The sequence below is a fragment of the Neodiprion pinetum genome, chromosome 1 (assembly GCF_021155775.2).
Source record: "Neodiprion pinetum isolate iyNeoPine1 chromosome 1, iyNeoPine1.2, whole genome shotgun sequence".
Lineage (NCBI taxonomy): Eukaryota > Metazoa > Arthropoda > Insecta > Hymenoptera > Diprionidae > Neodiprion > Neodiprion pinetum.
Genome location: NC_060232.1, coordinates 32,398,736 through 32,685,760, shown reverse-complemented (window position 1 = coordinate 32,685,760; position 287,025 = coordinate 32,398,736). Strand labels below are relative to the sequence as shown.

At 41.8% G+C, this 287,025-nt stretch overlaps 21 protein-coding genes, 3 long non-coding RNA genes and 1 other non-coding gene across 61 annotated transcripts in view; 10 read left to right on the top strand and 15 right to left on the bottom strand.

Moving 5' to 3' along the window:
* Positions 1-48,459, bottom strand: part of LOC124223782 (zinc finger protein 608) — a 93,969-nt gene extending 45,510 nt beyond the window's left edge. For 3 of the 7 annotated variants that reach the window (XM_046636083.2, XM_069133026.1, XM_069133021.1), the window contains exons 1-2: positions 47,559-48,459; positions 1,790-4,243 (exon numbers count right to left, since the gene is read on the bottom strand). In XM_046636083.2, coding sequence (XP_046492039.1) covers positions 1,790-3,574 — 1,785 coding nt within the window. In that variant the 5' untranslated portion in view covers positions 3,575-4,243; positions 47,559-48,459. Of the gene's footprint in view, positions 1-1,789; positions 4,244-5,079; positions 5,243-8,903; positions 9,228-22,769; positions 23,004-43,614; positions 43,785-47,558 lie in introns of those variants that run through there. The other 4 variants (XM_069133025.1, XM_069133022.1, XM_069133023.1 and 1 more) reach the window with 4 other exon arrangements.
* A 28,771-nt stretch (positions 48,460-77,230) lies between these two features.
* Su(var)2-10 (E3 SUMO-protein ligase Su(var)2-10) lies at positions 77,231-82,246 on the bottom strand. Of its 3 annotated transcripts, none has more exons than XM_046608966.2 (9): positions 81,772-82,246; positions 80,876-81,042; positions 80,541-80,639; positions 80,266-80,431; positions 79,899-80,192; positions 79,610-79,711; positions 79,260-79,500; positions 78,640-79,053; positions 77,231-78,274 (listed from the first exon to the last, which is right to left on the bottom strand). In XM_046608966.2, the coding sequence occupies exons 1-9, from the start codon at positions 81,793-81,795 to the stop codon at positions 78,054-78,056; spliced, it is 1,728 nt and encodes a 575-aa protein (XP_046464922.1). In that variant the 5' UTR covers positions 81,796-82,246; the 3' UTR covers positions 77,231-78,053. The 3 variants fall into 3 exon arrangements, with proteins under 3 accessions (XP_046464922.1, XP_046464921.1, XP_046464924.1); XM_046608965.2 differs by lacking the exon at positions 81,772-82,246 and adding an exon at positions 81,444-81,739; XM_046608968.1 differs by lacking the exon at positions 81,772-82,246 and adding an exon at positions 81,414-81,543.
* A 457-nt stretch (positions 82,247-82,703) lies between these two features.
* Positions 82,704-87,005, top strand: Grip75 (gamma-tubulin complex component 4). Its single transcript, XM_046608969.2, has 9 exons — positions 82,704-83,416; positions 83,492-83,633; positions 83,847-84,040; positions 84,202-84,296; positions 84,378-84,694; positions 84,875-85,348; positions 85,435-85,612; positions 85,777-85,999; positions 86,156-87,005. The coding sequence occupies exons 1-9, from the start codon at positions 83,348-83,350 to the stop codon at positions 86,402-86,404; spliced, it is 1,941 nt and encodes a 646-aa protein (XP_046464925.1). The 5' UTR covers positions 82,704-83,347; the 3' UTR covers positions 86,405-87,005.
* LOC124210716 (osteoclast-stimulating factor 1-like) lies at positions 86,468-88,663 on the bottom strand. Its single transcript, XM_046608982.2, has 5 exons — positions 88,478-88,663; positions 88,117-88,163; positions 87,924-88,041; positions 87,628-87,839; positions 86,468-87,555 (listed from the first exon to the last, which is right to left on the bottom strand). Exons 1-5 carry the CDS (start codon positions 88,539-88,541, stop codon positions 87,325-87,327), a joined length of 672 nt encoding a protein of 223 aa, XP_046464938.1. The 5' UTR covers positions 88,542-88,663; the 3' UTR covers positions 86,468-87,324.
* Positions 88,664-88,690: 27 nt separating this feature from the next.
* On the bottom strand, positions 88,691-90,491 carry Use1 (Vesicle transport protein Use1). Of its 2 annotated transcripts, XM_046608980.2 has the most exons (5): positions 89,915-90,484; positions 89,787-89,836; positions 89,398-89,636; positions 88,954-89,280; positions 88,691-88,875 (listed from the first exon to the last, which is right to left on the bottom strand). In XM_046608980.2, the coding sequence occupies exons 1-5, from the start codon at positions 90,014-90,016 to the stop codon at positions 88,838-88,840; spliced, it is 756 nt and encodes a 251-aa protein (XP_046464936.1). In that variant the 5' UTR covers positions 90,017-90,484; the 3' UTR covers positions 88,691-88,837. The 2 variants fall into 2 exon arrangements, with proteins under 2 accessions (XP_046464936.1, XP_046464935.1); XM_046608979.2 differs by having other exon boundaries at positions 88,691-89,280; positions 89,915-90,491.
* Positions 90,492-90,706: 215 nt separating this feature from the next.
* On the top strand, positions 90,707-99,062 carry lark (RNA-binding protein lark). Of its 3 annotated transcripts, XM_046608970.2 has the most exons (7): positions 90,707-90,867; positions 91,071-91,232; positions 92,119-92,664; positions 92,924-93,198; positions 94,634-94,681; positions 97,868-97,905; positions 98,923-99,062. In XM_046608970.2, exons 2-7 carry the CDS (start codon positions 91,089-91,091, stop codon positions 98,967-98,969), a joined length of 1,098 nt encoding a protein of 365 aa, XP_046464926.1. In that variant the 5' UTR covers positions 90,707-90,867; positions 91,071-91,088; the 3' UTR covers positions 98,970-99,062. The 3 variants fall into 3 exon arrangements, with proteins under 3 accessions (XP_046464926.1, XP_046464928.1, XP_046464927.1); XM_046608972.2 differs by lacking the exon at positions 97,868-97,905 and having other exon boundaries at positions 90,714-90,867; positions 98,923-99,061; XM_046608971.2 differs by lacking the exons at positions 97,868-97,905; positions 98,923-99,062 and adding an exon at positions 96,023-97,118 and having other exon boundaries at positions 90,714-90,867.
* Positions 99,063-99,072: 10 nt separating this feature from the next.
* On the bottom strand, positions 99,073-101,640 carry LOC124210715 (uncharacterized). Its single transcript, XR_011176268.1, has 4 exons — positions 101,373-101,640; positions 100,944-101,260; positions 100,267-100,598; positions 99,073-99,208 (listed from the first exon to the last, which is right to left on the bottom strand). It is a non-coding gene; the product is annotated as an uncharacterized protein (transcript).
* Adk2 (Adenosine kinase 2) lies at positions 101,334-104,623 on the top strand. Of its 3 annotated transcripts, none has more exons than XM_046608973.2 (5): positions 101,334-101,433; positions 101,942-102,149; positions 102,538-102,813; positions 103,518-103,926; positions 104,412-104,623. In XM_046608973.2, exons 1-5 carry the CDS (start codon positions 101,363-101,365, stop codon positions 104,537-104,539), a joined length of 1,092 nt encoding a protein of 363 aa, XP_046464929.1. In that variant the 5' UTR covers positions 101,334-101,362; the 3' UTR covers positions 104,540-104,623. The 3 variants fall into 3 exon arrangements, with proteins under 3 accessions (XP_046464929.1, XP_046464931.1, XP_046464932.1); XM_046608975.1 differs by lacking the exon at positions 101,334-101,433 and adding an exon at positions 101,603-101,744; XM_046608976.1 differs by lacking the exon at positions 101,334-101,433 and adding an exon at positions 101,723-101,857.
* Positions 104,624-105,960: 1,337 nt separating this feature from the next.
* Positions 105,961-110,827, top strand: LOC124215518 (lysozyme). Its single transcript, XM_046619004.2, has 4 exons — positions 105,961-106,119; positions 110,085-110,267; positions 110,407-110,480; positions 110,588-110,827. The coding sequence occupies exons 1-4, from the start codon at positions 106,053-106,055 to the stop codon at positions 110,720-110,722; spliced, it is 459 nt and encodes a 152-aa protein (XP_046474960.1). The 5' UTR covers positions 105,961-106,052; the 3' UTR covers positions 110,723-110,827.
* Positions 110,828-111,055: 228 nt separating this feature from the next.
* Positions 111,056-116,354, bottom strand: LOC124215509 (nucleolar MIF4G domain-containing protein 1). Of its 2 annotated transcripts, XM_046618976.2 has the most exons (10): positions 116,158-116,354; positions 115,597-116,066; positions 114,744-115,193; positions 114,253-114,482; positions 113,763-114,047; positions 113,441-113,628; positions 112,454-112,629; positions 112,037-112,389; positions 111,786-111,917; positions 111,056-111,677 (listed from the first exon to the last, which is right to left on the bottom strand). In XM_046618976.2, the coding sequence occupies exons 2-10, from the start codon at positions 116,036-116,038 to the stop codon at positions 111,387-111,389; spliced, it is 2,547 nt and encodes an 848-aa protein (XP_046474932.1). In that variant the 5' UTR covers positions 116,039-116,066; positions 116,158-116,354; the 3' UTR covers positions 111,056-111,386. The 2 variants fall into 2 exon arrangements, with proteins under 2 accessions (XP_046474932.1, XP_046474946.1); XM_046618990.2 differs by lacking the exon at positions 116,158-116,354 and having other exon boundaries at positions 114,744-115,184; positions 115,597-115,716.
* Positions 116,355-118,269: 1,915 nt separating this feature from the next.
* LOC138191072 (uncharacterized) lies at positions 118,270-119,696 on the bottom strand. The gene is made up of 3 exons (XR_011177354.1): positions 119,557-119,696; positions 118,675-118,762; positions 118,270-118,459 (listed from the first exon to the last, which is right to left on the bottom strand). It is a non-coding gene; the product is annotated as an uncharacterized lncRNA (long non-coding RNA).
* Positions 119,697-120,394: 698 nt separating this feature from the next.
* Positions 120,395-127,940, top strand: Fic (FIC domain protein adenylyltransferase). 3 transcript variants are annotated; one of them, XM_069137824.1, is made up of 5 exons: positions 120,395-120,751; positions 120,945-121,617; positions 121,707-121,816; positions 122,920-123,155; positions 123,242-123,381. In XM_069137824.1, the coding sequence occupies exons 1-4, from the start codon at positions 120,556-120,558 to the stop codon at positions 123,126-123,128; spliced, it is 1,188 nt and encodes a 395-aa protein (XP_068993925.1). In that variant the 5' UTR covers positions 120,395-120,555; the 3' UTR covers positions 123,129-123,155; positions 123,242-123,381. The 3 variants fall into 3 exon arrangements, with proteins under 3 accessions (XP_068993925.1, XP_046490783.1, XP_046490792.1); XM_046634827.2 differs by lacking the exon at positions 121,707-121,816 and adding an exon at positions 122,180-122,251 and having other exon boundaries at positions 120,401-120,751; positions 122,949-123,155; positions 123,242-127,940; XM_046634836.2 differs by lacking the exon at positions 121,707-121,816 and having other exon boundaries at positions 120,404-120,751; positions 122,949-123,155; positions 123,242-127,940.
* On the bottom strand, positions 124,516-156,333 carry Klp10A (kinesin-like protein 10A). Of its 12 annotated transcripts, none has more exons than XM_046634664.1 (13): positions 142,144-144,083; positions 141,374-141,468; positions 139,544-139,645; positions 137,378-137,521; positions 135,851-135,887; positions 134,202-134,637; positions 133,468-134,041; positions 133,094-133,343; positions 132,851-133,005; positions 132,553-132,762; positions 132,251-132,425; positions 129,685-129,789; positions 124,516-128,368 (listed from the first exon to the last, which is right to left on the bottom strand). In XM_046634664.1, exons 1-13 carry the CDS (start codon positions 143,411-143,413, stop codon positions 128,217-128,219), a joined length of 3,705 nt encoding a protein of 1,234 aa, XP_046490620.1. In that variant the 5' UTR covers positions 143,414-144,083; the 3' UTR covers positions 124,516-128,216. The 12 variants fall into 12 exon arrangements, with proteins under 12 accessions (XP_046490620.1, XP_046490626.1, XP_046490635.1 ...); XM_046634670.1 differs by having other exon boundaries at positions 129,685-129,777; XM_046634679.2 differs by lacking the exon at positions 129,685-129,789 and having other exon boundaries at positions 142,144-144,081.
* On the bottom strand, positions 145,994-147,227 carry LOC124223190 (uncharacterized). The gene is made up of 3 exons (XR_006884227.2): positions 146,686-147,227; positions 146,209-146,272; positions 145,994-146,129 (listed from the first exon to the last, which is right to left on the bottom strand). It is a non-coding gene; the product is annotated as an uncharacterized lncRNA (long non-coding RNA).
* A 248-nt stretch (positions 156,334-156,581) lies between the features above and the next one.
* On the bottom strand, positions 156,582-160,328 carry LOC124224822 (mutS protein homolog 5-like). The gene is made up of 11 exons (XM_069137817.1): positions 159,785-160,328; positions 159,534-159,701; positions 159,227-159,428; positions 158,913-159,114; positions 158,582-158,815; positions 158,326-158,464; positions 157,843-158,209; positions 157,478-157,690; positions 157,218-157,358; positions 157,059-157,132; positions 156,582-156,985 (listed from the first exon to the last, which is right to left on the bottom strand). The coding sequence occupies exons 1-11, from the start codon at positions 160,255-160,257 to the stop codon at positions 156,856-156,858; spliced, it is 2,343 nt and encodes a 780-aa protein (XP_068993918.1). The 5' UTR covers positions 160,258-160,328; the 3' UTR covers positions 156,582-156,855.
* LOC124223197 (uncharacterized) lies at positions 157,334-162,249 on the top strand. 2 transcript variants are annotated; one of them, XR_006884228.2, is made up of 6 exons: positions 157,334-157,452; positions 158,690-158,817; positions 159,536-159,861; positions 160,442-160,630; positions 160,817-160,948; positions 161,556-162,249. It is a non-coding gene; the product is annotated as an uncharacterized lncRNA (long non-coding RNA). The 2 variants fall into 2 exon arrangements; XR_011177651.1 differs by lacking the exon at positions 157,334-157,452 and having other exon boundaries at positions 158,730-158,817; positions 160,817-160,943.
* LOC124223160 (uncharacterized) lies at positions 160,428-161,467 on the bottom strand. Its single transcript, XM_046634903.2, has 3 exons — positions 161,389-161,467; positions 160,810-160,935; positions 160,428-160,611 (listed from the first exon to the last, which is right to left on the bottom strand). The coding sequence occupies exons 1-3, from the start codon at positions 161,433-161,435 to the stop codon at positions 160,428-160,430; spliced, it is 357 nt and encodes a 118-aa protein (XP_046490859.1). The 5' UTR covers positions 161,436-161,467.
* Positions 162,250-162,598: 349 nt separating the features above from the next.
* LOC124223083 (uncharacterized) lies at positions 162,599-212,958 on the bottom strand. 3 transcript variants are annotated; one of them, XR_006884200.2, is made up of 10 exons: positions 212,819-212,958; positions 168,684-168,978; positions 166,607-168,030; positions 166,341-166,518; positions 166,042-166,215; positions 164,670-165,913; positions 164,104-164,508; positions 163,895-164,023; positions 163,282-163,414; positions 162,723-162,909 (listed from the first exon to the last, which is right to left on the bottom strand). XR_006884200.2 is itself a non-coding variant. In XM_046634754.2 (9 exons), exons 2-9 carry the CDS (start codon positions 168,933-168,935, stop codon positions 162,723-162,725), a joined length of 3,993 nt encoding a protein of 1,330 aa, XP_046490710.1. In that variant the 5' UTR covers positions 168,936-168,978; positions 212,819-212,958; the 3' UTR covers positions 162,599-162,722. The 3 variants fall into 3 exon arrangements, 2 of the variants coding, with proteins under 2 accessions (XP_046490710.1, XP_046490720.1); XM_046634754.2 differs by lacking the exon at positions 163,282-163,414 and having other exon boundaries at positions 162,599-162,909; XM_046634764.2 differs by lacking the exon at positions 163,282-163,414 and having other exon boundaries at positions 162,599-162,909; positions 166,042-166,206.
* A 204-nt stretch (positions 212,959-213,162) lies between these two features.
* LOC124223121 (uncharacterized) lies at positions 213,163-216,271 on the top strand. Of its 2 annotated transcripts, XM_046634848.2 has the most exons (5): positions 213,935-214,168; positions 214,368-214,516; positions 214,863-215,186; positions 215,277-215,451; positions 215,621-216,271. In XM_046634848.2, the coding sequence occupies exons 2-5, from the start codon at positions 214,499-214,501 to the stop codon at positions 215,713-215,715; spliced, it is 612 nt and encodes a 203-aa protein (XP_046490804.1). In that variant the 5' UTR covers positions 213,935-214,168; positions 214,368-214,498; the 3' UTR covers positions 215,716-216,271. The 2 variants fall into 2 exon arrangements, with proteins under 2 accessions (XP_068993930.1, XP_046490804.1); XM_069137829.1 differs by lacking the exons at positions 213,935-214,168; positions 214,368-214,516 and adding an exon at positions 213,163-213,426.
* Positions 216,272-216,369: 98 nt separating this feature from the next.
* ND-13B (NADH dehydrogenase (ubiquinone) subunit ND-13B) lies at positions 216,370-217,800 on the bottom strand. Its single transcript, XM_046634890.2, has 3 exons — positions 217,664-217,800; positions 216,912-217,073; positions 216,370-216,723 (listed from the first exon to the last, which is right to left on the bottom strand). Exons 1-3 carry the CDS (start codon positions 217,682-217,684, stop codon positions 216,550-216,552), a joined length of 357 nt encoding a protein of 118 aa, XP_046490846.1. The 5' UTR covers positions 217,685-217,800; the 3' UTR covers positions 216,370-216,549.
* A 17-nt stretch (positions 217,801-217,817) lies between these two features.
* Positions 217,818-220,832, top strand: LOC124223098 (KIF-binding protein). The gene has a single exon (XM_046634782.2). The coding sequence runs from the start codon at positions 217,939-217,941 to the stop codon at positions 219,748-219,750; it is 1,812 nt and encodes a 603-aa protein (XP_046490738.1). The 5' UTR covers positions 217,818-217,938; the 3' UTR covers positions 219,751-220,832.
* On the bottom strand, positions 220,350-223,507 carry LOC124223143 (tax1-binding protein 3 homolog). Its single transcript, XM_046634878.2, has 3 exons — positions 223,269-223,507; positions 222,619-222,747; positions 220,350-222,305 (listed from the first exon to the last, which is right to left on the bottom strand). The coding sequence occupies exons 1-3, from the start codon at positions 223,323-223,325 to the stop codon at positions 222,117-222,119; spliced, it is 375 nt and encodes a 124-aa protein (XP_046490834.1). The 5' UTR covers positions 223,326-223,507; the 3' UTR covers positions 220,350-222,116.
* On the top strand, positions 223,454-224,480 carry RpII18 (RNA polymerase II subunit RpII18). The gene is made up of 3 exons (XM_046634867.2): positions 223,454-223,693; positions 223,927-224,079; positions 224,170-224,480. The coding sequence occupies exons 1-3, from the start codon at positions 223,665-223,667 to the stop codon at positions 224,378-224,380; spliced, it is 393 nt and encodes a 130-aa protein (XP_046490823.1). The 5' UTR covers positions 223,454-223,664; the 3' UTR covers positions 224,381-224,480.
* A 102-nt stretch (positions 224,481-224,582) lies between these two features.
* Positions 224,583-227,937, bottom strand: TyrRS (Tyrosyl-tRNA synthetase). 3 transcript variants are annotated; one of them, XM_046634803.2, is made up of 8 exons: positions 227,857-227,937; positions 226,720-227,121; positions 226,245-226,507; positions 225,945-226,160; positions 225,652-225,846; positions 225,297-225,561; positions 225,065-225,206; positions 224,583-224,986 (listed from the first exon to the last, which is right to left on the bottom strand). In XM_046634803.2, exons 2-8 carry the CDS (start codon positions 227,094-227,096, stop codon positions 224,873-224,875), a joined length of 1,572 nt encoding a protein of 523 aa, XP_046490759.1. In that variant the 5' UTR covers positions 227,097-227,121; positions 227,857-227,937; the 3' UTR covers positions 224,583-224,872. The 3 variants fall into 3 exon arrangements, with proteins under 3 accessions (XP_046490759.1, XP_046490768.1, XP_046490752.1); XM_046634812.2 differs by lacking the exon at positions 227,857-227,937 and adding an exon at positions 227,647-227,838; XM_046634796.2 differs by lacking the exon at positions 227,857-227,937 and adding an exon at positions 227,227-227,498.
* Positions 227,938-228,326: 389 nt separating this feature from the next.
* Positions 228,327-253,203, top strand: drm (odd-skipped family member drumstick). 4 transcript variants are annotated; one of them, XM_046634932.2, is made up of 5 exons: positions 228,327-228,657; positions 230,276-230,355; positions 230,453-230,500; positions 248,131-248,703; positions 251,470-253,203. In XM_046634932.2, the coding sequence occupies exons 4-5, from the start codon at positions 248,474-248,476 to the stop codon at positions 251,543-251,545; spliced, it is 306 nt and encodes a 101-aa protein (XP_046490888.1). In that variant the 5' UTR covers positions 228,327-228,657; positions 230,276-230,355; positions 230,453-230,500; positions 248,131-248,473; the 3' UTR covers positions 251,546-253,203. The 4 variants fall into 4 exon arrangements, with proteins under 4 accessions (XP_046490888.1, XP_046490878.1, XP_046490872.1 ...); XM_046634922.1 differs by lacking the exons at positions 228,327-228,657; positions 230,276-230,355; positions 230,453-230,500 and adding an exon at positions 245,188-245,933; XM_046634916.1 differs by lacking the exons at positions 228,327-228,657; positions 230,276-230,355; positions 230,453-230,500 and adding an exon at positions 245,188-245,933 and having other exon boundaries at positions 248,113-248,703.
* The last annotated feature ends 33,822 nt before the right edge of the window (positions 253,204-287,025 follow it).

Below are 287,025 nucleotides of genomic sequence, written 5' to 3'. Positions count from 1 at the left end.
ATAGGGAATGTCGCGGCACGCCGACTCAATCCATTTCTCGTCCCTGCACGAATAACTCTCTCTCTCTCAGGTCGAAGATCTTTTGTCCGGCTGTTCAAATTACAATACATGTGTGTAAAGTGTACACATCCGCCTATGTAAAGAGAACGCGAGTAAAGGACTCGAATCTCGTCCGGCAATGCAATTATCGATCGAAGCTGTAGCTGAATAAATCCAGACAAGATTGACTTCGAGTCGTTGACATAATCGCGTGAAAAAATTTCCCGTCAAGTGGTATAACCATGCCTTACCTACATGCCATGTACACAGGTGTACGATAAAATTTGCCAGAGACCTGTTGTACCGGGCGCGCATTCACCGTTTTTTCCCGATCTATTACACGCGGAATCGTGTATACAAAGCAACTGGACATAGATATACTGTAGGTTATATTATTATATACGTACGCTGGTACTTGAGCGGAGTAAATTTTATATGTAAATATAGAATAGATATGTGAAGACGATTTTTTTCCTTCGTCTGTAACCAAAGCCTCGCACGTCTCAAGGATCTGATACCCGAATAACAACCAGAGCGGTTATCGAAGTTTATCTAAATATTATCATAAGTTGGGAATACTTGAAAATTCAATTTACCTATAAATAAAGATAATTTTATCCTTTTCGTTTCTCGTACGTAAGCATATTTGTGGAGAATCTGAAACTTATATCCCCCTTGAGTGATCTTGAAATTTCGTTGAATCACCGTTTCAACGATTGCCAAGAATTCTGTTATAACGGCTCGTTACGTAGATATACATATACATATATAAGTGAAGAAAAAAACTGTTCGCTCAATAAAGTTCTCAAGAAATGGCATCACGCCGTGAAATCTGGTCATTCGAGTAGATGAAAAACAAAACTAAACGATAAGTTCTTTGATGCTCAGTTCGCATCCTTCCGAAATTTTCTGTTCAACCCAGAGGATAGGTGTATATATATATATATAATTATATATATTTAAGGATGAAGTGGTCAGAGTCCGTCTGAAACGAAGGTTGAGAAAAAAGAAAGAAGAAACCGTTTAAAAATTCTCCAGGAATGTCATCGGGGCGCCATTGGTAGTGAACAGGAATGAAACAACATACCTCTAATGTATTTGATCAAAAATTGAATAACACAAGCTAAAATATCAACAATTCGACAAGATATAGTTTTTCACATATCTAATTTAATTTAAATTTTAGTCATTTTCATCAGATTCTAATGTTCCTGTGCTCATTTCTCTCGTCGACGAGTTTAATTAATACTTTCCAGCGTTCCAATGATAAAACCTTTTCTCAAATTGTCGATACGGTAGCGTTCGTTATTCGAATTTGCACGGATTCATTTCCGTTACATACATACATACCCGCAGGGACGATGTAGTATCATTTCTGTTCGCTATTATTGGTTGCAAATAACATTGTTTGCTTTTTATTTACTTTCTTTTCTTCCGAACGTTTTCTCCTATTTTCCCAACTTTTGATCAGGACAATCGGACCGATTGACGATTTAAGCTAATACGGGCAAAAGATATCGAAATAACCTTATATACAGGATACAAGAGCAATGTTGTAAATTGACAAGAAAAGTAAGAGTAGTCAAAGATACTACAAGCAGAAGAAGAAGAAGAAGAAGAAGAAGAAAAAACGAAAGTTCAAAGAAAAACAACAACAACAACAACCCGAAAGCTTGAACGAAGGGATAAAAAGGTAAATGTGAATCCCGGATCATGATATAGCGGGGATTTATTGTTTGTATAATGTTACCTTTGGTTCCGGAGTGGAATTGGAGGTCTTGAATTTCTTCGCCGGGGGTGGACTCGTCGCCGTGTCGGAAGAGTCCTCGGGGGGCACGGCGACCGCGGTTCCCGGGACCGCGGCGACTTTGGTCTGTTCGGGTTTAGCCGCGGATCCGGCGGCCGTGGCGCTGGCCGGACTCGGGGGAGGGCAGGGGGCGGCGGCGCTGATGGCCGGGGGGCTGGGACCCTGGGAATTAACGGGGAATCCGGTCCTCGAGTTGCCAGTTTGCGAGGACTGCGGGGGCTGCTGGGGCGCCGCGGCGGCGGGCGTCGGGCCCTGAGAACTCGCCGACGCCTGACTCTGGTTACCGGATCGCGCGTTTCCGTTCATCTCGGGCTTCGACTGCTGATTCGCGCCCCCGTGGGACGACGAAGAAGAAGAAGAAGACGAAGAAGAAGACGAGGAAGAGGATCCCTGGGGTTTCTCGTGTTTGTCGCGAGCCTTGTCGCGTCTGTGTCCGCTCGATCCCCGCTTCGACGCCGTCGACGTGTTCGAAGGCGTAGCGACGGATGCGGAAAGGTGGGACGACTTGGACTTGTTCGAACCCGTGGATCCCGACGATGAGTTCGACGCCGAGGACGAAGATGAGGAATCGTTCGCCGAACTCGCCCCGCTTCCGCTCCCCCCGTTTCCGTTATTGTTACCCGCGTTACCGCCCTGGGAATTCTGACCGGTCAGTTGCGCGACGCCGTCCTGAGCGGACGCGTTGCCGTTCAATTCGTTGGACTTGACGATCTCGTGCTTAGCTTCGCTCGTCTTCGTCCCTGGTTTCGTGCGTTTTATTTTCATCTTGAGGCCCTTGTCCACCGTGGCCGAGTGTTCAACAGCCATTTTGGTCGTATTGCCGACGGCGGTATGACCCGCAGCATTCGGCCCGCAGGGCTTACCGGGACTCGCCACTACCGACGATATACCGGTGCTCACCGTGTTCAATGCAGACGACGAACCGTTCACGCCGTTCCCGTTGCTGCACGATATCTGCTGGAGTACGCCACCCGCGGCGGATCCTCCACCTCCTCCTCCTCCTCCTCCGTTTACGCCGCTGCCGCTGCCGCAAGAGTTTCCGGCCGCTCCCGAGTTGCAGGAGCTCGAATTGCTGCCGCAGGAATTGGAAGACGACGATGCGGAAGATGACGAGTTCACCGAGTTCACCGAGTTCACCGAGTTTACGTTCAAAACGTTGTTGCAAGAGTTCGCGCCGCCCGGACCGTTGGCGATGTTCTGATTGCTAGCAGGATTGTTCGTCGTGGCCGAGGCAGGCGTCGAGGCCATGCCTGTCCCCAGGCTCAGTTTCTCGTCCCTCGTTTTCTCGATGTCAGCATCCAGGTCGATTATCAGATCCCCGATACCGATGTCCCACTCGTTGTCGTCGTACTCGAAGTTGTTGCTGTTTGCGGCGGCCGCGTCTCCCGCCGCTGCTGCCGTGTTCGCCGGCCGAGCCTCGACTCCGACTCCGACCTCCCGATGATCCTCCTCCTCCTCCTCCTCCTCCTCGCCGGCGTCGTCGTCGTCCTCGTCGTCTTCGTCCTCGTGCTCGTCCCCTTGCTCGAGAATCGCGGCCACTGTGCCCCGCGCCGGTTGATGCCTGCGTTCGACGCCTCCGCCACCGCCTCTTTCACGGCCGGCCTGCAGGTCCCTGCTGCTCCTACGGAGGGTCGCCGATCTATCGTCCGTGGAAGATCCGGCCGTCGGTCCTGTCGAGCCTTTGCGAATCGGGTTAGGGAGGCGACCGCCTATTGGCGTGGTCGCCATGCCCTTGAAACCGCTGCCCCTGTACCCGCCAGCCTGGTGGTCACCGAACACGCAACCTCGCTCCTGCGGAACTTTGTCTCGTTCAGAGTCGCGGTGTAGACCCTGCAGCAACCTCCGCCCGCCCTACACGCGGCGTCCATCGGACACATCACTCCTCTGATTTAATCCTCGACTCTCTATCGCTTCGCCGGCTTCCGCTTCCGTTGGAGTTTACGATTCGGTTTCGGCGCCCGCGACTCGAGCCTCGTCGCCGCGCAACGCTGCCGCCTCCTCCTCTCTCCTCCCTTCTTCCCCTGTCTTCTCAGCCTTTCTCTCACTCTCTCTCTCTCCCTTCTTCTTCCTTTCCCCGTTTCCTACTTCTCTCTTTTCTCCCTTCCCGGCGCTACCTTCGTACCGGTGTGTTGTTGTATTATTATGTCATTGTATTCCTTTTTGTTTTTTCCGCCATTCGTTCGTTTCTTCGTTTATTTTCACGTTCGTTATACGATCTTTTATCTTCTGGGAAACAAATGCTACCTGATACTTCGTTTCACTCTCTAATTTCTCTTTCGGATTTTTTATTTTTACTTTTTTGCGAGTGCTTGTTTTCTTATATACATTCTCTCAAAAAAGAGACCAGCTCCCGGCCTCGTGTCTTGTATCTGCTCCATGCGACACCAGCTGCCGTATCTGAAACAACGAAACGGCCCAAATTAGCACCCGACACCACTCACGTTCCTGCGAAGAATTAATCCTCCTCATCCTCCCCAATCCTCATCATCATCATCATCATTATCATCATCATCATCATCATCATCATATCATCATATCATCATATCCTCATCCTCATCCTCATCCTCATCCTCATCCTTATCCTCCAGAATACTTCAATATGTGTTCAAAGGTAATTGTATTTTCTTTTGGTTTTTTTTTTTAAATATGTGATTTATTGATTATTTCTTTTCATCCGTAGTCCACAATCATTTACAGACGTATGTAAAAATCTTCGTTGTTGGATATATTTTCGCTGATGTTTAATATCTTAATTTTGTCATTCATCAATTTGTTTTTGTTTTTTTCACTCCTCTTCCTCCATAGTTTTCTATTTCATTATACGTGTACAATCAAATAAGTACATAAATATTACACACATCATAGATATATACATATATATGGTTACACATGAGTCAATTATAATTCGCAGATTCCAATCATAAGACAGGCAGATACTAATCAATGCACGTATATGTAAATATGTGATATATCGTGCGCCGATGTTGGGTAAATTTGCATGACTCGTTACATGCTACGTACGTAGATATATTATACGTCCACAATGTATGTCGTTTACGCAATAAGCTTCCATTATATGCAACAAATACATAAGCCGTGCGATAAACACAAGGTGTATAAATTGTACAAAATCACGATGTATGCCATATGCAGTTATGTACGCGTCGTTAATTTTGCGAATGTAGCACATATACGTATACATATCCTATGTAACATGTATCAACTGTACCTACATGTGTTCACGGGTGAAAACGAACGCCTCGCGTATGTCCCTCTCCCGTGTCCCCCCTTACACCAGCAACACCAGCAAGGCACGTTGTTCGCTTTGACGTTTCACGTCGCACGTTTAATTAAACGATTTAATTGGGGAGGATCGGTTAATTAATTCTCTCGAGTTTCGACATAGGAACGCGGCGTCCAGCCGCATGCAGCGAACGATATAAACGCCTATACGTATACATAAACACGCATTCGTGCACGAAAAGCGAACGAGCGGGAAGGTTTGGGGGGGGGGAGGGGGGAGGGAGGGATGATCGGAATCGAATCTTGTTAAATTGATCAAAATTACGGGGATGTTGGCTAATGAAGCGGAGTTTTTAATTCTCTGAGATGTCGTCCCCCAATCCCGTGGCCTCTTTTCCATCCCGCCGACTCTCGTGCAAAAATTGTGATTACCACTTATTGTTACCGAAGCGGGAATTCGTGTCAAAGAACGATTAATTTTACCCACGGCGCTTTTGGCAGAGCGCCAGAAACTTTCGTTCTTTTTTTCACCCCCCAGCGATGACCAAGAAACGACACAGCTTACAGGTAGAACGGAACAAGACGAGGAAACGACACCGGGACAAATCAGTCCAACGGCGAAGAGTCGGGTAAAGAGACGATGAGTAAAACGCGGTGAACGAAATTCGGTAAGGGAATCAAAATCTTGATTTTCCGGCGTTAATTTTTGAGAAGATAATTGTCTATGTCAATTCTAATTGAAAAAAAAAATATTTTAAGAAAGACGACAAGCTATTCGCGGATAGAAGATTAAAATCTGGCTACTTCTTCTCGTTTTCAATCACCTTGTGGAGCATGAAGGAGGAGAATAAGAAGTTAGGGGAATTCAACCGAACGATCGGTGGCGAGTTATCGAAAAGAAGAGCCGAAAAAACGATGGAAGCATATCTTCGTGCGGTAGAGTCCGATGGAGAATTTATTACCTAGAATCGTTTTCGGTTCGGCATCGCTCGCCCCCTCCTCCTCCTCCTTTTTCGACCGCCGTAAGTGATTAGCAAAGGCAATTAAATCGGTGGTCCGTAACCCGGAGGGCCCAACCCCCAAAATATAACACGTTAATACCATCCTCGTTCGCTGTTACACGAATGGTCGGTGTGCCATGGTGTGGACGTCGAGGTTCGATCCTTTCCTACCCTCTCCCTGTCCCATAAGAGGAGCCGAGCGACAAGGAGGGGATCCCATAAAGAGCCGAGAACGGGCAGGCGACAGTTTGAAAGTGATTTAAATCAATCCTCGCAGAAGGCGAAATAAAAATGGTGTATTTATTTGGTGCTGGCTGGCACGTGATGAAAACTGTTAAGCTTCGAAGCCTGCAGGCGGCTGTTTCTATAAAAAAAACTTTGCCCGTGTAGCAGCGATGAACCATATGCCGACTGACATGACTGACTGACTGACTGACTGACTGAAGTCGGTGGGCGAATTGAGGATAATGCCGCTCTGAACATGTACCGGGTGAGTCAGAAATACGTAGTAACGAACAGTTAGACATTTGTAATAAGAATTTATATGCTACTCTTCTCTCCCGATGTCGTCGGTTTTTCCAGAAAAACGTGAAGTACCTCTTAAAAAAAACCCTACCGACCCACTCAGGATCTGACGAAGGAAAAAATATTTGACTTTATCTGGGATTTCCGAGAGACATGGAAGCCGCCTCAACTTCCCGTCCGCCTTTGTAGCTCAAGTCTGTCTGAGAGGGTGGATATGCCAGCAGTCAACCCCTCGTCGGGGCAAAAAATAATACACCTTTTTCAACGAAAACGGGAGACGAATGAAAAGAAGATGAAAAACTGTTAAGAGGAGAATAAGACGTAGAAGGACGAAATGCAGACGATTTGCATTTTTCGAATGAACTTGTCCTACACCCGAGAATTGTTTGAAACGGAACGGTAACGGAAAAAAAGAAGAGACCGGAGAGAATCAAACAAAGGTTGTTGACTCGAGGCTGTTGTGGCTTTTTCCGTATTTTATGAGTGACAAGGAGAAGCTTTGTGTGTAGGTATTCTTCGTTTTATGACAGAGCGGCAAAGGGGCTTGCGGAAAAACTGGAATGCCGAAAAATAAACACAAGGTTTCCGGTGTGAAGAACGGAAAGTTGACTAGATATACCTGCGATAAGTATTTTATGTCAATCTCTTATCCACCGCTATTAAAACTTTCAAATTTTACAAGTATTCTTTTTATCACTCGTTTTATTGTTTATCACATTCGATATCACTGCGACTGATCTAAAATAAGTAAAATTTTCCCGACGGCCACACAAAAATCACTTTCCAATTCTCAGATCATAAAATTTACCGTCAGTCGATTAACGCGACGCTTGAATACAAGAGCAAAATGGAATTTTTGTTATTTTTCGAAACAGCCGTACCTATTGCTCGTCGTTATAGGTGTAAGTAAAGTTCTATAAAAACAAGCGACAGAACCGATCGACACGTTGTTAAAATGTACGTGTATAAATTACACACACACACGCGCGCGCACAAAATATCAGCTTGCTTAAATTTAATGCACCTACGAGCTGTCTGAACAGATGTCGTCAGAATGTCGGACAAGTCCATTGAATTCACATAATTATACGTACACACTGTGTCGTCGCGTACCTTGTACACGTGACAAATAGGTTTTACAAATAGGAGGGTGATTTCCACGTCACTGTTGCTCCACCTTTTCCCCTGTATGCCTTTCGTTTCACCGTTACGATCGCAAACGTTACGGTATTATACGAGTAAACCTGGATGTGTCAGTGTGTATCCCTCCCCCATCCCTTTTCCACGATTTATTACAAAGTATTTCACACAGATAACGTGATTTCAAGTTAAACTTAAAATCATATCTAACGATTCTCATAGCACAGACTAATTTCGATTATCTGATTAGTTTCATACGACATACTAATTGTAAACCTACAAATAACTTATCAACTTATCTTGATAATTTATTGCACACGATTTCTAGCGAGTTTCCTAGTTCCATTTCCGACCGATTTCTTGTAAGATTGCTAATTTGATTTCAGAACGATTGTACAGCGTTTTATACAAGAAAAATAAAAAAAATTATAAATACACGATTTCCACAACTGTATTATAAATACGTATCTGCAAAACGATTGTCGATATCGCGCCGAGAATCGAAAATTCATCGATGTAACACGTCGATTGAATTAATCAAATCTTTTACTATATCTAATAACCGTTTACCTGGAAAAAAAAATCTATATGTATATATATATATAAGTATACTAAATCAAGTAAAGCGATCGTTCAGATTACGCAGTTTCTTTACACCTGAACGGATAAGACTCGTTGCTTATTTTTTCTCATCAAAAAGATCCAAAAATACAACACAAATATAAATACATGTATGTATGTATAAGCGAGGAGGGCGAGACGAGCAAGAATCAAGAATCCCCAGTCGCAGTTTGCGGCGGTACACGTTTGTTGAATAATTGAGCGATCTCACGGCTATGAGGTGGAATTGTGAAAGCCGGCGATTCCCTTTCTAGCCATCTAGAGGTAGCGAGCTGCTATAGGCTATAGGTGGTACAATAAGCTACCTCCGTAGGTTGCCTCCTAAACAATGCTCGGCATCGTCGATGAGTGAGTGAGTGAGTGAGTGAGCGAGTGTACCAAAGGTAAGCGATAGTCGCTAATAGCCCCAGCAGCAAGGCAGAGACTGTGCCGTTGCAACGCTCCGGTAAATTATACCGACACGTGTATGCCTGCCCATGGCTGTTTCATTGTCGGGTATATCAACCCTATTACGTATAAATATGTACCTCCTCTTCCTCGCATCCATCCTACACCCTCGTGCACGGGCACACAGGCGAATATGCAGAGCGGATGATGGGTGGAGCGTAAACCGCCTGATCCATAGACAAGCCGAGGGTTGGGAGATGATCCCCGTAAACCGCCCCACCCACTCGGGGGTGAAGCAACATCTGTCTCTCCTAAATGCAGGCCTAGGTTACACGAGTACTGCTCAATGGATGAACGGATGGACGGATGGATGAGCAACGTTTCGTACTCACACACGGTGAAGGTAAGTGCGCGGTTATAAATGTGCACGAGCTGTTTCCCCGACTCGTCGAACCAAGAAGGCGGAGTAAATGCGTGAGCCTTCCGTACACATGGTATAATAAGGAGAGAGAGCCCTCTCTGTAATCTTTCTACTTTCCGTATGTATTTATTAGAAAAACAAGCGCAACTGCTCTGCAAGTTTCATACGAGGAAAGGCTTGACTGTGTGTTGTGATAGATGCACAGCGATGCATGCTGGGTTGGATATTAACGCGAAAATATTCGACGAATGGAGGAAAAATTGTTAGCGATGAGAAATTTTATTTTATTTTGTAAACTGCGTTTACACACTCATCGTGTAACGCGTTCAATTTTAGACAACTGAAATTGAATGTGACACTGACTCAAGCTTGTGAGTCAAAATTTTCAACTGAAATTACATTTAAATCGCTTCAAATCACGCGTCGCAATATATTGAGTGTGAATGCAATTGGAAAGGATTCAACTTTTTTACTTCAATACTAAATCTGTGTGATCCTCCATTCATCGAAAAGTTCACGAATTACCTCCTACTAAATTACCCTGGAAGTGATCCAACTTGGTGAGAATACTGAAATCACATAAAGAGGGAGCGCGTGACAAAGATAAAAATTGAAACTAACAATAAGAAGGAAAAGGAAAAGAACAAAGGAGCAAGAATGAAGAAGAAGGAAAAAAACAAAAACAAAATGAAGGTGTAAAGTTAATCAAGTTGTTTGGTAAATTAACCTCCGGTTTTACATGATGAACGTAATGAACGTTGAAAGAACTGCGTAGCCCTCTCTCTCAAAGTGTAGAATATAATGACTAACTCCGCTAACTTTTTCTCGCTACATCTATATGTATATATACGTCTATATATAGGTATATTAGCCAACTCTTGTGTACATTTTATTTTTAGCCGCCACTTCGTTTAAGAAAAACTTTCTTCTTCCACTCTCTATATATAAAATACACACACCAACACACACAGGTACGCACAAACGCATCTACATACTCAGCTATTTCTCCGCCGAATTATCTACGATGCTTGAGCCAAAGTCAAGTTAGCTTAGGTTACACTTATAAACTCTCGACCATAGTCTAAAGGCGAAACTTTTTTTTTTTTTTTATATATTTGTCATTACCAAGAACATATCAGTGGACGAAGACGGCGTTCTATTGGCACGTATCATGATTCTACAAGCAAGCAATACCCTTGCTACTATTATACATATTTATACATCAGGTATGATAAATTCCGCAATTTTCAAAGAGGCAATAAATCGATTTCAATTATTTGAACTATTACGTCTCCAACCGCGGCGATATCGCTGTAATTTCATACTCGATACTTTTCTTTCCGTCTCTCTGCCTCTCTCTCTCTCTCTCTCCCTTTTCTATCATCTCTTCTCTTCTCTCTCTTAACTTCTATCTATCTATCTCTCGCACCGTTTGAAATAGTTACACGGTTATAAACCGGTAGCTCTTACAAGCTGCAGCATTGATCAATGATACGCCGAGAGTCGTTATAAAAAGACCAGCTACTATCATTCCCTGATCGAAACGAACCGCACTCTGCAGTCCCAGTCGAAGAAAGGTTCTCAAATACATTGGATGAACAAACAGGAGCTCAAGAAAGAACAACTACTCCACGTAAGAAACTGGTGGAAATTTTTTCTACAGATTGCAAAGAAAAAGCGACGAATAAGGAAAAAAGCATTATTATGCCTACAAAGTTCACGCGTGTGGGAATATGGATAATCCGGCTTTCAACTTCAGAGGCGGTATAGCGATATCTAACATTCAAATGCCGACTCGATAGTTGAACTTTGTATATCCGCGGTCGTATGCGTAACACAATACGATACGTACAACGCACGTCGAGCCCAGTTTGCGTGCAAATTGTAATTATTTCGCGCCAGTAAGTCGCGGCAGCGGCAGCAGTCTCCCTACGGAGATAATATACTTTGTACCCTGTTATATCCTACAGTTAGGAGCGACGTGTGTAAGTAAATACATGCACAGGTACGTGGAAAGAAACGACTCTAGATGCGAGCGCGTGTATCCGGACGTAACAAACCCATCGTTCGACACGCGAACTGTTGACGTGAGAGTTGGAGTGATAAAACGGAAGTTTTTCATTAGATAACGAGAAGAAAGAAAAGGGTGAGAGAAAAATCACACACGCGAACGAGAAACGAATTAGGGAAGGATAAGAAGAGAAAAAACGAAAATATAAATAAAAACAGAGACTCTTTCGACGGATTAGATTAACCAGTGTGAAATGAGCGTGGAATTTGAAATTGATCACTTTACTGACTCGGTAGGAGGTACTTCATATTTTAATTATCATCACCGGTTGATAGAAACTTACAAACAGCCAACGACGCAATCCCGCGAGAACCATACCTACGTGCCTGTTGACACAGGCGTGTACAAATACACGCGTACGTTTATATATATATATATACACAAACGAACAAATATAATTGTCGCTCGTCAATTTTTCGCGAGAAAATTCATGAAAGTAATCAAACATTTTGTTTAATTATTATTATTATCATCATTATTATCATGCTTATATTATACATTGAACAACATATTGCGTACGGTGAAAACATGAGTGAAAAAAAAAAGAAGAAAAGAAAATCAATTTAATATCCACTTCGTACAATAATTAGAACGCGTAACCATCGATGAATCTATATTTCCCCAATTTGTCGTTGATACATTACAACTGTTAACTGATATACGTATGTGTGTCGATCCTCTTTCAAAGGTTGAACGAACTTCGCCTACGTGACGTATGCGAGATCGAACCAATCGAACGGCGTTCGACGATTGATTGTGCATAGAAACGTGACGGTAATAGATATAATTGAAAACGAATCTTTTTTTGTCATACAAACGTGTCTCACTTCTACATACTCGACATTCGTAATACTATTATCTTATGAGTATAGTTTTCAAAGAAATCTCCCAAGAAAATCTCGAATATCGAACGAACAAAGCACGATCCCGTCTTTGATGCGAGGCGAGTGTCTGCCGAGTCTCGAATCGCCGTATATATAAGCATGACGTCACAAACATCAAGCGAATCGCATGCCGACTGTTCCGAGAAGCGTGCGGAGAAAAGGAATGAGTTACAATAGACGATGACACCGTGTATAAAGCGTTGAGAAATAATAAAAAAGAAAGATAAGAATGAAAAATAATAAAAGAAAAACATTGAAAAAAAAAACGTATTCTCATAAGGATGTATCTCTCAGACTATTTCTCTTCAACAAAGCGGTTGAAGCGGGTTTTCCGTCCGAACGTGAAGTGTATTATTTGCATGAGAAGAAAAGAAGAAAAAAAGAAAACTTCTGCCAACTCGGATTTGTTCGTCGATGCGATTTCTCTCCCAAAGTTTTGACAAAAGAAAAGGAAGGAAAAAGAAAAGAAAGAGAGGCGTAAATCACGAAATGAAATAAGACGACAAGAGAGAGAAGAAAATTGGCACAGCCTTGACACGCCTCTGTAGACCTCCCGATCGTCAGACTTGCCCCGGTGTTGTCGACCAGTAAAACACAACACGCGGTAATAATTAATGGGATTTCTTCTTCGCAGAGACTGAACAATTGACAGTCTCAAACAGAGTATAAATTATTTAACGTGTATATTATATAGGTATGTACACACGCATCAAGGCGTGGATGGTTTGTGTCGAAATCTGTCACGTCTGTCATCATCGCGATTCTTATCGTCGAGTAGATCTCGGGATGTAGGAATATATGTATGTATGTATGTATGTATGTATGTATGTATGTATTGCGGGATTGCGGGCAGCGACTGTAAGCCGTAGACGAGTTGTTTTTAGCTGTCGAGTGAGTCAAATCACCGACGCGATTAGATTAATGTCAATTTCTTATTTCTTTTTTGTCGATCCTTTTTTCCCTTTACGGTAAAAGATAATTAGCTGGAGCACCGAACATGCACGACGATTAGACGCGATGTAAAGCAACACGAGGTGTAAGTTACACGTATGCACGCGCACACAGGCACACAAAAGGTATCGGTCTTCCGTATGATTTCGGAAAGCCATCAATTTACGGTTAGAGTGGTATAATAAGTTTATAATACATTTGCGAAACGCTTATACAATTTTACTTCACCGTATACAAGGATTAGATAATGCATGTAAACTATTGTTTGCTTTCACCGGAAGCTGCAGCGGCAAACCGCGGGTTAACTGGAAACGATTTAACGAGTTACGATTTCGCCGCGAGTTTAAACTTTGTTCACAATATGTTCACGTAGAAACGTTCCGTGCATGCGGACAGTTTACGACATATTGTTGCACCTTATATACCGGCGGTCGTCGAAAGCCGAGGGAAAATACAAAAATAGGTTTTCATTCCTTGCCAATTCCCCCTCGCTGCTCGCCCGTTATACGATATTCTGGCAATGATTCGAAACTCACTCGGCGAACAAAGAATTCAAGTATTCGCGTGCTCTCCTTCTTCGTCGAGTATAATATTCTTACTGCGCAACATCTGGTCTTTCGTCGTGACAGATTCCCGACTCTTTGGTATAAATTTTTCACTTCTTTTCGCGTAAATTTACCACGAATAAAGGGGCCGAAGTTATTTTTGAGAAATGAATGATTTTCCGAATCTTTATTCGTACTCATCGCTTCGAATACGGTGAAAATATTTTTATTCAAACAAGAATTCACGGATATTTTACACACGTGCAAATTTATGGTACACGTAATTAAAAATTAGAAACCAAATTTTCATTCTCGTTCGTAACAGCACGTGAACATTAATTTTCCGGCAAATTTAAAATTATTTTTCAATACTTCTGTACGGCATAGCTGCGATTGAAAAAAAAAATGTAATATTCGGTATACGTATTGAATATTAATGGCGTATAACGCGACGGTCTGCAGCCGACAGCGTTATTACAGCCGTCGCAGTCATCATCGTCGGTGCTTGTTTCGTTGGGAAATGAGGAAATACTTCGATAATCTATGGTAATTATAACCACCCCGGGCTCGTTAATCGTACATAACGATAGCCATAGATTAAATTTAATCATAAAGTCGGTAGCTCGTGACTGCAATCAACCCATAATTCCACAATGTATGGTATGGTCCTACGGACGGTAGCAAGTAGTCTATTACATGCCTCTGTATATAACGCACCTCTCTCCCCGAATAATATATCCCACCCACGAAAACGAGCAGCACGAAAAGTTGGAGGCACCCAGGGTAATGAATCGAATTTGAAACAAAATTTGCAACCCGAGTTAAAACATAAAACAAGGTTGAAAGGTTTCAGTTATCGGAAGCATTGAAACGCCAAGAGAAACGGTTTGTTTTTGAAACGAACAAAATTCAAATCACCGTTCAAATTAGAATGCGATTAACGTGTTCCGTGATACAATTTTTTTGTTTATTTTTATTATTCTTCGTTTACGTTTCTTTGCCAACTTTACAAATTGAATCGTTCAACACATATTTCTATATTACGCAAATGTATTACAGAGAAAAGTTTATTCGAAGCTAAGTTAATAATACTACCATGTTTTTCTAACAAATAATATTTTTACTTTAAACACGCGAGGGAATTAATTATTAGTTTGTTCAACGTTTCTTCTGAAACGTTCATGCAGAGCAAAGTTATCCGAAACAATTAAATGTAAAATCCCGAGCGTTATCCCTTTTCCAAAATAAAAATCCCGTAACGTATTACGATCGTAATTTTTTTTCCAAGTGTCATGCATTTTTCTTCCCTTTCAATTGCATATTACACACGATGCTATAGCTGCATAAACTATGCGCGTGATAAATTATCCAACAAGATATAGACACGAGTATTTTTTTAAAAGGAGAGCGAATCAATTTATCAACATGTCTATAATACAAACAAGGTTCACGAACAATGATCCGGAATTTCTCAACGCCCGAAGACAAAATTTTCTCAATTTTCCAAAAGCAACTCAAGCGTGATTATACGATTTCAATATTTGAAATAGTGATTCTCTATAAATGCTGTACCGGAAGCAGCCATCAATTAATTCCTTGCCTCTGAATAAATTTTCTCTAATCAACATCGAGAGAGAAATAATTTTCAAGACAGTGTAGAAAAGGTACTCCGTTTATAACCCCGAGATTACCGAATTTACGATATTTTTCTTGCCTATATACATTTACACATATATAATTGGCATACCCATTATTGCCATTGTCATCGTCATATCCACTATGGTCGACGTTACAATGGCCTAGAGCCAACGGAGTTACAAATATGGGTAAATGCGAGGGTGAAATTGATCGATTCAACAAGCAAAAAGGCCGGCTAACTCACCCCACCTACGCACAATTGTACGACGTAAAAGGTGTACCGGACATGTACTATACTAGTCATGGTCTTTGACCGGTTAGACCACTGACACAGAGTGGATACGAGCAAACCACCTCCCTCCCTCCTCCACCTCCTCCTCTCTCCCCGACGCCACGTTATCCTTCCTTTCACAAGGTATCGAGGATCATCAAAACCCTAAGCAAGTTGGGCTACTTCCAAGAAGGTTGCAGCAGGTTATTAGACACAAGCAGCCCAATCTTGACGATAGCAAAAATTCCTTCTCGCCTCACCTTTTTCTCCGATAAAATATTTTCCCGTGATTCTCGATTCATTTTTTACCTGCATTCTTACTAGTTCTGCGTCTTAACGGTGTTAATTCAGACGAGAATGAGCAAATCCTTTCGCTCGGCTTCCTCCGTTAAATAAATATACGTAATACAGTTTAGCCAGTTTCAGCAACAGCGATTGTTTGGATGAGTGAGCATTGGTATAGGTGCAAGACTGGCATCAGGCGGAAAGCGGAAACGAAACCGTACCGTACAAGCCTTGATTCTTGTCACCGGAAGTGGTAGTCAGCCACTTGGGGACTCGGGCTTAAACAAGGCGGGGAGGGGGGTCAAATAGCAGGGGAACAGTGCGCTTTCTTCGTCGCTTGCTGGCGCATAATACCAACTAAACAATCAGTTTGCACAAGGCGGCATAGGTCTGCAGAAACGAACCGAAGAAAGAAAGAACCCAAATAACAGTGTGCGAGTGTGTACCACAAGAGGTTCGAGGAGGCAAACCCAAGGCGCATGCAGGCATCCAGGCAGGATGCACGCGGAGCTTAAAAGCTCGAGGCAAGCTCCTCGTGATAATAATTTGTATCGCGTGTCGAGGAGCATTGTTCCTCTTTCTCTTTCCTTGTTTGTTTTTTTTTACTATAATTGCCTGTAAGCTAAGAATTGTGTACTTTATAGTACCACCCCAACCGACGCGTTTCGTTTTTCCTTTAATACTTATTTTATTTTTCGTTTTCCTAGGACTAGACAGTATTATTCGATTTCTGTTCCTCATGTTTTCTTTCAAACTGTACCTTTTCACTATAAGCTACACAAGAAAATACGTTTTATGTACACATATATATACAGGTACGTAGCATATAGATTATAAAGAGGATAAATTCCAGTCCTTCTATCGGAGCTCCGATTTCCTACGATAGACTAAAATAAAATAAATAAACGTAAGATGAATAATAATAATAATAATAATAATAATAATAATAATAATACCAACAACAACAACAACAACAAAAGATCAAACGAATAGCAACGTGGCCAGGCGCAGGCACGTAACAGAGATTAGATTAAACTAAGTAGAATATCCTCACGAGAATATCGGCTCCCTACCTCCTCATCCTCTTCGCGGAGGGACGAGAAGAGATGTAATAAAAAGAGAGTTCAGCTCTGAGCTGAGCTGCGCAAAAAGGCTTTTGTTAAACCTTAACGGTACGTGTACGCAACAATATTTTTCCAAGAGTATTACGACGATACTCGTCGAGGGATTTAGTGGTTTGAAATTTTTATAACTACACTGCTGTGCGCAGCGTTCCTCTTCACTCTGGAAAATTGCACGATGTATGTATTTTGAATACAGAAAGACGAAACACCGGAGTATGAAACCTGAGCAAGTTTTTCCGGCGTTTAACATGTACTAACGTCAAATGTTCCGGGATGCTTATTGTTAATAATTAACGATTTGTAATCCCCTTTTCTCGCCAATTCCGTCTCTCTCTCTTTCCCCCTCGCTTCTCTCGCTCTCTCACTCTCTCTCTCTCTCTCTCTCTCTCATCCGCTTCTCCGTCCAATATCCTCCACCTCCCTCTTTCTCCTCTATCGAATATTATTTCCTTGTAATTTCCCTACACACAAAACACAACGAAGGGCATAAATTTACCTCTTTCAATTAGCCGAGAATCGATGGAAGTTGCAGCACAAGAGATAGAGAAAGAGAGCTATCACGTCGTCACGTCGCGGGAGAATAAGCGGCAATAAGAGAAACAAACAAAAAAGTAAGTAAATAAATGTGAAAAAGACTGTGGTCGTTTAACCGAGGCAACCGATGTCGGCGCCCGTCTCTCTCTTTCTCTCCTTCTTCATCCACTTCTATATCCTTTACCCTCGCCAGCTCGAATCACCCACCAGGGTTTCTCGTACCTCCTCCGTCTTTTAGTCTTTCGGTCGATCTGACGAGTCGAGTTGAGTCGAGTGGAGAGGCCCGATATAATTAGCGCGTTTAACTCTGATTTATAATGACGGTGGAAACGCCTACTCTCTCTTTCTCTCTCGCTCCTTCTTTTTTTCTCTCTTTCTTTTTCCACTCGTCCGTTCGCTGTCTACGTACGTATGTACTACGTGTGTACGTAGCATACGAATGAATATCACTCGATTATTATACAACACAGAAATACTCGACGCGCTTCTTATAATACGACTTCACATAAGTATGTATGTATGTGTGTGTATATATATATATATATATATATATATACACACACACACGTGTATCGTATATTAACTGCTTTATACCGCACGCATGCGTATAACTAACATAGTATACATATAGCGTTTGTAAGACGCGTTCGACTAATTTATCATCACGGTTGTATTAATATATTATCGTTCTGTTATCGTTAGTTTCAAATTATACGATAATTAGGAAGTTATGTAGTGAGACGCGTCGAACCAGCTCGGTCACGAAATCTGGACGTAGGTATTTATATTCGACTCAATGTATAATGTATTTCCTAATTAGTGTTTCGGTGGATGAATCGGGGGAAAAAAAATTTAAAAAAATCGTTGAGAATAGACTTTTTTTTCGTATAATTGTATCTAATCTCGACAGATACATGAAAATTATAAAACCGCGTTATAGCCACAGTCGGCTGTACCTAATTAGTTATAGTTCGTTCCTTCCGCGATGTGAGCCGTGAGTTTAGACACCGTACCATTTACCCCTTATACGTATTACGAGACCGGAAGTTGGAATAAGATTCACCATAAATAGAAACATGTGGGGGCAAGATAGAATGAATATGTATGGAAAGAATTGACGAAGAAAAACAATTATAGGTAGACAAGAATCTCATTATTGTGATATACGCACATACAATTAGTAACTGCTCTTCAATGTATACATACCTACACCATTGCACGAGTCACATTTTACCATCGTAATATTAACGTTGTGTAACGAGGATGAAGTTATTGACGTTACTTTAACAATGCATGTTTTAGAAAAAATCGTTACTTCGTATCTTTAACAATGTCCGAAATTTAGTAAACCGTGACAAATAAAACCTGCTCTTATCTTTAGTAAGTAAATTGATGTATACGTATACTGTCGGTATCGATACGAAGCGAGGCATAAGAAAATAAAACGTAAGAAAGGAAGAAAAAAAAAATGGGATAGGTGGAAGAACGCAAATAAAGGAATGAAAAAAAATAAATAAATAAAAAAAAGCTAATCCGAGAGCGTCTTGTCTTGTTTATTGATTTGTTAGCGCACCGAGGAGGAAAGCTCGTCGTTCTTCTTCGCGTCGTCGTCGTCGTGTCCGCGCGTCTCCGCAAACATGTTAGCTGCTCGTATACGGACACTATGCATAGGTACTATAAGGCCACAACCTATCCATTATGAAGCCTATACCAAACGATTATTGCAAGCTAGAGCCTGCCTATCGCTCGGCTCGATCAATCACTTTTCAATCTATCCCCCCCCCGCCCTCCCGCCATCCTCCCTCCCTCCCTCCCTCCCGCCCTCCCTCGTACATCGCATTACGTATGCCTATAGATATCGCTGATATACATGCTTCGCGGCCGCGCACCTCGACGGTGCCTCCCCTCCCTCTCGGCCCAACCCCCCTTTCACCCCTCAATAACCCATTAGCTTCGTAACCTGTTCTACGCATATATAACGATATATAATTACAATATTAATTGTCTGTTGATTGGGTCTTGACGCAGCGCGTGAACCCGATCTCGGCATTGATATTGTTTCAACGAGTTGACGCCGCATCGTGCGCTCATCTTATATTATTATCGTGATTATTATTGTTGCTGCTATACGTATACATATTGTATAACGTGTATGTATCATAATGAATCATTTATTTGCATAGGATGGACGTGAGAAAAGAAAAGAAAAGAAAAGAAAATAAATAAAGAGATAAAAAAAAAATGGGGAAATAAAAGCTGTGGATGCGTCACGATATGTTCGTAATTTATTATTATTTTTTCCTGGATTTTTTTCTTCGTGTTCCTTCTTTTACTATTCGTCGTTTTAACCACAAGAACAGGACGACGATGACGATGATGATGACGATGACGATGACGATGACGAGGATGATGCAGTCACTGGTCTGTGACGTAATCCACGCGTATACTGTACACAATCTCCTCATTGTGCGCCCAATTAAAATCAACTAATTATAGTATTTAGCACACCTTTGAATATATGCATGAATTATTACTTTTTATTTTTTTCTCAATTTTTATCTCCTCTCCGTTTATCGTTCTCCAGCGTGCTCTCCCTCTCTCTCAGCACGTTATAACGAACGAACGCGAATATCCCTTACAATTAGTACATTCTACCCCGCTCGATGATTTTTACTGCATCATGCTTGTGATAGAAAATAACTTTGCACAAATATCATTCGACGATTACAAGCGTGACATATACGCAATATGTATAACGATACATCAGGGGGATATTAAATATCAGCATGCGACTTAGGCGACGTAAAGAGCGAGCGAGCGAGCCCTGCAGAGACGTTTATCGTCGAACCATGAATTCCAAAATCTGTTTCGATCTACCAGGGATGAGTGGAAAAGGAAATGAAAGAAAGTCACCGAGGCGAGAAGGAGCGGCTGGTATATCTACCTTACATATGTATCCCAGGCAGGGAGCAGCGGTGTACATACGAATAACGTATAGTGTGTAAACACCTCGCTCTATTCACGAAGAATCCCGGAGTGACGTTAAATCCGATAATAGCCGGCGCGTGAACAGAATTCATTTTTGCCTTCGGGTCAGTCAGGCAGGCAGGCAGAAGCGGGGATTGCAAGCCAGCAGACAACAGCGAGCGATGCGAGATACGCCGAGATTCAAGAAGAAGCGGAAAGTTTTCTGCATAATACGAATTACACGCGCGTACATATACACATACATCGTGTACCATGGACACGTACACCTATACACAGTACGAACGGTATCTTGGTGAATTTGGTGCCAACAAATCTGACGTTTTATTAACCGGACGTTGTTCAATAGAATCGATTGATCGATCGAGACGGTTAATTTATTTTACGATACGACGCCGCGATTCACGGAGCAGGCCTTTGGCTTAAATTCGCGTTATTACATGGCTTCGTTAATTCGATACATTCGGTTGCCAATTCTGTTACACAACACGGGGGCTGAATGATTGACCATAATATTACAGGTACCTTGCGTAATTCCGTATAAGCGGTTCCCGATCGATTTCAATTGATTCAACAAAGGACGCTTCATCCCATTCATTTCGGTACCTCGGTAAGACATCCTCTCCAAATATACCGTAATACGAACACGCATCGGCACTCGACCGTTCTTTCTCGCGTTGTAACTATTAGCTCAACTTTACGTGCACGCATCCGACATACGTTAAACGAATATTGTCCGTAGACAGACACTATACCTTGAAGTCTGTCAGATTCTACAGGAGAGCTTGACAACAACAACGACGGATATGATTAATGCAAATGACAAATTATACGCGATGTGCCATTCTAGCTTAACTGAGCACCATGCTACCCGGCATCGCTCGTACAACTTCGTCTCTCCCTCTCGCTCTATCTCTCTCTCTCTCTCTGTTCTAGGCGGTTGTTACCGGCAACACGAATCGGGCTGCGTTACGAGCGGCGCAAGTGCAATCAACGCAACGCAACGCAACGCAACGCACACAGACGCCATTCGAGTATAATGCAATGAATCCCGACCGCTACACACCGAGTGCCGCGGTAGTTTACGTCAGTCTCTCCAATTAAAGAAACCCACCTCGCGTCATCTCGATAAGCGTACCCGCGATATTATCGAGCTTCGCTCTTTTGTTGTTTTCCTTCTCGCGTCTCCTCGGTTTCTTTCTTATTATTAGCTGTTGCAGCGTCGTCGCTGTCGTCTGCACGAAAATTCCCCGACGTTTGTATTGAAAAGGGAGAAAAACAACAAACTCCCGAAGAACCACTCCTATACACTAACCTTCGACGAGGTATTTTATTCGGAAGATATTTCCTTCATTTCCCTCCCGTTCTAGCGTGTAAAAATTCCCGCGTTCTTCGACTCCCTCCTCTTTATTCCACCTCTCTTTCCCTAAAAATTGTACCATAATTACCCTCCTGTCCAGTCTCAAAGGAGAAGGAAAGAGAAAGAGAAAGAGAAAAAGAAAGAGAGGGCGAAGGGGGAGAAAAATGAAAAAAAGATAAAGTCGGGGATCGAGTGAGCCGATGAAACAGGTCTGCGACGTGAGGAGGGAGGGAGGAAGGGAGGGAGACGAGAGTCGGTTTTATGTATACCTGCAAGCTTAAGCTCGGCATGGGGGCGAAGGACGACGAAGAGCCGGATAAAATGAAACAAAAAGAGGGGAGAAAACGGAGAAGGGGATGGAGGAGCAGGGAAGACCGATCGAGAAATGAATTCGACGACGATATTTAATTTTTCTCTTCTGTTCCTTTTCTTTCTTTTTCTTAATCTTCTTCTTCTTCTTCTCCCTATATCTTTTTCTTCATACTTAGCACGTACAACTCGCGTGATAGCCGCTGATTTACCGACGTTAAAATAATTAACTACCTCTGTAATTGCCTGATTAATGTCCCCGAGCGATCAGCTTCTTCGTCCAATTCAACACCCGGCCGAATATAATACCGTTTATTAAAACTGTGCCTACCGTTGGACGATCGATTGCATGCTCCAAGAATAAAGCGGATATAAAAAATATTCCACCACCGTTTGTACATTTATCATTTTTGTTTGTTTCTTTTGTTTTTATTCTTCGCCTATTATGTTTACCCAACAATTTTCTCGCAACTTGTAGTAACAATTCGTACAACGATCGAAGTGTATTGATCCAACGATGTACGTACATAAAATAGGATAAAACGAGATACGACAAGTTTGATAGAAACGTGTAAGCATAATTGTGTAATAGTGTGTATGATATATGATAAGGTGAGTGATTCGGTACCTTTTCCTCACAGCTGCAGATTAAATAATCCAATATTGTTATGGAACACGGATCGTGTAGGTTCGAATTCCGGTACGCAGCTAATGTGTAGGTATATCCTCCAAACGTGGCGTCGTTGCCTCTCCTCGAGTAAGAAGTGTGCGATAAGTAATCCAAGAATGTTAACCAGCAAAGGTGATGCACAACAACCAACAATTTCACGTCATCGGAATGGAAAAAGAGAAAACAAGAGAGAAAAAAAAAAAAAAAAAAAAACCCCAAACTACAACTCAAAACAGATGTTGAATTCACTCGATCGTGGCACATTCACAGTTTCGTATAAGGGACACCACATAATTTTACCAACAACGATAACAACAATAATAACAACAACAGCAACAACAACAATTATTATAATAATATCAATTGCAATACTAATAACAATCGTAATCACAATCCATTGGCGGCACTAACTTTTTCACACAAACACGAGGATCCGTGGCGGCGATGATTCGAATAATAATAATAATAATAATAACAACTGCAGCAACGATAATCGCACGACGAATTCGAGCACAACGTGTTTCCGTTATTATCAACGTCGCACTCGCGCGTAATATTATTCGTGACCGAAGTCTGTCCGTGAAAGCAGCTGGAGTAGCAGCAGCGGTAGGAGATATTGTTATAAAATCGTCGACAAAGAGGACTGAATATTAATAAAGCCATGCTAGGTATAACCTAGGCGAGCCGAGTGAATAGACGAGGAACGCGATCGGTGCTACATGGTAGCCAGGATCGGTAATTTTGGTGTCCGGTAAGTGGGATATAAGGTGGAGCAAAAGGTTTCCAGGCAGCGGAAAAACAAAAGAATAAACTAACGGTGGTAATGGACGTTCAAAACAAAAAAAATACACATGTGTATGTAGCGCGATACACGCTGGGTGTGAGAATCGCGCACTGGCTTACATTGTAATAATTCACACTTTGCGCGTTTTTCTTCTTTTTTTTTTTTATACTTTCGTACTGAGGCGACGATTTATCGGGGGTGGGGGGAAAGAAAAAAAAATCGTTGAAATAGGTACGATTTGTGCTACGCCGGGGTTAATAATAAGACGCGTTTATCGTCGTTTATCGTTGACCGATAAGCGAGCAATACCGTTTTCACCGAGAGTTCGTAAAAGTTTACTCCGCCAGGCCAAGCGCTTGGCATTTACTGAGGCATCGTTGCCCCCTACCGCCCATTCCCACCGACGACGCCGGCTCTTGGTGCAGTCGGTTATCTCCGTCTCTGTTCGTCCCCCACCCCTCGCCGCTCGCTATCTCTCTCTCTCTCTCTCTCTCTCTCTCTCTCTCTCTCTCTCTCTCTCTCTCTCTCTCTCTCTCTCTCTCTCTCTCTCTCTCTCTCTCTCTCTCTCTCTCCTCTCTCTCTCTCTCTCTCTCTCTCTCTCTCTCTCTCTCTCTCTCTCTCCTCTCTCTCTCTCTCTCTCTCTCTCTCTCTCTCTCTCTCTCTTCGCTCCGCTCTGCCCTCCTCGCTCCGCCGCCACGGGGGTTTCAGGCATCAAGAGAGAAAGAGAAAGAGAAAGAGAGCGAGAGTGAGAGTGAGAGTGAGAGAAAAAGGACTGAACCCTCGGCGTCGAACCCTCGTTCCTCAGCCCCTCGGTTCCAGACCCTGTGCCACCCTAAACCACCACCTCTCGGCATATAGACGCGGGGAAGACCCAAAGGAAAATTAGATCACAGGAATATCGTGCGGAGAAACGGAAACTTGCTCGAAGGGAGGGAAGAGTAAAAAAAGAAAGGAGAGAAGAGAAGAGAAAAGAAGACGAGACGAGACGAGAAGCTTGGGGGGGGGGGGGGGGGGGAAGAAAAAGGAAAAAGAACAAGACAGGGTCGAGAGTAAAAAAGAAGATATCGGCTCAAATTTATACGGGAAAATGTATCGGGCAGCTACCGCGCGTCTTATTGACCCTTGAGCTTATCTAGGTATGTTACATACGCGTAACGTACCTTCCTTTCTTTGTTTCAAGTGGTATTCGATGTAATGTTTATTTCGTCTAGATATTTATACGTGTCTAGCATGCAAACGAGACACCCCCCCATTTGTTATACAAATTGCTTTACAGTTAGAGAACGGAACAACTTTGTCCAGATAATATGATATATAGATAAGATATGACAATACTTTTATAACTGATGAGCTTCACATCGAACGAATAATTCTCTCATTTCCTTATCCTTGTGTATACTTCGTACGGATATATTATATTTACGTATTATACACGGATACACAAAGAAGATAAATCACTTACCGAAGTTGATTAGATTAAATATTTTCCCCTACGGAGTGATTAACTTTGCTTATCGACGCGAACACCGCCTGCTGCGTTATTATACTCGAGCTTATAACATATCAATACTAACGTAATAAATTAAATATATCGGAACAAGTTCTACTCTCTCTCTCTCTCTTTCCATACATACATGTTCCTCTCTTTCATCTCTGCGCTCGGTGCAAACCAAAGTACGACTGTGAAATTCATACAGTATCACAGGATTAAACGAAGATGTAAAACGAACGACAGGCTCGTTTCGTTATTAGCGTGCATTAGTCGGTCTGCCGTAAAACGGGTATCCGAGGATACGTGGGATTGTGTTACACGCGTGCACATAACTACGGTTGCACCGAGGTCTGGGTATGTATCGTACCTGCTGCGTACATATATTCATTTCTCGCAGGGTCCCGGAGGCGTTGGTGAATTAGCAATACCGCGGTGAATATATACGTTATATATTACGCATACGTACGACGGCCGTCTCGCGTGGAAACTAGGAAGCGCCAGCAATTGCCTGCGTGTATCATACGCGTGTGCTTATACATACATAAAAACATAAATACATACACACGTGTAAGATAAATACGTATAAATAGGTACATAATACGCGGGACGTTTTATTAACGACCGAGTTCAGATATGTGTAATAAGTAAGACGATTTGATTAACGCGCAAATAAGACGAGTTAAATACGTTGGAACGGAAATCAACAAGTATCCGCCGCGTCGTTATAACAACCTGCTCGTGACTACTTGTAGGTATTTGCGTGCGTGTCTCTCCACTCATTCCAGGTTATCTCTATCTTCAATGATTAGAGCCCGTATGTACGTACGACACATAACGTACACATAGGTATATAATTATTTATGTGTGTATACATATATATATATTTGAGCCAAGTTGTAATCTAGCTCCTCAATTGCCCTGCATTTTATCAATATTGTAACGAAGTTGTGTTCAAACCCTTTATACACCCTGGCCCGGCTAATGCCGATATAATATTCAGTCATCAAATGTTTAATCATTTGTCTACAGATGAATAAGGTCGGTGCGTCAACCAATATTATTGTAAGAACAATCGGTATCCGGACTTGAACAGGAGCACTTCGTTTCAAAATATATCCGATTTTTCACACATTATTTTTTGCTCTGAGATTCCTTTGGCTCGACGTCCGAGCCCGGCTGTTCGTTCCTTCAAAACGCAATTCTTAGATGTTGCCCTTTGTTACAATATCGTACACGAGAAATAAGATGATGATTTACAGGATAGATTTTTCCATCATGGTTTGTCCAGATTTGTGGGAAAAATTGTTGATTCATCGAGCTTCGCGCCTCGATAATCATCGTTAGAAAACAATAAAAGTCAAAGAAATCGAATCGAATCGAAGAAACAACCAACAACAGGTAATCTCAAGTACAACTATGAACAAACTAAAATAAATAAATAAGAATAAAAAAAAAAAAAAACCAAGAAATAGAAGGCGCAGAAGAAAAACAAGCTGTAAATGACGTTTGGCGATCGCAAAGTTACAAAAAGAATTGTCCTCTCGCTCTTCAAACAAAACTGTTAAAGTGACGAATAAAAGTTAGAGCCTCGTCACGCCTTAGAAAATTGCATGAAGGTTAAGTAATTTAGGTTCGATTATAAAATCGCTTAGTAAAATTCATCAAATCAATGTATGTATCTTGTATTATATAATTAAACCCTCGTATCATACTAGTTTCTCAATTTCCCCCTACAACAACAACAACAACAACAACAACAACAACAACAACAACAACAACAATAATAATAATAATGAATCCCGATCGAACTAGAGACGAAAACTAAACCGAGGTCGAAGCTGCGAAGCCTCGAGAGTTTAACACACGTATAAATAGAGAGAGAGGTAGAAAGAGAGGCTGATGCTAGCGGCGCTTGCTATACGGTGGCTGCAAGTAAAGCGTCGGCGTCGACTGGCGAATTTATCAATCACTCGATGGACTTACAGTATTGTCAAGCAAAGCGGGTATCAATTACTGCCTTTGATATTATTATACTAGAAAGACGGCAAAAGCTCGGCGGGCACGAAGTGTCAGGGAATGACAAATGCGCTTGCCGACCGACCAGCCAACGCGCCACGAATACCAAGCCAACTAACTCCACTAACTAACCGCGATGAAACCCGTCTTACACAAACGTACCTCTACGTCTTGTACGTACCTACGTACGCAATGAATACCAGCGCTGCTTTCGTTCCCACATTACGACAGATAGCGGCGTGCAGCAACGCGGACCGAGCCAACTAACGATAAGAGTGACCAAAAATAATCCGTTTTCGATGAAATTGGTAATTTTTTCACGATTAATCGAGTATAATCGATTACTTTTCAAGCTCGATTATTTTTCCTCGCAATCAATTTTTGTTTTTTTACTCCCATGAGCGACGCAACGCAATATCAATTTATGTGATTAAAGTATAAATTGTCATCATTGTCTTAAAGTTCACCAAGTACCTGTTTGACATACCAAGCGAGAGATCAATTAATACACACATAATACACACTGACATTTGCGAAATTTTCTTTTCAAATGCGCCGTTTCATGAAGAAAAAAATAAATAAATTGAAAAAAAAAAAAAAAATTAATCGATCAATCGATAAATTTTTACCGATTTAATCGAGTCATGTTCAATTATTTTTTGGACTCGATTAATCCAAGTGAACAAGTCGATCCATTCGGTGGCAGCAGACTATAATTTTAACGCATACTACGATACTCATCATTATTATATCTAAATAAAGCGTGTATTATGGATAATCTATGAGATACGGAACCGGATAACGATCTAAATTTTTGTACATACAGTATACGCATAATGTGTACGTACAACAAGAACATGCCTCATTATTGCAAGTTTTCCGGTTACTTCCACTCGCTGTGTGGTCGCGGGTTCGCGTAACTTTCGGTGATTATAATTTTATTCCATATCCCATACACAGAGATCCGTTCGAGAGGAAGCAATTAGGCTTTTTGTATTTTTAATTAGCGCTCGAGTAAGGGAATCAATATCGGTTCGTTGGCTTCTACCGGCTGTGATCGGCGATAAGTAGAGGCTACGACACACGTGCATACAGACATGTTATAAATCTGCTCGCAATAAGTGTTATCGTTATACCATAGGTGTTAAACACGGTGAATAAGTAGATTAGCTATATGAGAGGCGCGCTGCCTGCATGTTGACGCTGCTTGTTATATTATTCACGTGTGGATTTATTGAATATACATAGGTATAGGATATTATACGTATAGTAGCGACTTGTAAAAACTTATTTATATGTTACCGAAATTGATTCGTATACGTTGTATATATGGCGGAATAAAATTATTATTGCAGTAACGGTTGCAGAGAGAGCGCGCGTGTACAAGTTAAGCGTGCGAGACATACTTAAACGATCTCGTAAAAAGGAAAACGATAAAAAAAAAAAATAAGGAAAACAAAAACATCGCGACGTAACGAGGAAATAATAAACATTTGATAAACGATATGGGGCGAGGAGACTGTTATAACGACATGTGCGTAACGCGTAGAATAAAATACGTTGTGTATGCCTACGTATAACAGTTTAAAGCTTATATATATATATATATATATATATATATATATATATATATATATATATATATATATATATAGACACACACACACACACACACGCAATATAATACGAGCGAGCAAGATATTATAAATAACTCTGTGTCGCAAACTTGTTTCGGTTTCGTTTCGTTTCAACGCGTTTTATATCGTACACGATTTGATCACGCTTTCCCGTGGCGCGGTTAAACGTTTCATCCGGTTATTTCATTACCGAGGCACCGAAATACGTACATACGGCGAACCGAACTCTCTTATACGACGAGACGTTGCGATTAATGATAATTAACTTGAGTGGCAGGTTGAGCACAGCGCGGGAATCAATTGAAACAAACACTAGTCTAGTTTTTTTTTTTTTCTTTACCTGATTTCATCCAATTTTCTTTAATACAAGGTACATACGAGCGAACGCTACACGTGGATTCGGTTTTCGATACGTTATATTGTGATAATTTAAAAACGTATTGATTACAGCGATCGATCGTAATTCATGCAGGCGATTAAATATCTGAAAATTGTGGCAGGAAATTTGAAGAATTTTAAAAATAAATCTATATTACTCTCGGCTTAGCGTGGTAATAAATAAAATTTTACGATTTTTCAACGACCTACACCGACTGCAAATTTTCTTCTACAAGCCTCTCTTTTTCTCTCCACCGTATAATTACTCAATTACCTCGTTACGTTTTCGACCCTGGAATTTGGGAATAAAAACTGAATTTATGAAATTCCCGCGCGTGGATGAAGGCGAATTTGTGCAAAAGGTTATTTTGCCAATAATTTCACCCGCAGTGGCGGGTAATCAGAGACGTTTAATCAAAGCCTATCAGCGTCTTGAAATATCGAAATGGGTAGAAAATGGAGTGCTGTGCCAGACTGTATAAAAAAAATACCTTTTGGCATACCGAACGACGGCGCAGCTTTGCCACACATATATATCACGTAGATATATTGTATACCTATTGATTGTTAAGGCAAAAGCTCGTATATATATATACATATATATATATATATATATATTTATTTTTAGGAGTGTTGTAGCATCTAAAGAGCAAAAGGTCCAAGGAGTTAGTACGTGGCACAGTTGCTCTATCATGTTGGAGGCCACGGACTGAAATCACAGCATGAATAATGTATCGAAGTTAACCACGGCACAGCTGTCAACCGCCAATTAGAGCTACGCTGCGAAGTAAACATTCGAACTATGTACTCGAACGTATCACCGATCGTTGCAGGACGTACGTAAGTATACATTCCGTACCGTTCATCAACGATTTACTGCCGCCTTCCTTTCCTGATAATATTCTGTCTCACACTCTCGACGTTTTGTCGCGACATTTGATTACCGCGATAAAAATTACCACGTGTTCAACAATTTTCCCCATTAGTTACTCTCATTCGCGATGTATACTAACATGTGATGTGTAAACAAATTATCTGTTCAATTAGAACCTGAATGATAACTCGAGTCCGATGAGCTTGATTAATGGATTGAAAAGTAGTGCAGATCGAATTCCGTAAGGTTAAATAAAGTATAATGAAATTCTCTAACTTTCCCTCCGACGCTTCCGATATTGGTTGACGAGTATCGCATCAGCGACACAGTTTTCCGTATAATTTGTGAATATACAGTATAGGTAGACTATACTCGGGTTCGTCGTACACAATAAAGCTTTCGAGGGGTCAAAATGTACGCGTACGCATACACAGTCGCATGCATTATGAGTGATTTGACAAAGAAGGTATAAAAGTGCGATCTGAACCATTAGAACGAGGTATTCCCGTATAAACACACCGAATAAGAACCGTTCAACTGTCCAAGGTGCCTGAGTTTAATTGCCATCCCCAGTAATAATGTTCGGCCCGATGTGCAGGCTAAACGAGGATAATTGTCAACAATTTTGTAGTAATGAGCGGAATTCGATGGGTATAATAAATGTAGGTATATACGTACTGCAGATACCGGCTTTGTTGAGAACTTGCAGTTATACGACAAACGACACGGTCGTTCCTAATTACAGTGAAAATTTGACCCTGACTCTAAGACGAACCGTGCCGACAGGTAGACGGAATAACTGAACACCGTATTATAATGAGCTCAAGGAGGAAACGCAATCGATGGTTGTCTCCAGACAATACGAGTCTTGAAACGGTAATTGAGGTGGAAATTTTCCAAACATTAAATTCTACGTGCAATTACTAAATATCCACTCACTGAGAACGACATTATATATAATATATAATATATAAATATAACATATGGGCAGAAATAATCAAACGGTTTCTTCTTCGTATCTTTCCGAGAAACGAGAGTTATTAATTAATTAGGTATACGAAAATTGTGTTTCAGGTATATTACTTCTGACACAAAGAATGTTACTGAGGATGTATTTAAACTAGAATAAATAATCACATACGTCGCAGAGTACATATTATAAAGCTGAGATTATTCATGTACAAACGTGGATTTAGCAAGAATTACCAATTTATTCATTGTCATTTGTATGCAGTATTATATCAAAGGGCTTAAAAGCTGTTCCTGTTAAATTACGTACTCGCGATTAAAAATGCTGATTGCCACGAAACGGAGGGTTAAAAACACGAAAAAAAAAAATTTCATTTTAAATTACGTGTGCGTCACTCCCCCCCCCCCCCCCCCCCCCCCCCCTCAGTACCTTTATACCGAGGTATACCACAATAAAAAGTTACCGCACTGTAAAGTGTCGTTTTCAATTGAATAGCTGTGATTGAATAATGTTTAAAAAAAATTATATCCACTTTATATTATCGTACATGATGTGACACGGTCATTTTTTTCTGCAACCTTGACTGGAGATTCGAAAAAATGACGGAGAAAAAAGGCCTGAAACGATCCCCGAATCGAGTAATACGTACGAATTGAACGGTGCGGAACATAAAGGAAGGGATTCTTTTTACGATAGAGCAACGAAAAAAGAGGATACACAGCCTCCTTCCATCCCTCGCCTGAAATTGGTGAAAGACTCACGCTTCGACTATGCTGCATTTATTACAGAGCGAGCGAGGCAAGGATCCTCCCGTCTGACAAAATAGAAAACCGTGCACGTCGGTCCAGGTATCGCCTTATACGTATACGCCTGCATACGCATGCATAACGATTATCGAGGAGGAAGAAGGTAGGTAAGAAGGTACCTACGCATATGAGCGTGTGGTCGAGGCAGCAGACGGACCGATCAGGTAGCCACTTACACACCTGTGATAACTCTGGAGCCGCCTCTGCGCACTTTGTGTGACGATTAAGCAAACACGACGGATATACATATATATATATATATTCACACACTCACACACATATAGTATGCATGTGCGCACACATACATATTTGCATGCAAGTGATATACGCGTCGCCGGTGCAGGCTGGCGTGAATGAATTGACCCAATAATGAATGCAATATCTGTGTACCATTGATGACGACGGAGTAAATTAGGTGTACATACATACATAATATACATATATGTCTATATATATATATATATATATAATAGATATACACGTACATGAATGCATGATACATACCGACAGAGAGTACGTGCGCGTGTGCATAGGTTTAAACTTGTACCCATATCTAGATCTCCGTATGTTGTTATCAAGTGTCGAGGCCCCTCCTTAATACATATTCCCGGTTCCTTACCCCCTGTGCATTCTTGTAACATTTCTTTTTTCGGCCTCCTCTGTTTCTCATACCGACTTCGTATCTCCGAGTGTAGCATAAAAGTATATCATCGAGCTGTATGGAAGATTTGAATTTTAAAATAAGGCAGCAAAAGCCTGCAGAGCGTTTCTATATACCCTGTATATATGTGTATGTATGTGTATATATATATATATGCGAATATGTATAACCCCGATATACAAGGTGTTCGAAATATTTTATCTTGTTTTTACAGACTTTCTGTACGTTGTGTACAGAGATGTTCATCAGTCTTGTTCTCTTTTATTTGCCGGTTTAGACTTACTTAATCAGATTATAAAATTTATGAACAAGATTAATCTTCAACCCGAATAACGTATTCGGACGTATCTAACATTCGATCGACTAATTTGTTACACGCAAGTTTTTTTTCAACTTTTTCGTTTATCGAAAGTGGATTTCCAAATGTTATAGATAGGTATATAATAATACCGATGAGTAAAGGATGTATGCTTTTTCGAATACTTAGCAAACATTGTATATATATGTATGTACACGAATGATTCATACGTACATCACGATGAGTGTATTGGGAAACGTCGCACGACTCGTAAAATATTTGTCGTGTACACGTTGAGATGCCATTTTTTCATTTCTTAAAGTAGACGAGCAGCGCGTCTTTCTTCTCAACTCGCGAAAAAAAGATAAAGAGAGAGTGGAGAACGAATAAAACCACGTACCCAATATACGTGTAGATATGCAGCCGCGTGACGTAATCGCAAGACATAAGGAAGAAGAGAGGAAAAAGAAAAAAAGAAAGAAAGACAGAGAGATAGAGAGACGAAGAAAACCGGAAAACAAATAACCGTAAGAATTATAACACAAGCTTTGGCAATGTAACTAGGATGAGGCAAGTGTTAAAGGCAGGTAGACTCATAAAAATCTCTACGATTTTATTTGAAACAAAGAGGAAGAGAAACCGAAGAAACGAAAGAGTGAGAAAGAGATGGAAAGCGAAAGAACAAAAAATCGGGCAAGAACTTCGGTCTTAAACCAGTTTATCATTCCCCATTGCGGATTTCTTTCCTCGCACGGCGGGTAATATAGTTAAATTGAAAGAAGAAAAATTGGCAAACAAAAGTGAAAAATAAAAAGGAACAAAATGCTGAAGAAAAAAAGAAAAAATAATACAAAGAAACCGTCGTTCCGATGCGTATAATAAAATCTGGGCAAAAAAAGATACGCCTCTTAGCATTGCTGAGTCGATACATCATCCGCGATGGTTCCGATTCATAGCAACGGGAATGGACGGATAGGAAAGACGCATACATTTGCACGTATATCGTACGTATAGAACACAAGCACACAGGCTGATGCGGTACTCTGTTAAAAGCACCTTACAGCGATCGCACACCGCTAAACAATCGAAAATGTGCAAATGTAATTGAAATTAAGAGAGAGTAGTTTCGGTCAGACGGATTGCAATCCACCGCTAATTGCTCTCACGTAGCTGTAATACGGTGCGATATGTGCGCAACGAAATTCATCACGCATACGCCTGTCACGTAACGAGGATTCCACTTGTAAGCATGGATGCAAAACGGGGGAAACGGAATTGAGGACTCTTTCATCGTTGCCAGCACAGCGGTTTATCGTAAATACAGCGACATATTCGCATGTAAACTGCACCGTACGTTCAGCCTAACCCAACTGATTCCACATTGGCATGGCTTATTTGAGGAAACTTTCGAGTCAAAATTCTATAAGATCGTCGGAACAACAGCCCGAGACTAACAACGGAATCGAGAAATTTCTTCATACGTATATACCTGAGATAGAATTTTCCCAACGGATTAAGAAGTATTCGTCTATAAACATTGAGTCATCTTAAATGTATCTTTTGATCGGTTAAAGCTAGGAAAATTCTGTCGCGCTACTTTTTTACAGAGCATGAAATTACCCATAAGAATGATTACCCATGTATTTAACTAGTTTATACAAGTCAAACCGTTTACGAAAAAGAAAAATTCAAAAATTTCCTGATTATTTATTATATTTTACAAGTAAAACGTCGTCGCGTGCAATCTCTGTATATTCGAATATGTATAATGAAGTGGGTGCTATAGCCGATGGGTCTTCGTCTGACGTCACTGCAAGAAGAATATGGAAGGAGAAAAGGAAAAGAGAGGGAGGTCGAGAGAGATAAAGATAGATAGATAGAGAGAGAGAGAGAGAGAGAGAGAGAGAGAGAGAGAGAGAGAGAGATAGAGAGCCATCCTTTGGAACTCGACGCCAGCTAGTAACAAATAAATAATACCTCCGTCCGCGCCGTGAAGGAAAAGGAGGCAAGAAACAAAATCGGTAAAAGGATAAGGAATTCGTCGAAGGAGGCAGCAGAGTCTGATTCTGAGCTCCCTTCTCTCGCTCTCCTCTCGACCGAATACCTACACAGTTCACGATCAGTCTAGTAATCCTGCAGGCAGTTTGATGCGTCGCTTTTTCCCCCCCTCGGCGCACTTACTTTGCTTCTTGTGATTGTCGTTTAGCGTTCCGCTCCGACTGCTCGGAGACGAAATCTATCAACTCGTTCCCAGGGCGCGTTTGGCAACACTTTATTTCAATCCATCCGCATTATCTACCCACTGCACATGTTACGAGCAGAGAGCCTCGAGTACGGCAGCGGAGTTTTACTTTTCTCGTACGTTTTTCTTTGCTCCTTCGTATTTTTCATTCTTTTCTTCGTGTCTCGTATACTCGTCGTTTATTACAGGGTGCAGTAATCGATTAAACAAAATCCATTAATCTTATTCGTGCTTTATCGTTAGACTCGAGTCTTTGGTTCTTTGTATATCATATTTTGAGCCTAACGCTGTCATTTTGCAACAACAAAAAAGAAATAGATATATATATATATAATAATGATAATAATAATTACCACATAAGTAAATTATCTATTCTTTTACGCTCTTGCTTTCAAAATATTGATCTTTTTTTTCAACTCCGCTGATGTTATACGCACGAAAGGAAAAATATTTTCAAGCCGCAGACGAAAGATTGGAATTAATCGAATTATGCCATCTATTACACTGCGATCCGGCACATGTTCGTCAAACTTGTTAAATACTTAATATACTTATCGCACGAGTTCACACAGATTAACCGCAATCATTGTACGTTACTCGTCGTCGTTGTCGCCCCCCCCCCCCCCCCCTCTCTTAGTTTACCGCTAATTAGAAATTCCACGCTGCGCGATGACGACAGTGACGATGATAGATTATTATTCCTGCACGATTTCGCATGGAGGGTTTCTCCGTTCCTTGCCACCGTATGTAACGTACAACGTATTACCGGAATATGTATAATTTTTATTTTTCGTAATTCCTGCGCGATAAATTTCGGATATGCAGATTATAATTATACCGCTGCGTAGTGTAACGGAGGAAGATCGTTAGAGCTAATTGCTCTGAGTAGCAGCGGACAAAATTAGATCATAACGAAGATACAATTAATAATAAACGGTTGACAAAATTATAGATATTACACTTGGGTGCAAATGCGTACTATTCAATACGTACGTACTAGTCGAGTGCCAAAGCCACAACGATGCCAGACGATGTCCGACCATATAGATTACGCGTTAAATTTGCACAGACAATTCGCGACTCTGTACGCGGCGGCGGTAGGTAGGATAGAGTATACACAATGGCTACACAGCTATAGAACGGTCTCATTATTTACGTATCACTGAATTTTCCAGCTGACAAGTGTGAAACTGTAACAGGTCCGATAATCCCAGAGGTGTGTCTATAATACACGAGCTACGACGATATAATACAAGGGTCAAGGCAAAACGTGAGAGAAGAGTCTTTGATCTTTAATGCAATTAAAATACGCATAAAAAAAAGTAAACTGGAATGAATTCTAATTGAAAATGATACGCTGATTTTCTACAAACATTAAGATATACGTTAACGACAGATTCCCTTTACGTTTGTTCATACTTGTTTTTTAAGTTCATTGCCGGCCAGAGTATAAGGCATTTCGCGCATTGTGTCAAATTCGTCGTCGGTGTCGAAGCACCGCGGGCTGCTACGACAGTCGACCGGACAATCGGGGACAAACGGACAGCTTGTTGGTCGGGAATTATACAAAGCTTCCTGCACGCCAGGCAGCGTTGTGGAACGCCAGAGATCTCTTTATTCGGCGCTAATGGGCTCCTCGTCGTCCTCCTTCTCCTTCGCCTTCTCCTTCTCCTTCTCCATCTCTTTCCCTCTCTCTTTTTCGGGTCTGCATAGCTCCGTGGCTCGTCACCGATTTCGTGGTAGGATAGGTGTAATATAAGGTAGGTGGATTGATACCTGATTTACGTGGTGTACGCGAGAACGGCCAAGTGTGTGCGCGTCTGTGTATAAATAAATTGGTTTTTAAAATGTTTTTTATTATTCTTCTAAACAGCGCCTTTTCATGCAGACCGGGGAAGAAAAGGAGGAAAAAGAAAGAGAAGTGGAAAAAAAGAAACCTCAGCGACCTTACTCGTCGTGAAAAAATAAATTAAATCCAATACACTCGAGTCCCAGTTACTACAATATTATTATCATGTGTAATACAATGTGCGCGATCTTAGATTATACGCGACGGTGATTGTAAAAATTCGATAACTGTTGATACGTATACGGTACACGTTATACATATACATATACGTGTGTGCGTATGTATACATGTATGTATATAGTATATGACAAACCGAATAGGATAGGTGTTTGGTACACTGATATATGTAGATAGGCCGATGATTTATTGACCAAGTCTCGTTAATGCTGCTGCTGCTGATGATGATAATAATAATTGTTGGTTATTCATCGTTCTCGTTGTTGTTCAGTATACACAGAGAGAGAGAAATAGAGAAACAGCACCGCGAGTTGTGTCGTAATACCGTGCTCAGGTTAATCAGGTGCCTCCAGTTATTGTAATAGGTACCGTAGGCCGTAGGTAGGTAGACAGGATAGACACAGTCAAAGCTGTTACGCGACGTCGACGACAGGAAACAAGGAAGAAATTACGAGCTTTCGTATTTACTCTATCATACGATCTATATTCACTACCCGTCAATATCTCTCTCTCTCTCTCTAACTCTCTCTCTCTTTATTTTCCGTTCCCCGAGACGCAGCAGGAAAATTTATTTCCAAGCTACCATTTGCTTGGTTGCCCATTGCATGTATCCATACATACACGCGTACATGCATACATGGCCGTGCATTGGTCAAGGTGTTATAATAATAATCCATGTCGCTGAACGGCTCCGACAAAGTGACGATATACAGCAATGTTCATTAATTGGTTCTCAGTGGCTCGTCATTTTTTTCTAAATCTTTTTTTTTCCTAATCATAACTGTAACGTGTTTCATTTCTAAGAAAATTTTACGTGCCAAAGATTAGCGACGCAAGTGATAAGAGAAACAAACGATACGTTCATCATAAACACGTGAAATTCCCATTGAAAGAAAGCTTGTTCCATTTTTTAAGCAAGACAAAAAAATAAATAAAAAAATATAGCGAACCACCGGGAATCCATTAACGAACATTAATGTACTAAATATTACACGCACCGCAAGCTAGAAGTCCGTTCAACGACGTAGTCGGAGAACAAAGTGGTCGAAAATTTTTGGGAAAAAAATTCCCCATTTCCAGGTTTTCCAGATTTTCCAGGTGTATGACCAGACTGAAGCAGTTTCGACTTTCGTCGGAATTCGCAAAGTCTATTAAAAAGTTCAGAAAATCGAAAAATTCGAGAAAAGGTATAAACTGTATAGCGGACAGGAAAACCTCGGGTTTTATGTACGATTGCGTAACTTTGGACAAGCATAAAATGACACGTGTACAACAACGTTTAACAAGTCCGCCACGCATATAATTAGCGTACAAACATCGCGGTGCCTTGTCTTTACGAATGTATCGTCCACTCGACCCCCGCAAGCCAGTCCCGTTGCATATATCATTCTGCGTACATTGGACTTACATTGTATACTTCGCAATGTACTTTGTACGAACGGATAATTGGGTGTGGGAAAATTTCACGTCGCCTTGACCGGTAGCCAAAAAGTGATGTTTTTCTTTCTATCGACGGAATTCAACGTAAAGCAAAACAATAACGGAACAAAAAATTTCTATACAAACTTATTAAAAAAAACACGTCGAACAAATCCGTGATATATATACGAGGATCAACGAATCATGCGGCAGATTTACTCCCGTCTCTTCGTAATTCACTAAATAATCAGTAAATACATAGAGAGTAAGAACATTTATTTTCGTCCAATCATCTACGACCAGAGACGAGTAAAACTTGGACGAAATATTAAAAGGCGTGAAATACCGAGCGTTACACTGTGCCAACATAATTATACACGTATGTACTATATGTATATAATCTAAACATCACGTAGGCTAGAGGGTGTGTGTATCGGTATACAGACACACGCATGTATACCTACACGCATATGAATGTGTCTCTGAACGCACGTTCCTATGAACTATGGGCATACATGTAAAGATGGTCTTGAAGCTTGGGGGACCACCGCCGACGCCTATATTTGAACCGCGTTGATGCAACGCGTTGGCTCTGCTATGCATGCGGGTTTTCTTCTTCTTCTTCTTCTTCTTCTTCTTCTTCTTCTTCTTCTTTATCTCGCCAACAAACTTCTCTTCGTATTTGTGCACGTTAAAGGGATCCGGAGGATAAGATGAAGTGAGAAGACACCAGAGGAAGAAGGAGCAAAGAGAAGAGAGAGAGAGAGAGAGAGAGAGAGAGAGAGAAGGCAGCAGTGGCAGCAGGAGCCTCTTTTCCGCCTCTCTTCTTTCTCTCCGTCTCTCTCTCTCCGAGTTGCGCGTACGGTCGATTGCCCGTTAAGCCGTCGGCAGCCATTTTGTGTAGCCTGTAGCCTCCGTCTGGATGAGGCTTTATAACGCGGGGCTATATTTTGCCCGTTTCGCATCGCGTCCCTGCAGCTTGGAATAAGAAAGAAAGAAAGAAAGAAAGAAAAGAGAAGATGACGTCGTGAGGGTAAAAAAAAATAAAAATAAAGATAAGGCAAAAAGAAAAATAGATAAATAAGTGAATAAGCAAGAGCGTGTCTATCCACCGCCGCGGTTTGCGGCCGAATCGTCGAGTCGAATTTTACCGCGAATAAATCACCGCTGGGCCGCGACGCGCTCTCGTCACGTAGATATCTCTTTACACGCGCATACACACGTGTATGTATAACGTATATCTTTATACACTGTAAACGCACACATAAACGCGCGACACGTACGTACGCATACCGTGCACCGCACATGCCGCGTGAATCGTCGTTCGATTCGAGTATTCTCACGAGAGGTGAAATTTTACGCGCAAGTTCGAATCTCATCCTTGTACGACAGACACGATCGTGCAGGTATGCATTATAATACACGGATGATTCTACAGGACAGAAACGTCGTCGCATCGGCGTCGCCTTCCATCTTTACTTTTCTTTCCAAGTATATAGATATACGCCTTACGGCGAGAGATGGGAAATTGATTTGACGCTTCGGCGATCCCCGACGCTCCTCTTCTCTACCGGTAGTAAAATAGACGAGTAGGTACATCGCGGGTACAGTTCGCGAAAGAATTATAACGCGTACACCCTCGGCCTGCCGTTGCTGCGGCACGGGCGAACACATTTCGTGAGACTTGTACTATACCCACCACTAATTATAGGCCGAGATACTCGAGGCTTTTGAACACTCGCCAAGTATCTTTCGAATGAAATTAAAGGGGGACGAAGAGAGAAAGATAGGTGGAAACGGAGAACGAGTCGCTTCTCACAATCAGCTCGTGTTGTAACCCGCGATCACCTGCACGACTTAACCTTTCTTCCTTATTTTCCTCTTCGCTCAGTAACGGTGGCAAAGCCAAGACCGCACACCTCACACATATGTGTGTGTACATACAATTTCTATGTTATTATATCCAACACCATTTGCGCTATCTTTCCATCTATCTACCTATCTATCTATTTATCCATCCATCTATACGTCGACATGAGTTCACCTACACGCGGTTCTAAAGAATTTGAATGCGGTGCAGAGCGAGACATAATAAAGACGGAGCGTACCGATGTCGATTAATAATTCGAAAAGCAGGTTACGCACCGAAAGAAACAAAAATTCACCAAAACTCGTACAAATCTCAGCAAAGCAAAATTGAACGTGAGAAATAAAAGGAAGAAAAAATAAAAGGTTGCGCATCTTAATCCTTCACTTTATTACACAGTGCAAATGAACGAGCCCTTGGTCAGCCATCTTGAATTTCGTGTTCGAAAGAAGCGACGGCGATAAGCTGCAATAATTATTGTTTGAAGGGAGTAGTAGTGGTATCGTGAGCGATACCCAAACTGTATATCCGCGGGATACTTTGCCCCCACTTCTCGCTGCTGTTGCACGAAATTTACTACGGAAGATTCGTCATCCCCCCCTCCCAATGCTCCGATCACCCATCACCCATTTCAAAACTCCGTGCCAAGGGTCGAAGGAAGAAAAAGGGCCGAAAAAACTAAATGGAAAACGCTTATGAAGTCGTCCATTGAAAACGGCTTAGACGCGTCGATTTCAAACCCCTCCCTCTCTACCTCTCTCACTCTTTCTCTCTTTTGGGTGTGTTCGTATTTGCGGACACGAGTATCTATAACACGTACTTGCGTACGTATGTATAGCGGGTGGTGGCATACGCGAGAATGCGATAATAGACACAGCGGCGACAGACTCGCCGCGCGATAATAACAATTTCATTGTCATACTTGTTATCATTTTTTTTATTTTTTATTTTTATTTTTAGACAATTTTTTTCACGATTGCAGACCACGTTCAACAAATTCTGAATAAAGTGTTGCAGTCACTGCGTTCATTCGGCGAAAAATTTAATGCGAAAATTGGAAAACGGAATTAATGAGCACAACTAATGGCGCGAGCGTGTTTGTTGTTAAACAAGAAAAGAAAAGCAAAGAAAAGAAAAGAATAAACATAAATAAATAGAATGCAGAGGAAGAACGATTCGTTTGTTTAGAAATGTTAATGGACTAGTGACGTAATCGGTTCGAAAATAATTCTATACGGCTATTAAATCGAAGCCTCCATGTTGGATCATGGATCATGAGCCGGGCTCGTGTGAGCTGCTGCTGCGGAGATAGCTTTTGTATGTAGGTATAACAACGATATGCTTATTGGATGTTTTGAAGAATGTCGAAATAAAAATCCCCGTCTCATCCCCGCTTACTTCAAACTCGTTCGCCTCGCGGTTGTAATAATTCGTATAAATGTTGTTGTGTAAATCATCTCCTCTCTCGCGGTCGTTTGGCTCTTAAAGTCCAAGTAAAACAATTGCACCATTGTTCGATTTTCATCAGATTCGCGTTCCGTAAATATGCAAATACGTAACGAGAATTATTATTATATATGTACAATGTACAATACATACCTATATACACGTACGGTAACGTTGCGTTAAATACGTAGCTTAAATTTCAAACAATTGCGCAATTAATAATCGATGAATGTCTCTGAAACTTTACGCCGTATAATTATTCAACCTTCGTGACAATGTAGAATTCGTGATAAACAAATTTTCAAATTTTTACTACGACTTCGAGTCGATTATATCTGTGATGACGTAAGGGTGACTACTCAGGCGCAAATCTCAGTGATGTACGCAAGCTACGCGCCAGACATTCCACTTTTATTAATAAATAAATAAATAACCGTGAGAATCACCGGGTAAGCATTATCGTGATAATTTTCTTCGGGTACGCACTGTAATATATAGGTATATACGTATAATACGTATTTCCTCTGCCGTTTTGACCGCAGTTTCCTTTAATCTTGTATCTTTTCATCGTATGCTTCAATCTCTTATTTTCTGCGAAGATCAAGTTGGTAACGTTATTCTAACGATTCATGTTGAGGAAGAAATCGTTATTTCGCAATTTCAGGAATGTCTGACGGCGCGGTAAATTGTAATAAGGAAAAATACATTCACATTTTGAATACTCAACTGCCTCAGCTACTATAAAATTACAAAACAGTATCCTCCCCCCCTCCCCCGCGTTTCATTACGTTAACGTTCCTAACTTTAGCCTCTTCATTTTCTACGCAACAGAACTACCGAGATTTTCAAGATATTTTATTGCCAAAAAACTCGCAGACCCGCGATTGCTTTACCTTATGTAATTAGGTCACGTCATCGAGCTGTAAATTTGAATAAACAACGGGAACGCGTCGTTACGTTTTCGCATTGGAATTTACGAGGATTAAAAAAATAACAATAAATCATACAATTATAATTGAAGTCACGTATTATTTGCCGACATGTGCCTATAATAATCAAGGTACGCAGAATTAATTTCGCTGCGGCATTCTTCCCCCACTGTTTGTCAGAGCGAGCGTCCAAATCATCGCATGGACAACGTTCATAAAAGAATGAGTCAACTAATCCGCGCGCGGATAATTCGACGGTCAACATTTTATGCATCAAAGACGCCAAAGCTGAAATTCTTAAAGTCAATAGGTATAGAATCCGAATACAAAGGCACAAAAATTTGTTGATTCAACGTCTCAATTCATTGATCAAATAACGATTGCGTTACATGAATAAGATCCAAAGTATACGAGGACAATTTTTCATCGCCCTGGCAAAATTCGTGTGATTTTATTAATTAACATAGGTTATGAACAGGTTCGCGATTAGTGTTGCCATTACGGCTAACTACATCGTTTCAAAGGGGACCGCCAACTGGTAACGTCACGGCGGGAGATTGCTGCCAGAGGATCTTACGCTTAATTACCGGTTTAATCACGTTACGAAGCGTTGATCCTGTCTTTCATTTTAATTACTATCATTTCAATTTTTATTTACTCGGTCTTCTTCTCATTTATTTTCTTCCCTTCCTTCTCATCCCATTCAACGAATCGATTATTATTGTTATTGTTGTTATTATTATCATTCTTACGATCCTTAAATCACGTCTGCAAGCAAGCAACCGATGACCACTGCGATTTCATTACAGTTGTACAGTATGTATACATACGTGGGTATAAACGAGCAGTGCGGTACATCACATCGCGTGTCTTTCGACGACATAACGTACAGGCGATGCTAACAACGCTTCTAATTATTCAATTCCATGACAGGCTGCTATACACGATTATTTTATACCGATTTCCGTGTATCGATCTCCGTCCACCGATAGGCGCTGCAGGCGGCAGCAGGTACGAGAAGGTAGGTAGGTGATAAAGGCTGTGGATTTAAACGTGTTTAGAATTCTCGCCGCCTCGAAGAGAATCGTTAAACCAAGCAAACGAGCGTCAAATCGTCGAAAGATTTCATCTCGGTGCATCTCGCCGCGTTTTAAGCCCCAAGGTTTCGTTAATCGCGTAGGGTGGGCCCTTTGTACACGTTATATATATACAACTGCAGCGTTCGAACCGCGGCGTGATTATGTAAGTGCCTTCGTACCACCACCAGTGCTGTTCGAAACTACCACGGTTGGAATAAATTATGAATAGAACACGACCCGAGCGGGGAGTTGAACGTATTCCAACTGTGCTCCTACACCGCGACTCTCGTCGTTCCTCCCTCTTACTCGTCTTCGTATATTCGTATTCGTATTCCTTGAAACACTTTGGAAAGATGAAAGAAGATCCCCCTCCTCGTTTATACAAGTACATTATAGAGCGTGCCGAGGGAACGGATTCACCGATGTTTGAAAAATTTTCTAATTTTTCTGCGTGTTATTTTTTTTCATCTTACACAGGAAGATTGTTATTATTACTATAGAACGTGGCGTAGGGAGAAATTGAAGATTAATAATGTTTAATATTACACAACGAAATATAATTGAAAAATCACATTCTGCCTGCAGTTTTTGATTTCGAAACATGAATACATTACAGTCATCTCGTCAGTTTCCACTCCATTCCTGTAATATAATACGCAAGGCGACGCGTTATATTTGACTAATCGTAAGTATACGTTAGGCGGATGGAGAAGCAAAAGAACTAAAAAAAACGAACGGGAGAAAAAAATCGATCTACCGTAATGATTATGCGTGAACAGCACACAACAGCGGCTGAAATTAGTAGCGAGCGATAAATTACCGGCATTAATTATTCAACGAAATGAGTAAGTTATATATGTATATATGAAAGCGAGAGTGGGAGAGCGAGAGCGAGAGAGAGAGTGTAAGATAGAAACGAAAAAATGGGAACAAATTAGTGAATAAATAAATAGTAAAGAAAATTTGTCATTTAATTCAACGACTTAATTAAATTTATATTTTGCACTTTCAACGTCGTCGCCGGACGATGAAACGAGCAATCCGCCTTACCTAACAATAAGACAAAGATAAATAATAATCCTGGTAAACACAGGGATAATTTTTCCTGCAAAGAAGCGCAAGTGTTTATTATTATATACAAGTCGCGTCGTCGTCTCTTCTTCTCCTTCCCGGGCAATTCTCAGACAATTATCTTCCGCCATCCTACACCTACACCGGGCATTTTTATTACGCACAGACTCACCCACACGCAAACACATTACACGTAAAGCAAAAACGGTGAAATTAATCTTACGAGAGAAAAGAAGACGCAAAAAGGCGTAAAAAAAACGCAAACCAACAAAAGATATGAAAAAGAGAAAAGCAGAACACCAGTCACGTAGTTTCAGTGAAAATGTCCAGCAGTTCTTACGCATGCACGTATTCAACTTAATTTATCGTATCATCATTATACCGACACGTATTATTACGTGCGTTGCAGAAACTTAAAAGAGCGGCGGAGGGGGGCGAAAAATTTGCGACACGGTATACAGTGGAATACGATTGAGAGAACAAAGCGAACTGTCGGATGTTGAGTGTAGTGTTTAATAATAATAATAATAATAAATTAATTAATTAATTATTCAACAGCATCCAATAAAATTAATACGTCGCCAGTGCAGTGGTGCACAGTTTTCCATTAGTTTCACTATCGTATAAATATATGGATAGCCGAACAAGATACTCGGAACATGCTAATTGGCAAATATAGGCAATCGACGAGATCCCTGGCTACGTGAATACATCCTGCGTGTGCGTACCGCCTGCATTACGAATGGTCCGAAATATATACGACTTCTTCTCAGACACCTCATTTGTCTGCAGTGTTAGTTTTTACTTTTCTTTTTTTCTTCATAATACAAATTCTACGAAACTCGACGCCGTATTGCAAAAAGCTCGTCACTCTATCTCGTAGGATAATGCTCCTGCCGTTTTTCCCGCTTTCATTAAACGCGCCAGCTCAATCATACGCGTAAACACGGTAACTCGGGTATATGTATAAGGTATAAAAACCCCGCTACGAGAGAGAGAGAGAGAGAGAGAGAGAGAGAGAGAGAGAGAGAGAGAGAGAGAGAGAGAGAGAGAGAGAGAAAGAGAAAGAACCCAACGCTTATATTACATATACTGACGAAAAATTTCTCGGTGATTTATGATGTTTATTTAGAACGGGGAAAAAAAAGCGAAGGAAGGAAGGGTGGAGGGTAACCCTTCTCCAAACTGTCGCAACAACAAGACACAAAATCAAGCCGTAGAGGTATATCCTCCACGCGTGCATATTTAGGTAAGATTGTTATTAGAAGAAACGCTCGCCCGCGCCTTACGAAGCTTCTGATTGCGGGTACGAGTTCCCTACAAACAGCGACGACGTCGACGTTCCGGTGAGGAGAAAGGGTGGGGTTGTCGAATGCGTGTGTTAACGTGCGTGTATAATGATAATGATAAAAATAACGATACGCACCAACGTGTACGTACAAACGCCACGCGTATGAAGTGCGAGGGAGAAAGAGAGCGAGCGAAAGAGAAGAGAAGAGGTCTGCCTGCAGTGTTTGAAACCGCAGAGTTTCACGCAATCAATACCTCCTCACTACCCCGTTACCCCGCGGGACCGACGGACCGGCAGCATAGACGAAAAATTTGACGCCGATAGGCAGGAATCGGACATTTATAACTCAATATCCGCCTTTGCATGTAATATAATTTTCCGAACACACCGATCGTATTACAAGTATTTATTACAGCCGCTGCAGATGGGACAAAAGAAATTCATCCTGTCCATGGATGAGGAGGAGAAAAAAAAATGTACAGGTGCGAATTTCGCAATACGATGACGGCGCAAAGGCTTAAATATATTGTAACTAACGCGGCGTGTATGTACGATTCAATAGCGACGATTACTTCCGGTCGAAGTTTCGGAATCGCTCAAGAGTCCTCCCTCCCCCCTCTTCCTCTCTTTCGTTGCTTCGCATGTACGTGTGTGCCTAACACACGTACCTTATTATTATTCTCATTCTTATTCTTATTATTATTATTACTATATGCATATGCGACTGTGCGTGCGTACGTATACACGCAAGGCAGGGAGGCCCATTCTCGCTCTAAAATACGAAACACGTAAACGGAGAGTCGTGTCTGTGTACTGCGTCGATGCGGGACGCGTGGAGAAAATGCCTCGCTTGTGTGGGTGAGTGAGGTGAGGGGGGGGGCTGGGAACTTACACAGACGCGGTGCGCTGCAGGCAGCAGCCGAGCTGCACGCACACCAGCTTCATTCGGCGAATAATATATTACGTGGCGCATCTATGAAAGTGTTGGTAATACGTGTTTGTGTCGGTGTCGCACCGTCCGTACATCGCTCGCGTACTAGTGAGCAGCGCGTATTTCTCTCACTCTCTCTCTCTCTCTCTCTCGTTTTCTTTCTATCTATCTGTCTCAATCTTTCTTTCGCTCGCTCTTCTCCCTCTGCGTTCAACGTCCCCTTATGTGTGCGGTGAAGGCAGAGAGAGCGAGAGAGAGAGAGAGAGAAAGAGAGAGAGAGAGAGAGAGATACTCGGCTCTTCTGCCTCTGTGTGGCGCGAGGAGAGAATTTACGCTGGGGAAGGCAGGCAGGCAGGCAGGCAGGCAGGCGCACACACTCGACGAGGTTTACGGTTGATGGTGGTGGTGGTGGTGGTGATGAGACGAGGAGGACACGTAGGTATAAACGACGACGCACACCGAAGAAGAGGAGAGACAGACACTCACTCGCTCGCTCGAATCCGACGGATGAGATATACATAAAGACCTACCATTGCCTCCGTGAGATCGTGTGCGTGCAGGCGATCCCTCGTTGTATCCAGAAAACCAAGCGGGCACACCTAGCCAGTTGTGTTGGTGGTGCGATAGCGGTGGTGGTGGTGGTAGTTCCTTTGGGCACTGGCCGGCGTTAAAATGGCCATTTCGTATAGAAGCACCGCACAGTTTACATTTTTTTTTAAATTCGTTTACTATTTCGAACTATTCGATTTACCTATTTTCAATTCAACTACTACCTTGTAAATAATAAAAACTTGAACCTAAGCACTTGACTAGTCGTTTTTCTCCCCAATGCTTTCTTTCCTTTTCTCCTCACATACTTGTTACAATTAGCACGTAATCAACACGACAACGGATGCACTGACTGGGTGTTTTTTTAACGAGATCACCGACACGTATTTCCCGCAATAATATTACTATATTCGAGGAACGAACACACAAATCCCACCAGCCGTCGTCGGAACGAGCCTCCGTGTCGAGCCGAACAACCGACGAACGTACGGTTCGGTCCGTTCGTTCCCTCCGTTCGTCGCGTGTTTCTCGCTGTCGGCTATCTCTCTCTTGCACACTTTCAGACACACGGCCAGGCAGCTACGTACGTATACTCGTACACGCACAGCGAGCGAGAACCCCGGAGCTCTCGGCCTCTCCTCGTCGGATTCCCGATACCAACGAACCGACGAACGAACACACTTTGGCAGCGGGCGTTTCGCGCCGAGACACACCCTGCGCCAACTCCCGATTCCACTTCACGGCTTCGCCGATGTTACGGGGCGTTTAATTACGCCGCGAGTACCTTTGTTTCCACGATTATTCGCCTTCGAACACCTCACCAATGCGAGACCGAAAACGCGGCACTGCACCTCTCTTGTCACAAAGCACTCACAGCAGACCACAACACATGGCTGCAGGCCTCCGCCGAGATCGTGCGGCCTCGGCTTTCCTCGGCTCGACTCGGCCCCGTTCGCTCAGGACCGAACCGACGTCCGAAGGAACGAAACCCCCGCTAAAATCATCGCCTCTAAACCGTAACCCACCGGCGACACTCGCTTCGGCGGACGTTTATCGTCATTTCGACTTTGTACCACCGCCGCTGTAACGCGTGTCGTCTAGCGACTTGTCGCATTTCACCGTTTTTCATTCCTTTTTCAGCAACACCTCGTTGAACGAACACTCGACGAGATTCGAGTGTAGGTAGAATGGTACTCTTTTCAGGCTGATTGTTAATATGTTTTGCAGGTGCTGCTTCCCTCGACGTGAGGTGGAGGTTGTCCCGACGTCGTATACACACACACACACACACACACATATATATCATCATCGTCATCAATTCGATGAATTCCGTGCGAACGATGTATCATTGAGAGCCGCGGGTCGACTTTCCTCTGATCCACTTCGCGAGATTAGTTACGGCGCTGAGATGACGCGTGGGCCGCGTTTAATCGCAACAAAGAATATCGATATTCTTCGCTGAAAGCCGGTCGAGCTCCCTCGTCCTGCCCAATTTATCCGCGATACAGTTTCGCGACTCGAGTCCTGGATAAATCTTCTGTAAACAACTCTCGAATTGCTTTCGGTAGAATCGCTGATTGGAGTCGTATTTTGGTTTCGAAAAGCTTAGCTGCGACGGGGGGAAACTTGCGCGTATCCACGTCTCAAAATAGCAAACATCCTGGCGAAACGTATAAATCAATTATTTAAATCGTGCTCTTGTCAGCGGGTAATCCGCGCGTTTAAACTAGGTTGCGTAATAACCGGCCACGAGACTATTTGTCGGCTTTATTGATATACCTACGGGATACGAAGCGAGGCCTTGTTACGCATGGTATTCGTCCTCGTGACGTATCAAAGTAAGTAATTAAGTTACACTTAGTTAAACACCTGTTCAGACGAATCGAGGTACATACCTGTTTTGCCAAGCAAAATATTGATTCTCGCCGGAGGGGTACGACAGCGGTCTAAATTAGAATGAAGACGAACTTATAACCAGAGACGGTATAAAACCGCACGCGGTTTCCATATAACGTACGCATATTACATATAGTCGTTAAGTTTACCTCTAAAAAGTTTAAACCACGATCATCGGTCGGCCGGTGAAAATAAAAATGAAAATTTCGACGGCTTGTTTGACCCCGTTCATCGTGTACCTAATTGGGGGTCCTGAACGCAACCGTGTCGGACCTGGCAAACCGTTAGAGCTTCGCAGAGGCGTCGTTCGCCGGGCGGCTAGCTAGGAGAGAAACTCAAGTTGAGCCCTTATACCCGTCAGCCTCGACGGCGGACAAAGGCGCTTCTGGGCTTGGGGGGAGGGGGAAGGGCTCGGTATTATTATATCGCCGTTTCTCTCGAAAAGCAAGAGAGGCTCCTTTGAGTGACAAATCTACCGAAGGGAAGCCAACGAGTACGGCCCACACCTATCCCTCTACCTATACTTACACCTCTATACCTGTGTATACGTATAACAAGGGAATCGGGAATCGAATTTGTTTTTAATTTCACGCTCGCGTCCGACGGTATAATCATGACGCGGTAATCGTCGATAATCACGCTTTTACGCCCGCAGGATCGATGATCCGCGCCCGTAACGCGATATAACACACTCCTAATTGCTTGCCAGGAATCCGACGGCACTTGGTATCTCTGCGTGTAACCGTTTGTAACTACCGGTAATTTTAACGTCCTAAAATTCGAGATGAAATTACAGGTATACCCCGGCCCGCCATCTTGCCGATATATACTCGTCAGGTTCTTCTTGGGAAATCTTGAACCTGTATTACGGTCCAGTTTGGGTTCCAGAGACATGGCTCGGTGACTCTGTCCCCGGGAGGGAACGGTGATAATTGAAAGTAACGGAGAACAATGCACAATGAGACAAATTTTATCGTCAGACACGACTGCGGAAAATGCGCGGTGCGCCGTTTTCATTAAAATCAATTGTCCGTCGTAGGTATGCGACGAATCTAACCGGGAAAATAATTTCCTGCTCAGGTAGAGGGATTTCTATCGGGGAATTTCAGGGACGCTGTTCGGGGCTGGTTTCCTGTCGTGTCGCGTCGTCTCTCTCTCTCGCACGACTCTTGTCAGAAACCCCGTGATGAACTGCGCTAAGAGGCTCATGTACGAGCAGCATGCGTGCCGGCTCTTCCTTCCCCCCGTCCCCTTCCTCGTCCTCCGCCGTGCGTTGCGTCACCTTTCGCTTCTGCTTCTGCTTTGCCTCTTCGTATCACAAGTGCTCGGGTGCTTTGCCTATGCAGCGTTACATCCCTGCAGGCACGGAGCTTGCACACCCTTTTAATAACAGCTTCGGAGGAGGGCCTTGTTTCTTTAACAGATGAACGTCAAAACTGAAATTAGTCTGCTGGGTGCCGCTCGAATTCTGCTGCTGCGGCTAAAAGAGAAAGAGAGATAGAGAGAGAGTGAGAGAGAGAGATTTTTCGTGTGCCTGCACGGTACGAAAGGCGGGTAAGAAGACGACGGAATTTATACCCCGATGCCGCTTCGGGCCGGGTGATTCAATCTTTCATAAATCATGCAGTATTGCCCAACCCGGTGGTAAGAATTGATTGCAGGTATTGAGCGAGTTAGCGGAGCTTGATGTCATACTTATACAGCCTAATGGGCTTCACCTGTATAGTTATACGACCCTCTGTGTATATGGATATAATGTACGTACCTTGGTTTATCGCGTTTATCATTGTCGGTATCGAAAACTTTCGTAGAATTAACTCGGTTGTTCCCGACAAGCAGAGGGAGAGAGAGAGAGAGAGAGAGAGAGGGTTTTTGTAAAAGGTCCCTCGCGAGATTGATCAAGTAATTATGATTTTCGATTGTAATCCCGCCTCGTACCGACTCTCCTTTTCTCATTATAACCATCCAGCCGCACAGCGAGGGCTCTGCGCACCACGCCGTCTACAAACTCTGTACCGAACCGGTTGCCTTTTATTTCCCGTACGCACACAACAAGCCGCCGTTATTCCGAGGCAACTATACGAAGCAGCGTTTCGATCGCTCGTACCTGTTGTAACCCGATGATGCGTAGATTGATATATTCGTGATTAAAAATAAAACACTCTACCGTATTGTTCGGAGGTGGACTGCGGCACTGCGTAGCATCGGGTGCGTACCACCTACGTGTTTGAATTTGAAAAACGGATAAACACACGCGGCCAATAATCGTTTCGAGCTTAGCGTTCGGCTTTGGGGAAAAACGGACCGATAGAAAGGTGTTGTTCCATCCATATTTATTCTTCCTGCAAAGGTGGCAGTTTTCTTTCTTTTTCTCTTACCTTCTTTCCTTCTTTTTATCGCTTCTCACGACTCGCTGCCCACACACGGCTTTGTGCGATACATGCATACCTACATATGTAGAGGAACGTCGCACTGTCGTTCGTTCGAAAAATTCGTCTCATCCACCGTATCTTGTTATACCAAAGCTGGAACACGTGCCGCTACAATATATCATACACCTAGTCGTGTTTGTTCCGGGGACGCATCTGTTTAATTAACAGCCAATAACGAGCCGATAATTTCTCGCCCTGGGATTCGAGAATGCCGCGCGGGTGAGGGAGTGGAAAATTTCGTTAATAAAGTATAGATTTGATCGTCCTGTGAAAATGGAAACAAAATGGATTTATCCTTTTCTCATAGAAACAGTGGCTTATTATTTTCGGAGAAATATTTCAGCGAGCCAGAAAATGTCGCTCTTTTAATCTCTTCCCTCCTCGGGTACCAGAGGTCGAGTTACGCTCGGGCTACGTTCCCGCAAGCTGCACGTTCCTGCGGGTGGGTTGGATATCCAGGACCCGATTTCAGCGAGCAAGAGTGGACGAGATGAAAGAGAGAGAGAGAGAGAGAGAGAGAAATAGAGGGAGGAGGAGGAATAGCAGATTGGCAGCGATAGTATAACAAAGGCGGTGAGCCTGAATGTGATGGTCTGAATTTTATCGAAGCTATAACATCGTTTAAATCGGGCGAGCAGCGATAGACTTAGATTATTCTGCTAGCTGGTCCGCTGCTCACGTAGGAATAGCTGTGTTTAGAAGGCAACTCGAACGGTGACTTGCACCTCGTTCGTTACATGTATATGTATTGACGTATGTATGTACCTATCTCGGAACGTTGTATGTATTGAATTAGAGAAAACGGAAAAGACTCTTTGTTTTAAATAGATCGTTAAACTTGTCACTTGATCCGGATCACGTGTACAACTTGCCCGTGACACATGCGTTAGGTATAATAAATATAATAAAACTTCCTAGCGTGCATCGTATCGCGTCGAGTGCAAGGTTGAGTTTATACGCACACGGTATCGTTTCGATGTGAAATTCCGTAAACGGTATAAGGTATCGCAAATGAATCAGGCTATTTCGTAACGATTAAAATACTCTTTTCACGCCTCGACATATTACATGTTATTATCACAGGCTTGGTGCCTTGTACCCAGCGACGGAAAAGCAAGATAATTGCCTGCGGTGTTTGTTAAGGATTCCCCGAGAGCGTTGAAATCACGAGATATAAGCTATACATATTCATTGCACCTCTGTATAACAATAATTGTCGGAGTTGGAGTTTCCGAAGCCTAGCCTCGAATACAAAGACCGGATTCAAAACACGGCCCGGTATAAATTACAACGAGGTACAAATTTAAAATATTACAAAACCATGTAGCCTCAACGCGGGTATCGGAATAATTCCAACGGACGACACCGTAAACGCATTGAACCGCAGCTGTAATATTTTCAGACTAATCGAGTGAGCTGCCGTGACTTATATATTTTATCGCAGTTAACAATAATCCGACGTGCGCGTGATTACCCTCGTTCTGAAAAATAGATACTTTAATACGAAGGTAAACATTGTTCCATAAAAAGCTATCGACGCCGGAAAAACCAAGTGTAAAGAAAACGTGGTAATAATAATAATAATAATAATAATAATGATAGTAACAAGCAAAAAAAAGTTTTGAAAAAACACTGATTCAAAGATGTACGATATTTTTTATCCCGCAACCCGACCCGGCAGGCTTTACTTCAAAGCGTTGCCATGTTTTCGTTCGTGGAACACAGTTGGGTACAAAGCCGTGCTTTTCATGGATTATTGCGTATGTCATCAGAGTCCCGGCTGGCAGACCCTGGCGCTAATCGTAAGCAGCCCGGGTATGGCCAACGTTTAGAAAGAATAGAATTGACTTTGCATAGCGGCAATTACTGAGCCGACCTAACTAGCCAAGGCATTATCGCATATTTCATATTTTGTGTCAAGTCTATGTTAGAGGTATACCTCTACCGGGGGCACTTAAGCCGATCCGCTTCTCTGTCTACTGCTGGAACTAGCTGAGCTATAGACGTTTGTACCTGAGATACTATTTGTACGGTTCTACGACAGCGCATACGTACGTATGCGTGCATGCCTATAGGTATACTTGTAAGTAGATATTGTACCATACTTGATACTCGCAGCGCGCTCGGGCGTTCAGCAAAGGATATGAGCGAAATATAACGCTGCATCGCTGCATCTCTCAAACAAGACCGATACGCATACACTTACAATTAAACGGATGATAGAATTCAGTTGTGAGGATTTTACACTCCACTCGATATGTAATTGATATGCAAGAGTTGTGCGATTGAGCGCGCTGCATAATTCTGTCATGATCGTTGACACGTGGTGTCATTTTTTAAGGAGAATACTGAAACTGGAAGGTGTACGTCTAACCCTCCTAATTTCTTACGTACACTACTCTGAACTAGTTGAGTGAACTAGGTTTATTCCCCCATATCATAGCTTTATCATACGTAAGACGTAAGACAGGCCATTTACTTGGATCAGCCCGTTGTTCCAGCGATACCTTTTTGGACGTCTAGCTTGCCTGTATTAGCTCCAGGGTATGATACGCAAGAAAAGAAGACGGCAAAAAATCTCTGTGAACGAGTTACGGACAAATTGCGTGACGTCGTATTCGCGAGCGATTCGAACCCCTCGCTACTAACGCATGGCACACGCGTGCGTTATCCATGGTTTGTCGCACACAAGGTTAGCGTGAACCGCTTGTACGCGGGCGTGCGTGTTCCTTTGATGTTCGAGCCAATGCTAAGCAGCGGCAAGAGCTCAGCCTAGCTCAAATACGGTAGCGAGCAATTCATCGTAAGATTAGAAAGTTGCTAACGAATTTGAATATGTACGCGTACCTACAACACACACGCTGGAAAAGGGTGGAGCAGGGGGACGACGCCCCAATTTTCACCCTGCCTGACGGCCTACAAGGTGCTGGGTGTCGAGGGAAGCGCTGAAAATACGGTAATTGAACTTGCGCGATGAGGTGTCGAGGGTTGCAGAGATGCTCGGTGAAGACTCCGGGAGAGACTGAAATTACTGCAACCTGTGAGCAAAAAAAAAAACAATGATTGCAGGATGACACAGATCTGCCTGTGAGTGTTTTGAAATTGATCAGGTTCAACGCGGCCGGAATTCAATCGGAAATAGGCGTATGCCTAATATCTACGCATAGGTACGTGATGCAGCTTACAATGATTTTGACGGGCGACGGGTGAAAAGAATTTCTGGCATTTTTTCAACCGTTTCAATTATATAATTGACAAATCCAATCAACCGTGGTTATATACCTACGTATATCCGATCGTGTTGTACCTGCCGTGTATCCCCTCCGCTATCTCCGCCCTAGAACGCCCAACTAAGCTGTGTTCCAATATCTGTCACGTGCATATACGTGCGGGATGTGCGGATATACGATTGTACATGTACGCTCGTGCAGGCAGACGCGTCGGTGTGTATCGTGAATATCTGTAATACATATATCAGGCTGACAGAAGTCCGGCTGTGCTCGTGAGGAACGGGCGTAGACTGTACGTTGCCGACACCGAGCTGAAAACAAACAAACAAATACATTTTTAATTAAATGGGTATCTATCCTTTTGTCTGTTTACAGTTCCCGTCAGGGTACCTACGTATTATTTTTATCATCGTGTAAACATCGTCATCGTCGTCTTTCTACGTTATTATTAATGAATTATTATAATACTGTGATAAAATGTTGGTAAACCTGTACAACAGTTATGCATTATGCACGCAATGTCACAGGTATGAAATTTATGAATCTGTACACGCGGCGATTGGGTTACGTAATTATTGTTGGCATTTGATTTCGGTAATGTTTACACATTTTTATCGCGGATAACAAACACGGGTTTAAAAATTAATGGAAGAAAAAGAAAATTTGACGTTTCAACGTGCGGACCACGCTGTTACCTACGTGGCGAAAAATTCCGCGATACCGTGTCTACGAAGAAGTGGCGTAATAACGACGAATTAAGTATTCGTCACGCAATGATTATTGAATTATTCTGCTAAGCGGGTCCATTGAACGTCACGTGTACCGGTGTTGGAAAATTAGTACGTCGATCACGCTTGGTATATTTCGCACAGAATCACGGGTTGCCGAAATTAGCCTTTGATGCTCAACCGTACGTATGAAAAAGAAACCGGCGCCGCGGCGTTCCAATTGATTCAGAAAATTTGATCAAACTCATAAAATAGTAACTCGCATTGCTTGGACCGATGCTGTGGGTTGTTCGCGCGCTGCAGAGTTGATCCTCGTGCACCTGGTAATAAAAACCGTTGTTCACCTTCCGTGTGCCGGTCGCTTCTCACCGCACAATGTCGTGGGCGCAGGTTGCCTTAAACAACAAGCGCTGCGATATATTAGCTTGGATGCACATTCGATTCGAAAGGTCTCGTATAACAGTAGCTCCCCGTACACCTGATCGATCTTCACTATCGTAAAACAGTGCGAAACAGCTGGATGTACCGTACCGCGCCTCTATTTTCTCGCGACTTTCCTGACGAGGTGTATATCTGAAGTTTCGAGGCACACGGAGTGCTGAGAAGGATAGTGCGCGACCATTTTTCGTGCTTAGTAGGAGAACGGATGGTCTAGTCGTCCATATGGACGAAGGATTCCGTTCTCTTTTTCCGTCTCTTTTCCCCTCACGCTCTCTTTCTCTCCGACGCTCCAGCTCGGACAGGTGGGGACAATTAGTATTAAACGGAGTGTAAGCGTTGGATTTACCGGGTCATCCTTGCGCAGTGAAAAAGCCCCGCAAGTTCGAGCACTTACCGGATCTCGTCGACTTTTCTCCCTCGCCGAGCGTTGTGAAAACTTTCGACCAGATTTTTCCTGCAGGTGCCATCTTACCAGCTATCCGAAACTTTACTCCTTTACAACAAGTGCCAGCTTCGTCTTTCCCCCTCAATTCACACCACGGCGGAACCAGCGGTGTAGATTGTATACCATATCCACCGCTCGCCTCGCTTACCGGCGTCAGGTTTTACTGAGATAAATAGTAAATCTATATGCCGGCTACGTGCGGGCTGGAAATTGAGTATGTGTACGGTACACATACGTATATCTATATTCAAGTGGCATAGTTGAACCTTAAAGCGGAGTAAGCTAAACCTACCTGATACAACCTTTGAATAACCGGAGTGTTTCTCGTGAAAACGTGTCGCTACGACGCAGTTCCGTGTCGCAACGTTCCCCCGAGTCTTCGTTTTGCCTCTAATCGCGCGGACGAGTTGAAATTTGGTCAGAGATATGCCAACCACGTATCTCTGCGCCGGATCGCGAATTTTATTATTACCGCGAACAGAAGTTCTCGCGGCCTCGCGAAGACGGTGACAATCCAGCCTAGTCCGACATCGTTAAATGAGAAAACATCCGGCTGGGGTAACGCGATATGGCGACGAGTTCAGCTGCGCAGGTGAGCGCCGAACCCGATTATACGGGGTCCTCGTTATTGGCGGTCGGATCAAATTCCCTCTCAAAAATAAAATAATCCGCTTTGCATATTGCACACTGATACGTTCCGCTGCAGTACACTCGAAACGAAAATCTCCTCTCATGCATACTAAACAACTTCTACTCTACCATTTTTCCTACTTTAATCACCCGGCGTGCGTGCGCGCGTACATACGTACCTACCTATAACCGTTCGCTCGAAATTTCATTTCCAAGCGGATTAACGCGGAGAGATCGATGACGTTACGATCCAGTATCATTCGTTTCACCAGATGATCGGATCATCCCCACCCGTGATGCGAACGACTGTGACGTGCGCTTATATCTCGGCGAAATATCTTTCCCGGCGGCACCTTAAACGCACATACGTGTTCGGGATTCCAGGAGGCGCGACGTCAGGACGCATATTACACGACGCACTGGCGTTAACGTGGGTGTAACAGCGGAATCGTCATCGCCGGTGGGAAAAATTGTCGAAAAATTGACGACGGCACGGCGGTACTTGCCGATGTACACCTATAACGTTGTAATTGTTATCGTGCGCGTGATTTTCTACCTCAGCTCTTCCCGCATACACGTCCGCAATCATTATTTGTGTTTCGGAACGAAATGAAACTCCTGTGAAATCGCACGGGGTGAGGCGAACCGGCGGTCGTGGCCGAGTTCGCGAGGCGGGGCTAAGCGCGGGTCGATATCAAGCACCCCTCAATGGAACCACCCGGGTTCCTCTTCCATCCCCTGGCGCGCACCCCTCGCCCCTAACTCCGTCGCTCTTTCTTCCTCCGAGGACCTCGCCGTCTCTCTCCGTCGCTCCTTTCCCCCTTTTTCCTGCCGTCCCTCTCCCTCTCCCTCTCCTTCTCTCTCTCTCTCTCTCTCTTTATACCCGAGTTGAGCCGTCCTCCTCCACTCACTACGGCCTCCGTATAGTGTATTTTACAGACCGTGCACGTGCACGCGGATACGTGGGTAAAAGACACGCGCACAACTGGACATCACTTCCTGCGGTACACAAGCATTACAGGTATACGCTATACCTTAGTTTCCTGACGGTCTAAGCCTTTTTATTATCGCCCTATTGGCTTCCTTTTTATTTTCCCGCCCGCGGATCGCATCTGCAGGCTTAAGTCGGACGATCCGAGATATTTTTTTGTTGCAGTTTCTGCATGATTCCTCCTCGCTTTGTATGTTCGCACTTTCGATATGCTTTCAGCGAACAGTCACGTCGTCGAAGATTGCGCAAGCTTCACGAACTGTAACGTTATATGTGAGACGAAGCATGGACGACGACACCTGCCGGAATTAGTGCGACGCGGGGCAGTTAACGTTTCTACTATACGTCCAACGGTGCGGGATGGGTATAACGTATACAACTCGTGCCAACGCACGCTCCTAACCCTTAACCGCATTTTAACATTTACAGAGTGGACGAGAGAGCGTGTGAAGTCGCGTACCCGACGGACATAACTATCCTGACTCGAGTAACACGAGCTCATCTTTTTAAATTTAAGAGGGCGTACGACTCGAGGGGCGGTAATAACTTCAGGGGGACTGAAAACCTGACTACTGAAACGAAGCTTTTGATAACCTGCTTTTATTACGGCAGTTTACCGGTCCGTTGAAGCGTGCATGTTCAGCTCATGAAAGTCAGGATAAGTGAGACAATGCCATTTATGTAGAATATTTTATTTTTTGTTCAAACTCGAATTTCTTTGAAAAATGCTAACGAATACACCGCGTAACAACGACGTATTTTAATACCCACGTACGTGACTAATTCATGTACCCTGAATCATTTTCCCTCCCTAATTTGCGATCGACAGCGGAAGGAAGCCGCGGGTGAATGTTAACTTCGTGTGCCAGCATCACGACGCAACGAAGAATCAAAGCGGACCCGAGGAGGAGCGGCTCCTCGGAGATTGTTCGACAGAGTCAATATAATATAAGCATGCGTGATGGCCCCCTCGAACAACGAGATCTACGGCTTACCGTCTTCTTAACGGTGCCTTTTGTCCGATATATTTGACAGCAGCCACTGCTTCATTCTCAGACCTACGGCAAGCACCGCAGCAAGACTAATGGCGAACGTGTATCACAGGCGGCAATTTACCCGCTCGACAGTTGTCAGTAATTGGTGATCCGTTTTGGAAATGGTTGGTTTCGGGCCTCGAACCGATACCTTACAATCGGATAATAATCGTCTAACTGATTGCACGAACGCTCGAGTGGCGTGTGCTTCGGCAAAGGAATTTATAGACAATGGGATCAATGCGAAATGAACCTCATTGTCTATAAATTCCGTTCCTCCGTTGGTACCCATACGTACGCGCAACGCGAGTCGCTGACTAAGTGACACGAAGTAAGAGTGCCCGTGTCAACGTCAACGCGTACGTACATTTGTATTACGTCACTCGTTATACGCGTATACGAATGTGGAGGCTATATATTTTATGAAAATACTCCGCAGAGAGCGAGTGGCCAGCGTATCAATAATAAAAGATTTCAGCGCAGCCTCATGTTTATATGCAGCTTTATTTCTCTCCGGGGTCTGCCCTTTGCTCACGACTAGCATTATCTCGCTCGCTCGCGCGTATTTTGCCTCCGAAAGAGGCCTCCCTCCACCCCTCTCGCCCCGACCACCGGTAGGGCCATTAAAATTCTGAGCGCCACGCCGTTGAAAAATTACGCTTCTCCCATCCTCGTCTCGCCCTGGTCTCGGTCCGATTACCTCCTCTCTCTTTATCGCTCGCAGCTGAGCCACATGCGAGTTTCTCTTACCCTCTCTGGCGTTCCCGGGGCCGCCTAGCGGCTAACATCACCGAAAGACAGCTCTTATAGAAATATTCCGTCGGGCGTCCCCATCCGATTCACTTACCTGGAGGGCTCCTTTGCCTCCGACCTCAGCACCGTGCTGCAGATATCCCGCAGGCACGTGTGTATACGCGGAAAGGATTTATAGTCATATTTGTGTATTCGTTCACGCGTAAGGATGCACATTCGGGACTAACCTGCAGCAGCAGAAGCAGCAGCAGCAGCTCCGAAAGGAAATTGAGACCGGGGCTCCTCGCGGAATCGGAGGGCTCGTCGTGTCCGACGACCATTTTGTTTTGTTGAAATTGAATTGTACGACGCGTCGTCGACGGATAGCGAAACCTGAATTCCAAATGAAAAATACCAGGAGGGCTTTTTATTGCGTTGCCAAAATTTGTGCGACCTCCCCGGGCCTCGAGGTCCTTGCTCCGGGCTCCGACGCGCAAACAAATATCCAGCTCTCACCCCGAAAGGGGATCGCCGCAGACGCAACCGCGCAAGTTGATAAACACTGCTGCGGTCGTGCACGGCTATCGTCTTTTCATCTTCTTATAACTCACGGTTCGACTGTTTCCTTCGGTTCAACTCTCAAATAGACACATCGCTCGATTGTACGTACATATGGTAGCTTTAAGATATGCCAGAAACTTTCCTCTAACATAGTCCGCAGTTTTTCACGTCGTCGAGTTCGTATCGTTACAGGTATAAGCGGCCCGAGCGCCTAGTATTTACCCAACTAGGCGATCGCTGATCTGTCACTCTGATCGCTCCTCCGTACAGGTAAATAATATCTCAGGTAAATCTTTCGCCAACTCCATGCAGCTGCCTTATAAGAGACGGTATTATACGGACTGTGTACTGATTGCGCAACCGTCGACCACGGATTATACACGACAAGCCGTGAATGAGTACAACGTTCACGTCAATTTCCATCGTGTCAATGGTGTATAAATTCCGAGCCGCGTTCATTCATTCCCGTAAATATTGGTCGCACAGGTTTCGTTGTTTTACGGCCTTCGGCTACCACCCGATACTTTTCGGCCCCCGCCGATCCAACGATATTTTATTTTCACCCCAAGCTATTCTTATCGGGAAGATAATCACGAGCGAGTTGTCAAGCTTCTCGTATCGCGAAGCGACGCGGTGGTTAGATTTTTGTAAATAGGAGAGAAGGAAAAGGGGTAGAAAGAACCCCTCGGAGCGGCTGCTCGTCGACCCCTGTAGCTCTACGGCTTGCACGTAATTTACTGCCAAGCTGTTCTCGGCGGTAATCAAATCTCGTTCCCGTGACAAACCTTATTTTATCTTCACGCTAAATGCCGACATGGAACCCATACCTAATTCAATTGGGACAGTCGGTGACTAGACTACCAAAAAATCTTCTATTTCGCTCTCGTACGTTGTATTGTTTCCCAACGTCTGTGCGTACGCGAGTCTCTGCATCCGTCGAGCAAAAAGTAGGTACCCATGGCACCGTTCCTTTTCTTCTTTTTCTCTCCTTTCCCAATCTCGTCCACGGTGTGCGATCGCGTGAATAAAGAGTCCGAACCATCCAACACGCACGCAGAGCCACCAGCGACAATCCCCGTATATGTATAGCCGGGCACGAGCCTGCAGTTGAGGATTTAATTAGGAGATCGAAAAACGTTATCCGGAGTATCGATCAATCGGGCTATCAGCCGTTGTTGCGAACAACTTATATTACTCCCTTTACGGATCGTGCGGAACGACGTTATCGGCGTAGTTTTTGCGGACGACGCGGGATAAGCTTCTTTCGCCTTTCAGAGTGGAGAGGCGTCCAAGTTGCCGGGGCCGCAGAGTATATAGACGCGATAACTCGATACAGAGATCTCTCTCTCGGTCCATCCCGAGGGGGTCCCTGGTCTCTCATCTCCGTTGTTAGTGCGGCGTTGGCCGCGTCACCCAACTCCTGCGGGCTCTCAACTTCGTGATCCCTGACTCCGCCGCGACTAAGGCTTGTAAGACGCGTAAGCCGCAGCCTCTGCAATCGGCCGTTAATCACGTGGCCGAGGTGGTTTCGTACGTATAGATCCGGGGATAAATTAAATGGAAAAACTAAACGGCCGCGTGTCGGAGGAATTAGTACACGCGGGCATTCGTACAATGGAGATAATAAAGCCGAAAAGCCGTAACGCCGCTAACGTGAACGCCATTTGCCCGTTCCACGGTTCCACAGGCCAACTGCCAACACGAAAGCCTCGTTCTCTCCGTCCTCCTCGCACACCCGGAGTAATAATTCCTCCTCGTCTTCCCCAGCGGGGAGCGCCGCGTTTTCTCTTTGTCAGCCGCAGGAGCGCGTATGTATACCGTACGAATAATCAATATTAATGTCATATCAATTCATAGGTACAATGTAGCCAATTATACACCTATACGGCTGTACCGCGTGTATGCTTATTCGGTCCGCTGGTTCCTTCTCATCGCTGGACCCCGCAGCCAGGACATCCAAATTGTAATTTAATAACCTCGCCGCCCGTGAAATGCGACGAGAAAAGATAACGTATATTTAGGTGAACAAACGAGCTACTAAACCGGGGAACGGGTCTAACAGACGACGGAAAAAAAACGCCCCGGCATTGTTGTACCGAGCTTCCGTTTTGCTTCCAATTTTTCTCATTTCCCAGAAACACCGCCTGGGCTTGGAAGTACCCGAGATACTTTCGTTTCTCCCGGCACTAATATCACACCGATTCCTAATCGCCGCGAGTTGATATCGTGTCGGCTATCCTTTATCTTTTTGCAGTAAATGTCAGTGAGTCTGCGAACTCCGTACATACCCCTCATTTAGGACCGTGCTCCGAGGCTATAATCGAGACCCGATGATATGGATCGCCCGTTTGACGTACAGCCCAAGTAATTGGAGAGTAAGGTAAAAAGTGAGAAACTATAAACATAAAGAGTATAAAATGTCTACTCTCGTGAATTATTTTTCTTACAACGCAGTTTCACTTCTCCACCCGAGTCTTAGTACACCATTCGGTAAAATTGCTTGCGAAACGGATAATTAGAGTAGGTTGTTACGTACGACCAGCCATAGCCTTCTATTAAATCTACTTTACACAATTTTGCAAACTCGTGGGATATTTTTCCCACCTAGGAGATACGGTGACGTCCTTTAGTCAGCCAAGCTCTTGATTTCAACGACGCGTATACTGTGAGCTCTACCTACGCAGATTCCCTTGCCACGTCTCGACTACCAGCTAGGTACAAGACTTTGATTTTTCCCTTCAGAATTCTATCGTCAATTTAGCCGTAACTTTACACCTCGTATAATTTAAATACACATGTCTAGGCCTGTACCTACAGATACTAATTTTCCTCGCTTCTTTCTTGGCCTGCATGACGCCCGACACTCGACGCCAACCTCGGCCAAAAACCTACACAAGGGTACGTGCGTGAGAGCGAGCTTCGCCGGGTAGAGTGAAGGGGGATGGAGGTCATTCTCCAAGCACGTCACGTTCTGACGCCACCAAGGGTGCTCACGGCATGTGGTCGCACCCACCCCTCGGTCGACGGAGAGAAGCCACGGGGAAGTGGCGACGAAAGGGAATAGGACGAGGGGTGTGGGGGTGGGGGGCGGTCGTTGGCTCCTCGAAACCCCGAACCAACCCCCGCTTAACTTTACCCTAGTTATAAATACTAATTGCACTATACAAACGCTCTGAAATGTGTTTAACGTTTTTTTTAGCACGTGCTGTGTGCATGTTGGTCCGCATGAGTGAGATTACTCGGTTTTATTTGACACATGTATGTGCATGTGTAGATACATCGATGACCGTGTGCCGAGACTTTGAGACTTGAGCGTTTCTTTCGTTTCAGGCATGATCGAGGCTGGAAGACGGTCGGGAGGAGAGACGGTTCGCATGCGATGAGTGGTATATACGCGATGAATACACATCGGCTGATTGGCGCTGTGCAGATAATGTGGGAACAAAAAAGGCGGGCAGCGCACCCGAACCAATTTCGATTCGGATAAAATAATTGGTAATTCGCCGGCCGCGCCAATCTTCGCAATTTTCCGGATTGTACGGTATGTGCCGGAATTATCATCGGCGGAGAATTTTCGTTTCAAGGGGCGACCCTTTTTCGCTCTGTCGTTGTTGCTCTCTCTGCCTCTTTCGTGCTCTTCATTGATTCGCGGCGAACCGCGACAATGAATCATGCCGAGCCGTGCAGCTGGCAAACGTAAAATTAGCTTGTCACAACGCGCGGTACACATACATGTAGTCCTTTTGTTTCCACGCCGATGACGAGACTGTCGGTCGTTAATTCAACGTTTCTTTTTCTGCTGGGATGGTCTTTTTTTTTTTTTTTACCTTCTTTATTTTTTATTTTGTTTACTTGCGGATATAAATTTTTCCTCATCGTCGCGAGGAGAAGGGCAGTTAGCTGGTGAGAGGGTCAGACTCGTCGACTGCGCTCGGCCAGTTGCATGACGACGCGTGGAGCCCAAGGCGGATCACCGGAACCTTATTTATCCTTCGTCAAACGACGCCACCTTTGCAGTATATTCAGCGCCGCGAATAGGAGGGGTGGGGGGAAAATGGTACCCGATATGCCCCGGGGGCAACATTATCCAGGGTGAAAGTTTTCAACATGAGAAACGAGGATATCCATTTTACAACGATCTCCACCATGCAGTGTTGACCGATGTAGATGAATGATAAATAAAACAATATCTAACCAACAATGCAACAATGTGAATAAATTCTCTTCCTGTCCTTCCTGTTATCGTCATTTTCGAACAAAGACGTTCCAAATTGTTACCTCTGGGTAACCTAGAGCTGGAAAATACCGTTTAGACCTCTTGATCAATCGCTTCGACCTACACGAGGGTTGCTGTCTAAGTTTTCCACGATGGTAGAATTTTCTTTTGTCAGAAATGGAAAGGCTTACCGGTCGGACACTTTCATCCTCTGACCATCGTGTGTTTTTCATATTCGTACGTTTAAGCTGACGGTACTTTTTTTCTGGTCATTTAGCGACGGACGGTATTGTATGTAGTAAGTAAATGGTACGTCGCATCAGACGTCAGGGACGATTGTCAAGAGGGTGCAATATAGCTATATTTCTGGTTCGCCCCGGGTGTCGAACTACCTGGTTACGGCGTTGGGTATATACAATGAGCAATTGGTGCCGCCGAGCAAGAAGTGCAACTGTCCAACTTTACGGTGGTTGTATATTATTTAGCAGTAACAGGTGAACGGCGTGCGATTGAAAACGCGCGCCGTCTCTTTCGCCTGCAATCTGCAGCTTGCACAATATGGTCTACACGTGTATCGTGCATAAAACACCTCGAAAGCAAGATCTGTTTATTTTCAGCCGTCCTCGGTGTTTTTCGACGCAGCGGTGGTGAAACGGTAACTTAAACATCGTTATGCGGCAGTCGCGAACGAAGCGTCTATAAATCGCATTGCGATTTTGCGGAAATCACCCTCTCCCCCGGAAAGTGGGTATAAAGTTTATCTATTTCCGTTGGTGAAACGGAGATTCCTCGGTTGTTTTTGAAACCCTGGCAATGGAAGAGCGAGAAGCTGGGGCGTGGAGGGTTGAAAAATTACCAGATAATGGATTAGTTGGCTGACAGATGGCCACCACGCCGGGAGAAAGAGAGAGAGGGGGGATGTGGTGGTGAGTGCGAGAGAGAAAGGGTCGAACGGGATCATGCGCGGTGGTTGAAAAGGGAGGCCCTACGGTACAGAGAAAACGCTTCGAATCGCGTGAAATTTCACGAGTTTTCACGGCTTGGCTCGCCTTGATACGGGAAATCTGGGAAGTGGGTCGAAGTGGCCTCGGCACCTCGACTTCCCACCAAAGAAGACCCCTGCGGAGGGAGGCCGAAACGAGATCTCGAGATATCCAGCGGGAGCTTTCGGGACCGACGCTTACCTAGGAGGGGATCGAGGCTGAAGGGTCTTTTGAAAAAAAAAGAAAGGGAGAAAAAAATCACCGAGAGGTACTCGATGACGCTCAACGACTCCTGATGGGCAGGCGACTGGAGATCAATGAGGCAAAAACGCTGGAGTACGAGAAGAAGTTCACCCAAGATTAAACTGCGGGTTCAATTCGTACACTTTCGGCCCCTTTACATGCATGGAATTCGCTGGAATTTCGGCAGCAACGATTTCTCTGTATCATACGCATACATGTATGAAAGTATAGGTATACGTACGAATAAAGAAGAACGGTATAACCGATTTTAACCATACAATTCAAATATTTAGGTGACTAGTCGTTTTTATGCCCAACTTGTCACTATGTTCAAAGGCTTTTTACTTCGAGCCTTCACGTCACTATTCTTGTTTGCGTAAAATGGTTTCGTCGCTACTATTATACCTGTGGGTACATAATCGATAATTCATTCACTCGATCCCCTAACATGTATCATAACGGCATATTTGCATGCACCGCCACTCCAAACCTACTGAACCGAAAAGCCGACTGTCTTGAGTAAACAACGCCTTTCGGTTTATCCCGATTACGCATAATACGGTTTGCAGTGGGCCTGCGGGATGTGTGAGACGGCGATGGCGGGGTCGAGGAAATGGTTTGTAAAATAACTTCAAAGGATATATCTGTCGACTGCGGTAGTCAAAGCCCGAAGGGATTCAAACCTGACTTGGCATAGTTGACCTAACCAAACTGAAGCAGACCAAACCAAACAGTGGTAGATTTGTAAGCAAGGGAGAAGAGCGGTGATGGAATGGGTTGGAGGGGGATTGGGGTGTAACGATACGAGAAAGGATGAAGCAAAAACATGGTCAGGGTAAAAGGAACCGGGTAAAGAAGCGAAGGCGGAAGAGAGAAGGAGTAAGAGGGAGAGAGAGAGAAAGAAAGAGAGAGAAGGTGGATCCGGGACCGAGTACGGTATTGTAGGAAAACAATGTGAGAAAAAAGGATGGCTGCACCGCTGTGCGCAAATAAACGTAAAAATACAAAAGAAGGTACAAGACTCTGGCGTAACAAAAGATGCCAAAGGCTAAAGAGAGAAAGAGAGAGAGAGAGAGAAGAGGAGTGGAACGTTGCAAAGGTGGGCACTCTGTCTACATTTCCCTGGTCTCTCTTGTACCGCGGCCCCATCCTTCCAGGGCCCCTCTTCGTGAGTAACTGTGTTTTTATATTTCATTTTGTTCCCTTGAACCACCGATTAACCGCGCGGATGAAGAAGCCGCACCGGGCGCTGCGCCGGTCGGGTTGCCATTTCAGGCAAGCGTATTATAAGCCGCATTGTTCATTCGCACGTTCGTTTCCTGCCCGTCGATCTCATTGTCACACTTACCCCCCGGTTACTGCGACAATAATCTTATCGTTTGCCATATTTCTCTTATTTACCGAAACGCGTCGTTCGCGTCTTCGGACGTGACGAATCGTTATGCACTCTACCTGATATAACTCACGTGCATGTACGTATGTATAATATAATATCACGTCGTGAAATACCAAGGCGGCGTGAATAACGACGAACCGTAACCGTGGATTAACAATCAGCCAAGGGCGACCCGTCGATTTGAAATTGACATTTCACAACAGTAATCGACGAGCCTGATGGCGTGCTTGTATATCCATAACAGAGCCCATGGACTGTGATTAAGTCTTAATTAGTACGGCTCCCAACTAATTGATATTAATTACGCCGTTGCTGCAGAATTAACGCCGGACTAATGGTTATCTTCGTCTGTTATCTAACGACCCACCTCGCCGAGTCTTACCGATGTTGGTTCGCTTGGCCTTCCCTCTTGGCTCTTGACGCTACTGTGACCGCATACTCGCCGCAGGTAAGCTAACGGCCATGCTGTTGCGAGCCTTCCTATATTCCTATGTTCACGTGAACACAAGTTGTATGTACGATGCAGGTACGCGCGACGTTCCTGTTTACCTGCCCGGCCATTTAGTCCGTACGGCGCACAAAGGAACCCATCCTTCCAAGATGGGTCTCTTCACGTGCGCGACGCGACGCCCCTTTCCGAAAGCCTGAGCTAAAAAACACGTAGCCCTCTTTGCCGTCGCCGGAGCATAATCCGGACAAAAACCGTAAAGAGACAAGCCTGCAATTCGGTGAACTGTCGTCGAAAGTTCTTTGACCACAATTCCCTCGTGTCAGCGTCAACGAACCGCTTCATTGCAGGAAAATTCCGGTCAGCTGGGATTAATACGTCGCTTTTATAATCCGTGCCTCCGACGTAAAGTAAGCTATCAAAAAATCTTTACGCGGCGCGGTTTATTTCCGCAGCGCATGAGATAATTACATCTCGTGCAGATAACTCCCGTTCGTTTGACTTCCAAAGGTATGGAATCTGGATTTTACGCTCAATTTTATGCAAGGTGGGTCGAAACGATCTTTAACGTTCGAACTCTTACACGCTGCAGGGAAATTAAACCTATAAAATATTTAAAAAAAAGCGTTTCTGCAGGACGGCTGCAATCGTTGCCGAGGAACTTCCTCTCTGGGAGAATAGAACGAGCTCGGTGATCTCCCAATTAACTCTCCCGTCACTCTTATTTACCCCATGCGGAAGACCGCATTTGTCGCATGCGCGTTGTACGTACAACATTTCAGTATCAACGAATTCGTCCAGGATATTAAACAGCCATCAAGCCATCAGCCAACGTGTACGGATCAATTACTTTTCCTAACCACGTCTTGCGCGCTCGATAAGTACCTACCGGACATTCCTCTACACGTCGGCTGCGATAAAGAGAACAGCTGACATGTAATATAGCCGATGAACCCCTGCGTCAGTGATGCGCGGATGATCGAGCGTACGGTGAAGCAACGCATCCCGCAGGGCCGCGAGCCTAGACGACCTAGGGATAAACCGATTTTGGTCCAATAATGAATTCAACAGCTGCCCGCGTACGAGCCAAAGCGGCAAAGTGATTTCGATGTAAATCACTTCATCTTTGGCGTATATTTGATCGTGCCAGAGGGGACGGGGGCGTACAGCGGCAGTTTCTCTGCTTAGACTTAATTACTACGATTAGCGCTGGGAGGAAGAGCGGCGTACTAAAATATAGATATACAGGCGCGGGTACGCTCACCGAATCCGATACGTACGTACGGTACGTGTGTTGGGACGTGTAGGTGTTACGTACATATTACATACCTACCCATCCGACGTCATCTCGCTATACGCGAGCATGGCTGCAGCCCGGTGCCGGGGGGCAGGGGGCGAGTGGAGTTGCCGGGGTTGAAACTGGGGCTGAAACTACCGAGGGCGAGGAGTGCGAGCGAACGAGCGAGTGAGTGCCTCCCCCCTCGTCCCCCACCTCGAGGAGAGGATGCAGTGGCGTAGCGTTGCCGAGCTTTTTACCCGCGAGGAAATTTGACATCACCACCGGCAGGGAAATCAAAGTCTCGCGCAGACGTGGCACGTTATCGTGTTATTGCGGAAGAATTTTTAATTGTCGTATAATTACTGCGGGAGGCTGGAATACGGAGGATTAAAAAAGTTTTACAAGCAGGGCGGTACCTGAGCACGTTCCAACTTGACGATTTTTCAACGTTGAGATTACTACCGCTATCGGGTCGCCCGAGCAGGGTACATTCCGTTTTTATTAGCAATTCCGTTCCGAAACGACATTACGACGGAGCTTGTACGCCATTGGGAACCCAGCGGTTTCGAGTGTTGCTAGGATACACCCTTCGCAACCCCTGACGTCCGACAAAGACGGTCCTACGAGTGGGAGGAAGACGGGGACTAGCTTCCTCTTCAATCTTCGAACACTCGTTCGCGTCTCTGTGTGGGTTTGTTATACAGCTACACGCATACACCAAGGCCTGTAGAGTTATACTCTACAGTACGTGGGACGGTACAGTATGTGATGCGGTGGATGTTATGTGGGTATATCGTATATGGGATCACCGCGAAGAATACAGTGGAAGCCCGAAGGAGATGCTTGGACGGGGCGAGGGGTGGGAGGCAGGGGATTTGGCATCTACGAGTTGTTTAGTAGATGCCAGCGATCCTCGAAGTGGATATTTGTTCCGGTAATGTGACGGGTGACCGATATGAACGTCACTCCTCTAAAAAGATCTAACGTCGTCTGTAACCCTCCCATCCCCCCCATCCCCACCCCAATCAACGGGTCGGAGAGCCGATCTTATCCGAAACTATTGGAGAAGAAAGTCTGGTAGGCAGTGTCATGGAGATTATCGAAGGTTGAAAGCTTCGAGAAAGAGAGAGGTAACCGGTATCTGAGTTATCGGTTTTCGTTGTCATGTTGACTTGTTAGCTTTGTACAGCCGGATTCTTCCACGCCAACGTACATCGCCAGTACCTATTTCAACTGTGCTCGACTGCGGAAGCTGCGGCTTAGAGGGTAGAGATGATCTCATCTTTCTCGCCCGGAATACATACGGACCGGGTAAAGTGTTGCCGTGCTCTTGTATTCGATCGATGCGACGACGATACAGGAAAGCTCGTTGAGGACAAAAAATAGTAGTGGGAATTTATCGGATTTGTTGTATTGTTGACTCTGACCGCAGGTAGACAGAATCTTTCAGGTGTCACCGAAAAAGAACTTTGAACGCGGCACTAAGTACTTTTCTTCTGGATGTGGGTAACGTCCGGCTTGTGCACGGCAGCGTTTAAGTCGGACTTAAAATTCCTCCGGTATATTATACCTACGTGTAAGACTCGGAAGGAGAGCCTGCCAGCGCGGATGAGCTCAGCTATCTCAATGAGATTTACACGACTCTGAGGGTTTATTCAACGCGGCTAACGATAAGTACTCGACCAGGCGTTGGCGTCGAAGGTTCGAACACGTCCGAGCTACGCGGTAGGCATCGTAGATACCTACTTGATAATAAACAATCAAGCTATGAGGAAGGCAAAGCTGTGCGTGCCTTCTCGCCGCGCCCTGTACTCCACGAACGTTAGATGTGTGGCGTCGATGAAGATGATTCCGACGATACACGGACGATACACGTGCGACTTACCAATACGGAGGGAAAAGCGTGTCTGTGAATCGAACTCTCTTCTTCCTAGCAGCAGCGGCAGCTGGTAGGAGAGGACAGACGTTCGAATGAACCAGAGTGACGAAGAAGCACAGGCGTTTGGTACCGAGTCAACTTTTGATTGGATTATATCGACGCCCTCTGATGCCAGCCCACAGCAGAGTGCGCGAGTTGTCATCCGACACGAAATGCCGACTGGCAAATCCAGTAGTTCCCCCTAACAGGCGCCCGCATCTTTTGTTTGTTTTGTATCTTTATGTCCCCTTGTCTTCTCTCTCTCTCTCTCTCTCTCTCTCTCTCTCTCTCTCTCTCTCTCTCTCTCTCTCTCTCTCTCTCTCTCTCTCTCGCTCTCCCCCTGCTTCTCGTTCCTTTTATTTTATCGTCGTATTTATTTTTATTTTTATTTTTATTTTAATCGAGTGTACGAGGCGCGGCAGCTCGCCTGGGCAAACAGGATCGCCGATACGTGACACCAGTCGATCAACCCGTCCTTTTTTCTCACCGCTTTCCACGTACCTATTTTATTTATTTTCCTCCAACTGACTGAAATGCCTGTTTCGTTTCTGTTGTTCCAACTGGCTGATCCCGTTTCGTCTTTAATTTCGCCACAAAAAGAACACCGCGGCCGCCGCCGCCGCTACTGCTAACCGTATTTCCGGTTTGTCCCGTGGGTAACACGTCGTTATAACTCCGTGGAGCGGAAGATGAAGGAGCGGCAACTGCAACTTGTTAGACACGTCGTTGAGTCGACTCAGCGGGGGCCGTGGAGGAATCGAAACTTGTAATGCCGTGTATCCATGAAGCAATCAACCCCGGGCAATTGGATAAAAGGTTCAAAGGCTCGCGCGAATCACCGCGGCAGTCTAGAGTTAAGTGCTCCGTGGCCCGCACGTAGGTATGTACAACGTATAATACTTGCGCCCGCGGCTTAGTTGGGTTCGCGAAACTGGTTGTCTTCCTATTTAAGGCTTGTTCCTAGTTGAGAGCTGGTCCTTCGCGGAGCGCGGCCTTTTTTGTATCATTTGCCGTAGGCCTCATCTCGAAGTAGGTATAACACGCTGGGTGGGCCTCGGCGAGTGTCTGGAGGCCTCGGACGAGGACGAGGACGATGCCGATGCCAACCGTAGGCGCGGAAGTGCGAGAGAGCGAGGGCGATGAGGGGGGTAAACGCGGACCGTCAACGCGCCGCGAGTCGAGCCGTGGAAGAGGAGGAGAGAGCGAGAAGGAGAGAAGGAGAGGAGGGGGGAGAGCGGGAGGAAAGGCGAAGTGATAAGAAAAGACGGAGTACGAGGCGAGGGACAAAGGACTTGTCAGGTAGCAGCCGCCCTTCCCAACAAAGACCCTTCCTATTTCGTTCGTTCTCTCTCTTTCTTCGCTCTCCGCTTCTCTCGCTCTCGCCTCTTGCTTTCTCGGGTGAGAAAAACGAAGAGGCAAAAGAGCCGCACTCTCCGCTGTATACACGGTGATATCCAGCTTTGCTGGTGACTGTAGTCGAAGTACAAGGCGTCGTTTCTACATTTCTGTATTAACGGTGAAAATTGAGTAAGATTTTTTCACAATAAGATTTAAGCTACTTTTAAGCTACCTATACCGTACAGACGCAATATGCACGTATCTGATTTTCAACCTGCTAAGTAAAACGCACGCACTTCGTACTTGTTATCGGAGTACGAGTTTTCCATTTGCGGAAGGGATTGGCTAGAGTGCGAAACGGCTTCCGACATGAGGCTGAAACTTTTACTATACATCAGGTATAGTATAAGCCTCGTTCTCCTGCAGTGTCGTAAAATTTCATCGATATTACAGGCAGCGGAAATTCAAGGCGTGATTTAGACGGAGGAAATCTCGTCGTTCGATTTTAAAGCAATAATCTCGTCATAAAGTCTTGGCCTGACGTTGAAAACAAACGAGTCAAGTAGAGCGCTGGGGCAAGAGCGAGAGGAAGAGGGCGACGGAGAGAACGGCAACGGGGGGAGTCGGAGAGAGAAAGGGCAAACGAGGAATAATCGCAGATGGGCAAGGGTGAGGGTACGAACGCTTTGGAATACTCGCGCCCTGCCGGCTAATGGAAATAAGTTTGCCACCCCTCGAGCAGCTCTGCGGGCTTCTCGGTCTCCCCCGACGCAGGAGACAAATTCACCCCGGCATGCTTTCCACCGAATTAGAAGATAAATATTCCTGATTTACTGCACGCAAACCCAGTCCAGGATCCGGGCCTCGATATATCTCGCGTATAATCGAAAGATTTCGTGTTTGAGCGCACGATGGTAATATCAAATTGAGAAACGAGCCAAGTTTTTCTTTGTTATCCTCTTTTTTTCGTTAGATCAAAATCAAGCCTCATCTTCAGCCTAATGCCTCTCGCGAGAGGCGTCAAACACCAAACGGATCTCTTTTACATCGTAGTAAAATGGTATTTAACGTGTGTCTGGAAGTGTAAAAGAGCTTCTCGGATGATTCGAACCTCTAAGAGTGTGAAATCGAGACGTTCCACGCCGGTAAAAACGAGCGATGAATATGCCCGCGCGTTATTTTGTTCATGGGATCGCTTCACCGCAAAAGAAAAAAAAAAAGAACTTTGGAATGGTGGTGGTGAAAAACTTCCGTTAATCTCAGATTACCAATGTTACCGCACTCACCGTCGACGAAGAAATATTAATAATCCTAATTTAATTACTGACTCCTCGACTACGGAACAACGACTCGCGATTATGGTCTTACGAAGTACGAACGGCACCGTTGCAGCTTGCATTATACACAATTGTGAGAAATCCGTTCAACTCAATGCGGCCTCTAGTAAATACGTTCGCACGTGTAACACGAAGACAATGCAGATACGTACACGAACGAAGAGAGGGCGGGTACCAATCCCTGATGCAAGGCGTTCTCGAGATTCGAACGAAGCCGGTTCGTTGAAGTTATCGAATTTCGGACGAGACTCAAGAAGACGGTAGGTAGGTATAACGCGATGGTTGAGTGCAGTATAGATAGATCAGGAAAGAAAAGAGAAATCGAGATGAGCTGATATTGTAGGGTTTCGCGTCGGTGACGACGAACGAAGGCATGATCGTTTAGCCAATGGAATTTCGATCCTTTTTATACCTTCGTTTCGTACACACACCGGTGGTGTGTGGTGTACGACGTACGTACATAGTACGCGTATATCCGAGGGTGAGGAAATGCCGCGTAGCCGTAGAGGAAGGTATAAAACAAATGGGACACGGCCTCCCCTTCGTGTTGGTGAAACATGACAATAATACGATATGAGGCTACAAGCCACAGAATATAGCATAACCCGCCCGAGCAACCAGTCCTTGGTGTGAGAGAGAGCGAGATGCCGGAGCTGCGAAAGAGAGATGGAAGTAATACGGTCCGGGTATTATTGTGGGCTCAGGGTTGTAGATTGTAGCCACTAGCGAGGGATATAAACGAGCGCCGGCTTGAGCCAATTCGAATCTCATTCCGCATTATTGACTTTGCCTCTTCTCTCGTTTGCAAATTCTTAAACATTCATCGCTTCCGGTAATCCATTCTCCCTCCGTATGTAAAGAGTACATAATGTGCCCGTGAGGACTTGTGAACTTTTGCATACCCTGCCAACTGGAAGATTCTACAAATCAATAAAAGACACTCATATCTCATATTTCATACCGATATTTTTGCCAATCGCAGCCGATGATGAAAAACTAAGTGAATTCTACTGATCTCAATCTTTGCTAATTCCACCCATTTTTTGCACGGATCTCTCATTTGTTTTTTCATGTATTTCAAGCTAATCTAAACATTGTCAATCGACGGATTTGTATTTTACCATTCTACTTCATTAGGAATAGGGTGCTCCAATAATTGTAAGGGATTGAAAAGATAATGATTTGCCTGATACAAAAAATCGTTCCAGTTAATTGAATGAAAGTTAAATGAAACTAATTTCGAAAATTCCGTTTTCAATGTACAAGTGTTTCTGTTAAAGAGAGAAATAAATAAAAAGCAAGACTTGTCGTAAACAATACGCGTCAGTTATACGCTAAAGGAAACATTATACCGCAGGTTAGGCTTACGCGTCAATTGTTATTAGCACTGCCGCCTAATAAAGTGGACAAACTCCGGGCTGGTTGAGCAATTCCATCGGTATATAAGTCGTAAATTCCCCTGCCTTACCCGGCCCTCTCCTTGTAGCCCCATCAAGAATCCCCCGCATCGTTCCAAGACCCTTCTTAGCTACCCTTGGCAAAACCGAATAACCCGTAGATCGTACGACTTAGGACTCCAAAACTGACGACAAGAATCCCTTCGAATAATAAGGATTACAGAAGGTATTGTCCCGGATATTTGAACACCGATTTCTGCGGCCTTGTTGCGACATTTGAAATTATAGCTGTTTGTCAAGCGCAATGTTTCAGCTGTGCGAGCCAGACATTTCTGTAATGTATGTCGCAGTACGGATTCACATTCGTTGATATGCAGTTAGTATGTGCGTACTAACTGCAGCCTCAACCTTTTGTTACAGTTAGATTGCAATCATATAATTATCTTGCGTTACCGTAAGCACCGGTGTTTCCTGCTATATTGGTCGATTCGTGTATCGTTGATTTTCCCTTCAGCACATCTTCCGAGTTACTTGATCGCCGTATACGTAAATACTGATACCTATACCTACACGTTCGTAGAATAAATTGAACGTATCATCTTGGCTACAAGATGGCAGCTAAAAGAAAAACATACGACAGACGATTTTGTATTAGGTATGCGAGAAGTGATCTGACGGTAAAGCTGTTTTCCCGATATCGATCGACGTCGTCCTCAAGAGTCAAAAAGCCCTTCCACCTCTGCAATGTTTCGCTTCTTAATTAATTCTCATTAAATAACTCGTTGTTCTATAGTTATTAAGCAAAAAATCAAAACAAAATCACGCTCGGATGGAATTGAACGTAAACAACGAAACTCAACCTGCTAGGGTAAAGCGATTAATTCGTTAATTGCTTGATGTTTCGTGCCATCAGGCAATAATGCAGCAGCGAACTATAAAATGAGTGAAAAAAGCTACTCGTGTTTCGTGGAGCCGAAAGGCCACGTTATTGACGATGAGTATTCATATTTTGTGAGGTGGACTTTAGTTGAAACCTATTCAGCCAAATTCATTAGCCCCGTATACCCGCTGTCACGGACGCTCCTTGTTTGACGTCCATACGCCTCTGTACCCCGTCAGGTATTCAAATTGAATTACCCAAAGCGAGTTTGGTGTGACTCCATTCGTTTTTTCAACGCTGTATTCGACGAGCAGCAAGCCTCTCTATTGAATTAACTATTTCCGGCAAAACGGTAAAATCCACCTAACGCCGGTCTTGCTAAGGAATACCCGGATTTTACGACTATCCTGAAAGTAGAGAGTTTATCTTCCCATCTACCAGCTTTGTTTCGAATTTTACTCGACAGTTACCGACAAATACAGAGCCAAAATATTACACAGTTGTATTCTGCTGACTGCCCGTTTATCAGCAGCCTACAACCCATTATACTATACATTCTACTTACTTCCTTTTCTCGGACACGCATCGCGGTACCTGAACATCCAATTTGAACGCATCATTGCTCTAAATGAACATTGGTTTAAGCTTTGAAAGAAATTTTTTTTTATCACTCGATTATCGTACGCAGATTACGGGAAACAAAACGTTTTCTTCCATCAGTTACAAGCTGAACATAAATAATATTGCTGATACAAATCAAAGTATCGATTAATTTTCTCAATATATTATGCCAAGTAAAGGAAGACGAGCAAATAAAGCGAACATTTTCAATTCCATGCATGAAATCATTGCACAGCTTTGATTTTGTGTTAGTGACAACGACGCAATCGCGTCTTTTCATGCATTCGGCAGCTTATCACGTAATCAGCAACACGCGAAATGTTAGGGTTTAAGTATAGAGTGCAATACTCTTTCGCAATATTCAGTTTTGCTAGCAACAAGGAAAATTACGTACAGTCACATGGAAGTGAGGCAAGGTATCAAATTTGGTGTTAGATATTCGCATGCACATTTCAAAATATGCAGAAGACACGTAACCGAGTAGGAAGTTTTTTTTTATTTTATGTCATTTCTTATACAAAAATACGAAATAATCAAGTACATAATATGGTAACGTTACACGACTGTACTCAGTGCCTATTTCATTTTATCGCAAGTTACGTACAAGCTATTTCTTAGCATTAAACATATTTTTGATAGCTAGTTTAGAATAAAAGTAAACGAAAGAAAAAGAATATCAATAACTGTACGTTGTATACGTGTCCCGCATCTTCCATTATGATATTTAAACCGTAAAATTTCAATCGAAAGAATACAATTCAAAGCCAAGCACCAAACTTGGTGGGGAAACTAAAATTGTAAAAAGAATAAAATATCATGAAAATGATTCAATTATCTGCAGAATTTGGAATTGTGCTCAACAAAGCGACAATTATTTTACACATATTATGTTCTCGCTACATGTTATGGATGCTCTCTCCACAATATTTTAAAACATGAATAGATGTCCTTAAATCTGGTAAGCTGTTTCGTTTTAACGAAAAAAAAAAGGTTGATGAGTTTTTATACAGTTATATGTCTACCGTGTGTACCTTTAAATACTATCCAGCTGATTAGGAGTTGTTGACGATATTCAAATCCTAAATAATCAGTAAATAAATACATGAGAAACGAATCCGTGTTACATGTCATGACACCCAATTTCTACCGCCATACAGCGCCGTTCACACAGTGCTTAGACTGACAATGAGTGCATTATCTTTGTACTGTTTTTTATTCATTATGTTCGATACTAAACCTGGATTCTATTCCGGGTTCTCACAGCCTCAAACAGTTAGTCATCAATATACAGGAACACTTCTTACTCCAAATCAATTATCATTAATTCTGGAGACTCTCTAGTACTACTTATTGCACTATGAGCACCGGACTGGGTTTTTTGTGGCGACAACGTCCCAGTATTAGGTTTTTTATTCGAACTTTGTGATGGGTTTGAATCATCATCGCTGTCTGATATTAGATCGATGACAACAGCACGTTTCTTCTCATTTGGCGACAGTGGTGATGGGTTGGTGGACTCATCTGAAAATAAAACGTGTTGTACGAACATCAGAAGATTAAGGTACACCTTTACAAGTAAATTCGATTCCAATCGCCTCTCATTTAAACAGGTCAGCAATAAGGTTAACTCCGGTAGCTTGTAGCCAAACGTAGTAGTGTATGGAGCAGATATGATGTGTATTTTCTAATAGGCGTAGGGTAGACGCTAGTGCTGGCAACCTGATTTTTGTCCCGTTAAAATAAGGGGGCTCAGAATCGACCCTACCTGGGCGTAACTTTGCTCAAAATTAATCAGCATTACTTTCAATAATAACATTTTTTTTTCAATTTTCAAAGTGAAATTCCTAAAACTTCTACGAAAATAATGGAGGGGTTTACCAACTTACCAAGATCTAGCGTTTCCACTTTCTGTAATGATTTAACCTCAGCATTAACTTGATTTTTATCTTTGTCTTTGTCTTTATCTTTTTTTATAACCAAATTTTCCCAGGAGCCATCTTGTAATAACTGTATCTCATTACCATCAGGCAGTAACTTATTTGAATTCAATACTTCTTGGAAATAACCATCAATAACCAAGTTGTCATAAAGTGCAGGTTTGTCACAAACAGGACAATTCCATGTGGGCTTTCGTTCGTTCATTTGCAGAAATAAAGAAGCGTCAAAACATTGTAGATGCAAACAAGTCGAAGCTCTGCAAGGTGTACTCATCCTCATTTTTCCCAGTGGGCAAGCCAGTGAAACTCTCAATGAAGTTGTCGCTATTTCACTATCTGCATCTTCATTCAGCTTTTCTTTTACTGAGAGCAAAAAAAAGAACAGAATCATGATTCAGCCAAAAAAGCAGCCTGAGTCTCAGGAAATTCAGCTGATAAAATTTGAAGGCGTTATCATTGATTAAATTTCAACACTTTGAAACAAAATGCTGAATCACAGTAATGAGTGTTAAATAGATTAAAGGTATCGAAACTATCGGAGTAGAAGTACTTGATTAAATTCAACTTACTTAGTCCGCGAGTGTAGTCGGAATGTCTGACACCTCTGCTTTTCAATCTAGCCAACAATTCTGAGCTTGTCAACTTTCTAACAAGATAAACAGCAATAGCATATCGTCTACCATAATCTGCAGACCATGAGACATGTATTTGATTTCCTACTGTTGGTGATAATTTCACTAATGGACTTATATTCACTGGTCTAGGTGGTCGCTTAGGTTCGACACCAGGCTTGTTAGTTGGTATGGGATTCTGAAGTTATAATAAAAAATGTTTTGGATGGTATAATGGTGATATATCAACTATAAAGATAAATAAGAATCGGGTGACTTTAAAAAACTTGAATATATATATATAATACCGGTAATGGGCATAGTTTTCCATTGACTTTAACTATGATACTAGGTGGAAAGTAGTCCTCCTGTTCGCAAGAAGTTTCTTGCAAGCAAAATCGCATCTGAACCTGTATAATGAGTACAACAAACATTTAGATTGTAAAACCTCAGGAAGATTTTTGTTACACACAAAAAAATAATACTTCAAACATGTTTCTAAATATATACAAAAGATAAACAATAGCAATAACCGTGATGTTCGAAAAAATGCTATTGCCTTCTAGCTATTGACCGTAAAATATTAGAGCACACCACCTGTACAGTATAGTCCATTTTACTCCCAGCACGGCAGTCTCGTGAGCTAGCAATGTCTGTAGACTGTTGTGGCGTTAAGTGAAATGTGAAAGTGCCTTCTTGAACTCTCATAGATCCTTGTGGCATAAGACTCGAAGGCTTCAACAGCTCTCCAAGCAGGTCAAAGAATGGTAGCTTTTTAAGCCTGACATCAGGGTGAACTGGATACTGGTTTGGTTGTTGTAATTGCAGGGGAGGCGGTAGTACTTTTGTTGGATAGGGATAAGGATTATAAACAGCACTAGACGAGCGTTGCTGAAATTAACAGATAGTTTAGCACTTTACAAAATAAGTACTTCAATTATCTTCAAATGAAAACCAAATCTACCTGCGGTGTAACACTGGTGTATCCAGTTGGTTGGTAAACAGATGATGTTCTCGGTGCCACTTGGGATTGAGGCATCGATGCCTGATGCGCCGGGGGCAAATCCTTCCCACTTGAAATAGATGATTGGGCCTGCTGTTGTTGACTCATTGCCTGAGCATGGCCTTGCCTAAAACAATTGGATTAAGATTCAGGAACAAACAAATAAACATGTTCCTACTCCTTACAGAGTCAATGGATATCTTAGAAGTGACATAGTTAATGTAACTCTGACTTACCTTGTATAATAGTTACGGGAATGCATGTTTTGATCGATTTGAGGCTCACCGTTGTCGCCACCTTGACCATACAGCTGATGTGCGGCAAGTTGATCTTGCCTGTGACACAGATTTTTATTGTACTGACAATATGAGTGACAGAAAGAACTATGTGTATTTATTAATAAATCAGCAAAGTATCACCGTTTCAAACTGGTTCCATTCATTTTATTAGAACATGGCTGTTTAATTATGAACTGTGACAGCTGTTACACGTTTGATGTAATCCTTAAGTATTATTGTTCTGACAGATAACTAGCCAAAGGGAATGAAAATTGGTATAAATATTGGCTTACTGTATGGTTCTATAAAGGTCGCGAATTTTTAGCTGCACAGGATGGGATCGAAGGCGTAATAGTTCCAAAGCTCGTGTTTGAAGTTCGTTTTTTCGACCTGATTTGTTTCGCCCAGCAAAACCCAAAAGCATCTGAAGTTCAGATACTCGAAAACTTAATACCATACTCTGAAATAGACAATTGACATTTTTATAGCCATAATGGCCCAAGATAATTATAGACAAACTGAGACTTCACAGAATGAGAAAATGTCTTTAATGATAACAACATTAGGCAATAACGACAAATTCTTCCTGCTAGAAAATCGTACCGTTTCTGTCTAGCTATATTCTCAAATGTTATTACACTCTATAGTACTAGTCGGAAAAATATATAATCAAATATGACAATTTTTCCCAACCTGCCATATACGAAGTGCACAAAAGTAAACTCTTGTGCCCAAAGTAGATAGATGGGGAGGCAATTCCAAAAAATTTTGTAGAGTAAAATATGTTGATTATTTGAATAGCGTGATGCATAAGCTAGAGATAGAGGTTACCCATTGTAGTTATCAGTTGCTCCTACTTGCCGTCTCGTATCCGCATTCCTGTGTTATGCTTGAGATACACGAGAAGTTTCCGAATTGAATGAAGATACGTTTACGAAAATATGGAAGTTGGAAATTGGACGAATGTGAAGAAAAGCGAAAAGCCGCGTGTGAAAATAAATGTCGCTTAGTATGATCAAACGCAGCCTTGCTTGCGTTGGCAAGACATTGGAAGAGTTTGGATATGTGAATGTTCGATAATTGGTGAAAAATAAGACACGGAAAAATCAATGACTCAAGTTTCTGGAAGGCATTTAACATGTGGCTCGTTTAAGTCAAGATAATAAGATCTATTTTATTCTCGTCCTACCTTCAGTTCTTCCGTATCCGCCATCTTCCTCGACGATTTTTTTTGCGAAGCCGTCTTGTCTGCTGTGCTTCCCACCACTTGAAGAAAATTCCCGTTCGTTTCCCGCGTTGTACGCCGAAATTTTTATTTTCGCTGTAATATGCTGAGCACTTTTATGTCCAGCGTCACAGAAGACTGATCACTCTTTATCTTAATTGTTATTGTATTTTGGAAAAGCCTTTAGTGGCCTTTGACGATCACAATACGTCTGGGTTCATGGAATTATTCAAGTTTCCTTCAAGTTAAGACTTGGAAGTGAAATTTAAACAATTATTTGAAATTGTTCGGAATAGACTGCGTACTGGCTGCGTTTACTCCGAAAATTTATCTTTTTCCAAGGCTATGCTCCAAAATTAGTTGACAGTACTGTCAGCAATCTTTTATCTTTGTTGTATTTCAAGTTTGACCACCAGTTCTGTTTCTAGTTAGTGAATTATCAACGGTCGCAGCTCATTTCGGAACACACCCTTCTATATGGGTAGCCATAGACCGCTAGCCAATGTCCACGTGCGCCATCTGTGTAATTTTCATGCAACAGGGCTATGAGAACGACTGTAAAATATTATATAAAAGATTTCTCTCTGATATAAAGATGTATATTATATTATATATGCACACAAAAAAATCAATTTGATAACTGTAGAATATCTGTCAACGGTAGAGGATTATTCTTATTGTAGGGCAATAATTCACGCGCATTCTGAACGTTGCTATAACTAGTTAGAACGGAACAATCATGTAAGAGTCAAGAACATTAAGATCTTACCTACGACATGCCTACGACTAAACCGGAAGTTTTACAAACTTGAAGATTCCTGGTATTTTGGAACATTCAATTTCGTTCCTTCAATTTTTGACTAAAGATATTCGAAACTGCTAGCCTTATGGACTGCTGAAGGGCGAGGGGGAACGTTACAATATTCTGCTACGCCGACTTGATCTTGCATTAGGATCCCGCGGATTGGGATGAGACGAGTCAGTTGTTAAGTGCAGGGTGGTGGAATTACACCCAAACCTGCCCAGTAGAGCTGGCAAATTACTATCAAAAATAACGCAGGGCTAGCTGGCAGCCTCCAACAGTGTCCATCGTTTCACAAATTGTTACCGAGAAGTTGTTATAATGTTTACAAATATTGTTTTTGCATTGGCAGATTAATTGGAATTGTCTATGGCATAGCAATTTTCGAATTGCGGTTTGCATTGCAGACTGTAGCAAACAAGTGTGCTTTGATTTCCACAGATACACCAAAGGTTAATGAGAAATTTGAGAGAAGATCAAAAAATTCAATAAATATCTACCTCCCGCTGATTTTAACTAATTTCTCGAGAAGTTTCTTCCCTTAAATGCCGATACACGCATGCAAACACGGTCGTGCAATTGACGATGCACTTGAACTCGGAAGTGGATGCGTTTACACCAATGATTCAGACGTGTTCTCAAATCAAATTTAATCAGACTTCAATGCTCGAACAGCTCCAAACAACCTGGACTGGGTAGACGGATCTTATTGTTAAATGTGTTTTTGAAGCGAAAGAAATGCTGCACGAAGTTTTATTGTCTCTTTGGGGTTGCACGACTAATGTCGTACAAATTATAGACACTGATGTAAGAACTGCATCGTTTATGGAGTTGACAGTTGTCAAGATATAACCTCCAAAATCTGACAAACTATGTTTACAGTTTTTAGAAACCGAAAAGATTCTACACCCTGGAGAGCAAGCTTTGATTAAAAAAATTCTAGGCATTGCGGAGGAATGTAATGCAGTGAGAAATTTTATAAATGCCCATACGTCTGTTATTGGTGCTCCGAATGACGCAACTGGTACAATATATTACCAAATAACATTCACATTAAAAGTAAACTAGCAAGATTTGTTCATGCAAAATATCTGAATTACACACTATCAACATTTCTTCAAGAATTTTCACTAACCCACAATTGACAAATTTAAAACATCTCCGACTATATCAAGGTTAATGCTTTATAACTGTCTGATTGCAATGCGATTGACATGATGCTATTTTGCTTACACAGGAAATTTGAAATGGGGCCTTTATCTGCAGGCCTTATGTGACGGTATGGAACAAGCAATACAGCCGTTTCGCGAAGATGTTATCGAATTGGAAAAAATCGTGCTGAATGACGCGTACACGCCATTGACCTTCATACTATCACGAATACAAAAATATCTCTGTTTATTCTCAGTTCTGAATTCCATAATAAGTGAGGTACACATATCTCTGAATTGTTGACTCATATTTGCGTTTTGTTTTAGTTAAAACAAAAATTGGTCGGAATTATATACTTTAAAATCACTTGTTATCAATCAGGAATATAGATGAAAGGTCAAAGTAAAGAAACATTATGTGTGATACATGTACTGTTTTAGATTCGAACCCAAAAAGTTCATGGCTGTAAAGTGTTACAATACTTGCATCAACACATGCACACTGGGGTACCTGAAGTGCGGCAGGCTTTAGAAAAGTATGTGAGCTCAAAGATTCTTCTATTTTTATAAAATTAAAAATGACACTCATATTATCGATCAATTTGATATACTTTCAGGATGATGTATTGCTGTCATGTCGTGTTTTATAAACAACTATCCAGTTGGCTCTTATACGGAATTCTGGAAGATGTTCATAACGAATTTTTTATTCAAAGAGCATCTGAACCACAGGATAGTTTGGTTCTAGCTAAGAGTAAAGACAGTTCTGGTATAGCAGATGAAAAATCATCAAAAAATTTATGTGCAGACATGTGGGATTACGAAATAAAAATCCATGTACTGCCATCTTATATAAGGCCATCATTAGCGCTTAAAATATTGACCATTGGTCAAACTATTATCATGTTTGGAAATGATCCCAGACAAAAGAAAGGTATACTTTTAGTGTTATTGTGCTTGAATCACTAAACCTATCATCCACTGCAACAGATGTGTATTAAACTGATTTGTTTTTACATACAATTCTATTAAAAATATTTGGAGTTTTCTAAATTTTCGAAATAGATGAAATAGAGAAATTTTTTCTAAAACGAATTAACACTTTAATTTCCAGATCTGAGTATATTCACAAAGGCTGAAAACTCAATATGGGGTGCAAAAGAGTACGAGCATTTTCACGAGTTACAAAATTTGAAAAATAAAAGAACTTTTGATATAATTGAATTTGAAAGAACTGTTGATGAACTCAAACAGTGTGTCACTGAACACTTATGGAGAGTTGCGGTTGAAGAAGCACAGCTTATGCATCAAATTAAACTGATAAAAGACTTTTTTTTACTCGGTCGTGGTGAATTGTTCCTTGAATTTATTAGATTAGCAGGTCACATATTAAATAAAAAACCGACTAGTCATACTACCAGGGATATAAATTTATCATTCCAAATAGCTGCACGGAAAATGCTCCTACATGATGAGAGCACAACGGAAAGTTTTGACTTTCTTGTTCCTGTCCCAGAGATTGAAAATGAAGTTGGTGAAGATCCAGAAGATGGTGAATTTTCAAGAAGAGAACGCGAAGACCCCATTGGTAAATAAACCATTCCCATTAATATTGCTGAATCATGACTAATGTCAACATTTTGCATGAATTGACCATGAAATTTTTAATTGCAGACACAAGAGGATGGGGACTGATTCAGCTTCAGTACAAAGTAGTCTGGCCATTACATTTGTTGTTCAGTCCAATGGCGTTGTGCGATTACAATACATTATTTCGATTTTTGTTGAGAGTAAAAAAAACACAAATTAATTTACAAAATCTATGGTCCGAACATATGCGAACGAAAAATGTGTAAGTTCATTTATTTATTGTTAGTAGTGAGAATGAATTGACCGACCACACCAGTATTTACTTCATGTCGCGAAAAAATTAAACACATATTGGCATTACTTCAAAAGTAGGAATTTCGAATCTCTTGTAAATACGTAACTAACTTTTAATGTATTTCCAAACAGTGATATTGGAGTGATGCAGTTGAGAAACAACTTGATGTTTGTTATCAACAACTTACAGTATTATTTACAAGTAGATGTACTAGAAAGTCAGTACACAATTATGGAAAATACTATGAAAAATACCCGCAACTTTGAGGAGATTCAAAAAGGACATTCTGTATTTCTAGCCAACATTATGTCACAAACTTTTCTGTTCCAAGGTTCCAGTGATAAAGTCAACCCAGTAAGTTTCTTTTCAAATTATTCACTTCTTTTCGAGTTACATATTTTAAATATCACAGTACATTTCAATGTAGCACATATGTTTGCAACTAATCAGCATTAGTTAAACTAGGATCAGATATATTTATACTCTTGTACAAACATCTAAATTTTTTAGGTCAACAAGTTGATAAAAATATTGTTACGGCTGTGCGACGATTTCATACTGCAAGCACCCATGTGGGAATTGGGTAATTTACTAGTAACTGAAAAAGAAGAACTCAAAGCATTAGCCGACACTTTAAATAGTCTTATGGATTGGCTAACAAAAACTTTGAACAAAGTACGGGCGCAACCAGCAGGGACACATTTGGCACAGCTATTACTGCGACTTGATTTCAATAGATGGTTCAGTGGAAAATCTTGAATAGTTTCAGCAAACTTGTTCATATTGAACAGAAATGATGACCAAAATTTTTTTATATAATGCACAAGGCAAGTTGGTTAATTGTTTTGAGTTACCACGATTTGCTCTGCACAGGTATTTACTAATAGCAAAGCATGCATAGTAATAATTTCGAGTACGTCGAGTTACTCAAGTGTGAAATTACTGAACTCAGCTGCAAGTTGTATTGTAAATTATTTTGCATGGTACAGAAACATGAAGTGAATCTTATTTTGTTTTGTAAGCAAATGGCATGACATTAATTAGAGTAAGTACGATTACGGTATTGTTAGTGGGTAAGCAATGCTTGATTCTCTAACATATTGTTGAATATATCTTGAATAATACCCAGTCTTTTCCTAATCACTTATTTACTTCATTGTTAGTTATGAGAATGAATTTACCTATTATATCAGTATTTATTAAACTCTCCAAAATTAAATACATATCGGCAATACTTTCACAGCTTACGGATGAAATTCGAAAACAGATGTATTATATCTAAACTATAATTTAATAAAAACGTTATTTCTTGATAAAATTTTCAACGTAATGACTCATTTCTAATTTTAACATTGTAAAATTTCAAAATACACTATACTAAAGAATTCATTAATACCCTGGTAGAAGTACTCTGTTGAGATCCTCGATGTAAAATACGTACTTGAAGCTACAATAATAATAGTATTTTCGAGCTCACATTCGGAATGGTATGTGTGTTATTATGCAGGCTGAACTTTTCATAGTTAAACTTACATTGTATCACTTTTGTCTTACAATGAACACAGAATTCCTTTTTTTTTTCCTGTAATATGTTCAATGAAGAGACAGCTCATAAGAGAATTAACGTACATCAGGAAAGGTTACTTATTAGCACTCCTTTATGAGTGCTCCTTTCTTCATTAATCACTCTCATCTTCGTAGTCATTATCATCGTAACAATGATTAGCAGAATATTCCCTGTAACTCATTTGTATAGTATTTATAACTGCTGCGTTGCTAGCCAGTTCTTCTGGTATTAAATTATCACTGTTCTTAAGACTAGCATCAGCTCCAGCTTCCAGCAACATCTCTACAACTTCTAAATGTCCATGGTTTGCTGCTGCATGTAATGGTGTATCTCCCATTTTATTCTGGAATAGACCAATTCACTATTTATTTCTATAACCTTTTGATACATATTTTCATTATTCTAAGTCTTATACCTGTGCATCGACTGCAGGATTAGGCAGACTCAAGAGCTCTTTAACACAATCGATATGGCCTGCTCTAGAGGCCCAATATAATGGAACATTTCCGGCAGAGTCTAAGCCAGTACCTGAGACTCCACCTTTCAAGCATTCTCTTAAGAATGATATATTGCCACGTCTTGCAGCTTCATGGAGTGGTAACTCGACTTCTTGTGTTTGTTCTTCAACTGGGAGTAATTAAATACAAATTTAATATATCATACAATGACAAAGTCTTATATTGTTCAACATAATCAAAACACTATACAAACCATAATTGGCTGGTATTAGCCCTTCGCGATTATTACACTTGGCCTTCCACCAATTTGGATCCGTGTCTTGGTCGTAGACATAGAGTACCTCATCTTCTTCAAATGACAGCTCATCTGGCTGCAAAGTAAGGAAAAACTTACCAAGTTGTAAAGGTAAAAAAAATAGTAACAAATTTAGGTTATTACTACTTACACGTAGCGCAGTATATTTGTACAGTGCTCTGACGACTTTCACCTTGCCTTAAAAGAGGGAAGAGATTAATTGTAACAAATAAATGACCATGAATATCTACAAAGAAAATAAAAATATCAAAACTCTTATATTATTTAGTTAGTAATTATTATTCGGGTTGTGTACTCAAATTTTTGAAAATTTTTAGACTCAAAGGATTATGTATATGACACATCAACCGGATGACAGTAATGTCCCATGCGATTTTAAGGTTAGAAACAGCGAAAAGACGCAATTTTTAAACTATTCTTGCTATATTTTGGAAAAGCGACTAGTTTACTTCTATTTTCGTACGTAGTTACGTAATTGAAATGTAATTTACCCGGTTTTGGAGCAGGTTTAGGTGGAAAAGGTGGTTTAACAGGCGAACTCACTTTGGTGGCCATTGTTTTACACTCATCAATCGTAATAATTATAACAATATTTTTAATCAGGTTTCGCGGGGTTCGCGGTCAGACAACTACCACACCCAACTCAATCCACCAAACATAGTTGACTCCAGAGAAGACAAAGCACAAACCCATTTTAATAAATCCATTAATATTTTTTATTTATTTACAAATATAAATATAGGTACGCAAGAAATTCAACATCTCTGAATACAAGCAGGGCATCACTGCAAGTTCTCATGGACCATTAACGACCTGATAATATTGGGAATAAATAACGTTCAGAATGTGTATTATTTCTTCTTTGAAATTTTCATAAAAAGCACCATATCTGGAAACAACAATAAGTAGGTATCAGAAACAGAAGTACTACATATTTTGTCAGAAGCACGGACCATCGTGTACTTACTGAAAAATACGACAAGTACAAACGCAACCATTACCCATACCCAGCACCTCCAATTCGATTTTGTATGTTCTTCTAATTTAACAGATTCCTTTTTCAACTTATCTGTGTTGATGTCTGTCAATTTCTCCGATTTGTCTAAAGAGGCGATATCGTTTTTGATTACAGTCCTGGCAGTGAGAGCATGCTCTTTCATGTTACCAATCATTGAAAGCATATTCTCAGCTATTTTCTCTTGTATGTTGCGGTTGTACTTTAAAATTGCATCTAAGTTCTCATCGTGAGCATTGGTATTGGAGAACCTTTGCCTCAGACCATCATCAGACAATCCTAGAAAAATGAAGGACCAACATGAAAATGATTATGTCCTTAGAAGCAGATATACACTGAGTTATTCCTCAAATTGTTTCCATTTGACAAAATGAATGGAAAATGGTAGTTTCGTACCTTTATCATTATTAAACAACTCATCTCGTAGTTGCTTGGTATATTTAGCAGTTGTTTTTTGATGTATTTGTGTTGCAATATTGGGCCGCACTGTATCTATACTAGATACCGGAGTCTTGGACAACATTTGAACTGCGGCTACCCTTTCCACGGGGTTTGATAATTTTGCAGTACCAACAACACCTTTCAAAAATTCAACTCGCCTATTATATTCAGTAATAGTGTCTTTAGATGGCTTGCTGTAAAGGTAATAATGGTATGCTTTAAAACACCATTGCATCATATTTTCATTATATGTAATAATTGCTTTTTAGAAACATTTATGTAAGCACTTTCATTTACTGAGTTATTCAGTTTCTAATTTTGTTGATAGTAAGTTGGATAATTACTTTGGCATTGTTTGCAGTTCATTTACTAAATCATCGAGTGCCAGTATGAACTGAAACAAACAAACCTGTGTTAATTAAACAGAATGTTGAAAAATGGCGAGAAATAGGTAGACACCTGTTCCAGATACCTTTTCAAGTCTCCAGTCGGTTTGCTGATCATCTTTAGCCATAAATTCACAACGTGTTAAAAGTCTTCTAACATTTATTTCTAACCTGGACATGGGAATCATTTTACTACTTTTAACCAACTAGAGATCTTTTTCGTTTATTCGGATAGAATGTTGTCCGGGAAATTTCTGGGGTTATAGTACTTAAATATGTGTATGTGCGAGAAAAAGTTTCAAATTGGTATTTCGCACGTTGTTTTCAGTTCGCGTGTCCCAGCGTATGTAAAATAATATCGAATAGAGTTTCATTACTATTGTCATTACATTAAAAATGTGATAAACAATCGTATTGACATAACCCGCATTGGGTGACAAGTCAGTCCGTTCGAATTTGTCGCATAAGCGTTTTGCGTAAGGAATTCGTACTGTTTCTGATTACGCCTTTGTGAGTGAGGCGTGCGCCGTGTACGAGTTTCTAATTTGAATTTTGTACTATAGATTTTGATATAATAACGTATTTGAAAAGCGTATTCTGATATCGTTCATTGGTGATTCGGAAGTGATTCATTCGGCAAAAGAAACCGTGGCGCGTCGTGTGGTCACGTGGCACCGGTCGACCAATACCTAAGAGCTTTAGAAAAGCGGATCGATAAATAGTCTCATCCTGTTTTGAGTAATATATTACTTTATATCAGTTAATATCCACTGTATGGTATATTCTGAAACAACAAAAAGATAAATCCGATATTTTTCAACTGATTTGTAAATCTGACTCGGATTTGTTTCTGTTTGCACAAATGTGCGGGACAAGGCACCGGCTGTAGTGGATTCTGGGTAGGCGCAGGAAGTGCCGGGGAGGGACGCCGCTCTATTCCAACTTTCCCGGCTCGTTTCGGGCCGCCATTTTTTACTCCGGGTAGCGCGTGGATTTCGTGTCGTTTAGTATCGCGTTATTTTACGGAAATACTGACTTGGTGAGTAGAATAGTTCCACAGCAATATTCCTTAGTCACAAAGCTACAGATTGCCGCTTAACTTGTACGTAAATTTATAACGGAAACAGTGGTTTCTTGAAGAAACAGGGATACTGGTAGTATTCTCCGTTCTGACCACGCCATTGTGTAGGTACGCTCCGCATCGCGCAATCTTTCGATACCAAGATCTTCTACATTTCGTAGGTTCTCAAAGGGGCCAAAATGCCGGGTTTTAGTAGTGTGGGCACGTTCAAAATCTTCATCGGTAATTTGGCCGACAAAACAGCAAACGGCGACATCAAGCCTCTCTTCGAAAAGTACGGCAAGGTCGTGGAGTGCGATGTTGTCAAGAACTATGGATTCGTCGTGAGTATGCCGCTTGGCGTCTTCAATCAATAATTCAATTTCTGGGTACTAAGAATGATCTGAACTGATGCAATCTTATGGCGTCTCATTTTCAGTGTTCATTCTGTCTATCGAAATTTCCGTTTTACATGTAACATGGGCTCTGAAATTATTTCCCTTAATAAGCTGCTGGAAATATAGTTTTAAATTCCGTCATAGCTAGTTGCCAATTTTAGAATTGTTTAGTCAGATAGTACGGTATAAAACGTTTCGCAAATTCGTCGACCTTATAAAAACTGTCATCATCTTGTGACTGCTGCTTTTTCTTTTAAATTTCCTCACTATATTTCGAAATACATGAGGACGAAGGTGGTAACATTACTGTAATAATGCATGTTCAGAAAAATCATTACTTTGCACCTGTAAGAATGTCTAAAATTTAGTAAACCATGATAAATAAAATATACCTACATTTTGCAACGCGAACTCTTTAATTAATACGATTTTTTCAATGATTTTTCGTCATGTTAACATTACTAAATTCAGCGTCGTATAAATATCGCATTTTTTTTGTCTATATGCTGTTCCAGTTCATATACCATGTTGATTTGGTTGCTTGAGTCAAGATTAAGCTTGTACTGAGATACTCGATTACTTGTATTCAGGGAATTGTATTTTTTTTTTTTTTTTTAAATCAAGTTTTGCACCTCAACCTAATTAAACTATTTCTTGTTAATAACTAATTTGAACATATAACTAATTAAGTATAGTAGTGGAGATGAGATTATCGTATGTTGATAATTGAGTCCCAGTGTATTAAAAATACCTTGAGTGAACATGTTGCAAAGAGACAATGTAATAGTTTTAAACTGGTGAATGGGCCTCATTTGTTATGGAAATTTTTTAGCACATGGAAAATGAAGAAGCTGGTAGAAATGCAATTCAGAATTTAAACGGACATATTGTACATGGCCAGCCGATAAAATGTGAGGCTGCCAAGAGCCGAAAAGGGCCAAACACTCCAACAACAAAGATCTTTGTTGGCAACCTCACGGATAATACAAAAGCACCTCAAGTACGCGAGTTGTTTGCCAAGTTTGGAACGGTTGTTGAATGTGACATTGTGCGAAACTATGGATTCGTTCATTTGGAAGCAACTGGTGATATTAATGACGCTATTAAGGAGCTTAATGGACAAATGGTAGATGGCCAGCCCATGAAGGTTCAGATTTCTACTAGCAGAGTACGGCAAAGGCCGGGTATGGGTGACCCTGAGCAGTGCTATCGCTGTGGACGCGGAGGCCATTGGTCCAAAGAATGTCCTAAAGGTGGTATGGGAGGTGGACCAGATAGAAACGGCTTTAGAGACCGAATGTTTGGCCGTGATCCTTACCCACCACCTCCTCCACCACCCTTCCTCCGTGACAGACTTATGGGAGGCGGCCGCTTTGGTGTAAGTAGATTGGTTGTTTAGTTTTTGTGGAAATGACAAATATTTGAACAAATTATTATACAGGGTTTTCAATGAAGGTACTTTTTTAACTACTTGTACTTTCAACATACTCAAAATTGTCTCAAAAAGGCAATTTTTGTTTCTGAGGACCTGCTGATTTCAAATGTCTTGTGGCTACCTCAATTCTGATTCATGATCTAAGCAAAAATCAAAAAATGAATTTTTCTTAATATTATTTTTTGATTCTTTTACTTAATAGGACTATGAAAGTTACTACGACAGGCGTGGATTTGATGACTCAAGAGATCTCTATGAGAGGAGATTTTCAGGCATGGGAGGCCCTCGTGAAATGGGTAGCTCGATGCGTGGGCGCGATTTTCCGATGCCTCCACTTCCTCCTAGACGAGACCCTATGCCACCAATGCCTCCCATAGGTATGGCGTCTATGCGAGACAGCGGATTCTCTCGTGGCAATGACTATGGCATGTTCAGCCGACGATCACCTCCACCAAGTGGGAACAACGGCCGGTTCAGGTGAGTAGAGCCTGCCCGCCACATGTCATCCCGTCCAACTTAACATTGTGAACGTTCAAGACTGGATTTACAACTCATGTGAATTGCCAATTGGAACAATCTTTCATCTGCTTAGATTTGTCTTACATCATGAGTATTACAAGGCAGATTTCAGTTTAAGGCTGATCTGTACTTGATGTACAGTGTAATATGAGTTTTGTTATTGCTGATGCAATGACTTCATTTTTAACTCGGACTTAATGTGTCTTATGTTAGTAGGATTATCTTGTGTAGTGTTGAGTTGCAAACCATTTAAACTTCAGACTATTAACATTTTGAAATATTTCATCCTGTTAATCTTAATAGATGAAACTACTCTGAAACGAGACTATTTAACAATGTTCAATAGTACTGTTGATTTGCAAAACGCATGGGCTGTATATTACAGTGGGCAATAATACTCTGGTTCAGTTGTGAACTGCAATTTGCAATCCTATGGGCTGTAAATCCAGCCTAACGCTGCCTACTATATGTGAGTGGCTCAATTCTGTATATCTTATTACAAATAGATTTTTTTTACCTCTGCAACAGTATTCAATGCTTTTGTTAAATTGCACTCATAATAATGACTGTATTTTATATTTCAATAAACTGACGGAATTTTGCATAAGTTGCATTTGGTTTCTGTAGTCTTAGATATAGTATCATCTATTACTGTAACTATTGTATAATACTTGTAATTTAATCTTGACTCACTGAAAACTGACAATCGCGATTTACTTAGTTTGAAGTATTATATTTTGACATCTTAGGCGATGCGTAGCTTATACAGTACATTGCAAAATAATAGCCATTGTATAAAGTATGTATTTCTATCAAACATTGTTGCAGAATATTTTATGATTTTATTTATTTTTTTTTCCCTAGTAAATCAATATCATATGTGCTTACAAATAAATAGCTCAGTGCAATACACGTTTTATTGAAGCATGGAAACAAGTAAACTTTGTGTTTCTTGAATGTAACGGAATATGAGGTGATCTTCAAAATCAAAAAGATATACATTAATCTCGAGTCACAAAATATGGCACGGTAGGCTGCGTTACGGATGCAAAAAGTTTACCAGGCATCAAGATTTAAAGTACAGTTTCATTTTAGCTTAAACCTTGCAGTATTCAGCTATAGATTTTCTTTATGATCTTTCAAGAATAAATGATAATACACTAATCTGTGGTGAAATATTCATTAATTTTTCTAATATAGTAATATGTTCTTGTAACCAATATTTAGGTACAATTAATATTTTGGTGAAGTTACACAAGTTAATTAAAATTAAAGCTGTCGTGTATATATCAAAATACACGAAATTATTCACAAAGTTAAGATCTGGACAGGGTAGAAACTAGTAATATCTGAGCGACAGCAGAGTCCATGATTTGTTATATCGCTGTTGTAGTAGAGGCATATACGAGGACTTCAGCCGAGATTCATTTGACGATCGTAGGTAAGTAAACGTACCACTGGGGCCCACCAGCCTAATCCTTTGTAACAAAAATCAATTCCTTGTTATCCTTTTCTGTATATTGATTATTCTGAATCGTGATTTCAAGGAATACGTTTTCCACCGGTCAAATGAACATAACGTATTTTTAATAGGACATGTATTATAAATCGAAAAGTCTGTGCGATCAAATTTGGAAGACGAGTCACTAATTAATTTCACCTTCGTTTTAACTCTTAGACAAACGATTATTGAACATACATCAGTTTTTCGAATAGAGAATTTGAAGGTTGCATAAAATCGGTTCTTGATGAGGGAATTGATAACATGTGCCGTACTTTAGTTGAGAATTGAATTTTTTCTTTTTTTTTTTTTCACACAAGTACATAGTTATTTCTATTTGCTCTTTTCCCAACCGTATGAATGATTCGGTTAGAAGCATTTTTATTCACAGAACATGTATCTACCTAGGTTTAGGAATGACGTCCACAGGGTAGTTTTTTGGAACTTCCGGTATTGTAAAAATTAATCTAACTAGTCAATCATTCCCTTTAATTTGTTCAGCGATTGTAAACAGTTAGAATTACCATCGGTCTGACCTGTTTCAAAAATTGGAATATATTTTCCTTTAGTTCCAACTATGTTTTTCTAATACACTATTTTCAATTATATTAATTATATAAATGTCATAATTCCGGATGTGTTACGCGAATTTGGATGTGAGACATGATTACAGAACAAGCGTCAAATTATTTTCTTAAATGAATCATCATTACAACAATTTTACTTGCCAGTTGAAATTTCTATTAGCATAAACGTAAATTGTATTTGGTAATAAGCAACACTACTGATTTCTCACCAATAGAAATAATTGAAAGATACCAAAATATGAAACTGAACATATAACTATTGCTATTGTATCACTTTTCTGTTTTTGTCACAAGTATTCACAAAATTTATGAGACTTGATGTGCTAATTTTGGCGATTTGCTTTTAAACGATATTTACAATATCAGCATAATTTATTCAGCACCATGTTGACTTGTGTCAACACTATCATTTTCTATCTATTTGCATATTTCTAATATTATAGAGATTTTCTCGTGATTTTGGGTTGTATCCAGCGTAATATACTTAATCGATGAACCTACATGAATTTCGATTCAGGATTTCCAATGTTAAGATGAGTAGGTAATGCGGAATTACCACTTTTCCCTTTTGCAAGACACGTTCGCCGTCGTATAGAGATCTCTTTAATGAAAACAACCTATCAAAACTCGAACATTCTATTATCGTATCGCAACAACCGGACGTTCCAACTGACGATGAAATTTTGGTTACCAGACCGGGAATACGAGGACCATCGCCGTCGCGCCGGTTCGCACCATACTAAAGCGTCGTGTCGGGATCGGATCGGAACGGTCGGTCTGTCTGTCGGTCTGTCGCTAGCAGGAAGCCCCGGGACCGAGAAACTCTTGGCCGTCAGTCTGCACGCGCGAAGATCTACCGCCCGCTCTGTCTGTGCTTGTGCTGCTCGCAGTACGCTTAAAAGAATCCCTGAGTTTGATAATTTTCTCCTTTTCCCCGTCATACCAGTAAATTGCTGAACAAATACTGAATATCTACTTTGCCGATTCCTAGCTATTATTTGTAGTCACTGTATTGAAGAGTGATTCAAAGTCCGGACCCCAGTAAATGTTTCTGCTGATTTTTAGTTTTGTTTTGTCCTATAAAATGTGTAGATACTCTTACCGCAATTACGCAGAGTTTCGTTTTGGTGTAATCTAAGCATTTTCAGTGTACAAAATTGGTAAGATATTATCAATGCAATGCAATGCATAGTTCTATCCGATTGCGATAAGCATGTTTAATTTAGGAGCAAGTTTAAAGCAACTTTTCCACAATCATGTCAATCCGTCGGGTCCATGAAATTAAGTTCTACTCAGGGCAATTAATCACTATTTATTTATCATAATTTCTTGACTATTTCGTAAAGGTTTAACGGAACCCGGACAAATTGAATTAACCTCCATTGACTTGAAATCAACTAGTAAATCTTCCTCACTCCGTAGTCCCGGATTTTTTTAATCACCCTGTATCTTAAGGATGAGGAAGAATAATATAAAATTCAATCACCTAGTTCTATAGGTACAACATACAATATTTCTGTATAGTTAAACACTGAATCAGCTGACCGTTTAAATACTATAGCATAGTAACGTAAAACATTTTATTAAGCTAGGATATATTGACTTAAAATTACCCGAGTTAAGAATAACAGATCCACTCGTTTAGTTTGTATCTCTATCACTTGAAGCATACCCGTTGGTTGTAAGTTTCTCTTGGTAATATTCGTGTTTTGAATAATTATAATAATAATAATAATAATAATATTTGCTGAAAATAATATAATACACTGTATTTGTGGAGTTCAAAATAACGCAGCGTGTCTTATTTAATTTTTTTTATCTTCCATATCTCGAACCCTGTGAGTTTCAACTACAAGCATGTTAATAGTAAACCGGCCGCGCTCCGCTGGCTTCCTGCGTCGCTCGCGTTGTACCGCGCTCGTTCGCGATCCGCGCAGCGCGATTCCCGTCTACTTTTCTATTTCAGCCTCCAATCACACAACATTCCTAATCCAATATCCATTTTCTTATCTACAGTCACACAATAAGATCCAAGCGTCACGTTCTGTTGTCGTGCTTGGTTTTTTTTTTTTTTTTTTTTTGTGTGTGAAATTAAAGCCTATCCGAAAATGAACGTAGAACAGAAACACATATATTAGGTATACACCAATGGGTTTATACTACTTAAAATATTTTCAATGGGCCAATTATCACTGTGATTTTGCACTTTTGACTCTTGTTTCTAAGCACATTCTAAATCTCAACACCAGTCCACATGTTTGAATATTTGACAGGCACAGAGCACATGTTTGACTAATCAGGAATGTGTAAAATACATATCCTTCTCTGCAGGACGATATTTGATATAGCCAATGAAGTTCCATGTAAATAACGCCCTAATAGATGTGTTCGTGTTCTAATATTGTAATACTGTACAAATCCTCTCTTCAGTGTGAATATGTCTTGTCTTAGATGATCAAATAAAGGAGCTTTTACCTATAAAACAAAAGTGGTTTGTTTGAAACCTTTTCACATATAAATTTACGTATTATTATTTCAGAAACATGGTTGCACTTCCAGAACTAAGTTACGACCAAGGCAAGCATCATTTTAGTTTTTACCTAATCTAAAGATATACGAGCTTGATGCTCATTTCATTTTTTAATTATAACCGTGACACAATTGCAAATTATTCTTATAAAAATTCACACGGTACCTTCAGTTTGTTCAGAGATCGGAGAATCACGAATGGCATTTCTTTAATTCCCGAACGCAAGTCGTGCTATTTGTAATATCGCTCAAAGGCTCAACTTTTTTCTTATCAGCTTTACTCAATTCTTTCACTTTCCTAATAGGTAAAAATTATTTCTGCTGCTCGTTTATTTAGGATAGACTAAAAAAATGACTAGTTTTGAGAAATTCGCAGTCATCCAGAATCATTGTATGAAAAATCTATAACGTAGCTAAATTAGACGAACTGTTTATCGACTGGTTATTAATCAATGGAAACTCACAGATGAATTACATATCATGGCCTGTGACAATATAAGAGATAGTTATATGAAGTTTCAAAATGAATTCTTGAATAACAATTGACATTTAAGATGGTGGAGGTGCAATCAAATGGTTACCATCTGATTAGAGTGTTTCGTGAACAAACTTTTTTATAAAAATTTATTGAACATATTCTTTTCAACTGTCCACACAGGTCACTTGTTTAATTCTTGTATTTTCTGACTTGTGGATATTTACAATGCGCGTAAACATTCTTCGACACAGGAATGATTCATAATTTTATTAGTACATTTCTTTTTTTTTTTTTTACAAGCATAGTCAAACAAGTAATCTGCTTGACTTGTTTTCAAATAATAGTGTTCAATTATATTCACATGCAATGAATTTCTAATAGAAACTTTAAATGGTTTATAATTGACATGAATTGCCTTAGTTATTTCAGGCATTTGCATGGATAAATCAACCAAATAATATTATTCATAGTAATTGGGAAGTTTGACCCATTTACGAAAATTTCCATACGAAATACTTTGGTCAGACTAGGTCTAGAAATGGTTCCTTGAAAATATTAAAATTAACTTTACTTAATATGGATTCCAGAGTCTAAACTTGAAGGCTCAAAGGTTGCGGCTGGCAAATGGGTTTAGGTGGTAGATCTATCTCCACTTTGCCTCGCATGGGTGCCAAACCACGTTCCGTCACACGAACACAACCGATCACTTCAAGTTTCGTAAGAAATGGCAGCGATCTCAGTGATAGTAACCCTGCATCGGTGATCCTTAAGCATCTCCTCAGACAAAATTCTTGTATGGTTTTGCAGTACAGTGCTGCTGCATAAAGTGTTTGGTCCGAGATGGTCAAGTTCTCGAACGAAATATGTGACAATCTGCATTGAAATGTGAAAGTATGAGCAGTAGCCTTTCAAAAATTTCTATATTATTTTAGGCTGGCAGTTTTTCACACAATTATATCAGTCATTTTTAAACCTCGACATGGACTAAAATTGGTAATGCCTCTATGTATGAGTGCCTGTGTATGTACATATATGTGACACATTCACGCAGGCTCATACTACCTGTGAAATTTCCAAGTTATAAAAAAAATTCTGACTCGATGATGTTATTTCAAATCTTTCCAATGAATTTTTTTATTATTGAACATTATATCTACTTGCAATGATGTATATTGACTCAATCAAATGCTGAAATCAATTTTTTTTTGTTAAAGTCGTAAATTCGTGCAAGTCCTTTTCTTCGAAAAACACGTCCTTGCTTCTTGTGCATATTAGCAGCACCTAAGGGTGCTACTTACAAAATTCAAGTGAGTAGGTCGGTACTAAAAGCTTTCAATTATTTTCTGTATGTTTCAAATATATACTTATGTGATTTACTAATATGCTGAATGAATAAAATTGTAATATTTTTTAATAGCATCGTAACACGTCGTCGAGACATTGATATTTGTTTTAATTGTTACAATGTATTGAATCAGTAAAGTTTCAACGATATTAGACACATGTGTTATGGTTCTGTCAACAGTATTAAAAGTTCAAATATTTCATAAATGTTGAACTTTAAATGTAACGCAGTATGGTATTAAGAAAGGTCAGATTTCATATGCATAAGTAGGTCTAATTACGTTTGTAAGTAGCCTTATTTTTAAGAATGCTGGAAATTATTGCAATAAATTTTTACTATTTTCGTACACGAAATGTGTTTTTTTTTTTTACGACACTACATCTTGTGAAACAAGAGACTCCAATCTGCCTCAACAGTTACTTTGGATTTCTGAAATTTCGGTTTCAGATTGAAAAATCATTTAGGGGATTAAATTATTCATAGTAATTGAAGCTCTGAGAATATATTCATTTTGAAAACTATTTTTAAAGTTTGATTACAAATACTATTGCGAATATAAAAAAACCAATGTTTGTTGATTTCTCACCTTCCAGAGTTTTGGCAAAGAGAAATTACTGCTTGATCTGATACTTGATAACAGTCTGCCAATATCACCTTTTGCAATTTAGTGCATTGTGCTAAGTTCAATAAGAACCGTTCAGTAACCCATGTGCAATTCTGTAGTTTTATTGAAGTGAGATTCTCACACTTTGAAATATCAATGGAACCGTGATGCATGTAGTCATTGTTACAACTGCTCAGATCTAACACTGCCAAGTTATGATGCTTGTGTAACAATAACATGAGTTGAATACTGTCAAGCCAGTTGTTCTTTTTTAGATTAACGTATTTCAAGTTGTTACAAGATTGCACCAATACCTTGTGTGAAAAAGAAAAAAAATTATACATGAGAAACTGCCAGAATAACTCGCCAAAAATTGTTTTCAGTGGATAACAGGTCTCAAGAAACAGATCAATGGTTGAATTGTATATTTGGAAGCAATGCAAAAAATAGATCAGATGAGTCCACATATGTATTTTTTTAGTATGTTGATCAATGATCAAACTAAGTAGTCCAGCGCCTTTGTTTTATGACATGACTAGAAAGAGAACCTAGTCCATCCATAGTTGAACCAACGTGTTCTATAGATGATTAATCATTAATATTCTATGTGTTTGAATGATCAATTGTCGAAAGAAGAAATACTATTTGTAAAAGCGTACTCCAAAAGCAGCAGGTCCAATACAAACATAGTCAGAAAGGTCCAACGATTGCCACGGAATGAAATATTTGTCAACAAGAAGGCAAAGTTCTTTTGAAACGCATCGCAAGCGAAACAAATCCTGTAAGTTCAAGTGGCAAAAAATATGTGCATAGACCACATCCATCCAAGGTAAGTCCACCAAATGTACCATAATAGTATTTTTTGGATGTTGAATGCTGACACAGCAGACAGTACCGAATAATGATATATTTTACAACTGTGAGTAAACACGCTCAGCAACCAATATTAGTGTATTGCTATATAATTTTACATAATCTGTAAGGAGAAAAAAAAAATTAGTGCGAACATATTCACGCTGCACATTTACGTCAAAGTGATACTTTCACAGTGCTTATCAGCTCTTACGTAAAGTCGTACATGTACATACATGAATTGTGTACGATTAGCGAATACTTTACGTATTTTACTTGGGTTCAGAGTCAACAAAAGTATGTCTTCACATTTCGTTACGTTTACCGCAGGCTATATTTGTAGGGGAAAATGTAAAACTATGAACTTTGCGATAAAACAGGAGTTACGAGGTCGCACAAGTCGCGAAATATCAATTCTGACGAACTATCTTTGCGTTGCCAACTAATGAGTGAAACGTTGTGTCGAATTCTCGCTTCCGCAGTACGCGTGCAATCTCGTAGATTCAACGTAATTACGTTACCACGGTCCACGTTGCCTGCAGAAAGTACTCTGCCGTTTTGGAAGAATAATATCGTTAAAATTTGGTTCAAATGGCGGAAGAACTAAAGTACGGGTGGTTTCATCTTATTAGTAATTACGTATAAATTTCTGAATGTATTTCGAAACATGTAATTGCATCGAAAATACCTAATGTGTAAACTTGCATTCTCGGTTTTATAGGTTAGGTTTTACGAGTTTTAAAGTAAATGAACGCGAGTATCGTGTAAACCAATGTATTAATTTATATATATGTATTTGATTCAGTGAGGGTCTTCTACTGGGCATGGGCAACCCCCTCCTCGACATATCTGCCACCGTAGATGAAGACTTTTTAAAAAAGTACGAGCTAAAGGCAAATGATGCCATCCTGGCTGAAAAAAAACACAAAACTTTGTATGATGAGTTAATAGAGCAGTATAAAGCCGACTTTATAGCTGGAGGCTCAACACAAAACTCTATGCGAGTAGCTCAAGTAATTATTCTTATTAAATTTATATAAGGAATTGTAGTAGATATTTTGTACAATTTAAAAATTTAGATTTATACATGTATTAGATTCGCGCATCATAGTTATCAAATTTTTTCAATCGATTGATTCTCGATAGATGCGTATCCAAAAAATTTGTAAATGAATGCTTAAACAGATTAGTATCTATCAACTTCCAATGAACTGAACAAAATTCAAATCACCATTTCCCTGGGTACTGTTAATTTTTCAAATACTACAAGGCACGGTTTGAAAGTGAAACTTGATCAACTTTATCTCTTTCCAAACCGACGAATAATTTAAAAATTGATCTAGTATAGACATGTTACTTACAGATAAATCTACTAATTTTTGTAATGTATATTTGAAATAGTGGTTTCTTGAGAGACCAAATATCGCGACATTTATGGGATGCGTTGGCAATGACAAGTACGCACAAATTTTAAAAGATAAAGCACGCTCGGATGGGATTAATGTACATTATCAATATACAGACGAAGAGCCAACAGGTACATGCGCAGTACTCATCACCGGCAAGGAGCGATCTTTATGTGCAAATTTAGCTGCAGCAAATTGTTTCTCTGTATCACATATTCAAGTACCTGAAAATAGAGAATTATTAGAAAAGGCAGCTTTTATTTATATTTCGGTGAGTTAGTTTTGGAAATTTCAATAAAATTCGATTTGATTCTCAATTACACAGGTCTGCAAAAAAACTTTTCAGCTACATGGGATATCTTTCATAAATATTATGTTTTCATGTTTGCTGAATCTAAAAATGAGTTTCATTTCCCTCTATCATGTGTATTCTTGCAAACTATTAGTTGTTTGCATAAAAAAAACATCACAATAATGAAAAGACCTCCATTTCATTACAATAAACTAAACAATATCTTTTATGAAATTAAAGAAACAATTTCTTTATGAAATGTATTTAATATCCTGTATTCATTCTTTTTACTAATGAAACTTTTTCTTTGATACACCTTCAGACACGTTTTCACTTTCCATTTTCTGTTTGTATTTATTCTTGAGTTTTACTCTAATACATATTAAATGGAAGCAAGAAATGAGTTTTGCATAAGATTTTTAGAATCAAGAATAGGATACCAGACCTCGAAGTAAACGGGAGTTTTACTTTAAATGAACCTACAAACACGAGTGCAAGAAAAAATCTGAGGTGATGGAACTTTTTGAGTATTTTTCCCGGTTTCAGTGAGTGAAAATCTATAAGAAACAGCATAAAAAACTTGCGCGGTTTTTTAGTTGGAGACCTGTGTTATTGGTAGTAACACATAGTTATTGTTGTTTCTATAGAATAGCATGTGACTTCTGTATGTTTATTTATTCCAGGGGTTCTTTTTGACCGTTAGTCCAGAAACTATACAAGAGGTTGCTCGTCATGCTCTTGATAAGGGCAAAACTTTCCTTATGAATTTGAGCGCACCGTTTTTGTGCGAGTTTTTTAAAACACCCATGAGAGCTGCTTTACCGTATGTAGATATATTGTTTGGCAATGAAACTGAAGCAGAAACTTTTGCTACTGTGAACGAATTAGGAACAAAGGATATAAAAGAAATCGCATTGGAAATTTCGAAGATGGAAAAAGTTAACGACAAGAGAAAACGCATCGTTATCTTTACACAAGGCCATGGCCCTGTTATTTTAGCCAAGGACAATACAATAACCGAGTTCTCTGTTGACCAAATACCTGAAGAAAAGGTTGTGGATACTAATGGAGCTGGAGACGCCTTTGTTGGAGGTAAAAATCGCCTCTTAAAAGCCATCCATAAATTGTGTAATGTCATTTCTCAGACTCAATATTTTACATGTTTCTGACTTCTTCGTTCTCTCAGTTTAGCATGTGCTTTCTGTGAGACGTTCCGACTTGTGTTCAATTTTTTTTATTACTTGTAGTTTACATTATTTGTAAAAAAACATTTCTACATTCCATAGAAGGCGTGTCTCACGCGGAATTCCTCGTATAATATAAGAATAAATTTATGGTCACTATATTATACTGCCAAAGTTGAGTCAAAATCAAGTTTTACAACGAGATTTAAATTATTTACCCTTCGCAATGGAAATATTCACGAAATTTATGAATATCTTTTTACAGAAGATCGTTTGCAACTTTTGTAATATCTATAAATGATTGCACATGTGACTGAAATTAGAATTACTTACAAAACACTCCAATGCCTGTTATTGTAATTACAGCAATATGAATTTACACTCGTTGTTTAGGATTTTTGGCACAGTTCATCCAGGGCCGCAGTTTAGAAACTTCTATCAAATGTGGAATATGGGCAGCATCGCAAATTATACAGAGATCTGGATGTACTTATGAAGGCAAGCCTGATTTTGCGATATAATAAATTATAATTTTGTAGTTAAATATTACGTTTAATACAAATTATAATGTACTTAAATAAAAACTACTGATCACGGCAGTATAATCAATTATAGTTATTGTTAGCGAAAAAAAATGAAATAGCATGTTTTCACAGAACGGTATTTTTACGGTCTATATTTTGTGAAATCAAATTTATAGCACTGTAGCATTAGTTATTTATTTTTTCGAGTTAAAGCGCGACCGCAACACGGCGTAATAGGGTACTTAATTTTATTTGCGAATGAACGATCTCTTAATTCCGTAGAATATTTCGAAAGGCAGTTTTTAGTACACACATCTATCATTGCTTGGATGTCCCGTTCACGATCGAATATTTTTCCATGTATAGTTCCGATGCAGTATTAATTCTGTAAGCATGTTTTTGCGTTGACTCACTGAGTCACGCAACAAGAAATCGAGGATTCGTGTGACAAGATTGTACCTTTTCCTAACACATCTCAGACATTGACATATTTTTAAATTGGCTTCTTAATATTTATATTATGTGCGTATACGGCTTAGATCATATAGATAGATGGATAGGTGTATATAATATATATATATTGATTCACCTTTCATTTGTTGTGTGCTTAGGAACTTTTGTATAATATATTATTAACCAAAAATTTGCCGATATATAATGTTGCCTGTTTATCGTCCTGTCCTCGACTACACATAAGAGAGTATTTTTCTTTTGTAATACAGGTATTTTGACGCCGTCGTCAAATATAATCAGTGAACTCGTATGAATGATTCCTTTGTTAATGTAAAATTTCATTTGCTTCTAATTATAATCCTAAGCGCGTACAACATGAATAGTGCAAAGATTTGATCACATTATTAGTATTTACCTGACAACTCACGTTTCCGATCATTCTAGGTTTTTCTAAGATTTCCAATTCTTATAGTTTTAGATTAAGTACCGAGATTTGACGAGTTACCTGTAATTACCGTAGTCTCGTTTGGCATTATCACGGGCAGTAAACGGATCGTATGATAATTTACTTGCATTTGTATTAGATTAGAATACAAATCAATCTGACACGGATGTGCATTATGTACATTTACGCGGAAATTGCAGTGGTAACAAATACTCGGATAAATAATCATTATGATCATCGGAATCGAAAAATATAATTATTCAGTTTATTACGAATTTTAAATTGCTGATTGCAATCACGCAAGCTTATCTACCTGTCATACCTGTGAAATTCGTGAAATTCGTGAAATTCGTCGAACCTCGTATAAAAGTTCGTAAACGCGTAAAATTTCAATACTTATAAACTAAATTCCGAAATCAGTGTGAGCAACATATTGAGTATGCGTGTTCTTTGGTTTCCCCACCTCCAACGACGCCGTGACATTGACACATATAGGTATAAAAGCCGAAGTACCTTCAGCCTGTGCACAGTGTTCGACGAGTCCGTGAGCGGATAAATCTGTGATAATTGATCGTTATTATTACTATAATTTATTAGTAATAATATAATAAGATGATGGCCGTGAATTTCGTGTTTCTGGCTACTGCAGCATCTTGCATGCTCCTTACATTTGTATACGGTGAGTTTGTCGTTTTGTTTATCAAGTCCATTGTACGCATTATGCATAATGTTTAGCGTTATTATCCCGATCACGTGTATTATTCATTTCGTTCAATGTTCATACGTCTTTATCCAAAATTACACCTTTTATATATTCACACGATAGTATGTAACTTCCCTATAACTCCGGTGTTACGCATGCTGGCAAAAATATTTCCATGAAACCGTAAAGTCGTGGCCTACACTACACTTTCGAGAAAAAGGATAAAGGCGTGATTTTAATATTATACGACCGGATTGGTCGAATTATCAGAAAAATATTCAGTATACAATTTATCTGTTTACTGCTTATACTTATCTGATAAAGAAATAAATTTTCCGTGAGTTCTTCACCCTACGATCATCATCTTTATGCATAAACCAAACTTAGCTCCATGTACTTTGTTTTATAGTATAATTCACATGTGTTGCCGTAGGTAAAACTTAGATTTTATAATAAGTGTAACTGAAAAATCTGCCATTCAGAGATGAAAGAATTGGTCAATGAAAAGTATTCATTGGGAACCTCTTTAAATCGCTGTAGGGAAACATTGATTTCCAAAATATATCATAATAAAATTATCATTATTTTTCTACTGCAAATCTGGCTCAGAATTCCTCTGAACTATTCGCTCACACTTTCTCTGAACCTTCAAAAGTTGTTACTACTTGACACTAAAGAAATTTAGCTAATGACGGTTTCTCCAAATATCGTAGGAATTACCCTAAAGTAAATATGGGCTGGGTTTCAAAAGGCACATAAAGTATCTCCTTTCAATGACGTAGATTTGTTTTCAATACATCAGCCATACCCAATTGTTGACGAAAGCATTTTGAATTTCTTAGCATGTCTTTATGTGAATTCAGTTTTTCCGCTCAGATTATGAACAAATTCTTTTTCATGACGATTATTGGGTGAATTTATCTAATTTTAGGATATTTGGTTTTGCAATGTTCGCGCGGAAAAATTACAAGTATTTCAAATATTTTCAGTCTAATAGTGGCGAAGAAAACTCGTAAATCCTTCTTATAAATCTTGGCATTTTCTATCTCTATTTTATAATTACGTCGAAATTACGAGAAGATTCCGGAGTCCCATTCATAGTCGAGTCGTCCAGTATCTTACCGGTTCTCCATAAAGTTTTTATTCAATCTCACGACCATCAAATATCTTTACAAAGGCCGCCCACACTTCAACACACGTATGTATGTTAAGGCACGTTAACTTGTCATTGAGTATATGTGAACGATCCGCCAAATGCGGTTCTATGCGTGCGCCCACATGCGAATTGAGGCTCGTCACGAAACATCCTGGTCCCCAAGGGTATCGCGCCATCCAACGTTGCGATCTTTCCGGATCCATGAATCCGTTACGAATGATTCAGAGATGAAAACCCGACGGATGTTTCAGGAATAACCCCGCTATTATATGTAAATGAATCGGATCCTGCCAACACGTTTCGATGATCTTATCATTAATTTATGCCTACAAGTATTATTGCACTTTGATTACTTCTGTGCAACCTGTTAGACGGATATGGATTATACTTTGATCTATCTCATTTTGAATTCCAAATGTGAGAGAGCAGTTCAGGAATTCCCAGCAATTAAATTTATCAGTTCCCAAAATTCAGCCCGATGAGAATTAAGTTCGAAGACAAACATCAAGACCTATCTAATTCCTCTTTGTTACGAAAGACTCGACGACACTCTACTTGTGTACCTGATGTATATTGAAAAGCTTTCTGCGCGTTAAAGAAATGACTGTAACATAGCGATATCCGATTGAGAGGTTGATACGAGCTTGTAAATCGTTCTAACAATATCCGCACACAAAGTTGTACCGCCAATTGATATAATTGCAGAGTAGTCGAAGCTGGACCCCATTAGTCACATGACAAGAAAGGCGGACGAATGAACTTTCCGTGTAAAACCACAGGCTTGTGTACAAATGCAGTAGGTCACCATTGAGAAAAATTGCAAGAGCCTTAGTTAATGAATAATCAATTGCGATACCGAGACACAGACTATTAATCATCGAATTTGTAGTACGAGTAGCATACGTAAAACACTTTGTCGCACGGATGATGTCATGGATATATTGTATTATAAAATTGATTCATAATAATGATCGTTATAACCTTCAACACCTCATTCCATCGTCGCATATATGGTAAAGCAATTCAGGGCGATATGTGAGAGGTCCGTGTACAACAAAGCTAGGAGCATGTTTCCTGAAATAAAAAAATACACGAAAAGACCTTATTATTCAAGTCTACCGTTGTCTGATTCGGACTCGATGCTCACGTTCTCGAGATATGCGTGTTCAGAACATTAGCGTTTCATAATTATCGGCCATCAATTCATTCATAATAATATACCTATGGACGATAATTTGTAAACTGTATTTTATACTAATGCAGATGCACTACTCTAGCCTCTTGGTTGTTTGAATGCAAATTGATTCAAGATAATGGTGAAGATTAACGTACGTACCAAGTATCATTATTACAAGTATAATTGCACGTCTTGTTCCAATCCTTGCCGTTTTGCATATATGCGACTCTGACAAACGGATGCACATAAAAAAAAAAACGTTGCATTAGATCACGATAGGTCCTTTTGTATTACGGGCAGTCTAAGCGACTAAGATTTGTATTCACGGCACGGCGTTTGAGAACTCACTCATGTATAAACGTACCTTCGTTTTCAAAATCACGCATTCAAAACTAAAATTGAACTATTGCTGGTATTCTGAGGTGTCCTTTTTAGTGTATTTTTTGAATTCAGGAATGTCATCAAGCAGTTAATGAAGAAGAATCGGAAATAAGGATAACTGTAGTAATCATCAAGAGTTTTTTGGAATTGGGTATCGTATTCGTTCACGTCTGTCGCATAAGATTTTTCGACGCGACGATTTCTTATAAGGAGACACGTCGAAGCTGTTTTCGTACCGTTGCATCGTCCGTGGTCACTTCACAATAAATAAGTTACAAATGTCATTGGTGGTAAAAATATTTCGACATTGAAACTCGAAGCTTGTATCATAGTGTTCGTGACTGTTTTCATCGCGTCGAATAATTTTCTGTATTATCATCATGTACACTAAAAGTATTTGATCGATGCAATGTAGCCGCAACGTTCTCCGGAGCAGCCAAGATGTAATCTTATTTTCCTGTCCACCTTCGACAGTGTCAGATTAAGTGGCTTATTTTTTCAACCAGATTTCACAACAGATTTATGTTCTTCCACAATCGCGGAATTATTCATACGTCGCATCGTGAATGCAGTCCCGTTTAACGTTATATCAATAAATTCAAGAAAATAATTACACCCATTTGCATTAGGGTATTTATACATATACACGGTCGCAGACTAATTCCCTTACTGCAACTTATTCCTAGTTCACTAGCATTCGTAGACCCTTACTATTGCAGTACATATACGTACGTATTGCAGAAAGATACGTGAAAATCTACTCCTATATAGAAATAGGCTATAGATATCCTGCAACTTCCCAGATACGATACTATACACGTTACCTGTGCAGAACTTTTGTTATTCATTGACCGGAGTGCTTGATATGAGGTGAATCCGGTTTGTGAGAAGATACATACATATATTGATATTTATTTCCAAGAAACGGCGCGTCGCTCCGAGGTCAGCAGATGTTGAAAGAACTCAAGTTCAATGACATCAAGTTTCGCAGATCAGTGAAACACCCGTGATATCTATCTTGTATTTAGTGTCGAATCGATTCGATAAATAATAAGAGTCGCTTTACTTTCAACGCCTGATCAATAAAAATAGTTTAATTACAGGATTCAATATTATAATTTGCACACTGACAATGGATGAAACTCAGAACCACCGACAGCTCATTGTACGAGCTAAACCGTAATTAATCGTGGCTCTTCGATGACCTTGGCTTTTTTTGTAACTCAGGTCAACAGGCGCCGATCCAACTCGACAATATATGCTTAGGCTGCATCTGCGAGGCCTCCTCCGGATGTAATCAAACTTTGGCATGTGACGGCGACGTCTGCGGACCGTTCCGTATCACCTGGGCATTTTGGTCAGACGCCGGCAAACCGACTCTCAACGGAGAACCCAGCACTAATGCTGGAGGTGGGTTCATTGTACAATAATTTACCCGATGAGCAATGCCTCCTTTTTACAGAAGCAACTGATCTTACAAATCAATTTTATTGAAAAAGTGTGACAGCTTGTAACGGTTAAAGTATAAATATTTTTTTATTCATTCTAGCTTATCCCCGATGTGCCAACGACGCATTCTGCGCAGGTGCTATTATTCAAGGCTACATGCAAAAATTCGCAAAGGTATGTTATTCAAAGTAAATAATTATTGTTTTATTTTTAGTGTAGACGCTGGGATTCGTATTTCCACTATGACTCAAAGTAACTATTGATTTTTTTTTCAATCGTAGGATTGCAATGGAGATGGAGTGATTGACTGCAAGGATTTCGCCCGCATTCATCGCTTGGGCGCATACGGTTGTCACGGAGGCCTGGATACTAAATACGAAAATGCTTTCAACTCATGTCTCCGTACTTATGGATAGATATTATAACAGTATAACTATCGCACATTTGTAAACAGCGAAGACATCATAATCCACAATTTATTCATCATTAACGAACTTTTAATAAACGAACCATAAAAATAATTTCGTTAATTCAAGAAATGATTTATTTTTTCGATGAATACGTAAATTTTTATGCTATACTTATGATGGTCGTAGTTCAAGATAATTCGATTTCATTTCCGTTGAATAATTAATTTTTTTTCACCCAAGTTTAACCCCGACGATGCTTCTTATTGTGTTAACCGTCTAGCAACCTATTATATGTCCAAGAGTTCGTGTGAGGTTGGGTGAGAATTCAAAACAACGATATAACGAACATATAAATATTTTATATTATTTTCCATCTTATTTTTTATTTACACATTTCAACGCGCGTTCGGTTTTTCTGAGGTTGAGCGTTACAGCGAATTCGTTGAACAGCACTTAGTATGATTTCCCCCTAGTGCCTACTTAACAGAAATTACTGCGTTCAAGAATTTGCTGGGCAGGCACTAGTGTCTTTTTTTTTTACTCACTCTTGCTGGAAAAGAACATGCATTGAATAGATCCAGACCCAATACACTCAGGTAACTGTCCTCCGTGCGTGCTGCAGTAAACCAAATTCCTTCGTACATTAAATGATATACTTCTCAATTAGGTTCTAAAATACTGTCTTCACTCCATGTTTTGTGAGCGTATTTTCAGCAATTTCAGCTCTTTCTTTTAATTTAACCATTTCGGCCTCTGGTATTATTCCAACCTTTATATTTTTTAAAAGAAAATGGCGTATAAATAATCTGAGACCTTCTCGGAAATTCTGTAGCTGCGGTGACAGTGATATTCTTTCAAAAACTTGTGTACAGGCATCTGTATTTTCGTGGAGAAGAATTCCTAGCATGATTTGTCTGACGAGTTTTAAGGTAGGTTTGTCCAGCTCCCCAAATTGAATTACCTGTGAATATAATTTAGCTAGACAATACTGCATTATCTCACATCATATAATATAAATTCGTCAATATATCATTCTAGTAACAAATAATAGTTCAAGAACAATTGTTACCTTCAAGGCAGAGAGAGCAAGCCCTTTTTCAATGAATAAATGAGTTAAAAATCTGGCGAGATTTGTCAGTTGATGGTTTGTATAATTATCCAAAGTCTTCAATTTGTCCCATAAAGTGTATTGTATCGTCATCTAAGAATATTAATTACATTTCAGTGACACACAGATGATAATGAAAAACTGAATCATCATAATATTTCAACTGCATAAGTAAAGATTAACGTGACAAATAGTTTCTTCAAATAACTTACCTGGTATTTCCGGTCGTAGTCACAAAATTTTTGTGCCAGCACAGCATAATAGGGATTGAATTTTTTCTCTTGGAGACAACAATCTAGAATTACATAAATGACTTCTCTGTCTTGTTGGTTCTTCAATCCTAGATGATGCAGCTTTTCAAAAGCATCAAGGAAATCTTCTGCAGTCATTAGAACACAGAAAATATTTCTTCTAATGTCTGTGTTCATCCGCTGCTTGCGAGCCAAGTCCAATATTTTTTGACTAAACGTTGTTAAGTTAGTGTCAGTCTTTTGAATAGGTTTTCCAATATCTGTGTTTCCTGACCATGCTGATCCGACTATCCACCATTTACCCCTTTGGTCAGCTGTGAATGTGTAAATAATTGTAGCTGCAATTTTGTACTATAAAAGTGTAAAGAAAAGAAATACCTTTCAATAAATCATCTAGTGATATGTTTAGTTGGGTCATATAGTTTCCTTTCCTTACTAAACTCTTCATAAGCTTTTTCAAGTGTTCACCATGCGTTGGATCGTACTGCGGGATTTTTGACATATTATTGTTTTTAATCGCTAGCAAAATGTCCAACATAAACTGAACCCTGGAGCTGCAATAGTGATCATTCAACAAATAATTAATGGAATTCTTGGTTAAAATAAGAAGTGGAAAAAGTTGAAAACAAAAATCTTGGATTAAACTAATATAAATTTGGTTTTAATTTGGGGCGTGCCAATATAAGAGCAGTGTAAAATAATCATTTTATTTAATGTTCTATTGTGACTAGACTCATGGACAGAATAGAGTGATTCAACACGCATTTGAAAACTGTAGATTTTCGCTTCAAAACACAGAAAAATTTTCTAAATCGTTTCAAAAATTGACTCCAGCAGGTCCGTTCAAGTACAGCTCTGCAGAAACAGATTTGCAAAAGGGTGGCCACGTTCGTAGACGAACGCAGTGTCTGAAATATAAAAATCAAGACTTTTTATAATCGTTAATATATCCTTTAAGCTCGCAGGGAACGGATTTTTCACAAACTGAAATTTGGCTTAATTGCGATTTTTTTTATCAGATTACGTGATAAAAAAGTCGAAAGTGTCAAAGAAACACCAAAAAAATCTCAAGTAAGCCAAATTTCAGTTTATAACAGATCCATACAGTGGAAGCTTAGAGGATATACTGACGTTTAGAACTCTTGGTTTTCGAATTTCAGACGGATGTACAGGAGTCAATTTTTGAGATTATTTGAAAAACTTTGTGCTGTAACTATAATTTTCTACTGCTCGTACTTTGGCACCCCCTTAAGGTATTGTATGTGGCATTTGGTAATTATTTCCTGGGACCACATCTGGAATGTAATTTTATTAATCTTTATCTTTCAGACCGTAATAATACTTGCACGAGTTTCAGCTATCTACCTATTCTCAGTCGTGTCTGCAGCTTTTTGTTGCAACTTGAATATAAACTCCTTCAGCATAGTTGGGTTATCTTTCCTCATAACAAAACCCACAGTTTTCAGAACATGCAAAATTAATTCAACTTCCTTTTCCATGAACTTTTCCGATAGTCTTGTAAGTACTTGAAACAACAGTTGAGAGTCGTACACCTATTTGTTGAAAGATAAAATGTTAGCTATCAAATACAAATGATTTGGGATGAACATTGATATTACGCATTACGAAAGTAGTTAGATTATTACATATGTATTACATACATATTATAACATGTAAACTGTAATACCTTAAAATTATACAGGTGTGAAATCATGAGTATGATATTATCCAGCTCTTTATTTTCAACTTCAGGTGAGCTTTTTAACATTTCGTCAAACTCTTTGATTAAAGATAACAGAAAATGCGCACCAACTTCCGTTCCAATATTTGCATGAAGGATAGCTATGAGCATCATGTGTTCTGTAATAAGGCGATCTGGTGTCAGCACTGGAGCAACGATAGATTCTTTCATCAGAGTAAACAACATTTCGTTCATGTTGTTACGACTGTGGGACATGTATAGTTCATCCAACTGAAAATAAGAATGCTGTAGTATATTTCACAACAGACAATACATGTCTAAGAAGTACATGAATTAGTGTTTCCAATAGCTTTAAATGTGCATTAAATGTTTATTCAAAATTAGTTGTACGATTGTTATAATAACAGTAGTATAGGAAGAAATATTTTACTTTGAAATAGTTATGATTTTGTGTTTTATAAGTATGTTTGCATACCTGTGAGACAATACTATGCATGTTGTGTTCAGCCAATCTATTCAATAAGCCTTTTATTTGTTTTTTGAGTCTTATCAATTTTTCGTCCTTTAAGGAATCGGAATTTTTCAGTCTATCTCTTACCGCAGGTGGGACATATTTACCAGTAGTATTTGATACGATATTTCCTAGCTTATCTCTCGTTCTACCATATATATCTTCCCAAAGCTGATTGGATTCTTCATTAGCACCTGAATTCCAATAAATGACACGTCTTCTAGACAAACTAATATTATTCGGTCTAAGCATACTATTTTTAAACAAAACCCTATCAATTTTTAATATGTTAAGAGCTGACCTGATATTGCTGTGCTTTCTATTCAGGCGGCGTACTAGCCCTTAATACTGCCAGTCTCATGGACCGACGCCACCGAAACGAAAAGTTCACTTTCAGCCCCCAGAGACCGTCGTTGCTATTAACATATTAAAGAAAACAACTCTAACAAATTTACCTTCATTGGGATTTTCAGAATCCGTTTCATATTCCACATCAGCCAGCATTTCGTCCTCGTCAGGATCACTGTCACCCGTAGAGGGCTCTGTGTCACTATTGGAAGAGTTAATTTTGGCTAACATTTTTTTGCGTGGCATAAATGGAACTGCATTTTCAGAATCAGCTTTTCGTTTATTGTTGCCAGTCGTCTGCTGTTCAGTCATATTCTTTGCACAAGATGATTCCCCTTCATCACTACTATTCTCATCAACTTCGGAATTATCTGAGCTATTACTCTTGTCATTGTCAGATTCATTACTCCTAGACAATTCCTGTTGTTTTTTGTTCGCGGAATCTGTGATCATGATGAAATCGTCTTCTAATTCTGAACCTGACTCTGCAGCTAGCAATTGCTTTTCGGTTTCAACGGCAAGTTTTCTGTTCTCATCATCACACATTTCTAGAAGATCTATATTATTATTGAGGAAATTTCAGTGGTGATTTTTGGCCAAGAAATGTTATTGTTCTGATCGAATAAACTTGATTGAAAAATCAAATTTTCATTTATGAACTTCAATGTTAGATTTCTCTCCATCTCGGTTAGTGAGTGAAACCTAATTAGCTATTTGTGTGTAAGAAACGGTGAAATTATGGCTAATATTGCATTGATGAACAATTTCGTTTGCCATTGGAAGTCTTTTCAATCAAGCTTTATCGATTAAACCTTCAAGTGCATAGGCTTTTGTGTTGCAATTTCAATTACACAATATGTGTCATGAAAGTATGATTTAGTGTTTACTGTATCGTGAATCGTAATTTTAGACACCATATTTTAAGGTGCTCATATGATATCATACAGTTTCAAAGGATACAACTAAGACCATCAGCTGCAAAAGACTTTGGTACTGATTTGCTCTTCCGTTTGTTTAGTTTCAAATTTTTTTCTAACTGCTTGATAATCCTATCTTCCGCAATGTTAGCTTCTTTCAGATGAATTTTTCTGTTTCGTTTCATTTCTTTTTCTAGTCGCAGCTGTTGTTTTTTTTCTTGTTTCTGTTTTTTCTTCGCAACATCAAGAGTAGCATTTTGATTCGTGCTTTGAGGTAACGTAGACTTTACTGATGGTTTGTCGTGATTAGGATTCAAAATTGATTTTCCAGGTAACTGATTCTTCTTTGCGTAATATTCAGCCCTGTTATGCTTTTTCCGCTGCCTGTTTTCCTTACGTAATTCCTTGCGTGTTTTCACAACTAGCTTAGGTTTTCTTTGTTTTTTGCTACTTTTTTTCCCCTTGGAGTCACCAAATATACCCATTGTTACAAGTTTGTTCAGTAAACAAAATCTGTAAAAAAATACATGTTTAAATTTATGTACTGCATTTGGAGCACTACGAAAATTGATGACAATAATTTAGGTAATATGCATAAACATGCCCTTTATTGATACTGAGGAATTCCTGATCTTAACCAATATCCTCTTTGTTCGTAACAAGATCAGTCCAAAAGATAGAACAGTTTATTGCAATTTAAAGCACGTGTTCACTTTTGTTGTCAGAAAATACGTCGACCAATGAAGACATGGACTGACCGTGGACTAAAAATTACTTAAGATTGCTGAGCTGACAACTCTATGGATTATTTCGCATCACCACAGCGAACTGTGAATTGTACCGCCCTCTGTTGGATATCCTTGTTACTCGGTGCCTTATTTGCAGCTTGAAACAGAGGCATCATAATCGCACGTATAAATACTGTGAAAATATTGGTTTATTGATACAGAAAATAACACGATCCGTAAAACAAATATGTTTGTATATTTCATAAATATTTTACAAATACTTACGATAAGATTGTTCACTGACTAGACACTCCACGATTTTTGTCACTGCGTGCGTTGGCTGAGGATATTCTCACGGAGTAGTAGATACTCCTCAGTCAACGCTGCGCGTAGTAAACCGGCGGCTTTTATGCGTCGCGCTTTCTCTCAGCATCAAAAAGCATTAAACCAACGCGCAAAAGGCGCGATTAAACTTAGACTTCATTGTTGGTGATAAAATTGACTGGAAAGATAAAAGCTCAACACATGTACAGTTTGCGAAACTTACGGGCAGAGGTGCTATCAATTCATATTATCACTCATCGTGCAAGAAGGCGCGTCGACTTCGTGTGATTAATTACTCACAAAAAAGTGCAACTAATTAATTTGTTAAAAACCTTAAAGCACTAGGATTCGTCAGAAAGTTCTGATGAAATACAATCCGTATCTGCGTCTTTACGAATTCGACACATTGCGATGCAGATTGTTGTTCTTAGATGCAAATCAAATTTGGGATGGTGATTAGGAGGCATGCATTATTGTGTGGCGTGACGGTCGGCGGTCCTCTTCGACGCGAAGTCTTCGGGCGCAGTATCTCTCCCCATCTAGCGTACCACGGACGCGATAGATGATCCAGAGATGCGTTTTGCCCATTCAGACGATGACAGAGATATATTACAAATAGTTGCAGAGTGATGTAAAATGGGAGATTGAACTCGTTAAAATTAAATAAGTTTGCAAATGGTCCAGACACTTTTATATCGAGTCGTTTGTGTTTCAGGAGGAACATCTCTGTGATCGTTTGACGCTGTGGATTGCGAAAGTTAGTAACATCGCGGTACGTCAACCCCGCAACGAATTCCGAAACGAGCACCTACCTACCCGGTTACCTATATTCGATCTAAACTATTCTCCATTCTTTCCAACACACATCATTCTTCTTCATTTGCGCCGTGGTCACTGACTTACTTTTTCATTGATTTATACCTGGAGGGAGTAAAATGTCTTTGTATCATAGTGAGCCAGCCCTTATACAGTGATACTAAAGACAGACGAAAATTAGAAAATGATAAAAACCGATTTAAGTAGAAGTAACGTTAGATCTGGATTTCAGTAAAATGATTATCAAGTGTATGAACATTACGAGAGCTATTGTCAAGTTTATCCCCCGACACGCTCTCAAACTAGCCCCCATATCTACCTTAGCTTAGCGAGTTTACTGTATTTGCAGTGATATTCTGTCAACCCTGTGACTGTATGTCTTATCTTCGTGATTGCTGGCAGACTATCGATACATCGACCTTTTGTAAAATGAATTAGAAACTGTATGCCTATCAACATTTTTCTAAGCGAATCAACGATGCAGTTTATCGATACTTGCTAACTGTTGAAAAATTGACAATGAGCCAAAATATAACATGCAATTTGATTGCATTATATTATGGCAAACATTGAAGTTTCATTGATTAAATAATCCTGTGAATCTAGTTAAACATTCGTCGGAATATGTTTAAACCTCAGATGAATACCCCACTTAAACTACATCATAGTAAATTGAAATGTGGATTATCATCATCAGTACAGCTAAACAGAATTCGTTCTCGCGAATGTCGAGTAACTGATGGTTACCTGTTACGATGCTCATTCCGTTTCCAGCAACGTGCGAAATTTCTAGCTTTAATTAACGATAACCTAAAGTAAAATAAATTGCAAATGAATGATTCGATTGAAAGTCAAGCATCGCTGCAATCGCTAATGAGCTTATCCATGCAGTTAAGAAATCTAAAATTTGTGTGACAATTGTTACCGCCACGCCACGTGACAGAGGAGTTCCAGGGAAATAACCCGTAACTTAAACTCATGCGAACTCACCAACGTTGCCCAGTAATGGAGAAGTTACTCGGATGTCTCAGGTTAACTCTGTGAAAAACACAGAAAGGAAACTTGAATTAATTGAGCAAACGGTGCCAATGGTATGCTGTGGATTTATAGATTTCTAGTTCTTGAATTATTTGTTACTGTTCTCTATTTCCATTTTCATTCACCGCATATTAGGCAAGGATAAAATTCTGATCAAATTTTCAACCTCATCTTATCAAACAATTATTAAACTTACAATAAGTACTTATTCTTACCTCTTCCTGGGTTGCTCCAGAGAGTAAATGTAGATAGTAGTTCTCCCATTATGTCCACGTTGAACGGCAAAGCGAGGCACCTTTTACACTGCAATAAGAATATAACAGAATATTACATTATATTACTTGGATCAGACTACATTTCACTACAGACTGTCTGGATCTGATCAAAATTTTTTCTATAACATTATAGTGATTTGTGATGCGTCAATGAATGAATCTTAGAATCAATAATATAAGGTTGATCAAATAAGCACAAATACTGAATAAATGAATCAAATAATTGCGACAGAATTTAATATCAGTCAAATATGAATGCAAAAATCATTAAAGATTAAAAGCGGGATAGTGATTCAAAATCATATTAATTGCGTATCTTTCGTTTTTATTCACTGTATTGATTGATTTACGTTCTTAGTGATTAATTGATCGCGTTACTTTGTTCAGATCATTGCGTCAATAATGCTGCAATTTCATCTACCCCTGTAATAAGGTAGGATATATCATTGGTATTCCAATCATTAGAACCGATTAATATCATTGTTGCAATTTATTTCTAAGATCAGGTAAGATATCACAATTTTCATTTAGGAATATTACTTAAAAATCAATGCACGCAAGATTTACTACCATTTTTTAAATTCAACGAGACTAGACGATTTAAATTCGTTTGTATTTTAAAATAACGTTAGCAATTTAGGGTGTATGTATAGTTTGAAAATGAGAATTAACGGTGAGCTGTAGAAAACTGTGACTATGGTCGCCAATTTTTAATATAAATAACGCGCCATTAAATAAAACAAAGCGCCATATCCCACGGAGAGAGAGGTATTCACCAAATCAATCACACTTACGATTGTAAAGACGGCGAATAAAACTTACCTTCAGTATCTGCTGACTCTGTTAATTTCAATCACTCACTTTTTCTTTGGACCACAGTTTTGCACTTTGTGGAATAATTACTAAATGTAAGTTTGATAATAGTACACTGATCAAACTACGTGATGCAGCTTCAATACTGTGATATGGATTACAGAACAGTGAAGCATTTTTTTTTTTTAACCTTCCATGTCCCAAATCACTGAAACATGTGATTCTCCTTAGACCCGCCGAACACGACCGCACGTAAACACTGATCGGCAACAACTGATGGCGAATGACGCCGCACGATGCTCACCCGCCGCGTTTCCCAACCGACTGATCGGACCGAGATGCGCACAGCGGGGTATTGCTTATCAAACTGCCGTTGTATCATAGCATCAGCCGTTAATTTAATTTTCGCGTATCGAGATTTATCGAAGATTCTGGGAAAGACAACTCTAGCCTGACAGAGGCTTGATTTTCACTGCGGCAGCATTTTACTGCCCGTGAAAATCCAGACGATCATAACATTCGAGAGACAAAAATCTTGTTAATAAAAGTTTCTGAGGAACTAATATAACAGAAATGTTCTAGGTAAATTTATATTTTCATTTTCAATTAACGGTTGACGAACAAACATTGAGAACCGATAGGAAACTCTGAGATATAGTCAGCACACGATTCCTATATTTATTGAATTTGCGATTGATAATGACAATAAGTGTGGTATGAAGCCGTGGAAGTATCGTACTTACGCCTGACACGGTAAGCAAAGGCAATCTAGCATGCGCACGTGCTACCAACCAATCGGCGATGACCACATGTTGTTCGGTAAACTGCTCTATGTCCCGCTACTAAACCGTACCCAGGGTTAGTCATCTCTTCTAATCTGCACATTACTCAATGGTAGTATTGATGGTTACTCGAGGGTGCAGACCAGTGCAGACGAGTGATGGCTTGTAGACGGAGCAATGTTCGTTTTCGATAAATATTTATTTTATTTTATTTCTGTTTACAAAAATGTCTCCACCTTGCCTTAGCCAGTGCTGTCAAACACCATCAGCATCAATAAATGAAGAAATTAAAAAGTACCCGGTTAAAAATATGGAACTTAATCGGGTGAGCTTATTTTTAATTTTCATCTCTGGGATGAGCTTCGCTGTCATCGGTACACTACTTTCAAACTACTTTCAACAATTCTCACTGAGTTATGTAGGTAAGAATGCATGAAAATCTCTCTACCCGTATATAATAAAATTTCATGGTTACGTTGACTTCTGAAATACCAAAATAACAACGATTACATGAACCAGTTGATAAACAGGAATTTGAACGCAAGCTGTTTCTATCTCTACGTTAAAGTCCTCGACCTTACCTTTTACCTGAAACAGCAACTTTTCAATTTACAGGTGACGATAACCGGCGTATATTTGCGCCACTCCCGTCAGAAAATTTTTTGAACTTACATGATGAAGGAACATTAAGTCTCTCACTTCGAAATTCAGAAATTAGTAAAATAAAACCAGTCACTGATGCAGCGTCTGTATCAGAGGCCATAAGCTCCTTACACTTGGCGTTAGAAATGAAACTATCCGGTAAGCAAAGCAAAGCTGTAAAGTTGTTTCAACATGCTGTTGCCTTAGCTCCTAAGCACCCGGATGTTTTGAACCACTATGGAGAATTTTTGGAACATACACAGAAAGATGTGATCAAGGCTGATGAGTTTTATGTCAGAGCTTTGACATATCAACCAAATCACGAGGGAGCTTTGGCTAACAGGCAAAGAACAGCTCGGGTTGTTGATGAACTGGACCAACGGATGCTTAGGAGAATAGATGAGAAGAGAGATGCGTTATCGGCAATACCTGATAGCAATGCTGCACTCCGTCGTGCTAAAAAAGAAGCATATTTCCAACACATTTATCACACTGTTGGTATTGAGGGTAATACAATGAACTTGGCTCAAACTAGAGCCATAGTTGAAACAAGAACTGCAGTGGCTGGTAAAAGTATTGATGAACATAATGAAATCTTGGGCTTGGATGCTGCAATGAAGTATATCAATGCGACCCTTGTAAATAGGTAAGGCAAACTATTCCAAAGGTGAATTAATAAAACTTTTAAGACCGATCAGTTTGCAGCATGTAAATTGACTAATATTTTCAATATAGGACTACTTTTATCACCACTTTAGCAGAGATTCATTTCTCACAATTGATAGTGAAGCGCAAATCGCATCATGGCACCAGTCACCTGATAATTGAATCAAAAATACGTAATGGTAACAAGGACTGAGCAAGAGATTTTTCATGTTGTTTGTTACCTTATACACAAAATCGCCATTTTAGTAAATTTTTTGTAAATATCTTTCACCATTTAGATCAACTGCCTACAGAAATATTAAATTAATGTCATTTGAGTGATTTTCTGAATTTTCCTACAGATATTTTCACAATACTAGTTGCCAAGGGTATGCGTTGCAAAATTATTGAGACTTTAATACATTGCCTATATTAGTATAGTTATGGGTGTAGGGTTCATTATTCATATTAAATTTCTATTTCCTAATAAATTCTATGTATGTGTGTTTATAGTATTAATAAACATTTTAATTTCTACTTGACGCCATGATGCTTTTGCATAGATTAAATGCTCCTGACTGGAATGCTTATAGTACAGCTTGCTGCGGGTCTGACAGTGAACGGCCCTTCAAAACGTGAGCAATTTAAAAAAATGAGTTACTTACGACTGTTCCCTATAATAACGGATTCAGAATTTTTGGCAATATATTACCAGTATCTTGTCTTGATTGTCAACCATCTCAAAAATGTGAATATTGTGGGGAACAGCCATGAATAAAATGTTTGATGTTGTATTATCTTTTGCACACATTTTACACACTATAAATTGTCATCTGTGACTTTTATTTTTATTCCATTTGTACGTGAGATGTTTTGGCATAGTATTGGCATCTATTTCGTTTGTTTTGTTATAAAACAGCATTTGCATGAATGGGACCCAGTACTTCAAGTATTTTTTCAACTCATTTTTGCATGATATTGCTATGTGTATTCTAAGGCAGAAAACTACCGATAGGGTCATTGCGTCAATAAATGAAAATGACCGATGAATAAACTATTCAATATAATTTATATGGTAAGTTTTGTTCTCTCATCGGAGTTTTATTGTCTGCTTAGACGTTTCATCATTGGCTTAATCACCCTATTTGTTTTTATGTGGAAGTCCCGTGCTGAGCAGAAGTAGTTTGAATCATTCATAAACTAGTAACTATGCTATTGTGGGAAATTGGGCAATTAGGTAAATAACGAATAATTGTTCAATACACTGATGCACCCACGTGGTGCTTACTTGTTAAATCTGTAGACACCTGCAACACTGATTGCGTATTACAGGGTTGGCTCCATTTCCATCAAAGATATACTAGAAATTCACAAACGTGTGCTGGGGCACGTAGATCCTGTAGAAAGTGGGCAATTCAGGCGGACACAAGTGTACGTTGGAGGGCATGTACCACCAGGTCCAGGAGACATACATATGTTGATGGAACAATTTTCTTTGTGGTTGAACAGTGAACAAGCTGTTCGAATGCATCCTGTGAGGTAATGTGCAAGCATATTAGGAGCACTAACTGTAACGTTATATGCGTTTTTTTACAGAGTAGATATTTCTAACTAAACTATTTCAGATACGCTGCTTTGGCCCATTACAAGCTGGTTCATATTCATCCATTCTCTGATGGAAATGGTAGAACATCTAGACTTTTAATGAATATGATTCTAATGCAGGCTGGCTATCCGCCAGTTATAGTTCACAAACAGCATCGACATAAATATTATGAATATTTGCAACTGGCAAACACAGGAGATGTACGACCTTTTGTCAGATTCATTGGAGAATGTACAGAACAAACGTTAGATTTGTTTTTGTGGGCTACTAGCGAATTTTCTAGGCAAGTCCCGGCATTAGGGCAAGATTCTCTACTATCCGAAAACCAAAACACGATTTTGCTCAGCGACGATGGAAGTGGCGACTATGAAAACGATTAAAAAGATTCAAGTTTTTATGATCATATATAACTTAAATACAAAATTGATAAATGTATGCCCAATTTTAAATTCGCATGCGTGTCAAGAGTGTGATGAATATTATTGTGATTATTCCGTGAATCGTACATACATACCGGTGGTTTGTACGAATCAAATATGCCATTTCCATTACGAAATAATTGTTATGGCTATTTTGTATTTAATTTTGAGTCCATGTTCTGTTGTAAGCATACCATCAAAGCATAATCGTATGCCAGCCAAAGTAGCCTGCATAGGTGCACATTAATCTTATTGTACATAAGTCAAGTCATCTTTGCTATTAATACAATTTAAAAATTATTGAATCGAGACTCATGTCACGAATTGGGACAATCTAAATTTGTCATATTGTTGAAAATAAGTACTAGTTCAAATACTTCTGTAGATAGATCTAATAGGTAATTTTATAAAGTATTTTTTAATATTAAGTTGATTAAGACTGTGATGTAAAATTATTTACCTAATGTTAATCAATGAAGTATGAGAGAGGCACAAATTATTGTACAGATGTAATGTTTGTTTAATCATGAGTAAACGAGTTGTAATGTAATGAGATCAGTGCGGCAAACACTTGCAGGTCAAGATGTTTAAAATTATCAAAAATGTTACACTACGTGATCATTCAGACATTATTTAGAGTAAATTTTTAAGAAAAAAGAATAAACCCAATTATTATAGTGCTTTCTTGTTTATTAATTTTTTTTTATTTATCCAATTGTGAAAAATGAAGAAACCTATACGATGTAATACCATTTTCAAATGGTAAGCTGAACAAAAAAGTCGAAACTTTTTACATACATACAACAAGAAGCTCATTGTAAATAGTAAAATGAATTCGAAACATGAACCATCAGATGATCAGAAGACAATATAGTTAGGTTTTGGTTCTGTTTTTTATTCATCAAGCAACAACATGGTGTCATTATAATACATGTATGTACCCAGAACAATTTTCTGTGCATATCAATCAGAATGAAGAAAAAAAGATTTAGTGAAGGTGAGGCAGTAGTCGAGATTTGTGATATCATGAGTAATGTAATACACTATTACAGTAGTTATGGTCTTATCAGTAATAGTGTCTTCGACTGTGTTAAATTATTTTTTTCCAACTTTATAAATTATTATCATAGCATATAAAAAATTATAAGTATATTTAAAATCTTCATTCAACGAGCAATCTTCCATCACAGTTTATTACCATTTTGTAATATTCTGTGACCATAGAACGGGGATATATATATCAACATTTTAATTTGCTCGATATATATTACATTAACTTGTTCTACTTGCCTTCAAGTCTGTGATCATATGAATTTATTAAACACAACTTAGACAAATGTATCACATGCTGGATAAATTCTATAATTATTGTTAAATAGTAAACATTAGCTTCATCAATATTGCGATCTATGTGAAAAGAACATTCATGTTTATTTTCATTAAAGTCAGTTAGGGAAGTGTCAATCGACTAATGCGTGTGAATTATCATGCTTTGTTCTATTGGTTTGACTAAAAAGGTATGAAAAATTAAAATCTTAAATTGTAGTTAGCAATAAAATATTCCAATACAGCTTCACAGGGGCAAAATTTACTCATAAAAAACTTTGTGACATTTTTTCTACTATAATAACCACATGGAATATTGAGGCATCGAAATATTTTCAAGCTGATAACTATGCAAGATATTCTTAGTTTTAACAATCAATAATATTACTTAACAATACGTTTTTCGAATTTAAAATAGCTGAGATCCACTCAGCATGTTTACTTCCTAAAACTTCCAAGGGATCGAAATTTTTCTATCGTCTCTTTGAAAGTAAACCTGTGCAAATATTTTAATTTAACGGGGTCACAAAAACTTCGAATGCACAATTTTTAAACATAAATATAATGCGTTGATTTGGCACTATTATAACGAAGCAGATTGTAGAGAAAATACAACAGTTATTATTCAATTGAGGACAGCTGGCCAAGATCTCTAATTGCAACGCTCAAAATCTTCATTTCATCGAAATATTGAAAATTAAAAATACCCCCGTGATAATTAGCTCACGCTGAAGAATTGAGTATTAATATTACGATTTTTTAATTGTAAGAGCAACAGATTATTCATTGGACTTAATATTCTAATAACAATACAGATATATTTCGACGAAATTGTATTTGTTTGAATTAGTATTTAGTTATCTACCGGAATCATTCATGTCACACCAGTGTTCTTCCAACAACTGCACAACTCAGTTCTTCTGAAATGCATGACATTATCAATGAAGCGACTTAGAAAAACACATTTTTCCTTAAAGTCCTATGAGTTATTAATTAGATGATTCCGCAGTTACATAAAAGAAAGTGATCTGGATCAAATTATAATATTATTAATACACAACTCAATACTTAGGCCGTTGTTGAGCCACATTGAAACATATATAAGTGTCTTACAGCTAAGAGTTACTTCTGAAATCAGTCGTTATTTGGTTTAATACGAGTTTCGTTTACTAAATTTAAGTAACCGGCTATAGAATAAGATCTAAATAGATTATCCAACTCTGCAGTCAAAGAAACGAGACCCTTACTTTTAAGCAGCCTATAGAATACACCACCGTTTCTTAATGTAAAAAAATATTACAAAATTCATCATATCCAGGTATTACAAATTTTCCAACAATTTACGCGCACTGTAACAGATATTAATCAAAGACCATGAAGCCTACATGATGTAATAAAATGATATTTTGAAAATTTAACCTCATTAATAATATCAATTCAGTTTATAAAATTTTTTGATCTAGAGGCAAGAGTGAAAATACAATGTTCAAATAAAAATATATACAGTGTATGCAAAATCAAAAGAGCACTATGTACAACTTTTGACTTAAGATACATGGATATAAAAAGATTAATTTGATACAATCGAGATTGTAGACTGGCAAAGCTTTTGTACCTTGAATTTACACAAGTTTCCAACGAACGAATTGTTGTATTATGTTCTAGATGTCGTATAATAGCCAAATAATACGAATGGTTGAGACCTTGAGTATATGATGATATCATGTTATGAAGAAACCAGAAATTCAAATACATTAATCGAGCAACAGGGTTGGTGATCTACTTCTAATATGTTTCCATAAACCGGTATTCTAAGGCTGTTTTCACTGTCTGGCGGTACACTGGGTCCCTTTTCACGATATTTCTAATGTCTAATCAATATCTTAATTTAATATTACATGATCTTATACATCAAAAAATTAAATTCACAGCTTAAGCATAAGTCAAAAGCACTCTTGTCGCACTCAAGAAACGTTTATTGTACATTTAGTACTTCAAAAGCTTAAAAACCGCTGAAAAACTCAGAACCGGGCACACCGTAACAATGAGAAAGTGCCATACATGTATAATAATTATGATTCTTTGAATGTTGGGTCGTAAATGGGTTTTGGTTTGATTAAGGGACTGCTTGTTTGAATGTCAGCTACAAGTAAACTTTTTTTTTTGCTGTATATACTTTTTTGAATAACTTTTTTTTAATGTATCTAGAAGCTACAGGTGGAGAAATGCTTCATAATTCATCATGTAAGCAACTTTTGTCAGTAAACGACCGGCGCCTTATATCAGAGAACAAAATATATTTATGGTTTTTATTTGCTTAGTACAGTAGTTAAATACATGATAATTTCTTTATGTTAAAATTTGCAGTAATGAAGTTAACTTTTATCAGCAATGCATTTCTGAGTTAATCAACCACTATTCAATACTAAGTCTCTGAATTTGTAGCTGACGGAAATTTTAATTATAGTCCATAATTTTAACTTGAACTTTTGATCCAATTTTACAGTTCTGAAATGAAACAATAAGAAGAGTAAGCAAGGTCTATAGATGCTGATTTGTTTAGTAAGCTAAACAATTTTTAAAATTATGTAGAGAGATATTCAGAAAGATGCGCTTCCAATAAGTTAGCGATTGTAAAAAACTTAGTTGGCTTTCATGCTGGACAAAATGTATCATTTTTTAAATATATATAAAATTATTCAGCGTTGTTAAATAAAACCAAAAAAATTAAACTGTTGACATTATCTCAAGTATATTATAACAGAAGATTAAATCGAAAATGCATCACATATTTGAAGATAGAGTCAGGGTGTTTCACCTCATTTGGAACCCGCTGAATGATTTCTGGTGAGTTTACACTATATGATTTTGCTAATCACAATTTTTTCGAAGAGCATCCTCTAAAATTTTATCACTTAATTAACAAGCCAAGAATATTGTAGTAGTCAATAACTGTTTATCATGAGGCAAAAAGGTGACACTAAGGAACTCGTAACACTTTTTACACTAACATCGGTAAAAAATATAGATATATCGTACATCACTATTAGAGTATTATTTGATTAGATTCAAAAGTACATAACGACTAATAGAATTCGTTAGGAATACATAGATTTAACTAAGAATGTGATTAATATAGTGTAAACTCACCCTCAGGTGATGCAACCCATATATTATTAGTATATGGGAGTGTGACGTTTACATCCCATATATTATATTATTATGTATACGGGAGTGTGACATGTAGGTTTAATTGTATCGTGTGTTGCGTGTGCGCGTCATCTTTTGACTGATCTGCTCTTCTTGGAGAAGTTGGCCTCTGAATTGGCTGACTTGGTCCAGTGCTGCGTTCAATGTATCACGCTGCTGTGTCAACAGTTCTTCCCACTTTTGGGCGTACGCTGTAACAAACAAGATTTAATCCCGTCAACATCAAGGCGTGATTATGTAGCAAGCAGTCAGCTGGTTATATGGTATTACAATGCTTAGTCACGATGATCAGATGACTTTCTAATAAGGTGAAATTCTCTCAGATTCAGTAAATAGCGGAGACCTTAGACTAATCATACTTAATACAGAATTATACCAAAATACAAAAAAAGCAAGCTGCGAGAATTAAACAATTTTTATTCAGCTTCCGTGATCCTGACTGAGCACTAAATTCAATAAATGTTCATCCACTAAGTTGTAGCATGAAATTTCGGACAGTATCATAAGCATTTCGTTCCATTTCATAAATTGAAATTCAACAGCAGTTTCAAAAGATAGAACGTAAAATGCACAAAGCACAAATCGCCCCTGATCTTACGCCTGAAGATAATACACGTGATCTACAAATGTTCTATGTTGATGCGATAATATGGTAATAGATAAGTTAGTAATAATAAGTTAGATTATTTTCAATTCAAGACGTAACCCAGAGAAGATGCAATACATTTTTACCGCAATGATTAGTAAGTGCTTTTATCACACTGCTATACTGATAATTAATGTTTAAAAATACAAAACCATTATGATGGGAATCCACAAAAATAACATTTATTAACAAACTGGTTGATGTACATACATGAGGATGTGCAAGGTAACGTTGTCAAGATAGTACTATACTTTTATCTCTAAATTCATGTACAGTAAATCGAAGATGCTGTGCAGACGAAATGATGGTATACGGATACCCATTGAAAAGAATAAAGTTGAGCATAGCCTTCCAGAGTTTAATGAAATGGAATAATGAAAGCTCCTCTTAAATTCACAAAAGTTCAATGACCGATTAGAAATCTTGAAGTATCCGATTCAAGCATGGATTGCTCAAATATTGACGAGAAATTGTCAAATCTTACAGCTATTTTCAAGTCATGATTCCATATGATAGAATGTAAATTTGATATTATCACTTACAAAAGTAATTTATAATTTTGAAACAGAACATTTTCAATAATTAGTAAGTATCTCCACACGAAACTATGAACCTAAAAGATCGATAAAAGTAAAAAAATTTGAAAATGATAATACAAACGTTGAAGTTATTATATCCAGAATATTCAACCACTTTTTTTTTCATTTCGTTTTGAATTGTCAATGAATATTATTTTTGGGGATGCAAGTAATAATGTCTTTTAAGATTTTTTGAAGCCACAAATGACAATTAGTACTTAGTACATATTAAAATGAGCGTTTATTGCTTATATGCTTTTTATTGTTTCGAACATTGTCGTACCATCAGAAAATTGTTTTCTCTCTATGAGACGCCTATGTATTGTGAACCGCCTCAGGTAGGGTGACTCAAACTTTGTTCTTTTCCGTCTCAAATCTGTAAGGGTTCCTGCTATACATTAAGTTTTTATAACATACAACTATATAATTAAATATTGTAAATCAAACGTCAACAAACGAATCTGCAGTGCTAACAGAAAATTCAATAATTTATACTCGGAGTTAAATTATGGTATTGGCATACACTTCCAAAGTGAAAAAATAATATATCTATATTTGTTTTCTTAGCTAGAAATGGCAATTAGAAGTTACTCAAATCACGCGCTATATTTCTCTAATATGGTTCATTAATACTGGTTTTATAGAAATTTTCAGTGACTTGTTGATTATTTGTGCCAAGGAATTTCCTTGATTGTTGCGTTGAAACTTTACGTTGAGTGAAAAATATTATATTTCTAGAGAATATTATATAGAGAGCACACGCAGTTTTAAAATAGCCACGCACATGCTAGCCATGCTACAACAGCAAGAATATAAAACTTTAGCATAAAAATCACAGCATATCTAACTTATATAAATGCAATGTTACAGAAAATATACTTAAAACTTATTTACATAAACGATAAGATACACCTAAACTCCAATGTAGCTATAGATAGATTGACAAGTTCGAAGTAAATACCAAAGATAATAAAATTACTAGTTTATAAGTTAGCAATTAAAAATTTAAATGAATTTAACTATTTCGAGAGTCGCTATTAAAATTATTGAAGCTTTCTTCTTTAAGCTCCATTTAATCATTTACACTATGTAAATACGCAAAAAACGCGATATAAACTGCAGGTAACAATGTAAACAGAATCACATTAATTATTAAGTTTGACGCAAATTGAAATAATTTTCTGCACAAGCTTTTTTTCGTTAATTTCGGGTCTTCAATTTGTGATTCAACAACTGAGATTTCAGCTATATTGGAGTCTATTGATTTTTGCAAGACACACTTTTTTACTAATGTTGAAGTGCGTTCGAACCCAGAATCTATTGGACCCTTTTCTGGCACAGATGTGTTAAAATTTGGTTGTAATGTGTCTAGTTTAATATGATATCGATTTTTCATCTGTTGGTTTACTTTTAAAATCGAAGACGCTGTATTAGCCGTACTTTTTAAAATGGATGGCATTTCAAGATTTTTATCAGAGCAATCAGTAAATATATTGATCCTAGCAGGGGAAGCATCATTTTTTATGAAATAGGAATTATCAGTTACAGGTGGGAAGATCAAATCACTTTCGATCATATTATTCAATTTTGAATCCGACGTTCTGTCAATATTTGAAAACTTAGTATACTTTAGCTCGTCACTAAATTTGTCATTTACTTTCAAAGAGTCATCTTCATATGAATCACAACTGTTACACTCTGATGTAGGGTTAATTGTAAAATTCATAGTTTTCTTTTCACTTGTTCTACATTCATTCTTATCTGACATTTCATGACTTTCAACATTACCTTCAGCTGTGATTGATTTTGATAGTGAACTTTCCACGAACGAAATCTTTTTTTTAGCTTTATTATCAAAAGTACCAGCCCAATTATATTTGGAATATTTTTTTATGCCAGAAATGGTTGACCTTCTGGTTTCGCATTTTTTGTGTGGCGGAGTAGTTCTATCGGAAAACGTCTTGTTATGCATGGTGTTGATGGATACAGTGCTAAGAGTTTCGCTGTCTTTCTTTTCAGATTCAACTTCAAGCTTATCTTGATCACTGTCAGAATTTTCTGAATTTCCAAAATTTAACTCATCTTTCCAAGGAGAATTATAGGAGTTCTTACCAGAAATTTGTGTCGACGAATTCAAATTAGAATGACTATCGTAATCTGGATTGTTATTCAATTTATCATTTATACTGAGCGTCGTGTTTAATGTTGCATTGCTGCCTCTCCAGTTGTGGCTTAATGTGAAGATTGAATTAGCCTTTGTCATTGCGTGAGTATCTGTTGCAAAACCCGATGGGCAGTGATATTGTTACCAAGTTATGCACAATACTTACTAAGTTAAACCATCGAGAAAAAAAAAAAACTACCCATTTACATATCAGAATGCACGTAGTCAATTTCGTGTTTGGACTGAAAATTTGGAAAACTGTATTTCAATAGGGTAGGTCTAGTATCTTTATCATTGAGACTGTTCTACTGAATTATTACGCAAGAATGTGAAAGGAAAATCAGTAATCCCAATTTGTTGAATGGAAATAATTGTACAAATGTTTGTTATACAGAAACTGGAAGTTTGTGTGCACGTGTTACTATGACACGTATTAAAGGAGTAGTTGTTGATATTCAGTACGGAAGCATAAAATTATGCCATACAAACATGTTGCATAAAAATTTAGACAATTACGAAATTGCATCAGCAGTAAGTTTGTCACTTTAGGACACATTTACCCTGTGTCTAAAATATTAAGCTGTTGGTGGATACCTAGATTCATTAGAAATTCATTATGCATGTACAAATACGAGCGTGTATTTTATACACAGCATATAGCAAATGTGATAAAGGATCGACATACCTTCCTGATCATAGTCCACCTCGTGTGTCGCACTGAAAACGCTGTGCGCATCGTTTAAAAACCGAGTTGTATTGTCAACCACAAGCTTATGCGTGTCCAAAACTTCTTCCTCTAATAACTGTAGCGCAGATACTGCTTCATGGAAAGTATATAAGTCCTGCGATAACTCTCCCTCCTAACGAAAATAATAACAATTTTTCTCATACAAAGTAATTGAATCAACAAATTGAATTATAAAGAAACTCATGGTAATATGATATGTAGACTTTAATGGAGTAGCTTAAAACAAATTTTTTACTTACATTGAGTGATCTCAGCTGTGCTAAATCACTGTCCGATAGAACGCTGTTGTTCGAATGGTCTTCTATCTTTAAACCTCGTTCATCGTCATCTGTCGATGGTGCCTTTACTTCTGTTGGATCTGTTGCAGCTAGTTCCTTAACTCTGTCTGCGTACCGTAATGTATTAAGAGAATGTTCGCAGGAGCTCATTCCTGGGCTGATCATAGCGATCTATGATATCCAATAAATTGCAATTAAATAATGAATACTTTCAATTGGAAACAAACTTATAAATGTAATATGTCTAAAAAGTGCTTACCATACAAGTTTTTGATTTTTCTCCGATAAAACTATCTCGCAGAACCTGAGTTAGCTTACTAGCTCTGAATGGCAAATGTGTACCCTTACGTCCCAGTGCACGGATACATTCTTTGAGCGCCAGCAGTGATTTGTTGATTTCAGCACCTTCCATTCCTGATTAGTGAAAAATCGAATGAATATATTTCATTTATGAATGCTTTTATTCTCAAGATAATTAAGATTGTTCATAACCAAAACTCACTGGTTTGTCTGTTAGCTGACGATGTATCAGCTCCCCTTTCATTACCGGCAAGATCGATTAGAGAAAACTTTCCATGAACCTTGTGGGTTCCTGGTGTCCGCGCAATTATTTGAAAGACAGCATGCGACCTCGAAGAGTTAGCATTGGCGCTAGTTTGCCCGCTAGTTCTGGCACTGTTTCCATGTTGAATTAATTTCAGTACTTCATCACAAGATTCCACAACCTTTTCAGTCAGTCCAACTATCTGGACCTGTGATAAAAAAATTATTACAATTTTATTCCAACATAAATATTTTTCAAATACGAAATAAATGCTAGATAGTGTGTCATAACGACTGAAGTTTAGTATTATTTCTGAAAAAAGTATTACTAACCTGTTGTTTCCCGTCCTCCAGTACTCGGAGCTTTTCTTTTTCAGCGAGCAGGTCAAAAACTTTGCCTGAGTAAATCTCAAAAAAACTTGCAGAGATTATCAAATTCAGTGGACGATATTTAGTGGACTTTAAATACTTGAAAACGTCTTTAGCGACCATAGCATATATTCCTTTCTTGCAGTCCTGAGTTTTTCCATTGAAGTCTCCACCCATCGTGTGAGTCTTACCGCTTCCGGTTTGACCATAAGCAAAACAAGTAGCCATTCCACCCTCAAAGATAGTTTGTACTAATGGCTTGGCTGTATATTTGTAGACTATTTCATTGGTACAAGTTTCATCAAAAGCGTAATCAAATCTGAACAGTTGATTTTCCAAATACTTGGTTAAATCAACCTTTGCTTTTGGTTCGTGAACGACCATCTGATCTTTACTGGGAACACTTATAACGTCCACTTCTTTACGATTCACCTCCTTACGATTTAACGGACGTTTTCGAACACAAACGGTTATTTGATGGTCTTCTACGGCGTCTGTGTCTCGCAGTGGTCTAAAGTCTATGGTGTTTTGATACTCCCTGAAGAAAAATAACGAACCTGTTAGCAATCATTTACTTTTCGTATACATTTCATTTATTTTCTTCTCGCAGCTTCGCAGTGTGAAACTTTATCAGAATCAAAAATACGGTAATTACTATTTTAATAACGCCTTTCAAAAGAACGATGAAAAATAGTTACCTAATCATAGCAAGGAATTCCCAATTTGGATTTCCAGGATCCAAGTTCATTAATGCTTCTTTTTCCTCCTTCAGCTCTGCTTGTCGCTGCCTCCTCTCTTCTCTGTTCTTTTTTAGCCTTTCCACCTCCTTGACAACGTTCGACCGTCTACCTCTCCCATTTTCGATTTGGGCAGCTTGTTGTTGTTGTAGTTGTTGTTGTTGTTGTTGAATTTGCAATTGCTGCTGTTGAGCCTGTTGTATCTGCAATTGTTTCTGCTTGCTCATTGCCACAGTGGAAGCACTTGATGGTGCTGGTGTTACCGGAGTTGGTGGGATATTCTCCAATTCCCGTCGAGTAAGACCTGAGATGGAATCACCGTGTCCGTTCACAGATGTAATGGGTGGAATTATATTTGTCGGCCGCCCCGCTCGAGTGATTTGTCTATTTGGAACGGCTGAAAATTGTTAAGAAATATTTAGTACACTGAGCATGTCTAGAATTGTGTGTATAATTTTCTATCATCTGTATACTTGGATCGAAAACTCGACAAAAAAAAAAAGACTCTGTGTATTCATTCATAACCGATAACCGATTGTACCGATACATGTTGCAAGTTTTACTAGATGCAAAGATAAACGCAAAACTGCTAATACAATGAATGGCGCAAGTGGACAATAAATTTTTTGTAAACAATAAATTTATCCAAAGAGTAATGAATGCATATGCGTATCATTTAATTCAACAGTTGCTAATTTTAAGTAACGTGTGATTTTATTTACAATTTAAAGAACGTGGTACAAGCAACATAAATTTGTGTCGATGAAATGTATATGTAGTTATAAGAGCGAGGTGAGTAATCGTTACAGTAAATTTTCTATGTACATTCTGTTACGTTGAAAAATGATATACATATACGTGGTTTAAAATTCGAAATATCTGAACAAAAATGCGTAAGTAATATGCGATACAGAATATAAAGAATAAAGGGTTTACCATCACTGCAAGTATCGTCTTGCGTCAAAGCTTGAATAGCGTTCTGTCGTTTATCGTCAAAGATTTTATTCTGTTTCTTAAAGCAGTACGTGATTGGATCGAACCTCATTTCGGGGTAAGCTATCAGATTAAATTCGCGTGATATGCAAAAATCGAGGAGTTTCACGGACGCGTAAAAATGCCAAAACGCTCCGTGAGGTTGTTCGCGTTATACTGCTCGAGGTCCTTGCCCTTGTACGTTAGATATAGAGCCCGAATATCGATATTTCCATGTGAACACACGTGAGACACATTGGAACTTCGTAAAAGTCAACGAATCACGATAGTCTCGCCGCCTCAATCGCTACAAATCAATTTTGTCAAAGGCGAAAAAAAAAAGAATTAAATTACGTCAACGGCTAAATAACGCAACCATATGGGAAAAGTTTTTTTTCTTTTTAAAATGTTGAATTATGGAAGATCTAGCGGTGAGCAGAACAAGCCGCTTTTTTCTCCCTTACGGAAACAAAAATCTCAAAATCCTCAACGGGGGAGTGAATTCGTCCCCACATCTTTTGTTCTTATGGGAATTCAGCATTATCTGTGAGTTGGAGGCTTTTTTCCGTGACGGCTATGCGGATACAACGGAGATAACTAATCCTAAAAAAGATTTAACTATACACGGTAATACATACACTTACCTTTGACTGGAATAGACGCTCTCGTAGTATTCTGCAACCGAGTGAAAGCAATATTTTGATTAATAAACTGCGTACATAAGTTTTTGATTTACCACAGTGCGATCAAGCAAAGGTATGGGGAAAACAGTAAGTGAAACCAGTGCTGAAAATACACGAGTAAACGTTTTGAAAGCAACGTGTATGATACATGACAACAATTGATTACCTACATACATGTGAAACTGGCAAAAAATTTGGTTCGCCTGTATCTTTTGCAATGGTAGAAATTTCACCTCGCATAATTCAAACTTGCGTCATCTTTCAATATATTTCACCAACACAAACAAGTTGTTCTACTTGTGAATAGGATTGACATTTGTAATCTTCAGAAGCAAAATGCGTGGGACTTGATTTGCTTATTTATATAAGATACAAAATTACGAGAGGTGATTTTCACTTCGAGCAATTCGGATAGCTGGTGTTTTTCTACGATTCTTTTGTTAATTAATCACGTTGCATCGTAGATATTTATAGAAACTGTAACAATTTTCTTTTCCCACTACCTTAATAACGTAACATGAAACTTCAACATCACATTCCGTGCAAGATGTATATTTATTACATGTCTGTTCGTATCAAAATAAGCAACATAAAGTAAGGTAATACGATATTACGAATGACTTTAAGAAATTTATACAGCGCGAATCTATCATCGATGACTAATCTGGTTTAGTAACAACTCTGATGGTCGAGAATGTGAAAGTACGTTTTGTTATCACATGAATTTCAATTGCAATGTTGGGACTGTTCGTAAAAATAATTCACATTTTTCTTCATGATTTTTTTTCACCCGTCCTAAGACACAATACTCAATTCGTTTAATGCGAATAGTGCAGTTGCGCTAATTCCAAGACAAACTTGACACGAATTAATCATACCTTCACCATTAGAAGTTAGCCGCGAAATTTTAAACGTACAAATACAACGTTTGAAGAATGCGAATTCCATAAACCAATTCGGATTCCGAGGCAAAATTTCGGGTATATCGACAGGTGTCAGCGTAAATCTTGTACTCGATAATCCCGAGACCAAACAAAAAAGGCAAGAAGTTCGACTCGTAAAGCTAAAAAAAACTAACACACAGGTGAAATGATCTGCGGCATAACCTACATTTATTGAAGCGGTACAATTCAACGCATCAAACGATATTCCTCAATTAGCGACAATTTAAGTATTAATTTCTCAGAAGGAAAAAAAAAAACGCTGACATTGTAGAAAAAATTCTCAATATCGAGTCTGTTCAATGTCAAGTTCGAATCCGGCGCAGAATTTTACAGCTTCAGTTTTGGCACATAGGCCAATCGGCGTCCTTGCCTAACAAGCCTGCAGTACAACGGAAGGTTGAGCAAATACGGCGTTACATGTGAGAGTGAGAGAGAGATAAAGCGGAGGTAGAATGGAGGAGAACAAGGTTGGGAACAATGTCAGGGTCGTAGGTGAGGGCGAGAGAAGGAGTTGATGGTGTTTTGGGGTGCGCGTTACCGAAAGCCGAGATGTAACTCGTACAGGCAGGGTTGCCGAGCTAAGACCATTTCTCGTGGTTTGTTGAGCACCGGAACGTCCGAGCGAGCCTTCATCCTGGTTTTCGTACTCGTCAACGCCGTCGTCCTCCTCACCGGAAGAGTCCTGGTGTTATTTATTTATTTTTTTCGTTCAATTTCCGGCGCATCGATTAGGGTAAGAAAAAATCGTGATATTAAAGTCGGTCGCAAAGAAGAATAATCCAAGTTTAAACGAATAGTTAACGCAAACAAAATGAAAGAACATTGGACGATAAGATTTCACGAAATAACATTAAATGAAATATATGAATATTGAATGTGCAAACAGTTTTTCAAGCAGAGAGTTATATATATATATATGAAAAAAAGTAAATCAAATACGAATCGATCGAAAGATGGATGAAAAATTACGAAAATAAAATTACGATCACGAGGGCGTAGGATCGGAGGAGATACGGATGGAGAGTACAAAGAATAGTAAATTAATATTTCGTGGTAAAACAATGTAACGGGGTTGCCGAGGTGGGTTTTTTTTCCGATTTCCAGCAGGACATGATCCATTGCCGATGACCAAGTTGAGTCCAGCGTCCACGTATGATAGGCAAGAAAGAAAAATTATTTTGTTAGTAATTGGATTCGAAGTCAGGGGTCGAATAATATCTGATTAACAGAAAGCGACAATGCTATATCACCGAATTAAATATTCCTCGATCAACTTAAATTATTATGTAGTCACACACCTGTAGAATCAATATAACATAAATAACACGTTGTGCCATGTATAGACGCGTACATTAAGACCTGCGTAACCTTGGAAAATGATATCGCATACAGTAACCAAGGAAATATGTCAATTTCGCAAGTATACGACTAGATTCCACAATTCAAGGAGTATATTGCGGAATGTTTTAAAAAACAAAAAAACAACGTCGAAGAAATTTTAATAGAACCTCCTTCGACAAATGCGTTTCGTCGTCTAGCCGTAATTCACATGTGCGACATTGCCAATATTCTACATAACGCATATACACACATATTTGTATACATATTTCCACATACTCTCGCATGTTATATCGAACGTAGTCAACGGAACTCTACTTATTGACACCATGCAGCTCGAAGCCTGAAATAGCGTGAGCAAATCTAAGACCGGCATTCTATTGGCTGCGTAGAATATTCATGGGAATATTTTAGACGATATTTGAAAGTTGTGAGTTTCATCACGTACCCAAGAGAATAAATAGTTCATTCTGCGCAACGATTTCGCCGTGTCGTCAAGCATTTGCTCTCCCTCTGGTAACGAAATGAATGAAAAAATTGTCACCTTTGAAAGAGGCACATCATGTATTATATGATTGATCTGAATGCGAGTTTAAACGGTTGACAGTGTGTAACTGCAGCAAAGTACGCGTAATTGAGACTGCAGAGACTTGGAGTTTAATGGCCTTTGCTTTTGGACGCGTTGGTTCAAACGAAAAGCACGCGCAAGAAACACTTTGAACAAACCTAAAACGCGTGATTAAGATGGCAAGTAAATGAATGTTGGGGTCGAAGATTACACAAGAATTTTCAGAATTCGAACGATTAAAATTTACTGTGAATCTGCACTGCTGAATCGAGCTAATACGAAATATTGTACGACGCGTCGAACACAGTCACTGTCGTATCAAATTACAAAATAACAATAGACGGTGCGATTGGCATTTTGTAAAAATATACACGAGAGTTTACGTGTTAAACGACAGATAACGGTAATTAATACAAGGTTTAAAAAGGAAGTTTCTACCTGAAAGACGAATAAATACTGGAACATGAGGCGAAATATCGAAGCACGAATGTAAATTCTTTCATGTGAGCCAAGGAGGTTAGCCCTATCGCTATGGCAACACGTCAACAAAATTTATCGGCGAGTCAATAATAAACCAGCGACGCTACGAGTATAATAGTATTACAGTCTCCGGTACGGAAATCCTCATCGAAATGTCAAGTTGCTGCAAATTTTTCGGACCATTTATTTTCACGTAATAAACGATAGTTGTTGCTTTTTTTCGTTAGTCGTAACGAAGCAGCGATTCTCATTGTTGATCATTTTTCATTTATGCTATAATACTTTAGAGGCGTAAAAAGGCGAAAGATAAAACCTCACCTTATTACGAGAAGGCATCATGTGATTATTCACTGGCGGAGGTGGGCCCATCGTTTTCGGTACCAACTCTGGATTTAAAGCCAAAATCGCATCGATTTCCACCTGGAATAATAAAAATGCTTCAAGATAAAAAGGCATGCAAGGAACGCGTTGTAGAAAAATGTAATTCGCTGCAAAGAACCGTCAAATCTGATTTGCCGATACTGAGAGATCTGTGAAAAAAAACAAGATTAAACAAAAGCACGTGCTATTTTACGGACTCGAAAGGGCAACGACCCAATACCGAAAGACGTATCTCCGATTGTTTAAAATTAAACACGACCGAAGCTTATAGTTTAAATAACACAATCCCCACCTTTCTACGCGGTATCATGCTCTGGGGAGACATTTTAAACATGTTTTAAACCTCGAAGTAACGCACTCTCGACCGAAATGTATGCACTCCCGAAATGTTTGCGTTCTCAAATTACATGTCAATATATAAACGATAACATCGGTTGTTAAGCCGGATTTTTTATTTTTATTTTTCTTGATTCTCGTCCTCTCCTGTATCGCGACACCGAATAAACGATTAAAAGTTATTCGCAACCGATGGAAAAGTAATTCAAACCGATTTGAATAATGACTGCGAATTGATGGGAATCCGAGATGTTGACGGGTTACGGCCTCGGAACCAACTCAAACGCTCGACGCCTGTCGAAAATAGACCGCTGTGTTCCCAATCGCAATACAGGTCGCTCTCGCCATTTCGTCATTGCATAATGAGATTAGGGTAGAAAATAGCTCGAGAACCATGACCTGACCTAGGGAGATTTTCCAAGAAATTCGTCGAGAAGCAGAGAAATTAGTTAATCGATTTTACGCGTTAGGCTAAAAGGAAAATGCAAAAAAGAAAACGGTAACCGTTTTGACGAAGGTATTTCCGTTTTTATAAAGTTGAAAAACTAGTTCGAATACCTAATTCACAACACTGCGTTGCCGCCTGGAGAATGATCACCGACGGAATGCTTCCGAATCCACAAACGCGGTAGGTATAAGGTATACTCGGTGTTAAACTGATCGTTAATCAACGTAATTGCGTCGGGGAGTTAAGTAACTGTAGCAAATGCAGGGAACACCTCGATTCAACCGGCAGGGTCTAACAATAAGTATGTTCGACGAGGTGTTACGTCGTTGCGGTGTGTCAAAGGTCTCACAACCGCGCTAATCTGGGTCACTTCTGTTAAACTTTAAGCATTCGGGCTATTCTCAAGCGAAGATGCTAATGACCGAGCTTACCTTTCTAGCGAATTGTACGATTCGCCTACGTCGCTTTACAGAGCCGGGATAGTTATACGTTTAGTGGAAATTTCAATGAGAGTTATCGTTCGTTTTACATCGTATCGCAATTCATGAACCGTGGAAGCTACCTGCTGCAGAAATGCTCACCAGACTGAATGGAATTTTTCTTCGGATAACGGACAAAGGTTTAACACGTTGATACTCACCGTGCGACTCGAGGTATCGATTTGTACATTCTGCAAAGTGTGCTGTAACTTTACAAGTAGACGGAGGAGTTTGCCCATTGGGAAATTGGTACCGACTTCTTGCTTTAATGCTTTTTTAACTTGCTATATCATCACGACCTCAAATTGTTAACAGTATCGTATAGTGTAGATCTTACTTTGACACAACTCGAAGGTTTTTTTTTTTTTACTTATTGTTGGAGAATATTCAATCGTACAATTTTAAAATAGCGTTCTTTGCTTTGATTACCGAACGGAGATGAAAAATTCTCAACCATCATTTAAGCAAACAAAAATTATAATTAATATTTATTCAATGACGAACCTCCTTCCCTTTAGTCTCTCCTCTCTCAAACCATTCGACAGTGACACTCCGTTGCTCCCAGTTGACCCCAGACACGATAGCAGAGTGAACGCGTCCTGAAAATTTAAGAAAAAAGCATAAAGACATTAGTAGTGTAACTCGCGTATGTAACTAAAAATTGTTTCTAACAGTGCATAAGAAATGAACGAGCAACAATTTCCTGAGTCAATTTCAATTCAGTTTAATGTACGATTGAGCCAATAAGTCAGCCATCGCGTGGGTGTGAACTCTTTATTTTCTGCCCTGTCACTCACAATGGTTATAAGATCTAATTTTGTCTAGTTCGCCATTGGGATGCGAGTCCAAAATTGGCCAGTATAACCTAAGTGGTAATCCCCTAAGTTGTGCCAGTCATTGAAAATTTCCACGGTATGAAAGTGATCATATAAATAGAATATTCTTGCATTTACTGCGTGCTTGGCAAATACGGAACGGCAACTCGGTCTCTGGTATTCGGTTGAAATTATAAAAATTTGATTAAAAAACGTTTGAATTTTTGGTGGTAAAACAAATAATACTCAATTTCCGTATACGTTGCTCTGGTACAATGATGTAACGTTAGCAAATCAATGTAAAAACGAAGTTTTCAAATAATATTTACTATTATAAACTTTGGTTAATGCACGTAGCTACAAGCATCTGCCAAAGAGCACCTAATTATGTTACAACTTATGACCGGGTTTCTTACGCCTCTAAACCGCTTATCAATGTCGGTCGCAATTCTAATTTACCATTTCCGTGTTCCGTCAATCGTTCGTTAGCGAGAGCCGTTTCATTAGATTCCTTAATTTTCGTTGCGATCTTTGGTATCTCTTGAGGTTTCAAGATTTTACTTTGACGCGGTTTCTTGGTGACGGTTTTATCATCGAACCAGGGAATTTCGAAGCTGCACGAGTTCCTACTTCGGTTGATCTCCGTGACCGGCGTAGTGACTGGACTTCCAGCAGGTTGCCGAAATCCATACTTGTTCGTTTGGATTTCCGGAAAGTCCGACGATTTCTGAACGACGTTTGGTTTCGACCGGGGCAGCCTCGATATTGGCATAGTTGCGCGATGCGGGTTTTGTAGAGTACGTCGCTGCTTCTGATTCGGATCATTAGATTCCGCTGACTTGTCGCGTTCAATTTCAGGCAGAACGACGTAGGCTCGTTCAAAATTTCCCACGTCAGAGTCACCCGAGAATGGTACCATTCCCGTACTATCACCGTTCCTCGACGATTCCTCCGTCTGCTTCAGTACAACGTAAGAAAGTCCTAATTTTCTGTCAACACTTCCTAATGCAGTAGAAACGCCCTCCGTCGCCTGGCGCGAGTCCTGCAGGTCGATATCTTTGACGGTGCGAAAACCGAAGCGATGATCCCCCTTCGTACTTGTCGTGCTAAATTTGTTCTCATTGGAGGCATTGGTGGATGATTTTTTAACTGCAGACACGGTATTTTTCTCGGTGGATTGAGGCGTCTTTTTAAAATACCTCAAGCCAAGGTTTCCTACGTTTCCGTTGTTCGTGTCTGTGCCGTGAATACTCCAGCGTTTCGGTCTTACCGCTCCAGGATCATGATCGAAGTTCAATGAAATCTGTTCGAAAGAAGGATCGTCGGTGATATATTTTTCATGGTCAACGATCGACGATGAGAAATTACTGCACGAAGATTCCGCGGCAAATTCACTGTTTTCATGAACTATTTCACACTTTTTATCCGGCGTTGACAACTTTTCAGAATTTTTGATACCGGCCTCGACATCCACGTGTCGATTATTCGACACATGGCCCGCATCCTTCAGGACAGCTTCATCCCGGTTTGAAGAATTTAGCTCTGTGCTCTGGGCCACCGGTTCGATCGCGATGGCGTTTCGATTGACATTTGGCGACCCAGCGGCATTTTTCTGTTCCCCTTTCTTGTTTTTTCTCTTTTTCCCACGTTTTCCCGCGCTTTTCTGCCTCACATCCGGTTCCGAGCCGGCGCTCCGAGCACCACAAACGCATTGTGTCAACCAACCCATGGCGGGGGTGCCGGGATGTCCTTAAAGCTGATAATTTTTTTCTTGGCAACAGGATTTTCACTTCACAGTCTTCATGATGATCGGCATTATTGTCTGTGTTCGCCGCGTCAGCTACTGTGTGCGATTAATCTTACGGTAGCTGACATCGGTGGTGAAGTTCTTCCCGTGACATTTTCACATGTATCGCCTGAAAGACGACTGAAATTCGTTACAACCGGTGAACACAATTCTGGACACCGCACGCTGCCAACGTCAGGCCTTTGACGGCACAACTCGCAGTCCTTATACCGAAACGCAAAAAACGTCACAACTTGTCACCGATTGACGTAGAAAAGGGATAAAAATTAGGAGTAAAAAAATAACCGATGAACCACTTTGCGCTCCGTCAATTGCTTCGTATCAGCTCAGGAGCGAGCAATCAACTGACAGCATCCTCTATACCAACCGATTCATAAACGTATTTATTATTCAGAGCTTCCTTTACGCTTGGCGCGCAAGACCCGTCCCTGTATTTTCAAGCCTGTGTCGTCCGTGTGTGCACAGTGTTTATCCGCATTACGCAATCATCTTTCGTGCATGGCCGAAGAGTTTTACGATACTGAAAGATATATCCTTCTCGATTTCGTGGTTAAAAAATTTCGGACAATACAGTCGGGTTCGTAATTTCTCGCCGAGTTGCGGAATAATATCGAAAGTTCTGCAATGACAATTTTTCTTCTTTCAATTATTTATACGCACGAATCACTGTAATTTATAGAATCTGCAATCAAGTTTATTATTCAAGCTCTCGCCTCTCAGGAGAATACGCTCGAGAAGAAGCCTGAGAAAACATCCTATGGGTATTATAATAGCAGAGGCAAGAATTACTCAAGGATCTCAATGCGAGCTGCTGCGAAGAACTTTTCAATTCCACTGTACGAGAGCCACATCGCGGGTATGGAGAAACATAAAACCTCGGATATTGAATTTCAATATGAAGAAAACGAAGGATTGACTGGACCCAGCGTCCGTGATGTCCGTTGAATCCGTGACTAATCTTGAGACTGAGTTACTCAGTCAAGCCTCGATTTCAACCCAACGAACATGCCCTCCCATTGATTAGCGAGACGTCGATAACGACACACATTAGCGGCAACTAATTCACCGTTAATTTCTAGTTAAAGCTAAGAATAAAATACGTAAAAATGTCCAGACGTGTAAGAGCGTTGCACACGATGCTGCAGTCCGCGTATTACGTTTATCCCCTGGTACTTAACGTACGTGTATAACAGGGCGTTTATAGGTGCAGTGTGTATGGTACGTGTGTTGGGATAGCGTACGAAAGAATACACGCAGCGATCAATTGGCCGGTTTTGAAACGCGCGTGGGTGGCGCACGAAAAGAGAAGTGAGATAGATTGACAGGCATTGTTCTATCGGCTGGAACCGGGTAAGAAGAGAAGAGCTCACTCAGTATTCGAGAACATAAAATAGGTTCAACCGTATAAATAATCAATGATGGTATTTTTTCCCCCCTTCCTACTTCGGAGTGTCTATATTTTTTCCTTTTTGTCTACCTCGCAATTAATTCGTGTTTAATTATCGGACGTCTGCAGAGTTTCGAATATTGCCAATGATAAAAAAACAACAACAAAAATGCAAAATTTAGGATTCAAGGCTAAATGTTGCAAACTACGGTGCGTCGATCGCAACGGTTTATTGATTTCATCGAGGTTGTCTGCTGTATAAGGTGTAACTTATCAGTGCTCTTCACGACATCACGGAATTCAGCTTCGAGGAGAGACCTTTGACCACAAGGACATCGTCAAGATCAGAATTCAAAGCCACGATACCACTGCTGAAGTAAAATATCTTGCGTTTTTAGAAAAAAAGGTCTTGCGGCTTCTCAGACAAACGACGACTAACGGGTGACCAATCACTTCATCTTTGAAAAATTACAACTTTCGGATTCGGATTGATAGACACAATTATTGTAGTATAGGTAAAAAAAAAATTATGATCCCAGCAGAGGAAGCCGTAAAATTGACGTCAGCCTCGACCTTCACCCCCTTGGCAACGGGCGGGTCACCCTAGCCAAGCTATAAGTCACCCCTGCTACACTCAACAAGCAGCTTCGCGTGTGTATAGATATACGGCAGAAAACGTTTAGAAGAGTCTTGACAGACGCAACGATCTGTCCGCCTTGACCGCGAAGAATCAACTCACTGATCCGAGAAGTTCAAAGTACAATTGAGACCTTAAGAATGGTGTGAAGATATTTTTTTCTTCATTCTACCACTTTTCCTCTACTTCCCCTCTCGTCTTTTGCAATTACTTCTATTCCTGTATTTTAGAATTCACGTTGTTCACGTGACCGCCAGGAGCCTGTGCGATTCCGCTCCATTCGAGAACGAGAGAAAGAATTATTTTTCTCTCATTCAACGGGTTATTTTCGTACGGGAAACTAAATCCAGACGACGCCTAAATTCGGAGTAGTTAACTTTCGCCTGGAAAACATTTCCACAGCTGGGACGGTAGATATTATTCAATAATAATACAGTTACTCATCTATATAATACGGTAGGTATTGTAAGGGGAAAAAATGATAGTACCTACAAGCAAGAACACTTGTAAGAAACACTTGGTTAAGCTTCAAGAGCATCATCTCTAAGAGCTCTCGCCCTATCTCGGTATATTCGTTACACGTTCTTACATAACTATCTCTTTTATTATGCGATCTAAGAGCGAAATTATGAGTAACCAAAGGAGGAAAACCATGTCAAGTGTGTAATAATGAAAAGAGAGAAAGAGCCGAACCCTTCGTTTTGATTTTACGTTCTACAATCTAATCTATCGACACTGTACAATGACATGGATAAACCTGGACGCAGAGTACGAGTAAAAAAATAAATGAAAACGAATAACTGTGTTAATGAATAACTTGTACATGGCGATTGAACCAATATTTCGGGACATTGTGATTCCGTAGGTTTGTTACAGTAAAATTACAGTCTCATTCAGGTGCGTTACGTAATAAATGAATCATTTCTTGAGATATAAAACTATAAACAATGGATATTCGAAATCCTGTCTTTCTCGCTGGATGAATCCAATTTTTGAACCGTGAGACGAAGAATCGCGGAAGAATACTGTACTCATTGTCATTTTCAATAAATTAAGATGATGTGAAATTGACGTGAGAAATGGATTCGACACCGAGGTCTGTTATAGATGGATAAAATATTTGAAAAAAATTCAATTCCAATGGTGAATTACTGTGCATAACCTATTTACAATTGACAATTGGATTGTTTGGAGGGACCGCAGTCGCTTTATGATGCATTAAATTTAACCAGTAGCATCCTGTCCGTGATCTATCAAGCGGTGCAAAGGCACAACAAACACACAAACGTTTTCGTCGACTGCACCTAAAAGAAAGAGAAAAAAGGAACAGAAAAAAAAAAATAAAAAAATAAAATAAAACCCAGAAAGAACATATAAAAAAGGACTAGAAAATTCCCAGTCGACGATGCGCGACGAACCGTTCGCAACGCGTAGAACATACACGCACACGAACACACACACGCCTCAAAATTCGAACGTGGAAGGCTCACGGTACATAACGTATACGTAATTAAAATTCACTCTACGAAAACCACAACTGTAAATCCATGGGAATCTGCGATGCTCTGCGAACTGTGGTATAAGAGATCTAAGCCCGTTTTACGAATCAAAATATAAACGGCGGACTAAAGTCTGCGTAAACGCGTCGAGGAGAATCGTGCCTGAATTCTCCTTGAAATATTCACCGGTACTGCCTTTTACGGACGCACGAAACGACGGCCATATTTAGGACTTGCGTTCGATCCTTGACATTTATTTTCATCATTCGCTCGATTCCTCCGCACGAGAGCTGAGCTGAGCTAAGCCGAGCTCCCAGTCGACGAAATTCTACTTCGTCACCACCGTTTGGGCTGACGGTACGTTAGTTAACGTGAACATCACGCTGCTGGGTTATATTTATTAAATATTTCATGTTCGAGTAATGAATAACACATCGAAGTGTAGGAATTGTAGTTATACCATTGCAGCAACGATCGTCACACATATGCACTACTACGGTACTCTAGAGGAACTCGAAAAAAAATTCAGCAGTACGTTTGTAACGATCAAGTACACGTATGGATCGATGGCGAACGCAGAGATGAACAGATGCGCTATTTGGCATGATGCACGGATCAGAATGAATGTATAAGGATTACCTAGGCCGATATTGCTTAGGGACATGTATAGGAAAGAGTGAAAAATAGTGGCGAAATATAAGATCTGCTAATTTAACTCATGCGTGATCGATGCGGCGAGACGACGAAGACGAGGAGATATCTAATTGATTGCTATAGTTTGCCAGAGATTGCAGCGCAAATGAATGTTCCGATAAAATTAATCACGCCGTGTCAAGGTATAAGGTATGTAAGGGAGATTCGTTAATTTGGCCAATAATTGCAAGCAATTACCGTCGCAATTTGAGATCAGTCACGGTAATTAGACCGTTTTAAATGGGGTCTCTAATTGAACTTGAACTAAAAACGTGGCGTTCTCTCAATGTTACATAGTAACAAAAATTCAAATGATTTAACCCCTTGTAGCACAAAATCGTAAATTTTAAAATAAATAGCATTTAAGGATTTGTCATTAATACCTTCTGTATGGATTTTGTAGGATCTTATTTAGTTTGTTACAGAAATTTCACAAGGGGCTACAAGGGGCTAATGGCTGAAAAAAAAAAAATTGGGAATCTTGATCCGTTCTACGGAACGAATAAGTTCGCCAGTCGTACCGAGCGAGTCGCTAGTTGCTAGATGTATCGTCTTACCTCTTGACTTAATTTTTGTCTTTCTCCACCTCATTCAGTTTCGTTTATCATTTTCTTTTACTCGGTCGGTAATGAGGGGATCCACAAAGATTTACAGACCGACCGATCTGACCGATAAAGAAGCGCGTTTCTTGCTTAATATTCAACGACGAAAATCCATCAGCATGGCAGTGTTGCTGTAGATCGAAGAGGAGGAAGGAACAACACGTGTCAGCAACATGTAATTCATGTGGGCTGGTCTCTAGGTTTGCTAATGAGTTTACTCCTGCTTGCGTTCTTGCGCCGTATGATCTGTTTGCCAATGACGTAATTAAGAGAGAGGAGAGATGATGAGAAAAATCCAGGCGAAGGACCTTGCTCCAACTCTCTGTGAGATAATTCTCTGACTACATATGAGATGATCTCTCGGTAAAGTTGCAATGTATAAGCTTTAATTCACGCAATTTATAAACATCCACTGCCCTTGGTTACAAATTCAATTGGCTAATATTCGAAGACTGTTTTGTAGAGTTTAACCTTCTATCGACGGTCATCTGCAACATTATCGTGCGAACGTTGAATTCGCAAGCTTATCTTTCCCCCTCGACTATACATAAAAATCATCTCTTCGTATCTGAACAATTTTACGATCTTTCTTGGCGGAAAGAGAATAAGTAGACGTCCTACGATGAACCCGGAGAGTCTCATTGATTTGATAATCAACTTTCTTCCACGTGTTATGCAAACACAATCCACGGTCGGTATCGCAACTTACCAATGATTAATGACGTATTCTTACATCTCGAATGTGTTCAATATCTCGTACAGAGGGTTTCGTTTCCACTCCGTATCTACGGAATTTTCTTCTTCCCACTTTTTCTGTTATTCGCGGGTCAACGGCAAAAGCCTCGCGAGCTTTTTTTTTTGCGGTGGGTTGATTTTCAACTGGAATGGTATTGTTGGTGTGCGATGTGTCACTTCGCACGCTAAGCGTACGCACGTATGGTTATAAGCTCATCGGCGTATGTGTGGACATTTGTGTAAGATGTGACATAAAGTTATTGGATTAAAAGTTGGCACCGAGCCAATAAGCGACTTTGAAAGCAAGCTGTTCGCGTTATACAGAATCCTCTCGTACGACAGACCTAGTTTACGGATGAAGTAGATCGCTCGAAATTCTCAGGCAGTTTTTCTTTTATTCCAATTTCTTGTTTCAAAGCTTCGCTTTGCCGCTTTGCTTATAAAACATGAAAATACATTTTGCAGGATAAACTTGAACCAGTACCCGCTAACTGAACTGATCACTGTAATCAGACCAAATTCATCAACATCGCTGTACGATTTCTAAACGAACACAACGACGGTATTAGCGCATATAATAATAGTTTTTAATTTTCAATCATCGTTTTTCGGTGTCGTAGATTATCTTTTGTCCGGTTTGATCCTGATTTAATTACAACATTGAATTATACCTATAGTTTGGTTTATTGATGCAATTATAAGCTGCTATAAGTATACACCTGTCTCAATTAGTGACGCGATATTTATTGGGTAGTGATAAATGTTTATTACTTTTTGATAAAATTTTTCTCAACGGTATAATCGTCAAAATACATTATAGTAGTGTAAATCAGTCGTTCAAGTACGGTGACGGCTACGACGCTGTTCGGAGAATGAGGATGGTTTGCCTGATTTTCGACAATTGTTTTAAACCAGATATGCAATCATCGAGGCCTGATATATAAACTCGGACAAAGTTGTCTAGGTCGTTCGGTGCCGCCGTAAGGATACCCGACCTTATAAGGTGACATCGCCCACGTGTTGACGAGGCAATCGCTTACTCCGAGTATAGCAAGGACAGAGCCATGATGCCGAGATCATTCCTATACGTAACATTTCTTTCATCCATTATAATTTTTTCGTTAACAAGCATTATACATTTTTCAGAAATACCCACGACGATTTGCAAAATACCGTTGCATCCTTATTTGACGAGTATAACATCAATCTCACAGAATTTCTATAGGCTTATCTTCATTATAGTTTCAGCTTTCACATATTACGATACGCTTCGCGAAATCGTATGATAAATGGATTTTGTTGATATTGTCACAGTGAGATATTTATTTTTTCTTCTCTTTTCGCTATAACAGTTCTAATAAATCGCTGAATACCGTTGTACAGGCACAGTCTTTGCAATAAATACGATTTATTCTCGACGCGTTGGACCAGGAAGCGCAAACATATACGTATAGAATTAGAAATATTTGTGAGATAAGAAAAAAAGGGCAGGCCGGCAACACCTACACGTGTCTCTTCCTCTCTGGGTAACTTCAGCTATGCTTATAGCGTATGTACTATACGTATACCGGAGCTAATTAGCCGACGTTTGACGAGCTGCGTGTTACGTTTACACTCCTGGAAAATTGAATAGGGGAGAGAGAAAAAACTAGCGGTAAGTATGCACGATGAAAATTAATTGTAATTTGAGAACAACGCCGATTTATCAGCTGCAGGAACGGTCGCAGGTGTAGCTACAGATATATAAGGCAAGCCCCAAGAACATGTTTAAACGAGTAATTAAGGAGAGACCTTAATACGATCGCACGTATTCCACTTGTTGTCCACCGCGAACGCATGTGCACAGTGTTCCATCTATTTTTAGTACTTTCCTGGTACTCAACTATCCGGCCTATGTCTTTCATGCTCTATATGCTACATTTAAAATAGAACGCCGGTTAAAACAGTTTCAAATAATTCCCTGCTCTTGAGAATTAAAAGAAATTTCACCACTTCCCCGCTTGAGAAATTACTGCGGGGATACCAAAATAAGGGCTGTTAAGTAAAACCGAGATGAAATGTTACTGCGTGGATAATAAAAGGTTGGAATGAGATTACTTCGATCGATTAGACTCGAGAGCCAGATAACAGGACGACGAGTTGATATTAATAACGATTAATCAGTGCTTGGGCCTACAGTGTAGTTCACAACGAATCGCGCAACTTTGTCCCACTGACATTTTGAATGGAAATGTTTTTTTCCCACCAGTGTGAACGTTAACAATAGTGAAGTTATAATTCAAGCTGGTTTTATAATTCAAGCTTCTCGCGTTCTATCGATCTTGGCATGTTGCGGAGTGCGCGATGTTTCGAACCGAATATAGATATCTACAATTTTTTCACAAACGGGATCAATCGAAGTTTAACCGCATCCGTAACGCCAACGCCGGAAGTAAACTCAACGTTTACGGCCTCGCCTATATAAATTTAAAAGCACGCCACACGATTCACCAGGTTCCACAGTAACGATTTATCGAAACTGTTTCATCGTGGGTATTGGCAAAACGTTCTCAAGAAAGAAATAAAGCAAAAAAAAAAACTACCTGGTATTCCTAAAGCATAAGCGTGTCATTGCAAACGACTTATTCGTTAATAGATAAGTTAATTCTTTCTCTTTATAGAAATACCAAGAAAAAAAAAACCTAAATCTGATGAGCAACTCATCGAATTTATTCAACTAGAGTAATATACATTTCGGTGTTTGATATCGTCGTGAATCAGTGCAGATTATATTAACGATAAAAAATCAGAGTTTCACATAATGATTAATATTCAAGGATGTAACTACGTGCATATTAGTCAACTGGCGTAGAGTGTGATAAGATAAATTTTTCCGTATAACGAGATATGTATTTAAAAGAGGCTGAAGTCAGTAACGCTAAACGTAACGAATCGTGGGGGTAAAAACCACTGTTTCGTAATTTTATAGTAACCGAGGTAATTGAGTTTTCAAAATATGAATACATTTTTCCTTGTTATAATTTACCGCACCGTCAGACGTTCCTAAAATTGCGAAATAACGATTTCTTCCGAAACGTGAATCGTTACAATAACGTTACCAACTTCATCGTCATATATTTTATTGCGTATAAACAAGGCGCGCGCAATATTTAGGAATGAACGAATCAATAAAAATATACCCACGCATACATATAAGATATATGTTTGACAATACGTAGCCGTCATGCCGCCGACCGCATGCTCAAGAAAATAAGTTTGTAATTTCGACTCAATTGGTGGTCAGCTGAGAAGCCCGCCAGTCAACGCGTGGCTCGTGGGTGTTTTGAGTGAAAGTCGATACTTATGTCCAGGCCTAATGCGGGCATTGTCAAAAAGTGAAGACTGCCAGGATTTATCAAAGGCGAAATTTAAGAACTACCGTATACAGTTCTTCGGTGTCACGTTGAACTTTACCTGTATTCCGTAAAAAGTAAATAAAATTGAATTAAGCAAGAAATGTCCGAGTTTTCAAATAACCATCACCGACTTTTGTAAGGCTCACCAAAACATCCATTTACCTTTACGGTGTAGCAACTTAAGAAGTGAAGTTGGAACGTGCGTATTGTCAACTTGTCAATAGAAGTTATGCACGAATTTGAAAAGTGGGAGAAATAAAGGGACTACCTTGGAAACATTATTTCAAATCTCTTGTACTACGTGTGTACGACTATCAAGCGATTAAGCACGGCGCGCTCTTGACATTCATCCAATAATGAACAGCCGCCTAAATCATATTTATCTCAAGGATAATCGATGTATATACCAAAATATCCACTAGGTAACGAATCGAGTTATCGTTTGTCGAAGGAATAATACAATGTGGTAGGAATTTAATAATAACAGAGCGAAGGAAAGGTTGTAGGCATGTCGTCGATTTACCAATTAATTCCAACTACTATCCTCTACGCCAAAAATAATCCACTTATTAATTAGCACAAAGAAAGATTACGGGGAGATAAGCATGAATTGTCTAACCCGACTGTTTTCACAGCTCCTTATTTTCCCTGCAGATATGAATCGGTTCTTCGAACTCGTATGATAGTTAACCGGAATTGCGAATGCGTGATATGCCTAGAATACGGATATATATCGTAAAATTTTTGAATGGTAACAGTCGGAAATGCGTGATACAAATGGAACGCGAGCGAAGAGAAAAAAATAATAATAATACGAAAGACGAATCAACTCCGTGTCGCAAGCATTGATCAAACCGTCCCCGTTTTTCTTTATCGAATTGTGCAAACAAAGCAACACATTTTGCACGAACAATCTCTAGATCTTTGCCAGCGGTCTCTCTCGTTCGCATCACCCGGTAGCCTTTGGATAGTTGTGCACGTGCACGTATATACATCGAGGGCCACACGCAACTTCGCCCATGCACACGTATCGGGGACCAGACTCTGGCCCAGCGATGTATTCGTTCAGGTACAGAGAGCTACGTGTGAGCACACACATGTAACTCGTAACACCCATACGCAAAGGTTATTAGCAAACCCTCTCCTTTCTTGGCGACTACTCTTCGAGTGAGTCATTCGACAACGTGCGGCGAACGGAGCAGCACAAGTAAAGTAAACGGATAAACTCTCGCGCTACGAGCGCTATTTAAACGATTTTGCGAGAGCGTGTTCCGCACAACGCGGCCAACCAAAATTATGACGATCTTACGGAATGCCCGTACGCGCAGTTTTGTTGATGGCCGGCACGTTCACACCTTGCCGAAGAGTAATTTTCCACAAATGCATCAAACAACTCCTGCCCAACCCTCGTCGGTGATGGAGACCTATGACATGCTGCTTAAATGACGCACGGTTGCATTACGATCATTGATTTACGTCCATTTACGATGTAGTATTGATGTTCCGCGCCGCATTGAAACCTCGGATAATCCTAGACTGAATTAGGTATTGCACCAGAGTCGGGGCCGGGTGTATAGTTAGTTGTATTGGAAGATTAGAAGAAATTTACATGTAATTGTTTCCATTGATTCGTTTTTTTCCCCCCTCACAAACGTAAGCTACGTAATTCGTTCAATTTGCTATTCCAGACTGTGTATCTTTTGCGTTACAATCCCGACTGCGGTAGCTTGACTAGGTACGGAGAGTTTCGGGTTTCGGGTAATGATACCTACTCTGTAGAACATGAAGATCTGATAGAAAATTAGAGCCCAATAAGACAGCTTACAGTGTAATATGAATGTTGATTGGCTCTTGCTTGTAATATTTACACCTCCGGGAGACGAATAAGGAAAATGCTACTTCACCGCAGAAGCATTTTGTTACCCCTGGAACAATTATTATCCCATCGCTAGCTATACGAGAACTGCGAGCAATGTATAATTAGTTGCAAAGAATCATTGCCGGAGTGAGTGTGTACCTATGTGATGTTACAGCATGTGACGAAGGTGCATTCAAGAGGCGCCGCACTAGACAACGCGCAATCTATCATCGCATAATCCTACTGCTTTGCGCCTTATAAAGGACGTGAGTAATTCGGCAAGAATATACAGATTCATCACAATTTACAATCGACAATATAACGAGAATTGAAGAGGATTCGGAACATTCGCGTATATGACGCATGAATGATTAGTCAACGACTGTGGTCGCAACATTTTTTTACAAAGAAATGGTTGGGAAACAATATGAGTATTGAACTCGTTCAACTTTCCATGTCAAATTTATCTTCATCACGTTTTAGGATTACATCATCAGTGTTGATAAGACAGATATTCAATTGCAAAGTTGTTAACCTCCTCCGACGGAGAAACTAATTATCCGTCGGTAATCGGCGGTTTAGGCGTGACGGAAGCGAAAACTTGATTCGATTGAAAAACTACACCGTAGATAAGGAATGACGATAATTACCGAGTAGATTAAAATGACATTCTAGTGAATAAAAGATGTAATTGCGAGATTAAGTTTACCTGGCGAAAAAAAAGCGTAACAAACAATTTTGCCCAGCCTTTCATCAAAATCGCGTGGTGGTTAATAAACTCTTACTCATGGCCGAGAGCCAAATATTTCAAATACTTGTAATTATATTTCTGTTACGTTGGTCGTAAATTTTGACGCGTAATCCTCTGTAATATTGAACACCGTGAAATTAGGTTAGTAGAGAATCAATTACAACACTATGCGTGAGATGAGAAGAAAAAAGAACGGAGAAAATGATCATCGGTGGCGGGAATGCAACCGTCGTATATCAATTGTAATTATAAAAAATGTTCATAAACGATTAGTTCATGTTTTAAGGGGCCGGATTTGATTGGGATACGTTACTGAATAATCTTTCAATATGTAACCTGTGTATTAACCGCGTACTAGTGAATAATCACTGCGATGAATATAATAAGGTAATTGTTCGTCACTGTATCTATTGCCTACTTATTAATTACTTTACTCCAGAATAAAAGACTTTCGAAACTCGGCTCTCGTTATACTCTGATAAATAATATTCCGACCGAATAAAACTAATCTGAATAGATGATAGCCAGGATTTTGGCATCGAAGGCGGTTAGGCATGTATTTGCAAAATAAGCACACCTAGAAACAAGGAAAGCCAGAGGTGCACGCGGCACGTGAGATATAACAGGATTTTGATGCTTCTGGTTGAGGGAAAATTGGTAGAAAATAGGGTGGATCGATCGTAATTTGGATCGAACAAACAGATTTTCTAAATATGGAAATACGAGGTCGCAAAATTAACCGGTTAAAGCCAGCCAAGGTACCGAAAACCCACGCACGGTTGAAATAAAGACACGAGGAGAAAAAAATGGTCAAAGGATACTCACCATCTGTCCTCTTAATATTTATGCTGGTACCAGCCTCGATGTTGCACATGTCGTGATCCATTGTCATTTAATAACGCGCACGATACACCATGAAATGTTTAATAACGAGGGAAAACACCGCGAAACGTGAGACAGTGGTCAGAAATGATCACGGCTCGGCAGCTGACTCCGGCATAGGAGGCTTTTATTCGGTTGACAGTTACAAAAGCGTTTGCATTCAAAATTCTAGAGGGCCGCCCGTGCTATAGCGACGACAACACGATTCGACCCGGCAATGTAATCGGTCGAAAATAATCACACACACTTCGGATACAATTTAACGTTCTCAAGGTCACTACTTGGCTTGAGAATTACATCGAAAACAGGCGGATTTCACGGGAAAATGTTTGGTTTTGAGCCGGGATACTGCCAAGTGCCAGTGTCCGTTATTGACAACGAAAAGGCACCGAGCGCCAGGTTTCGGCGAGACTCGCCACTGGCACCATCTGTCTGTATTTCTCGAGTTCCGTCACCTACCAAACGATGGCAGCACCGGTCACTGTTGTTCGAGAAGAACGTCGTCGTTTGAAATCGGAGTAAGAGTTAAATCGGGAGTGAAATTATGCAATTTCATCGTTAAACTTATGCGCGCTGGCGTGAAGGAGTGTATCCATGCGAATTCCTCATCAAGACATTACATGAAATTATTGAAAACTTTTGCATGTTTTTATTCCATACACGTAGTACATGTTTTGTAATTGCAATTAGAAAGAAAATAAAATAAATTTGCGATTGTTGAATTTTGTTATGAGAATGTTTTTGCAATCACAGAATATCACAGTTATTGTTTTATTTTAATGATATAAATATGAAAACATGTCATTGTTCCATCGTCGTATCAATATATCCTTGTGACGAGAATCACTGTCAAGCGTACACACTCGCATGTTGAAAATAATCAGCAGAACACAATCTGTGTTATGATATTATACAATTTATTTTATTATATCGTATCGTCCTTTGATGATTGATTTCCAAAATTTTTGGACCACATTTGCGTTATGCAAGATTTCAGTCCATCCATATCGACATTCTCCTTCTCTGTCACCAGATGTTTACAGATTTTCTCAGCCCTTATAGATAATGAAAGATTATTTGTAAAAATTGAAACGACATTCACATTTTATCCATAAAACAAAATCTTACAGTTTTTCTTGTTGGTAAACGTTGAGCGTCTGAAGTTTATGAATCGGTTTCTTCTTTTTCCTGTTTTCATATATCTAGAAGAGTTGAGTTTATGTTTACTCAATGATTATTATGTGACAAGAAACGTGAATTAAGTTTAAAAAATATGATAATAGTCACTGATAGAGCACGTTCGACAATTTTTGATTCAAGACCAGCAGCAGCGGCAACTGAGTGTGCAAAACTCATCCCAGAATTGCCATTGGTAATCTTGTGGAGAAAAACCACTGTGCCATCTTGATTGATCAGGAAATTTAAAGTCTAAAAAAACACTTGAAATTGAGCTGCTTTCGATACATAATTACCCGATGCTTCAAATGTAATTTAAAAAAATTATGATAACCCAATATTGCAGGTATGTGTGAATACTTATTATTTACTTGTTTTTCAACCAACGATGTCTGTGGTATTAAGTCAACAACACTATGGAGGTGTGTTGATACAAACATGTGTGGACATTCCGCTCCTCTATTAATGAAATCCGTCAGGTAAGCTGCGAGCAATGAAAGTGCATCTATGTACGAAGTACCTTTTCCAAACTCATCAATTATCACTAAAGAATTGGAAGTTGCATCAGATACAGCTCTATTCATCTATTGAAATTTAAGTACAGCATTAAAAGTAATATATGCTTATTTCTGCAATGAAAATTATCGAACTCGATTTTCCTCTATTGCTTAAGTTCAACAAATTTCATCGAAAATAATATTTACATAATTTAAATAAATGTAAAGTTATTATATACCTGTCTGAGATCAGCCATAAACGAACTTGCGTTGAAAGCCATGGTATCGGCAAAGTGTATGCGTGTCAGAATATGCTTGATAACACCAATAGTTGCAGATTCAGCGGGTACGTAACTACCAATATGTGCCATAAAAACGATAAGTGCAACTTGCTTGAGGTAAATGCTCTTGCCACAAGCATTGGGACCAGTTATGATTTTAATCAAACTGTTGTCCTGCGAGGAAAGTGTGTCGTTTGTTATGAAACTGGAGTTAATTATTTCCAGTAATGGATGACGGCCTTGCTTGATATCTATTATTTTAGACTTTGATATTTTTGGTCTCACATAGTTCAAATCACGTGCGACTATCGACAAAGAAATCAACCTGTAATTTTCATAAAGAATAAATGGGTATCGTAGACGTATCAAGTTTGAATCGTAGTTCTTACATATTTCTCATGCTTTTAAGCGAACATGACGGAGTGCAGTGGATATACGTACGCATCTAATTTAGCAATATATTTTATTATCTCAATAACTGGTTTGATGTGTTTAGTGATGTACTGGACCAGTTGCATCATTATCTGGCTCTGTCTTTTGGTAATCTTCTCGAGAATGTCACCAACTGTATTCTGTAATTCTGGAACGATATTACACAACGGCTAAACAAGAGTTGTTTATACATTGACTTTTACTCAAATATGGAAGTGAACAGTTAGGGCATAGACCTAGATGGTCAGAGTATAATACTGCATACCTACTGCACCTGGACTCTTATAATGACAAATGTTATTGGCCACGAATTTAAATTCCAAGCCCGGTAGTTCATAGTCTTCAGGAGGCGAACTTTCCCAATGTGTTACAGCTAGCAGGTAGCCGATGTCTGGAAGGTACACCATACTACAGGCTTTTACAAACTCCGGTAACTCTTGCAGATCTCGTTCAGCCATCAGACTCAGGACTTCAGGCAACGTCTGATTTTCATGATTCACTGTGAGTAGTGTGGATTGTTTAATAAATTGATGTAGTGATTGGCATGTGAATGATTGGTTTTTCTCCTACTATGTACCATGTAATATGATACTCACACTGATCCAATTGTGGATCGACCCCTGCATGAGCGACAAATTTATTTTGCCGCTTGGATGATTCAAAATCAACAATGTATTCTATAAAATATCTTAGTCGATGCATTTCATCCGTAGCACTATCGACAATTTTCGTAAATAATGGCAAGACATTTTTGCAGGTCTCACAAATATCCACTATATGGATTATGTTGCAAAGTGTCTATTTTGCAAAAATAATTAAATTGTAATTTTTTCAATATGCAATATCAAATTATTAAACGTCACATATCTTTTAGCAGTGCGATGTAAGAAAAATTAATTTAACAGTTCACCTTATGTAATCTTTGCCATTCTGAAGATTTTGCTTGGGGAGCTGAAAGCCGGTTCATTACTTTGGTTATTTGGTGGATTTTGGATAAGCATGGCAGCATATTCTGGACAATATTTTGATTTGTCGGATCCAAGCAAAATTCGATAACATCTAATCTCTCATTTATTTCTTTTTCATCACATGTAGGATGTTGAAACATTGACCTATAGGAGAGGAGATAGTATTATAAAAGGGGCACTGAAGTACACTTATTGCAAAACGATATTACCTCAAAATTCATAATTACATATTAGAGCAATACTTTCCACAGGTATTGAAGACCCGGGCGAGACTGACAACGATTCAGAATACTGTAAAGACTGAGTCCTTCTTTACGTGAGCTTGAGGTGCCAAATTTGAATAAACTGGGATGATGGCGTGGATTGACAATTTGCAAACCCTTATACGTTTCGTTATCTACCATGACGATATCTTTCCTGAAGCAAAACAGATGTTGCGATATGAATCACTGAACAAATCATGCTCATACAATTCCTCAGCAACTATTTCTTCTACTTACAAGTTAAGCTTGTGCAGTTGCACAAATTTTGCTTGACCAATCGCATCCAAAGCCATTGCGTTCCAATGTTTGTCGAGGTATTTCAAAAGTAATCCCAGGGCATGAATCATGATAGAACAATTGAAGTTAATTATTGAACTGAGAAACAAAATTCTATCTTCGTCAGTTAAATCATCAGGTTCGAATTCTAGCTTCAAATGTTGAACTCGTGTATTGCACGAAGAAAAACCATATTCCTTTTTGGACATTATTTTAAATTTTAGTCGTGTGAAACGGTTATTGGAACTCGGTGTTTCGACTGGAAAATTTTCATTTTCTTTAAGAATGAATTTCTTCAAGAGCGTCAAAAATGGTTCAGCCATGCCTGAAGTTGTAATAATAAAACTCGGCCGTGATTGCCTGTATATTACATTTGTCATGTCAAAATTCAAATTGCTTTCAGCTATATCTTCCAGTATGTATAGCTCAGACATTATAGTGTTGTAATACGCAGCGCCCAGCTGGCCATTTTGATAAATAATTGACAAGACAATCTGAAACAAAATTATCGATTAAGTTGGTGATACGTATATCATAAATATAGAATATTTTATATATACTGAATATATATACTGAAGCCGTCTCTGGTTGAAAAGTTAAAATTCTATGGTTTACTAGCCTCTTCCGTATCAATGTCAGAACTGAGTCCATCCAATGACTGGTTTACAGGAGTAGGATTCTTCTTTTTAGTAACTGTGGCAGAGGAGCTACTCTCCGTCAAACCTATGCCAATGCACACCCCTTGGTCCAAGCTACTGCTGGACATTGCAGACCCGACTTGATAACGACTGGATAAGCATATCGATGGTTGATATTTACATAAGAGAAATTTAATATTATAAAAGATATGAGCTCAAAGATATGCCAGTAAATTATGCAACAGTATATCATTGGTTGATATTGAGCGGTGTTATATGTAAAGTAGAATAAATATAATAGTTTTTTATCAATCTACAATACGTTTTCAAGCTGATCATAATTTTTACATTTCAGTTTCCGTTGATCGACTTTTTTCATCGCTCGTTTTTGCTGATCCTTGATTATTTGTAATTGAACTTGGACCTGGCTCCTCATCTGAACTTTCGTCACAAAGTGACTCAAATGGATATCGCCTATAAATGTATAGTAAGTGGATTAAGGGGATTCCCTAGTTGATTTCAACGTGTCGTATATATCTCCAAATATCCGCGTATCTCAAATTCAAAACCACCCCATTCTATACGCAATTCCGAACAAAAACACTCCAACACATTTTGAATGAATTCTACAAATTTACTATTATATTTCGTGGAATCAATGCCGTTTCTTTATTTCTGCGTCTAAGGAAAATGGATTCGACTGTTTTTGTTCACAATTGCGTATAGAATGGGGCTGTCAAGCCCTTTTTCGCGATTGAGATACGTAGACTTTGATATTTGGAGATCTGTACGTCGATGTTTAAATCGACTAGGGCACTGCCTCAGTACACTTTCAAACCGTATCGCATAACCAAATGGACACATTTATTTCGAATTCATATGTATACGATTAGGTATTGATTTCATTAATTTAAATATAATTCTTACTTCTCAGATTCTGATGATTCTGGTTTTTCTTCTTTTCCACTTGCCATTTTGCGCTAATAATATGTACTGTTAATTGTTGTCGGTTGGCACCTAGAATTACATGTGCAAAGATTTAATTTTACTCAATACATATGCTAATATTGAATAAACTTGAAACTAACTTACAGAGATGGGTGCAGATGACTTACAAAACAATTGAAGTTGCTGGAATCTGAACCACTTATCCATCAAACCTAAAAAAACATTTGAATGCCATCTTCGAAGTTTTCGAAAGTGAAAACTGATTTCAGAACTAGTAAAAAAGTTCTCATCATTTCGAGTTGCAGCAGTGAAAAGAACACAACGAAAAATGATGGAAGAAACGTTTAAAACGTATACATCTTATTCTCGTACAATCGATCAGGAGACTAATTAATTCAATAAAAATACGATTTTTATTTGATTACATTACATGAGCAAATTTCGTTGTTTGTAAATTCCCTGTACATAATTACAATGATGTATATATATTCCCTAAGCCCGTGTATATTAAAATATATTTTTCAAAAAACTAATACTATCGATACAAATAATGTTGCCCATTAACTATACACACATATAAGTACCTATATCTTTGATTAGATTTTTTTGTTAATACTTGCGCACATTAAAAAATACATGTATGATAGATTTTTTTCATTAAAGAAGAAGCAGAGAACACATTTGGTAAAATTACTGTAAGTAATACACATTCATAATTTGTATAAGTTGAATGCGTGCTTAAAATTTCAAAGGATTTGAAATCATATTTTTTATTAGAGTAATATAACGGTACAAATTTTGTACATGCATGAATGCGATTTAATGCATTAAAAATTGAATCATTCCTCCGAAACTTAATAATATTCTGCTTAAATACTTCTCTTGATTTCCGTGTGAATTTCATTATGACACACTTTTTTTTTTTTGTCTAACATATGTTTTGAGATGATGTTGTGAATTACAGGCATGCTATTAAAATAATAAATTAGTTTCGATTGAACAATATCAACAAGTGTATTCTATCGATGTACGTACATAATAATAAAAATTAATTGCAGAACTTTCAGTTTACGGTATGGGATATTGCTAATTTCTAAATTAACTTACTTAGTTCTTTATACTTTAGGGCATTGCGTTTGCAGAAAAATTCTCTTTGGAAGGATTTTTATATGTACATATATAATTCATAGAACAGAAAACAATGATATATTACATGATCTTGTATATAAAATATTAATAAAACTATATTTAATATATTATTATCATTTACTATTTATTATTAACAGATTAAAGTCGCAATTTTTCAGAAGGAATTAACTAGCAATGGGTGGAGGAGACTGAGGGTTATAAGATATCGGTCGATAACTTTTTTCCCTGACAAATGGTTGGATTGCGTTTAGCATCAAATTATTTGACGGCACTCTTTCACGTGTGATTGGTTCGACGGGGGATTCCTCTTCCGAGCTGGCATCCTCATGGCTCCTGGCAGGGCTTGCCGACCTAATCGAAATATACTTCGTTTTTTAACATCTTGGTATGCAACCGATTCGTATTAGTATAAATTAGTATGATGCATTGCGCAGTTTTGGTAAATGGTTCCTCAGCTTACCGAATTATAATCTATCATTTCCTGAATGACGATTATATTAAACTAATAGAAAAATTTAATGTAAGATACCATATAATTAATCTATTGCACTACAGACCTGAAATTACATTTTGCATTGCAATATCAACTACAATTACCATTCTATTCATTGGACTATGAATGTTATCACGCTGAGCATAACTTCGCTCGCTATCATTTTTATATAATAAATTAATACTTTTTCAAATATTTGACTCAAACAGTTATATATCTTGAGCACCCACCTATGCGTTATACTGTTGTGAACTACACCCAACCCAAGGCGTAGTTAGAAGCGGTTGATTGCGTTTGTTTTAATGAAGCGTTGTTAGGTGACTAGAGGTGTTAAGACTACTTACTTTATGCCCACCTTAAAACCTGCATGGAATAAAAATTGAACGCCAAACATTAACAATTTTCTTGTAAATACTTATAGTATAAGTACAAAGATACAGGGCTGAAATGGCTAGTTTCGTTGTGTTCACGGATATAATTCCAGCTTTAAGCTCCCTGTGTGAAACAGTAAGAGAATCAAGTTATTTGATAGAGGAATACATACTAAAAGGAGAGACGCAGCAGATTATAATATGTGTTATAAATATTGGGAAAATTTGACATATTCCACTTGGTCAACATTGATATGCTGGAGACTTACATTTAATTTGATCGCATCATTTAGGGAAAAGCGAAATATTCTGAATATGCATCTACCGTCACAGTATAAAGTAAGTCGGTATAAATCGTCCGGTCATGCAACATGCTGTAGCGTTATTGATTTGTTATCCAATTCAAACTTAATATAAGGGATCAACCGAAGCATATTATAGGATTTTTAAACTAATATTGGATGATACTTACCTAGATCGATGAATTCTGACTTTAGTTGGCGTTTGCCGTGAATGTGGTCTGGTATTTGGCTGAGATAACTCGCTATCGCTGCTTGCCAGCGACGATCTTGCTGCTACGGCACCGTGTGCAAAATCTTTCCTATACACAGTTACAAGGAAAAGGTATGATGAAGTCAAAAAGTAGATACATTAGTCAAATCAATAATAACTGAAACTCACCTATAGTTGTCTGACCTAGGAGTAGAATTAAGATTTACTGGTTTGTTTGGATGAATTTTTGCGTCAACAAAGACAGGAGCGCTCTTGGGAATATCGTACACGACTTTCGGATGAATTGTAGTTTGCTTGAATTCAATGTGTGGTGCACTTTCAGGACCACAGTCGTAATACCTTGACCTGTAGTCTTTATACTCTCTTTGTTGTTGATGTTGTCGATATTCAGAATGCATATGGTGTAAACTAAGATTAGCTTTTCGATTGTATTCGTCACTACTAGCACTGTTTTTTCTCGCCGCTGATAGTTTACTAGGCGGCGCCGAGATAGGGGATGAAGCTGACGACGAAGGTGCACCGTCAGGGTCCGCACGAGATAACTGCGTATTGTCCCAGACAACTGGTAGGCTTCTGTATACAAAATGTATTCGTTAAAAGTCATAAATCATTGAAACTGCATTTCATCGATTCGGATGTATTTGACAAAATCTTGATGTTTGTTCTAATAACAACAGCTCTAAACGGTACATATTAAATGGAAAGAAAATCATGAATATTTGAAATATGAGTACCCGGTAGTTTCATCCATGTTGAACAGTCTAAGCTGTTGCCTAATATTGGCCTTTTCTCTTGCACGTTTTTTCTGAAACTCTTCTTCGACTTTCCTCATTGCTTCTAGCTCTCCTTTTCTTTGCTGTTCCTTAGCTTCTGCTTCTCGAGACAACTTTTCTGCTAGTCTGCGTCTCTCGATTTGTCGTACAGTTGACTGGAATGTAAACCGTTTGCTTTTAGAGTTACGTTTTGCAGAAGCCTTTAGATCAGATAAACTATCCTTGACATCTTGTAAGTTTTCCGGTCCAGGTGACGGTGAACGTTCTCTTTGTTTCATTTCCGAAATGTTCTCGCATGATTTTGATAAGTTTGAATACTTTCTCGACGTTAATCCACCATCGGTAAATCGTCTTTCTCTGAAGAGCCCAAACTCTTTGGATTCTTTGGAATATTTTTGAATGTCTGCACTGGGATATCTGAATACTTTTTTCGATTCGTTTGTACTCTTTTTATACTTTATATTAGAGTTATTTGAATTCTTTTCCTCGGTACTACTGTTACGGTAATTGAGACTTTGCGTTTGATATTCGGTAGCATTGGATTCGGGTAGATACATAACGTGTCCACCGGAGGCTAGATAAGAAAATGATGGTGGTTTCATAATAATCGGAAATTCAGGCTTTTCGTCATCTTCATTTTCCGGAAAATTGGTTTCCCATCCAGGAGATGGTGTATTAGTTCCTTCAACGTTTGGTGGAGTATGTTGCAAAGAATTTGGAGCACTCGTAGATAAAAGCCAATTCCCATCTAAAACATCGTTATCTTGTTTCCTGTCAACATCTATGGCTCCTAATCCGAGAGCTCCAGAGACAGATCTTTTCAATTTCTGCAAGGAATTAAAAGAGGACGACTCTTTGTTCTTGAATTCGGGATTGTACAACGACATTCTATTGTCATCTCTGGGTAAGGATAGAGAAAAAACATGAGGTCTTGGGGGAAACTTGACCGGCGTAGCCATAGGTGGAGGAGAATCAACACCTGCATCGCTACTAGATTCCTCGCCCAGATCTTGTTGAGGCGTCCAAGCCGGTCTAATCGAAGCCTTTGCTCGGTTTGTGATTATATCCAACGGGTCGTCGTTGAGAGCTCCAGCATCACCCGAAATTCCAGAGTCTCCAGATTTGTCATGCGAACTTCGTGGACCAAGAGCTACCAGAGGTGGCGGTGGTCTCGATAAACGTTCTATGCGTTCTTCGAACAGTACCTGAAATGCGAACAAAAGCATTAGAAAATTCTCTACTACAAAGCAGTGCATCACAATAAAGATTAGTTGTTTAGGCAATAATTTTGGTGAGACTTAAATTCGAATTATTTTCATTCTAAGGAACCTACCGGTCCTTCTTCGCTTGCTGTGCTCATAGTTGGATATGGAGCATCTAATGCAGATAGCAATCTCCAAGCAGCTGATGGTGAAAACCGAGGAATTTCCAATTGCTTCTTCGGTAGTGTAGGCCGTAACTTTAAAGCAATGTCCTCCCCAGTATGTAGGATCTTATCCTGAAAATTCTACATTTAGCCCTCATGAAATTGTGTGAGTATTTCTATCTATACAAAATTAATAGGTATATGGGATATACCGGAGTTACCAAGGCTCTGCTAAAATTTTGCGTTTGTGAACATAAAGTACTTACATCATCCATCTCACCAGGTGAGGTCTCAGGTGAGCTACTAAGTTCTCTGTTGTGATTAAGCCTTGCTTGAATCTGTTCCATCTGACGTTCCATTAGATCTCGCGATTCCTTCGAAGTTGCAGTGATATCCATGCCAAAGTAGAATGTCTTTGGAGGCGATTTCCCAGCTGGTGGTAGTCTGAGAATTGAAAATAAGAATCACTGTTCGTGTAAAAGAAAAGAAGTTTAATTCCCATTAGAATTGATATGAACTCGCAAAATCTTACATCTCCCAATTTTTCACCGGCGGACTCCTGACATCCGGTTTCCTCGACAGCTTTTCTTTTGAATTCAATTCCTGATTGTCCGTTTTCAAAATAGGCTCCGAACGTCTGTTCTCCTCATTTTTATAACCACTGCTTCGGAAATCCGTTTTAATGTTGTTACGCAGTTCAAAATTAGCAAGATCCTTACTTTTTGAAGGCTCAGGCGTACTTTCCCTGCCTGAACCCTGACTTCTGTGATCGTTACTTTTGTCCCTATACTGTCGCATAGGACTCTCAGCTCTCGTCTGTGTTTCGCCTCGTTTCTCCATCTCCACGAAATCGTCGAATGCTTTGTGCCGATGTTGATCACCTCTCCTTTCTTCGAAATTCTCCATTTTCTGCTTATCGGAAAGTCGATCATCCAAAGATTGCCCACGCTTCTCAATTCTGTCCATAAACAACTTCTTCTCGGCAATTATACGTTGTGACGCAGCAATCTCATCATCGTAAGTCGCAGACTTTTTCAACATTTTATTTCGCCATGAATTTCGTTCGTTTTGACGATCGTTTAAAGCCCCCCTCTGAAACCCTCCGTCGTGTTGCTGTTCAGTTCTTCTATGATCGTAGGAAACATCCTGGTTTCTCGAATTCTTTTTCTCAGCTCTCCGTTCGTCGATGAACCGTTCCTCCTGTTGTCTTGCGCTCTTCCCTTCGATGCGTCTCTCATCAATGAATTCTTTCTGATTTTTCGTCAAATATTCTCTGTGACTCGTAGGCCTGGCTTCTCCCACCGGACCCTCTCGCTGATAATTCATTTTACTCCTAACTTTTCTCGCTGCTAACATCAGCTCGGCCTGAAACTCTGGGCTGCTCAAACTCCGCTGGAGCGTATTTTTTCCATCGAAAACTTTGGGCCTTCTTTCCTCTTTGTCCCAACGTTCTTGCTGCTGCTTCCAGCCAAGATTCTCCTTGCCGGATTGCTCGTCGTTCCACCTCTTGCTCTCAACTTCCCGTTCCTGAAGCGACGTCCAATTCGCCTGTGCCCTCTTCGTCTCGGCGCGAGTCTTGAAGAGTCTCGATTTCCTAGGCGGTGGTCGTATTTCCTCTCCAGGCCTCATTGATTCTCTGTCATTACCAGGTGACCAGTTGTAGGAGTCCGGCGATGAGCCGTCTCCATTCGGCGGAGGCGGTGCCTTGTACTTCTTCTTACCCTTGTTGTACCTGCTGTCCCGTTCCTTAGCGTCTCTTTCCGGATATCCCTGATGACGTTCGTATCTCCCCTGTTCAGTGGGCGAGTATCTCAGGTCGGGTTCGCTTCCAAACCTTTTGAATTCCTGGAATTCCCTGTCTCTCGGATCCCCGTGCTGGTATTGAAGATCACCGTTCTGTGCTCGCGGTTGCCCAAAATTTGATGCTGACGCACTTCTGGTACGATAGGCGGCTTGCTGAAACAGAAATTACGGTGTTCGCAGAATTTCGTTAGTCTTTGCTTCGAGATCACAGAAAGAGGACTCGTTATATTGGAATAAATTACAGAAATAATCGTATGCAAGATGATCCGGATTGCCTGTGAGAAAAGAAAACGAAACTGCATGCATTTATGTGGTACAGTTGAAAGAGCCTTGAGAAGTGCCTAAGACCGGCAGTGAGTATGCAAGTATTCGAAAAATGGCACAAAGCTGAGAGAAACGCGCTGAACGGTACGAGACTTGGTTACATAGGAAGTACTTGACATTTGGCGCCTTTTCGAATACATGAATAAAGTCACGGCCGCGGCAATCGGATGCTATGTGAGTGCATTTTTCCGCCCAACCATGACAATGAAGTATAAGAACTGACGATTTTAACAGTCCGAGTATTAGAAATTCCGAAAGCAAAATAATAAATGCAAGAATCGGCCAGAACGATCTCTGGGAAAGTTGATCAGACCAGATAACAGTAGAGATTTTCATACGTGAGGTGAGGCAAGAAAATCAAGTCGGTGAATCGGATAACCCGAATAGATCTCGAGAACGCGATAATCTCTTTCTTTGAAAATACTTACGAGGCAAATTATTCTCCAGTCTTAAGAGAACTGCGCATTAATTTTGTTAGCTACCTTGTTAAGATCGTGTGGCAACGTCAGCGCGGAAGGCCTCCGTCCGCTGATGGTCCCACCGTTGTGGATGATGCTTCCATTGTTCGTAGCTCGTAGCCTTTGATTCGGGGGTTCAGGGAGAACCTTGTGACCCGAGGATTGCAAATGTTGTCGATGCATTTCCCGCGGGAAGGAGTGGGTCCATCCCGGTCCCATTTCACGAGCCACTCCACCCTGCGCATGGTGGTGATGGGAGCTGCTGTTATTCCCCATCTTCGATCGGGCGAGCTTCTAGGGGTCAAGGAACATGCCGACCCTGCAATGGCCAGGAGAGAAATGAACGGTTAGTGTAATTTCTGGATGAAGACATTCGGCAAGTAATTACCTCGTTATACAGTTTAGTGTGCGATCAGGGGAACGATATAACGATATGCACGGGTATGGGTAATGGACTTGCATACTCTAACGAATGATGGATAACGGAAACTGCGTATAGGTAATTACTCAAGGATGAACTCCAGAGTTTATGTAAATTGGAGAGCTACGCTTTAATTGGAAGTAACACAACCGTGTAACCTGGGCGCATACGGCAGATAAATATTTTCTCAAGGCACGATATCTCGAAAAGTGGTTCAATTAGGAGCTATGGGACACGCAATGTGTGCTCGACTCTATGGTAGGTGAGTACGCAGCGGACAGATGGGACGATCGAACTAGCTTTCCATTTTTTTCTCCGACGTACCCATGAATCACCTTCGTGTACTCGTTGCTTCACAGCGGGCATCATAAATTTCATAATTAAATGATTTATCGCACGCTTATTTTGCGGACGAATAAGATCGTGTCACGAAATGGAAGATAAAATATAGACATGAAACTCGAAGACCGGTACAACACGATCGACGTCTCGCGCTTGTCGTACCTGACTTCGTATCAAATGTTACCAATCATTAAAGAGTCTTAAACGCATCAAAAAGAACTTTGAATCGATAAAGAACCAGCGTAATGCCACGACGCGACGTAATAGTCTAGAAGCAACTCTCTACTCCGCCATTACGAATAGCTTGGATATCTCCGTTACGTGAATGTTTGGCCCGATACTTACAATACATGTATATATATATATACACATGTATTGTAAGTAACATATATATATATATATATGGTGGTGTGGCACAAATTGTTAAAGGTCACCGATTATTAATGCAAATTAATGCTATCCACGTATCTCGATCTTTATATCTCCTGGTTATTTCACTAGTTTTTATTTTGTTTTTTCTCCTCCTCATCGTTTATTATTCTATTAATTTTTCTCATACCTAACGGATGTTGGTTACCTAAAAAAATACAACTATTTGCATAAATTACTCGAGACCGTGACCCCGACACCAGTCGCAGTGCGGGTGTACGTCGGCAGAAGCTCGCCTCACGATATCTCCGATCGGTTTCGCGATTCGCAGACAATAAGGTAACATTCTTCAGGTATTTTCGAACCATGCAACGGTCTGCATCCCAGTTAGGGTCAGCGTAGTTTTATACGTTACAGGTATACCGTACACACGAGAAAGAGCAGGAGTACCCAACGAACCAACGAACCAGCCGCCATAAATGTTGCAGATGCTTCGACTTGGCGTTGTACGAGCAAACGTCGATACCTCAAGAAACGACAAGCTGTGGTCGGCGATGCTCGAACAAGCTAGACCAGTTCGCTTACAGTTAGACACCGTTTAACCTCACGCTGTCCTCGCATCCAGACCGTCATCGAGATGTGTGTCTTTTCTCGAGTCCCAACCCATTCACCTGTGCTGGCCTGAAGAGCAGGTGCTCTGCCTTACAACTTGCCGCAGTTTGGATCGACTTAGACTTTGAGTATCGTTAACCGTAAGCATAAGTGACATAACAGCTAACGACCACCAACTGCGATCATCGAGTATTCTTTGGGGCCAACGAAATCGGCAGGTGTACCCATAAAGTTGAATTGGGTTAAAAATTGATCCAACGTTTTTGCCGATTATTTGAGGATTATGTGCAGAAGAGTTTTTGTGCCGGGTATTGATGACTGGTTGTTTTTCTTTTTCGTTTTTTCTTTTTTTTTGTCGTTGTTGTTCTTCTACTTCTTCTTCTCTTTCCCACTCAATCGCCGAAATTCTGTTCCGAGACAGAATGCCGCGGTCATCCCGTTAGTAAAATGTCTCAATATTTGGTAGTGTCGAAGTTACTGTAGCAGTGACCGAAGAACACAAAGAAATAAATGCTAAATCGAATAACGAGCACCTGTTTTGCGCGGTTTTTTATCACTTAAGCGTAAAATACAGTTAACACAGTTACCCACGGTCACCGTGCGATCATCGAGGAAAAGGCATCATAGCCAGGGGCGTTTCTCGACGCCGTGGTATATATATATACAGATGTATACATACATATATAATATATATATATATATATATATATATACGTAATTGAACGCGGCTATGATAGATGTCAGCGATATCGCAATTGATCTCGTGTGCCAAAGGATCTAAGTATCCTCCGGCCGATCACCGAATTACAGAGATTTTATCACGGAGCGTGAAGGATATAGCCACGCCTGCCGAAACGATGATTTGTGATCGGACAGTAGAATTGCCACATACCGCACAATTCTCTATATAACATCTAACGATAAGATGTAGAAATTAATGATGCAGGAACTCGGACCTCCGGAATTCTCGGCTTCCCCGGTTTTGTACCTATCCTAAGATAGCCGGAGTGACCGGTAGGTACCACGTTACAAAGCGGCAACTCATGCGTGACGCGGGTGGTTATGATATCCCAGCCTGTGACGATCTTGAGTCATCGAACCTGGACGATCGGAGCTGCCAGCGAGTTCAACAAAACCAGAAGAAAATAAAGATCTCGTGGCGCCACAACCGAGTCCACTTTTCCAATGAATATTTGCGTTGGATATACACAACGGGCGTAATAGACCATAAACAGAAGTGCCTGTATACGCGCTCCGAAGTATTAAATTTACAATCGTCGTTGCTGTAGAGAGTTTATTTCACATTATAACACCGAAGCACAATACTAATTCCAGAATTGTTACCACCTCGATGGGCTACGTTTGTAATATGGTAATGCGTAAAAGGCAATTTACTAATCTTCCGAAGTACAGTCACGTAAAACTCGGTGTCACTGAGACGCCACCGTTCACAATTAGACACAGTTGAGGTAAAAACAGTTGTCAGATATAAGAGAATCAGATCAACCATGGCGTAGGTTTTAGATCGATCCGTTCGTTTCTAATTGTTCCGAAAAAAACCCCATACTATATCAAATGAACATGAGAAATTCCGACTCGTCTACTTGCCCGTGGCGTGAAAGAAATTTGAGGAAAAAAGGCATCGAAATTTCGGATTTTCCCGTCAGCTAATCAGTGCATTCTACAATGCACCGCAGTAAGGTATTTACCGCAAGTGGAAGTGTAAGGATAAGGCTGTGTCTCGTCTAAGGATAACGTGCAGCTGAAGATCCATTATTATACCTGCTTGGACTCGCGTGTAAGTTCTCCTTTGGTGAGGCTGAGCACTAAAAACGACGCATCCACGAGGCGCCAGTTCACGCGTCTGTATGAATACAATCCATGTGTAGAACGAATTTGCCCTGAAACGGCGTTCTACGGCCTCGTAAGTTGGCAGGAACGAAGAAAGACGTACCACTACCGTATTCATACGGGTTAATCCGACAATGGTGTATAGAACGTGGGTCAATACTCGGGGGAGCTGGGCGAGCTGTTGAAATAAATACCGTTTAGCAAGAATTACTACGTTTAAATCCCTCTCTCGCGTCCGTAGAGCGAAGACGCTCCAGCGGTGAAATCTCGTCCGTGGGCGTCGATTCGACGGATAATTGGAGGCTGTGCCGAGGCATGAATGCATCTGTCGAAACAGCTACATGCAACGGACAAGGTCCTTATCCCGGCATTGTTGCACCGCTTCGTACAAGCAGAGAATTGTACAAACAATGGTGTGTGTGTGTGTGTGTGTACCACAAGACGTGGTGTAAGCCAGGCAACGCTATCTTATCTGCATCATCGGATTCGCCCACCTCGCCAACCGCGTCTGCAGGTCAGAGCCTTTCGCGTAGCAAAAATTCACCGTCTCACGGCTTATAGAGCCGTTGTATGCGAGATAACTGCACAGTGGGTAAACTTGGCAGTGGAAAATTTAGTCGCCAGAACGAGAATCGTTTGACCCGCCTTTACGGTAAAAATGTCCAACTCGAGTCTTGAGCCGTCAACGAGGTGTGCGATCGTTTTTGCATCGTACCAGTTAAGAACCTTAGATTCTCTATTCGGTAATGGGTTTAGGCGAAGCACCGTTCGCCGGGTCACATCTCGTCAGACACGTCTTGACCCGAGTTGACGCCAGACGAAGACGAAGACGAAGACGAGGAACGAGGAGTGAGGCGAATAAGAGAGCGGAGTGAATGAAACCAGGAAGGTAACTTGACCCGGCTTAAGGAAGGACGCACTCAGCTGTGATGTCGCGAGTCGGTCTTTTCTTCCTTGCCTTTTTCGCCGGAGCGCACCGAGTACGACAATAAAATTATGATCAGCGAAAAATTGATCTGCGGCGAAAGTGCGTATCGAGAGGTCGCCTCGGCTGCCGGCGCCGTAATCATCGTAATCCTTTCTTTCGGAAGGTCGTAACACCGTGGCGGATGGCTCTGGAGTCTCGTTCAAATTTGCCGAAGCGTAAAACTTTCGGATCCTCACGAACTTTCGTTACAGCAATACAGAATAAATAGATAAATAGTACGCAAAGCGGTCAAGTTAAAAGTTGACGTAAAAAGACTCTTGAGATAGTAATACGTGCGTATAATTGAATAGACCCGGCCAGCAGATCGTTATTGTAAAGCATTGAACACCGGAAGTGATAGTAAAAGTTTCATCGTATTTTATATCGACGGTCACGACTCGGACACGGACAAGTGAATCGGTACAAGTAAAATAAAGATTGCAAGAATCCACGATCATGCTAACGTATTTTCTGATCCGGAATAAGAAGCTATAATACAGCTTTAACTTTATCACCCTCAGGACGGTACAAGCAGCTGCGGGCAGGTAAAGGACGAAATATGGAAGCCGGAAGCTGATCGTTCAGGCAGGGAGACGAGCCGAGGCTCAGGTACAAACTTTTCCCGGTCTCATGCCGCAGCTGAAGACAAAACCCGGGACCGAGCGGCTAGGAATCCAACGAATGCAGATCGCTCGCTCATAGATCTGCGGCCGGGTAGCAACTCTCGTTTAATTGACGCCATGAGAATCGAGGACTACCACCGAACGTTGTTCACGCTCTGGCTTATAAATCGGTAGAGCCGGGCATCGAACCGATGTGCTCAAGTTACACGAGCTCCCGCATCGATATCCTGGAAGTTGAGGCTGCGTTCCCCGAAGCATAAAGAAGACACGCAGAAGGAGGAAAGACATCGGCAACTTTTGCCCGCGTGCATGCATATTTTCCCTTTGCACGTCCTTTAAAAGCGGCCTCTCCTCCGCTGTACCTGCACACCGCTGATTGCTACTCTTGTTCATCCCGAGGTAAGTTATAACAGTCGACGCGGAAGAGGCAGAAGAAGAAGAAGCGAGAGCAGAGTCCGTTGGCTTTTTCAAGGTTGGATGCCATTCGGTCAGGTTCACCTGGCCCGGAGCAAACTGATGTCTTTCTGAGAAATTCATACTTTACGACGGAGCGAATAACGCTTTGCCGCTGCTCCGATCCGTATCGTTTCACCGTGTACATGCGTACATACTTGTAACTTATACCCACCTACCCGTGCACCAGTATGGAATTCAGAGAGCGAATTAAATTACCGTTAAGGTGAAGCTGCGGGTGAGTCTTAGCTCGAAATTAGTTGCAATCGGTTCGGATCTTTAGCAAAATTCTTTCGTTGAACTACATAAATCGATTCATCCGCACGATAATGGTCACTGATCCATCCCTTCTCTTGCCCCGTAAAAGTCTCCCGTAGACTTCTGGTTAATAGCGGTAATTATTGTTTTTGTTCTTAAAAGGTTTTCCCAGCCAGGTTACCGTAAAGCTTGCAAAGACTCTTTGCGAAATCATTGTCGACACAGGTAACAGGTGTACGGTTCCAAAGCCAATTTGCACGTTACGTGAAATGCTTGGCGCGAAGAAAAAAAAAGAATATTTCGGAGCACCCGGAAGGTTGGAAACCCTGTAAATCTTTCGGTTGATTCAAAGCCGGCGTGTAAATTATACACACGGAACCATTCGCATTTATACCGAACGGAACTTCTGGCTGCGTATAATACCTACGCCGAATAAATATAAATCCTTGAGAATCTCTGGACAGCATTTGGGTTCCTCTCAAGTTCTTCAGAATCTTGAAGCGTGCCAAATCGCCTGAGAAAATCTGCAGCTTATTTATACCTACCTATATGTATAATACCGTTGTACGGCAGAAGAAATCTTCACGTACGATCTGTCACGCGGAGAAGCGAGGTGAAGAAAAAGTGATATAAATTATTAAGAGAAAAAGAGAAGGAGAGATGATTAAAAATTTTTAAATAACGTAAATAAAAATCATCGCAGCCCGATTCGCGTTCACATGCCGCATTTATCCATAATGCATATTACGGCGGTATGCATTCGGTTCCAGAAGCCCGTCTAATTGGCATGCGCGAGACCTTGCGAGTGATTCCTGTAAGTCGTACGAATATAATACCTGTAATAAACGCGTCATACGTACATATAATACCTGCGGAGTTTTGATGAAAAGATGAAGAATTTCAAGAGAAAGGGAGGGGAAAAAAGGAGAAGACGAAGAAGAAGGATAATTGCGAAGGAATTTAAGGCGTGGCTTTAGGGAGGCGGGTAAGAGAAGAGTACCTGTCGAGTGGTCAAGTGGTTCCGAACGTCGTTGCAAGTTCCGGATTTGAGAATGAGGTCGCGGCGTTACTCTCGGAAGAAAGTCATCCACCAGAGATCCCTAAGATCGGAGAGAGTGGAACGAAGTGGCCCGAGGGATAACCGAAATTCATCTCGCGGCTCATGCTCGATCGGTAGATCGGTATTTAATCATGACCCTCGGGCAGCCTAGAATCTGTTTCTTCCCATCCTATCGACGAGATACTTTCCCAGTGTAGGTTGCGATCCGCGTACAACACACGGCGTGCGCTTAGTACGGACTCGGAAGGTCTTCCGGGGGCTGGTTTGGCAACTTTTTGACGAAATAGAAAGCCGCGAAGGTACACGTCTACACCCGTAAACGGTGTATAATCAATACGGGCACGGTTATCGCCTTGTGTGAGTTACGAGGCTTTTCAATTTTTCAGGTCAATTACCTTATACCGCAATTATATCGACGCGACGATCTGTATATAATACATATCTCGGTACGAAACCCGGGGCAAAAGAAAGTCCATCAAAGCGATGACCGCGCTACCATAAATCGATTCAAGCGAAACGCGTTCATACCGATTGACCGTATAAACTATGGGCGAGTATACATTCGTGTACGTAATTTGTCCAAGCCCCGGTCCCTGGATTTAAATCAGAAGAACGCTAAAAGTATGCTTCAATTTGCAGACAGTATAAATTCCTCGGATCCGAGACACGTCGCGAAATCGGCGCATGCATCGGAAGCGCAAGGTTACACGCTGAGCGATCTCTGTGCTTTATATACCTGCGTCAAAGTCATCCGCGTGACACATCTACTTTCTTCAATGCGAATGACTAAGTATCTTTTTTGCTCATCGGTGCAGAGCAGTCCGCACTGCGGCGAAGAGAGAAGAGAACAAGCGCTCCACATTCAAGGCACCGTGTCTCGTCTTCTCGGAATTTTCGTATACCATCGCATCTTTACACATACGTATTATACACACGTTTCTTCGATAAACGTAAAGGCGCCGCGGCCCCGTCCCTGTTTCCGATATGGGTCAATGCCTCTCTCCATATCTCGCCTCTCTTCTCGACCTTCTCAAATATTTCGATACATACCTACTCCTTGATTTCGATGGCACTGACCTCGCGATTCCCACCGTCGGTCCTACCACGAAGACTCCCATTCCAGCATCAAATTGCCCACCTACCTATTTATTACGACAACGCGATTTCGTGCAATCGGCGTTAAGTTCGTATTTAAACTGCGTGGTTAGAGGCCGCGAGGATTCTGACGTGCGTATTTCACAATCGCGGAATTCGTTCCAGCACACGTGGCGATGGATTCCAAGCGATAAATAAAAAAAAAGAAGAAAAAGAAAAAATCAAAGAACGCATAGATGTTTAAGGTTGAAACGATCGCTCCTCGACCACATTCCTTGCACGATTGAATACGTGAAAAGTGTTACGTCGATTGACCCGGTAGTTTGGGTGGATTTTAAAAGTAGCGGGAACGATCAAGTTATTTTGAGCAATCCTGCCCACAGCGTATTATAATCATTCTGTGAGAACCTACAGAGGCTAATAAACCGTTGCGTAATTAACTGCCGCATATTATTTCACGTGTATAGATATACGTGTATGCATATGCCGCGTGCGTAGCCTGTAAAATTATGCATTTTTGAATCATCGACGAGGAACCGAATGGGTGTAACTCTCCGACGGGGGTGTATAATGACATTAATGACTGAGAAAAATGTATGGCTATAAGCTACGTACGATACTTGTAAATGTATGCATGTATTTGTATATACAATATATACATACATCCCGCAGATCGAGAGATTAGAAATCGTCGCGTATTCCTTTCTACACCTTATCGTTACGCACTCGCGACACGAAGCGGCGTTTTCTAATAGCCGACTGTAACCGATACATATATGCATGAGCCTGCAACAACACATTTTAAAAAAGTGTCGACAAAGCGTCCTCCTCCCCTCCTCCCAGGGATTTGCATTCGTATAATACGCGGCAAGGCTGTTATTTCGCACCTGCAAACGCTTCCAGACACAATAACAGATGAAACCGTATAAGGAAAGAGGCATGAAAAAGATAAAGATAAAGAAAAAGAACAAAAATCTCGCCATTTGTCCGGAGATTGCTTATATATTTCTTATTAATTCCTCCCTCTCTCTCTCTCTCTCCAACAGATCACCTTCTTCTCAGCTGTAATAGTTATCCGTAAGTATGCGTAAGCTGCAAGATCCAGGATCGTTTTCCCCTCAGCCCCTGCACCGAAAGCTGCACGTGTCAGCCCCGAGGATAGAACCGTAATACGAAAGCTCAATTACTATCAGGATGGGTAATTTATATTCATTCCTGTATCGACCTTTCCGTACGATATACTAGTTTTCCTTCCTGGCACTCGACTAATTATGTTCCTATTACATAATTTTAATCAAGAACCTGCTGCAGCGGTGGAGAACTCGACGAGTCGACTCCGGTCGTACATAATGTATATTTATGTACCTATCGTCGATGCGTCGGGTCTATTATGCAGGCATATCGACATCCTCGGTCCACGTCAAGTCTCGCTTAACCATCCTCTCTCGTCTATACGTACGTAGGTACGTAAGGTTCTAGGTTGTAGGTCAGAGGCGTGTCGTATTGGTTAACAAACATCCGTATGTTTGCCCGAGGGATGAGAAAGTCGTCGGTAGTACAAAGTTAAACCACTTTTTTGTGTTTCCTACGTACGCAGGTACATATGTACGTACATGATGTACATTACACAGACGTAATATGCGTAAGCAAACGAACCTCATTGTAATTCCAATTATACGATACAGGCGGGTAGGAATTTCATTAAATTAAATTATTATAGAGGATATTATTATCATCTTTCTTAACCTGCAGCCGGTTTTTCAAAGATTCGTGTCGTCGTAGCGTATTGAATGATAAAATATGACAAGTTATTACACAAAAATAAACCGAGGAGAGTTCACTTCGTCTACATCGTTGCAGCTTCTTTGGCAACGACGTATGCACATGGAATAAACACATAAAACTGCCGTGGCGACTATAAGTAAATCGATAATTAGGTAAACAGTTTTAATAGCCAATTCCTCTTTACTAGAATGATGATGAGAAAAAAGAACAAGGAAAAAAGAAATAAAAAAAAAGAAACAAGAATCTTTTCGACGTCGGAGTTCTCAAAGAGCAACAAAACGTCGAATAGAACTAGAAGCGAAAGAAACATCGTGAATGTCCGTGAACCTCCTCCGTCAGAGACAAATTAATCAACATTCGAATGCGGACGATGCGTTAAAAAAAATCTTTCGAAACATCACAGCTGGTTAATTGGAATTCATAACCCGTTTATTGCATTGAAAGGTGCAATCGGTTATTCAATACAAAATCGCAAATAAATAACAGTCACGCGATCGTTTCGTTTGATCGAAGCCCGCTCTGACAACGCGGGAGGACTCGAAGATCGTCGGCGTAGGCGATCGTTGCCTATTTCCAGTACGAAGAAGGGTATTCGGGCTTCGTCGAGCTCGACGTTGCTTCATGGCCCCAGGGTGCGACGGGAGAGAGTTGTTCCACATCTTCGGAGACGCGCGTGCGTCTTTATTTCTCGACGTTACAACGTCGTCGCACGAATTTAATACATACCGACACTGAACTGCAAACACGCGTATACGACGAGTATAAAACGCGTGCGTTCCATCTCCTCCCCTTTCTCCCGCTCGATTACACACGCCGAATGTGCGATATTACTTTCATATCATACTCTGCGATGATAAGAATAATAAATAATAAATAATAATTAATTAACGGACAACGACGACGAAAAGGTAAGACGATGTTTTTTCCCCTTCTCTTACTACATTCACGCGTAGAATTATAACCGACGTATCGCGGCATCAAAAGTTTCGCTGTAAGGATGCAGATTCGCAACATTTCATTGCACGCATCTATGCGTCTCGCATCTGCAGACAAGGATAAAACCTGTCCAAGCCTTTGACGGATCTTTTCATCGCGAATTCAATCCACGCACTCCTCACCGTGTATCGCAGGGCGTGGTTGACCATTCGGTGTATCTTCAATCCCTGCGGTTAATTTTGCAACAGACGTACGTCTCACGGGCTGTCATTCGCACCGACGGTGACACACCGCAGGAAGAAATAATCTACGAAGCTGAATTTAGGTTTCTTAATGGACACCTATCGCAATGTCGCGAATAATCTGTTCGAAGGGAAGTTTTGTCCCATCCCGACCGTTTGTCACATGATACTTTTTTCTAGGGTAATCAGTGTAAAAGTTGACTCGCCTTTCATTGCCGGGGGCGGTAGAAGTAAAAGCGGTTCTTTCAAAGTAGGTATAACGGCAGGTTCGGAGCTTGAATCATCTTAGAAACTCGCGTCGGTATATAAAGAAAAAAAAAAAAACATTCTCTCAATTTTTGCACAAAGTGCAATTGTTCCGGGTATGATTTTGATGTGAAAGTTGAATGCATGGGAAGAAAAAATGGTCTCTTCAATGTCGGCTTGCAGTGTTCGGGGGATTCGGCACAGGAATGTGGGTACATAACTGATCGTGAACCAACAAGAGTCCTGGTGGAGGGTACGTACGTTATTCGCACCGTCTCCAAGGTCGTGAGAGAGTTTTGTATCATGTCGAAGAAACCGCACGGCCGAGTGTGCGATATACTCGCGTATACCAGAGTGTAGTAGGTACACAGGTTATACAAATACGCGAGCTAGGTGTTGTACATATTATACGATCGTGCAAAAAGACAATGGCGCAAGGAGAGTTGATGCAAATCTGTATACCTACAACAGCAACAGCAACAGCAACAGCAACGAACACGGTTATCTCCAGCATTACTGCAGGTATAGCTACGCGTTGCCGGAATTTCGACGAATGAAATGGTATTCAAACTCGACAAAACGCGCTCGTTGCAGCTACGTAAGTAGATTCGTTACTCGCTGCTGCTGCAAGAAGAAGCGGTTTTGTTTTCTTATTTCACCTATTCTTCTTTAATTCTGATACCGTAAATCTCGCAGCGAAAACCGGTTCAGAATTACGACCGTTAAAGAGAACTGACAGACGTATAACAGACGTACAGACTCCGTTGCATCACGATCAGCCGCATGGTTAACTGCACGGAGGATTGGCAACGCTATCAAATTCGCTGCTACGTAAGAATTCGGGAACATGTTGAATTGCAGCGTGCGGTAGCTCTCGAGCGATATTTTTTAACAACACACCGAGTACGGAATAGAATAGAAAGAATAGGATAAAAATACAGAGAATTTCACCTTGTCGTGAGGCTAGGCGTCGTACGGCTGCGTGACATCCGACTTTACCGTTTGGCTTTAAAATTATCACCTTCTTTATAACCATCGGGGAAAAAATAAAGGTCTAATTGACGCTAACACGATCCACAAACCTAGCGACAGGCGTGAACAAGAAGCATCGCGATATAAACGCGTCGCGGGAAAAGATCCAAGAAAAACGATAAGGCATTGAAAAATGCGTGAGTTTTGTTCAAGCCTAGCAGTTCGTCCATTTCGTACCAACACCTTTGTGCCGGAGCTTCAGAATTTCGTGAAAGTCATTTTTACAAGGATGATGATCAGACCCGTTATTATATCGGATGATAAGATCATAGAATAAGCGTAAAGCACCGTGAGAGAGATGAACTCGTAGTTGCATACAAAATTTTTTTTACAACAATCAGTCACATCGTATGAATTCGTAAGACGAAATATCGCCGTTTCTAACGGCTCGAACGCACGATGAATAATGACGAAAGATCATATTAAAGCTGTAAAATGCAATATTTCACTCTTCTCTCGACAGGCCAAAACTTACGAAAGTTAATTACAATATTTTGACGCGCGCATCGAGCCTCGAGTTATCGAATAGAAATTAAATAACCAGGTATAGATACAACGAGGATTGACTTGTACGCGTAATCGGTTACTCGTGTCAGAGTTAATTAACGCGTGCGAGGACAGCATTAACCGACACCGTTAAACCACGTTGTAGGTGCACGTGGAAAATCAGCTGTAGAAATTACGGTTTTGCGATCATGTCCGAGGCAGGGTAAGAGCCGTGTGTACCTCGCCGAGTCTAACGCATGGTAATCATCCTAACGGACTCCTTCCGCGAGTTCGAGTCGCCTGGCGTATCGTAGGTATACCTAGGATAGTTTCGCGTGCCCACGAAGCAAGGAGGGTCGACGACGTCCCTCTTCGGCATTAAGCCGTGCCGACTTATAACCTGCATGGATATGCGTGCGTGCACGTGGATCTGCCGATAGTTACCTACGCCAGCGATATGCCTGGATTTGCGCGTACGGATACCTAGATAAGACCGACGTAGTTATACGTATATAGGTAACACTCACTGCACGCCTACGTATGTGCAAACCTTCGTCAATACATCCCCCGATACGTATAACCTTATATATGCGCAGGTTATTTGCGGGGCTCGCATTTAACCGAGCATAATTATGTACCTACCATACGGTTGGATATGCGCAAGCTTTGTACTACCAAGCGTATGTACCTTATATTCCTGGGTATGCTGTACACATCCCCGTACATAATGCACGTATAACGCAAGAAATTAATGCCTACTCTACGGCGCTGTTTCGCCAACTTCCTTATTTCCTCGGGCTGGCGCGCTGCCTTCCTTCCTGCCTTCCTTCCTTCGAGAGAGCCGTTCTCCGGTCATAAAATGCCCGACTATTACGGTATTTCAAGCAACCGGACGATCTTCAGAAATTCGCTTCTATTTACAGTAAGTGTCGCACATTTCTTGCACAGGTACCGTGGCATCGATAAAGTGCACGCAAATGTGTCACATGCGCCTTGAATTGGTTCGCGGGTAATGCCAATCCACTGATACGTTTTGACCAATTGTAAGGGAACAAGGAGAAGTCTGCAGTCGATGCATTGCCGGTAAATCCATACGTCAAGAGAAGGCAATTGTCTCGTGAAAATCGTTCCTCCGAATAACGACGCCATAGCTTCGAACCTAATCTTATCTCATCGTCGTGTCCCGCAACCTAATTCCAACACCCAGTCCATCTCGACGGCCGCACCGTTTCCGTTTCACACTTATCGCACGTAGTAAAAGCCATGACTCTCTCTATGTGGTGTAGGACCTGGGCCTTCATCTGCGATGGTTCTTGAGTCCCAAATGCCTCGGTCCGCTGCACCGTTCATCACCGGTTCTATAAAACACCATGGTGTGAACATGGAAGTGAACCAGGTCCAATTCCTTAGCTACCTTTGACAGGTTTTATTGGAATTTGTTGGACTATCACATTTGGACACGTTAGAGATTTGATCGCGAAACGTGAACGAAGATCGGTTCGAGTATCCGGACAGTGGTATTTGTAGTACACACTTGTCGTCAGTGTCGAGCGACGATGACCTCACCAAACTTTGAGACGGACATTTGGAGCGGAAATTTTTACGATTCGATATCCATTAATTAATTCAGATCTAAGACACGCGCAGCTGCACGATCACGGCTTGACGTTCGCTAGTGATTAAAATTCACAGGACACAGTTCCTTATCCGTTCTGCAACGATAATCGGCACAAGCAAAAACGATTTCCTTATATAAAAAGTATACCAAATCCCGAAATCATGCTCATTATGCGTCTCGACAGTGAGTAATTATTATTCAAGCACGTCGTATAGCGCGCGATTAATAAACACGTTAATACATATATACGAACGAAATGAGCCGGCGATTTGCAAATGCGGATGAATATAATTTCCGACGCTTCGACGTAAATTGAAACACCTAATTATCGTGAACGGGAAAATTGTTTTTTTTTTTTTTTTTTTTTTTTTCTACAGACATTAGGAATATCCTTACGTACATTACATGCTGATGGGCCGCGGATTGAAATTACAATTTTATTTTCCTTGGATCATGAATATTCTCAAAGACCGAAGCGTCGAGGCGTTTGGCCTAGTTTTAAAATTGCCAACAACAATCGGAGCAACGGAAATCGGTATACGTATAAATGATCCTACATCCACAAAGAGTACGTAGAAGCGATATGGAACCAACCAGGTGGGGAACAATAGTAAAGAACGACACACTCGGAGGATCCTCGCGAGATGAGCTCGTAAGATAAGAGCCTAATTACAAGGAAAAAAGTAAGTACGCGTATACGGTGCCAACGAAGCCGTCTTGCGGCGAACGCCGCGCCAGTTTCATTCGCCGGGCGTCTTCTTCATCACGTGCGGTTTCAGCCGAGTCGTTGCCCTCGCCGCAGCAGCGAAAGCCATACATATATATCGCGTAAGTAGATTACAGGTATGCGTATCCTAATCCCCTAGGCAGAGTAAATAATAAATGTCAAAAAAGAAATCATCCCCCCCCCCCCCCCCCCCCGCCATTCTTACTCCGCGGAGAAAACCAACCGCCTCGGCTCTTGTATAACCGACTATTTAACACGCTATTCCGCAGCATGTGATCTATATTTTAATAACTTCCTGTTCACACTTACAACCGGGCGCGGCAGCGAGTAAGACATTCACAAGGTGAAGCTCTTAAGCTGTGGGTGTAAAAAGAAGCGGGAGACGAAGAATCCTACTCGAGCAGCATTTCCTCCTCCAGTGCTTGGGGATGGGTAGGTGTATCGTAACGGACGAACATCCGGGATTCCTAATTACGATTACCGAGTCGATCCCAATCGAGGGGTTGAGGTGGGATTGAAGTTCCGAAAGCGCCAAGTTCCGAATTTTTTCGTGGCGAAACTTAAAGTGAAGAAATCAAACTTTGACGAAACATCAAAGTTTCGAATAGTCCGATAGCCGACGCTCAAAGTTCCGACACGTCAAACTGCCGAAAGTGCGAAAATGAGAAAATTAAAAAGACTGAAGCATCGAAATTCCGAATGATAGAAAATTTTCAGTGGCTTGGTGAAATTTCACGACTTTGCTCTTCCTTTGTCTCGGATTTTCGATATTTTTCTGATTTTTTACACTCACTCGTCGAGTGAACTACGTCGTGTGAGTAAATTTTAATTATCGGGATTTTGCTCTATCGATACTTTACTTTTCGGAACTTTTACTCTATCATAACTTAAATTTTCGAAATCTTACATTTAGCAAGTTTCATTCGAAATTTTGCCGTTTCGCAAAAATTTGATATCTTCGCTTCAAGTTTCGCCACCAAATAATTCGGAATCAGGCACTTTCGGAACTTGAACCGCTCGTTACTACCAATTTGTCTCAGACCGTGTTCCTCAACCGTCACCATTCACGCTCCCGCATGCGGCACGGCATAGATTCAGAGCCGTTTCGCGGCAGCTTCTAACATTCGAAGTATGTAAGTATGTAACTCGCAGACTCTCCGCATCGCCGCGACGATATGATAAAAACCGTATTGAAGTATGCCATAATTTTTCCACGGACAAACTATGCGTCCGCGTAACCCACGCACGTAGGCACACACACACACACACTCCTGTGTCCTAGGTGCAGCGGACTTTCTACGTGACATAAACAACGCGTGGCAGGGTATAGCTTGGACCGTTCCAACATGGATAGCTGGCATGTGGAGGGTATACCTTGTTAATCGGGTACACATACCGTATCTACTATTGCAGGTATCCGCGTATGCAGCACCGAGGACACGAAGGTTTGCGGATATGCGACATTCGCAGTCGACTGCTTGTAGCTGTCCGTGCTTGACCCGTGCATTTCGCTTAACCGTGTTCTTTCGCCTTGCATGCCGCATACACGCGCGAAGAGATGCGTACATCCGGGCATGTCCGTAGAAAATTTATCAAAGTCATCGGGTCGTTTTGCCAAGACCTAGATAGGTACGTGGAACTCCGCACTCTTCGATCGTACAATTTGAAAAACATCGAGCTATCGAGGAGGTATATCGGAGTAAAGCGGGTGTCTTGTATTCTACGACTATACCTAACCATGGCATGGACAGGAGTCGTCTTAGTTCTGACTATCCGAATTCGAATTTATCAAGACTATCAACGGAACGAATCATGGATTGAAAATCGTAAGAGATTGTGCGCATCACGTTGCACACGTTTGCCTGCAGGCTGCACGTTCGGCATCGAGCTAATTTCTTGTATAAGATTATAGTAATCGGAAGATGAACGATGAGAATCGAAATTCAACATCCTGAGCTATCGAACATTCTATGCAAACGATAGTTAATTATCCGACGTTGATATATTACGATTCAACGTACAACGATGACGATCGGTATTGATACCTCGGCAACGAGGATAATCACGCGTATAATACAAGTCTCGAGCGATGCATCGAGTCCAAGGATATCGAGGACGGATGCCTTTCCCCCATTTTCTCCTTCCTTCGAGCACCGCCAACGACGAGTGTACTCAAGACCGAAGGAACATCCGATAAGTTTGAATCGTGAGATATCTGTGTCACACGAGCGCGGTTTTCAAAGGAATCTCGTCACCTGGAACCGTCTTCCTTGTACACCGCGGGCCGGAGATGAGACGGAGCGATTATTTCATAAGATCACCGATGCAACGTCCTCCCGGAGAGCCGAGGATCCTCGGGATCTGGAAAGGGGCAGGTATAGCAAGCATTGCGGGCCGTCTTGCGGACCGCTGTTAGAAATCATTGACTCCCTCTGCGTCTGAGGAATTTCAGAATGCGGAAGGAAAGGCTCGGAACGGGGCGTTATAGTTGCAGGTAATCCGGGACGGTATATACCTACTCATTTATGGAATCTGTAAACCACTTTGCTCTCGTGTCCGTGAAACGCGCGGACGATCGCGCGGATGCGCGTTCTTTATGGCTACGAAAGTGTATTACACCTGTACCTCTACGTTACACACATACCTGTATACGTCTACATACACACAGGCAGATATGCCAATTTCTGCAAGGAGCGCCGGTAAAATATACGGGTACAAGTGCAGCATAAACACATCTCACTTTTGCCGACAACGTAAATTTTCTTACGGAATTATACCTCCAACTGTACATCTAGCTCGTAAAGCGAAAAGAAAACACGCTCTTTTAACGCAATAATTACGGAACTATACGACCGAGCATCGGTATGTACAGGTACGTGATTGCTGCACAGAAATCATCATGCGATTCGATCATTGAATTACATCCATTGCTTGCGTTGTGTTATATTACCTAAGACGGTATAAGCTTCTTTCTCATTAAAATAACGATTATAGAAGTAGATCTGTACAGAAAAGTAAGTTCCGCGGGATCAATTATTATTCAATCATACCTATGATTCTCTGTTTCGAGATAACTAATATTATTGCGTATGCTAATGAATACTATTTTAAATATAATGTAATAATCGTAAACAGTCGTTAATTAGTAGAGCTATAATTTACGAACGGCATTATAAATTTCAGCTGCATTGTTGAGAAATATCTGTATAATGCAGTTACAGCTTGTTTTTATTTTCTTCTTCGACACAATAAAAAAATGCGTACGGTAAATGTAGAATTTCACACAAATCACGTCGATTCCACGGTAATTAACACACCTTGGATCCGGCTGTCCCGCTGTCGCGCAATACTCGAACGTTTATCTCGTACCGATATTGTACCTCTTCCGTAAGATTCTCCGTAAATTTTTCAACTTTTTATTCATCAACATCCGTCGGTGTATCGAAGAAACGAAGAAAGCGATTTGGCACGTCGAGAATAGTCCGAGGTATTCCAGCGAATTGCTCGCGCGTTAATTCGGGCAACTGTTCTATCTTTTACTTTTCTTCCGTCAAAAGTTCAATTAGTTTTGCCCAAGGTAGCGGCTGCACAATAATACAACATAAAAGAATACGACATGGCATCAGGCGTTACATTATACGTTCGCAACATTATTTTCTACCGTGAGAACTTGTCAGCTTTCGCTTCTGGGTATACCGGGTGGTACGCGTGTACTGCGACACACCTATGCCAATCTGGCGTGCACTAAAGAGAATAGGTATCAAAACTCGTCCGAAACCACAAAACTCTCAACGAGCTTCGGTAATTTTCTCGTTCGCGATTTCTATTTTTCTTCGCTGTAACGCATAAGGCAGGTACAACGTAAACGCGCACGATACTTTCCTCATAAATTGATTAAACCCGCGCCACGCGTCACTCTGTTGCGTTACGTGATACACGTACAATGTATATAGAACAAATATCAAATATTATAACAAACGCATAGGTACGCGTAATAATTACACGTATGTACGTTCACGTGGTTGACGCGTACAACGTAAACCAGACTATGAATATGCACCTACGCTCGGCGTGTCAAGGTCTCAAGTTCGTTTCGAAGGAACTAGACACCGTCCGTCCACCGGTACAATAACGAATATTACATACCTGTGTTATAATTCGATACTCTCTGCAACTATAATTAGACGACCCGGTGTAAATACGAGTAGGTGAAGCGTTGGCGTAGGTACGACGTGTGTTACATATGTGCATTGGGACGTAACGTCGTACGGATACGTGAAAAGACGGTCGTCGATACACCGGCTGCTGCGTTATAGATGCCCGTTTATACGAGACGCCTACACGCGAGCAGTCTCGACAAAGCCTCGTCATCGTCGCGGTGTCGGGAAGATCCTTATATGATCTGGCTGGCTGGCTGGCTGGCAGGGTCGAAGAGACTACGGTGGTCATTCGATTCGCAAGATTTCGCAGTATAAAAGTACAATGGTCTGATAATCGTTTGTGCGAAGAAGTAGGAGGAGGAGGAGGAGAGCTTGCGACACTTGACGAGAAAATAACGAGAATAGGAACGTGCATCCTATTCCCGCCTATGTGAAAGCCTTTTGTTGTAATTGTATAACACACTGGAGACGGAGGACTGGAAGGTACTCATCAGCCGTGGAAATCGCGGCGTGCAGTCTTTGCGGAGGCTTTTGCCGCAGGTTTGCCTCCGAACCCCGTTTCCTCGACTCTTTCGTCACGATTTTACAACGCGTCTGCAGATATCGGGTCGTATTTCAATGATTATTTATTACGAAAGGATTCAAAGTCCGCGCATTTTACACGCGAACGCGAATATTCGAGACTTGTAAAAAATTTTCCGTTCCTTTCCTCTCGTTTCCTTTCGCCGAGATGAAATTGACGCCTGTTACGCCGCAGCGACGCACGAACGAAATTCGAAAAGGTTAGAGATGATTGTGCCTGAGCCGGGCGTGTGTCGATTCGACGATATAGAAACCCGCGCACGAGGGACACGAATTAATCAATCGAAAGAATCGGTTTAATATTCGATCCCCGACTCACGGCGGTCAGACTGGCTGCATTTGACCGTGCGTCGTATGTAAAAAAGGAAACATCGTAAAAAGAGTTATAAATACCGCGGCGAGGGGGACGGGTGAAAAATTGATATGTCGCAAACATGCCGTGCCGCTTATGCTGACAAAAGTCTTTTGTGATTTCATCTATGCCGGATAGATATTACACATACATGCCTATATACACCGGTTACGTTGTCTTACGAAATGATAATGACCCAGCCAACCGTTCGTGGCTCGGTTTTCAAGTGTCTTATTCCCCGCCGAGGAATGCGACGAGCTCTCCTCCGTTCGTTCGTTCATTCTTACGAACCGCTTCGAACCTTGTGAGGAAAATTTTTCGATTTTTTTGGGAGAAAAAAAGAAACTCACAGCTCGCAGTTACAACTTCAAGTTTACGTTTCTTTACAAAGACCGTATCTCTCTTCGCTCTCGCTGTAAGGTGCATCAGTTTTTCTCCCCGCCTCTCTGGAGGATAAAATTTTTATCTCTTAAATCTTTTGATAAGACGAGGGTAATTATATACACCAAACAGATAACGGACGGTCCGTTATTTCTCAAGGTTCCAATGACGGGTTTCGCGATTTCCATACTGTGTTGTACCGTGATAAACTCGGTATAATAAGAAAGCAGAATTAATTGTAAGAAAGTGTAACAGATACCGGGAACAGCGGGTCGCAGTGAAATTCTCAACGTTTAATTATCTCTATAAATGCATACTATACAGAATTATTATAAAATATATTATACCTGTATGCACCCGACGCATAAAACATGTGCACATACAAGATATATTCGACCTTATGCCCGGAGTGAAGTTAAAGATTTAGTGTTAATATATTTTTCGCAATAGAGCTGTTATCAAAAATATCAAAAAAATTAAAATTAATATTCAACAACGCGATAAAAAGATGCGTCGCTTTATTACCGTCGTATATTTTGACAAAAACTTGCAAACACACCGCAACCGGGACTCTTTTACCACGCAGAATGAAACGGACTGACATTGAACGGTGCGGTGTTTAGAATCATAATATTCGTGTATGCAAGATATTACGTAGTTGTCATAAGTTGAGTAAACGTATATCTACACTCTCCGGGATGTTATATGTTAAGGACAAGCGAGACTATGTCTCAATGTTAACTTACACGTATGTACCTGCATCGTGCTCGTACTCTTCGCAGCGATGTTTACCGAGTAAAAAGAAGATGTTGTTTTAGCGTGTATATTATACAGCGAGTTCATCTCCGTATGTACCTACCTATTTTGAAATCACCCGGGCAGTCGCAGAAGCCTCGAGACTTGAGTCGCTAATGATAATAATGAATATATAATAATGTCAAGTATGTACTGTGGGTAGGTATGCTAGGTACACGCTTTCCGTGCAGAGGAGATAAAAATCATCTCTATCTATCTCTCTCTCTCTCTTCTCTGGACGGTAGAGGAGATTCGCTTTTTCTTTTCGAAGTAGGTACAGACAAACATCGGGTACAAGAAGGTATCCCACACGTCTTTGGGCGTAATCGAGAGTTGAACCTGACTAGGTTTTGAAAGCTCGTTTAACCGCTGTGAGAGCGTCCCGCCCATTTCAGCCTAAGTACGCACATAAACGCGTATGTTCGGCCGATAATATGTGTACGCAGGAACAGCAGTAAAACAGTAAAACACATGTACAAACGCACTTGCGTACGGCTGTGTGTATTTTCTGTTATACAGCATATATACGATACACACGGTCCATGCGACTCGGAATCTTCTCCCAACTTTTGAAACGCGTGAGAAACGAAGGCAGATATATACAGCTGTGCGCATTGTTGCAGGAGGAAGGTGTTTTCCGACGTAAGAAAAGGTTTCTCCAAACCCCCATTGAAATCGAGTGAAACCTAACGTAAGCAAACTGCACACTCGGTGCTCCTTCTAACGAGACACTTCTCATCATCACGGGCTGCTACTTATGTTACAGCAGTTATCCCCCCCGCGCACTTTGTTAAAACGTAAATTGGCTGCGCGCGAAGAAAGCTGCGACCGAAGAATCTTTCGACCTTATAATCATGACAGGTGAGTCAAGGGAGTGTGTCGTCTTTCTTATGGTACTTGTATAGTACAAGAGACGCGGGTGCGTGAATGGAAACCTGAAAAGACGTGGTCTTTGATGACCCGAGGGTGGATTTATAAGACGCGAGGCTAACAAGGAAGGTATCCCAAATCGATCTCTCTGATTTCATTTATTTCCTAATACGTTGTAGTAGACTAGAAACTAAGTGACCCGTATTTTTTTATCTGCCATTAAACAGTTTAAGGAAATGAAACCACCCTTCAAAGTAAGGCATGTCAAGGAGCGATTTGGCAGTTTCACCCACAAGAGCATAACATTTTTAAACCAATCAAACTGGAAAAGTTTTCTCACAACGACTAGTGAAAAATGTAATTTTCTCAATTAAACAAAAATGGGATACATTCCTTGTACGCGGACTTGGCTCGGATATCGTTCAGGTATTATAGGTGCGGATATGCAAGCGAGTGCGGTATGCGTTCAACAAGACCAATGCAGAAAGCCAGTTTTGTGCAACGAGTCAACTCCGAGCAAAACTTGTACAGCTGCTATTAACGGTAGTCTGAGAATTTTTATTTTCTTGCTAAATCATACATTGCGAATCCTATGGTTTATTGACAATGCGTATAGAAACTTCACGTCCGCGGCCAGCAGTGTCTTACGTAACTACACAGTGTAGTGAAGTGAACAACGGCCAGTTGACGTTTTTATTTTTTTTTTTTGTATTCCGTTCGATCGGAAGAAAATTTTCTGTGCGTTAGGTATATCTCGTTGTTTGAAGAGTCTGTGCAAATAATTTGCAAGAATCCCAGATTGTGGGTTTTTTCCTTTGGTTTTCATCGTTGACAACATCCAAATAAAAATTTTAGCGATAATTTGCGGTTCTACGACAGTAATATTTAATTGAATTATAATCGAGGAGCGTCGCGTCATCGTAATATCGTACATGCAGCGAAAAAACTTGGGCTAATCGATGGAATATGTATATACCTAATTGCAAAGCAAAATCACCGACTCGCACAATCAACATGGATGATGAATACGCGTCGTTGTACCTGAGCGGGTGCACAAATGGAGGATACACGTGCAGAATTTACGATCACGTAACAGGATGGAATTACTATTATAATGCATGCATGCATACATATATTGAATATAAAATGCGGAACGTTTCCAGGATTCTCTCCTCATCTCTCAGATTTATATCCCTCGACGGTGCGCAAGCTTCTCTCGCAAGTTTCTTTTTCCACGAGGTAAGTTTGTCTGTATAATGGGGCATTCGAGTTCAGTGCACGTTGCGAGGAGCGAGTAACTATTATAGGTACATAAGGTATTTCTCTTTTTCTCTAGGATTCACGGGTCTTGCTTCCAGCTTTCATTATTTGCAATTTAACACACGGTTCGTGTACCCAAGCCCTGTTCCACGGTAACAACTCGCTTCAACTCTACAGTGTTCCAAATTAACCGGTAGGGACTCAGTTCGGTTTATAGTTCAGTCTACGAGTCAAGTTAGCGCACGAGTTTCGTCAAAGTTTCAACAATCATCGAGACAAATTCGACACAGGTATCGCTCCGATGTTAACCTCGGCAACTCTGTGGATTTCCTATGATTTCCCATGATTTCCTTGCTCTCCGCGGTCGTGACCGGGATATTAAACACGCATAACTTGGACGTGTATGCGCTTTGCGAGTCGACGCGATTAGCCTTGGCATCGAGTGTTATTATACCGATTGCACGACGACGCCGGTACGCTAAAATCAATCCCGTACACCAAATTACATATTCCTCGTGCTCGGACGTCGTATGCCGCGGTCTCTCCTCGCCTCTTTCTATCTCGTGACCCACGTGTTTGCACGTGAAGCGAACGACGATCACGCGGGATGAAAAAGAATTAAAAAAATCAAGCCTCGTTATTATCAGGGTTCTGAATATAGTTCGCTTCGAATCCACCATGTTATAACGATTTATATCGATCATTTGTCACAACGGAACGAATCTTTGAAAAGTCGTTGAATATTTTCGGAAAAACCGTAATTATCTCATTGTCGAATTGTTCTCATCGTTAAAATTCCACACCGTATAATGATAGTGTAATTGTTCAAGACTCGCACTACATATGCAATAACTTGTCGCGTCACTTTTTTCCCATACCCATACCCGTATCCTCCACGACGGTAAATAAGTTAAAACCCTTGTCAAACGAACGGTGAAAAATGCGGCACGTTTCGCAGGCGTCGCGTTGCGATTGCGCAGCGAGCGTATAAAACGTAAATTCCACAGATCGGGGGAACCTTTCTCGCAGACCCGATGCGGGAATATCGAATCCACGTCATGCGGTTCGGCTAAAACGTTGTTCGAGCTGCAGCTCGTGCACAATTCTCTCCCTTCGCTTCGCCTGTCGACCTACCGGGCAGCTATTGGTTTTCGCGTTTATTGCCAATCCGGAGGTTCCCCGCAAATGCGCATGCGCCTCGCACAGGAGATATTAATCTAAGGCATAATTGCGGCTGGCCGAGGCGTTATTTATTACTCAAACCACCGCGTACGTCGTGCACAATTTTCAGCACATATCGTGCAGCGCATACCGCCGGATCTATCCACGTATACGTAGTCACTTTTCCTGGTTCTCCGCTTTGTACGTACCTCTTACCTCTTACGAGATATATTATGCCGCTAGCTTTGAGCGTGTGTGGATATCCCCACGTGTCTCCTTACACCCATCGATGCGGAGGCATAGACGTGCACTTGCACACATACTCATACCTATGTATTGACATTATAAACGCGTAAACGTGACGCATACGCGCACGTTGCAGAGCGTAACAGATTGTCCATACAAGGCGGCAGTGACAATTATCTTTGGTATAGGCCTACAGGTTATAAAGTGTGTGTGTGTGTGTGTGTGTACACGTATAAGTAAGCGAGACCCAGGTCGTTATCTTATGTAGGTACATTATACGTGAATTACTCTTCGTCGAAACGGTATTCGCGTTATACCGATTTTAATGACAGTACCAATGCGATGAAGGAGGTATTATACCTGTACACCTATCGCAATCTGCGCTCGTACGTGAGAGTATATTATATAGAGTATTATATTATTGACTTTCTTAAAGAAAGAGTCGATAAAATGTATCCCATATCTCATGTATGTGTCCGTATAACGATACATACAAAACGTCGAAATTGAACGGCAGTTGACCGAAGTGAAAATTCTTCCCCTTTCTCTCTCTCTCTCTCTCTCTCTCTCTGTCTCTCTCTTTCACTTTTTCAGGGTATATATATACATCTATATAGCCTAGCCTAGCTAACCTAGCTTAGCCTAGCCTGGCCTGGCTTAGCCTTCATTTTGGACCAAAATTTTACCGCCGAGTTGGAGTTCCACCTTACGGTATTGAATCTTACTCTTGACGTTGGGTGAGCCTAGAATAGCCTAGATAATCCTAGCCAAGCCTAGCCAAGCCTAGCCAAAGCATCGTGGGATCAGCACACGCTTCTGCTTCAGGTTAATCCGGAAAATTTCACGCCTTAATTGGTCGTCTGCAGCACTAATTACACCGTACTCCAATGCCATATAGGTATGTATCTCTAGTTGACAAGCTTGCGGAGACATATTTATGACATCGGTTCTCTCGAGCTTTGCAAATAATTAATTATATCGGCTGATTAATTAGAAATAGCTGATGAGCAGAAAATTAAATATCATCAAAACCAAGACTAATCATCTCAATACAGGTACAACAATATCGATCTTATATTTTCGATCTGAAAATCGTTAAGATTCCTTGGCGAAACGACGGTCGGATGTTTCAAAAACCGAATAAGAGACATCAGGGTGAAGCGTATAAATATCTGAAATATGTATAACATGCCCACGAAGTACGCCTGTGACGTGACGAAGCAAATCTGACATCGTGTATCGTATATCTATAGGATGGTGTTATACATATGGATGAAACGTTCGTATTACATATGGGGGGTATGGTAAAACGTCGAAAAGTGAGACGCTGATCGTGAATCGCGAGGTAGGCGTTTCACAGGTCGTTATTATACGTACATACACACGTACGTATATCGAAAGTGTTTGGTCACCCTCCTCCTCCTCCTCCTCCTCCTCCTCCTCCTCCTCCTCCTCCACCTCCTCATTCTCAATTTATTCACGACAAGACACCGGCGTTACGGTATAAAGCACACCGCTGTGGCAAACATGGCTACATGCATACCTTTAATACAAATCTGTGCGTCCTATCTATAGATGTGTAGGTACGTAGATGTAAAGATGGCAAATGAGATGTGAGAGAGAAAAGATTTGCGAAAGTGAATGTAGGTGAAACCGGAGACAGGATCTCGACGCGCACGCGTTTTACTTGCACGCACACCGCTGTGCTAGACACGTGTTATATACATACACGCATCGAGTCTGATATTATAGCTGCACGATAATAGATGCAAAACTAGAGGCATCTTTATGGATTGGAAAAAATTAAGGGAAATTTTCTCCCTTCTTTTTCGCTATACGTGTTATACCTGGTTATACATACCATATAGTATACACGATACCGGCCTCGATAAATTGATTCGAAGAAGGTGAGTCCTGCAGCAGTCCTACATTCCTCCGGAGGACCAACACCTTCACGCACGCACGCGCGAAAGGCAAAAGAAGAAAGAAAGATGGAAAGAAAGTAAAAAGTGATTTCCAGGCTTCCCGGAAGGCGTCAAAAATCGGGGGATAGCAATCAACGGGATGCCCGTAGGAATGCCGTCTGGGACCAAAGGATCGAGGGGCATTCGGAGCCGTGAAATGATCCGGGTGGGCAGTAAATCGGTATCGAACCGTCACGACCACCTCAAGAGATCGAGGAGAGTAACTCGGGTGTCCGCATCGCCCAGCGTGCGTGTAAGCGGATCGCACATCTACCAACGTACCTTCTATACCTCGATCCGAGGTGCCGATACGCGTAATGCATAACACACGTACCTATGTGTGTGTGTGTGTGAATAATTCATTATTAGCCATGGCGCACAGCGATAAGAGGTGCCGTTTGGTGTGAGAACGCGTTTTATACAAGCCGCGTTAAAGGCGCGGTTATGGCTGTGTAGCTGTGCAATTCCCGTGGGTTTCGATTATACGCACCGCGAGAAGCGTGCGTTAGGCGTTATACGTGTTACGGGTTTATCGAGTATTCCATAAAAACAAAACGGGAAGAAAAAAAAATAACAAACAGATCCGAGGTATCGGATCACGCGCGTAGCTACGAGTATCTGCATATTATATACCTTAAACTCGAGTCTAATTCGAATTTATAACGCAGTCAGAAATGTTGAAGTTCAACCTAGCGGAACTGCAAGTTGTTATCTCGCAGGACATTTGAGCTATTATATAGGTACAGGTATAGGTGTATAGCTGTTCGTGGCAAAGGTTAGACATACCTGCTTTGACGATAAAACTCGGAAAAAAAAAGTGTAACTCCAAGTGGGAAACGAGTTTCGCTGTTGGTTCCGAACTTGCGGATAGTTGAAGAGGAAGTAAGGAGAAAAATAAAAGGAAGAAAACGATGGCACCGAAGTATAAAGATCTCGGAATAAGACTGTAGTGGGATTGTGGAAGACGATGCTGTAAAGTTGAAAGAGATGAAGTAAATTAGTTTTCTTTGTCGTTCGAGGTAAGTATGCGGTATAAGGTATCAACGGTAACTAATCAGGTTGAACAGCTGAGGAGTTTCACACAGTCGAAAGTCGGACTGATTATTTCAACCGTTTTTTAACTTCACCTCCTGCAAACACGCCGCTAATTATATTATCCATGCAGGCCGATGTACCTTTTATACCGTGCCGCCGCTCTGTTTGTTTTACTTGAATGTTCAAGCATCTGGGAAAAAGTTGTAACAACGTCGGGACGACGTTCATTCTCGATTAATTTCTCGCTACGATCCCACGGAGGGGCATAAAACAAACGTAAAGACAACCTTCGCCCCTTCCCTGTAACGAAGTTCGATCCAAGTTAAACGAATCTCGTATTCCTGTATCGAGAACCCCGTAAAAGTCAATCGTCGCATTACAATTCCCGTTGCCTCGAAATTCGTCGCCTACTTTGTCGCTCGGCCACGTACGCGCGTAGCCGTTGTACACATATATTTAAATATTGAAATGCATAATGGGATAATGATTTGATCTGCGCAGTGTGCAGGGTTGGCGATGTGTGAGGGAATCTTAAAATCCGCCTTATGGACGTTCGTGACACGCCAAGTCGCGTGTTCGGACGGAATTCCGATCCGCGCCGGAGAAGAGTGCCGACTCCTCTCTAAGCGCATCTAATGTTAATCTTCTCTATAGTAGAAACCCGTAGGATAACGCCGCATCTTCTTGCCTCGGCAATATACCCTGGAATCCGATTTATCGGGAATGCGCCTTTTCCCGAGCACGGAAGAGATCGAATCGTTCGGGTATTTTCAAACGAGTTAAATAGCAGTCAGCGTTACACGTACGTAGGTACGTACCTGTAATACATGAACAAAACCTCACAACGTGCCTACGTTGTACGGATCTTTACATGCGCAGACTCTTATTTTCGCAACTGTTTGCAGGTATTTGCACAGACGTTGCGTTTTACGGGAGAATTATAGCTGTGCGCGTATACGGTACATCAAAAAAAAAAATAAAACGAAAAAGGTTTCACTCGTATCGGGTACGTGTGGTACAATAATTAAAGACGACAAACGTGCGGACAAGCGGATATGCGGGGTATAAGACTTGAGTCGGTTCTCGTAACTGCGGCAGGAAAGTCGCCGCGTATAATGAATGATGGCATAGTGTCGGGTGAGAGAATTAAACGTCGATCAAAGAAACGTACTCGGCGTGTTTGATTTCCCCTCGGTACTTAAATAGCGTGCAAATAGTGGGGGGGATAAAAAGAGAGAGATCGTTCTCCGAGGAATTGCAATAAGTAGCTATGGTATACCGGAATGGTTCGAATTGATCCGAAGGATTAATACGGCAGGCTTCGAGAGTGAGAAGCGACGACGATCGCGGCACGACTGGCGGACTTCGCTCTAATAATTCGTCAAGGAATTCGAAGCGTTGTGAACGTTGTTACAGCTCGATTCTTTACAGAGCACAGGCAATTATTATCTTGTTTCGGATAGAAAAATCAAATTATTCCAATAGGTACGTGAGGATATTGCAAGAACATTCCTCGAACAGTTTGCCTGAACAAACAGCTTTCTTCTTTAATTGTGACCCAGATCCTTGCGATGCTGCCTTCGGGCGATCGTTTGCCAGAGAGAAGAAAGATCCGCGGCAAGTCTCGGATGCTTCGATGTTGAGGGATCGGAGAGGAGGATGAAAGAGTAGAGAATGAAAAGATACACGTGTATGTATATAAAGGGAGTGAGAGAGATGTAAAAAATAATAGTACGGCAATGGAAGAAGAGAAAGAAATATCTATGCACGTAGCTGCGTACAAATGCGTCATCGTGTAAATTCACGCGCTTGTCTCATCGGATCTGATCATCTCTATCGGCGATCCTTCTACGTCTGTATACCTATATACGATTTATACATATACATATACCCACAAGTGTACGTGACGTACGAGTCAAAATACACCCGAGGTCTCGAGTCACTCGTCAAACTCGCCGCGGTTGCAATTAGAAGATAAGACATTCGAAAGTGGGATAAAACACACACACGCAGAGGCGGAGAGACCGTTTTTTCTCAACGTCGCCAGGCATTAATCGAACGTCTCTTTCTCTTCTCTACAATAATATAAAATCGTGTAACGCGAAATAGTAAAAAGACAATTTGATAATAAAAGATGATAGAAACTTTCGCTTTATATCCCAGCGAATGGAGAGTCGTTGCTGCGTGGAGTGGGTAAAGAACGGAACCAGAGTCGCACGTTTATTCCTCGGGTGAAGTTGAATGCGATTCGGCTTGCTCGCGTCTCGAAATACGGTACTTGAATTAAACTAAAATAAATTAGCACCACCGCATCGTCATGGTTGGTTTAACATTTTTACTAACTCCTTAATTATACCGAAATCCTTAGGTTATTTTTCTATCTCTTGCACTTGTAGTATATAATAATATAATACATATAATACAAGGACAAATGAGGAAATACAAAATTTGAATGAGAAAAAAATTTTAAAAAAGTATGAATAATTCATCTATTCTAAAGGCCTCGACAGAATACAATGAATTATAGTCCATTTCCCGCACTCTAACGGCGTGTATTCATATTCTAAGCTAGCAAAATCTCAGCATGCCAATTAGACACCCGTACCGATATAACTAACTATTAGTCCGTCAGAAAACCACTTACAAATGTGTAAACGCAAAAAGTTCGTGGTGAGGGAATATGTGGAAAAACAAAATAGAAAAAGAGGAAAAAGAAGAAAAGTACCAATTTTCAAAAGATCATCACTATCATTATTATTTATTTACGAGGCTGCACGAAAGTCAAAGTTTAAACGCATTCCGCATGTTCTCAAGAAAAGAAATTCGAGGATAGTTAGACGCGAAGCACTCGATAATACCCACTGTAGGTTCTTGTTATACATGGTTTCTACCCGGAGGCGGCGAGGAGCAGGTAGGCATACATAAAAACAATTTTAACGACTTCGTTGGGATGCACCTGTTGTGCGACGGGTGTTCAAACTAGTTCTTACGGAGCCGTGCAGCCTCCGACGATTGCTATTCCAGCAGAAATTAGAATCCATATTTTACGCGCGAATTGATATTCATGAGAGTCCTCGTATAACTCTTACACGTGCATGCCCCGCATTACCGGAAGTAACCTTGGCGACAGCCTTCCAGCATCTGCGATCCGTTTTTACGTTCGTCCTCGAGTGCCTCCTCCACCCATCCCGTTTCTATCGCGGCATTTCCCTCCTAGTTATACGGCTGAGATACCGATCGGAACCGCATTGCGAACTTGTACGTATTATCGCGAAGGGATCGACGAACGACCGATTTCGAAAAAACATTATTCCCGTAACGCATCTCGACACTTCGGCATGCGGAAATGTAAATTGGGAACATTGGGAAAGTAGCAGCGGAGAAAAAAATAAGGATAAAACAATTGAATTGAAAGAAAAAAATACCAAGAGCAAGGTTAGAAAGCGTAGAAAAAAAAATAATTCGTGAAAACGCTGTAGAAAAATCAACTGTATAATTAATTTCGCTGTTTAGATAGTAGGTGTATAATCTTCGACTGTTCGTAACGCTGTAACAGTTTTCGAAACAAGTTTTTGCAGCAAATTAATAATAATCGTCAAAGCTAATGGCGCGACAAACGTTCATCAGCGTGAAAATGTGTAACGGGGGCAAAAATTTACAAGGATTGGTCACAACGGCCGATACGTATTGCGATGGAAAACTTGATATCACCGTAAAACAGAGGAAGCAAACTTGACGAGGAACGAGAGAGTGTAAAAGTCAAGGCTGTTCCTGGGCGTCCTTGCCTGCACTGCACGCGGTTCCCGCTTGTGTTTGTAAAAGTAGTCGTCTAGCCGTATGGGAATTCCGTGTTTCATCTTTCTTGGAGACCCCACGCGTCAAGAATTATCGCGCAGAAACGGAGATATCGATTCGAACGAGTTGAAAAAATACCGGAATACTCTTTAACTGTATATGATACTTCGAGGCAAATTAGTCATCTTTAGAAAAACGAAATTTCGAATGTGACGAAAAAGAAAAAATATCACAAAACGACAAAGGGCATCAAAAATAGATCGTTCTACTCAAAAAATCATAACTCATTTAATTTTAATATTTCTAACTGAAAATTGACTGATTAACTCTCAAGACACAATGATGAAAGAAAGGTATTTATTTGAGTGAGTGAAATTGAGTTTGTAGATAAAGAATGAATTAACGATTTTTACGATATTTCGTTATTTAGCGTGGATAGAATCGGATTATTTTTATTTTTTATTTTTTATTTTTTATTTTTTTTTTCATGCGGAATTAGTTTCTAATAGTAGGGTTATTTTGACCCCGGCGTGCGGTGCAGGGGTTAAACAAACTACTGCCGCAACTGCAATTACCACTCTGCAAAGAAACGATACAAGCATGCGCTTCTAATTTATTTATTAGGTTTTATATATTATTATTACTATTCATACCTACATCGTGATATATTAAGGAGAAACGCTTGTTCACGGTTGCGGATTACGTACCTACATACCTACTTTAACTCGCGTCCCAGTCTTATCTCCAGGAGCTACAAATCACGATCGAAGAAGCAGATGCTGCTGCAATATGCAAGTTGACGAGGTCGATTTAAGCGGTTTTTGTCCGATAGTCACAGTTCGTGGATCTTTATAGGTATACTTGAATGCATGGGAATCGATGTAGAACGAGGTACTCCGTACAGAAGAATCCGTCACATTCACATTTTCTCTCTCAAGTTACAATTTCCGAATATACGATGAAGAAACGAGTAGATTTTGCGAAAACCAGCTCACACAATACACCGTTCGAAACGGCCGTCACTGGCAAAAAAAACCGCGCACCACGATGTTGGACTATAATTTAAAACCACTACGGATGATCCAGTTTCGAAAATTATCAAATCTTCCGCGTCTTCTTGTGTACAAATGTCGAGGACGAAACGATCTGCACGAAGCGCCGTTTCATGGATCAACGCGCCGAGCCACTTCGGGTAAAAATGAGATGCGGAATCGGCGTTATCACTCGGTTTTAAGTTCTAATTAACGAGCCAAAGTCCCACGAGAAGCAGCCCGCTAACTTCCCTGAGAACGTCGACAAGGAAATTAGTCTCCGGTGCGTCGAGAGAAGGCGCGCGAATAACTTCCCTGCGTTCGTTCGTGTGTCATAGTATAAGAGCCTAACCGAACCCGACCTGACCTGGGCTGATCAACCCCTCCAGCTAGATCGGCCAGATGACACGCGGACGACGACGAGGAGCCGGTTTACCTGCCTTGGAATTCGAACAGGCCGTATGAGAATTTTAGACATACAATCATTTCTCCCACTTTGAAGCTTTGAAAAATGGACCGCGGCCTGCTACAAGTTTCCCCGCAACTCGCTTGAAATCATAATTTTGCTCATTCTTCGTGCAGATAATCATTGGGCACAATACTGAAAGAAAAAAAACAAAAAAAAAAAAACAAGTCTATAAAGCATGCTTTGCTGAATATTTCCTTTTAAAATAAATTTAAAACAGTTATACGTGCATTCAATGGCTTTATTTCTTGTTCATCAAGCAGTTGAAATATATCCCGGCGTGATCATAACTCAGACTTATAATATACACCGCAGCTGTAATGCCTATTGTTCGAAGAGCGACTCCAGTGTGATTATTATACTATTTTAAAGCTGCGAGTTGTACAGGAAAATAAAACCAATCGCAGACTCTGACTCTATCGAATTATTGTCAAGTTGGAATTTTTCAATACAAATTATCTCGATTCTCGCAACGATTTACCAATTACTTGATACTCGGTTCGGTTAAAAAATTTCCAAAACCTTCGCAACACTTGAAATTATAATCAACGCCAATTGTGACACATATATAAATATACAATTTACCGTGAGAGGAGACTTTCTCTGGACGAACCTTTGTAAAAAGCATACAGTATCGAGTCGATAATCGAACGAAGAAAGATGCACGAAGTGGAAAATGTTTGTTTGTCCGGAAGCAAAGAATGCATAAGGGTTTCCGTCCCTGCGAATACATCAGCCGCAATACCATCCACCCATATCATCCGATTGTATAATACAGGCTTTGAAAACCGTTTATTGCTTCGTTCCCACGACGTTCCGTACTTTTTACGACTACGCCTCGGCGCCGACAAAGGGACGCGATCTAATGGCAAAAACTCAGGCCACTTGGCGATCGTTCTATCTTAAATCATCTCTATTCCGTTGCACTATTCCAATTTTTTTTCACCCTTTATTTCTTTTTCTTTTTCAACTTCGTCTTCTTTCAACTTGTTTTTTGTTTTTTAATTTCTTTCTATCTATTCGTATTCCCCCCCCTCTCTCTCTCTCTCTCTCTCTCTCTCTCTATGTCTCCTATTATGCGCAAAAGCTCATCTCGCTTTCGACATCAAATCGTGAAGCCTCAGCAGCGTAAGGCATGCTCGTAATTTGCTTCAGCTTTGATTAATCCTTGCGGTACAGTTGGAAAGACGAATATAACAGCTCGAAATTTGCAAGGAATAAAATTCTCTTTTAGCTGTACTTGCGCAGGTGTCGATCAGGCGTATACGTATAAAAGCAGTTATTACAAAGAAATGTGTCCGCGTACGTTCACACCGCCGAGTCTTGCTGTTTGCAATTTTACCCAATAATATCCCATCTCGGCATAACGTACACATACGTACACGCGCGTGACTGTGAAAATACAGGCACTGAAGCCAGTTGATTAAACACGATTCTGTACGATAATAAAATTTCAACCGTTAATTCGAGCGCTTTTTTCACATAAACATGTACAAAACGGCAATAGTGGGTATAATATAAATCATGAAAAGCGAGTTGGTTTTATATTCTACGTACGTAATATTCACGGAAGATTTAACCGAGTATTATCTGCTGGTCACGTTTTATTCTGTTTCCTCGCAGTAGACTTGGAATGAGTAAGAAAAAGAAGTAAAATCACAACGGGATCAATGCGCGACGTTAATTATAAAAATTTGTACACACAACGAATAATATTGTATCATCGCAGAGAAGTCATCGAAGAGCCATGTATAATTTATTTTTATTCCAGCTAAACGCATGCTCTTCCACTTACTGCACCTTCGCAACAGACACACATAATAATTATGGAGTAACAAGACTCTTCCACAATGAGTGTATATCTCTGTATAATATACATCGCGGTTCCTTTTTCTAAACTATTATACGCGAGGCAGTTCGGTTCCCATGATTTCTTTAGACGTTCGCAAGGTAGATTATACAGTTTCTGCGAGATGCTGAGAGAGTACCACAGCAGCAGATCGACGGCAGTGCCTGCAGGATGTATATTATATTGTATTGTATTAGAATGTAAATGAGCGATTGGGCCAAGGACGTAGGTCCCACGATTTAATTCAATTCACTTTCGATTTACTCTTTATATTATACATATACGTGTGTATGTACACGGATATCTGAATTCGCCCGCTGTTTAAAGGCATAATATCCTACGTTTGTTTTCGCCTATTGTATCCGCCTGTACACAATGCCGATTAAAGATCTCAAAGAGCTGTATATGCGGAGAGAATCGCTCTCGTAAAAAGATCCGTCCGTCCTGCCTCCTTCTTATAATATAACCAGCGGAAGACTGTCAGACACTCAAAGAAACCCCGCAGAGATTTCAAAGGCCACGAGTTTTATGAGTTAGTGAAGTGTAAGAAAAAAATAAAAATTTCGACAAAATTCACATGTTTTTCCTGACCTCTCTGCATAGTTCATGTGCATATGTGGGTGTGCGATAATTGAATAATTACCAGATTATAATATGTCTGTAATTCAGGCGATACACGGAGGGAATAAAAGAGCAGATTTTAATCAAAACTGCAGGAAATGTAGAGTTTTTTTTTTTTTTTTTTCCGGTAAAGTATACTTGGTAAAATGCAGAATTTATTCTAGAAACAGTGCAAATCATTTGGTAAAAAACATTGTGACATGGGTATTTTCTTACCACGAACCTTGACGTGTCCCTCTTTTTCCTTGCACTTTTGATTAAAATCGGTTCACTTCCTTCCCTCCGTAGTGTAAAATTGTAAATTTTCTGGCACGATGTTCGAAAATAACTTTCACGTCGTTAAAATAATCAATAGCGATTTTATCGCGAATAAAGCTGGATAAAAATCATGAAGTAAGCCAGTCGTTGTATCAAACATAAGGTGTATTAATAACTGATGTGAAAGCGAAAGTTACGTTGTTTAATATTAAAAACAATATCTATTTCGAGTTTGAGTTTTAGCGAAACTGAAGTATAAATCATCGTTCGTCAACGTCAACGTCAACTTCTCAAGTTACATATATATGACATATGTAATAATACAATAGCGATGCATCGGTCATAAAATAACAACAGCACGTGCAGCGTTATAAATACGCAATAAGAAAGCCTGGAGAACAGCGCGTTGGCTGAATGAAACGAATGAATGAAAGTCGAACCTCTGTGCCTAAGTGTGTACATACGGACGTATGTACGATGTATAAATACATAACACAACCTGCCGAGAGGGCCGACGAAAGGTTTGCGCGTGTTGAACCGAATAGCGCATAAATTCCATGTACACATGCATACGTATATAATATACGTACAACGCATGTGTACAATAACGCAATGCAATTACGAAGGCGATGTCACACCGTTTATACGAGGAGTCCTCGCAGTCTCGTTTATTTAACGTTGCAAAATCGGGTCGAAGAGTTTTCAACATCCGGTTGATTATGCTACACGCGTATGTGAAATGCAGAAGACAAAAAAAGGCGTGTTAAAAATTAGGACCCGATCCACGCATGGATTGCAACTGCAGCGCAGCGCGCAAAATATATCAGATATATACCGCGTTCCACGGGGGTATACAGGATCGGCGAAATTCTAGTATTATATACGTATGCATACCTGTAGCACAAAATCCGCGTCATGGATATCATCCGAGGGGCGGTCAAGTTATTACGCGTCATTAAACCGCAGTGCGGAGCAACGACGGAATCCTAGCTGAGGAGGAATCGTAGAGATTTTATGACCCACCGGTGCAGCGATCATTAGGATCGCTTAGACCGTCGGAACTCTATAGAAACGACCCTGTACCTTGACCAGTCCTGCTTTGGATAATCACAGCGTAGAAGCTGGAGCAACGAAACGGACAATGACTAGATCCCATTCCGCCTGCCGTATCCTGAAATCTGAAGCACCGCATTAATATGTACCTAGGTATATTATACCGGTCACGGTGCAGACACGTGTTAGGTACGTACAGACGATCCTGGATACGATTTGTCGGAAGTATTCGCAGTGTAACATCAATCGTCGAAGATAATATAAATCACACGTATATCCTGTTATACGCACTGCGTCACTGATTATATTTTTATTTTTAGGTGTGTTTGTGTGCGTGCGTGTGTAAAGTATCTTACACCCATGCACCGACTTGACGCTGATCTTGACGTTAATCGCGTGCAATCATCTATCAGATTCAAGCCCGGAGTGTGAAAAAACCACTTCTTATACATCCCATCCTGCGCTAACAGAACCGAGAGCGCAAATTACCCATCGCGGATGATCTTTCGAAGACGAGTTTATACATTAATTTTACATACGTATACAGATACGTGGTATGTGTATATTTGTGTGAGCGTAATGGAGGAAACGATGCTATACAGAGAGCCGGGGATCGTCGGGACGAATTATTGTACGTTATAAGAGTACGACAGAGTTCGTTAACTCATTTTTTCACTATTAAATTTATAAAGTCAACTCCGATGTCAACGACGCGTCGAAAAAACGACGACTCGGCACGTTTCAACGATTTGCAACAGTTGAAAAGACCACACAGATCTCTCTCCGTCGGCTGCGTCGACGAATCGCTGTATAAAACGTGTACACCTGTATACGCGTTATACATACGTATATAATGCATGTATAGAAATTGGAAATTCTCCGTCTGGACGAAGGCAACACGCATGATCGAATATAGCCTCAATCTAGATTCTCGAAAAGGTCCGACTGCAATCCGCAGTGTCTGGAATGAATTGAAAATTAATGGAACTAGGCGGTTACGCTCGAACTAATGTTATACCCAACTATTATTACTATGTATTTGAAATCGCGCGCAGAGAAACGAATCTCATAACTCGGTCCACAGTAATCGAACAAAACCGTGGCAGGTACATGCACGTATGTATATAAACAAAAAAGAAACTTGTACTGCATCGTAATTATATGCCCATCCATTGTGGATATAGAATTACTACGTATACTTTATACATGTATAAGCAGATATATTCCCATTTTTGTATCAGATGATATGAAATTTCAGTAATATCATACGCGAGATTTATATATACCGAATTCTTTTTCTGTATATTTCGTTCAGTTATGCTTGTATAATTTATGAAAATATCACGTATCACCATAAACTTGTTATACACCGTAGTCATCGAGATAATTTATTTACACATTCACGCACTCAAGTACGTTTAAAAAGAGGAAAAGTAGGTTATAAGGAAGGAAGGAAGGAAGGAAATACTCGACGTTTTACCGGCCAATTTTCTATTTACATAGCCTAAATGAGAAAAGAATAAAACAGAAAATTAACAGCAAAATACGTTTAAAATATGTAGGGAAAGGCGCATTATACACTTCCGTTAAAAATTGAAGATGCGCGGTAGGCGTGGAGACATATTACACCATTCTCTACATCCATACGACGAATGCACATACAGCCTATATGCCTGTATGTATAATACATAAAGGCAGTAACTTATACGTCTACCTTATGCATATCCCACGGACTCGTCAAAGCTAAGGACAAACTTAAAGTCCACGCATATTGCACGCCGCATGTGACTTGAATATAGAGGCAGGTACATACTTAATACAAATCTCAGCGGTTAGTTTATACTTTCCCTGACACATATTCGCGCCTCCACACACGCCCGAACATCGCACATACCTACTATACAAAAGTACGCAGGTACAATATGCACCTATGTATATGGAGACGAGTTCTGTCACTGCAACGGCGCCTGTGCCTGCAGTACTTCCCATTTTGCCTCGTGACACAACTTTTTTCTTCATTCGCCCCCTAATTTGCTTCCAAATAAATAGAAAAATATTATGAGCCAAACCGGAGCCCTCCATTCCAAGGAGAAGGAGTGCCTGTAAACATGAACCTCTGAAAATATTTGACAATCATCGCAATCGTTTCTATATTAGCAACAAACATGGCCCCTCGCGTAATATTTTATATGATTTTAAAACCCATGTATAAAATCGAAAAAAGAATACAGCCAAAAACAGGGTTTTTCTCAACTGGGAGAGAATTTTCATTACGAGACTCAAATGGTACAGTAATTGAGGAGGACAAGGTCGCATTGGTGGAAAACGTCGAGGATATAATGAAAATGAAGGCGAATTGATGTCTCCCTGTGTGAACATGCAAATTCATAGATATCTGGTAAGCGACCCCCGGGACGCGTGCCGCGATTTCCTTTCAATGCCGCATCATCATCACCCGCGGAATGTAGTTTAGACGATGTATGTCTGTATATGTATAAATAATAATACTTGGCGGAGAATTTGTTTGTTGCATTTTTATTACCCTTTTTTTTTGCTACTCCTTCTTACGATAAACATGGGAAGATATTTGTATTATGGAGACGAGAATTGTACAAGTATTCAAATCGAAAATTATCGTACCGATTGAATTTTCATATCGCACCTACACACAGGCAAAGGCATGACGAATGTCGTATTACAGGTATGTACAGTGTACTCTACATTAGCCGCGTATTCTGCATACACACGGTTTTAAAATGTCTGAAATTTATTATTATGTGATCGAAACTATTTCAACTACCGATCATTATCGATGGATTACCGTGCGTGTGTATGCATATGTATATTGTGCCTCCGATAGTAGTTACGCATACCGTGCCGCACCTTTATGCATGTAAATTTTCTCTGCAATTTGCACTCCAAGGAGAGTCCGCTGCAGACGTCCAGTTGACCGGTAGTGCAAACGTGTTCGTGCATCTCGCGTGTGTAATAACGTATACTCGTATATGCGTAATTTATGAGGAATTTGCAGCTGGAAAACTGTTTGTGCCAACGCGCGCGTATATTAAATAGTTATAGGATTATGCGTAGGTATGGTTTAACATACCGCGAGTTATGCCTCCGATACTCCGAGTATGCAAAGATCCATCATGTACTCGGAGGCATAGGTGTATGTGTTACATTGCCTGTATCTACCAGCTACACAGGCAGACGCAATCTGTATGTGCGTGTAGTTTATTATTTCTCATTTTTTTTCTCTCGCTCGCATGCAATGCGCGTCAACAGCCTCTTATAACAGCTGGGATTTCTTTGACCATAAACTGGAGCTATCGTACGTATAACAATTTCCTACCGAACTTACAGCCTCGTTTCTAGCACTGAACGCACGATCCGAAATATCTGTGACAAAAAAAATTTTATTTCAAGCCGAAGAATGAATTTACAATTAGACACTGAAAATTATTTATTCGGTATAATTAATAATAGGAGACAACGGCCGCCGGGTTTTTTAATATTTTTAGGAGAGAACGTGAGACGTTCGAGCCTTCAACAACAACAATAATAATAATAACAATAATAATAATAATAATAATGATAATGATAATCAGAAGAAGAAGAAGCCTGCAGAGTATTGCATGCAGGACACCTTGGATATAATATGTAATTCAAGATCGTCTCGGGCCCTCCTGCTGCAGTAATTTGTCAGGCTTCGAGGGAGGACTATATTAATACCAGCTATAGCTACTGACAATGAGCAGCACGGTAAATTTTCAAGGTTCGGGTCGTAGCAGCAACAACAACGAGCACGCGAAAAAAACCGGAGAATCTCTTGATCCCGAAGACGTCGAAGAACCATCTGTTGATTTATTTAATCTTCGCGACGACGTCGATCCTCTTAGTTAAAATACGCCTACTCACGCTTCTCGAACTCATAAATATTGAATATTTTCTGCGGAATTCCACATCACGATAGATCATTGCCGGATCTTTTAAAGCGCGTTAATTCAACTCCAATGCCAAAGCGACTGACAATTATTACATCTAGGCGTACAGGTTTTACATGAATAAAAAGGAAGAGAATGAAAAACATCACGCGTCAACAATTATGTCCAGAAATTTTGATGAGGTAAGCAGCTGTTACGTTGCTTCACGAGCGGATTTGCAGCTTCTCTGTAACGCAGTTTTGCCCGATGCGTTTCTAACAAACGATTCAACAGTACCGCCTAAAAAATTAAAGAAAATCGATCGGTCGTGAGAAGCGTGTAAGATTTTTCACCCGGTGGAGATAAAGCTGCGTTAATACACTTATATCACGTATCGTACCTACGCGCGCTGATACAGATCGGTTGTAAACTCTGGACGTGCGGCATTCGCTCTCTCAGCCAACGGATCTTTTAGCCATGAATGGGGAAGGAAGGACCGTGAAACAAAGCCGTTAGAGGCACGAGAATCGTCAAGAGCGGCGGGACGGTGAGAAATTTTCGCCCACCAACGTTATAATCGGGGGCCCTTGTACTTCTTTCGGCGTCGAGGCGCCGAGTAAACAAAACTCTATCCACGATTCGAGATGCCACAAGTGCCTAACGGGGCTGCGTCATGGCGCATTACCATACCTCTAAGAAGACCCTCTCTTACACGCCGGGAGACTCGATCTTTTATTTACAGCTGCCGAGTACAGGTGTTGATTATTACGGACCTGTATTATATGGTCGATGCGCGTAGCTCACGGAATATCGGACATTCCGCCGCGAACAGAAACGCGCGGGAACCGCTCGCTTATTGTTAGAAATGAGGAAATTTACAGTCGAGTGACAAAGTTAAAACTGATCAGGGTTACCGATAATTTCCACATTTCTCCACGTTACGTTATTTTTCTGTCATGCGGATACCTGTTTTTTGGTCTTTTATTCATACGTCAATCGTTAAAAATTACATTATACTTATTACACAAAACGTTCATTCGCTAAATCTGTTGTATGAATTGGAACGTTGTAAAAAAAATTTTTGAGTTCCAAATCTGAATATTTTTCTACAAATTTTTCCAAGTAAAATAAGGAGATACCTGCGTATTACAGGTCTTAGGTTGATACGTGTGGCAGCCATGAAAACGGTGAATAAAGAATTCTCCGCTGTTGTTACATCGTTAACGAACCGTCCTAATTATTACACAAATTTTCCGACGCGTCGTTCGAAATTCCGATCGATTCCGATCCGATGCATGATCGAATAGGCTGTATTCTAATTTCTTCTCGTCGCAGTCTGTTACACGTATTGTAATACACAAGCGGTACAATAGAAATTCCGGAACACGAAACACTCCTTCTTCTTATAGCGATTGTATGACGTAACCGAGTGTACACAACTCGCGGGGTCTCTTGGCTTGTTTGAGAAGTTGTGTAGAAAAAACGTTCAGACTTTCGTCTATATGCATTATACAGGCCGATACGCGTGCGTATAGGTACACCGTACGAGCATGCGTGTATAATAACTGAGAGCTGCAGCAGAGACGGAAAGGACGAAATTAACGTTGCCCCATAGATTTACTATTCAAACTTTACTCGGCGTTATTTAGTTTTGCGGGTAGAATAAGAAGAAAACTATAGCCGTGTGTACAGATAAAACTCGAATACATCTGTGCAAGCTTTTTCTCTCGAGATTTGTGCGTATGTACACAAAGTTCGTATAGGACCGTTGATAATTCCAGACGGTGTTCATTTTTGTAAAATAAACGAATCGTCAACCGCACCGCGAACGCACCTGTTCACTCTCGTCCTAAAAGCGAAATTCTACACCCAACTTGACACGCGCGGCGTTTTTAAAATCAGTGTTTAGAATCGCACGGTTTACCGGTCAAAAACTGGTCCTCGGGCCTAGGGAGGAAACTTCTAATAACGTAGACGGAGCGACTTGGCCGATGCTCGGAGATACTCGGAGATCGCGGGCGAGCAAACGGAATGGATCACGAATGAACGGAGACCGACCGTCGGAGGTTTCTCTAAAAGGCGCAAAAAGATGTCGAGAAATCGAGTCGATCCCATACGTGGATAAGACGCGAGAGCAACGCGGTTGAGTAGCTGCAGGCCTTACGCGCACCGATTTCAAAGTCGAGAGAAATTCTTGAAGGAGTTGACATCGTGTCGGAAATGTCGAGAAATCGCAATTCGGCGAGACGGAACGATTAATCAAAGATAACGGAGACGCGTGGCGAAGAAGGAACCGGAAACAGAGAGAGAGAGAGAGAGAGAGAGAGAGAGAGAGAGAGAGAGAGAGAGGGAGAGAGGTAATCAAGATTCCTCTTGTTCGAGATCGTGTGTTAAATTTTGTTCAACGAAGGTCGAAAGGTTAGACGAAATCCTCGATTGAACCGCGTTCCGTGTACCCGCCTGTGTGCGATTTATAAACGTAGCGAATCGATGATGCGGATTATAGGCGGAGGTTTTTACGATAAAATCCTATACAGCGGGGGAAACTTTTCAATTGTTGCAAAATTCTCAGGGTCGGTTTGTGGAAGAGCTATTATATTGGAGGAAACGTGATCTGGTATTGTAGGTACTACCAGGTCGACCTGATCAACGAGGGCTGAACGAACGTCTCAATGCCAAATCTCAAGAAATAACGAAAACTACGAGAGTGAGACCTTGTTAACGATGCCGTAGTCACAAAGCCTATTCAGAGGCGTGCAGGTATAATACGGATGGATGGATATGCGAGTAATTAATAGTCGGGCACCTGCGGCCGCCGGTTTCGTCATAATCATTTGCCTCGAAAAACCGGCGTGTGCTAGTTTATTACGGATATTTAAGGTATCGCATATGTAGATGTGCCGTAAATCGTTTTCTCGTCGTTCAGTAAATTAATTAACCGCTACTTCACCTCAAAACGCGCCGGAGTTCAAGGTGGAGAGAATAAAAAGAAGTAGAAGAGAAGAAATAAGTAAATAAAAATAATAATATACCATATACTTAATCGCCTATAAATTTCCACAATTTACTGGCATTGGAACAGGGAGTTACGAGGTTTACCTCGTACAACATTAAACATGTAGCATAGTTGACGACGACGACGACGACGACGATGATGATGAAAAAAGGTAAATATCAAGCATACGAAATGAAAAGAAGGATGGAACAGTTTTCATTTAACCTCATAATGCTCACCAGCTATATTGCAGACACTTATGTATATATCCCGCGACGACGCGACTTGTGTTCAATCCAATACAAATCACCACGGTTTAACACACCTGTAGGATCCACTCGACGCACCTCAATAATTTCGACACTTTTCCGCGTATTAAATATGAAATATCAACGCAATCATCCGTCTGGGAACAGACGCGTTTACTCAAAGGTCGATCTACGGGCGTTTCGACGCACAGACACGCCGGTCACAATTAACAGTCGTTCCAATTTACCGCCCGGTAATTACCTCCCGGACTAGTACAACCGGATCGTGATTAAAAAAAAACCACCTCGCGTAATATTACGCAGAGGTAACGCGTAGCGTGGGTTTATCTCGAGGGGCGTGTAATGCCGCGTGAATCTGTGTTTACATTCGACGACGAAGGAAAATAAAGCACGCGCGACGACACGTGTGTGACGCTCAAAGCCTGAGCGGCAAGTGCGGCCCTAGACGTAAGACGGCAGTCGACAACTCCTTTTCCCCCGGTAAGCAGCAGCAGCAGCAGCAGCGAGGCGGCAACCGACGAGGATCAAAATATGCCGGGGAAAGGTCCGCGCGAGCGTCGATCCTTATGGCTTCTACGGTAAATTCCGAGAGATTTTTTTATTCTACCCACTCTGGACGCCTTATCAGGAGGCATTTTAATGGACGGGCGAAAGAAGAAGAATCACGACGAGGAACGGAGGCAGTAAACCTAGCGCGATTAATTGCTCTAGCTTTCGCCGATTCCTCGGCTGTTTGTGCCGCGGCTTCGGTTCCTTAATAACACGCCGTGCTTATTATATGTATACAAAACACTTCGATCAAACGATTGTATGTATGTATGTATCTACATTGTACATATGCTGTAACGGTAACGCGAAAAAAGTAATGAGAAAGGCGAATTAAATTAGACGTGCGAAATTGAGAAAACGAAAAAAGCAATTTATATAACAATTACGATATTTGCCATATTGGATTCGAGCAGATATCTCATTGAAATACGGATGTATATGAGTAAGAAAAATAGCTCGTTGTGTTACGAGTGCGGAAAGTGGGCGATTTCCGACCAGTGTTGTAGTCACAAGAGTCAGCTATCGCCGATCCCCACGTGTGACACTCGCTACTGTTTCAAACACCTGTGAAGGAAAGATTGATTCGAGAAGCGAACGAATGTAATATAATAATTTGAAATAAGTGGATCAAAGGCAATGCAAACTTAAGTTAGTGTCCGTGTGTAAAGTCAAGCTATTGAAAAGTGGGCATGCCCCGAGAATGCCCTAGTGTGTAAAATTGAGAATTTCAGTTGAGCACCTGCGCCAGCGTTGTTTTACCGCACTGTTCAGGTATGAGGTATTTTATGCACGCTCCACAGGCTTCGAAAATCTCACTTTCCAAGCATTTTGTGTTGGAAACAATAGATCTAATCGAGAAATCGTATAACACACTTCAAGCCGATCTGGTTATTAACTATCAAAAAAAAAGGACATAGTATTCGAGGGTTCAAGAATCGAGTGGATCTAACAAGCGTGCGGTGAATTACAGGCATTTCCATTCGTTGGGTACGGTTTTTGAATTCGGATTGAAAAAAAAAAACGAATTTTGGAAATATGGCTGCTACCGCTTCGTGCAACCGAAAATATTTACGATAATGTTATAAATTATGCTTTCACATTATGCCGCTCTCCATGACAGTAAGTATAATTTCGTGAAGATCACGATTTTACATGTTTTCAGGTCAAAATATATCGCTAGCCTCAAATAATTTCGTTTTAATTACCAAAATAAATTTCTGCGGCTCTTCCCAGTTTCTCAAAGCAGAAATTACTTTCATCGTTATTATTATTAATTTTTTTTTTTTTTGCGCACTTCCGTAAAAAAGGCTTATCAAACTACTATTGGTATATTTTCGGTACTTTTTTCATTTCAAAATTCAGTTTACATCGTATCCGGTTCATTTGCGAATGCATTCAAATATTGCAATGAATTTTACATAGTTTTTGTAAACTTAGCCACAACATTAAACTCTCCTCTTACTAGCTAAATGAATCCAACAAAATCCCTTTCGTAATGCCCTGCTTTGACGGGGAAGAGTTGCATGTGGATTTGGAACTGATGAATGCTGGACTGGCTGCCATTTCCGTGAAGGAACAAAACGCAGAAGATACGCAAGAAGAGGCCAATATTAGGCACAGAAATTCATTCTGGAATGTCCACCGTCCAGAATTGTCTAAGCTAAGTTGGGCCGTCAATCACACACCCAAGAACATTGAAACTTACTTGAAAAATCATGCTGAAAATCGAGATGTTCGTAATGATTTGTTGAACTGCAATATCTCACCAGCAGATTTTAACCAATTGACAGTTAGTTTTCAACATGCCTTTACACGCGGGGACATGAATATGCATAGTTTAGTTAAACATTGTCTGAAACTGAACTTCAATGATTTATAGGTGATTCATGCAACTTCAGACCGGCATGCAAGTTCTGATCAGAACTATTTGCTTACATCCAAGCCGCAAACAATTCAATTCAATGATGACGATTTAGCGTCACCGACAACATTACATAAAAGTCGGGCAGAATTTTGTGTCACTATTGGGAGCATCGAGGAGAAATCAATTCCAGGTAAATTATATACCGTAATTTGTTGGGACTGGTTTATCTGTTCCTTACTCCTTCTACCAGAAGCAGTCTTCGTAATGCAGATGTTTAAGCTCGAATAATGCTTTGTACGGGTAAAAAAATCCATGACGAACATATTCAAGTAATTTCTAATCGTCAATATCTTTTACAGAGACTTCTGAGCCCTCCAGCTCAAAAATCAGTGAAGAGAATACAATGACTTGGAATAACAATAACAGAGCAAGCAATTCTAAAGTATGTAAATAAATAAATGTTGCATCGAAACTTAGTTTGTTATGGCAATTTTTTGTCTCACATTTAGGGAAGTATGCAAACATAGAAATGTGGTTACGCAATCAGAATCCAAATAGGGACAGTCAGGAAATTTTGATAAACGACATCCAGATGGGACATCAAATACTTCGCAAGAAATATTAGTTGCACTAATGGATGATACTGTACAGCGTAGAGCAGATCTTTAACTATGGCTTGAGTTTCAAATTAGTACAAAGAGAGTATGTTATACATATCTTTCTGGTGTCGCTATTATAATTTTTTGTGGTCCGGAAATCCGGAAATACTACAAATCTGTTAATCTCCAACACGTCGGTTTATTTAGACTATTTTTTATCTATAATAAAATTTCAATATTTAAAGTGTAAATGTAAGCTTGTGAATAAATTCGTCACAGGGATTTTGGCTGCAAAGTCTTGGTAGATCTGCAGATTTTTAATTTTTCATTAATGCTAACTTAACTTGAGACGTAATTAGACCGTTACTAATTACATCTTCCTTTCTGGCACATATGAAGGTCATTACGTGATTTGGTCAGAAAAACGAAGAAATATTGCTCTTGAATATTTTAAATAAAAATCTTGACCTGTTTTTCAATGCAGAAGCACGTTAATTAAGATGACATAGTTTCATTTGATTAGTCCATGCATATTTTCATTTCTTTAATGATATCTATTTTCAGGAACAAGTAATTTCTTCCAAAACTGCTATTTTATAATCGGAGACAGACGTATATACAATTAATATTGTCTACTTTGCGTATGCAATGATTATAAACATTTTAAATATGCGTAATCGATTCACATATTATTTGTGCGGTGGCCAAGTCCATTGGTTAGCAGGTGCTTCTTGGATCAACGGTTCCCAAGGCTTCCAACCTAAGAACTTTCTCGCCAAGTGTAATTCGTTTTCAGCTTGTAGGATTAATTCTTCAGCTTGGCCACAGTTTATGGCTTTTTCAAGGTCTGGCACTTTTAGATTCTGAAACGATTTAAATCCTATAATTTGTCAATATCTTTTTTCTTACCAAGGTAACAAGCATATCTTTTCAATAAACCTTGATGAAAATCACGATTTTCGACTTTACGCGACATCATTCTTGATCAGTTTATAATTTAATAATCTTCCAAGAATAACTATTAATAAATAAACTGTGTAATAATAGTTACATTTTTCACATGAGCAGCTCGTTCCTTAACAATTTTCTCCGTATTGATTCTGTAGGGATAATCCTTGGGCATTTTATCGACGGCTCTAAGAATTTTACTGTACAACACTCCCAAAGTATGATGTGGATTCGGGGCAACGGGCACCCTGGCTAAATTTGTTGACTAAAAAAGAGAATACTTGATATTGAACATTTAAAAAGCATTGAATATACTTAAAAAGGCTTTAAAAAGTCACAGCTCTTTTGGAATATAAACATACGAATCAAATGTCTCAGTCATGAACCTTATAGTTGTTAATTAGTCGTAAAGAATCCTTCCATCAAACAATGGTAGGACTTCTGTGATATTCTGCAAAGTACTTTAGTTATCAATTTAAAAAAACAGAAGCATGGTAATACAACTTGAGCAGTTAGCGATTTTATTATATCTCACAATCAAATATAAGCAGCCACGAGCAGTTACCTTTCTTTGACTACATCCATCCACCAGAGACAATGTCTAACTGGTAGTGAATTTTGCATAAGTGAGTCTCGAAAGGATCGATGACCTTTATAGTTACTGGCGCAGCAATAAAAAAATACGTTTAAAACGCTCCAATTCTTGAAAAATACCGTTTCTCAACGCGTATTCGAGAAGTGATTAATATGATATACAGGTTATGTTGTGTAACACCTGACGTTATTTGCCATAAAGAAAAATTTGCAAGCCTATTTCTAAGAAATACCAACAATTCAACTATGTTAGACATTTACCTTTTTCAAAAGCCCAGCCATATTTTACGCAAATTCTGAATTCCTCGGTACTTTGCACAAGTTTTCAGGATTAATTGAGACTACGGGTCGCACTATATCGTCTGCTCACAGCGTCTGCTTGAGACGAAAAACGCAAAACGGTCTGCGCACCGCGTAGACGACGAAAAGAAAACAGGAAAACCGGTACTTAACCTCAAACGCGGATCAAATAAATCAGTCGTCGTTGCAGCTTGAATTTCAATCACTTCAGTATATTGTCCGAAAGTGTCGTTGAAATGGAGCTCGATAGTGTGAATAAGGAGATTCTAGTGGACCTCGAGGAGAAATACGTTAAGGTTCGAAAGCTGCTGGACGAGCACAGTAAATTGGACCCGGAGAGTGAGCCGTACAAAAGTAAATATGCGGCAGCCGATATACTCAAGGAAATGCAGATTAAACTTGTGAAAATATTAGACGACAATATAACAGAACACGACAGAAATATTGTGACAGCAATGCTTGCTGTTATCTGGCTCAATATGGGGATAATTTCGGTCGACACGGAGGAATTGGCAGCCGGTGAAGAGCAGCTGACCAACTGCGTGGACCTTTTGATTGACCGAGAACTGAGACCAGAGGCAATATTAGTTATACTTAGTGCTCTGAATCAGCTGGGAATACTCTGGGCCCAGCGAGACAATCCAAAAACATCCCAGAAATATTTAGAAAAAGCTGAAAAAATATACAAGGATTTTACTGCGATTGAAAAAAGCGATAGTACCAAACCCGTACTTATGGCCGCATTGTTCAATCTGAAGGATGATGACGATGACACAGACGCTGAGGAAATAGTCGAACGACTCCACACTCTGACTCTCTACTACTTGGCGCAAATCTATGGAACCTTAAAGGATCACCTCAAATCCGCAGTTTACTGCCACATGACTCTGAAACGTCAGTTGAACCACGAAGATCTGGATTGTGTAGACTGGGCCTTGAATGCTGCGACTTTGTCCCAGTATTTTATGGAAAAGGGAGGGTTTAGGCAGGCCAAACATCACTTGGCTGCAGCTTCATATATTCTGCAAAAGTACGAGGATGAGTTGAGAAGTTTGGACGATACGGAGGAAGTGGTGGCAGCAAAATGGGAAACGTTCAGACATAGAAGCGCAGACGTCGCCAGGTGCTGGGCAAAATATGGGATCCTGCTGTTGAGTACATCCAAAGAAAGGCTGATGCATCATGCCGATGATGAAACGAGCGAAATGTGCTCGGAGATAAGTAGGATGCAGTTGGATGAGAACTCGGGGGTCACTGAAGAATGTATCGAGAATTTAAGATTCACAAAGATAGAGAAAGAAATTGAAACTATTGCAAATCAACTGACAGACAAATATGCTTTGGACTTCAACGATGCCAGGACGATATTTCTGAACTCCCAACAATGGCTTGATGAGGCAAAAAAGTATTACACATTGGAGAGTCATGCGTCGGATCACGTGCAAGTGATACAAGACGTTTCGCAGCTCTTTAAATTCTTGTCATTCTTTGAAGAGGATGAGGATCGCCAATCTAAAATGCACAAGCGGCGGGTCGACGCCTTAGAAAAGATTGTTACAGAGTTAAATCCACAGTATTACCAAACTGTGTGCAGGCAACTATGGATCGAACTGGGCGAAGTTTACTGCGATATTTTAGATATTAAGCTTGAACGTCTGCAAGCGTCAAACGAAAGACCGACCGCCCAGGCACTAACTAAAATCAATAACCTGGCCAGGAGTGCGATTGGAAACTTTCAGAATTTTTTAGATTCTCTGGTGGATCCAGCCACTCACAATTTCCCAGACAAATTTTCCGAAGATTTAGTTAGACCCGCCTTATTTGCTTACTTTTTTTTGGGAAGATTGTATTATAAAATCATAACACCTGACAAACATGCACAGCTAGAAAATCTTCGAAATAGTTTGAATGCCTACAAAGCGCTGATTGGCTACTGTGAGAAGGATGAAAAAGCTGCAGAATTGATGAGCGTGGAATTGAGTGTCTGCAAAGACTTTGTTAATCTTTTACCATTGAAAATAGAAAAATTAACTAGAGAATTGGTATAAATATGATGTCTTTAAGGCAATAAAGATTCATATTCATTTCTTGCTTAATACAGCTTTTTTTGCAAAACATTATTTTAATAAGTTTGTATTATAAGTTATTGAAACTATATATTTTTTACGTAATACTGATATTACTCTCTGTACCTAACAACTCATTAATCTCACGGCTTCATCTGACTGTGTAAATCTGAACATAGGTACAGGCAGTAAAGTCGGTACTTATATTTCTGAAACTGAAATAAAAATACCATGCTTTGTGCGTTTACATCTTACAGTTTGAGCGTATGGTGCTAGTATCGAATTAATTAACGGTTTCGTTACTTTTGTGCTATTTCAGTACAGTACTCTCTATACAACATGAAAAAATGCAATAAAATCCTATCATTCCGAAAGTGAATTTTTTCTTCTACATTGATCAAGGAACTTTCTCCAACAAAGCGTATTGCAAAAAAAAAAAAAAAAAAAAAACGCATGTTTGTATTACGATCTTTAAATTATTCGGGTATTATTAATGTACCTGCACATACTTTTTTCTCTTTGACGTGGATTGACAAACTGAAACAAAATTATTTATGAGTATAAAGTAATTTATCAGTTAATTATATTTATCACATATATTTATTTTATATATAAACCTTGTAAATACCAAAGATTGTGCGAAATCAATAAATGCTTATCACAAATGCTAATGTTTTAAATTGAAATTTACATAAGAATTATAGAAGAGATGATATTTTGTTGTCTCTTACATAATTTATGAAATTGTATATACTAGACGCAAATATATTTTCAATTATAGCGTTTGGTAAATCATTGCTGACAATATTATCGGTTCAACAATCATTGAAAAATGGTCGGTAGATTGAATTTTATTGGACCTTGTAAACGGCAGAGGCCCTGTTTATATGCAAAATTAAGATGTGTTCTTCGATTATATCTGAAAATAGATGACTTGCTTGGGATTTCAGAAAAATTAAATTTTATACCGTTCACTCTTGACATGAGCTGTTTAGTGAAACTTAATACAAAATTTATTTCGTATCGTTAAATCAAGTCGAACTAGGAACTCGTATCTTTTCCAACCTGTTTCAAAAAATTATAATTACAAAAACGAAATACCAAAAACGTTGTTAATAATGTTGTGTTAAAATCATAAAACTTCATTTAAAGTACCACACTGGAATTATTATACACAATATTCAATGTTTTGTATCTGTTTCAAAATACTTTGTTTCCTTCAACTTGATGTCGAACGAAAATTGTTTTTTATAAAAATTATAGCAGGTAAGTTTCTTTGGTAATATGATGTAAAACAAACATCATATCTGAACTGAGTAACCAGAATCATAATTCTTATTATACAATATACAAATTTAAATGTGGTATGTACCCAATTTCAACCTAACATTGATTTCGAACCAAGTTGTTGTGAACATAACACATGCAACTGGAATTTCCGCAAATCCTACTACAAAACAATAGATATAAACTTTTTCCTAACAACTGCAGTAGTAATGCATTCAAATTTTCTTTCAGGGCGACTCAAATGGTATTTTATCAATCAATATCAATGAATTTTATCTCTGTATTTTAACTTCAATAGCATTGTCGTTATGTCAATAATAAATAACGAAAATCTAGTAATCATATAATATATCCTAATATTTTTACAAGCAGGTACGTATGATAACTACATGTATTTAAATCAAAGGTCCCGTCGAACCTGCTTATCCTACTTAGTATCTAATTGGGTGTTATGTGTATGACACGAAGGGAGGTAGGATGTTTATGTATCATTTGCCACCTGCTTCAAAATTAGTGTATATGTATATCCTTTACGTTTTAAGTTAGCAATACCAAGTATTTGCTTTAATTCTATCCGATATTCATTTAATGATAAAATCTTAAAACTTAAGTAGAAACAAAATCTCGTCTAATTCACAAAGTTATTCAAATTGACCTTGCCAGCAGGTACAGCTTTGTATCAACCGCGATTCGATGGACAATAATCTTTCGATGAATTTTAAAAAATTGCTCTGAATAAAAAGACGCTCGAGAATACTTTAACTGGGACGAGTAATCTTACGCACTTGAGTCCTCGCTTAATAGAAATAATAAACCATTATGACCATGTTTAAAATCTAATAGCTGCTCAGATTACGATCATTGATTGCCGAATGTTTAGATTGTCTGTAGAGTGTGAATACTGAGCTGTAAAGTCTTTAATTCTATTCGAGATAATTCTTCCTCTCAACGCTACATCCTCGATGCAAATTGGCATTGCTAACACCTTATTGAACAAAATAAAATATCAATCTCTTGAACAGGTAGTTAATTTTAATCAATAATCATTACGCTAGCACACTTTAGGTGCTGGTGACCCCTTTTCGTGCCACAAGTAAATTTAGTACAGGATGCTTTCTAATGTATCCAACAGCCTTTTTATGGGTTACCATTGTAAAATCGTAACCGTTACACTGGAGGATTTTATCATGCATTCTTAATCCTGACTTTGCTGCTGGCGAACCTTCGTGGACTTCCGTTACATAGATCCCCTGGTAAAAATTTATTCGATAGTGAAATAAATGAAGAATAAGTATAACAAATACGTTCAAACTCCAGATAATTCAGAAACTGAGAAAACTAAGGGCGTATGAAGACTCAGATAATCAGTTCCAAGTAGTCAGACTGATAATTAGCTGAAGGATAACAATGAACTGCATTTGCATTTTGTTCTGACACCAGGGATTAAAATTCAATTGATGACTGCACATACATCACGATAAAAGTTTGTCATGTTTAAAATATGCCGAGTTGTAATTTATAAGACAATAGACTAAGGTAGATAAGGTGGGTAAATTATCATACATTGTCCGTGTAGCCTTGTGGACTTTTTCTAAAATCCTGATCGATACCTCCACCTATTTTCAATCCACATTTCATCACCTCTTCTCCGTTGGCATCAATTTCTGCTTCTTTGTGAAGCGTGATAGGGATCTGGAATGGAGAATGGAATATTTATTAGATACGTACAAGTTGGTTTGAGGAGTTTATTCTTGTTACGAAAAAAGGTATAGAATGTTATTCTCTGGTGTAAAGTGAACAGCAGAAATGTACAAGTGTTTATAATACCGGTAAGTTCAGCTACTGATATCAGCAGTTATCAAGTACTGAGAAGCTAAGTGCATAGCATTAAAAAAAATTCCGTTTGGTGATAACCGATAGGCTACATGCTTGTCCTTAGAAGCAATTAACTGTGGGCGATGAGCTGTCAACAGAACTCAACCGGTCAGTTCTAGACACACCTCAAAGTGCCTTAGAGCCCAAAATCATGAACAATCCGATATTTACTTTACTTTAATTTCGAATAGAGACAGCATTGGGCGCGTTCGAAATTTAGCAGAATAAGTAAGACGGACTCGCGGTCGTATGAATATTTTTTTAAAACAGGAAGTGTTTTGAATGTGCAAAAAACATCCTGATTATACGACAGGCAAGTTGGAAGACTCGATACTCACGCTCAGGCACTCCATCGCCGTCCCCGCCTGGTGTTGAAAAGCCATTTTCGCACACATTTTGAGCGGTTTTTTTTTATCTTACCGGTCACCTAAAATATTATAAACAAAGCGAATACGTCCGTAAATTGCTTAGAAGCGCGTCCGTAAGTCCGTCTCCTTCTCGATCTGTCTGCTGACAACAGCGCAAACCAAGTACAAACTAGTGACGCGAACGCTGAAATCAGATATACCAACCAATTTGGTCGTGTGGTGTCGCCTTTGATTGCTACCAACATCGAAACGTCACGCCCCCAATATCCCATCACATCCGCTGTCGTGCGTGCTTGGAATTAAATATCGAGTGTCGTTTGTTTCTTTTTTACACAGCTTTACGCCTTGTTCTTTTTCGTAGTCAGGATGGCCGACGACGAGTTCGACGGAGACGAGTAAATATGCTTTTTGAATTACTATGCCTCTTTGTGTTTATGGATTTTCCCTAAGATCAATAAGCACATGTCAAAAGGTTATGTTCGCTGCAGAACGTTTTCACGTGTATCACAAACATCGCGCCCGTCGTTAACTCGACAAGAAGATAATTGCTCAGAGTTACTTGGAATCCCAGAGCCCTTTGTTACTAAAAATTTTTATAGTTATTTCTCAATTTATTGACTTGTTACAGAGTGGTAGACGACTTTGATGATGTAGACGATGATGACAACATCGAATTGGAGCAGCAAGAGGAAGATGGTGAAAATATAGAACTCTTAGCGGCAGGCGATACTCAAGGCAGTGTTCAAAAGTCAAAAAGAATCACAACCAGATATATGACAAAGTAATTAATATATTACTCATACTTGCAATATTTAGTACTGTTTAAACTTTGTCGAAAGTTTATTTTTAAAACTGGACTTTCTTTCAACAGGTACGAAAGAGCAAGAGTATTAGGAACACGAGCGTTGCAAATAGCGATGTGCGCCCCTGTAATGGTCGAACTTGAGGGAGAAACTGACCCACTCCAAATAGCCATGAAAGAATTGAAACAGCGAAAAATTCCAATAGTTATCCGCCGCTACTTACCTGACAATAGTTATGAAGACTGGGGCATCGATGAACTTATTATAATAGATCACTAAAACACATTTTTAATTTCTGTTCAACTCCAGATGAAATTCACATTTCTTAAGTTAATCATTTATATTATACCGCTTTTCTTATAAAAATGTTGAAAAATAACGTAATAATTCATTTACAACCACTTAAGTTATTCTATCCTCCCTGTCTTAAAATCTACAATCGAGAGTATTCCCAACACACATTAATAATTGGTGACTGTCATTATAGCGTTTCAGGAACTATATTTTGAAATAAAAATATATTATTTCTTTAAAATGTAAATGGATATATATAAAAAAAAAGCTGTTTACAATAAAGCACGGCTGGTGACGAAACAATTCAGACAAGAAAAAAATCTACATTTTAGAACAGTATACAGCCAAAATGGAGTAATACTGAAATCCATGGAGTACAGTTGCAGTATATGTATAAAATAAAACAGAGCCCGATTATCGCATGAGGTAATTCATTGATGAATGCTGGTCATAAAATCTAAGCTACATCTGAATACGTTATTTGATGGGGACATTTTTCAAGGTACTAGACGTAATCTTGCCCCCGTTCTTTGTCAACAGCAGATTGCCACTCCATGCAGCTTCTCCACTACCGTTTACAGCAAAATCAGCCTAAAAGATAATTCCATTATTGCAAAGATCGAATGGGAATTTGATGTACAGTAAAATGAAAATGATACAAATAATTACCTGAAGTTTGTCCCAGACTTTTTTCTTTGGGTTTAAAACTTCATCAGGTGACCCATTTTCATAACCCTCCACCAGAACTTTATCTCCAGCAGCACTGTCAGATGGTGGTTGTAGGGGCTCTACTTTTTTCGTAGGCTCCTCCCTGTTTTCAACAACGTGATAAAGATTGAATTTTTGAGAAATCATTGATCCCAATTGCTTACTTGACTGTATTCGAATTTTTTGAACTTACACAGAAGCGCATAAGACCATTCCATGAGACTGAATTCCTCTAAGATTTGCAGGCTTCAGATTAGCCAAGACTACGACCAATCTGTCCTGCATTTCTTTGAGGGGCACATAATTTGCCAATCCGCTTACAATGGTACGAGGACCACTCGAATCTCCCAAATCAATTTTCTCAACATACAAAGCATCAGCATCAGGGTGCTTTTGCACTTCAACAACCTTGCCCACTCTGATATCAAGCCGAGATGGTATAATTTCCTCGATTTGCTCTGTAATATAATTCTTTGCTCTTTATAGCTATGAAAACCAATACTCTAACAGTAAGCGATTGGTAAAATGAGCGAGCACAAATTACTTACTCTCTTTCTGTGGGGGAGGATATGCTTTACTGTTGAGCCCTTTTAGCTTAGGGTCTTGCTCAAATTCTTTACGAATTGGGTCCAAAAGCCTATTGACATAAATTTCAACTGCGCCCTTCAAATCACCAGGATGAATCACTTGTTCAGCAAATGCTGTTTCGAGATCTTCATATTTGTCAAATTCAATATCACCTCCTGGAAATTTGACAATCATTTCAATAATGCTTAGTATAAAATATTCTACAGACATGCAATTGAAACGGAGTATAAATTTGAAGTTAATAATTACTTACCAAATTCTTCACTACGTTTAACAACATATTTTTCACCACCTTTCATCAGTGGAAATACAACATGCTTTGAAAATGCAAGGATTCCATTCTCAGTAATATTACCAGGCTCACAAAATGCTTTCTTGAGCTTCTTTTTTACAGCTGCAGCACTATCTAGGAGGTCAATCTTTGTATCTTCCTCGGATGATGACATTTTAGCTCCAGTCAATCCTGGAACTGCGAACATAGAATCCGAACTATATGGATATTCAATTACCAAACAAAAGAAGTTCAGAAACACAAACACTACACAAGCCTTACTCATAGGATTCATCAGATGTACGCGTTTTTCATAGCCGAGCATGGGAAGATATTTCTCAGAGAAAGTAAAAATCTTGCGTTGATCTACACCTCCAAATTGTGCATCAACCTTAAGGTACTCCTCATCTAATGCCTGCAAACCAGGATAGAGCAAACCAGAAAGCAATGCATTTGCAACTTGCTTTACAACTTCAGCTCCAGCTTTCTTTGCATCATGCTCAGTTACCAGAGAGCTTAATCGATATACATCCAAGGTGTACTCTCTGCAAATATGCATGCATGCATCATTCATTATCATGTCATATGACTATTTTTCCGATACTGGAGTATTTGAGTGATAACGAGAAAACGTAACTAAGAACAACATATCATCAGTTGAAAAGAATTGCAATAGAATTCACTTTCAAAAATAAGAATACACATCAATTTCCATTTTCAGTATCATGCCTATGTCATAAAATAAAAAATATCTTACTTAGATAATTGATAATCAGATCCCTTGACGAACTTTAGCTTGTCGAGTGGAACCCCGATGGATTTCAGCATGGCTTTGATCACAGCTTCGTAATACTGAACTCTCAAAGCTAGGAGATCCCAAGGAGCTTTCATATTGTCGAGATAAGCATGCAGATCGGCAAATAATATTGTAACTTCAACTCCAGCACGTAGAAAGTCAGCAATCTTTGACATGGGTGTAAAATATCCAACATGTGGTCTGCCAGTAGTTGCAGTGCCCCAATATACCTTGAGGTCTCTTTGCTTTAAGATTGTTTTTAGCTTCTCATCACCCAACCATTCGGATAAATTCCTGGTGATCAGGTGATGCTTTTCTTCCCACGTCAATCCACTCATTTCAAAGAAGTGGTAATAACTAGTTCTGAAACAGAGGTATTTGTTACTGGTTAACCAGACGAAAGCAAAAGTATTTAATTTTCAGTATATGGAATGCCTGGTAGGATACAATTATATCTTAAATACTTACAAGTACTTCCAAATGGGATACGTAGGGATAAAATTGAGGTATCGCGACTATTATTGAATATAAAATTAATGATTGCAACAGTGTTACAAGTTTATTCCTAAGGTAGGACAGAAAAATCTATTATGCAACTTTCCTTTTTTTTTGACAGTAGGAATAAAATAGCCAGCCTCTAAAATCCATATGGAGTCTGTATCAGGGTTAGATACCTTCTGACTACTGTCGTGCAGTGATTAATATAATGAGCAAAGCTTAACGAGGGGGAATCCTATGGGAAAATCCAAATTCATCGTTTCTTCCTAGAAATTTATCAATTACTCGCGCGTGCGCGAACTGCACGTGCAGAGCTGTCAAATAAGTACGGATCTGATGCAATATGCACACAAATGTATGTGTAGCATAATAAAGGTGTGTGTTACTCACCTGACTAGGAAACTGTAATAAGCCGTACAATCTAACGTACAATATGTGAAACGTTAACCATATTATATTACAGTTGCGACGGCATGAACGTTAAATTACGCTCACGAATATGATAAGCAAACGTATGTGAAAGGCATTTGAATAATTTTCTGACGAAATACCGGTGGGATATTTTTTAAATGTGAAATAAGGAAACCAAGCTCAACTAACCTCTTTACCGTCCAGCTCAGTATTCACGGTATCTACACGTGTAATTAGCAGAAACTTCAAACCGGTATTAAGTCACATAAAGTGACCGCTGCGCCCCCTGCCGGACCTGAATCGTACCTTTGAGAGTGTTCAGTGAGCAAAATGGTAAATTTAAAATGAAAAATAATAATCAAGTAGGAAGCTTTTCACAACGCTTTTCATTATAGTCATTTATAAGTCAAAGTAGAAATTACGTTGTGAAAAAATTTTGTAAGTTCAAAATTTACTGGAAAACGTTTGACAAAAAATGATCTATCATGTACTTATGTATATCTTCAGTCAACGCTTGTACGTAGCTCACCACATTTTCAAATTTTGCCGCGTAGTGTTGCTGCTCCTGCGCTACCTTCAGGGTACTCACGGAATTCTGGGATGCCGACGAGTATGAACATAACTCGAGTCTGCGTCCCGAATTTGCACGTACTTTTGTTTAGTTTAACGGTGTTTTATTGCTAACCCGGTCTCTGGTAGCTGCCCTTACTCAGTAATCCTCAAATAAACAGTTTAAAGCTACCCAGAGCTTCGTTTTACGTGGTATGGCTGCGAATGATTTTTTCAAAGTTTAACAAAAGACGACCGCAATTCGACCGTTACGTACTTTTCACGAGAAACTAAATTCTTAAATATTTTCTGTATATTTGTTGAAAAATCATGTGTTGTGTACGCCGTTCGCTTTAGAATGTTCCATTTTTGTTTTGTCGCGATTGTTTCGAGGATGAGAAGTGATTATTCGAACGCTGCAATGAACTATGCAGGTATAAGGTATGTATTGTACATACATTGCACGATTTCCCACTCCATGTTCAATTATGTTTTCACGTAGCCACAGCAAGAGAGCTGGGAGACATTATTCAGTGACTATTTTTTCGAGGCCGATTTTTTGTGAGAATGCGAAGGGAGGCATGTGTAAGTTTCATTAATAAGGATTATCTCTGATATCGCATAGCGGTATGGGAGGGAGGCAGATCACCCAGAAATTGCATAAAGCTAGTGATCACAATTATTATTTGTTCGGAGCTTAAAAGGGTCGCAGATTAACTCAAACGTGCTGTGTGAACGTTACTATGGCAACAGTTTCGAGTGTATGTTTTTATTGGCAGAACAAAATATCGGTATTAACCCTCTTGCCGAACGGTTCGAACATCCCTTGTGGACGCCTTGGTTTCGCGTTAGATCACCCGTAATATTGAAACTGCGTTCATTAAACAGCCAATTTTATTTCTCTAATAATTGGCGGCGGGAGATATTGGGAGTCTAACTCCACAGTTTCAACCAGATTGTACAGGAGCTTCGGCCGCCATCTTGAATGTAAGATAGAATATGTTTTTGTCAAGCGACTCATATATTTTCATCTTTTTAGTACAAATGGTGATAACCAAACTTGCAGGAAATTTGACTCTCTACAACTTTGGTTGCGACAATTTTTTGTCAATTATTAATATATTTTCCAACTTAAACCTAAATTAATACAAGATTTTCATATTACGTATTACGTATATTATGTTCGGCTGAAAATCGTCAGAGAATTCAAATTTACGCCTGACGCTGCGTGTTTCGGGAATTTAAAGGTTATTTGATTACGCTGCGCGCAGCTCGCCTGGCTCTTCCAACCAATCAAGACTTGCTTCAGCACACCGCGCGGCGTCGATTGCTTCAAGCAATTGGAACGAAACTTGAGGCTAAACCACGCTCGCCGACGGTCTGGAATTTAGATGATTTAGACCGTGTTTAAATTGAAGATTTCGAATCGCGTCTTTCGTAGGGATACACGTTCGTAAAATGAAATATGTCGCTGAAACTGGCAGCCGGACGTCGCGTATCCTCAATCTTTTATTTCTTAAATTAGCATATGAGTCTATTTTTAAATCGTTAAATTTTGACTACGCGGATGATAGATTACAATTTTTTTAAACTCAAAAAACGCCGTCCCCAGGCAAACTCGACTTGATTTGAGTTTCTGTACGTCTGAAGAATATTCTGTAAAATTTTCAACTTCCAAGTCGCATGCCGTCACGAGTTTCATAGGACTATACGAAAATAAGCGTCGACCTTAACCGTACCCGTTTTGCAATCGAAAAAAAATGTGTCAACTATTATCATAATATCTCAGACAACGATTATTAATATAGAGGCGTACATGAAGAAAAAATGCATAGGTTGGTGTGTTTTGAACTTCTGTGCTAGCGTTTACTGCTTGACGGGTGGCCGCGCGCAGCCGTCACGTCCGGCCGTTAGTTTCAGCGACATAAATGCAATTGCAAATGAATTGGTATATTGCGGGCTATTAATTTTTTTTTTTCTTAAACAGACAGTCTTTAGTGATATGACATCCAACCCGTATATACAGCATGAGTAATATGTTGTCATTTTCTGATTATAGTTTAGAAGTGCGTGATTTCATTTGATCTGGACAGTGCAACGAGGACTGCTGCAATCCAAGTATGAAGTAGCCTGGAGGAGGTAAGAATCCATATTTTAATAATTATTTAATAATTCAATACAGTACATTGGAAACTGAATTTTTAAAATTAATTTGAGTTTCATCGTTTTCCCCCAGAATTGAGCAGAGATATCCAAGTAATTCCTCCATTATTCGGCAATGTCGGTGAGTTCGCATGAGTTTGGGTTACGCTTATTTCCCTGGGACTAGGAATTTGGAGCATATACATATAGTTTGCAAATTATTTATTCATGTTGTCTATTGTCTACTCGTATTATCTAGTGCTTGTGTGATGCTTAGCACGGTGGATTACGAGTCGGTAACAGACCTGCACTTACCGTCCTGGATATGTCGAAATTTCGTATGGAAAATCTATTTCGTGCAGAGAGAAACCTCAAATTTTTGCGATTAGACGAGAGGGTCTGGTTATTAGTTTTATATTTCCGCTCACGTAAGAAGCACGTTGTATTTTATGAACAGAAAACAAGGAAAATAGCAAGTGCAGCGGTAATTCCGTATTACAGTATTTGCTCACCAGGTAATTTATTTTTCAAACATACAAATACCAGTGGTAGTGATTGCTTGATCACGAATACTTTTTTACCGACCGCTGTCGATAGTAAAGGTGCTTGCGCGTGACGGTCGTCACTCAATTACCATCTGACCTGTGAAGTAGGATCGAGCTAATACGTTTCATAAAATATATAGGATTTATCGGTACGATGATTTGCCTGAACAAGGTTTATGGAGTTTATGGGTTTATGAACAAGATCACGATGTTTAAATCTGTTTTTGAAACGAAATTTTGATAGCTGAAGGTTTTTGTGATGAATTCGTGACCAGGGAAATAGATAGGGAGATAATTCGTCGATGCTGGTCAAAGTGGGATACTGTTTAATGATTTACGACGTTTCGGCCGGGCCCCGCCGACCATCTTCAGGAAAATTTGACAACCAGCGCCTGCCTAGGTGTTGTAGCATTTACATTTTGCATGGAAGACTTCCATGAATTTATTCGTAGCTAAGATTGACAATCTGAGTCATATTCAAGCTCAGGGACGCTTACAGTTGTGTAAATGTTTTTCTACACTGCGATCTTTTACCAATTTGTACTCAATGCTTTCTGTACCATTTTTTTTTTGCCATTTATATAAGGCGACCACCTTGAAGTATCTCGCAAATGAAGCACGAATGCATACAATTTTCTCCATAATCTTATATCTACATAAGCAATGGTGTAGCAGCACTAGGCTCTTTATACGACGCCACAAATCATTTTTTGTAGAGTTTAATTTTTGTGATCAAAATTGAGTATCAAATTTCGATCACGTCTTTTAACAGAGTTCCAGCGCTGCGCTGAAAATACTGCAAAAGTAGATCATCGGCACTAAAGATTAGGGATTATCACGCAATGCATGAACAATATAGGTAAAACTTTACAGCTCTGATACATAAATACTGGCTTTTGAGTAAAGATGTCCTCGACGTTGCCTATACCGAGTTTTACACCCGCGCGGTAAAGAGATTTTTACGAGCCGAGCAAAGATATAAAGGTTTTATCGAAGTCCAACCGCGGCGGCGCGGCGGCGGTATTTTGCTTTTAAGTCGCACCGTTTTTCTTACTCCAAATACTGGGTGACCACTGCTCAAGGTAAATATTTGTACGATAATATTACACGCGTTTCATATAGCTAACACATAAAACATATAAAAACCTGTTCATTATTTCATTGCGTTCCTCTCTCCGATATCAAGTAATACGTTATAATCCGCCAAAATTTCAAGTTTTTCATTTTTTGGGCCGTCCCACATACTTGTAAAATTCGCCGTTACAATAACGAGCTGAAAAAATGAGAAGATAATCGTATTATCTTATATTTGAATTGCGCTCTCGTGCGAATGAGAAGGAGAAGGACGAGCGAAATCGTCCGACTTTTCCCATATGATCAGGTTTTGCAATATTCCTAGATCGACCCGCGTTAAAGCATTTCGTACAATTTACTCACACCGACCGAACACCCCGTATAAGATACACCTACCTACGAGCAGTGTAAATGGACTACGCCGTGAGTGAGAAAAACAGCATGCCTGTAGCTCCGCATGCACAGATGTTGCCCAACGTTTTGCACGGACCCATCCGAACGGCCGTAGAGTACCCAAGGATGCCGGATCAGCGGTGATTGGTGCGATGTGCATGGTCTACACGCGTGTTCTGTACCGCAGATTGTAGAATATTATCGCGCGCGGAGGTCTGCCCGAAACGCATGTATCGCCGCGTGTTCGTACAGGTATAATACGATACACCTATATGTGCGCTGGGCCAGGGTTAACCGCGAGGCACGTATGCAGTTTATAGACACGACGACGTCCCTTCGATTTACGCATAAACGCGGGTATCTCCCTTGGTGCGTGGGCGATCACTCACGCCGAGTGCACCACCTCCTCGAAGACGGTGTTCGTATGCTAATCCTCCACGTAGCTCGTCCCCGGAGGTCCTCTTCCACGGCTCCAACATATCCTCGCGTTGCCCTTGCGATGTCCGATCGAGTCTCGAGTCGTTATTTAGCCGCCCGATATCCGTACAACTCGGCCGCAACCGTCGCACCGGAGGTACAAGACCCGTTTTCCAAAAACCCACCATTTTATTGAGACATTTTGTTTTTCCTGTTACAGGTAAATCCGTCTCTCTCACAATACCTGTACGCGGGTACATATAATATATATATATATTATATATTATATATACTCGTCCAACGACCAAACAGAATTTATCAATAAAAATTTACACACGTAGGCGACAGGAATTTATCTCTCACTTTGCATACGATCAACCTCTATACGTACCTGTAGCATAGTACAAGCCATCACTCGGCGTTCCTCTGAGATTGTCAAAATTCTATTACAAACGATTAGTATAACCGAGCTGGCTGCCTGGTTAGCCTTTTTTTATCGGCTTCTATACACGTGTTTCACTTACGGGACGTCGACTTGTATCTGCAGGAAGCAGCTCGCATTGCTTTTGACTTTAATTATGCAAATATGTGAAACAACCAGTCTCTTCTTTTCTGTTACACATCGATTACGTAAACTAATCTCGTAGGTATAGTAATGCGTACGACGAGATAAGTCGGAGGAAATGATGTAGAGGAAAAACGCCGATCACGACCACGATATGCCGTCGAATCATAGGTACTAAATGATAGGACTCGATTTCGTCCGCCTCATCTATCATTCTCGTGCAGGTGGTTTGATGTACCTACTATAATGTATACGTATACCAGCGAGATTTATCTCACATAGTGCAGGCCGCGTGATCATCACCTCTGCTTATATTTCCTTCATTGATGGGCGATCAATAGATCAATGAATAAATATAAAAACCATCAACACGTGGTTCAGCGCGAAAAAGGAAACACGGACACGCGCGACGTGCTGCTAATTACAACCAAATTGCAAGAACTGTTCGTTTCGCTTGATCACCAATCAAACTCTTATAACTAGACAAGTTTTACGACGACGGAGGCGAGGCTGTTTAATCGAGGAAAACATTTCTTTCTACTAAATGATAAATTCTCCCGAAGCCGTAGTATACCTGTAACGTTATATACATACGGCCAGATTCAATCAACGCGTTATACAGGTCGGCAGATTCGCCTACTTTGTCACGTGTCGTGAAATTTAAATGGAAATACGCTTCGTTCTACATAATTACGAGAAATTTGACGTATAAAAATTTTGAGACCAAATATTCTTCGCCTACTATCGACACGCGATTGACTGGAACAAATTCCTCAGTTTAAATATTCGTAAAAAAATATTGTTTTTTCATGCTGAAACAGATCTAGTTAGAACACCCGAGAGAGTGAGGCAAAAAATTGTTCAAGATTCCATGTTTTTGGTGCAGGTTTAGCATTATTACTGTATACAGACGAAAGTAAGTTCCGTGTACAAGACGCATAATTGTTTGAAGTATGGTCTGCAAGGATATAAGAAAGTGGGTTGACGGTACCTGCTTCACCTTTTCGACTCTGAAACGTACGCAGCATATGAAATACGTGACTGTTATTTTACTATCCGCGTGTTCCGTATAGTGACACATATTGCAAAAGTAAATGGCACTGCACGTCGGGTTTATAATTTTTAAATTCAGCACGCATAAGACGTGATATTCTTACCCTGCAGTGACGGATTTCAACGCGATTCAGACCTCAGATCTGCGAGAACGAAGACTAATCGATAAGAAGCTTATTTTCCGATTATAATCAAGCAAAAGGTGAACTAATTCCTCCTCTACCATCACGAATTTGACGAATTACATTTTTAACCAAAGATCATTATTCAGCTGTTAAGATGTTCCTGATGTAATAAGATGCAGGATATCGCATATAATCCATATCTAGGCGTTTCGCTTAACGGTGCCGTATACCGTCTACAAAAAATTCTATTCCAACCCGAATTACGTACTGTCAAGATTTGAGAAGTAAAAAAATCCCCTCGCCACTGCTGCACAAACGGCCTGTAAGGCAATATTACAGACACCGAGTCGTATATTACCCGTACAATACATGGGTAACGACGCGGGACACCGTGTTACACGGTGCAACGTAAGTCGAACGGCTTGCTGCGTGTATAAATAACGTGAATCGTCGAAAGTAAAACGGTATCGGGGATTAGTCGTTCGGTACGGCGAATAATATAGTCGGTTGTTAGCGTCGGCCTCGGGTTTTACAAGCGGAGCTTACACCGCGGTTCCGCAAATATAAGCCGCGCCAACCAGGCGATTTTTATTGCTCCGTTAAGGTAATAGCGAGTGAAAATCGTCAAACACATCCCAAGTTCCGAGGCGGCGCGGCTCTGTGGCTCCTTATTCCTCTCCTCCGTCGGACGGATGACACGCGATGCGTTGCGCGGAGCGTCGGCCGGGACGGCGATAACTGCGGAGCTGCGAAGAGCCGGCTCGGCATCGACGAAAAAAATTCGAAGTAACGCAAACGCCAAGTCAAACATGGCCGCGTTCCAGCCGCATGACACGTTCCTCATTCCCTTACCCCTTGTCCTTCGCTCACCTACCTATTCGCCGAACCGAAGGTGCTTAGACGACCCGGTATACCTGTCTTTACCTCTGCTGCACGCATCGTCGTGCGTCTCTCATATCGCAGCCACGCTCCGACGTCTCGCGGTACCTACAACTAATAACTTAACAGCTTTAACGCCTCTTTATTGCCGCGGTCGCACCGCGCGTACGCGTCCTTCCTCTTACATTGCGCGAAGAGACAGGTTGTGTGTAAACACTGAGAATGGTGAGTGGGTACACCTGCTCCTCGAACTTTTCTTGTAACGACGAATTTCCTACCCTCCGGGTCTCGGAGTGCGACTCGCGTTGCGTTGCGTCTATTTGAAGATGTGGGAAATAGGAATGGAAATTTGACTCTCTGCCCGCGTGATTCATTATTTCAATTTTTATCCCAAAATTGCGTCACTTGCGTCGATGTCTCGTTCCACGTTATCGTGCAACGAGACATCCATGCAGATCTACATTGCGGTACGAATGGTTGTGTACTTTTTTTGTACGTCATTACGCCCGGCGGCATTTGACTGCCGAATCAGCTGCAAAAATATTCCGGGATCAATTAGACAGTCGTAAAATGTACCGGAACTTTATACAGCGTAAGTTTAGATGGATACTCGGAAATGTTAGGTTTTATTTCGTAAAAGTATTCTCTCTCTTCTCTGCAGCAATCATATTTAAGTTGCGTACATGTATATCTGTATTAGGTATAAATAATATGAAAATATTTTCGCTTCTTCAAATCCTCAAGTGGATATTTTGTGGTTGATTGGTATTTTCCGTTAGAATTATAACACGAGTAAGGGGCTGTACCCTGAGTCGGTACCTGTAACCCGCTTTTCCCGAGTCTCCCGCAAGTCTGTTATATGTTTGGACTGAAAGAAATGATGAAAATTTGAGCGTTCCGTATACGGATAGTGAATGAGGCTTTGTGTAAGGTTAAATGGGCAATTTAGGAAAAGAAGAGAAGGCTGCCATAGACTCTCCGTCTCGTAAAGTCCAAGTTTCTGGGGGCGTCCGACCGAGCGAGGAAAATCAATTTGTATAACTTCGCGAGCTGAAACACGGACCAAAGCCCTCCTCGCGGCGCGCAGTGTTCAATGGCCGGAATTAGACAGCTGAGCAAATTTTGAATGGAGGTTAAAAGTGGTCGGTTGTATGAATGGGAAGCGTTGCGTCGCGCCTCGGCTGCAGGTTGGCTGCGAATCCGTTAAGTGACGCTGCAACGCAGACGAGAGAGAGAGAGAGAGAGAGAGAGAGAGAGAGAGAGAGAGAGAGAGAGAGAGAGAGAGTGAAAAATGTCTAGAGGAGGCCCGCAGGGAGGCAGGGTACCCGTACGGCCTAGAGCCCGGATCCTCGGTTTTACGGAGGCTGAAACAGTACCTGCCGGAGAAGCCGGCGAGTTTCGTACCTGCAATTATTTTCCCCCAAAGGTGAAGGCAAAACCCGGTTGACCGAGCTCCACGGCTGCACCGGATTTCGGGTGGTTGCGAGGTTATTTGCGCACGAGTCAACATATCTGCACCGCGTTCGAAATACCGGTATGCAAATTTACCCCCTCTAACGGGCGCGGGATTTGGAAGCGAGATAAGGGACGCGCGATGTTTCTTTATTTGCCAATACGGACGAGATGCTGTCGTCCTAAGACAAAGGAAGCGCTCCACCTCGGGAAGTGCGGCCAGAAAAACACCCGAGGTGTCAACCGGGTCAAATATTTACTTTGTCCAGCCCAGCGCCACATCCGCTCTCTGTGCACGCACCTTGAAACCAGGGTCGAAAGGCGACCCCACGCGTTACTCCGCAGGCGAAAAGAAGACAACGTTTATGTAACGCGAGCATGTCTTACGCGTTTTTCCACGCGTGGTTTCCGTACGCAAAGTACTCGTTTCTACGACGGTAAAGTGAGTCTGCGAATGCGCATGCGCGGAATATTGAAAAGACAACTTTTAACTCCTCTTAACTCATATAAAGCGGTCTTTTCGCCTCCGCTATTTGCAATATTCGTCTTCGGATCACCTTCGATTCGTATTGCAAACTTAGGCTCATCGCGAAATGACCGAGTTTGCCTCCTTGTTGCAGAATATACTATTTTCGGTGGGGAAGGCTTGATTGTCTACTAGTCAAGTACGCTCGAGGATCGAGTCCGCTTTTCGAGATTCTTTACCAATTTTCTTTGCAGGCATGCCAGACGCGCTGCACTTTTATAAAGTCTCGAGGAGTGCGTTTATTTGAGAGTTGCAGTGTGGGTACCGAGCGGGCGGATCGGACGGTACATTAAGGCAAAGGTGCGGCTTCAACGCGCCTCATATCCTATACTTATAAATGCGAACAAACTCATCGTCAGTCGGGCGTGCCTTGCGTTATTAAGGCTTTGTTCACGACTGTGGTTTAAAATTATTTATGGATTTTAATATTTCGGTAATGCAATGTTCAAGGATGCGATAGGACGGAAGAGTGCGAGCGCCGACGACGTCCTAGCAATGGGTAATAAAAAAATATCGAGGGTAGGTGTATACGTGTATAAAATGTTGATTACGTACTTGCTGAACCGCAATAAAAATAGGATTAACACAAATTACGCGCGGGTAATATTGTTCTGGTGAGTTTTCATTTGGCGGAATCCGATGCGGATCATCACGGGTTTTATTTTCGCGTTTTATTGCTCTGCCTCGGAATGATGAGTTGCGTCACTGCCAATTAAAGGCGACGCATTTTAAGCCATCGTATTTCCATATACTGTTTGCACTTGGCGTAATTACTTGGCGATCTGATGATTAGAGGTGCCGCAGATGGGATTTTATATCGTGTGCTAATTAAAAATTGTAAAAATAAATTACGTTACGTAAATTATAAACCGTAGTTTTAGTCGAAATCGATTGAATTAATCGTTTGGTTACTCCAAATCTGGCAATGTGGCAACTGCTTTTGCAGACTAAAGAGTTCTTCTTCTGCAGCTGCAAATTTGTACGCTCTGGAGTCCCGTCGTGATGAAGTTATTACGTAGGTACTAGCTAAAGGAGGAACGAGTTCTCCGAAGTGATCATCTTGAGTAGACTGCGGTAAACCAGGCTACTATGGTGTGCCATAATACGGTCCAGTGCAATATTATGCCATACCATACAAGGTATAGCTGTTAGTAGAACCGCCTGTAGGCCAGCACACGGTGGTGAAATACTGAGGATACATCTCGAGTGAAATTGCAAAAATTTGGGATGATCCGTAAAATCAATCAGAGGCTCATAAAAGTGAAACTACGTATATGTATATTCATTATACCAACCTGCCAACAAAGTTGTTCAATTTTTCAGGCGTAGGTGTAACTTAAAAGTAGCTGTACATATTAGGTTATTACACAAATAACGTCGGCAATTCGGCCGCAATTTACAAATAATATTTTTTTATACTCTGTAGTGCAGAATTAAAGTGAAAGTATTAGGCATGTGTTGGCACGCGCTTCGGATTCTCCGCAGTAAAGCGTCCTCACTTTTCTTACTCGAAATTCCGTATTTTCCTAACCAAACTCTAGAGTGTTTACTGTGACCGCGATTAAAAATCACAGCAAGTATCTTTCTATATTCATGCGCACTCTGCAGATAGGCGTAAGAGACTACCGAATGGGTGAACACAGCTAGTAGACAAATCTTAATACTAGTATAATTCTAGTAGGTATAATAATACTACGTTCAACCTTAGCGCGACTGAAGGAGATATTCTCAACTTGATCGTCAAATCCATGCAGTGGTTCCAATCGAAACGTATCGGTTTTTCCGAATACTTTTATACCTTTTCGCACTACCTAATTGCTGGTTGTCTTTGTACATTTGGATTTCGTTGCGTGAGCCGCATGGCCTTCCACTGGGTGCGTCCCTTGATTCTTGAATCCATCCAGGCACTGTACCGCAGTATACACCAACATCCAAGTGTCGGTTTATGCCGCATAATGAGCCCATGTTACATACGTGTACCCATTACAGAAATGTGTGAACACAATGCCCGTGGCTCGTGACTGCTATTCCAGTGAGCATCACATGCTGACGGAGAGGGCGAGAAGCAGGGAGGAGGGGTTCGAAGGGGAGGGGGAGGAGGACTTGGCTAAAGGGGTGGGGGGATAGGACCGCGCTTTGATGTCGCCGCCGTCGCGGGGGACAGATATTATCATCGTATAGCGTATACGTAGAGACCAAGCTCCTTCCTCCAGTCCTCCTACTTTGGCCCTCCTCCGGCCCCGGAGGCCCTCCCGTCGAGGCCGGTCCCCGCGTTCGTTTGCACGCGTGATACCCGCGGACCGAGAAGCGAACCCGGTGACAAATCTATCCCCGATGGCGGCCGCGCCCGAAAGATACCCGAATCCTCCTCTTCGAGTGTCGGAGCCGCACGAGTTTGGCGCCCTTGTATGTGTGTTTACCACTGATCGAAGCCTCTCCAATCCTTGACATGTTACAAGATTGGAGCGAGGTCTGTAGGTATAATAGTGAGATTTATATCCCTGGAATACGCGAAATCTGTTGTTTTGGTCTAACATTTTTTCACCAATCGTCAGACATAGAAAATATGTACGTAAACGTTGGTAACATAAAATTGAAACGCTATTATACTTATTATTATGGGTTACATGTATTGATAGAAAGTTTGAAACAAATGGGGATTCTCAACTGTTCGAAATAGGCTAAGAGTGGCCTCGATCTTATTCGAATTGTTTAGGGTTTGCAAAACTCACTCGATAAGCTTTTGATGTCTTCTTGTCCTCACTTCCCATACTGCGCAATGACTCGTATCAGGAGATCGTGAGTATCGCCCTCAAAATCCTACCTCGATTTTTACGAAAGCACCCAATAATCCGTGGTATGTTTGTCCATGCAGCGTGAGGTTCAACGGCTTCAAGTTATTAGTTACTGTCTTAAATTGTTGGCTAATGTGTATACTCAGGCACGTTCAATTAGGAACTAATACTCAAGCTCGTTAATTTAGGAACTAATAACTAACAATAATTAATGAAAAAAATACTATCGCCGTTAATAACCTTCAAGCTACGCCTGTGTTATATCGTGTCTCAATTTCCTTCCGTGCGCCATTCATTCATCCTCAGGTATACCTACCCAGTATTTAGTCCGGGAGTCGAACTCGATAATTAGTCACGTCCATCATCGGACTTAACAGAAGCTTTCGTTCGAAATGCCACTCGGTACGGCGTTCCTGATGTCTATATGCATTTCAGGACGAGGGTTCACACCGAAGCTGATCGAGTCGAGTGTATTATACACACATTCAATATCTGCGACGAAGTTCCAAACTTTTGTCTTTAGGTTGTAAAGTAAGGGTAGGTTATAAAGTGTCACCTAGTTCGGACGGATGAAATCTATAAACGCGGCACTTGGTACTTTACCTGAAACTTCTTAGTAGGGTAAAGTCATACGTTGCAATATTGTTTTCAGGAAAGCAATTAACAGTGCCTAAGCTGCACGGCGCCTTACTATTTAAATAATATCGACGGGACAGGTTTTTATGACTAAGAAAGTGTCGAATAGCAGTCATTATGTTTTACCAGTAAATAGGACACCTCATTCTTAGGGGGTAAATCGTGTAGTTTCACCGATTGCTGTACAATGTATTTGTTACCGGTAAATTAACCGGCATATACCTTTCCATAAGATATAGGTACAAGGTATGATATAGGTATAGAAGTCGAGGATCGTGACCACTTTGTCAGTGCAAGGTTTTTGGGCGTGGCATTGGAGCGAAAAGAAGATGAAATGACTTTAACGAGGGAAAGCTATTTTGGTGGTTTCGAGGTGACGCCTGCGGGCAACGGGGACTTATAGATGAAGGGGCCTGATGGGGCTCGCCGGATATACAGTGCCGTGCTCCTCGGAGCCTATTTGTATTGTTTTCCCTCCTCGGGCATGTCGCGTTATCTCGAAATCTGCGCTGTCGTCCGACGGTCCTACCTGGTAATTCGCCACCCCCGCGATCGGGTTCGTTATCTGGGTGCGGTCCCTGTGTCAGGGCTCTTAGCCTGCAGCGTTCGCCCGTTCGTACTCCACGAGACTATTGCCCGGGTGGATGTGACAATATTTGACGCGAGGCGAACGCCTCGCAGCGATAGCTACAGTCTGTTTACCCTTGTAATATTCCTTGGAGGTACCACAGCCTGTTTGTCGAGGCTTTGTTTCCGCTAGTTTCCGTTTCCTGTGTTATCGCCGCCCGGCAAACATGGCGGCACCTCTGATCAGATCTCCGAATCCGCGCGTACGGCTGCAGGGAGATCTCCATACAGCCGACGATCTCGGAATGTGTCTCTCGATCCTTCGAATTCCAGCGGTAATTTTCTATTCCAACGATACGCCACCTTTGCGGTATTCTTTCATCACAGTATTCGTGCATACAGCTATGATAGTTTGCCTGCGATGTGGTTCTCTTCCAAGAGCTCGAGGTACCTCCTGTCTGTTTGAGCAGAAATATTTTCTTCATCGCAATCAAAATCCAGAATCTATAATAAAATATGATAGTTGTCGCTGTAGGTACCAGCCGCATCGGTATATTTCGATTATTCCCCGTCAGTGCCCAGAGAAATGTGTGATCTTTGACCTTTGTTACGATTTTATTCACTATCGTACACGTTATATGCATAATTACCGAATCAGGCGTTTTCATCGATAATTAACATCGCAGCGCAACGATGAATCGGATCCTTCGGTACCCGATAAGAGCTTAGTTGCAAAACGATCAATTACAACAATTAACCTGTTTGTTATTGGTCCGCGGCAGCTGGTGTATTGGTTGAGTTCTGATCGCGCTACTACTACAGACGTAGACACGTAATACTTACATCGAGTTTGTTTTCAACTGCAGCTCCCGCCGTTCGTTGAATATCAATAGCTGGGTTATGAGTGCATGGATGCGTCTCGATGCCTATGAAGGTGACGACATGTGTGAGGCATTATGCGAAGGTGTATAAAGTGGATCAACTGTATCAGATGTCATCGCAGCTTAAGAAGAAATGTCCTGAGTTAGTAACGCTTATGGGCACGGTTAAATGGGCTCGGAATATTACGAGCATAACTTCACGAGTATGTATATATATGTAGGTATAGATGTTTGAATAACTTGCATTCAACGACAGCTCAACTATACATGCGTGACTTTATCCATTATGTAACGCTGAATAGGAATCGCCTTGACACCCCTTAAAGCTTTGGGGGGAAAAAAAGAAGGAAAACAAACCGAAAGAGAAAATAAAGAGGAATGAAAGAAAAAAGAAATGTTCATTCTACTCCAGCTCCGGCACGTCATATATTAACTTGTCAGTGTTTTATTTCTCGTATATACATACTTCTAATTCTTTTATTTTTAACATCACACCTCGGAGATACCACATAAACTGAGCACCTTTTATCTTCTCTGTATTTCGCCGACAAGTGTATATAACCTGTGGTGTATGCAGGACGTTCGCGGTCCGGAGCAACAAAAGCCCGCCTAGATCTTTGGAGGAGGTAATTTTTATGCACATAGGAATGAAGTATACATACATATATATATGTATATATATATATTTGTGTATGAGTCTATCTGCGCTTTACCCTCCGAGTTTATATCTCACAGAAAACTAAACAATTCGGAGAATTTTTCATTCGGATGATCTACAGCAATAAAAAAAATGAATAAAAAAAAAAAACGATACACGCTATGGGATACTCGTGCACGCTCGATTTTGCTCTGACGAAAGCACCTACTGATAAAATTAACGCATACCACCTGAATTATTGGTGAACGAGTCTTACGTATATTTAGGTATACGCTGCTTAATCAGCGCTGGCATGAAGAGCTAGATGAAATTTTTAAGATTAAAAGGACAGTAAAACCTAAGGCCGAATTGGGGTTCGTTATAATTACGAAGAGGTTGTAATGAGTTTATTTCCCTAGATTACGACAATACCGATTTTTAGCCGATGGGCTTCTCGAACTGCGCCGGCTTAAGTATACCTACATGTGACAACCGAATGACTAAAACCATAAAGCCGAATAACCATTTCCGCCCAATTCCGTTCGGAATGATCCAAATAAAAATGCATGCTGGTATTGAAATATTTCAAGGATGACAGGATTTTCGAGACGCATCGAAGCTTTTCACAACCCGTCATGTCGGTACTGAGAATATGGAAAAATTTACTTATATATACGCGTATTGATACGAATGGCGAAAGAGGTTGCAGTTTATTTTATCGTCAATGCTGCAGCCCCGAAGACTGCATGAGCTGTCGGGTGCACCGAAGGCGAGTAGATTCGCTTGCTGGAGATTTCAATGCCCGCAACTACAATACATATACATATATGGTATAGATTTTTAAAGCAGAGTAGGAATCGTGGCGCTCTTTTACCTGTAGATAAAATAATGGTCGTCAATATTCCCAGCTCTTGTCAAAATCAGTGCAATATGTACGTGTCAGACGAACGCGATACGGCAGGAGGAGCGGATGAGCACTTTGACCCTCGTGCCGATGTCTGTCGGGTTGCTGACGGACAAGTCGGACTCCCACGTCTCACTCGCAATCTTTTACTCGGCGGAGCATATTCGAGTAGATACCTATCCGTTGCATCTCGCGAGGCCTACGGAGTGATTCCCACCATGCAGCCGTGCAAGGCGCAACGTGCATAGAACGTACATCGTATCCAGGAAAGGTTCATTACGCGAGATATCGCGGTCGGGTCGGGGGCCGCGGGGGCGGCAAGTCGCCCGGCGGAGCAATGGCGGTCGCATTGCGCAAGGAGAACCTTCTTGGCCTCGGTGCTCGCCCTCTTGTAATTTTGGTCGGCGGACCGGCTCTTCGGTAAAGAAGGAGCTGGATGTCCGGGCCCTTGTTATTACAGTATTTTACTTATAACGCGACTAGGATCAAGAGCATCGCGCGTTCGATCGTCCGGCAGCGTCGGTGGCGAAGGAGGATGTCGCGGTTGTCGTTCGGAGACTCCCGCTCGATTCGTAGGGTCCGCGCGTCGGAGGCGGCGGGGGAGGCGGCGAGCGGCCCAATGCGGTGATACGGCCGGATCCCGGGGAGGCGGGGCCCGACTCCTGGCGATGGCTCGCGGATGCTGTAGTGGGGGCGGAATGGACCGGCGGCGCTCACCGGGTGGGGGGTTGACAGCGACTACTGTGCATTTCCCACGTGCCCTGGGAACCCTTGCGGCGGTCCGGCGGCCCCCGCAATCTCGCCCCTTCTCGCTCTCGCTCTCGCTCTCGAGCCGTATCCTCTCGCTCGTTCGCCGCGATGCCCGAGAAAGAGACGCCGGCGACGGTCGCGGCTCCCAGGGACCCGGGGGCGCGGGTCCGTCGAGTGCTACCTCCGTAGCCGCGCAGGATGCAATCGCTTTGACTCCCCGCGGGGGCGGTGGGTCCGCGGGGGGCAGACGGCCGGCGTCCTAACCTGACCTCCTCGCCGCACGCGGGGGATGCTGCGACGCGGGAGAGAGAGAGAGAGAGAGAGAGAGAGAGGGAGCGAGAGGGAGAGAGGAGTCAGGGGCGGGCCTAGCTCCGGCCTCCGGGAAGGGATGGACGAGAGGGTTGACGGGGTCCTAGGGGAAGCGACGTGGCCCTAGCGGCAGCAGCAAGGAGCCGGGAACCCGAAGGATTTGTGAGCAACCGAGCCGCTATTCGGCGACCGGCGAAAGGGAGACGGGGCTATAGTCCCGTCCTTCCGAACGGACCTGCAGGGATAAAAAGTGCTACCACGTCTTTACTACCCACTTCCACTACTGCCTCACCGCGCGCCACTGCAGCCGTCGGTTCCTCCCGCAGCATCGCACTTATACCATACCACGCCGCTTCCGCAGCCCGGCTTATACGCGATCCTCTTATACGAGCGGGGACCGGGTTAGTTCAGTAGGGAGGTACGGGTCCTCCAACCAGAAGAAGAGCCAGCACCGAGAGAGACCCTTGCCTTACTACACCACCGAGACCTACCGTCTTACGGGTCTACTATTGGGGCTACCAGCTACCAGGAGTAGGTACCACCTCGGGTGGACTATCGGTTGGCAGACCACGCACCATCGGTTCAGTTCAGTCCGCGCCGCGCACCCAAACGGTTCAGACCTGTCTTTCTGCACGGCTTAGCCCCAACTTCGTGTATCCAGAACGTATCGAGCGTTATACGCATCACCCTCGTCGTACGATACGACGCCGCTTGTACCGGGAGTACTCTACCACCGTATTCGTTTCGTCTGCACCTGTACACACCTACCAGTTTCTGCAAGGATCGCGCGCGAGGCCCGCTCTTCGAGTCTCTCGATACATGTACCGACGACCGTCTTCTCGTATGTGATCCACGTGATTGCCTGCATCCAGAGAACAGTGATCCGAGACGACTCAGAGGTTACACTCAGAGGTCGTACCTGTATCATCCTGATTTTTAAGCCGGTCGATCCAACGTTGGACCGCGGTTCTTTCGCTGCGTCGCTGTAAACCAGACACGAAGGAACTTCTTTCGTACGCAGAATATCGCTGCAGAGCTCAAGATCAACGTTCTCCTTTCCGTTGTCGGTAAGTTACGCATAATTCGCTTTTATATTCAATTATTTGTGCATATTTCATTTATCAAATTGTTATTCCACGCACTTCAACTCGACTTAACGTAATACATTCTATCCTGCCGTAATGAGTTATAGTTATCGTTCTACGAGAACAGGAATGTAAACAGTACGCGATTTCATTCATAGAAACTGAACGCCGCCTTTACCACTGCCATGGTTATCGCAACAATCTGCTTTGTATACATTCGGTTTGTTTCTTCACCACCTATAATTCGAGCCCACTCCCGTAATCATACAAATTGTCTTGTAAATAGTTTGAAACCTTCAAGAAGCAGAGGAACCGGTATAATTGTGGGTATAATTTTTCATTCATCCGCGTTTTAAAATATCGAACGTATTTCAAAATCGACAGCTTTATCCGAATGTGCGTATACGAGTATATCGCACATATATATATATACGGTTGCGCATCTTGCCGTTTTCAACTCTCGATTCACGACGACCGCTAGGGTCATGACAATTATTACGGTGGATAAACACCGCCGTATGTAATCGAATACCCATCGACATCGGCAATGTTTATATACCGTCTGCAGGGATCGTATGAAATGACCGGTGTCTCGATGTCCGTAAACGAGTATACCTATAATCCTACACGTAAGTCGTCGAGTAGTGAATCACGTGCTGCTGGCCTTTGTCAGTGTGGGAACACGATGTTTACACAGCTCGTACACGTTGTCTCGAAGGTATATACATACCTATATACATATTGTGAAATCGTGTAAAGACCGCGTCGTAGCGTTCGTTCAAAATATGACTCCGTATATTGATATCGATGTTCTAAACGATATAAAAGCTTGTCTTTCGCGATCGGTGACCCCGTAGAAAAGCGACGAAAAATCGAAGCGCGCGTTCGATATAGATTTTTCACCGGGATCGCATAATCGGCAAGAAAATTGCCCCGCGCCGCCACCATTTTTCTTTCGATATCAAATGGAAGGGCTCTCCATCCAGACACCGGCTACTGGTCTCGTGGCGTTGCGATGATCGCACGTGGTTCCCTGCGGAGGGTGTGGTCCCGGGGTCTAAAGAGCTACTGGTTAAAAACCGGTAGCCAGCCGCCAAAGTCCTGGGCGAAGGGCGGCGCACGGTAGCCAAACGGAGAGCTTTGGTTGGCTCTCCTCTTCCGTGCTCCTCGCTCTCCGCGTTTCAACGGCACCGCCGCCGCCGCTCGTGTACACTCGACGCCGCGTTTAAACTTCACCTCCTCACGAGAGGAATCAGTCCCGAATCGGCGTTGACGGTTCCGCAGCCGATGGAGAGTATCGGTCTCGAGTCAAACGACGGTCTCCGCTTTGTCCCCGCGCGATCTATCGACGAAAGAATTGTCGCACAAGTCGCAGCGCCGATGAGCTGCGAAAAGGGCTTTGATATCTTGATTTTCTGAAATTCGCGAAATTGTAAGAGATTGCGGGTGAGACTTTGAATTTGGGTTCTTCAGCCCAGTGCAGATTTATCATTGCCCCCCGCAATATAATCTTCTCGGCTGACGGTATCATTGTGTGCACACACGACTCACGATCTTCGTGTATAATAAGAACGGCTCGCCTAGAGTGCGGGTGGGAGACGATAGGTGGGCAAAGTGGGGGAAGGGACGGCGAGGCGCGGAAAGAGGGTGGACGAGGTCCTCTTTAGACGGGTGCGAGTGGAGGGGGCTGCGAGAGGAGAGAGAGAGAGAGCGAGAGAGAAGGAATGAGCGATAGAGGAGGGGGTGAGAGAGGTGGCGGAGAGGGCGAGGAGAAGGAGAAGGAGTAGGAGTAGGAGTAAGAGGAGGAGGAGGAGAAGGAGGAAGAAAAAAGGCGCACGGCGCGGCGCGGCGCGTAACACGGTAGCCCAATTAGAGCTCACCGCCTTCAGCCACCTTTGAAGCCGTCTTTAACCAGCTCGAGGGCTACGCCCAGACCGCTCGCACCTTTTTCGACATGAGTAGACTGTGTTCCGCGTTTCTCAGGGATAACAAACCGTGGCATGCGTTCTCGCGGCAAGAGGGAGGGCGGGAGGGAGGGAGTCGTTGGACAACGATACCGGTAGAGTCGCGATTTGATAGATCTGTCATGTCAGGGGGGTGGGGGAGGGGGGGCGATGTCGTCGAATGTGTACCATCAGGGGCGTCACGTGACCAGACGTAGCTATTCGCTTGTTCGCAGGTAAAAGAGGACGAAGGAGAAGTATATAAGAAGCGAAGGAGAGAGAAGCCGAGGAAGAAGCTTCGTCCGGCCACGACGTCGTCATCAGGGCGAGGCGCAGTGATCTCACTCGGTGCAGGGGCGACAAGAGGAGACAAGGAGACAAGGAGACAAGGACGACGCCGGGTCCAAAGAGGGAAGACCGAGAGCGGGGCAGTCCTCCTTCGCACACAGGCCTAAACCGGCACGCACCTACGCGCGCACACTTTGAGGTCCTCTCGAGGTGGGGAGGCGATACTCGTTTGGCGATAGAGATAGATAGAGTGGTAGCCACGAACCAGCCCGGCGGTGGGAATTTATAAGGATGTTCGCGATAATGCCCATGGAAACGGAGGGGCACGGCAGGGAATTCGCGCGGCGACAGAAGATGCGCGCCAAGTGCAGCGTCGAGTTCGTGTGCAAGTACTGCCAGCGTCGCTTCACCAAACCCTACAACCTAATGATTCACGAACGCAGTCACAAGGACGACGTTACCTTCACCTGCGAGGTATGCGGCAAGTCCTTCAAACGGCAGGACAACCTTAAGCAGCACAGGTAAATTATTAATTATACGTATACCGCGTATCGATCCGTTCCATACAGCGTCTACCTGTTGAGCCGTTCGCGAGTATTCTTGATTTTTTTTTAATATTTTTTTTGTTGTCTTTTACCAGCCCTTGCTATCGTTTTATATTTCATTGTTTTTTGTTTTTTTTTTTTGTTTTTTTTTTTGTTCTTGCGTTTCTCTCCGTCACCTTTCCCGAGTTACGTAGCATTGTACGGTTATACGTGTTTTCGGTATGTTCAATCAATTTCAAGACAGCTCTTGCATAATTCGTACGTCAAAGACTTTATCCGTACGTTGACGAAAATTCTTTTCGTGTCCGAAAAAGTATCAAATCATCGATATTCGAAATCACGATATCCAAAGTAATTTACATTTATATTCACCGGTTTGCACGCGTATAGCTAATATCTGATTTGTGTAAGAAGCGGGTTTCGGGATCCGCGAAATGACAGCCGGGCAAGTGGAAAAGTGACAGATATTATAGTGATTGAATCGCTTCGATGGTTTTTGGATAGCCGAACCAAACTGACGTTTTTTGAATTTCGAGTTTAGTTTGATTGTTTCTTTGAAGTTTCTAATAATATTTATCGATTTTCATCATATCGAAAGTAAGGAAGAGACTATTATACTTATTGATATTCGGATTGTGTGCTGGTTGCATAGTATATATACCGATAAACCTTTAACAATATTATACATCTCCCGCACTCGAAAACGCGTAATTGCATCTGCACGATATACATATATTATAATGCACAATGATTATGCATCCTTTTAGTGCAAAAATAACGATTCTTCTGGAATGTTTTGGCATGGAAATTTAACCCAGTATCTTTAATATATCTTTCGATATAATCAGTTATTACCATAGGTTACGTATACTAAATTGTATCAAACGTATATTCGTTGAATCATCTACTATATGTGCAGATGTTTCAACGTGAATATCGTATATATTGCGGATGATGTGTCATACACGTACACATGAGGCGCGCAGCAATTTGTTCGGGATAGATATTTTTAAACGGTGTTTCTGTATAATTTGATTCCGCATATCATTAACATTTTATTAGACTTTTCATTATATAGGCAGGTCTTTACCGCGGCATCAATGAATACAGTTGCGAGGATGAAAATTTTCAGCTGTCAGCCTATCGAATAAAATTCAATTTCACACCTCTCTCTTTCCGCTGCAATATATACACGCATTTTGTATCATATACATAAAATTAATCGTTCGTTTATCGAACCCAAACCCTACCGCATGCGATTACTTGTACAGAGATTGTCCATTATCAGTGAAACAATTTATTCGCCGTCGTGTGTCTAATTTTGTCGCGAAGAAACTGAAAAATTGAATGAACGTAAGTAAGAGAGTTCATCGTACCGGAAAAACATAACTTCGTGGATATTTTTTCTCTTCAAATGACTCGATACGTCAGATTCAAATCCAGCGGCTGCTCGTGTAGTATAAAATTTAATTCAGAGTCGCGATTCTCCTGCAAGTAAAGCTAAAATATCAATTATTATACGATTGCGCATTACCAAAATAATATTGCAGTACATGACGAGTATACGTCGGTCTGATGTCATTACACTGTATTGTCAAATAGGTCGGACTTAATGCGTAGGCATCGTATGAAGAGGTTATAACACGGGAGGGGGGGGGGGGGGGGGGGGCAGTGAAACGTTAATCGTTTAACAAATGCAAATGATAAGCGAACTGCAAAAGCAGCAGCAGCATCGGCTATATAAGTGTAGAGTTGGCGTATGGATCGCTATAATAGCCGCGTGTGTTCCTACATAGTAAAACTGGTTCTGATGTCTCGATATTTTTCCCCATGCGTATATCGTACGTACACGTATGCCCGTACGTAGATTTGTGTAGGTTATAGAAGATGGGTAGCACGTATAGCGAGCATGCAGCCTGATGTACAGCGGTTGGAAGCGACGTATAACCCGTAAATCAGGAGAATAACCAGTGTGTGTTGCATCGGGCATAGAATGTACAATACAGGTATATAGGTGTACAGGTATAGATGTAATACCTATAATACAAGTATACAGGTATACGCATAGCGTCAGGGCATTGGCAATAAAATAAATCTTCGACGGTGGTGATGCTAATGGATAACTGATACCTACAAACCTAAATAGCGCCCCGGCTGTATCATATAATAATATCTTGTATATAGGTTGTATGATAGCCGGTATGCCTTTGCAGTGTAACGGAGGTGGTCTTGTTCTCTTCTGTTGTAGATGTGGGTGGCGGTGAGCGGGAGCTCTGAGTCTCCTGCCTTGACAAAAAAACGCACTATTTCCACTTCCACTTTCCACTTTCCCTTCCGGCCTCGCTCTGACCTCCACTCGACCGGCTCCTTCTATACGTCCGATCGAATCTTGTTACTTGTATTCTCTCGTACTCGTTACTCTTCTTAACACCCCCTTAACCGCTACCCGTCCCCAGCAATATCCCGACAATGGTAATTCGTTCTATCCCGCATCCCGCGCAGCGTGCACCGGCTGCTCTCCGCAGCCCTTTCGCCCGCCTGCGGCCTCTTTGCCTCGATCGTCCGCACCTCACTATCAGACACCTTCTTCTTCACCTTCGCCCGCACCTGCATCATCCCGAAAACGAATTAAACCCGCGGCATGTGCCCCCGATTCGGTTTACTAACCCTCGCACGGTCATCCCATTCGACATCGAAGAACCAACCCTCCTTATGGTCCGATTTCTGCCGTCTCTGTTCCAGGAGCATTCACTCCGTCCCTCACAAGGGCTCCAACGGCTACTCAAATGGCTATTCGAATGGCTACTCTAGGTATTAGAAGCCACCGCCCTCCCTAGCGCGTTGCTGACGCAAACACCACACCTCAGTCACCCCTTCCGCGTCGCACCATCTCCACCCTCGATCCTCCGTCCTCTGCATACTCGTCATACCTCCCCGCTAAATTCCTCTTCGTCAATTCCGGCACTACGTCTTCCCCACGGATTATTCCTCCGCGAAACGGGATCGCGGATCGAGAGAGGAGGGACGAGAGGGACGAGGTCCAGACTCGAGGAGGGCCCAGTCGCGGATGCGCGGAAGACCGGGGGCCACCTCGAATCGGGCCTTCCTGGACGCGGCACGCCGAGAGCCAGCGGTTCGTTCGTCTTCCGCAGCCGCGGCTCCGAGAGACGACGGGGTATTTCAAAGTGCGGCTTCCGTCGGCCACGCCCAGCCCTCGGGCGACATCGGGAACCAAACCGTCTGTGGAGCAGAACGGCTACCATATATCCACCAACCGTTCGGCTCAAGCCCGAAATCAGTCTGGAACGCCTCGAGGCTGAGCACGCGGCTTGTGCGGAAACACCTGCGGTAGCCGTCCGTCAAATCGGGCAGGCGGCGCTCTCGATTAGTTCCGTTCCTTGGGGAAGAGTCGGCGCGTCGAAGCCTCTGGATTTCGCCGTGCTGCGACTAACGACGATGGACCCTGCACGGTGGTGATTTTGCAACAACATGCACGAGACGAACAGGGGATCGGCAGGATGCGCGGGACGGCGTGCAGTCGTGGATTTCGGTGTCGAGTTTATGTATAAAACCTATTAAACGAAGCAGCTACAGCGTCTCGACCGACTCGAGACTAGCTTTTACGCCAGCTTTTAAAAACGTTTTACACTGACCCGACGATACAATAGCGTGTAATAATATAACACTCTTACCTGTAATACGCAACGACAAACCCAGGTGAATTTTTCAAACGTGTAAATGTATATGACATTTTTGGTTTTTATTATTCTTGTTTTCATTTGATGATTTACAAAAATCTTTATTACCCACTGTCACGGTTTGCGAATTATAATAAATATTGTACAGAAATTTCTCTAACCTCCAAAAATTTCTAGAAACAAACAAGGGAGAAGTAGAAAGAAAAAAAAAAAAAAGTAATGAAATTAAACGAACGAAAGTTGAGGTAAATAGAAAAAACTAAAACAATATGAGACTGCAGGTGCACTTTGTAAATAGCTTAATATAATATTATACTGTGTTTTTAATATTATTATTATATAAATAATATGATGATATCCTGATTATATTATCTTATAAATATTATTGAATTATATAGATTTTAGTCACTATATAGAGCTCGGATTATAGTCCCCGATATATTATACCTACGGCGGCATACCCAGTTGTACCTAGTACTATATATTATATTCGAGTGATACGATGACACCGATGATTATTTTGTCACCTCGTTACGACAATAACGATACGACTATGAATGCTACGGCACGGCATTACCGACCCGATGCGTGTTTAATTTTCACGGGCCGGGCAGCAACGAAACAACAGCAGAAGGATAACGAAAGAAAGACAGAAAGTATAAGAAAAGAAAATAATGTCCTTGTGTATAGCGTGTCTTGGCAATAATGGGGGATATCGCAATGTACCGTGGGGAAATCCACTATCGGCCTATACCAATAAATTCGCCAACTTGTCAAACATCTTGCTTCTTTATTTCGAATACCCTGCATTTTCGGTTCTCGCACAATCTCCCCATACCATCTCCACCTGTTACCTGCAGCGAGCATCTCTGCTTCAGCGTTCGTGTTAAGTGTTTGTTTTGTTTTCTTTTTTTTTTCCCTAATCTTTTTTACTTCCCTCTCATCTTTGGTCCTTTTATTTACTCAACAACTTTTTTTCTCACACTCTGCAGACACGAAATATCGACACACACACACACACACACACACACACACACACACACTATACGCACATGGTATAATCTTATTCCTTTCCGAAAATGTTAAAAATAGTTTACCCGCATACCCGTTGAACCGCAGATAATCAACTCGCGGAGAAACGCTCGGCTCTTGTAATTCGGAATGAATAAATTTCACATGCCGCAGGTATATTATATACAATAAATACGCACAGGTATGTTGACGAAGATAGCGGTCACGGGCAAACGCCTGCATTCATCCATCGGTCATTTCACCGACAGGCATAGGTATAATGTACGCACGGCATGGCCGACGAGCCTGGAAGCCGTAGGACAGGGAGGGCAGCGCGCCGGTTTGTGTACGTCGCGTTATTCAAGAGACGAATCGAACGATAATTGTATTTAAAAGGTCAGTCTCCTCGTGGCAGCCGCGCCGAGCGTTTATCAACGAGCGGGGTGATCGGCACCGGTTTCAAACAAGTTGTGGCTGTAGGTGTTATGCAATATCGATGTCGCCGTTATAACAGACGTTCGACGTTGAAGAATCCGCGCGACCGCCTCAACGCCGGAACACGACGAACCTCTCCGCAGCCTGCGGATGCTCCTCGTCCCACAGCCAAGGTACGTACGTACCCTCTACGCATACCCACACCTACTCGTTTCACGAAGCGCCCGTCTTTGTGCGACTGTGTGATTGCGTGTTTCTCGCGCGTATGTTACGTACGCATGCGCGCAGCCAAGTGGGAATGCAAATGCAAATACTAAGTGGTACACGCTGTCTTACAACTCGGGACAAGCCCGACTTGCGTTAGAGGCATAAAGAAAGCCTCCGGCAGCTCGGATAGAGTGTGAATTGGAGTCGGGAGTAGGAAGGCGTTGATCTGTAATACAGATATTATAACATCTCTGCACAGTGTCCAACCTGTCGGGGGGAAGAGGGTTATGAATTTATGAATAATTTCAATTCTCTCGTTCTATGGCCACGCTCGAATCGCATTTCGTTGCCTGCAATATGTATACAAACACTTCAATTTCATCTATACGCAACCTACAAACGTTCCACATACTATAGTGATTGTTTCATTACGCAGGGTCAAGGTTGAGATGAAAAACACGCCTGAGAAATAATTCTCGTTAATATGTGTATATATACATATCAATGTATCTGTATGTCGAAAGATATACTGCGCGATAGGGAGTTGTCTTTGCCGTGAATTGGTTGTTTTTCTTTTTTCATGCTTGTGTTTTTTCTCGTATAGGTACGTTCCTCTTCTCTCTATCTTTTTTCTCGAAGAAAACAACTTGTTCAGACATATATACATATTATAGTCAGCCCGTGGCGAACATAACAAATGAATTGAAATATTTATAGATAGGTATATAAATACAATTATTTATTCGACGACAGGATTGTGCTATGTATACGCATATTATACGTCTTGCTTATAGGACACTGTGAGTAACAAGACTGACCGACGTCTCCGTTTTCCGAACGTTATTGCGTCTTACTATGGCAATTAATTTTAAACCGAAAAGAAATAAAGAGATGAAAATCTTAGACAAAGGCAATCGAATGAGCCATCCGCAGCCGAATTAATCGAGTGGCTTACGTACAGGCGCGGTATGTCTGAGACTTCCATTAATTATGTCCATTCAGACGCGAAAATCGAAGCGCCTTGTACCTTACATACAGCTGTAGTGCCGCAGCAACGTAGAAAAGTCTGCGACACAGTGCACTCGACAACCCGTTACAGTATCGCGTGCGTGTCCGTGACTACGTCTACGCGAAAAAGGAACATGTCACGAGAAGCCTGAAGCATGCACGGCATGGGGCGAACTTCGCGCGCTGAAAGTAAAAGTCATCCGCGCCAGCGTACGTGAGGATGGACGAACGAGTCTGTATCGCTGTATCGTGAAACGTCGACCATTCTCCGAAGAAGAGCGAAAAACAAGAAGGAGAAGAAGATGAAGAAGAAGAAGAAGAAGAAGAAGAAGAATAAGAAGAAGCTGCTCTCACCTCCCGGGGCAAATGTCGTGAGTGGGCTGCCACTGCCCGTGAACGTTATAACGCGGCTTGCCTATATCGCTCGGGCAAAGTTGAGCCACAAACTGTACAAGCCTCGTAAGTTACAAGTCGAATAGCCGTGAGATCTGTGGTCGGAAGTTGCCTTGTCATTGTCATATTTTTTTTTGTTATTTTTTTATTTTATTTTATTTTTTTTTGTCACTTTTTCATATTGTTTTGCTTCAGCGATGCGGTTCGATTTCGCAGGGGGAATTTAGAAACTTTCAACGAACTTGCGATTGTTCTGAATTCAAGCTGGTTTCAATACCTTAAATATGAAGATGTATGTGGAATTTAATCTCAGACGTTTCATCATTTCGAAAGAAACTAATTTCCTACATTTTTTGCGAATCTCACAATAATAATCTAGTAGTTTACGATACCGACGATGCACCGTAAAACTTGATGACGTTTTTTGTACGTGAATTTTATCAAAAACTTTTATTACTGTATTTACTGACCCGCTTTAGCTGAATCGATTCTACAAGTCTCACTAAAAATATCTGCGTCTTGGCTGACGCGGCGTCGTTTTCTGGTTGCTGATCTTGGCAAACTTTGACACGAATTGGGAAATACGTCTGAAACACTTCGCTTCGAGTTATATACATCCTGTATAACTATACCAACGAGAGCGTTAAATTTAATCTTGTGATTTAAACCAAGGTGGCATTACGCCGCGTACGATACCTGCAAGTATACACTAAACCCACTAAAATATGCCCACTCGAGTGAAAAACGCGGCTGACCTTTTCCGAGGTATCGTGTTGCATTGCGCGACTTAGGCTTGGGTACATACCGTGGCAAATATATATCGAACGGTTTCGTAAGCGGCCTGGCAGAGCTGATAGCTTCCATCAACACACACGCGCGTACCTAAGTCAAACCTAAGGCAAACGTCGAGAGACGCGTACAAGTATCGAGCTTCATAGCTTTCTATAAAATCCTCTACAACGACTCGTTAGATGCGGCTGTGCTGCATGCTGCATGCGGTAGCGGCGCGGAATCCCGAGGCAAACGTTGACTGATGCGTCCCGACTTCCCATGATCTCTCGATCAGAGCATACTCAGGTATCACCGCCGCGCTGCGTGTATAATACGGACGTCATAAAACCGCGAGCTAGACTCTCTCCTCCGGAGGCTTGCTTGGCTCGACGCAGGCATAGGTTAAAAACCTGCAGGCTGCACTCTGACGTGGGTGCGATCGCGCGGGGGTCAAAGGTCGCGGAAAAGTAGCGCCAATTGCTGGTAATGATACTAATAGCCCCGGTAAATTACTCGAAGGCTTTCACTGCGTCGCTTGGTGGGGTGGGGGTGAGGAGGAGGGTGGAGGAGCAGGAGGGAGGGAGGGGGGGGGGGGGTATACAAGGAGGAGGGAAGTAAAAACTCTAAGTAGGTGAATGAGCGGGAAAAAATCTGGGAGCGTGTCGTGCCTGTAAAGTAGCTGTGCAGCAGCGCTTATCATGCTTTAATAATGCGCGGCCTCCGTTCGTACCCTGTGGGCTGATGATCACGGCAGAGGAGAAGATGTAAATTCAATTTGCCATACATATGGATAACATGCATATTATGACCACACCGCGCCGTGTGCTGTATAATGAAAAGAGGAAAGAAGATAATAATAATAAAGAAAAAAAAAAAAAAAAATCAAAAATCGAATCTGACAGATCTCGAGGCAATAAAGTTACGCAATTATAGGTAAAGTCGTATAACGCGCGGTGTGTTTCTTTCGTTTCTTCCTCTCTTTATTTTTACTTCTTTTATTTATTGACGAAATCGCTACTCGCGGCGTAGGCACAAGCCGCGCCGCTCGAGTATAGACAGCCGTATAATTTTATTCAAAGAACTACCAAGCGGTTCGTTAAAGGTTACTACCGTACCATCATCATCCGCGTCAACTCGCGTCCTTCTCCGCGTACCCGGGATTGCGGGGGAATCCCCTACGGCCACCGGGCCGTTTTTTGCCCAACAACTGGACTGCGTCCTCACCCACAATTCAACGCCGCGTATGAGGCAACTGTATAACTAAAAACGTCTATACATACCGCATAATACGCACGCCTACCATGCTATCATCCACGCCGCGGTGATCATGCCCAGATCGGCCTCTGCGGCACGGTTAGCTAAATGATCCAGACTCGGGCCGCGTATATGCCACGCTCGAGGAGGAAGGTAGGACTCGGTGCCTTTCACCTAATTGTTGGCACAATATGTGAAGATCGAGTCCTCTTGGTTCCCATCAACTTCTGTTACAGGACCCCGGGCTTCGGTTACCTCTACGATCGTCTTGCTCTATCTCGCGTACGTGTCGACCTACTGTGCAGGCTTAACAAATTGAAGACCTTTTGATACGTATCCCATCGCTCCCCCCCCCATCGACTCGACGAGTATACTCGTAAAGTGGGTTACTTGATTAAGCGGGAGGATCGTCGTTGCGTGACTTTCTGCAAGTTCGTCATCGCGCTCTTGCAAGTTGCTTCATCAAAGTCGGCTAATATTCCTTATCGTTAGTTTCTCAATATACCCAACGCATGCCCACTTTAACGGATATTCCTCAATTTCTAATCATCGATACGCCTCCTCGTCCGGCGACGACGCCGATGCTTATCACAGTTAACTGCACCTCGCCGGTGTCGACGGGTTATAGGCGCGTGAGCTGTCCCGCGGTGTCGAGTTTCCCGTCGTCGTTGGTACAATATCATCGCCGTTTCATAATTCCATATATAATGATGAAGAAGCTGCAGGTACGGTACGGACCGAAACTTTCGAACGGTAATACGACCGCGCGATGATGAAGCGCGAGTTGCCTACGAGGCCGGCTGCGTGATCGCCGCCTATCTCAAGTCCTCGTGTAGGTTCTTGGGTGCGGGCAGATAAGCCTTAACGCGTTATACGACGCGAGGGTATATTCGCCGGCGATTCGCGAACCGATCTATAAATTATCAACGGAGGTGTCTCCGCCTCCGCGAAACTCTCTGACTCACCTGAACCCGCGAGGTTCTCGGCTCGCTGCCGCGATGCCGGTGGCTTCACCTCTACTCCTCTCCAACAGCGAGTATAATTATTTACGCGCCCGCGGAGATCATCGCCGCTGACATTTAACCGCGGATGGCTCATCCGAGGACGGCGGAACGGTCCCCGGTTGGAAGTCAACGTCGACGATCGCGCGTGCGAATGTCTCCGCGCCTTCGCCTTACCGCGATCAATTATAACGATCCCGCTGCATGATGGGATTAAAGCATGCGTGTAATAATTGCCCCTGGAGTTTCACGGACTGAGCGGCTGTATAAATTGTACGATAGGCCGTTTGACACGCCGGCATGGCGGCAGGACAGCCCCGGACCGGATGATGGATAGGTACGATTGTTTCGAGCGTTAATGTGCACACTACCTATCCGCGCCATCGCTTTTAACATACACTAGATGGCTACGCGCGCGGTACGTGGCGAATAACGACGAGGACGACGAGGACGACGGACGGGGGCCGTGTTAATTAATCTTGTAATTAGCGGACAAGATTTCAATCGCGATTACCGTGTCAACGCGCTTACACACACATATATAATCAAATTGCACGTCGAGCTACGGAGATCTCTTAATCTCCCGGAAGCTGCTTGATATATATCGCCGAGCGTGAATGCGGATACCTCTCTCTCCCTGTGCGGCACAAATTAGCCGAATGCCCGGTGTATTCAACACTGGGTCGTATATCGCGTGGGTATTCTCTTTTCGATTATACCTAGGTATACTACACTTGGGTTATAGGTCTAATACACACGTATTCGAGATCGCGTGTTCGCGTGCCCGTAATTCTCTGCAGGCTTAATCGCGTCTCACCGTGAAATATTATTATATTTCGGGAGCTTGGCCGAAGATGCTTCCTTATGTATACACTACTCGGTCTACTTAGGAACGCGCTTCGGGCTCGTCATCGCTTGCTAGAAATTGTACGCGGAAGCTCTCGCAGGCCCCTCGGTTCAACGGGGCACTGCCCTCTCTTCTCGCCACGAGACTCATCACCGGACTTGCGATCACCTCCGGATTCTCTTGAACGTTTCACTCGTTTAGGGAAATCGTTTACGTCCGAGATATCTCGATCCGAACAGCCAAATTGATCCGTATTCACCAAAGTAGTCAAAGACTCTGCATATCGTACGATAACGAAGGCTTTTGCCAAGTCGTGATTCAAATACTCCCGACGTTTACTTATGCGTGCCGTTACCTTACGACGTCACTCATTCGAAGCGTTATTTCACACAGACGTTGGCCACTTCTTTCAATCCAATGATACAGCCACGTTCTCCGTTGTCATTCTCCATCGGATGGTCGTACACCGTAGCGCATCGAAGAGCGTAAGGTGCTCGTTGACTGAGGCTGATTGAAGCGGCCGGGTCAGTTTTGATCGGCATTGAAGAGCGAGGGTATAGATCCGTAGAAAGGTGATCGTCCGGATAGCGTTCGACGAAATGTCACAGCCGTAGGATTGCTGGGTGTTATCGTTGGTGCGAGGTACCTACCTACAGAGACCCCGTACAGCCTGCAGCACGCGGAGCTCTGCAGGCTGAGGCCATTTATCGAAAGGAACGATCTGGGCCCCGTCATCCGGGAATGTTATGGGAGTGTTCGTCCCGCGAGTGGTCTTCGCTAAGGTGTCAAGGGGCGTCGCCGGCCAGGTGTCACTGGGTGTCACTGAGTGTCACAGCACGCGTCACAGTCGGCCAAGACACGAGGCGATATCATCGCCGCGGCCATAACCCGAGCCTGCAGCCCTCCGCCTCCTGCAGCTCGAGGGCTGGGATGATTGGTCGTGATTGGTTATGATTGGTGATGATTACCACAGATCGTCTCCGTCCCCTAGCTCTCAAGGTATTGTGCAGTGTCCGGTCATGGTCCACGCACGGTTATACCGTGTGTCTTATGTCCCGACGGGAAGAATGGAGACCTGGCGTAAAACAGAGTCCCGATGAAATATCAAATTGCGAATAATTCTCGATGCGAATCCGTTCACGTCCCGTCTCCAAGGCGGTATGACCCTTGCGGGAGAGGGTGATCGGGCATCGAGGCGCTGTGAAATGTTGCAGCAGGCTGCTAGTCACTCCGGTAATCGCTGTGTCATGAAAAACATGTTTATGATTATTAGGCTTCGAAGAAGGTGCAGAGGCGGAGAATGTGAAAACCGACAAAATATTCAAAACGAATAAGAGAACCTTCGCGAGCCAATGACTCGTTGATATATCGGGCCCAGATGCGTTTCGACGTTCAAAAGAGTTCGAAATTAAAGTACCGAGTCCAAGCATTGTATATGTAGCAGGGATGGCAAACTTGAGTGGTCCCAAGATCTACCGTTTAATGCCCACACTCTGTACGATCTGCCAATCTCAAGTCTTTACCACAGAATTAAATGAAATATTTTTTGACACAGTCGTGGATTTTTTTTTTTTTTTGCCTTGTCGCGATGGACTGGCCCAACAGTGACGATCAACCGGTTGGCCATCCCTGCCGTACGGGTTATGGAATCGGGAACTTCTTGACAGCCCGGTCTCTATATCGATGGGGAAATTTTGATCCCATGTCTGAAATACAACGTGACGGTTATGGTTCTGCACCCGGGATCTATAGCTCAGGAAAATATATGACTCAGCTGGGCATAATTTGTGCCACGGGTCCGATTCGGGCTAAGGAGCCCGACGGGGGTACTCGGCACCAGGTCCCATTATCCCATGCTAATTCCTGCCCATGGCTGTCACTGCTCCGGGTCCCGTAGCGAGCTGCAGTAATACCGGTCTCGCGGCGCGGGTACTGACAACTAACACCTATCCTGCCGGTGATCTTCCGCGCGTCCCCGAGTCTTCGTTTTCGTCTTCGTCTCCGTCGGCCGAAGCACCCGTAGGAGTGTCCCTGCAGTCGACGGCCCGAGGGCCGAAATGAACGCGTCATGCTCCCTTCATTTTCTCCCGACGTAAAACAGCCATTTGTTATGTCGCGTCGTCGGTCGTACGGGCATCGCGGGGTGTCCGGGAACCGGCCTATTCAAATGGCATCGCATGGCGTACCGATCGCCAATTCATGATTCATCGCCGACGAATACCTACCACTCGAGAGACAACCGCAAGTCGACGGGGGCTCCGATATTATGCCTTCCAGAGGTTTCCTTCCTAGCCTAGATATGCATCCTACGATCCGTTACGGGCCTGATCGGGTCCGACCTCCTCTTTCGCGCCGGTTCTTTCTCACCGTGTAATCTATTATTACCACTGTGTCACGGCGTCTGGGAATTCGCCGACTCGTAGGTATATCGATTGCGGCTATTAAAGTCGTGCGATTTCGGATCACCGCACGATCGGTTGTGGGAAGGATTTTCAATTTCCTCCGGAGGCAAGTCGCGCAGGTTGGACTGCGCGTGTAACAGACTCTCTTTATGCAGATGTCCAGGTGTGATGATGCCGGCGTGTTGTGTTCGTTTCGCGGGAATGATTAAATTTACGAGCTACCAGACCGAGTTACGACCGAAAGTGTATATCTGGAGGGCTCCGCAGCGCAGCGGTGAGACGGGGATATCATGTTTCCCGGTGATAATATTTACCCGATTATATTCCTCTCTTCGCCACGGGGTTAAAACCAAGTTCTACAATTTTAACCCGCCTCCCGCACCGAACCGACAACCCGGGACTGCGAGATCGGCTCCCGAGTGAGTCAACCGATTAAGGAAAACCATTCCCTTTGACGTAAGCTTGTTAAGTTATACCTCCAGGACCCGGGATCACATAATATGCATATCTGGTGGACAGGAAACCTTCCATTAGGAATACATTACGCATAACGCAGCTGGAGACGGCCGATCAAGGCTGCGTGAAGATGCTTTCAGCGTTGAATAAAAACGGGTATCGCAGCCTTTAACCCCTTTTGTATTTGTTCTCACTTCTGTAAAAATTATCAACTCTGCCCGCAAGATCGTTCCACAACTCTGTTCGATACTGATCCGGGACCTTCGACATACCGAACGCACGCGGTATCGAGGCTCGCTCGGGGATTTGACGACTCCTCGAAAAGAGCTGATCGCGGTGCCTTCGTTCCGGGCTACGGTAAGGCCGCATAAGGCCCGGTAAGCTCGGTAACCTCCGAAAGAAGTTCGGTCGGCCGGTGGAGTAGTCGGGACGCTCGTTATAGCGCGGCGCTGCCTCGTAAATAACTCCCTTATTTTCTTTTCATTCCCATCCTTTTCGTTTCTTTTATCTCGCTGCCTCTTCTGCGGTTCCACGCCTGCTTACCTGCTTCGTTGCCCGCCTGCCAGCCTTTCGCGAACGGCTCGAGAAAAGCGGAGACGGCGAACTGTCATACACCCTTGTTTACGCGAGGCGTGAGCCTCATTTGCGGGGTGTATATAACACGCGGATTTTTAGGTATCACCGCGCCGGTACACCTACACCTCCGAGTCGCGGTGCTGAAGGGAACGGAATAAGAGCGATCCGCCCTGCCCCGCGGCAGCCGTAATTTGTTCCCCGAGTGGTTTTCTCTCTGAATTACAAGGTGCGAGCGTGTGGGATGATTGAGAAGCTCGGCGGACAGCCAACGACGAATTGGCGTACCTACCATGTACATCGGGCAACGTCCACGGGGGCGGATCGGCCAGGCTCGAGTACAAGACCCGTGGTGTCTGAGGACCTGTACGTCCGTTTCGACTCGGGCGATCGAGCACCGCGAGTCTGAATCACCGAATCTACAGATTCGCGCTCGCGGTGGCATGACCCCGGACATCCTGTTATGAGAACGGCCGGCGTCGTTCCTTCTTCCAATGGACTTTCCAAGTCGCGAACAACGCGGTGATCGCGGCCCGGGAATTATATTCATTCCATTCACGGATCGACTGACACTTGTAACGTTGTAGCCGCGGACCTTTTCATTGTTCTTCGACGTCGCTCCGAGGACTCGCTTCCAACAAGCAAAACGACCCTCCTCGTCACCGACGAATCGGTCTAACGCCTTGTCATTTTCAATTTCGATTATAAACTTGTAATCGCTTCGCGTTACGACTTACAAATTAATCCTGCGGATCGCTTGCGTGTGTACGTCGAACTGCTCCTTCGATCATACTCAGTGTTCACATTGTCGGAACAATCGCGGCGAATTCTGAAGATCGTGGGAGTTGAAATCCAAACTGGAAAGAAACCTCGGTTATAAATCGTCTCAACTCCCCGGAATATCTGCAGAGTTAGTTTCGACAATTTCGACAGCGAGGCAAATCGACTTGTCAAGGGCGAGGAATCGGTCCTGTCGACGTAATCCTGGAAACTGTTCGGAGCACGGTAAAGTAGGAAGTCTCGATGCTCGAAACATTGCACACGGAGTCATGGAATTCCACACACGATGACGAATTGCTCGGGATGTTCGTTTCGTTCGCTCGTTTGAATTCACGAAATCCCCCTCCATCCGATGATGCAGCTGATAATAAGCCTCTAGCGTTATTCTCGACGTGTGTAGGTACCTACAGCTTCGAATGAGCGGCGTTTACTGAGGTTTGAGAAAAATACGGGTAATTTAAAGGCTACCGAAGGATCGAGCTGCCGCGCCGCGATGAAGATACCGCTGGTTATAAGGCGTACTTACTTGTACACCGCACCGCAGATCGAATCGGATCGAATCGGCTCTATTTTGTTAACCAAAGTGGCATGCAGCGAACGCTGCGTAGTTTAAGCATGCGGGTCGCGTGTCCATCGAGCGAGCGTATACCGAACCAAATTTATGTACAACCATCGCGGCAGCCAAGGGTGGACTGCGTTCAAATCCCGTACGCGAGCCACGCTTCTTTCGTGACTCTACGACACGTCCTATTACCACGCTCTCCGACCGAGCTTATACCTAACTGAGGGAAATTCTCACCGCAAGGTCTTCGACTTGTCCTCGCGCCGCTGTCCTTCTCGCATCGGATATTACCCGTACCAAACAGTTTTCGGCTTGCCGTGATGAACTGGATTTCGGAACCGGCGTCACCGACCTCCCGAATTGCAGCTATAAGGTTTTAAAAAGTGAAACCTCGTGCGCGGAACCGAAAGTTAATCGGTGCAGCCTGCCCGGGTTTCATTGTAAGGCCAAAAGCTGGAGCGTGGTCGGTATGTCACCGGGGGCCGGTTCGCGCGACAACGTAGAAAATGCAGGTCGTATTTCAATCAGTTTATCTGCTCGTCGACGCGTGTGGTCGCTCGCGTCTTGTCTCATTCCTGTGCCACTTGGTAGCCGTGGCAGGCTGCGGAGTTGTAAAACTGCTTGCGAGGGACTCCGGCTCTTCCCGCTAAACCTACGAGTGCAATCGCATTATTCGCATCATTCTCATCTGGCAGCGCAATTCTAAATTCACGAGAATACGTTTGATTGAGATATGACGTTGGGATTGAAGCGTGTACACTTGTCGAAGAAAATCGTTGCGTTCAATTCTCAGATTAGCTGCGTTCACACCGTGTCGACTGGTGGAAAAGTTTTGGGACGGCTTACTGTTACAACGATCAGCTGATTACTTTCCCGTCGGTCCGTGCGTTGGAAAAATCCGGTATCTCAGATTATACGCTATCTGCATCGACGGATATGGTAAGTCAATTGGCGCTGACAATGAGCTATGAATATATTAAAATTTTGTAGGTACGTGGGTGCCTCGGGCTCCGGAGACTCGAATCGAACCTCTAACTGTAAATCGTTCAATCAATTTACGGCCCAGAACTCGTCTTCCAAGATCTTCATCTTCTTAGCGCGGGTTCAGAGGCCGCAGACCGATGACGACTGTTTTTTCTCTCGCAACACGCGCAGAGTTGTAAATAAATATAAAGGTGAAACGAATTTTATCGCACTGTTCGCGAGTGCGGGTATTGCTGTAATAAATAATTTGTGACCAATAAACATCGAAAGAGGGTTACGGTTGGGAGCTGATTATCGTTTGATCACTGTCCAACGATGCGTGTTTTGCTTTATATATTCAAGCTAATGTGCCAGTTTATCTGTCGCAAAGAGATAAATCTGTGGAAACTTATAATACGCGCGATCGTGTCGAAAGTAATAGTCGGCGTAGGATATATCACCGGTTAATCTTGAATCTGTGACTTAAAGTCGAAAGGATTTGACCGGACTGGCTGAGGCAAGTCGCGTATAACGCCGGACGATCCTTTATTCGAGGTTACATCAGAATCTATTAATATCTATATACTTCTGTAGCCTATAATATCGATCCCGAGAGACACCGGGCGGGAATCGTGTGACTAATCACTTGAATATTCACAACTTTGTTCATGCTTTATTCATTCAGGATAGCTGGGCCGGACCTCGGCAACGTTTTATCAAAAGCGTTCGTCCAGCTGTCTGCGAGTACGGGTTTCATTGCCTCCCATGCACCCGGGGAGCCCCGATACCTGCCTATAACACACGCGCGTTATACGCGTTATTCCCGGCGACTAGACTCCCAGTCGAGAAAGATCAATCGTTTTCTGGTTAATTCAAGCCTCTCGTGCTTGTACGCAGAAGGACATACTAATAAACTTTTAACAGCGCATAAATTACCACGAATGGATTATCCCCCAGTTTGAAACCGGAAATTATCATCTATTAGAGATATATCTTCCGAAGTATAAGCTTTTCTCCGAACTCCGATTAAATTGATAGTGTCCATGTAGATGTATGTCCGATCACGCACCGTAATACCTTTGTAAATTTTTGGTCAACAATATTCATCGTATGTAATTATATTATAGTATACGTTTAATAGCGTGAGGACGATTATCGCGTGTCACGTAACGAAAATTTTGCTTGTATGATTTTAAAGTACCTGACCGTTATCGATCAACTCTGACAAATGGGAAAAATACACACTCATCGTCAGTCATGTTGCAGTAATTATTCACGAGAAGAACTATTTTTCAAACTATCGTAAAATAATTCTGCATACGAATCATGTTTCATACTTGCCGAAACACCTTTCAGATCATTCGTCATCTGCAACCGACAACATGTTTATGCAAAATTAACAAATTATCGTTCTCCGCCAAAGCGGCTACAGGTTGTCATAATTATGTTTTAAACTGACCGTTTCAGTTGTCAGAATTTCTGGTTCGTTAAGAAATAAACCCTTTACCATCTAATTTTGATTAATGATAATAGTCTAGAAGGTCTATTTTATTTGTGGAAAAAAAAATTGAAAGCTTCCTGAATCGCGATTTTTCTTCCGTCGTCCTCCTAAATAGTCGAATAAAAGGATCGCGAGAGGAGAAAGCGAAAGCTGCATTAGGCTGCAGCGAGTGCTGACGAGCAGAGTCTAAGAGGGTACAAGAGGGAGGTGTGACGGTGGTCGAAAAAATCATTTCAAGTCCGAGATAAAAAGGGGAGAAGGCAGAGGGACAGACGAGCGCAGCAGCGTCAGCGGCCCATAATTTACCAGTCAGAGCTCGCCGGCTTGCCCGTTTGCGGCTAATTTATGTGTTTTTAAAGATGCGTTTCGCGCATGGCTTCTACGGTATTCAATTTTCGGACGATATGGGCCGCAAGTTGCGCGAAGAAGCCGCTGACACTCGCATCCGATAAACAATACGCTGACAATGTATCGAGAATATTTGGTAAATGTGTATCACGGAAATAAGCAAAATCGAGAAAGCCATACAGTGTCACCATGAGCGCAACGCCCGGAATGTTGGACAAAAAATGTAATTGAAAATATGGGCTCAACCCGACGGAATTAATTCGTCGTGGTGTAACTCGAAAGCGGATACATTTTTTTTTTTTTGTTTTTTTAATCTCGCACATGGATTTTATTTTCATTTTGTTGCGGAGATTGAGATGCTGATTATACAGACGCGCGCTCCCGCCGCAGACGATGGCCGAGTGCCGTGGCCCCCGCATATTATATTATGCGGTGTTGTTCGCCATGTCGAAAAATCATTGTTTCAGGATAAAAATCGCGCCGTTACGGACACCCGAGTAGAAGAAACGTGTCAGAGAAACGTAATGGACGGCTGACCTTCGTTGTGTTAAAGGAGAAACTATCACTCATTATTTATAAATAATTTACGAAACGGACCCGTTGAACGATGACGTCGCGTCGATCGATTCTCAATTTCCTCTCGCTGCAGGCGAAGAAGATACGAGAAAGATCTGTTTTTTGCCCACACACATCGTCGAGTGAGAAATGAACGTTGCACAAAAATCGTCGCTGGAATTGCATATCATTTGTCGCCGCGTATGTACTGCACTGCGACTGTCGCTAAAATTGGCGTTTTCTTGAAAAATGTTGCGCCTCGATGAATTATAATCATCCGCAATTAATCAATCTTCAACGCATGAACCGACAGCCATCCTGTGATTCGCCATCACGAATAGGTCACGATTTTCTAATAACGTATCATAGTTCTTTTAAACTTCAAATGAATTCTTGTTTAAAAAGTTTGGGAATTTCGGAGGAGTGAAAAGGCGATGGTGGAATAATTGTATTTGTATCAAACAATTTTTACAACTGACAAATCACGAAAGACAGAGATTCAACGAAAATTTAATAAATAAGATGCTTGACGTTGACTTGTTTATAATATCCGGAAAAAAACTGTAACACGAGCGGACTGATGTAGTAAAACTGCGGTGCTAAAAATGATGGTTTACGGATACAACGGTTGTTGAAAAATCCCGGCCCTTCTAAGTTATGGGGACGAGACCCCCTTAAGAGTTAATTTCAAGTAATATTTCGTTAATGCTCCCTGCCAGCAAGGACTTTGTAATCCCATTCGGTAATTAAGGCCCAGAAAACAGTGGGCCATGCTGGCGGCGGTGCCACCAAGAATTTCCAACGGGCCCGAGGAGACTATATAACCCGGACCCGCGTCTTCTCGATGCGGCGGCGGTGGCGGCGGGTCGGTTGTAACCAAGCTTAAGCGGTATTTAATAACATAACAATTATATGGTAGGCTTTCGCTCCTACGACCCGGCGCGGCGAGGGGGAGCGGCCAACTCCGGTGGGACCCGTAATCGGGAAAACTCCCACAAAAACTGGGCCGCGGGGCCCAATTTTCGGAATCACAGGCCTTTGACGCGTATAATTGACGCCGGGCCAATCCTCTCGCCATAAACGTTCCACCGGCAGCGAGACTCGCTAGATTCACTCGAACTTCCAGTTGAAGCGTTTACAACACGTTGCAATATAACTTCTAACAACCGAGGCAAAGTTTGGGTTGGCGCAAGCCAATTAAAAGTGGGAAGGTCCAATTACCCGCTCCGCGAGGCCCGTTTCTACGTTACGTGTGCTCTGGAGGCTTGTCCACAAATTACGACTCTCACGGATATATCTTTTAGGCGTTTCGTCTGCTCCCCGACGCTATTCCGCCTAGTACCTTTATCGATAGAGGCTGGACGGACCACGAATTTTTTTTCATCCTTTATCTTCTTTATACGTCACATTTTACAGCACCGAAACAACGCAACTACCCCAAACTCCCTTTGTACGAAATTCGAATCCTCATCCACCCCGCATCGATACCTGCAGTGTATAACAAGAATCTCCGAAACGTATCTCTTAGCACCCCTTGTTCACCCCCCCCCCCCCCCCCCCCCCGTTGTAAAGTGATATATGGCCAAGCTTTACAAGCCGAACCGTCTCACTGTTTACACCTCGTTGGAGAATAACGATTTTCTTTCACTCGCGGGACATTCTCTTCTCTGAATAGGATCACAATTGGCAAAGTGATGCCCGTAACTCGGGGCCCGATACCGTACTCGAAAATCGTGTGCATCGTGGGAGAATCGCGGGGAGAGGAAGGGGAGGATACCGAAAAGTTGAATGTATTTACGCTGGCTGGGTCGATAGTTATGGTCATTGTTGCGGCATATACCTGCCTCTCAAGCGTGTGCTTCCGTCGGGTCGTAAAGACCAGGGCGCCAGTTATGACCGGGTCATTTTCGGAATCGGTCCTCGGTTGCCGCAGAAGCTGCGAGTCTCTCGAAGAGTTCTCCGGATCTCACCCGGCCCCCTGAATCTCAGCGATATTCTTTGGTCCCAAGGCGTACCTCGACAGTTGACCGCTTCATGGACCACGGTATCCTCCCATTGTCGAGAGTTCGGCCTTAATGATAACCTCGGCGGTGAGCAGTGTTTACGGCATTCGTGAAATATTATTCCCGGATCAGCTCTGCTGGGTCTGCTTGCGGGAGATGCGGCTAATTTTCGAGCCCAGGGACGAGCGGGGGAGGGGAAAAAATAATTCGAACCCGCCGAAAGATAAGACGAGTAAGAAATATGCGCCCGAACGAAATGAAGCGTTCACGAGATATCGACCGTACTATGGATCGAAGATCGAGGAATTCCCTTACCTACAACGGATTATTATTATTTCTCTCTAAATTCTTTCGTCGAATTTTCGTTCTTTCTTTCTTTCTTTCTTTATCCCGAACCACTCGGACGCATCGGACATAACACGTCTATAAATCCTACATAATCCCTGCTTGATGGTTCATGGGATATAGTCGAATTCCAGGTTCAAAATTGCCTTCAATTTAGCAATTAAAAAGAGAAGAGGCTTAATATGAGGGTAGCTAGACATCGTTGAGGTGAGTGACAGCTCTGATCTCTCCCACAAATCCATCTCAAACTCACCCCGGGAACATTTAAAACTATACGCGATGCCAGTTTAACGGAGTATTCTGAGACGAGATTCCTCGCTTCCGCTCTCACCGATCACATCGGATAGCCGCGGCTGAGAAAGTCAAGTAAATTCTCGATCTTCCGACCGAATCATGCTTCGGTATAACCTTACATTATGGGTATCCTCGACACAGCGAGCTCAAGCACCGGTTAATAACGGTTGACCACGCGAACACTCGATACGTCGAAATGACAATGGGACCACTTGAAAACGATGAGCCCAGGTACAAGTCTGTTTTTCACAGGGTGTAGCTTTGGGAAACCTGTTGCACGTGGCAGGGCTGCCCCTTTTGAAGCGCTGCTCGCGCGGCGACAATGCGCCACCGTGTCTTTGGACGGTATTGGTGTCTGCGGCCTTCCGCGCAACAATCGAACGCCTACCTGAGCACGTGGGACAATGTAACCGACAATGCGCGAGTGCCAACTACTTTACTCTTGTGTGCTGCGGGAATATATATTTTTTCCTTCTTTTCTTTCCCTCATCTTTTCTCCTTTAAAAAGGATAAATCTTGCCGAGAAATGTCACGGTGGTCTCAGGGCGGAGACAGTCGCTGAGGCTACCGTGCGGTCGAGGCCCCAGGGGGTCTTTCGGTTCCAAAGGACACTCACGACAGGACAAGGCTCGCCACAAAGGCTCGACCAATGGGATAAACAAAGACGCACCAAGGCCATCAGGCGAGAGCCAAGACCCGTGTCAAATTTCGGAAGCCGAGTCAACTACGTGGCCGTAAAAAAATATCGCAAGGATCAGTTTTTGCACACGGGAATATCGTTCGTCGTGTAATCCTGCTGGTTTCGCCCCTCATCTGCCCCTCTGGTATTGGGTGGGTACTTCTTTTTTTCTCTATTCTTATTGTTGCTGCGGTGAAAAGGCATGCGAGAAGAAACACGCCCTCCATTGATTAGATGAGATGTGAATCGAAGTGTGCACCGGCAAGTCTCCTCGCTCGTATGGAAGGATCGCTGAGACGTTCACGTTCCTTCGGGTGACGGGGCTGTTGACAGAAAGAGAAACTTGGATAGAACTTGCACGTCGTCGTTCCCGTCCCCGTGAAACGGGCGGCGTCTTTATGATTAGCATTGTGAGTATCTCGATGAATGTGATTGTTGTCCCGTAGGTTGTGCGCCCGGGGGAGGGCCGCTCTTCGGATACTGTAAGCCATGGGGGGGGACTCGTGCTGAGACCACAATGCACGAAGCTATGCCAAGCACGCGTCCCTTGTGTTGCCAGCGTTTGTTGTGCCTGCGTGCCTATATTTATAATGCTTTATTAAGCACTAACCACCGACCACTAACCACTAACCACTAACCATGTCTCGGAGGGATGTTACGGCTGTGTCGCCGGCTCGCGGCGGCACTTCGCGCATGGCTCTGACTCGCCGCTTTCTGACCCTGCTGCAATATTTCCGCTCGAGGCGCTCCGCTCGATTTCGCACGCCGTCCTGCCATCTTGGATCGCCGGGGTCGTTTCGTTGCTTCGAGTGTGATTGGCACGTCCCTTCTGCAGCCGACTTCGGCGCGGTCGCCGTTTTACAAAAGAGCCTCGCCTGCGGACCGAGGAGGCTCACCGCTAATTGAGACGAGGCCGAAACTACATGATCGATTGGATCCAAAAATATTTTGCTTATCTTTCGGTCGCATCTCTGACATCTTCGCGATGCGAACCGATGGTTCGATAATATTCCCAGCGGCCAAATGCAACAACCTCCGTTATTTTCCACACTCTGAAATGCGCCGAGTACACCGCAGCATTTTTCCCTATCCCGAATCACAGCATCCATGGAAGTCCTGCTTCGATTTTTAATGCCCCGTACCTTTTTACAATTATCGTTTCATTGTCATCTTGTTAAATCAGGCCTGCGGTGAATAGAATTTTTCGGGTTGGAGGTGTTGCCGAGCGTGTTCAATGCATGTTCGTCTTCCACCAGTGAAAGTTACAGATATCCGTGTCCTAGCGGCGATTGCAAGTCATGAAACGACTGAAAGGACAATAAGAAATTCGACTGCTTTGCTCGTCGCTCGAGTTCATAAACGCGACTCTCAGAAACACTGAAAAATTATTTTCGTATTTTCCGCAAAGGATTATTGATCCCTAGTTTCACTATTCGAACGAAGCAAAATGAGGGCTGGTCAGATGTTACGGGTACGTTATTTCCACGGTGAATCCTTGGCTGTGTTGTAAGAGCTGAGAGATTGTTCCGAGACGGAGGTTGACGATTTAACGCAAGAATTGATGCAGCGAATCACATGGCGGAGGGAGATTCCGCAATGATTGAAAGCAGAGGAGCGACGAGTGGCGGTTAATTGTCGCCTCTCGAGGGCTCAGGGAGTCTCGAAGCCGGGGACACCGGGACTCGGGCTCCCCGAACCTGGTTGCCGAGGTTTCCGAGTGGGTGGCCGCCGACTCAGATCCTAATCTCCTGGTTTACGAGGTCTTCTCTCCTTCCTTCCTCCATGCTTCCATGCCTCCCCCCGGCCGTCCTCGCGCCACCGCGACAACCCCTCTCGGGATTCAGGGTTCCGTGCAATCTCTCAGCTGCGCCGGGAACGCGTCCCGTTCTCGCAGTCCCGGGCTGCTACGTGCGCCGAGTGCCAAAAGAGAGTAACAAGCCTCTCCGCACGTCGCCGGGGAAAGAGAAGAGAAAACGAAACACAAAGAAGCGTAGCGGGCAACCGCGCCTCCTCGGCGATATTTGTGCCGAAAGCGGCGTGAGCACGAGATTGACGGGCGACCACCCGGACCATCGCGGTTCCCTTAAACCGCGGCAAAAACTCTCGCGATTCCAGTTCTCATCGGTCAATTGTAGTACCGGACGGTCTTCTCTGCTTGCGCTTCGCTACGTCATCGATTGACGGAGCTTTACGGTTCTTCGGCTTTATCCATATATATATACCTGCCGCGTGGTGCGCGTTGCACTACGCCTTTGGATGCGCCAACCCATCTCACCTTAACCGCGTACGTCACTCAATTTGACACGCGACCCACGAAGGGTTGATCTACGAAATTGGGAAGTTAATTGAATCAATTATCTAAGGTTCGTTTTCACTCTGACTAATCGTGGCTGAATATATATGCTTTTACGGTCTATTCTACTAATGCTCGGGTATAACGGAGATCGACAACCATGCTCATCGTACGTAAGGGAAAAAACGTATGTGGCTCCAGGTAGGTACTCTCGGTAATCAGGAATTATCACCTCGGGAATGAATATTATACGTTTTTACCTGGATCAGTTTTACTCATCTTTTTAACTTACTTTTCTCTAGACAATTTATTATTGTTAATCATCATTGAATGTCATCTATCCTCACACGGTGAAGTCTTAACGTTTGTTGGAAGAAATATTCTCTCGACTTGTGGACAGTTTTCCAAACATTTAACATCACTCCGATGTATACGTATAACAATGTTTTGGACCCTTGGAACGAAAGCACACAATTTAACAACGATCGTGTAGAATAAAATCATTCGATCAATGATAACGCAGTAAATTTTCCATCACTTTTACGATCGTAACAAGATTATTCTAATTTCCTGTATAACAGAATCGCCGTAGCGAAGTTTTTTCGTCTCGACAAGAGCAGGTTTTCCCGTGTTATTCGAATTGCTTCGGTATGCGAGCGAACAGCCACTTAATTCTTCAGTCACCTTCACACATCGGTGATAAGGAACCGCGAACGAGACGACGGCGGCGGCGGCGGCGACTCGAGTATCTCCGTGACAAGCGCTAGATTCACGTCGGCCTGCAGCACGCCGGACCACACAGCGTCGCTCGGAAAGAGTCGGGGCTCGATATCTCGCAGCCAAGCGTGTGATGCCCCGCCGGTCTCGGGCCTTATGCGCGCGTATTCAGTCGTGGGGGCCCCACGAGATGTTAGTACCTTTTTACAAGGTGGAAGGGGGGGAGGGTAGGAGGCGAACATGTAGCGACCACCGCGATGCCTCTGTCGATGCGTCATTAACGTTTCATTAAAATTCGGTTGATCGGTTCGAAAATTTGACGAACTGGTCCAGCTGCTGGAGCGGAGAACAGGGAACGGGGAGCGGTTGACACTCGGTGGGAATTCCTCGCTCTGATCGCGGCGTTCTTCTCGCGCGTGTTAGCCGACTATATCCCGCTCTTTCGGGAGTCGACGGGGACCGATGCGAGGAGTGCGAGGGAGACGGAGACGGTGACGGTGCGGTGAGGATTACAGGTTTGCGGAGAGAAGATCGGTATGGGATTCTTTTGGCTCCGCGGCGCGGCGCGGCCGATCGGATGTCGGTGCGGCCCATCGCTCGAACGGCTCCGCGACGATCGGACGGACGTCCATCGCTGTGTTGTGTTATACCAGACCTTATACCCAACGGGGACGGGCGAGGGTTCCCACACGGCGCTAATTGATCGATTCGAAAATCTTGGTGATCGCCACGGAGGATCTGCTCAAGCATCCAGAATCGCCCCCAGATCTCTACAAGTCCGGCTCCGTTAACTTTGGCTACGATCTATAATCGCTGGGGAGACGGACACCCGAATATTTCCCCAGATTACGACGTCACACGCTGCCAGTTAGCCCCGGCTTACCGGTGTAATCCCCTCGTAATGTGGCCCTCGTGTATAATATATATGTACACATCTACGTGTCCGTATAACCACCTTGTTCGCATTATGTATATTACATTTTTTCTCTCTCAATTCCCGATTCTCAATTCGTTCTCATTCTATAAATATACGATTATAGTCACCTTGTTACACGCACGAAGTCTTTACACGAATTATATTACACACCTCCGAACGTGTAATTACGTTGCGCCGTGTCGCGGGCAACGCCGACCTGTCACACGTCGGTCATGCATTGTCGCGCCCTTAACGCGCGCCACTTAACCTAATGTTCGCACAATGACGAGACCGAGCCTCTTTATTATCTCCCATTACCCCCGTGTACTACCTTGTGTATTACGTTCGCCGATATAGGAGGCAAACAAATTGCTCACCATATGGAAATTTTCACGCGTTATCAACGGTCTCGTATTGGATCACGTGTCGAAACATACTTTCCATGCTGCTGGCCTAGATGTACAACTTGCAGAAGGGTAGGAACGAAAAAAATAACCCATTTGCAAACTTGACCTTACATGTTGTACAACTGCACGTTTAAAGGTGAGGTTTCAAGGTGATACCCATTTGTTCCCGACATCTGATTGTTCGTCGAAGCTTGATGAGCTATAATTACGGTTGAATTACAAGCGCAAACGAATGTTTCAAACGTCAAAACGATTGTTGAAATGAAGATTTCTCTTAATCTCAATTCCAACAGTGGAATTGAGTCATACCGCGGTGAAACGAAGGGTCCAAGATGGCGCCCGAGTACAGAGTTCATGTGTAAATGTGCCATTAGACCGTATGTAAGATACTAAATGAAAGATGACCCGGCGGTGACAAGCTTTTGCTATCGGTGACCCGCCGATCTCCGGAGGCCTAGATGCCAGTGGTTGGTTGGTCGGTACCTAGGTTCACTCTCCTTCGCTTCTCTTCTCTTCTTTTCTCCGCTCTCGGACAGAGAGAGAGAGAGACTCGTCTCGTCTCGCCTCGCCTCGCGTCGGCGGCGAAGTCTTTAGAATTTTGGTAACTTGATCCTCGGACGGTTGCATGGCCGCCCGGTGACGCGATCTCGGGGTCATGCTGCTCATAAACCCGCAGCAGCACCTTCGCTCACTTCTACGTTCTACGTCTGGTAGGTATGGGTAGGTGCAGCAGTACCTACGACTTCTCTCGCGTTGTAAACGTGTAGTAATGCTCGCCGCCGACCATCCACGTGTCGTATATACTCGCACACTTCTGCCCAATATACGCAGTAATGGTAGGTATAATATAATGCGCGCATGCACAGGTTGTATAATTACAAACTGCTGTGTTATAGTCATACCTCGCGACAAAGTTGCGACCGTTCGAACCGCTCCTTGACGCGGTGTACCGTCGGATACCAAACGCGGCAGCCGACCGGTCGCTTTTTTGGCTTCCCATCTCTCAGATCTCATATTTTTTTATCTGTTTATCTGAAATTATACCTATAATGAGATATATTCTTCGTGCAGTATAATTTAATAGCGCGTGAATGTCCAGCTGTAAATTGTTCGGAGTTCAGGCTTCGGATAAGCAATGGAAACGCGTTCGAATCTCTCATTATGTCGTTATATATAGCTATTTTTACCAAATTAGTTGTTAAAAAAGTTACCGAACATCAAATTCAACATGTCATTTTATCTGTATGAATTTTCCGAAACACGTCAAGGTTGAAGAAGCGTGAATTAGTAGGTCACGAAAACGTCGATAAGAAACAGAAATGCAAAGTCATTAAGTTGTCCGAAAACTCTCCCAAGCTCTCAACGATTTTCGCGATGACAGGCGTAACGATGTCGGCAGTTCCTATACCGTAACCTGAGTTTGGGGTAAATTGCTCAAGAGTACTTTGGTAAAAAATATTGAATCAGCGTGTGGGTATCTGGTTTGTTACCTACGGGTAGAAAAAAAGTAAGGGCCCGTTTTTTGTTGCCCCTAATGGTTATAATTGCGTTTGGTGCGTAGCACGCGTCGTGGCGGAGGTTGAACCTCGGTTGGGCCCGAGGCCCCCGACCGCTCGACTGTTTTACGGCAAAGGACGCCCCGCAACGAATCCGAGCTGCCGCTGCTACCCTCTTACATAATCGAGAGGAGAACTTTGCGCGTGTTCCGTTAAAGATAAACGGATCGAAAGGCGATCGAGCGGCGCGGCTCGGTAAAGGAGTATCCGATGATTCGAGAATGATTACCTATATCCGAGAAGCCCGCAGCCAGATGCGTGCAGCAGCCAACGAACGGCGTGCAGCTGGGCCGAAAACCCGAGAAAGCACCGTCCTCGCTGATAATATCATAGTAATAGATCGCGTGGCGTAGCGCCCACGCTGCGCATCCAAGGGAATCATTATCGAGGACGAAGACGAAGACGAAGACGACGAAGATCGTCCTCTCGAGCCCCTCGAGGGTGCGGCCGGTGTCTCTCGTCCCCTGGACCCACGCGAACCGCGGAGGAGGCGTTCGATGCCGAGGCAAAAACCCGCGGCCGCACGGAGAACGAACCTCCGGACGCGCGGAGCCGCTGCTGCGTGGGTGTCGCTCGGTGGGCGTCCCGTCTGACCTCTGACCTCGTCGTCTCTCCGCCGCCGCCGCCCCACTCTTCGGTTCGCTCTCCCTATCCCTCCCTACCTCCCTACCTCCCTACCTCCCTCTCTCTCTCTCCCCTCTATCTTGTACGCCCGTTGCAGATACCAGACTGCGAACATACGCGGACGAGCAAGAATCGCGCGTGCAATTATCCTACGCGTGCGTGGGCGAGCTGCTCTTCTCTTCCTCCTCCTCCTTCCACTCTTCTTCGTATTCTTATTTCTTTTCTTGTTCTTCTTCTTCTGCTTCTTCTTCCTCGAGGGAATAATCTCTCCGGCTATCACGTCTCGTCGATCGCCCCTCTGATCTGCATGCACAGGTTCGAGCGAATCGAACCTCCTGCAGTTCTCGTTTTCTCGGATTTCTGATCGACTGTCGCCGTTAGCTTTCTTTGTTGCTAAACGATCAGTACCGAAATCTGCAGGATACAGCGAGACCCTCCGATCGGCAGTTCACTGTTGACTGTCAACTGAACTACTGTCGTAAAATCGACCGTTACCTTACTCAGTAGTCGGATCATAGCTAACACATTTCACCGTCCCGTTCAGGTAATACCTACAATAAAAAAGAAAAATTCATCAAAGTGGCAACAATCAGCGTGATTGTCCAAATACTTAGGCGGTGTAACCCCTCTCGTCAACTTTTCTTTTTTTTTTTTTTACTCGCTTGAGAAGTGGACGCCCTGCACGTAACACAGCCGAGGCTGGGAGCGTCGGACGGGCACGTCATACGTATAAAGCCGAGGTGGAGGGGTCCGGCATCGCGACACGACGACAAACTCGTGCCGCGGGAGGCGGATCTCCGCAGTTCCTCTTTCTGAGGGGGACGCCCTCTCGGTCCCCCTGTAATTAATTGCGGCGCGTACCTCCATCCGTCCGTCGGAAAGTCCGCGTGCCCGTACCTTGCAGCTTGCGTTGTATTCGCTACGTCGGCGAACCAAATGTGCGGAATATTGCATGCGAAGCGAGATCGTGTCGGTGACACTTTTCTAAACGGCTGCAGATACAGACAGACGGGCAGACGACGATCGGCGAGGATGAATTGGTCGGACCTTTTTTTCTCTCTTTTTCTCTCCGCGTTGCAAATCCGCTTTACAAGTTAATGGCTCGCGAACCGCGTTTAATCGCCATCGACTCGATCGGTGCATCTCTGCAATTGCGTTGCGTGGGGTGTAAAAAGTTTTACCGGATCAGGGCTTGTGGAAGTTGTTCGCAGCCTCCGGCCAGCCTTTCTTCTTATACTTCGTACACCGCGGTTCGTACGGCCGATGTAGCGCGGGGCTCTCTCAAGGGAAACGAATGACAAATAATTGAACGCTCCGCAGCCGCGTCAATTGACCGTGAAATTTGAAACCCTTAGACCCGGCCGCGATAAGATGTCCGACGATGTTGGATATTTTCAGAAACGAATATATCCGTCCTGCGCTCCGCACCTCGGAGGACGAATAAGGGTGGAGGAAAGGCTACAGCTGCAGGATTTATGGAGAACGCGAAACGATTCTTCTTACCTGCAGCCTACTTCTGAACAAGCCTCAATCCCCTCCTTTACTCCAATCTTCGACTTTTTGTACCCAGATGCGGCATACTTGCTTATCTACTCCGCTGCGAGAGTAAAAGTGAATCTCGAATGATTTCCGTTTCACCGCTTGCGAAGAAAGCCTCGGCGGCAGGCTGCGCGGACCACCCGAAGACGCTCACCCTGAAATCGTATTGAGAGTAATTAATTGGGTTGGGAAATGTGTCGCAGTCCCTTGTTCGGAACTGGGGCAATATTTTAAGCCCGGCCCTATACAGTCAAGCGTGTCAGGTTCTTAGCTGGCTGGCTTAGGTATAAAGGCGAGTCCCGACCGAAAACAGTTGACGCCTCGTGCAATAATCTCCTCCTAGGTATCTGTGAGGGGTAGTTAGGTATGCTTCCGGAAGCTGTCTGTCTCCCACACACACGCGGACGTTGTATCGGCGGATCTGTGCGCCTCGAGCCCGGGATTCCTGGCCTTCGGCTCTCGCTGTGCGGAGCGACATCGTCCGCGCCTAGCCCTCGGCTGCAGCCTGGCAAAGATCGAAGCGAGTGGCCTCTTAAGAAGGGTGAGAAGTGTCACCGGGTCTTATGAGGAGGCCCCCGACACAGGGACGGGAGATCTCTCAATGGAGATACGGACGGGGCCTGGACGCAGGTATGTGTGCGCGGGTGAGAGTATGCAGGGCCCTCTAGGAGCCGGCGAAGCCGAGAGTTTTTGGCCGGCACCGGGGGTTTGGGGAGTAATTTGTCGCGCGACCACCTCTGGGAATGTTTAAATGAATTGCTCGGGAGGGGGTTCCGAAACGGAGGGGGGAGGCCGAGGTGGAGTTTTTATCGGCGCGACATCTTGTACGGGAATGCGGGCCCGACAGGAATAAGACCCAAAGGAATAACCCTGCAGCGGAGAATCTCCTCTTCGGGAACGGCGGGCATCGGGAGAGAAACTTACCTCCCAGTTGGTTTATTGCTCAATCCGCGCTCTCGGCTAATGGATTCGTCTCCGGCGTACAGCATTGGGCCATTCGGGGCCCCGTGTCTCTATCTACGTGCCGGTCCTTACCCGGCCGAGGGCAGCGGTTGCCGCATGCTATACCGCACGGTATCGGCCACCTTGCCGGGTCTCCGTCTCTCCGTGCATGCGCATCGGACCCTCGCACGCTGACGGTTAAAATAACCTTGTATACCTAAGGAAGGTGTCGGGCCTTATCTGGAACAGGTCCCCTCTTATGGGGTTTGTTTAAATGTCACAGATCATCGATGTGATTGCCACGCCGGCCGCCCGCGTCGCTTCCACCGCACCGCATCTCCTCTTCCAGCTCTCTCCCATTTCCTTATCTCGCCTCTTTCCACCCCCGACTTTTCTCTTATAGGTATTATACCTGTCGCTTCGAATCCCACTTGTGTTATGTCCGCCTTGCGCATGTTTTTATACAACTTTGGTCCGCGACCACTTTTTCTCTCCTTATCTCCCTCTGCACCCTGCTTTCTCATACGATACTTCCCGGACTGCACACCTGCAAGTTCGAGAATCTGAAAAATTTTTCACTTCCCAACGCGGAAGTCGCAGAGCTCGACGACTCTAAATAATATAATTAACCCGCGACAGGGGATGTCGAGTACTCGTTTTTACGACGAACCAGAAAGAAAACCAAAAACGCGATGACTGCGCGGATGAAAAATGTCCCGAACGGCTGTTAATGGCGGTTGGCCGTCGGCTCGTTCTCCCGCAGCCTGCACGGGCCCCGGGTCCGAATAGAGGCCGAAAACGTCCCGGGAGAACGCGGGGACTCTGCGACCGAGGATCGTATCTATTTGAACTCGAGGTATGACTGGTGACTTGTCATCTCTCGGCTCCGGAGGAATCTTGCGGGTATGTCCGAGGCATGGAACTGGGGGTGTGCCGCGTGCCAGACCCGAGGCCCTTCGCCTCGTCACAGGGGGCCTCGGAGCAAGCTGCACCATAAGATAAGGCCTCCTGGTGAGAGCCGACGACGCGCCACCGACAACCATGTCACATTATTACCATATTGGTGCGGGCTCCGTCGTCACAACACGAATCCCGGGGACCTACTCTCGGCCCAGGGAACTGGACTCGATTCCCCAAACCAAGGTCCGTTAGTTTGATTCTCCTACCGCGCCCTCAACTCTCGAACCCTTTTTGGAAATTGATCGAGGCACCGTTATTTGCGCAATGCCAAACTTCGTGATCTAGAGAAATCCATCCGTCGTTCGGAAGAAAACTTACATCGTACATCGCGCGAATAGTTGTCAGCTTTCCGGAATGAACAATGGTAATCTTATAAGTGGTAGTTTCATTAGTCCCGGCCTACACTGGTTTATTGTTAGATTTACCGAAGGATAAAAGTGAAGAAGCAGGTTACACAAGTCCTTGAGTGGATCCATGATGTTATTAACGATGTTCCGAAAGTGATAACAATTGTTTTATGAAACGGTTACACGGGGCACCTTGGCTAACCGATGTAATCTGGTCAATTCTGCAGGGGTCTTCCAAAATGACGATCGATGTGTGCTCAGCCTGTATTAAAATCATGCATTTTCTCGGCCAATGGAATATTTGTCAATTGAACCGATCGAAAGCTACTACCATGTCTTGAGACGTGATACGCCATTTATTAAACATCCATCATACCGAGATAAATATTGAGGACTTAATTTCCTCAGGTAGAGTGAAAAATGTTCACGCTAAAAATGAAACAAGAATACAGAAAAATGGTAAGAATCGAAAGCTCGAGATGGTAAACTAACCCCGCTTTCGCCCGTTGCGAGCAAGTTTCGAAACCGGGCGCGCGCGGTGTTGCGGGTATAACGAGAGGACCGTACCTACGATAGTGTAGCCTTAGCTACAGGGGAGTGAGCGAGGCTCGTATGTATGTGTGGGAAAATTTATTCAACAGGTTTACGAAGTGACGACGGAGAGAAACACCTATCCTAACCGAGGTGGCTCGTGGCCCTGTGTAAGATTCCCTCGGTTGGTCCCTCGCCTGCACTCGGAGTCCGTCTCGAGTGGAGGATCAACGGTGATTACAGTATAAATAGAAATTTATCTGCATCTTACGAGCGTTAGGTTAAAAGGTTTACGTTTATTAATTTCACTAATCCACCACAAAGTGAATATAAAATTTTGCTGTTACCAACTCGAGTGGGCGGCATGTGGGGACAACTTCTTTCGTTCACGGTTTTCTTTATGGAATATTAAGCCCTCCGTCCTCCGTCCTCCTCGCGGGTGCAACGGGTCGTATTCCACCCGCTGAGTTTCGCCGCACCGTTGGGATCGTCAATAATTGACGACGTCTCTATATACCCAATCCGGATTTGCGCTTCGACATTTTTTTCTCCCACGACTTACTCTTCAAATACATACTATCCCTGATTGTTCCATCGGCGCTTCATCCGCTCACACACCGTCTTCCCGGATGGTCAGCTGTCACTTAGACGTCGGGTATTGCCCGCAGGCCGGGCCTTCCTGAGCACCGTTTCGGGGTCGTTCCGGAATTTTTTTTTTCCGAGCAATAAATATAGCGGCCGCACGGTCGCGCACGTGCAGCAGGACAGTTGCGGCTGGCATGAAATCGGACAATGACGCAATTAAAACGAAGCATATATTACTCGCATTTAATTAATTTTGGAATTCCAGAACGATACGGCATGAATCACCCTGTCCGTAGGTCGGAGGACCCTGACCATCGTAGATTATCGGGGGGCCACTATCTCATCCTTATTGAGCGCAGGTAACGTCTCCGTTTCTACGCTCTCTGAGCATTCATACATTAGATTGCGTTATCTGGTCACTTCGTAAAGCAGGAGGTAGTCAGGCCCAGATTGGGACCCTCGGGCCCCGTGCGACGTCGCCGGTACCGGTACGGGGTGATCAACCTGAAATACGTGACAATTGGATCCCACGAACGAATTTTACACCTCCGAGACGCAGCGTTTGAGGAATCGGCTTGATTTTAGAATTTTGCCCATGGAAGAAGACAATCGCTCCGGATTCACCTGGACAGTATAATCGGTCCGCAACGACGCGTGAAATCGGACACGAGCCGCTCGGAGCCACCGAAAAAGTCACCCGTTATAAGGGCAGAGGGCACGAGCGCAATAAAATGGATGAGGCCCTCGTCCTGGCTCAGGAATGCCCACATTCCCGCATTAATATAGTTGTTCGCTCTTCCGCGGTTCACGGGTCCCTCCATTTCTCGTCCCTCGGGAGTTTTCCGTCGACGCGACTTGGAGAACCCGCCGGATGCCTCGCGTGCCTCAAAGAGTCCACCTGTCAACGAGGATTTCAACTATTTACAAAACAACTATAGCGCGTTTCATCCTGTGGCCAACTATGCGCGCACCGCAACGTTTAGATCTCTCCACTGCAGCCGTATGGAGATTTCTTACATAACTACAAGGGGCAGAAAGCTGTGTAAATGGGGAAAGAGGAGAATTACGACGAGATATATTCCGGGCAGAGTAAGTAGACGGCAGAGGAAAGATTGCTCACTCGGAGGTGAGGTTTCATTGATTCTTCAGTATCAAACCGAATGGTCCATTGGCCATTTGGATGATGATCAACCAAGTAGAAAGTGTCTCGGAAATATATTCTAGATAATATTCGAGAACAGGCTATTCACCTGCGCTCGTTAAATCCATCTCAAAAAAGTTGTAACGAAAGTCGAAGATTATCGAGAGTACTTCGCACTAAGGAAATAATTATTAATTAACTTGTCGATGTCGAGAAATCATTATCATGTGAAAATAGGGCGCCTAGTCTCTGCAGCGTTAGACAATTCCTCCTTCAGCAGAGTCAGGCTGTATATTTGAAACTCACTGCGGTGTGTGAAGAGAATTTTCCCCAATGCACACTGGATTTATGACCGAATAATTTCCCCCGCACGTCCGCTGGATGCGCGAACAAGCCGCTACACAAGGGCCGGGTTGCGATCAGCATTCGACCCTTGACCTCCTAATCCCCATTAATCGAGCCCCAAGGGGAAGTAAAAGGCCCCGTTTGGTATGGCGGCCAATATTGGTATGCGCGCACGTACCTATAATTATCTATATACAGGTATGTGAGCCGATGCCCAGGCATTATACGCATTCTCTAAATATCGACTGGTCGAACGGTCACCGAAGACTAGAGACAAGTGCACTAAAACCAGCAAAATGTCAACGTACTGAAACGGAAAGTTTGACGCGCTGGTGAAATTGTTAGAAAATGTTTACACCCCGTCAAACGAGGCCAACTTATTTTGCAAACGAGTTAGAGCAGAAGCTTATGAAGCAGCGTATGAGCGTCGCGGATTCACGTTCCAAGTGTATCGAGTATACCCGAATGGTTTGATTCGGTCATGGCGAGGATCGGTAAGGACAGCGGTTTTCGTACCGCAGTGAGATGTTCGACACTGAGTGACGGTACCGTACTCGACGAAACTCGATCTTGACTCGGCAAAATTCCTAGAGAGTTCAGAGTAAAGTACGATGTACAAAAGCGTTATTCGACCACTTTCGAACGCCTCGAAGAAAACGTAATATAACGAACAGGGAGGTGCTCGGGAAAACCGCAGCTCTTAACGTATGTGCGCGGGTATCTCTTGCGGCTTTCGTTGCAGCCTCTTCCCGATGCGCCTCGGGGCGATACGGAGATATAGGTAGGCATATATGAGCGGCTCTGCCTTACAGAGCGCGCCTTCCTTCCACGGATCGTCTGTGGCAGGCCGCCGCAAGAAGTGAAGAGACAACCCTATAAATAAAATTTGCCTCTTTCGCGGTAGGGCCCACCGATATTTTAGCGTGTTGGGGGCCTTGGGGCCCCCGAGGCCCGGCCGCCCGCTCCGAGGGTCCGCTCCAGTCCTGCGTGGGCGAGTGTAGGTACGTGTCGCACGAGTCACCACTTCGGTGCCCGCGGCATCCTGCCGTTCGTCATCCTGTCCGCCTGTTCCTATTTCGTAGTCATACCGTACGCGCCTCGCCAGGCGAGAGACCCGCCGGACCAAAGACGACGGAGTCAGCGACTCGGGACGAGAGTCGAGCCGCCCTCTGGCTCGAGAGCTCCGTTCGACCCTCTCTAAAGGGGGTAGAGCCACTTTGCCCTCTCCTTCTTTTTTCGGTATTCAGCTCCTCATCTTCGCGTGTTTCTCAGTCATTCTTCGTTCACCTTCGAAACGAAATACAAACGCAATCGGGACGTTGGCACAAAACTGAAAGAAAATAAAAAAAACAGTAGTCGTACAAGATATTCAACTTCCGCGTACAATGACGCAAGATTTGTACGCATTTAGCATCATATTTTTATAACATATTTGAAACTAAATTACGCAAAAACCTGCGCGTGTATCTGTGTTTTGTAGTAAACGTGTGGAAAGTTCTTCCGAAGATAAATCGTTCGTCGGATGCGATATGTTCTGTGCAACTGTAAAATTGAAAGCGTTGTTACGTTTTTACAAGATTTTTTATGGCACCTGCACATGGCACGAACCGAATGTATTATACATGTCATCGGCAATCCACAAGCCGTAAAAGGACTCGCGTGATTAACATATCGAGAAATGTACAATTATATGGCGCTCGCGTGGTGTCTCCTCTTGAAATTATTTGGTTGTTAAATTTCGAATGGACTAAATATCCGGAGTCGAGAAGGTGGCTAGAACACCGTACGCGTTGTACGTTAGCCTGGGATTATTCACTTTCTCGAGGAAAAACGAAGGAGGGCGTGCATGTATAAATACGCGCGGTCAAACGGATCACGGACATCTCTGGATTGGGTTCATTTTTTACGGAGAACGTAACGGGCGGTCGAGAGCGAATTAAGTCCCGGGCGTTTATTCCATCAGGTACAGTTGAACGATTTAAGACCCGTCCCGGGCGAAATGGAAAGTCGTTGTCTCGTCGGGAAGGAGGGAATGGACGTACGCGAGGCCGTTGACTTCTTTTCCAAAATACATTTCTCGGCCCGCGGAGTCGTCAAACGCCGCGATTAGGCGACCCCTCCATAACATGGCCCGGCAGCGCTTCCGTCGACCCACGAAAATCTGTCCGATCGAATTTAATAACATCGATATGTAAATGAGTGGCTGGAAAAATATGACTGTTAACCCGCCGATGCCCTGATAATCATAAATTCGTAGAATCATTTCTCCATATACGCTAGGCGGTTCTTTCTCTTCTTATTCTACTTCTTGGTCTTCTTTTTTTCTTCATCTCTCTTCTTTTAGGCGTAGGACGAGGATACATTCCAAACGCCTCAATAAACGTACGACTCCGATTAAATCCGCGCATGAAGACGTTGCCGCTGCGGCATATTGCGTCAACGCTCGGAAGCGGGGCTGTAAAATTATACCGTCAATCCTCATACTTTCTCACCTCAATTATAATATATACCGCGTCTTTAATTATCGTGATCAAACACGAGTTTTATTCGTTTTTAGATTAAAACATTTCATTCTCATTATACCCAACCGGTGGAAGTTGACTTTCTCGAATTTCATCTCACGCGCTGAAAATGAATTTCAGAAATCTCGCATCACCCAATCAATCCAAAGTGAACGACGACGGCGAAGGAGAAGGACTGTTTCGCGAACGGAAGGTACATATATATACCTACAACTCGAGTGCTTCCCTATATTCGAGTAGTAGGCGTACCGATCAGACCGAGTATTTCTCAACTTCGTGGAGGTACCTGGAGTTTTTACGACGTCTACCGCCGGGGAACGTATCAATCATACACCAACTGTCCGACTGACAGTCCTACCGGGGCATCCATCGGCTCGGAGACTGACCGTTGCCGTATTGGTGCACCCGGGGCGAAATGCTGGAATCGTCGAAGCTGGCTTGCTCATTCTACTCGAGCTTTCGACAGACGGGAGGAAAAGGACTGTCCGTCAGAGTGAGAAGCAACGAGAGGATCACGATGCAATTAGTATCGAACTCGAATGATCCTCGGTAGTTAATCGAGTGCCACGAATCGGTCCGATTTTGTACGAATGTTCTTCCGTTCCTCTCCTCTTTCGTCCGTCCGACACGTTCGCTATCTGCGTGATTGTACCACGCTGGACGCTTCGACTCCAAGACGCATCCTCTACAACGACTCGGTCAATTTCCCCGTGAAACAGTTAACCACCACGGAAGTAACGGGGTCCTGAATATCGCTGTAGAGCCGGTATAACACGGGTGGTTGGAG

Bases quoted from the DNA above. Each gene is read 5' to 3' on its own strand.
- LOC124223098 (XM_046634782.2), top strand. From the start codon at position 217,939: ATGGAGCTCGATAGTGTGAATAAGGAGATTCTAGTGGACCTCGAGGAG.
- RpII18 (XM_046634867.2), top strand. From the start codon at position 223,665: ATGGCCGACGACGAGTTCGACGGAGACGA. The intron at 223,694-223,926 runs GTAAATATGCTT...GACTTGTTACAG, and splicing joins GACGAGTTCGACGGAGACGA to AGTGGTAGACGACTTTGATG. The intron at 224,080-224,169 runs GTAATTAATATA...TTCTTTCAACAG, and splicing joins ACAACCAGATATATGACAAA to GTACGAAAGAGCAAGAGTAT.
- ND-13B (XM_046634890.2), bottom strand. From the start codon at position 217,684: ATGGCTGGGCTTTTGAAAAAG. The intron at 217,074-217,663 runs GTAAATGTCTAA...TCTCTTTTTTAG, and splicing joins TGGCTGGGCTTTTGAAAAAG to TCAACAAATTTAGCCAGGGT. The intron at 216,724-216,911 runs GTAACTATTATT...AAATCGTTTCAG, and splicing joins GAGCTGCTCATGTGAAAAAT to AATCTAAAAGTGCCAGACCT.
- LOC124224822 (XM_069137817.1), bottom strand. From the start codon at position 160,257: ATGTCTGAGCTATACATACTGGAAGATATAGCTGAAAGCAATTTGAAT. The intron at 159,115-159,226 runs GTGAACTGTTAA...TTTGCAAAATAG, and splicing joins AATGGCAAAGATTACATAAG to ACACTTTGCAACATAATCCA. The intron at 157,133-157,217 runs GTGACTATTATC...CAACTCTTCTAG, and splicing joins TTGTCGAACGTGCTCTATCA to ATATATGAAAACAGGAAAAA.
- Klp10A (XM_046634613.2), bottom strand. From the start codon at position 143,413: ATGGGTTGGTTGACACAATGCGTTTGTGGTGCTCGGAGCGCCGGCTCG. The intron at 139,646-141,373 runs GTTCGTCATTGA...TTATTATTCCAG, and splicing joins GAGAGACTAAAGGGAAGGAG to GTGGAAATCGATGCGATTTT. The intron at 131,676-132,250 runs GTATGTCGATCC...GTTTTGCAACAG, and splicing joins GGTGGACTATGATCAGGAAG to ATACTCACGCAATGACAAAG.
- LOC124215518 (XM_046619004.2), top strand. From the start codon at position 106,053: ATGATGGCCGTGAATTTCGTGTTTCTGGCTACTGCAGCATCTTGCATG. The intron at 106,120-110,084 runs GTGAGTTTGTCG...TTTGTAACTCAG, and splicing joins GCTCCTTACATTTGTATACG to GTCAACAGGCGCCGATCCAA. The intron at 110,268-110,406 runs GTGGGTTCATTG...TATTCATTCTAG, and splicing joins ACCCAGCACTAATGCTGGAG to CTTATCCCCGATGTGCCAAC.
- LOC124223121 (XM_046634848.2), top strand. The intron at 215,187-215,276 runs GTTAGTTTTCAA...AATGATTTATAG, and splicing joins CAGATTTTAACCAATTGACA to GTGATTCATGCAACTTCAGA. The intron at 215,452-215,620 runs GTAAATTATATA...TATCTTTTACAG, and splicing joins CGAGGAGAAATCAATTCCAG to AGACTTCTGAGCCCTCCAGC.
- Grip75 (XM_046608969.2), top strand. From the start codon at position 83,348: ATGCTGCACGAAGTTTTATTGTCTCTTTGGGGTTGCACGACTAATGTC. The intron at 83,417-83,491 runs GTAAGAACTGCA...CTATGTTTACAG, and splicing joins TACAAATTATAGACACTGAT to TTTTTAGAAACCGAAAAGAT. The intron at 86,000-86,155 runs GTAAGTTTCTTT...TAAATTTTTTAG, and splicing joins CCAGTGATAAAGTCAACCCA to GTCAACAAGTTGATAAAAAT.
- LOC124223143 (XM_046634878.2), bottom strand. From the start codon at position 223,325: ATGTGTGCGAAAATGGCTTTTCAACACCAGGCGGGGACGGCGATGGAG. The intron at 222,748-223,268 runs GTGAGTATCGAG...TCTCCATTCCAG, and splicing joins CGGCGATGGAGTGCCTGAGC to ATCCCTATCACGCTTCACAA. The intron at 222,306-222,618 runs GTATGATAATTT...AATTTTTACCAG, and splicing joins CACAAGGCTACACGGACAAT to GGGATCTATGTAACGGAAGT.
- Fic (XM_046634827.2), top strand. From the start codon at position 120,556: ATGTCTCCACCTTGCCTTAGCCAGTGCTGTCAAACACCATCAGCATCA. The intron at 120,752-120,944 runs GTAAGAATGCAT...TTCAATTTACAG, and splicing joins ATTCTCACTGAGTTATGTAG to GTGACGATAACCGGCGTATA. The intron at 122,252-122,948 runs GTGAGCAATTTA...TGCGTATTACAG, and splicing joins AGTGAACGGCCCTTCAAAAC to GGTTGGCTCCATTTCCATCA.
- LOC124223160 (XM_046634903.2), bottom strand. From the start codon at position 161,435: ATGGCAAGTGGAAAAGAAGAAAAACCAGAATCATCAGAATCTGAGAA. The intron at 160,936-161,388 runs GTAAGAATTATA...ATACATTTATAG, and splicing joins GAATCATCAGAATCTGAGAA to GCGATATCCATTTGAGTCAC. The intron at 160,612-160,809 runs GTAAAAATTATG...ATGCTTATCCAG, and splicing joins CGATCAACGGAAACTGAAAT to TCGTTATCAAGTCGGGTCTG.
- LOC124210716 (XM_046608982.2), bottom strand. From the start codon at position 88,541: ATGGCCACCAAAGTGAGTTCGCCTGTTAAACCACCTTTTCCACCTAAA. The intron at 88,042-88,116 runs GTAAGTAGTAAT...CTTACTTTGCAG, and splicing joins ACAAATATACTGCGCTACGT to CCAGATGAGCTGTCATTTGA. The intron at 87,556-87,627 runs GTATAAGACTTA...GGTCTATTCCAG, and splicing joins ATCCTGCAGTCGATGCACAG to AATAAAATGGGAGATACACC.
- TyrRS (XM_046634803.2), bottom strand. From the start codon at position 227,096: ATGAGTGGATTGACGTGGGAAGAAAAGCATCACCTGATCACCAGGAAT. The intron at 226,508-226,719 runs GTAAGATATTTT...GCATATTTGCAG, and splicing joins TCTGATTATCAATTATCTAA to AGAGTACACCTTGGATGTAT. The intron at 224,987-225,064 runs GTAATTATTTGT...ATTATCTTTTAG, and splicing joins AAGTCTGGGACAAACTTCAG to GCTGATTTTGCTGTAAACGG.
- LOC124223083 (XM_046634754.2), bottom strand. From the start codon at position 168,935: ATGGGGAATAACAGCAGCTCCCATCACCACCATGCGCAGGGTGGAGTG. The intron at 168,031-168,683 runs GTAGCTAACAAA...TTTCTGTTTCAG, and splicing joins TGCCACACGATCTTAACAAG to CAAGCCGCCTATCGTACCAG. The intron at 166,519-166,606 runs GTAAGATTTTGC...TTCAATTCTCAG, and splicing joins CCGGTGAAAAATTGGGAGAT to ACTACCACCAGCTGGGAAAT.
- lark (XM_046608970.2), top strand. From the start codon at position 91,089: ATGCCGGGTTTTAGTAGTGTGGGCACGTTCAAAATCTTCATCGGTAAT. The intron at 93,199-94,633 runs GTGAGTAGAGCC...TCGCTGTTGTAG, and splicing joins GGGAACAACGGCCGGTTCAG to TAGAGGCATATACGAGGACT. The intron at 94,682-97,867 runs GTAAGTAAACGT...TTATTATTTCAG, and splicing joins GATTCATTTGACGATCGTAG to AAACATGGTTGCACTTCCAG.
- Use1 (XM_046608979.2), bottom strand. From the start codon at position 90,016: ATGATTCCCATGTCCAGGTTAGAAATAAATGTTAGAAGACTTTTAACA. The intron at 89,837-89,914 runs GTATCTGGAACA...TGTTTGTTTCAG, and splicing joins CCGACTGGAGACTTGAAAAG to TTCATACTGGCACTCGATGA. The intron at 89,281-89,397 runs GTACGAAACTAC...TCATTTTTCTAG, and splicing joins GTTGTTTAATAATGATAAAG to GATTGTCTGATGATGGTCTG.
- drm (XM_046634932.2), top strand. From the start codon at position 248,474: ATGTTCGCGATAATGCCCATGGAAACGGAGGGGCACGGCAGGGAATTC. The intron at 248,704-251,469 runs GTAAATTATTAA...TCTCTGTTCCAG, and splicing joins GACAACCTTAAGCAGCACAG to GAGCATTCACTCCGTCCCTC.
- LOC124215509 (XM_046618976.2), bottom strand. From the start codon at position 116,038: ATGGGTATATTTGGTGACTCCAAGGGGAAAAAAAGTAGCAAAAAACAA. The intron at 114,048-114,252 runs GTATGCAAACAT...TCTTATTTTCAG, and splicing joins TGCATAGTATTGTCTCACAG to TTGGATGAACTATACATGTC. The intron at 112,630-113,440 runs GTAGATAGCTGA...TCACTATTGCAG, and splicing joins GCAGACACGACTGAGAATAG to CTCCAGGGTTCAGTTTATGT.
- Adk2 (XM_046608973.2), top strand. From the start codon at position 101,363: ATGTACATACATGAATTGTGTACGATTAGCGAATACTTTACGTATTTT. The intron at 102,150-102,537 runs GTAATTATTCTT...TATTTGAAATAG, and splicing joins ACTCTATGCGAGTAGCTCAA to TGGTTTCTTGAGAGACCAAA. The intron at 102,814-103,517 runs GTGAGTTAGTTT...TATTTATTCCAG, and splicing joins CAGCTTTTATTTATATTTCG to GGGTTCTTTTTGACCGTTAG.